Raw genomic sequence first — 286,570 nt, forward strand, 5'->3', positions numbered from 1 at the left:
GGCATCCAGCTCAATTTCCTCAGGAGCAAATAGTCCCTATGCATCAACCGCAGAAGGAACTGACCGCCATTCCACCACAACTGTTGCAATCCACTCAAATGCCCCAGCAACATAAGCAACCGGCTGCCATGCTTCAGCAAGTGTGGCAACCGGCCCCCATTCCCAAGCAGCCTCATGACGTGTGGTATCCAGCTAAAATGGTACAGAAGCAACAAGCCGCATCAACTCGGCGGCAGAAGGAACTGACCGCCATGCCCCAGCAAGAGTGGCATCCTGCTCAAATGCCCCAGAAGCAACCAACCGCTGAACCTCAGCAGCAGAAGCAACCGACCGCCAAGCCCCAGCAAGTGTGGTCTCCAGCTCAAATGCCCCAGAAGCAACCTACTGCCTTGGCCCAGCAAGTGTGGACTCCAGCTCAATGTCCCCGGCAGCAGAAGCAACCGGCTGCTGAACCTCAGCAGCAGAAGGAACTGGCCACCATAACGCAACAAGCTTTGCATCCAGTGAAAATGCCCCAGCAGCAACAGAAACCGGCCACCATACCCCAGCAGCAACCGACCGCCATGCCCCAGCAAGCGTGGTATCCAGCTCAAAAGCCACAGCTGCGGAAGCAACCGGCTGCTGAACTTAAGCAGCAAATTGAACCGACCGGCATGCCCCAGCTACCTCAGGATGTGTGGCATCCAGCTCAATTTCCCCAGGAGCAGAAGCAACCAGCCCCAATGCCTTTACCGCAGAAGGAACTGACCGCCATACCCCAGCAAGTGAGGTATCCAGCTCAAATTCCCCAGCAGCAACTGGCCCCAATGCCTATAATGCCGAAACAACCAACAGCTATACCCCAGCAAGGATGGTGTCCAGCTCAAATGCCCAAGCAGCAGAAACAACTGGCCCCAATGCCCCCGCAAGTGTGGCATCCAGCTCAAATGCCTCAGCAACAAAAGCAACCAGCTACTGAACCTCAGCAGAAAATTGAACCGACCGCCATGCCCCAGCCACCTCAGCAAGTGTGGCGTCCAGATCAATTTCCCCAGGAGCAGAAGCAACCAGCCCCTATGCATCTACCGCAGAAGGAACTGACTGCCATACCCAAACAACTGTGGCAAACGGCTCAAATGCCCCAGCAGAATAAGCAACCGGCTGCCATGCTTCAGCCAGTGTGGTATCTGGCGCAGAAGCAACCGTCCCCTATGCCCCAGCAGCCTCACGACGTGTGGTATCCATCTAAAATGGTCCAGAAGCAACAAGTCGCTGCACTGACCGCTAATGCGCAGACGCATCGTCAAGTGTGGCATCCAGCTCAATTTCCCCAGCAGCAGAAGCAACCGGCCTCCACGCCTCCACCGCAGGAGCAACCGACCGCCGTACCCCAGCAAGTGTGGTATCCAGCTCAAATGTCCCAGCAGCAACTGGCCTCCATGAGTCTACCACAGAAGCAACTGACCGGCATGCCTCAGCAAGTGGCATCCAGCTCTAATACCGCAGAAGCAACCGGTTGCTGAATCGCAGCAGAACGAACCGGCCACCATACTCCAGCAAGTGAGGTATCCAGCTCAAATGTTCCAGCAGCGGAAGCAACACACTGCCATGCTACAGCAGCAACTGACCCCCATGCCTCAGCAATTATGGCATGTAGCTCAAATGCCCCAGAAGCAACTGGCCCCAATGTCTCAGCAGAAGCACTACAAAAGCACTGAAGATGGTGCCTCTGGTAGCTCTCAGGCCAGCATCGTTGAACAGTCGGGTGTCATCCCAATCTATTCCTACAGTTCCAAATCACACTACGAGAATGGCAGAACTGTCTTCTCCCAAACCCGCTACACTCCTAGGGAGGCTATGCCTGTTGACAGTGGAAATAATCCCAATGGCAGCGATGTTGGCATATTTGAACCAAGCACATACCCACCACTGGTAAAGGATCCTACAAGGTAACATACAACTTTAATCTGATCTTAACTTTGCTTTCTGAATTTGAAGTCCTTTTTACTAACCATGTATCTGCCAACAGGAAAATCTAATGGTGGATTCATCCTTTAGAAGCTGATGGTGAGACGTTTAATGTCAAAAATGAAATAAGATTCTGTTGCTGACACTGTTGAAATTTCTTTCAGGTTTTAGTTATGCTTTTGTTTTGACCAGGAAGTTGCTGGTGCTCTTGCTACTCTTGCATGATTGACTCAATAAAAATGTGTCATTGAAATACTGAGGGTTCTCCTGTGCCCACTGTGCTTGCTGATTTCGAACAGATGTAGGTTGCCAGTGCAGTTTGTAGTAAAAGGGAATGTGGCTCAGTTTTCAAATATCTGGTGTTTACATTTGCTACTGGTTGTTCAAATTCAAAGATTGGCTCTACATTAATGTTAAGTGGGTAATGTCAGACCTTCCTCATGCTCATATTTTGTGGATGTTGACAACCCTTCAAATGACTGGATTCGGCTATTTTGGCCTCGCCAGCGTATAAAATCGAGCACACAGCCATGCATGCAGCCTTACTGAAGAGCTCAGTGACTTTCAACGTGGCACAGTCATAGGATGACACTTTTCCAAGTCAGTTTGTCAAATAAGTCCTGTTATTGTGATAGGCGACACAAACTCTCAGAACAGTGCTGTAGCGCGTAATCGTCTGTCCTCGGTTACAACACTTGGTGTAAAGCTCGCTGCCATTGGACTCTAGCGCAATGGAAGTGAGTTCACTACAGAGACTGATCACTCAATCGTGCAGGACGATTCTGGGTTTTGCGGATGCCAGGAGAACGCTACCTGCCCTACTGCATAGTGCCAAATAATGTTTGGTGGCGGAATAATGGTCTGGGGCTGTTTTTGATGGCTTGGGCAAGACCGCTTAGTTCAAGTGACGGGAAATCTTAACTCTACAGCGTACAATAACATTCTAGACAATTCTGTGGTTCCAACTGTGGCAACAGTTTGGGGGAAGGCCCTTTGCTGTTTCACCATGACAATGCCCCTGTGCACAACGCAAGGTGCATAAAGAAATGGTATGAGATGGGCCTGCAAAGAGCTTTGACCTCAACCGTAACAAACACCTGTGGGATGAATTGGAATGCCGACTGCGAGCCAGGCTTAATCAATCAACATCAGTTTCTGACCTCATTAATGCTGTTGCGGCTGAATGGAAGGAAGTCCCCGCAGCAATGTTCAAATATCTAGTGGATCGCCTTCCCAGAAGAGTGGAGGCTTTTATAGCTGTAATGGGGGGGAACCAACTCTATATTAATGCCCATGATTTTGAAATGAGATGTTCAACAATCTGGTGTCCACATAATTTTGGTCATGTAGTGCACTTTAGATGTAATTATGTAGGCATGCATTGTACACAGTGTTGACAATCCAGACGTATTCTTCAACCTGAGTCTGAGCCTTAGGGAGAGTACTAAGCTAACATAAGGAATTGTTTTAAACGTTCAAACCATGATCAATTAGCTGTATGAATTTTTGGGACACTTTAGGTATAAATATTTAATCATGTTTTGATAAAATATAGAATTTTGCCTTTGCTACTGTCGTGTCTTTGCTATCATTAAATTGAAGACTTATAGTTTTTATCAAAGATTCCTGTAATTAGGGATTACGTGATCAACTGAGTAATAACGTAACTAATTAACTATGAATTTGAGGGCACCAGGGAAAGTAGTCAGATTACAAAGTTATAATTTCCCAATATAACCTTTCAGATATTTTCATATCTGATCAATAGTCTTCTGATTATTTATTTTACCTCACGTTAGTCTCATTCCAAACGTCGTAAATTGTTGGTTATCTGCACGAACCCAGTCTTCACTATGAGTCATCCATACATCAATTGTCTTAAATCATTTATTTATTACTAACTAATTAATTCACAGAAATGCATAAACAAACAAACAAACTTAAAAATGGTTACATGAAATGATGGGAGAACTATGCCCTAGTGGGCTGAACCGGCATGGCGGCTTGTTAGACAAAGGGAAAATTGGGGGTCGACTCAGTAGTCACTACAGAGTTCATAACTATAACAATTGACATGCTAATCCTTTACACATGAACGCTCACTCATTCGGGAACAACTGCAATCAATATATATATATTTACACTCGGTGTGTCGTCTTGATCGTTGGAGAGAAGTTCGTTTTTGTTGGAGAGTTTGGTCCGTCTTGGTTATTGTGGATAGTTCAGAGTGGCATTCGTTATAGAATGGATGTTTCGGCGGTTGTCTTTCTTCGTGTTCAATGATACCGAATTCCTAGCTGCAGACTAGTAGTCAATATCAAGGACTTGTTCTTATTCGTCTAAGAGTTTAACCTGTTTGGCGTGCAAGCCCGACGTCGGTACATTTATGACAACAGCCACTTCAAGTGCAGGGCGCGAAATTCAAAAGATATTTTTTTTTAAATATTTAACTTTCACACATTAACAAGTCCAATACAGCATATGAAAGGTACAGATCTTGTGAATCCAGCCAACATGTCCGATTTTTAAAATGTTTTACAGGGAAGACAAAATATGTAAATCTATTAGCTAACCACGTTAGCAAAAGACTCCACTTTTATTACTCCATCAGTTTTTGACTCCATCAGTAGCTATCACAAATTTGGCCAAATAAAGATATAAATAGCCACTAACCAAGAAACAACCTCATCAGATGACAGTCTGATTTTTTTTTTCGAAAAATGTGCATATTTCAGGTATAAATCATAGTTTACATTGCAGCTACAGTCAGAAATTGCACCGAAAGCAGACAGAAAAATTACAGACACCAACGCCAAATAACTAAATACTCATCATAAAACATTTCTGAAAAATACATAGTGTACAGCAATTGAAAGACAGGCATCTTGTGATTCCAGACAATATTTCCGATTTATCAAGTGTTTTACAGCGAAAACACAATATAGCGTTATATTAGCGTAGCCACAATAGCCAGAAACACTTGGGCGCCAACGACCAGTTCACATGCACGACAGATATTAGAAATAGCATCATAAAATGTTTCTTACTTTTGGTGATCTTCCGTCAGAATGTTGGACAAGGTGTCCTTTGTCCAGAACAGTCGTTGTTTGGTTCTGGAACTGCAAATTTCCCTCTTGATTTAGCATGGGCACTTGCCAAGTGGCACGGATCTCTCCAACGTCAACAAAGTCAGAGAACGGAACACGGCAAAACTCCCGAAAAAATTTCAATAATCTGATTAACTATATTGAAAAAACATACTTTACGATGATATGGTCACATGTATCAAATAAAATCTAAACCGGAGATGTTAGTCGTCCATAACGACAGCTAAACAGAAGGCAAATCCATGTCCTCTTTCGCGCGCTCCAGAAACAGGAAATGGACGGTCACGTCATACAAAGAGCTTTAATTCCACCTCAGACCAAGATAGACACGAAATTTCTTCTCTCACTCTTGACAACCAGGGGAAGGTGTATGAAGTGTACGTAGACTCTTACGTTCATTGCCCATGTATAGGCATGAAGTTGAACAGAGCATCGATTTCTGACATTCCACTTCCTGGTCAGGAAATGTGCTGCAGAAGGAGTTCTGTTTCACTCAGAGAAATAATTCAAACGGTTTTAGAAACTAGAGAGTGTTTTCTATCCAATAGTAATAATAATATGCATATTGTACGAGCAAGAATTGAGTACGAGGCCGTTTGAAATGGGCACGATTTAACTGGCTACTCAATACTGCCCCTTGCAGCCATAAGAAGTTAACCACGTGGTATGGTTAAAGATTCAGCAATGGTACTTAACCTTCGTTCTCCCCATATGGAGAAAAACATGGTCCAATGATAATTTCTCAGAGTTGGCTTTTATTCGGATAGCAGGTAGGGACTGTCCTTGGATGTCTGAACCCGTACTGGGCTCAGGGGCGGTCCTTGGATTTAGTTCAAATACAAAAGGGATTTGTATTTTTCTTCATTAAACAGTCCAAAATCATATTACACAATTATACAAACAGTATCATACTCACTCATTCATTTTATATAACAAACAGATGTAAACCTCATATCTGAGGTTATTATATAAACAGCGGTATGGTAATGTAGCCCCACAGTCTCACATGAGTTTCCCACGTGGTGACAAACGGGCATGTTAATAGCTGGGATCTTCACCGATCTTTAATACTTTTTCCGGAACATGAAATCTGTTCGTACCTCAAGTTCTGTGAGGTGGAAGAAACCTCTTTGTCCTGAAAGTTTACCCTCTCTCTAATACTGTTTAGCCATGAGGAGATTCTCAGGAATTTACGACGTCTCTCTGTGATCACAGCATGGGTTGAAGGAGGAAAGGGAGAGGCAGGGAGAGGGGGATGGGGTTTGCAATACCCAAGCAGGCAACGTCATGACACTACTATAGCCCACAGAAACACATTGAATAACACCTTTTTATAAATGGCAAGGTTTTGAAGTCTGGCCAATATCCAGGTGATGGCACATATTTAACCCTTTATGTATGTTGGCACAACTACCTCCATACTTCCATTAGTTTGTATGGGTTACCTTCAGATGAGTCTGTGAAACTTGTTGGGGTCGTAGAGCAAAACGGAACCATGTTCGTGAGTCTCCCCTTTCCATAGTGGTCATAATACTTTGTAGGCCAAACCGTTCAGACGCCACAAATGCTTTTGTAAGAAGATGGATTTCTGTTATGTCACATGGTCTGACAAAATCCGCTGTAGCTCGGCCCCCGTACACCAGATGCGGAAGGGCGACATGGGCAGGCGGATAAAGGGGATTAAGATGCAGCCCATGCAAAAACCTGATATTTCTAACTTAAATTTATCGATTTTTTTGTGGTTTCCTTTATTGATTCACATGAGCGTCAATAGATTTTTAACCTATAGCTCATTCCTCCTGCAAGTCCATTTATCGTACCACAGGGTCTTAAAAAATGGATTCAGTGTACTTGATTTTTACAATGCCTGGAACGGTTTAACCTATCAATAAACAAAGATATTCCCAAACAGACAACAGAACGTCAACAAAGCCTCCTTCACTCATGCTGCCAAGCATACCCTCGTAAAACTGACTATCCTACCGATCCTTGACTTCGGTGATGTCATTTACAAAATAGCATCCAACACTACTCAGCAAATTGGATGCAGTCTATCACAGTGCCATCCGTTTTGTCACCAAAGCCCCATATACTACCCACCACTGCGACCTGTATGCTCTCATTGGCTGGTCCTCGCTACATATTCGTTGCCAAACCCACTGGCTCCTGGTCATCTATAAGTCTTAGCTAGGTATAGCTCCGCCTTATCTCAACTCACTGGTCACCGTAGCAACACCCACCCCTAGCACGCGCTCCAGCAGGTATATTTCACTGGTCATCCCCAAAGCCAACACCTCCTTTGGCCACCTTTCCTTCCAGTTCTCTGCTGCCAATGACTTGAACGAATTGCAAAAATCACTGAAGTTGGAGACTTATGTCTCCCTCACTAACTTTAAGCGTCAGCTGTCAGAGAAGCTTATCGATCGCTGCAGCTGTACACAGCCCATCTGTAAATAGCCCATCCAACCAACTACCTACCTCATCCCCATATTTGTTTTTGTTTTTCTGCTCTTTTGCACACCAGTATTTCAACTTGCACATCCTCATCTGCACATATATCACTCCAGTGTAAATTGCTAAATTGTAACTACTTTGCCACTATTGGCCTATTTATTGCCGTACCTCCTTACTTAATTTGCACACACTGTATACAGATTTTCTATTGTGTTGAATGTACGTTTGTTTATCCCATGTGTATCTGTGTGGTTGTTTTTGTCGCACTGCTTTGCTTTATCTTGGCCATGTCGCAGTTGTAAATGAAAACTTGTTCTCAACTGGCCTAACTGGTTAAATAAAGGTAAAATAAAAAAAATAAGAACAAGTACATTTTTCTAAACCAAGTTTTGTTTGGTGAAATCCTCTAACTACATAGTATGACAACTCAGACCTTAAATGGATCCATCCAGTTCCAATGATGAAGCCGGCAAGGAACTAGCAGGGAAGCTTAGCTAGCACAATGTGTCACATGGAACTCATTCACAAACATTGACACAAATGAACACATTTGCCTGCTGTAGTCGACTGCCTGTTTGGCTAAAGACTGACACGGGATGAAATTGTATATGCATTCAATGGTCTGCTTTTATGTAAAAAATGTAAATTCTGTGTTGTCGGACAATCTCTTGTCTACCATGCAGTAGCACTTACATTTGGACACACCTACTCATTCAAGGGTTTTCTTTATTTTTACTATTTTTTCGACATTGTAGAATAATAGTGAAGACATCAAAACTATGAAACAACACATATGTGACCCGATTCAGGAAACTAGGCTTATGTCGCAAGTCACGACTTCACAGGAGAGCCGTTTGAACGTAAAAATCAAAATGCGTTTTTTGGCAGAAATTCCTTCTCGAACATGTGAACTTTCATGTGCCTTAATAACAAACATGTATGCCATCTGTAAATACAAATACAATTGTTAAATTATGAGCCTTGCTGGTTAAGCCACAGTAAAAGTAAGCAAACTTCTCACTAGCCATGATTGTCTGAGATAATGAGTGGGCTGGACATGCGTAGAGAGGAGTTTGGTTTGGTCTGCCATATTGAAGTCGTCTGTCTATTTGAGCTCGTCAGTCTGTTTTGGTAATCCTGTCGAAACGCCGCTTTAAAAAAAAAGTTTTGTATAGTGGAGCTCCATAAGTGTTGCTCTCCGTTTTCTGGAGAAAATCAGTGGAATTAGAGTATGATAGCTAAAGAGATGGAGAAAACACCTGTCTCCAGATTACATCTTCAAACCGTGCAACCGTGGTATGGCATTCCTGACAGGGAGACACGTCCATGATGCATGTTTATAGTCTAGCATTAGCTAACTACATTTTCAGATATGACACATTTCTAATTTTGACAAAGTGGTTTCATTTTAAGCTAAAGTGTACTGTTAGCTGGCTGGTTCCCTAGCTGACGTTATTATTTGTTTCCCAGAGCCGTTTGCTTTTCTAGTTAGAGCCTAATGTTAGCTAGCTAACATTGGACCTGGTTGGTTAGCTCCCAGCATTGTGGCATTGTTGCCACTTTGTTCATTGTTGTTTAACTAGCTAACGTTAGCTAACGCTACGTGACGTGTGTACAACACCCGTTGAATATGGCCGGTGTCAGTAAACGTCTGCAAGAAAGCGTCATGAAATTGTTTTCAACAGAACTGGTTAGGCTGTTTTCATGTTATCCAGAGGTAAACAAATCATCGGCCAGAGCGTCAAGTGTGTGCTCTGAAAGCGAAACAAGATGGGTGGGGCTAAAGCTTATTAAGAGGGTGTGAACGATGCTGAATGGGTGTAGACAAAGAAGAGCCCTAAACTATATACCCAAACATTCAAAGGTGATTTTTTTCAAAAGTGAGATTAAAAGTTGATCAACTTTCAAAGCAGAAGTACTTTCCCAGTGTTCCTCAAATGCCGTGTATGATATACCATTTTGTAGCTCTGAGTCTCTACTTTTAGCAGATGTAAAAAAACACCATTTCACATTTTACTACATAAGACCGAATCCAGGTGGTGAGTCACATATGGAATCATGTAGTAACCAAAACAAGACCAACCCCCGTAGGTGAACGGATGATCTCCGCATGTCTGGTTTCCACCATGAAGCATGGAGGATGAGGTGTAATGGTGTGGGGGTGCTTTGCTGGTGACACGGTCTGTGATATATTTAGAATTCAAGGTACACTGGCTACCACAACATTCTGTAGCTATACGCCATCCCATCTGGTTTGCGCTTAGTGGGACTATCGTTTGTTTTTCAATAGGACAATGACCCAACACACCTCCAGACTGTGTAAGGTCTATTTGACCAAGAAGGAGAGTGATGGAGTGCTGCATCAGATGACCTGGCCTCCATAATCACCCGACCTCAACCCAATTGAGATGGTTTGGCATGAGTTGGACCATAGAGTGAAGGAAAAGCAGCCAACAAGTGCTCAGCAAATGTGGGAACTCCTTCAAGACTGTTGGAAAATCATTCCAGATGAAGCTGGTTGAGAGAATGCCAAGAGTGTGCAAATCTGTAATCAAGGCAAAGTGAGGCTACTTTGAAAAATCTAAAATATATCTTTGCACAACACACTTCTACCGGACCACTGAGGTTGCACCTGCAAAAGCCCCTGGCAGGATCTTAATTAGCATGAAATAAAGGTGCACTTGATTAAGCTCACCCAGTGCAATGGGTAGGTAGAGTTCACTCTTTAAAACCGTTGGATTTGTCCATGATGCGCAAACCCTCCAGCACACCAGCTGAATGAAATCAAGCGAACCTAATCTCAGTTGGGAAATTGGACCAATGGAAATTATGTTCAGTGGCTTGCAGATGTACCTAATTAACCAGCCAGATTAGAAGGGTCTAGGATTCCTTTGTAAGGCGCAGCAAAAAGACAATCAGATACAATATCAGGGATTTCCTGTTAAGGTTTCTGGCTACTATTAGTTCTGAATACTGAGGTTTTGATGAGAAAAATGGCTGTGAGTTTTGAAATGTCTTTGAGGTAAGTTGTATGGCTCTAGTTTGTTTCCCTTGTCTTCCATGTTTTACAGGTAGTTGTATTTAACTGACTAGGATGTTTTTATTTTTATTTAGAATTTCTTGGATTTGTTGCCTGCTAATTGGAGGGATAACCTGTTATCCTCCACCTAAAGGTGTGTTTTGTTCTGCACATTTAATTCAGTAAAAGTAACACTGTATAAATGGCAGAACTTCAAATGCTGGCATTTTACGATTTGAAACTTTCTTTTCTTTTGTAGGTAGTTATAGATATATTCCCCAAAATCAATTAAAAAGAACTGGCCACAATGCAGCGGAAGCTACCGGTTCCCGTGCCTCGGCAGGTGAAGCAGCCACCCGTAATGCCTCAGCAAGCGTCACGACTGGCCCAAATACCTTAGGTGGAGCAACCGGATCCCGTGCAGCAGAAGCAGTCACCCAACATGCCTCAGCAAGCATCACGACTGGCCCAAATACCTTAGCTGAAGCAATGTGCCACAATGCTTCATCAAGCGCCACGACTGGCCCAAATACCTTAGGTGAAGCAACTGGCCACAATGCTTCATCAAGCGCTACGACTGGCCCAAATACCTTAGGTGAAGCAGCTGGCCACAATGCTTCATCAAGCGCTACGACTGGCCCAAATACCTTAGGTGAAGCAAATGGCCACAGTGCCTCGGAAGCAACTGGCCACCATGCCACGGCAGCGGAAGCAACTGGACACAGTGCCACGCAAGCGGCCACCCGTAATGCCTTGGAAGCAGCCACCCACAATGCCTCAGCAAGTGTCACGAATGGCCCAAATACCTTAGGTGAAGCAGCTGGCCACAATGCTTCATCAAGTGTCACGACTGGCCCAAATGCCTTAGGTGAAGCAGCTGGCCACAATGCTTCATCAAGCGTCACGACTGGCCCAAATACCTTAGGTGAAGCAACCGGCCACTTTGCCTCATCAAGTGCGGAATCTGGTTCAAAAGCCTCGGCAGAAGCCACAGGCGCCCTAGCCTCGGCAGGAGCCACAGGCGCCCTAGCCTCGGCAGGAGCCACAGGCGCCCTAGCCTCGGCAGGAGCCACAGGCGCCCTAGCCTCGGCAGGAGCCACAGGCGCCCTAGCCCCGGCAGGAGCCACAGGCGCCCTAGCCCCGGCAGGAGCCACAGGCGCCCTAGCCCCGGCAGGAGCCACAGGCGCCCTAGCCCCGGCAGGAGCCACAGGCGCCCTAGCCCCGGCAGGAGCCACAGGCGCCCTAGCCCCGGCAGGAGCCACAGGCGCCCTAGCCCCGGCAGGAGCCACAGGCGCCCTAGCCCCGGCAGGAGCCACAGGCGCCCTAGCCCCGGCAGGAGCCACAGGCGCCCTAGCCCCGGCAGGAGCCACAGGCGCCCTAGCCCCGGCAGGAGCCACAGGCGCCCTAGCCCCGGCAGGAGCCACAGGCGCCCTAGCCCCGGCAGGAGCCACAGGCGCCCTAGCCCCGGCAGGAGCCACAGGCGCCCTAGCCTCGGCAGGAGCCACAGGCGCCCTAGCCTCGGCAGGAGCCACAGGCGCCCTAGCCTCGGCAGGAGCCACAGGCGCCCTTGCCTCGGCAGGAGCCACAGGCGCCCTTGCCTCGGCAGGAGCCACAGGCGCCCTTGCCTCGGCAGGAGCCACAGGCGCCCTTGCCTCGGCAGGAGCCACAGGCGCCCTTGCCTCGGCAGGAGCCACAGGCGCCCTTGCCTCGGCAGGAGCCACAGGCGCCCTTGCCTCGGCAGGAGCCACAGGCGCCCTTGCCTCGGCAGGAGCCACAGGCCTTGAACAGGAAGGCCAACTCCTCAAGCAACATGGATTTTAGCAGCAGTGATGTTTCTCAGGATTTTGGGTCTGACGGTGACAATGAAAGCACCCAATGTGTCAGCTCCAGCAGCGTTCAAGGCAGCATCTTTGAACAGTCAGTTCTCATCCCAATATAGTTACAAATCGGTGTATGAGAATGGCAAAACTGTCTACTCCCAAAGCTGCCACACCACTGGGGAGGTTATACCTTTTTGATAGCGGAGATGCTCTCAAGGACCGTAGTGACGTTGGCATCTCTGAACCAAGCATATCCCCACCTGCTAAAAACTGACAACCTGCTAAAGGAACCCCACCACAAGGGAACAGCTACTGGGATGCAATGTACATTTTTTACACTCATCTGAACTGCGTTCTGATTTTGAAATCCTTTGTACTAATCATCTATCAACAGAATTGCAATGGTAGATTCATCCTTTGGATGGCAATTCTGAGTTGTTGCTGACACTTTAAACTTCCACTGTATGCATTTGCGTCGGCCAGGGAGTTGCTGCTGCTCATGCTACCCTGCATTACTTGTAAAACAATAAAATATTGTACCTTTAAAAGTGCCTCCTTGTGTTTTGAAATACTGTGTTTAATGTCTACCTTTGGCTTGCTGGTTGAGAACAGTGTTAGTTGCCAGTGCAATTTGTAGTAAAAGGGAATGTGGTTCACAGTTCCTAATCTTTTGGATTTCAAATATATCATTTATTTGTATCTTTGCTGCTGGTTGACAAATCCCAAGATTGGCTCTACGTTAAAGCCACTGACCACGTTTACATCAATATTCCGTTACTCGGGATACTGAAGTATTTATTTTGTGTTGACATGTAAACATCAAATCCTGTTTTACAAAAACCTGAGAAAGCTTGTACCCCGGAGATGGGCTACTGTGGCATGTAAACCTCTGAATTCTGTTTTTGTGGTATGCACAGGCTCCGTTTCGCATCTCATGGTTGTCTGACTCTGTCAAACAAATCAATTTAAAGTGGGCTACCTGCTCAGTTTGATCCACCATAACTGAGCTTAACGGCTACTTTCACCCCTAATTTAGACAGGTTTCTGCTTACTTACATTAGGTAGGCCATTTGTCAACTATAGTTTAATACATGCAGCTTCTTCTGTCATAACTTGTTGCCTCAGAAGACTAAAGTAGTGCTCACAAATGTCTTAGGGTTGATAGAATGAATGCAATAGTAATCTTAACAGGTAACATTATTTAAGGACCAGGTAGCATGCTAGAACACAGTGGAAACATTGGTCCTGTGCCAAATGTAATTCTGACAGATTTTAAGGAAATGGAAAGCCGGAAAACCTGTTTATTTTCAGCAAACTTAACGTGTAAATATTTGTATGAACATAAGATTCTACAACTGAGACAAACTGAACAAGTTCCATAGACATGACTAACAGAAATGGAATTATGTGTCCCTGAACAAAGGGGGAGACAAAATCAAAAGTAACAGTCAGAATCTGGTGTGGCCACCTGCTGCATTAAGTACTGCAGTGCATCTCCTCATGGACTGTACCAGATTTGCCAGTTCTTGCTGTGAGATGTTACCCCACTCTAGCAAATTAACACTGGAGTGATAGATGAGCAGATGAGGATGTGCAAGTAGAAATACTGGTGTGCAAAAGAGCAGAAAAGTAAATATAAACAATATGGGGATGCGGTAGGTAGATTGGATGGGCTATTTACAGATGGGCTGTGAACAGCTGCAGCGATCGGTAAGCTGCTCAGATAGCTGATGTTTAAAGTTAGTGAGGGAAATATAGGTCTCCAACTTCAGCGATTTTTGCAATTCATTCCAGTCATTGGCAGCAGAGAACTGGAAGGAAAGGCGGCCAAAAGAGGTGTTGGCTTTGGGGACGACCAGTGAGATATACCTGCTGGAGCGTGTGCTACGGGTGGGTGTTATCGTGACCATTGAGCTGAGATCCTCTCGCGCGCATAGTCCTGCCGTCAGTGTCCATATTTCAGTTACTATTCCATTTAACCAATACACTTAAATGAGGAATATTCTGTTAATTCATGGATACAGGGATACTCATGAGCGGGACATCAAAAGTGCATGTAAAGAGCTCATCCGGAATAAGACCGTATGTGGGATATGAGCTACAATCCAGACTGCTGTGCTCATGTTAACATGGTCAATGTCCAGTGGGGAAATGTCAGACCTTACTCATACAGTATGTTCATACTTTAGATGTAGTTATAGGTAGGAATCAAATCAAATTTTATTAGTCAATTGCACCGAATACAGGTGTAGACCTTACAGTGAAACACTTACTTACGAGCCCCTAAACAACAATGCAGTTAAAAACAAATATGAATAAGAATAAGAAATAAAAGTAACAAGTAATTAAAGAGCAGCAGTAAAATAACAATAGCGAGACTATATACAGGGGGGTACAGAGTCAATGTGCAGGTGCACCGGTTAGTTGAGGTAATATGTACATGTAGGTGGAGTTATTAAAGTGACTATGCATAGATGATAACCATAGAAAGTAGCAGCGGTGTAAAGGGGGGATGCAAATAGTCTGGGTAGCCGTTTGATTAGATGTTCTGGATCTTATGCCTTGGGGGTAGAAACTGTTTAGAAGCCTCTTGGACCTAGAGTTGGCGCTCCGGTACCGCTTGCCATGCGGTAGCAGAGAAAACAGTCTATGACTAGGGTGGCTGGAGTCTTTGACAATTTTTAAGGCCTGACACAACTGACACCGCCTGGTATAGAGGCCCTGGATGGCAGGAAGCTTGGCCCCAGTGATGTACTAGGCCGTTCGCGCTACCCTCTGTAGTGCCTTGCAGTTGGAGGCTGAGCAGTTGCCATACCGGGCAGTGATGCAACCAGTCAGGATACTCTCGATGGTGCAGCTGTAGAACCTTTTGAGAATATGAGGACCCATGCCAAATCTTTTCAGTCTCCTGAGGGGGAATAGGTTTTGTCGTGCCCGCTTCACGACTGTCTTGGTGTGCTTGGACCATGTTAGTTTGTTCGTGATTTGGACACCAAGGAACTTGAAGCTCTCAACCTGCTCCAGTACAGCCCCGTCAATGAGAATAGGGGAATGCTCGGTCCTCTCTTTCCTGTAGTCCACAATCATCTCCTTTGTCTTGATCACGTTGAGGGAATGGTTGTTGTCCTTGCACCACATGGCATGGTCTCTGACCTCCTCCCTATAGGCTGTCTCGCCGTTGTCGGTGGTCAGGCCTACCACTGTTGTGTCGTCGACAAACTTAATGATGGTGTTGGAGTCGTGCCTGGCCATGCAGTCATGAGTGAACAGGGAGTACAGGAGGGGACTGGGCACGCACCCCTGATGGCCCCCTGTGTTGAGGATCAGTGTGGTGGATGTGTTGTTACCTACCCTTACCACCTGCGGGCAGCCAGTCAGGAAGTCCAGGATCCAGTTGCAGAGGGAAGTGTTTAGTCCCAGGGTCCTTAGCTTATTGATGAGTTTTGAGGGCACTATGGTGTTGAACGCTGAGCTGTAGTCAAAGAATAGCATTCTCACATGGGTGTTCTTTTGTCCAGGTGGGAAAGGGCAGTGTGGAGTGCAATAAAATTGCATCATCTGTGGATCTGTTGGGGTGGTATGCAACTTGGAGTGGGTCTAGGGTTTCTGGGATAATGGTGTTGATGTGAGCCATGACCTGCCTTTCAAAGCACTTCATAGCTACAGACTTAAGTGCTACGGGTCGGTAGTCATTTAGGCAGGTTACCTTAGTGTTCTTGAGCACAGGGACTATGGTGGTCTGCTTTAAACATGTTGGTATTACGGACAGGGAGAGGTTGAAAATGTCAGTGAAGACACTTGCCAGTTGGTCAGCACCTGCTTGCAGTACATGTCCTGGTAATCCGTCAAGCCCTGCGATCTTGTGAATGTTGACCTGTTTAAAGGTCTTACTCATCGGCTGCGGAGAGCGTGATCACACAGTCTTCCTGAACAGCTTTTGCTCTCATGCGTGTTTCAGTGTTATTTGCCTCGAAGCGAGCATAGAAGTAGTTTAGCTCATCTGGTAGACTCGTGTCACTGGGCAGCTCTCGGCTGTGCTTCCCTTTATAGTCTGTAAAGGTTTGCAAGCCCTGCCACATCCGACGAGCGTCAGAGCCGGTGTAGTACGATTTGATCTTAGTCCTGTATTGACGCTTTGCCTGTTTGATGGTTTGTCGGAGGGCATAGCGGGATTTATTATAAGCTTCCGGGTTAGCGTCCCGCTCCTTGAAAGCGTCACCTCTAGCCTTTAGCTCAGTGCAGATGTTGCCTGTAGTCCATGGCTTCTGGTTGGGGTATGTGCGTACGGTCACTGTGGGGATGACGTCATTGATGCACTTATTGATGTAGCCAATGACAGACGTGGTGTACTCCTCAATGTCTTTGGAGGAATTCCGGAACATATTCCAGTCTGTGCTAGTAAAACAGTCCGGTAGCTTAGCAGCTGCTTCATCTGACCACTTTTTTATTGATCAAGTCACTGGTGTGTCCTGCTTAAATTTTTGCTTGTAAGCAGGAATCAGGAGGATAGAATTATGGTCAGATTTGCCAAATTGCGGGTGAGGGAGAGTTTTGTATGCGTCTCTGTGTGTGGAGTAAAGGTGGTCCAGAGTTTCTTTCCCTCTGGTTGCACATTTAACATGCTGATAGAAATTTGGTAAGATGGATTTAAGTTTCCCTGCATTCAAGTCCCCGGCTACTAGGAGCGCCGTCTCCAGGTGAGCGTTTTCCTGTTTGCTTATGGCAGAATACAGTTCATTCAATGCGGTCTTAGTGCCAGCCTCAGTCCGTGTTGGTATGTAGACAGCTACAAAAAATACAGATGAAAACTCTCTAGGTAGATAGTGTGGTCTACAGCTTATCGTGAGATATTCTACCTCAGGAGGGCAATAGCTCGAGACTTCCTTAGATATCGTGCACCAGTTGTTATTTACAAAAATACATAGTCCACCGCCCCTTGTCTTACCTGACGCCGCTGTTCTATCCTGCCGGATAGCCAGCTGTATGTTGATAATGTTGTCGTTCAGCCACGACCCCGTAAAGCATAAGATATTACAGTTTTGAATGTCCCGTTGGTTGTTTAATCTTCCGCGTAGGTCATCTATTTTACTTTACAAAGACTGCACGTTTGCTAGCAGAATGGAAGGAAGTGGGGGTTTATTCGATCGCCTACTAATTCTCAGAAGGCAGTCCAGCCTCTGGCCCCTTTTTCTCCACCTTCTCTTCACACAAATCACGGGGATCTGGGCCTGTTCCCGGAAAATCAGTATGTCATTCACGTCGCTCTTGTCGGATTCGTTAAAGGAAAAAAAAGGATTCTGCCAGTCCGTGGTGAGTAATCGCAGTGCTGATGTCCAGAAGTTATTTTTGGTCATGAGAGATGGTATTGGCAACATTATGTACAAAATAAGTAAAAAAATAAGTTCCAAACAACTCAAGAAACGAACAAAAAACACAATTGGTTGGGAATATGTCAATTAACTCAAATATTCTCTACACGCAACAGATCGTCTTTGAACATGTACATTTTTCTAAACCAAGTACTGTTGCTGAAATCATTCACTAACTGCATATTATGAGAATGCTGACCTTCAATTGATCTATTCATTGGAGGGACAACCTGTTATTCTACACCTAAAGCTGTTTGTTATACACAAACTAATTAAGTTAAAAAAAACAGCATTTGTATAGTTCCAATGACTTCAAATTCTGGAATTTTACTATTTTGAACTTTTTGTCTTTGTTAAATTATAGATATATTCTCCACACTTCATTAAAAGGAACCTGCTCCTATGTCCCAGCAACAAAAGGAGCGGGCTCGCATGCCTCTTCAGCAGAAGCAACCGTCCACAATGACTCGGCAGAAGCAACCGTCCAAAATTTCCATCAGAAATCACCTGCTTGACTCGCATTACAAATACCTGGACAGCAAATTTACACTTGTTAAAACTACAACTTGTTACTTGTTAAAACTACACCTTGGCATCACATCTTTGTATTATTAGCCTTTCATGTTCAGTCATATAACCAGACTATATCTACAGACAGTTAATGTACTGTCACATGTCTATTTTGATATCAATTTCCCACACCTCTGTCTTTCTCTTCGTCACTCGCTCTCTCTCTCTTTTTATTTTTCTCTTTCTCTCTCACACAGACAGCAGTGGGTCTGTACCAGTCAGAGGTGAAGGGGCACATCCTGCTCTTCATCAACAGGGGGAGTGGTGACTATGAAGTGCTCAAGGACCGGCTAGGTCAGGAGCTCTGGTCCCAGAGTTTGTTGAAAAGGTGAGAGCAGGCAAGCATCTACTGGACCTGAAAAGAGCAACTCACCAAAACCTCTATTATATTGGCTATTTGATTCAGATCTTAAGATAATGTCCCTAATCCACTATTTGAAAAAAGTTATTTTGAATCAACTCTTTAATTGCAGCTTGAATTGAATTTGTAAATTGATTAATTGGAGTCAGATGTTTTGAACTGCTCTGTGAACTGTGAAAACCCTTACCAAATGCAGGAGATAAGGAACTGCCCATCAACAAAATTCATATATATATTGAACTACTCGTCCAATAAAACCACTGATTTTAGTTTTAGTTTTGGTTTGCAGAACGTTTTGCTACGCTGTGCCCTACTGAACATAACTATGATTTATTTGTCACAGTTCCTGTTTGTGCTGGTACACGGGGTGAAGTCCAATGAAAAATCTCTGTGCTACTTCGGCCTGATGTCACGTGACCTTCCCCGGGTGGGCATTTACGACGGCGTGTCAGACATGAAATGGCTCATGCCCGAGGGAGAGATCTCCACTCACTCATAAGAGGCGATCTCAATGTCTGAGGTGAAAACAAACCTGAGTTCAAATAGTATTGGTTTTCTTTCAAATGCCTTTGAGGGTTGATTGAACCTGCCTGGAGTGACAGATGAGAGCAGCTAAAAAAGTATTTGAAAGAAACAAATTCATTTTGAACCCATGTCTATGGAGCAGTATACATTTCAGTGGCTTTGATAATATATAGAAAGCAGCAGTAAATTATACTGAGTTGCCTCTATATAATCTATCTACATTGCTTCCCAAATACTTTTTCCTTAATTTTAGGAGGTGAAGCAGGCAGTAGTACCTTATCCTAAAACTGAGTTGTAAAATAAACAAATAAATGAATGTAAATAATTAGCTTTGTGATAATAATTGTGTCTGTTTTGGAGTCAGTATTGATTTCTGCCTGAATCTTATGTAGGCTATGTGTGGGCATGGTGTGTGTTTATGTGAGGGCAAGTCTGCCATCTGCGAGTTGACAACAGCTCAGTGGCTACTCAACACTGAGATTTTGGATGTGATGGTTACAATCGCAACTGACTGACCTCAGTAGACTAATAGGGCCTGGAGGGTCTAACAGAGAAAGAAGAATTGGAATCTGTCTTCTGAAAAAATAACAGTTGAAGATTTCAAATGCAATCGCAAAGAAACAACAAATACAATAAAATATGATGCAGTATACTACAATACAATACATCTTTGTGTATTTACATGCAAATGCTACATTTAAGTGCAGACCTGTGTTCAAAAACATGTGTATTTCAGTATCTGGGTTATATCTGGGTTATAATACAAATTGTATTATTTGACAGTATTTTCAAATACTTATTTAATACATTAGAGTGTAAATTAGTGTGTGATTTTGAGTTTTTCAAACACTTTCCAAGTTTATTTCCAAATACATAACATTTAACTTATCTTTTCAAATAAAAGATCAGAATACTTACTTTGAATGTATTTGAAATTAATTGAAATATTTTAAATAGTATTTGAACCCAGGTCTGATTTAAGTGACATTCATTTGCGTTCCAGTTACAGTAGGCCAGCCTACAGCAGTGGAAGAGGGGAGTTAGTGCAGATTTCTAGACATTAAGGGCCGTACAATAAAGTAAAGAAGGATTGGAGCACTTGGGGTGAATATAAAAGAACATAATGTCTGCCTGCTGTGCTGAAAGAAACAGGAGAAGAAAAGGAGATTGGAATTTTCAAGGCACAGACTTGAAATCAAGTATAATTATCAGAGATGGAATGCAAAGCGGAACCATCAGTCGGAATAGGGAAAACACTATTTGGCAGATTTAAGGGGGCTGGAGATATATGCATAGCTGTCTAAACAGTTGCATTCGAGTTTATGTGTTTGTGGATGTGTACTGCAATCAAAGTTGAGACAACATTGGAAAAAAATGCTTCCATAAAGGAGGGTAGACGGTCAGAGGATGATGAGATGGGTAGTTGTCTTGTGTTTTATTTCATCCACATGAGATAGACATTTTATGGAGATAGTGGGCACCTTCGAGCTGATCACTATTGTCAAGTCGGTGACAATTGTTGGTCACCGCCTTTCAAAGTGTGTTGCGTTCTGGGGATGAAACATTTCCGACTTGAGTCTATATGTCGACTGCATAAACTTGACAAAACTCTGCAGAAACTCCAAGTTTCTGCAATTGCTCTTCACCAACTTCATCCTGCAGCCATCACCTGTCATGTGGGGGCTCCATTGTCAACCAATCATTAGTGTTTTTGTTTGACCCACGCGATCAAAGACATGACTGAAACAGGAACCAACTTACTAAAATTCATATGTAGCCTACAGTGCATAAATGAATGATGTGATTGAGGCTCTCTCTCATTTATTGTATAATGTACACACTAATGATTTCAGTTTGTGAGTGGGTGTTGGAGACATGTTTTTTTGACATTATAAAGGAAACCTTTAATAAACAATGGCAACACTGCCATGGTGATCTGAGCCTTACTGTTGGATAAAGACATTAGTATCCGAATTTCGGTTGTCGCAGATGCACCTCTCCTGACTTTACTTCTTGACTTTGGTCTACAGTCAGTTGCTTTCGCCCTACCACTCAAACGAGCCCTACTATATGTTTGCGTCTGAAAAATGAAAGACTCAGATCATCAAAAGCATATGTGTGTGGTGTTTTTGCATGATGTGAGTATTTAATTGGAGTCTGTCTGAATTCAGAATTTGTCCAAGATGTTGCACTATGTGCAACTGAAACATGTTAACCATCTACTGTTGCTATGCTGAATGAAACGCACTGTTTAAAAGAAGGCATGTGTAAAATAATGGTGCCTAACTGCTCATTTAGCCTCTAATCTTCAAATGAACCAAAGTGAATTTTGTACAAGCAATAATTTAAACCGATCAATAAGTGCCAAGACAAAATGTGTTTCCTACTTTAGAGCAGGAGTGTCAAACTCATTCCATGGAGGGCCTAGTGTCTGTAGGTTTTTGTTTTTTCCTTTCAATTAAGACCTAGACAACTACTGTAGGTGAGGAGAGTAATTAGTGCCTTAATTCAGCAATCAAATACAAGGAAGGAACGAAAACCCACAGACACTCGGCCCTCCGTGTAATGAGTTTGAAGTGTGCTTTAGAGTAAGGGCTGTCAAACCTGTCAGGAACTCAATTAGAGAATCAACCACACCTGAGTAAATATTCTGCATTCCAAATCAACCCCTAGCCCCTACACCTACCACTTAGTCACTTATGGGCATTTGAAACGATCAGATAGGTTAAAGCAATATGGAAATTGCTTCACCTTGCCTTCTGATAGGCTGGATGCAATTGTGGCCATATTGCTTATACCTATTCAATCATTTCTGATTCACAGAAGTGTTTAGTCCAGGGTGAAGGATTTAGGGGTCAATTTGTAATTAGGACTCAAATGTAGTTCAGGGGCTTACAGCTGACCTTAATTATCCAATGACATTAGAAGGGTCTGGGATTTGATTTAAAGGAGCAACGAAAAAGCCTGCCAGTTCTGATTACTGGGGAGGTTTTGAGGTGCAAAATGGCTGTGATGATTAGAATCGCTTTCAGGTAAGTGTTTAAAAGTATTGATCTAGTTTGTTTCCCTTGTCCTTCAGGTAGCTATGTTTCTAACATACTTTTCCCCCCTAAGAGTTTCTTGGCTTTGTTACCTGCTAATTGGAGGGATAACCTGTTCTACATCAAGTAAGTTTCTACACATTAATTTCAAATAGCAGTTGTGGTTCCAATAACTTCAAAGGCTGGCATTTTACTTTACTTTTTTTCTAACCTAGGTGATGGGAGTCCTGCACCAGGTTCTGATGCCACATGGCTCTATGCAGGCTCACTTAGGTCTAAAGGATATGGTAATTACAACTCTCCAACAGCTCCATTGCAAGCGCAGCTGACCGAAGAGCAACAGAAACATCTGGCTGCCATCCTGCAAAAGCAACTGGCCCCCATGCCCCAGGCACCTCAGAAAATGTTGTATCCAGCTCAAATGCCCCAGCAGGAAAAGCAACCGTCCGCCATGATCCAACAGCAGACTCTACCGGCCAGTTATCCTAAGCAGCCTAAAGGAGTGTTGCTTACTGCTCAAATGCCCAAGAAGCAACCAGCTACTGAACTTCAGCATCAGAAGGAACAGCAAGTGTGGTATCCAGTTAAAATTCCCCAGCAGGAAAAGCAATCAACTACTAGTTCTCAGCAGCAGACGGAACTGACCACCATGCCGCGGAAGCAACCGGCTCCAATGCCTATACCGCAGAAACAACCAACAGCTATGCCCCAGCAAGTATGGTATCCAGCTCAAATGCAGCAGAAGCAACCAGCCCTAATGCCTCCACCCCAGAAGCAACCAGCCACCATGCCCAAGCAAGTGTGGCATCCAGCTCAAATGCCTCAGCAGCAAAAGCAACCAGCTACAAAACCTCAGCAGCAGCATAAGGAACCGGCCGCCATAACCCAGCAACCACAGCAAGTGTTGCATCCAGCTCAAATGCTGCTAAAGCAACTTACTGCCATGCCCCAGCAAGTGTGGCATCCTGCTCAAAAGCCCCAGCAGCAGAAGCAACCGGCCGTTGAACCTCAGCAGCAGATTGAACAGACCGCCATGCCCCAGCCACCTCAGCAAGTGTGGCATCCAGCTCAATTTCCCCAGAATCAACCAGTCCCTATGCATCAACCGCAGAAGGAATTGACCGCCATTCCACCACTACTGTTGCAATCCGCTCAAATGCCCCAGCAGCATAAGCAACCGGCTGCCATGCTTCAGCAAGTGTGGCAATTGGCCCCCATGCCCCAGCAGCCTCACGATGTGTGGTATCCAGCTAAAATGGTCCAGAAGCAACAAGCCGCTGCAACTCGGCGGCCAAAGGAACTGACCGCCATACCCCAGCAAGCATGGTATCCAGCTCAAAAGCCCCAGCTACAGAAGCAACCGGCCGCTGAACCTCAGCAGCAAATAGCACTGACCGCCATTCCCCAGCCACCTCAGCAAGTGTGGCATCCAGCTCAATTTCCCCAGGAGCAGAAGCAACCAGCCTCAATGCCTTTACCACAGAAGCAACCGACCGCCATGCCCCAGCAAGAGTGGTATCCAGCTCAAATGCCCCAACAGCAACTGGCCCCAATGCTTTTACTGCAGAAACAACCAACAGCTATACCCCAGCATGCATGGTATCCAGCTCAAATGCCCCAGCAGCAGAAACAACTGGCCACCATGCTGCAGAAGCAACCAGCCACCATGCCCCCGGACGTGTTGCATCCAGCTCAAAAGTCCCAGCTGCAGAAGCAACCAGCCGCTGAACTTCAGCAGCAAATTGAACTGACCGCCATGCCCCAGCCACCTCAGCAAATGTGGCATCCAGCTCAATTTCCACAGAAGCAGAAGCAACCAGCCCCCATCCATCTACCTCAGAAGGAATTGACTGGCATACCCCAACAACTGTGGCAAACGTCCCAGCAGCATAAGCAGCCGGCTGCCATGCTTCAGCAAGTGTGGCATCTGGCACAGAAGCAACCGGCCCCTATGCCCCAGCAGCCTCACGACATGTGGTATCCAGCTAAAATGGTCCAGAAGCACTACAAAAGCACTGAAGATGGTGCCTCTGGTAGCTCTCAGGCCAGCATCGTTGAACAGTCGGGTGTCATCCCAATCTATTCCTACAGTTCCAAATCACACTACGAGAATGGGAGAACTGTCTTCTCCCAAACCCGCTACACTCCTAGGGAGCCTATGCTGGTTGACAGTGGAGATGCTCCCAAGGACAGTTATGTTGGCATTGGTGCACCAAGCATATATCCACCACTAGTGAAGGATTCTGCAAGGTAATGGGTAACTTTAACCTGCTCTGAACTTTGCTCTCTGAATTTGAAGTCCTTTGTACTAACCATATATCTATCAACAGGAAAATGTAATGGATTCATCCTCTAGAAGCTCTAATGGTGAGAATTGTTTCTGACATTGGTTACTTAACATTCTGTGTTGCTGACACTGCAGTTCTTTCTGCTTTTGTTTCAACCAGGAAGTTGCTGGTGCTCTTGGTGCTCTTGCTGCTCTAGCATGATGGAACCAATAAACAATTTAACTTTCAAAAATGCCTTGTCTCTTTGAGATTCATTCTCATATCCAATGCTTGCTAATTGAGAACAGGTGGTGTGCAGTCTGTAGTAAAAATGAATACTGTTCAGTTAATTCTTTGGTTTTTCTAATCTTTTCACCTCCGCTACTGGTTGTTCAAAATAAAAGCTTGGGTCTACATAAGAGCATTTGTCAAGGGGTGATTTGTCAGACATTCCTCAAATGTTCGTACTTTAGATGTAGGCATGCATTGTAAACAGTGAGACGGTCTTCAACCTCAGTCTAAGCTGTTGGTGAGTAAGCTAACATATAGGGAACTGGTTTTAGATGGTCAGACCATGGCTCATTTAGCTATTAGCATTGAGTGACCTTTTGGTTTCAAACTTGCATTTGGCCTTATACTATAGCCCATACCACAAATGGCAAAGTCAAATCAGTTTAGCAGTGTCTGTTCCATATCTAGGTGATGGCTCAAATGTTATTTTGGACACGTCAACCCCTGTTGGCACATCTACCTCCATACTTCTGTTTGTATAGGTTACCTTAAGATGCGTCTTAAGGTAACGGGTCAGAGGGAAACGTAATTATGTTCGGGAGTCAAATTTCTGTAATGGTCATAGTTTGTAGGCCAAACCGTTCTGACGCTATAGATGTTTTTGAGACGTCTGACCAACACCATTGTAGCTCGGCCCCTGTCCACCGCAGATGCTTAAGGGCGACAGGTGGATTGAGACGAAGCTAGATCGTTTTGAATGGGCTGCAACAGGATTTTGATGGGGCTTTTTACATTGACGTGCCTCAATACTCTTCACCTGTAGCCCATTCCTCTTCATCCATTTATTGTACCTCAGGCTCCTATAGAATGGATCCAGTGTATTTGAATTTTACTATGCCTGGAACTGTTTAACCTATCAATTAACAAATATATTCTGTATAGACTGTCTTCAGCCTTGTACATTTTTCTTAACCAATTATTAATCTAACTGCGTAGTATGACAATTCGGCCCTTAAATGGGTCCATTAAGTTCCAAAGAGGAAGCTGGTAGGCACTCAAGGAAGTTTAGCTAGCATAAGATGTCACCCAAAACTTTTGGACTACTTGACATATTTGCCTGTTGTAGTTGACTCTGTTTGGCCACAGACTCACGAACATGAATGAAATTGTATATGCATTGAATTTTCTACAAGACGTTAAACATTGCTGTTGGACAATCTCTTGTCTAGTGTACGTCAACAGACAACTTCATTTAATTTGTCACAATTTCATTTTTGGACACAATCTCAATGTGTCTGCAGCCTTTCTGCACAACACATTTCTACCGGACCACCGAGGTTGCACCTGCAAAAACCTCTGGCAAGAACTTCATTAGCCAGCATTACAAGGTGCATTTGATTAAGCTCACCCAGGGCAATGGATAGTTAAATTTCCCTCTATAAAACCATCGGATTGGTTCATGATCCTCTAGACCCAAATTGCTACCCTACCCTGCCTTTCTAAGGTCTTCGGAATCCAAGTCAACAGATTACCGATCATTTCGAATCTCACTGTACCTTCTCCGCTATGCAATCTGGTTTCAGAGCTGGTCATGGGTGCACCTCAGCCATGCTCAAGGTCCTAAACGATATAACTGCCATCGATAAGAGACATTACTGTGCACCCGTCTTCATCGACCTGGCTAAGGCTTTCGACTCTGTCAATCACCACATTCTTATCGGCAGACTCAACAGCCTTGGTTTCTAAAATGATTGCCTCGCCTGGTTCACCAACTACTTCTCTATCAGAGTTCAGTGTGTCAAATCGGAGGGCCTGTTGTCCGGACGTCTTACAGTCTCTATGGGGGTGCTACAGGGTTCAATTCTCGGGCCGACTCTTCTCTGTATACATCAATGATGTCGCTCTCGCTGCTGGTGATTCTCTGATCCACCTCTACGCAGTCGACACCATTCTGGGTACTTCTGGCCCTTCATTGGACACTGTGTTAACTAACCTCCAGACGAGCTTCAATGATATACAACTCTCCTTCCGTGGCCTCCAACTGCTCTTAAATGCAAGTAAAACTAAATGCATGCTCTTCAACCGATTACTGCCCGCACCTGCCCGCTTGTCCAGCATCACCACTCTGGACGGTTCTGACTTAGAATATGTGGACAACTACAAATACCTAGGTGTCTGGCTAGGCTGTAAACTCTCCTTCCAGACTCACATTAAGCATCTCCAATCCATCATTAAATATAGAATCGGCTTCCTATTTCGCAACAAAGCATCCTTCACTCATGCTGCCAAACATACCCTCGTAAAACTGACCATCCTACCGATCCTCGACTTCGGTGATGTCATCTTTACACTAGCCTCCAAACTCTACTCAACAAATTGGATGCAGTCTCTCACAGTGCCATCCGTTTTGTCACCAAAGCCCCATATATCACCCAACACTGCGACTTGTACGCTCTCGTTGGCTGGCCATCGCTTCATACTTCATACTTATCTCACTGGTCACCCCCAAAGCCAATTCCTACTTTGGCCACCTTTCCTTTCAGTTCTCTGCTGCTAATGACTGGATCGAACTGCAAAAATCAATGAAGCTGGTGACCCATATCTCCCTCACTAGCTTTCAGCACCAGCTGTCAGAGCAGCTCACAGATCACTGCACCTGTACATAGCCCATCTGTAAACAGCCCGTCCAACTACCTCATCCCCATACTGTATTTTTTCATTCATCTTGCTCCTTTGCACCCCAGTATCTCTACTTGCACATTCACCTTCTGCACATCTACCATTCCAGTGTCTAATTGCTAAATTGTAATTACTTCGCCACCTTGGCCTATTTATTGCCTTACCTCCCTTATCTTACCTCATTTGCACTCACTGTATACAGATTTTTCTTTTCTCTACTGTATTATTGACTGTATGTTTGTTTATTCCATGTGTATCTGTGTGGTTGTTTTTGTCGCACTGCTTTGCTTTATCTTGGCCAGGTCGCAGTTGTAAATGAGAACTTGTTCTCAACTGGCCTAACTGGTTAAATAAAGGTAAAATAAAATAAATAAGAACAAGTACATTTTTCTAAACCAAGTTTTGTTTGGTGAACTCATCTAACTACATAGTATGAGAACTCAGACCTTAAATGGATCCATCCAGTTCCAATGATGAAGCCGGCAAGGAACTAGTAGGGAAGCTTAGCTAGCATAATGTGTCACATGGAACTCATTCACAAACATTGACACAAATGAACACATTTGCCTGCTGTAGTCGACTGCCTGTTTGGCTAAAGACTGACACGGGACAAAATTGTATATGCATTCAATGGTCTGCTTTTATGTAAAATATGTAAATTCTGTGTTGTCAGACAATCTCTTGTCTACCATGCAGTAGCACTCAAATTTGGACACACCTACTCATTCAAGGGTTTTCTTTATTTTTACTATTTTCTACATTGTAGAATAATAGTGAAGACATCAAAACTATGAAATAACACATATGTGACCCGATTCAGGAAACTAGGCGTATGTCGCAAGTCACGACTTCACAGTAGAGCCGTTTGAACGTAAAAATCAAAATGCGTTTTTTGGCAGAAATTCCTTCTCGAACTTGTGAACTTTCATGTGCCTTAATAACAAACATGTATGCCATCTGTAAATACAAATACAATTGTTAAATTATGAGCCTTGCTGGTTAAGCCACAGTAAAAGTAAGCAAACTTCTCACTAGCCATGATTGTCTGAGATAATGAGTGGGCTGGACATGCGTAGAGAGGAGTTCGGATTGGTCTGCCATATTGAAGTTGTCTGTCTATTTGAGCTCGTCAGTCTGTTTTGGTAATCCTGTCGAACGCCGCTTTAAAAAAAAAGTTTTGTATAGTGGAGCTGCATAAGTGTTGCTCTCCGTTTTCTGGAGAAAATCAGTGGAATTAGAGTATGATAGTTAAAGAGATGGAGAAAACACCTGTCTCCGGATTACATCTTCAAACCGTGCAACCGTGGTATGGCATTCCTGACAGGGAGACACGTCCATGATGCATGTTTATAGTCTAGCATTAGCTAGCTACATTTTCAGATATGACACATTTCTAATTTTGACAAAGTGGTTTCATTTCAAGCTAAAGTGTACTGTTAGCTGGCTGATTCCCTAGCTGACGTTATTATTTGTTTCCCAGAGCCGTTTGCTTTTCTAGTTAGAGCCTAATGTTAGCTAGCTAACATTGGACCTGGTTGGTTAGCTCCCAGCACTGTGGCATTATTGCCACTTTGTTCATTGTTGTTTAACTAGCTAACGTTAGCTGGCTGGCTCGTTAGTTAACGCTACGTGACGTGTGTACAACACCCGTTGAATATGGCCGGTGTCAGTAAACGTCTGCAAGAAAGCGTCATGAAATTGTTTTCAACAGAACTGGTTAGGCTGTTTTCATGTTATCCAGAGGTAAACAAATCATCGGCCAGAGCGTCAAGTGTGTGCTCTGAAAGCGAAACAAGATGGGTGGGGCTAAAGCTTATTAAGAGGGTGTGAACGATGCTGAATGGGTGTAGACAAAGAAGAGCTCTAAACTAGATACCCAAACATTCAAAGGTGATTTTCTCAGAAGTGAGATTAAAAGTTGATCAACTTTCAAAGCAGAAGTACTTTCCCAGTGTTCCTCAAATGCCGTGTATGATATACCATTTTGTAGCTCTGAGTCTCTACTTTTAGAAAATGTAAAAAAACACCATTTCACATTTTACTACATAAGACCGAGTTACCAGACTCAAAAATTGCAGCCCAAATAAATGCTTCACAGAGGTCAAGTAACAGACACATCTCAACATCAACTGTTCAGAGGAGACTGCGTGAATCAGGCCTTCATGGTCGAATTGCTGCAAAGAAACCACTACCAAAAGACACCAATAAGAAGAGACTTGCTTGGGCCAAGAAACACGAGCAATGGACATTAGACCGGTGGAAATCTGTCCTTTGGTCTGAGTCCAAATTTGAGATTTGTGGTTCCAACCGCCGTGTCTTTGTGAGACGCAGAGTAGGTGAACGGATGATCTCCACATGTCTGGTTTCCACCATGAAGCATGGAGGACGAGGTGTGGGGGTGTGGGGGTGCTTTGCTGGTGACACGGTCTGTGATATATTTAGAATTCAAGGTACACTGGCTACCACAACATTCTGTAGCTATACACCATCCCATCTGGTTTGCGCTTAGTGGGACTATCGTTTGTTTTTCAATAGGACAATGACCCAACACACCTCCAGACTGTGTAAGGTCTATTTGACCAAGAAGGAGGGTGATGGAGTGCTGCATCAGATGATCTGGCCTCCATAATCACCCGACCTCAACCCAATTGAGATGGTTTGGCATGACTTGGACCATAGAGTGAAGTAAAAGCAGCCAACAAGTGCTCAGCAAATGTGGGAACTCCTTCAAGACTGTTGGAAAAGCATTCCAGATGAAGCTGGTTGAGAGAATGCCAAGAGTATGCAATGCTGTCATCAAGGCAAAGTGAGGTTACTTTGAAAAATCTAAAATATATTTTTGCACAACACACTTCTACCGGACCACTGAGGTTGCACCTGCAAAAGCCCCTGGCAGGATCTTAATTAGCATGAAATAACGGTGCACTTGATTAAGCTCACCCAGTGCAATGGTTAGGTAGAGTTCACTCTTTAAACCATTGAATTTGTCCATGATGCGCAAACCCTCCAGCACACCAGCTGAATGAAATCAAGCGCACCTAATCTCAATTGGGAAATTGGACCAATGGAAATTATGTTCAGTGGCTTGCAGATGTACTTAATTAACCAGCCAGATTAGAAGGGTCTAGGATTCCTTTGTAAGGCGCAGCAAAAAAGACAATCAGATACAATATCAGGGATTTCCTGGTAAGGCTTCTGGCTACTATTAGTTCTGAATACTGAGGTTTTGATGAGAATAATGGCAGTGAGTTTTGAAGTATCTTTGAGGTAAGTTGTATGGCTCTAGTTTGTTTCCATTGTCTTCCATGTTTTACAGGTAACTGTATTTAACTGACTATGATGTTTTTGTTTTTATTTAGAATTTCTTGGATTGTTGCCTGCTAATTGGAGGGATAACCTGTTATCCTCCATCTAAAGATGTTTTGTTCTGCACATTTAGTTCAGTAAAAGTAACACTGTATAAATGGCAGAACTTCAAATGCTGGCATTTTACGATTTGAAACTTTCTTTTCTTTTGTAGGTAATTATAGATATATTCCCCAAAATCAATTAAAAGGAACTGGCCACAATGCAGCGGAAGCTACCGGCTCCCGTATCTCGGCAAGTGAAGCAGCCACCCATAATGCCTCAGCAAGCGTCATGACTGGCCCAAATACCTCAGCTGAAGCAACTGTCCACAGGCCCCCTTGCAGGAGGCGCCCTTGCCGACGCGCCCTTGCCTCGGCAGGGGCCAAAGGCGCCCTTGCCTCGGCAGGGGCCACAGGCCTTGAACAGGAGGGCCAACTCCTCAAGCAACATGGATTTTAGCAGCAGTGATGTTCCTCAGGATTTTGGGTCTGACGGTGACAATGAAGCACCCAATGTGTCAGCTCCAGCAGCGTTCAAGGCAGCATCGTTGAACAGTCAGTTCTCATCCCAATATAGTTACAAATCGGTGTATGAGAATGGCAAAACTGTCTACTCCCAAAGCTGCCACACCACTGGGGAGGTTATACCTTTTTGATAGCGGAGATGCTCTCAAGGACTGCAGTGACGTTGGCATCTCTGAACCAAGCATATCCCCACCTGCTAAAAACTGACAACCTGCTAAAGGAACCCCACCACAAGGGAACAGCTACTGGGATGCAATGTAATGTTCAACTTTTACACTTATCTGAATGTTGCGTTCTGATTTTGAAATCCTTTGTACTAATCATCTATCAACAGAATTGAAATGGTAGATTCATCCTTTGGATGGCAATTCTGAGTTGTTGCTGACACTTTAAACTTCCACTGTATGCATTTGCGTCGGCCAGAGTTGCTGCTGCTCATGCTACCCTGCATTACTTGTAAAACAATAAAATATTGTACCTTTAAAAGTGCCTCCTTGTGTTTTGAAATACTGTGTTTAATGTCTACCTTTGGCTTGCTGGTTGAGAACAGTGTTAGTTGCCAGTGCAATTTGTAGTAAAAGGGAATGTGGTTCACAGTTCCTAATCTTTTGGATTTCAAATATATAAATTATTTGTATCTTTGCTGCTGGTTGACAAATCCCAAGATTGGCTCTACGTTAAAGCCACTGACCACGTTTACATCAATATTCCGTTACTCGGGATACTGAAGTATTTATTTTGTGTTGACATGTTAACATCAAATCCTGTTTTACAAAAACCTGAGAAAGCCCATCTCCGGGGTACAAGCTACTGTGGCATGTAAACCTCTGAATTCTGTTTTTGTGGTATGCACAGGCTCCGTTTCGCATCTCATGGTTGTCTGACTGTCAAACAAATCAATTTAAAGTGGGCTACCTGCTCAGTTTGATCCACCATAACTGAGCTTAACGGCTACTTTCACCCCTAATTTAGACAGGTTTCTGCTTACATTAGGTAGGCCATTTGTCAACTATAGTTTAATACATGCAGCTTCTTCTGTCATAACTTGTTGCCCCAGAAGACTAAAGTAGTGCTCACAAATGTCTTACGTTGATAGAATGAATGCATTAGTAATCTTAACAGGTAACATTTAAGTACCAGGTAGCATGCTAGAACAGTGGAAACATTGGTCCTGTGCCAAATGTAATTCTGACAGATTTTAAGGAAATGGAAAGCTGAGAATTGTTACTTCAGTTAGTCTTGGGTGTGTATTTTATGTGGTTGAAATGCTGTCTGCTTGCACATTACACGTCCATTCGCATTTTCCCCGAGACGCTAATACATATTTATCCACTCCTGTTCCCAAGACAATGTAAAGATACATTTTTATCATTTCACTGCAACTGAAGTTAATATAAACTCTGCAAAAAAAGAAACGTCCTTTCACTTTCAACTGTTTATTTTCAGCAAACTTAATGTGTAAATATTTGTATGAACATAAGATTCTACAACTGAGACAAACTGAACAAGTTCCACAGACATGACTAACAGAAATGGAATGTGTCCCTGAACAAAGGGGGAGTCAAAAGTAACAGTATCTGGTGTGGCCACCTGCTGCATTAAGTACTGCAGTGCATCTCATGGACTGCACCAGATTTGCCAGTAATTGCTGTGAGATGTTACCCCACTCTTCCAAGGCACCTGCAAGTTCCCGGACATTTCTAGGGGGAATGACCCTAGCCCTCACCCTCCAATCCAACAGGTCCCAGACGTGCTCAATGGGATTGAGATCTGGGCTCTTCGCCTGCCATGACAGAACACTGACATTCCTGTCTTGCAGGAAATCACGCACAGAACGAGCATTATGGCTGGTGGCATTGTCATGCTGGAGGGTCATGTCAGGATGAGCCTGCAGGAAGGTTACCACATAAGGGAGGAGGATGTCTTCCCTGTAACACACAAAGTTGAGATTGCCTGCAGTGACAAGCTCAGTCCGATGATGCTGTGTGACACCGCCCCAGACCATGACGGACCTCCACCTCCAAATCGATCCCGCTCCAGAGTACAGGCCTCGGTGTAACACTCACTCCTTCAACGATAAACGCGAATCCGACCATCACCCCTGGTGAGACAAAACTGCGACTCTTCAGTGAAGAGCACTTTTTGCCAGTCCTGTCTGGTCATAGTAGTGAAGTAATTACAGTTTAGCAGTGATAGAAGAGTGATAAATGAGCAGATGATGTGCAAGTAGAAATACTGGTGTGCAAAAGAGCAGAAAAGTAAATATAAACAATATGGGGATGTGGTAGGTAGATTGGATGGGCTATTTACAGATGGGCTGTGTACAGCTGCAGCGATCGGTAAGCTGCTCAGATAGCTGATGTTTAAAGTTAGTGAGGGAAATATAGGTCTCCAGCTTCAGCGATTTTTGCAATTCATTCCAGTCATTGGCAGCAGAGAACTGGAAGGAAAGGCGGCCAAAGGGGGTGTTGGCTTTGGGGACGACCAGTGAAATATACCTGCTGGGGCGTGTGCTACGGGTGGGTGTTGTTATCGTGACCATTGAGCTGAGAAAAGGCGGAGCTTAACCTAGCATAGACTTATAGATGACCTGGAGCCAGTGGGTCTGGCGAATAATATTTAGCGAGGGCCAGCCGACTAGAGCATACAGGTCGCAGTGGTGGGTGGTATAAGGGGCTTTGGTGACAAAACAGATGGCACTGTGATATACTGCAACCAGTTTGCTGAGTAGAGTATTGGAAGCTATTTTGTAAATGACATCGCCGAAGTCGAGGATCGGTAGGATAGTCAATTTTACGAGGGTATGTTTGGCGGCGTGAGTGAAGGAGGCTTTGTTGCGAAATGGGAAGCCAATTCTAAATTTAATTTTGGATTGGACATTTTAATATGAGTCTGGAAGGAGAGTTTACAGCCTAGCCAGACACCTAGGTATTTATAGTTGTCCACATATTCTAAGTCAGAACCATCCAGAGTAGTGATGCTAGTCAGGCGGGTGCTCGCAGCAAAAGGTTGAAAAGCATGCATTTGGTTTTACTAGCGTTTAAGAGCAGTTGGAGGCCACGGAAGGAGTGTTGTATGGCATTGAAGCTCATTTGGAGGTTAGTTAGCACAGTGTCCAAAGAAGGGTGAGATGTATACAGAATGGTGTTGTCTGCGTAGAGGTGGATCAGGGAATCACATGCAGCAAGAGCGACATCGTTGATATATACAGAGAAAAGAGTCGGCCCGAGAATTGAACCCTGTGGTACCCCCATAGACTGCAAGAGGTCCGGACAACAGGCCCTCCGATTTGACACACTGAAATCTGTATCAGAGAAGTTGTTGGTAAACCAGGCAAGGCAATCATTAGAGAAACCAAGGCTGTCAAGTCTGCCAATAAGAATGTGGTAATTGACAGAGTCGAAAACCTTGGCCAGGTTGATGAATACGGCTGCACAGTAATGTCTCTTATCGATGGTGGTAACGATATCATTTAGGACCTTGAGCGTGGCTGAGGTGCACCCATGACCAGCTCTGAAACCAGATTGCATAGCGGAGAAGGTACGATGGGATTCAAAATGCTCAGTAATCTGTTTGTTGACTTGTCTTTCAAAGACCTTAGAAAGGCAGGGTAGGATAGATATATGTATATAGCAATTTGGGTCTAGAGGATCATGGACCAATCCAATAGTTTTATAGAGGGAAATCTAACTATCCATTGCACTGGGTGAGCTGAATCAAGTTCACATTTGAATGCAGGCTAATGAAGTTCCTGCCAGGGGCTTTTGCAGGGGCAACCTCAGTAGTCCGGTAGAAAAGTGTTGTGCAAAAAGGCTGCAGACACATTGAGATTGTGTCCAAAAATTCCATATTGTGACAAATGAAATGAAGTGTTCTGTTGACGTACGCTAGACAAGAGATTGTCAAACAGCAAATTCAATGCATATACAATTTCATTCATGTTCATGAGTCTGTGGCCAAACAGTCAACTACAACAGGCAAATATGTGAAGTTATCCAAAAGTCCAGGGTGACATCTTATGCTAGCTAAACTGTTATGCTAGTGCCTACCAGCTTCCTCTTTGGAACTTAATGGATCCATTTAATGGCTAAATTATCATACTACGCAGTTAGATTAATAATTGGTTAAGAAAAATGTACATGATCGAAGACAGTCTGTACAGAATATATTTATTAATTCATAGGTTAAACCGTTCCAGGCATCGTAAAAATCAAATACCGAAACCATTCTATAGGAGCCTGTGGTACAATAAATGGATGAGGAGGAATGGGCTACAGGTGAAGAGTATTGAGGCACGTCAAAGTAAAAGGCCCCATCAAAATCCAGTTTAAGCTAGAACGTTTTGAATGGGCTGCGTCTCTATCCACTGCATCCGCCTGTCGCCCTTACGCATCTGCGGTGGACAGGGGCCGAGCTAGAGTGGTGTTGGTCAGACACCCCAAAAAGCAGTCTAAAAACATCTATAGAGTCAGAACGGTTTGGCCTACAAACTATGACCATCATGAAAAATTGACTCCCGAACATAGTTAAGTTTCCCTCTGACCCCACAATTGTAAGACACATCTGAAGGTAACCCATACAAACAGAAGTATGGAGGTAGATGTGCCACAGGGGTTGAAGTGTCCAAAATAACATTTGAGCCATCACCTAGATATGGAACAGACACTGCTAAACTGATTTGACTCTTTGCCATTTGTGGTATGGGCTATAGTATAAGGCCAAATGCAAGTTTGAAACCAAAAGGTCACTCAATGTTAATAGCTAAATGAGCCATGGTCTGACAACTAAAAACAATTCCCTATATGTTAGCTTACTCACCAACAACTTAGACTGAGGATGAAGACAGTCTCACTGTTTACAATGCATGCCTACATCTAAAGTACGAACATATGAGCAATGTCTGACAACTCACCCCTTGACAAATGCTCTCATGTAGACCCAAGCTTTTATTTTGAACCACCAATAGCAAAGGTAAAAGATCAGAAAACCAAAGAATTAACTGAACAGTCATTTTACTACAGACTGCACACCACCTGTTCTCAATTAGCAAGCAATGGACACGAGAACCATTATTTCAAAGAGACAAGGCATTTTTGAAAGAAATTGTTTATGTATTCCATCATGCTAGAGCAGCAAGAGCACCAGCAACTTCCTGGTCAAAACAAACAGAAACTGCAGTGTCAGCAACACAGGATGTTAAGTAACCAATGTCAGAAACAATTCTCACCATTAGAGCTTCTAGAGGATGAATCCATTACATTTTCCTGTTGATAGATATATGGTTAGTACAAAGGACTTCAAATTCAGAGAGCAAAGTTCAGAGCAGGTTAAAGTTATCCATTACCTTGCAGAATCCTTCACTAGTGGTGAATATATGCTTGGTGCACCAATGCCAACATACCCGTCCTTGGGAGCATCTCCACTGAACAGGCATAGCCTCCCAAGGAGTGTAGTGGGTTTGGGAGAAGATAGTTCTGCCATTCTCGTAGCGCGATTTGGAACTGTAGGAATAGATTGGGATGACACCCGACTGTTCAACGATGCTGGCCTGAGAGCTAGCAGAGGCACCTTCTTCAGTGCTTTCGTAGTGCTTCTGCTGAGACATTGGGGCCAGTTGCTTCTGGGGCATTTGAGCTACATGCCATAATTGCTGAGGCATGGGGATCAGTTGCTGCTGTGGCATGGCAGTGTGTTGCTTCCGCTGCTGGGACATTTGAGCTGGATACCTCACTTGCTGAGGTATGGTGGCCGGTTCGTTCTGCTGCGATTCAGCAACCGGTTGCTTCTGCGGAATTAGAGCTGGATGCCACATTGCTGATGCGTCTGCGGTCAGTGAAGCGACTTGTTGCTTCTGGACCATTTTAGCTGGATACTACACGTCGTAAGGCTGCTGGGGCATAAGGGCCGGTTGCTTGTGCCAGATTCCACACTTGCTAAAGCATGGCAGCTGGTTGCTTATGCTGCTGGGGCATTTGAGCCTTTTGCTGGGGTATGGCAGTCAGTTCCTTCTGCGGTAGATGCATAGGGGCTGGTTGCTTCTGCTCCTGGGGAAATTGATCTGGATGCCACACTTGCTGAGGTGGCTGGGGCATGGCGGTCGGTTCAATTTGCTGCTGAGGTTCAGTAGCTGGTTGCTTTTGCTGCTGAGGCATTTGAGCTGGATGCTACACTTGCGGGGGCATGGTGGCCAGTTGCTTCTGTGGTTGAGGCATTGGGGCTGGTTGCTTCTGCAGCATGGTGGCCGGTTGTTTTTGCTGCTGGGGAATTTGAGCTGGATGCCACTCTTGCTGGGGTACGGCGGTCGGTTCCTTCTGCGGCATTTGAGCTGGATACCTCACTTGCTGCGTTATGGTGGCCGGTTCCATCTGCTGCTGGGGACATTGAGCTGGAGTCAACACTTGCTGGGCCAAGGCGGTAGGTTGCTTCAGAGGCATTTGAGCTGGATGCCACACTTCCTGAGGTAGCTGGGGCATGGCGGTCGGTTCAATTTGCTGCTGAGGTTCAGCGGCCGGTTGCTTCCGCAGCTGGGGCTTTTGAGCTGGATACCACACTTGCTGGGGCATGGCGGTCGGTTGCTTCTGCTGCTGAGGTTCAGCGGTTGGTTGAAAGTCTGTTATAAACATAGCTACCTGGAACACCTGAAGGACAAGGGAAACAAACTAGATCAATCCTTTTAAAAACCTACCTGAAAGCGATTCCAATCATCACAGCCATTTTGCGCCTCTAAACCTCCCCAGTGATCAGAAGTAATAGCCGGTATAAGCCCTAGCATAATATCCCTTTTGCTGTATCTGGCAGGCTTTTTGGTTGCTCCATTTAAACAAATCCCAGACCCTTCTAATGTCATTGGCTAATTAAGGACAGCTGTAAGCCCCTGAACTACATTTGATTCCTAATTCCAAATTGACCCCTAAATCCTACACCCTGGCCTAAACACTTCTGTGAATCAGAAATGATTGAATACGTATAAGCAATATGGCCATAATTGCATCTAGCCTATCAGAAGGCAAGGTGAAGCAATTACCATATTGCTTTAACCTATCTGATCATTTCAAATGCCCATAAGTGACTAAGTGGTAGGTGTAGGGGCTAGGGGTTGATTTGGAATTCAGAAATTTACTCAGGTGTGGTTGATTCTCTAATTGAGTTCCTGACAGGTTTGACAGCCCTTACTCTAAAGCACACTTCAAACTCATTACACGGAGGGCCGAGTGTCTGTGGGTTTTCGTTCCTTCCTTGTATTTGATTGCTGAATTAAGGCACTAATTACTCCCCTCACCTACAGTAGTTGTCTAGGTCTTAATTGAAAGGAAAAAACAAAAACCTACAGATACTAGGCCCTCCATGGAATGAGTTTGACACCCCCGGCTCTAAAGTAGGAAACACATTTTGTCTTGGCACTTATTGATCGGTTTAAATTATTGCTTGTACAAAATTAACTTAGTTCATTTGAAGGTTAGAGACTAAATGAGCAGTTACATCTTGCACTATGTAGTGCAACATTCTGAATTCAGACAGACGCCAATTAAACACTCACATTATGCAAACACACCACACACATATGATTTTGATGATCTGAGTCTTTCATTTTTCAGAGGCAAACATATAGTAGGGCTCGTTTGAGTGGTAGGGCTAAAGCAACTGACTGTAGACCAAAGTCAAGAAGTAAAGTCAGGAGAGGTGCATCTGCGACAACCAAAAGTTGGATACTAATGTCGTTTTCATTAACTGCAGCATATTGGTTCCTGTTTCAGTCATGTTTTTGTTCGCGTGGGTCAAACAAAAACACTAATGATTGGTTGACAATGGAGCCCCCACATGACAGGTGATGGCTGCAGGATGAAGTCGGTGAAGAGCAATTGCAGAATCTTCGAGTTTCTGCAGAGTTTTGTAAAGTTAATGCAGTCAACATATAGACTCACGTCGGAAATGTTTTATCCCCAGAACGCAACACACTTTGAAAGGCGGTGACCAACAAATGTCACCGACCTGACAATAGTGATCAGCTCGAAGGTGCCCACTATCTCCATGTCTCCCTCATGTGGATGAAATAAAAACACAAGACAACTACCCATCTCATCATCCTCTGACCATCTACCCTCCTTTGTGGAAGCATTTTTTTCCAATGTTGTCTCAACTTTGATTGCAGTACACATCCACAAACACAAACTCAAATGCAGATAGCTATGCATATATCTCCAGCCCCCTTAAATCTGCCAAATCGTGTTTTCCCTATTCCGACTGATATTTCCGCTTTGCATTCCATCTCTGAAATTATACTTGATTTCAAGTCTGTGCCTTAAATTCCCATCTCCTTTTCTTCTCCTGTTTGTTTCAGCACAGCAGGCAGACAATCTGTTCTTTTTTCTGGTCTTTTATATTCACCCCAAGTGCTCCAATCCTTCTTTACTTTATTGTACAGCCCTTAATGTCTAGAAATCTGCACTCACTCCCCTCTTCCACTGCTGTAGGCTGGCCTACTGGAACTGGAACGCAAATGAATGTCACTTAAATCAGACCTGGGTTCAAATACTATTTAAAATATTTCAATTAATTTCACATACATTCAAAGTAAGTATTCTGATCTTTTATTTGAAAACATAAGTAGTTAAATGTTTTGAAGTATTTTGAAATACACTTGGAAAGTGTTTGAAAAACTCAAATTCACACACTCAAATACACTCCAATGCAATTAAATAAGTATTTGAAAACTGTCAAATAATACAATTTGTATTTTAACCCGTATATTTTAACCCAGATACTGAAATAGTCTGCACTTAAATATAGCATTTGCATGAAAATACACAAAGATGTATTGTACTGTAGTATACTATATCATATTCTATTGTAGTTGCTGTTTCTTTGTGATTGCATTTGAAATCCTCAACTGTTCTTTTTTCTGAAGACAGATTCCACTTCTTTCTCTGTTAGACCCTCCAGGCCCTATTAGTCTACTGAGGTCAGTCAGTTGCGATTGTAACCATCACATCCAAAATCTCAGTGGTGAGTAGCCACTGAGCTGTTGTCAACTCGCAGATGGCAGATGGCAGTCCTCACAAACACACACCGTGCCCACCAGAGCACACACATAGCCTACATAAGATTCAGGCAGAAATCAATACTGACTCCAAAAAAGACACAATTATTGTCACAAAGCTAATTATTTACATTCCTTTATTTGTTTATTTTACAACTCCGTTTTAGGATCAGGTTCTCCTGCCTGCTTCACCTCCTAAAAAGATGAAAAAAGTTTTTGAGAAGCAATATAGATACATTAAATGGAGGCCACACAGTATAATTTATTGCCTCTTTCTACATATTCTCAAAGCCACTGAAACGTATACTGCGCCATAGATATGGGTTCAAATAGTATTTGTTTTCTTTCAAATACGTATTTACCTGCTCTTAATTGAGCTTGCTTGTCACAATGGAACCAATAGAATAGTCCAAAAAGTGCAAACCCTGTCCATCTGGCACTCCAGGCAGGCTCATCTCTCATTATCTCTCCCTCGGGCATGAGCCATTTTATGTCTGACACGCCGTCGTAAATGCCCACCCGGGGAAGGTCACGTGACATCAGGCCGAAGTAGCAGAGATTTTTCATTGGACTTCAGCCCGTTTACCAGCACAAACAGGAACTGTGACAAATAAATCATAGTTATGTTCAGTAGGGCACAACATGTCAAAACGTTCTGCAACCAAAACCTGTGGTTTTATTGGACGAGACCAATGTCAAAAGTAGTTCAATATATATATGAATTTTGTTGATGGGCAGTTCCTTATCTCCTGCATTTGGTAAGGGTTTTCTCAGTTCAAAGCAGTTCAACACATCTGACTCCAATGAATCAATTTACAAATTCAATTCAAGCTGCAATTAAAGAATTGATTCAAAATAACTTGTTCCAAATAGTGGATTAGGGACATTATCTTACGATCTGAATCAAATAGCCAATATAGAGGTTTTGGTGAGTTGCTCTTTTCAGGTCCAGTAGCTGCTTGCCTGCTCTCACCTTTTCAACAAACTCTGGGGCCAGAGCTCCTGACCTAGCCGGTCCTTGAGCACTTCATAGTCACCACTCCCCCTGTTGATGAAGAGCAGGATGTGCCCCTTCACGTCCGTCCGTCTGTCCGTCTGTCTGTGAGAGAAAGAGAAAGACAGAGGTATGGGAAATAGATATCAAAATAGGATTGTGACAGTACTTTAACTGTCTGTAGGTATAGTCTGGTTATATGACTGAACACGAAAGGCTAATAATACAAAGACGTGATGCCAAGGTGTAGTTTAAATCTTGTGTAAATTTGCTGTCGAAGTATTTGTAATGCGAGTCAAGCAGGTGATTTCTGATGGAAATTTTGGCCGGATGCTTATGCCGAGTCATTGTGCCTGGTTGCTTCTGCTGCTGAGGCACGAGAGCCGGTTGCTTCACCTAAGGTATTTGTGCCAGTCGTCACACTTGCTGAGGCATTGTGGCTGGTTGCTTCTGCGGCACGAGAGCCGGTTGCTTCACCTAAGGTATTTGCGCCAGTCGTCACACTTGCTGAGGCATTGTGGCTGGTTGCTTCTGCCCAGGCATTGTGGACGGTTGCTTCTGCTGAAGAGGCATGCGAGCCCGTTTTTTGTTGCTGGGACATAGGAGCAGGTTCCTTTTTATTTATTTTTTTATTGCACCTTTATTTAACCAGGTAGGCTAGTTGAGAACAAGTTCTCATTTGCAACTGCGACCTGGCCAAGATAAAGCAAAGCAGTGTGAACAGACAACAAACAGAGTTACACATGGAGTAAACAATAAACAAGTCAATAACATAGTAGAAACAAAGAAAAAGGAGAATCTATATACAATGTGTGCAAAAGGCATGAGGAGGTAGGCAATAAATAGGCCATAGGAGCGAATAATTACAATTTAGCAGATTAACACTGGAGTGATAAATCATCAGATGATCATGTGCAAGTAGAGATACTGGTGTGCAAAAGAGCAGAAAAGTAAATAAATAAAAACAGTATGGGGATGAGGTAGGTAAATTGGGTGGGCTATATACCGATGGACTATGTACAGCTGCAGCGATCGGTTAGCTGCTGAGGGAGATAAGTTGTTGAGGGAGATAAAAGTCTCCATCTTCAGAGATTTTTGCAATTCGTTCCAGTCGCAGGCAGCAGAGAACTGGAAGAAAAGGCGGCCAAAATAAGTTTTGGCTTTAGGGATGATCAGTGAGATACACCTGCTGGAGCGCGTGCTACGGGTGGGTGTTGCCATCGTGACCAGTGAACTGAGATAAGGCGGCGCTTTACCTAGCATAGCCTTGTAGATGACCTGGAGCCAGTGGGTCTGACGACGAACATGTAGCGAGGGCCAGCCGACTAGAGCATACAGGTCGCAGTGGTGGGTGGTATAAGGTGCTTTAGTAACAAAACGGATGGCACTGTGATAAACTGCATCCAGTTTGCTGAGTAGAGTATTGGAAGCTATTTTGTAGATGACATCGCCGAAGTCGAGGATTGGTAGGATAGTCAGTTTTACTAGGGTAAGTTTGGCGGCGTGAGTGAAGGAGGCTTTGTTGCGAAATAGAAAGCCGACTCTAGATTTGATTTTGGATTGGAGATGTTTGATATGAATCTGGAAGGAGAGTTTGCAGTCTAGCCAGACACCTAGGTACTTATAGATGTCCACATATTCTAGGTCGGAACCATCGAGGGTGGTGATGCTAGTCGGGCGTGGGGGTGCAGGCAGCGAACGGTTGAAAAGCATGCATTTGGTTTTACTAGCGTTTAAGAGCAGTTGGAGGCCACGGAAGGAGTGTTGTATGGCATTGAAGCTCGTTTGGAGGTTAGATCGCACAGTGTCCAAGGAAGGGCCAGATGTATACAGAATGGTGTCGTCTGCGTAGAGGTGGATCAGGGAATCGCCCGCAGCAAGAGCAACATCATTGATATATACAGAGAAAAGAGTCGGCCCGAGAATTGAACCCTGTGGTACCCCCATAGAGACTGCCAGAGGACCGGACAACATGCCCTCCGATTTGACACACTGAACTCTGTCTGCAAAGTAGTTGGTGAACCAGGCAAGGCAGTCATTAGAAAAACCGAGGCTACTGAGTCTGCCGATAAGAATATGGTGATTGACAGAGTCGAAAGCCTTGGCCAGGTCGATGAAGACGGCTGCACAGTACTGTCTTTTATCGATGGCGGTTATGATATCGTTTAGTACCTTGAGCGTGGCTGAGGTGCACCCGTGACCGGCTCGGAAACCGGATTGCACAGCGGAGAAGGTACGGTGGGATTCGAGATGGTCAGTGATCTGTTTGTTGACTTGGCTTTCGAAGACTTTAGATAGGCAGGGCGGATATAGGTCTGTAACAGTTTGGGTCCAGGGTGTCTCCCCCTTTGAAGAGGGGGATGACCGCGGCAGCTTTCCAATCCTTGGGAATCTCAGATGATACGAAGGAGATGTTGAACAGGCTGGTAATAGGGGGTGTGACAATGGCGGCGGACAGTTTCAGAAATAGAGGGTCCAGATTGTCAAGCCCAGCTGATTTGTATGGGTCCAGGTTTTGCAGCTCTTTCAGAACATCTGCTATCTGGATTTGGGTAAAGGAGAAGCTGGGGCGGCTTGGGCGAGTAGCAGCGGGGGGGGGGGGGGCAGAGCTGTTGGCCAAGGTTGGAGTAGCCAGGAGGAAGGCATGGCCAGCCGTTGAGAAATGCTTGTTGAAGTTTTCGATTATCACGGATTTATCGGTGGTGACCGTGTTACCTAGCCTCAGTGCAGTGGGCAGCTGGGAGGAGGTGCTCTTGTTCTCCATGGACTTTACAGTGTCCCATAACTTTTTGGAGTTAGAGCTGCAGGATGCAAATTTCTGCTTGAAAAAGCTGGCCTTCGCTTTCCTGACTGACTGCGTGTATTGGTTCCTGACTTCCCTGAACAGTTGCATATCGCGGGGACTATTCGATGCTATTGCAGTTCGCCACAGGATGTTTTTGTGCTGGTCGAGGGCAGTCAGGTCTGGAGTGAACCAAGGGCTATATCTGTTCTTAGTTCTGCATTTTTTGAACGGAGCATGCTTGTCTAAGATGGTGAGGAAGTTACTTTTAAAGAATGACCAGGCATCTTCAACTGACGGGATGAGGTCAATATCCTTCCAGGATACCTGGGCCAGGTCGATTAGAAAGGCCTGCTCGCAGAAGTGTTTTAGGGAGCGTTTGACAGTGATGAGGGGTGGTCGTTTGACCGCGGACCCGTAGCGGATACAGGCAATGAGGCAGTGATCGCTGAGATCCTGATTGAAGACAGCAGAGGTGTATTTGGAGGGTAAGTTGGTCAGGATAATGTCTATTAGGGTGCCCATGTTTACGGATTTAGGGTTGTACCTGGTGGGTTCCTTGATGATTTGTGTGAGATTGAGGGCATCTAGCTTAGATTGTAGGACTGCCGGGGTGTTAAGCATATCCCAGTTTAGGTCACCTAACAGAACAAACTCTGAGGCTAGATGGGGGGCGATCAATTCACAGATGGTGTCCAGGGCACAGCTGGGAGCTGAGGGGGGTCGGTAGCAGGCGGCAACAGAGAGAGACTTATTTCTGGAGAGATTTGGGCATAGACCTGGAAAGTATGACAGAACTTTGCAGGCTATCTCTGCAGTAGATTGCAACTCCTCCCCCTTTGGCAGTTCTATCTTGACGGAAAGTGTTATAGTTGGGTATGGAAATCTCTGAATTTTTGGTGGCCTTCCTAAGCCAGGATTCAGACACGGCAAGGACATCAGGGTTGGCAGAGTGTGCTAAAGCAGTGAGTAAAACAAACTTAGGGAGGAGGCTTCTGATGTTGACATGCATGAAACCAAGGCTTTTTCGATCACAGAAGTCAACAAATGAGGGTGCCTGGGGACATGCAGGGCCTGGGTTTACCTCCACATCACCCGAGGAACAGAGGAGTAGTAGGATGAGGGTGCGGCTAAAGGCTATCAAAACTGGTTGCCTAGAGCGTTGGGGACAAGGAATGAAAGGAGCAGATTTATGGGCGTGGTAGAATATATTCAGGGCATAATGTGCAGACAGGGGTATGGTGGGGTGCGGGTACAGCGGAGGTAAGCCCAGGCACTGGGTGATGATAAGAGAGGTTGTATCTCTGGACATGCTGGTTATAATGGGTGAGGTCACCGCATGTGTGGGAGGTGGGACAAAGGAGGTATCAGAGGTTAGAGGAGTGGAACTACGTGCTCCATTGTAAACTAAAACAATGATAACTAACCTGAACAACAGTATACAAGGCATATTGATATTTGAGAGAGACATACAGTAAGGCATAAAGTAATCGCAGGTCTTGATTGGGAGAGCTAGCTAAAACAACAGGTGAGACAACAGCAGCTAGTCAGCTAACACAACAACAGCAGGTAAAATGGCGATGACTAGGCAGAGAGGGTCGGATTAACTACACACAGAGCCTGAGTCCGCGGCTGGGGCCGACAGATAAAACACAAATAAACAGAATGGAGTACCGTGATTAATGGACAGTCCAGCAGGCATCAGCTATGTAGCCAAGTGATCATAGTGTCCAGGGGGCAGCAGTAGATGGAACAGGGAAGCCGCCACTACGCTAGCACACGGCGTTTAAAGTTAGTAGCCCGGGGGTGGTCTGCTCAGACGGAGGGGGTCTGCTCAGACGGAGGCCGGTTGAGGGCACAGCGGATGGAGTATTCGTCGGCAGACCAGACGTGGTGGTGCGGTGGGGCGCCGTGTCGACAGAGAATCCAAGCCAGATGGCGAAAGAGGTATTGTAGAATTTTGTTTGCTAACTGGTGCTAGCTTCGTGGCAGTGGCGTTAGCCACTATAGCCAATCGGTAGCAGTGGTGATCCGGTGCCAAGGTCCAGAGTTTACAGCAAGGATCCAGTGGAGTGTTGGGCTCTAGTCGTGTATGAGTGGGGTTCGGGTAAACAGCTGAGTAGGCCGGGGGTGGGCCTCAGGGATAGCTTCGGTACTGGGTGCCACGGAGGGTGCAAGCTAGCTTTGAGCTAGCTAACTGCAAGCTGTGAGCTAGCTAACTGCAAGCTGTGAGCTAGCTAGCTGCGAGGATCAGAAGTAGTGGCTCAGGGATTACGGCAGGAATCCGGCATTGTTGTGGAGAGAATGTCCGATGCTGGTAGATTGGCGAGTAATATCCAGGCTAAGAACAGGACTGGTGTCTGTGCAGAAGGTAAAATCCGCTAGCAGTGGCTAAAAATGACTAAATAGCTTGTAGCTGATTAGCTACTGGAGGTTCTTGAATGTGTTCCAAAGTTAAAAAATAATAGCGATTCCGTATCACATTGGGTGAGGCAGGTTACCGGAAGGTATAATCGAATTAAAAATCGAAAAGAGATTAAAATAAAAAATTAAAATATATACAAAAAAAATACTAAAAATACAAAAGTACACGAGAGGACGAACAAACACGCCTACGCCATCTTGGAACGCAAGAATTGATGAATTGAATTGATTTTAATGAATTTTGGAGAATATATATCTATAATTTACCTAGGAAACAAAGTCAAAAAGTTCAAATTAGTAAAATGCCAGAATTTGAAGTCATTGGAACTATACAAATGCTGTTTTATTTTACTTAATGAATTTGTGTATAACAAACAGCTTTAGGTGTAGGATAACAGGTTGTTCCTCCAATGAATAGATCAAAAGACACAGAGCCTGCAATGGCATTTCTTTTCTTTTTTTTAGGGGTGGATCAGCTTAATATTGCGGAAAGAATGTTGCTTCCAATGTAATTGTCTGCATCATTTCCAATCCCCCATATTTTTTGGGTAAATATATATATATCCATACACGCATGCATACATATACACATATATACATACATACTTTTTTAAAGAATATACCTTTATTATTATTCCCCGCAAACCCTACCACCGATCCCCCAATTGGAGTAAACTGATAAACATTTCTGTTTTTACCTTCAATTTATACATCTTATACACATTTTACAGACACAGTTTACTTTATAATAGTTCTCTCGTTTGTTCTTAGTCCTTCCTCTATTTCTGTTGTCCATCCAGTTTGATTTCCACTTGTAACTGTGCTATTTCACAAAAGCTCCGCACCTATACACATTTCACAGATCCCGTATGCCCTACATTGTTTATCTTGTTATTAGTCCCACCCTTCATCTCCACTCAACCCTTCCCTGCAATGGCATTACCATAATCTCTAGGCTGTGCCGAGTTCAACGAGATGCCCAGCCTGATCGTAGCTAGCTCGGTCTGAGCTCAGCAACCATGAAAATAGTAGGCTCATAATGAAGCCTGGCCCTAAATTGCAGGTGCTTTTGGGTGACAGCGGGAGAACAGTTAGGGTTAGAAGCACAATTCGACCTCAGAAACGTTCCTGCGGTCCTCCCGATCTGTGCAAGCATAACCTTGACCATGTGGCATTAACCCTTAACTTCTCTGGGGCAGGTGGGACGCAAACGTCCCACCGGCCAATAGCCAGGGAAAATACAGCGCGCCATATTCAAATAACATATAAAAATCAAACTTTCATTAAATCATACATGTAAGATACTAAATTAAAGCTACACTCGTTGTGAATCCAGCCAACATGTCAGATTTCAAAAAGGCTTTTCGGCGAAAGCATAAGATGCTATTATCTGATGATAGCAAAACCCTAAACAAAGAGAGTACCATAATTCAACACTGCAAGCACGACACAAAACGCAGAAATAAAATATAAATCATGCCTTACCTTTGACGAAATTCTTTTGTTGGCACTCCAATATGTCCCATAATCACAAATGGTCCTTTTGTTTGATTAATTCCGTCGATATATATCCAAAATGTCAATTTATTTGGACCGTTTCATCCAGAAAAATACAGCTTCCAACTTTCACCAAGTCACTACAAAATATATCAAAAGTTACATGTAAACTTTACCAAAACATTTCAAACTACTTTTGTAATACAACGTTAGGTATTTTTAAACATTAATAATCGATCAATTTGAAGACAGGATGATCTGTGTTCAATACAAAAAGAAAACAAACTGACGCAACTGTTTTCGTAACGTGACTCTCTCAAAAAATTTACTTCATGTGACCCTCATTTACGATAGCCCTACTTCTTTACTACACAAAGGAATAACCTCAACCGATTTCGAAGGACTGGTGACATCCAGTGGAAGCGGTAGGAACTGCAAACAAGTCCATTAGAAATCTGGTGTCTCTAAGAAAGCTCATTGAAAAGACAGTGACATCAAAAAAATACAAATTCTGAATGGTTTGTCCTCAGGGTTTTGCCTGCTACATAAGTTCTGTTATTCTCACAGACATGATTCAAACAGTTTTAGAAACTTCAGAGTGTTTTCTATCCAAATCTACTAATAATATGCATATCTTATATTCTGGGGATGAGTAGCAAGCAGTTGAATTTTGGCATGCTATTTTTCCGAAAGTGAAAATGCTGCCCCCTGCCCTCAAGTTAACAGTGAAAACAGTTTTTTTTTTATCTCACAGTTTACAATGACATCTCTCCCCATAGGAATACATAGGCTTCAGGTTGAATTTAGAGGAGAAGGCAATGTGGGTTATGAATGCCTTATGAACCTGTCTTCGATAACAATCCATCAGGCCCCTATGAGTTCTACCTGTGTCGATTCTAAAGCAACCGGAAGTGGTTAAAAATCACTCAAAGTGTTTTGCCACACCCAACCTGCAGTTTGAGAGAAATAGTGCATTCAACCCTGTGTAAATCAGTCAGTTCTTAACGTAAAGACTTAAAACTCAGGATTCTGTAAAAGCATACCCCATTCAGGATATGTGTTTACTTTTAGCTTCCTGTGCCAACCGAAAGTGCCATAATTGGGGTCAAATGGGCTGTTTCGAAGGGTTAAAATAGTCAGATCTTTCCAAAACTTAATGTGTGAGATTAGGCAACCCTCATGAACTGTAAATCAGTCATTCATCCCATCAGATTTCCAAGAAAAACTCACACACAAACAGCAAGGATGGAGTGACACAGTGTGGGGCTTAGAGACACGGAGCCTGCAATAGTTACCTTTGTTCAAACTATCAAAGAACCGTTAGACCTAGAGCTCTGAAACTTTAGAAACCCGTTATAGAGCTCAGGTCGATAGTGCACGGTGAGTTGTGGCTCTAGAACGTTCTCAGACCGAGAAACAACCTCGTACATTTGCAATAACTTCAATTCATTTTGACCATTACAAAAATGACGACATTTAGAAAAGTCCCAGAGTCGCAAGACTAGATGCATTGAAATCTCCTCGGCCCATAGAGACGGACCCCAACGTTTCTGTCCAATAGCTCATTCAAGAATCCCGTAGCAACGCCCGGAAAAAGTGGATTTTCAGCACCAATTAAGGTCGCTGCTCGGGCTCCAAATGACCTATCGAGCCGAAACTTGGGATTCGAGGTCGCCTCAGCTAGGCCTACAAATAATTTCAGAACTGGACCCGCAGCTAGATAGTAACTACGTGTTATATGTTTTTATTATGGTTTAACTTCTTATGGCTGCAGCCCGACACCGGTACACTTATGATAACATCCAGCTCAAGTGCAGGGCGCGAAATTCAAAAGATATTTTTTTTAAATATTTAACTTTCACACATTAACAAGTCCAAGACACCAGATGAAAGGTACACATCTTGTGAATCAAGCCGATTTTTAAAATGTTTTACAGGGAAGACACAATATGTAAATCTATTAGCTAACCACGTTAGCAAAAGACACCACTATTCTTACTCCATCAGTTTCTTACTCCATCAGTAGCTATCACAAATTCGACCAAATAAAGATATAAATAGCCACTAACCAAGAAACAACTTCATCAGATGACAGTCTGATAACATATTTATTGTATAGCATATGTTTTGATCGAAAAATTTGCATATTTCAGGTATAAATCATAGTTTACATTTCAGCTACAATCAGAAATTGCACCGAAAGCAGCCATAATATTTACAGACACCAACGTCAAATACCTAATTACTCATCATAAAACATTTCTGAAAAATACATAGTGTACAGCAATTGAAAGACAGGCATCTTGTGATTCCAGACAATATTTCCGATTTATTAAATGTTTTACAGCGAAAACAAAATGTAGCGCTATATTAGCGTAGCCACAATAGCCAGAAACACTTGGGCGCCAACGACCAGTTCACATGCACGACAGATATTAGAAATAGCATCATAAAATGTTTCTTACTTTTGGTGATCTTCCGTCAGAATGTTGGACAAGGTGTCCTTTGTCCAGAACAGTCGTTGTTTGGTTCTGGAACGGCAAATTTCCCTCTTGATTTAGCATGGGCACTTGCCAAGTGGCACGGATCACTCCAACGTCAACAAAGTCAGAGAACGGAACACGGCAAAACTCCCGAAAAAATTTCAATAATCTGATTAAACTATATTGAAAAAACATACGTTACGATGATATGGTCACATGTATCAAATAAAATCTAAGACGGAGATGTTAGTCGTCCATAACGGGAGCAAAACAGAAGCCAAATCCATGTCCTCTTTCGCGCGCTCCAGAAACAGGAAGTGGACGGTCACGTCAAAGAAATAGCTTTTATTCCACCTCAGACCAAGATAAACACAAAATGTCTTTTCTCACAGCCTCTTGACACCCAGAGGAAGGCGTATGAAGTGTACGTAGACTCTTACATGTCATGACCATGTATAGGCAGGAAGTTGAACAGAGCATATATTTCTGACATTCCACTTCCTGGTCAGGAAAAGTGCTGCAGAATGAGTTCTGTTTCACTCAGAGAAATAATTCAAACGGTTTTAGAAACTAGAGTGTTTTCTATCCAATAGTAATACTAATATGCATATTGTACGAGCAAGAATTGAGTACGAGGCCGTTTGAAATGGGCACTATTTAACTGGCTACTCAATACTGCCCCTTGCAGCCATAACAGGTTAACTTCTTATGGCTGAACGGGCAGTATTGAGTAGCTTGGATGAAAGGTGCCCATTGTAAACGGCCAGCTCCTCAGTCTCAGTTGCTAATATATGCATATTATTATTGGATAGAAAACACTCTAAAGTTTCTAAAACTGTTTGAATTAAGTCTGTGAGATTAACAGAACTCACATGGCAGGCAAAAACCTGAGAAGTTCCACTTCCTGTTTGGATTTTTTCTGGGGGTGCCATATTTTCAACCAAGCTCTCATTGAATATAAAGAGAGATATGGATGGGTTTTCACTTCCTACGGCTTCCACTGGATGTCAACAGTCAATAGAACTTATTCTGATGACTCTAATTTGAAGGGGATTCGAAGGAGACAGGAATGAGTAATCACTGCCATGAGGTGCCCACACATTGAACTGGCGCGTTCACGTGAGAGTGAGCTCCGTTCCTTCTCTCAATTGAAGCCGATTTAATTCTCCGGTTGGAACGTTATTCAAGATGTATGTTAACAACATTCTAAAGATTGATTCAGTACATCGTTTGACATGTTTCTGACTGTAAGGGAACGTTTGGACATTTCGTCACGTTATAGTGGTCGCGCTTTGAGACTTTGGTTAGGGTATTTGGTAAACAAATCGAAAGTAGCCAATTTGACATAAATAACGGACATGAACGAACAAATCAAGCATTTATTGTGGACCTGGGATTCCTAGGACTGCATTCTGATGAATTCATCAAAGGAAACATTTATCATGTATTTTCTGGTTTCTGTTGAGTCCAACATGGTGGCTAATTTGGCTAATCATCTGAGCTACGTCTCAGATTATTGCATGGTTTATATTTCCGTAAAGTTTTTTTGAAATCTGACACAGCGGTTGCATTAAGGAGAGTGTCATGATGTTGCCTGCTTGGGTACTGCAAACCCCATCCCCCTCTCCCTGCCTCTCCCTTTCCACCACAACCCATGCGGTGATCACAGAGACGTCGTAAATTCCTGAGAATCTCCTCATGGCCAAACAGTATGAAGAGAGAGGGTAAACTTTCAGGACAAAGGAATTTTCTCCCACCTCACAGAACTTGAAGTACGAACATATTTCATGTCCTGCAAAAGTATAAAAGATCGGTGGGGAGTCCAGCTATTAACATGCCCATTGGCCACCACGTGGGAAACTCATGAGAGACTGTGGGACTACATTACCATACCGCTGTTTATATAATAACCTCAGATATGAGGTTTACATCTGTTTGTTGTATAAAATGAATGAGTGAGTATGATACTGTTTGTATAATTGTGTAATATGATTTTGAACTGTTTAATGAAGAAAAATACAAATCCCTGTTGTATTTGAACTAAATCCAAGGACCGCCCTGAGCCAGTTGGGTCAGAGACCATGGGACAGCCCCTCTCTGCTATCTGAATAAAAGCCAACTCTGAGAAATTAACATTAGACCATGTTTTCTCTCCATGGGGAGAACGAAGGTTAAGTTCCATTGCTAAATCTTTAACCATACCACGTGGTTAACTCTTAGCCGAATAATAACAAGTCTTTGATATTGACTACTAGTCTGCAGCTAGGAATTCGGTATCATTGAACGCGAAGAAAGACAACCGCCGAGACATCCATTCTATTACGAATGTCACTCTGAACTATCCACAATAACTACGACAGAAGGAACTCCAACAAAACGAACTTCTCTCCAACGATCAAGACGACACACAACGAGCGTAACTATATATATATTGATTGCAATTGTTCCCGAATGAGTGAGCGTTCATGTGTAAGGATTAGCATGTCAATTGTTATAATTGTGAACTCTGTAGTGAATTCTTAGTCGAACGCAACTTTCCCTTTGTCTAACAGCCGCCATGCCGGTTCAGCCCACTAGGGCATATTTCTCCCATCATTTCATGTAACTGTTTTTAAGTTTGTTTGTTTGTTTATGCATTTCTGTGAATTAATTAGTTAGTAATAAATAAATTATTTAAGACAATTGATGTATGGATGACTCATAGTGAAGACTGGGTTCGTGCAGATAATCAACAATTTACGACGTTTGGAATGAGACTAACGTGAGGTAAAGTAAATAAATCATTAATTAGAAGACTATTGATCAGATATGAAAATATCTGAAAGGTTATATTGGGAAATTATAACTTTGTAATCTAATAACTTTCCCTGGTGCCCTCGAATTCATAGTTAATTAGTTACGTTATTACTCAAGTGATCGCGTAATCCCTAATTACAGGAATCTTTGATAAAAACTATAAGTCTTCAATTTAACAATAGCAAAGACACGACAAGAGGTATATCTATAATTCTATGTGTATTACTTGTATTATCATTTATATTTATGTTACGGTGGAGCGCGCTCGCCATCTATTGGATTTTTGCAGTGTTACACTTGGCATTTGCCATATGGCATTTGCAATCAGGTTTGAATGAAACAACGTCCAATTGAGTGGTATTGTACATCGTGTATATGTTTCGTACGGTGCCAATATGATCCCATTCATTTTTGTCCATTTCAGGGAATTCCCTTACATGGTCCAAGCACACCAAGACAGGCGTGAAGCGGGCACGACAAAACCTATTCCCCCTCAGGAGACTGAAAAGATTTGGCATGGGTCCTCATATTCTCAAAAGGTTCTACAGCTGCACCATCGAGAGTATCCTGACTGGTTGCATCACTGCCCGGTATGGCAACTGCTCAGCATCCGACCACAAGGCACTACAGAGGGTAGCGTGAACGGCCTAGTACATCACTGGGGCCAAGCTTCCTGCCATCCAGGGCCTCTGTACCAGGCGGTGCCAGAGGAACGCCCTAAAAATTGTCAAAGACTCCAGCAACCCTAGTCATAGACTGTTTTCTCTGCTACCGCACGGCAAGCGGTATCGGAGCGCCAAGTCTAGGTCCAAAAGGCTTCTAAACAGCTTCTACCCCCTAAGCCATAAGACTCCTGAACATCTAATCAAACGGCTACCAAGACTATTTGCATCCCCCCCTTTACACCGCTGCTACTCTCTGTGGTTATCATCTATGCATAGTCACTTTAATAACTCCACCTACATATTACCTCAACTAACCGGTGCACCTGCACATTGACTCTGTACCCCCCCGTATATAGTCTCGCTATTATTATTTTACTGCTGCTCTTTAATTACTTGTTACTTTTATTTCTTATTCTTATTCATATTTGTGGCAACAACTGCAGAGTTACACAGCTACTTGCCCAAGCCTCCCCAGCTTCTCCTTCACCCAAATCCAGATAGCAGATGTTCTGAAAGAGCTGCAAAACCTGGACCTGTACAAATCAGCTGGCCTAGACAATCTGGACCCTCTAAAATTATCTGCCGCCATTGTTGCAACCCCTATTACCAGTCTGTTCAACCTCTCTTTCGTATCTTCCAAGATATCTAAAGATTGGAAAGCTGCCGCGGTCATCCCGCTCTTCAAAGGGGGTAACACTCTAGACACAAACTGTTATAGACCTATATCCATTCAGCCCTGCCTTTCTAAAGACTTTGAAAGCCAAGTTAATAAACAGATCACTGACCATTTATTTTGAATCCCACCGTACCTTCTCCGCTGTGCAATCTGGTTTCTGAGCTGGTCACGGGTGCACCTCAGCCACGCTCAAGGTACTAAACGATATCATAACCGCCATCGATAAAAGACAGTACTGTGCAGCCGTCTTCATCGACCTGGCCAAGGCTTTCGACTCTGTCAATCACCGTATCCTTATCGGCAGACTGTGGGCGCCTGTGGCTTCTGCCGAGGCAAGGGCGCCTGTGGCTTCTGCATAGGCATTTGAACCAGATGCTGTACTTGATGATGCACGGGAGCCAGTTGCTTCACCTAAGGTATTTGGGCCAGTTGCCACACTAGCCGAGGCATTATGGGTGGCCGCTTCTGAGGCATTGTGGGTGGTCGCTTGCGAGGCACTGTGGCCGGTAGCTTCTGCTGCAGAGGCACTGTGGCCAGTTGCTTCCGCTGCATAGTGTCATGACGTTGCCCTCTTTGGGTACAGCAAGCCCTATCCCCCCCTCCTGCCTCCTAGAACTAGGCTGCTGTGGTCAGATAGGAGATCATCTCCTCCCGGAATTTACGACCTCATGGCCACAGTATAGAGACAGATTGAATTTTCATAGAGAACAAAGGAATTTCTTTCACCTCACAGAACTTGAGGTCCGAACAACAGTTATGTTTCGGAGAAGGTATAAAAGATTGGTGAAGAATCCAGCTACGAACTGGTCTGTTTGCTACCATTTTGTGACACTCATGGGAGACGGTGCGGCCACATTACCATAATGCTGTTTATATAATAGCCTCAGATATGAGGTTTACATCTAATTGTTGTATAAGATGAATGAGTGAGGATGATACTGTTTGTAAAATTGTGTGATGTGATTTTGGACTGTTTAATGAAGTTAACTCCAATTCCCTAAAAAGTTTCACTAAGTCCTTGGCACGCCCCCAGGGGTACAGACAGGACCGGGCGTCATGAGACAGCCCTTTTCAATGTTCCGAATAAAAACCCCACTTTTTCTCAACAGAATTTCTCAACAGACCATGTTTTCTCTCAATCACGAGAGGACAAAGGTTGCAGACCAGCTTACCTCGATAAAGAGAGGGCCAAGGTTTGAGACGATTGCTGAATCTTAACCATCCCACGTGGTTAAACTCTTAGACTATCGATACCGACAGAATAAGAACAAGTCTTTGATTTTAATTACTAGTCTGCAGCTAGGAATTCGGTATCATTGAACGCGAAGAACGACAACCACCGAAACATCTATCCATAACGACATGAATGAATGTCACTCTGAACTATCCATTCTAACCACGACAGAGAGGGCGGACAAACTCTCCAACAGAAACAAACTTTTCAACAGAGACCCCGACGACACACTGAGCGTAAATATATATATATATTGATTGCAATTGTTCCCGAATTAGTGAGCGTTCATGTGCAAAGGATTAGCATTTCAATTGTTATAATTATCAACTGTGTGTTGTCATCTCAGTCGACCCCCAATTCCCTTTTGTACACCAAGCCGCGATGCCGGTTTATCCCACTAGGGAAACTCCGTTATCATTTCCTTGTAACTATCTACTGTTTATGCATTTCTGTGAATTACTTAGTAAATAAATGATTTAAGACAATTGATGTATGGATGACTCATAGTGAAGACTGGGTTCGTGCAGATAACCAACAATTTACGACTAACATGAGGTAAATAATAAGTCATTAATCGGAAGACTATTGATCAGATATGAAAATACCTGAAAAGTTATTAGGAAAATTATAACTTTGTAATTTATTTTCCTTGGTGCCCCGACTTCCTAGTTAATTACAGTTACATGATTAATCAGTTTAATCGCGTAATACTAATTACAGAGAATCTTTGATATAAACTAAAAGTCTTAATTTAATGATAGTAAAGACACGACAATAGGCATTGTGGCCAGTTGCTTCCGCTGCCGAGGCACTGTGGCCAGTTGCTTCCGCTGCCGAGGCACGGGAGCTGGTTGCTTCACCTAAGGTATTTGGGCCAGTCGTGGCACTTGATGAAGCATTGTGGCCAGTTGCTTCACCTAAGCTATTTGGGCCAGTTGCCACACTTGCCGAGGCATTATGGGTGGTCGGTTCCGCGGCACTGTGGCCGTTTGCTTCACCCAAGGTATTTGGGCCAGTCGTGGCGCTTGCTGAGGCATTGTGGGTGGCTGCTTCTGAGGCACGGGAACCGGTAGCTTCACCTGCAGAGGCACGGGAGCCGGTTGCTTCCGCTTCATTGTGGCCAGTTCCTTTTAATTTATTTTGGGGAATATAGCTATAATTACCTAGGAAAGAAAAGAAAGTTTCAAATCGTAAAATGCCAGCATTTGAAGTTCTGGGATTTAGACGGAGTTATGTTTATCTGAATTAAATGTGTAAAACAAAAACACACCTTTAGATGGAGGATAACAGGTTATCCCTCCAATTAGCAGGCAACAAATCCAAGAAATTCTAAATAAAAATAAAAACATCCTAGTCAGTTAAATCCTAGTCAGCTACCTGTAAAACATGGAAGACAAGGGAAACAAACTAGAGCCATACAACTTACCTCAAAGTCACTTCAAAAATTACAGCCAGTATTCTGAACTAATTGTAGCTGGAAAGCATTACCAGGAGATTCCTCTTATTGTATCTGATTGTCATTTTAGCTGTGCCTTACAAAGGAATCCTAGACCCTTCTAATCTGGCTGGGTAATTAGGTACATCTGCAAGCCACTGAACATAATTTCCATTGGTCCAATTTCACAATTGAGATTAGGTGCGCTTGATTTCATTCAGCTGGTGTGCTGGAGGGTTTGCACATCATGGACAAATGTGTTGGGTCATTGTCCTATTGAAAAACAAACGATAGTCCCACTAAGCACAAACCAGATGGGATGGCGTATCGCTGCAGAATGTTGTGGTTGCCATTCTGGTAAAATGTGTCTTGAGTTCTAAATATATCACAGACAGTGTCACCAGCAAAGCACCATCACACCATCACACCTCGTCCTCCATGCTTCAAGGTGGAAACCAGACATGCGGAGATCATCCGTTCACCTACTCTGCGTCTCATAAAGACGCAGCGGTTGGACCCAAAAATCTCAAATTTGGACGCATTAGACAAAAGGACAGATTTCAACCGGTCTAATGTCCATTGCTCGTGTTTCTTGGCCCAAGCAAGTCTCTTCTTATTGGTGTCCTTTGATGGTGGTTTCTTTTCAGCAATTTGACCATGAAGGCCTGATTCACGCGGTCTCTTCTGAACAGTTGATGTTGAGATGTGTCTGTTACTTGACCTCTGTGAAGCATTTATTTGGGCTGCAATTTTTGAGTCTGGTCACTCTCATGAACTTATCCTCTTCCGCAGAGGTAACTCTGGGTCTTCCTTTCCTGTGGTGGTCCTCATGAGAGCCACTTTGATGATGAAATTTTCAGTTCTTGAAATGTTCTGGATTGACTGACCTTCATGTCTTAAAGTAATGATGGACTGTCATTTCCCTTTGCTTATTTGAACGGTTCTCACTATAATATGAATTTGGTCTTTTTTCCAAATAGGGCTATCTTCTGTATACCACCCCTACCTTGTCACAACACAACTGACGCGTTAAGAAGGAAAGAAATTCCACAAATTAACTTTTTACAAGGCACACCTGCTAAAGCCAATTATTTCATGCCCAAAAATGCATCCGCTTTGATCACGCAGACCTTCGTCCACATGATCAGGCGGCTTGATGAAAGGCTCCCTGCTAACCAGCTACACTTTTGATACAGTGGTGGTCAGTGCCATTTAAGATGAGGGAGGATGATTTTTTTTCATAAGCATAGCCTTATTCCTATTCCAGCATATTGGATGACTCTCATTCATATTCCATTCACCCAGTTCAATATAACATTGATAGGTTTAGGCTACTACATGATACTCAAATTTTCCCTACACCCATCATGAGGTTGCTACAATCTAGCCTATGAATAAAAGTTTACAACGTAGGTGCACACAGGTCGAGAGACAAATTTGAGGAGACCGACAGTGGCACATGGACAGACAGTGATATTCAATGCCGCCTTGCACACTCTTGCCTGCATCTAGCTGATATAGGATGTAATCATTCGTCCAACCGTTACAAATTAGAGTTTCTAATTTGGATAAATTCAGGTATGTTCATCCTTGTTTTGTTCCATTTGCATCCGTTTAAGAAACGTTTTTTAACAGAATCTGCGTAATGAATACACTCCTGATCATGCGTAAGCACAGTTCACTTTCATAGCAGCCATGTTGTATTCCTTCTCGCATTTTTGTGCTCTCTTCCTCTCACCTCTTCCCTTCACTTGTGGACTTTAATGCACAAACACATCAGCTGTATGTGACCAGGCAAAAAAGAAAATCCAAGCCAAACCGCTACACACAGCCTACATGGTTGTCACCATATTAGCTAAAGTAGTCAGCATAGCTAATAGAACTAACATGTTAGTAAACCTTCTACAATCATGCAGTAACATTACAGTGTAAGCAGTTACACCGGCGTGCCCTGGTGGGAATACATTTGTAAAACCAAAAGCTTACCTTGACTTGGAAGAGTTCCAGTGTTGTGTTGGAAAGTCATAGCCAGTTAGCTAATATAGCATCCCTCTGTTTGAGCAGGGTGTTTCAGTAGGCTAAACTAGCTAGCTGCATTTGCTAGCTAAGTAACTGCAAGTGAACAAAAAAAAACAATCTCTCTCTCTTTTTCTCTCTTGCTTCTCCTTAATTTTGGAAGAAATTAATTTGTTCAAAACTGTTCAACTATTTCTCTCTCTTTGATTCAACTACTCACCACATTTTATATACTTCAGTGCTAGCTAACTGTAGTTTATTCTTTCAGTACTAGATTAATTCTCTGATCCGGTGAACAAAATGTCAGTTCATGCAACGAAAGCTCTGATAGTTTGGAGGATGTCCTCCGGAAGTTGTCATAATTACTGTGTAAGACTATGGAAGGGGGTGAGAACCATGAGCCAATGTATGTACCCAAAGGAGGATGGAAGCTAGCTGTCCTCCGGCTACATCATGGTGCTACCCTACAGAGTGCTGTTGAGGCTACTGTAGACCTTCTTTGCAAAATAGTGTGTTTTAATAAATTATTTGGTAACATGATTATATTTTTGGTATAGTTTTGTCTAAAAAGGATAACTTTTTAAATGTTTGGAAAATATTATTTGTGTATAATTCACTGAGGAGGATGGTCCTCCCCTTCCTACTCTGAGGAGCATCCACTGTTTTGATACCAATTGGTATTGAACGTCGTCACCCTTTCATTCTTCTTCATGAAACTGATCTCAGGCAGACGTTAACCCTCGGGTTTTAATTCACACCTTTTTCTGTTTATCCCACAGAATGATAGGGTTTCCTCAACAAAAAGACTACAACATTTTCGGTAGCTTTGGCCATTCTGCTATTCTGGCAGCGAAAACTGCACACTCGCACTGGTAGCTAGCTACTGCTTAGCAAGGAAAATTGAAATAAATTGCACTAACTGGACACAAAAATAAAGTTCTAAAACCAAGAAAACTATTTATAATCTACCTCCTCCATCTCATGTAATTTGAAGAAACTAATTTTAATTGAATAATATTCTAAAAATGCTCAACTATACCTTTACACTCCTAATCTCTATCCAATAAGGTCACCAACTCACCAAGCTTCACAACCCCAATACAACACAGGTTCATTCTCTGATCCTAATCCTATGATTGGATGGACAACATGTCAGTTCATACAGCAAAAGCTTTGATTGGTTGGAGGTCGTCCTCTGGAAGTTGTGTTAATTAACATGTAGGTCTATGGAAGGAGGTGAGGCCGACGAGCCTCCTAGGTTTTGTATTGAAGTCAATGTAGCCAGATGAAAATGTAAGCTAGCTGTCCTCCAGCTAAACCATGGTGCTACCCCAAAGAGTGCTGTCAAAGTAACCATAGATCTTCATTGCAAAACAGTGTGTTTTAATAAATTATTTGGTGACATATGAATATACTTAGTATAGTTTTATCTAAAAAGCATGACTGTTTTATGTTTCACTATTTTTATTTTTATGAAATTTCAATGAGGAGGATGGTCCTCCCTTTCCTCCTCTGTGGAGCGTCTACTGGCACATAGAGACCTTTTTTTTTATGGTGGAGATATAGTATTATAGTGATATACTGACTATTGAACCTCACCCGTACACACAGCCTTTCAGGATGAGACTTGAGAGCTGTTGATGGCTGAAATAGTTTGAGGTGTCAGATAGTTGCTAGTGATCTCTCGCTCTCTTTCTCTCCACTCGAGTCTTTTCCTCAGAAGTCTGCCCTTGTCTCCAGATGTGGTAGCGCAAGGTTAAGACTTGTCTGTATTCTGTTTTACACCTCAGACCCCTAGATTTCCTCCTGCAGACACAGTCTAAAACCTACACCTCAACCAGTTTACCCTCTTTGCAAGACCAGATTTTTGTTTTTAAGCAAACAATTCACACAGGTTCTGTAAAGGAGTGTTCTTCACTGTTGCTAGTCATACAACTGGCCTCAACTCTGTGAGGTCAGAAACTCCAATTCCCTTGTGTTTTAATGACCGGCTACAGAGTGAAGTTGCACTCAGAGAACAGCAGGGAATATTGTACAGGGTCAATGTGCAAGGATGCTTCAAATAATTAGGCCTACTCATCTCTACCCTTAGGTGTGTAATAATAGCAGTGTAGTTACTAAAATGTCCAACAGGGTATTTCAAAACCCCTCTTATAACAGTCATGGCTCAGACTGAACACTCTTTAAGATTATAGACATAAGGCCTTTGTATTAATGAGTGTATGGTTTTAACAAGTAGGACTATGGAAGCATCTCACACTACAAATACATAATTCCAATAGTATAGTTACTATATAGCACACTGCCACATTGTCCCCTAGGGGAGGCATGCACTAACAAAACAAAATGAAAAATAAAAGAAGCAGAGTTTTATGTCTTTGGAATGAGCTAAGGGCCCATTATATCTGTCTGGAATGAGCTAAGGGCTCCTTATCTCTGTCTGGAATGAGCTAAGGGCTCCTTATCTCTGTCTGGAATGAGCTAAGTTCCCCTTGTCTCTGTCTGTAACCGTGTCACTTTCGGCACTGGGAGAACCGTAAAACATTTTGTCCAGATTACTATGTGGCTTGCACTGTATGAGATTTTCAGGACGAAAATGCACACTAAAACAGACCTGATCCTGCAGAAAAGCCTAGACTCTTAACATCTATGTTTATTCGACCGGGGATTTTGTGGCAAATGTTTTCTCAAACGTTGTCCTCCTGCATTGAAACGCGTTCACAAAAATGGATGCTGGACCAGACATTGAAATTACACCCCACACTATCCAAGAAAAACCCTTAAAGCGGCAATCAGCAGTTGAAACCATAACCAAACAGTTGATACAAAACAAGGCGTTCTCCCAGTTTCAGTAAAAAGCTGAGTGATGGGACTGGAGAAATATAACCAGTCTCAAATTCATAGACAGAGCAAATTCAAGAACTGACCATCCAGGATTTCAAAAGTATAGGTTTAACCATCTTTTAAGGCTATACAGTGGTTGTTTACATTTACTTTGTAAACATTGGAGTATAACAAGCTCATATTTGGGGTTCTGTATGGGGTTTGACAGTTGAACTAAGCTCATGAGGCATTTATGAGTTATATTCTTCAAGAATCAATGGGTACATATCATATAATTTATGTCAAAAAATTGATGTAGCAACTACAGATTGCCCCTTTTAACACAAAGAACAGACCAGCAAGAGATTGACAACAAGATCAGTCTGCTACAGCAGAGGGCAATGGTATTTCTCATTGTAACACACAACCAGGCCGCTGGTGTCAGCGCCGAGATATATAAATATATAAATATATACATCAAGACATATTGGATTATCTACCATATTTACCTTTCAATATGGCTTTACTCCCTGTCCACAGTCTGGAAATTGAAATATGAAATCAGCTAATATCAGATGCAAGCTTGTATCTCTATATATCGACCAACCACAGTCAATATTAGGCCCCCACCAAAACAAATCTATCCAATCCATATGCATATCACACACATCATTGTGCATTTAACATATGGGCAACCCAGGCAAGCTGTTTATACCTGTGCATATGCAAAAATACATCAAGTGTGGCTGTAACAGTTGGGTCGTTAAGTTAGTTTAAACCGTGTGGCTGTGGATCTGTCTGGAATTGAATGGCCCCAGCCTTTATATAGTGAATGGCTGTGGCTTCAGTGGGACAATGGTAGGCTGTAATTAATCTCTGTCACATAATGAGTCTCGGTGCTGTTCCCAGTCACTCGATTAGTAGTGTGTGGTAGACCTGGGCTGTAGTTTGGGGTTTGTGGGGGTGGGAGTTTGAGGCGAGCAGCCGAGGAGCTGAGCCTCTCAGCAACTCAGATCCAGGGTCATGCCACTGCTACATGCCACTGGCTGGGGCCTGATTTAAATCCAATCACAACTTATAGACAATGTCTTATTTAGAGAGATATATTGCTTCTATTCTGACCCGTTTGTTTTTTTTAGGTATTTCTGTTGGGATTATTTATACTACACTGATGAATGGTGGGGATGGAATCGAATTCAGGGGAATTTCAGTATTGATTCCATTGAGACCGAAATGGGGGGAAATTATCGGTTGGAATTCAGAATAATTGGCGTGAATGAATATAACTCTTACAGGATTTAACTTAGCATGCACATACAGGTAACTGCCAAAATAAAGGAAACACTTGCATAAATAAGGAATATAACGTATATTGAAAGCAGGTCTTTCCACACCATAGACATTAAAACCAGTTCCACACAGGTGTGGTTCCTGGTCCCCATCATGCTTAGGGTCATGTATAAAAAAAGCTGGACAGGCCCAGTTGACCTTTATTTTGTTTGTGGCAAGATCTTTTCTTTGATTCAACCAAATTGAATGAAGATGTTTTATGATGGTGTTTCCTTTAGTTTGGCAGTTACCTGTACACCACAACAATAACAATGCCAGAAATAGCCTATGTTTCTACGAATATTTCTCAACTCAAAGCCTATATTCATTTTCAAACCAGCACTTTTCTGTTTTCAGACACAATATTCTTGGTGTGATGATGATGTTAGGTCCATTCTAGATCAAATGTAGTAGTCCCTGTGCAATTAAAGGGGCTACATAGAAGAGGAATTCCATTTTTAGAAACCTTCTTACACATCCCTACTTGTTTCATTTCATTGGTTCCGCTATATGGGTTGCGTGTACATGTATGTATGCCACATCGAGTGTGTATGTTTGAGTGGGTGTGTTTTCGCCAGTTCCTGTGCCTGTCGGGTGTGTGGGTTGTTATGTGATGAGTGTCCAGGAAAGTGGAAGTGGTACAAGTTGACATTCGATTCCCTAACCAATCACATTGTCTGACCATTGTGTGTATCTGATTGGGAGGGGGATGACTACAGTATATATTGACCATGTAGGGATATACAGTGAAGAAGGCATTGAAAGAAGGAGAGAAAGAACCAAAGTTCTACTACTACCACTCACTGGTAGTTCAAGAAAGCAGCAAGACAAAAACCCATAAACAACATGAAGTCTCTGACTCTCCTGACCATTTGTGCCGTTCTGTCGGTCTCCCTGTCCATGAACGGTAAGTTGGGAAAGCATATTGTGTTGTTTCATCATAACTTCTGATTGTGACAATGTATTCTGAACGAGAGAACTAACGTAACACGTTTTATAATAAGACATAAACGCTCATACATGCCTATAACGAGCCAATGTGATTTTCTCTGTTCAACAGATCTGGCTCCTGATGTAGTTCTCGATCCTGCCGCTGAACCAGCACCAGCCGCAGACTCCTCCGCATCTTCATCAGTTTCCTCCTCTTCCTCCTCGGCCTCCGACTCATCAGCCTCTGCCTCAGACTCCTCGGACTCGGACTCTTCCTCATCCTCTTCAGAGTCTTCTTCTTCAGCGTCAGCTAGTGCTGAAGGTCTGGCATCTCTCTAACTAACTCTAAATGGTGTCATTGCTCAGCAGTGTGCTGATGTAAAGTTAACAGATGCATTGATGTCTGAAACGTTGTTCCCTCTGCTGCTATTGGACCAGGTCTCTCTTGGAAAAGAGATATTATCTCAATGAGAAAAAACCTGTATAAATAAAGGTAAAATAAATGTAAAAAATAAAATTGATACTAGCAGATTGTGTATGCAGTGTATGCAGATCTGCATAGAAACGGAAGAGGGTAGCCTTCTTTGTGTTTGTATATGCAATGTTATCAGTTTAAGGAAATGTGTAAGAGTATGTGTACAGGTTTGTATTGACATTTACAAAAAATGGGAAGTAAAACTGTTCATAAATATAGGCTACCGTAGCTGCTCTAAAAAAGCAAAACCACATTTGTACTGTGTAAGGGTTGAAGTGTGTGTGTGTGTGTGTGTGTGTGTGTGTGTGTGTGTGTGTGTGTGTGTGTGTGTGTGTGTGTGTGTGTGTGTGTGTGTGTGTGTGTGTGTGTGTGTGTGTGTGTGTGTGTGTGTGTGTGTGTGTGTGTGTGTGTGTGTGTGTGTGTGTGTATTCCAGTTACGGCAGAGGACCCAGCTGCAGCTACAGAGCCAGACGTGATTATGAAGAGAGACCTGGCCTCAGTGCTGCTGAGGAGGAAGAGGGCGGCTGGACCTGCAGCTGCTGCCTTCACCCTCACCCAGGTGGAGAGGTAGGCTCCAATACACTTTTAGAACTAGAAATTCTAGAACACACACACTTCTAGAACACATCACAGACCTACTCTACCATTGCTCTATAGCAAATGTACAAGCTAATAGACTATTCTACATTAAGACAACATTCTCTATAGCAAATAGACAAATGCCCTACCACTACTGTACACTACTTCAATACCACAGCACTTTTACTCAAGCTTTTTGCTACCATCACTCAACACTACACTACACACACTCTACTATGGCTATCTGCCAGCAAACAGCTGTCACAAACATGTCAAATGTGACCTACTATAATTAGGGGTGTTCGCTTTTCCTGAATGCCTCATTTAGTCATTTAACAGTCAAGGGTGTTACCTCACATTGATGCTTGGGGAAAAGTGTGTGGAATGTTAATTGCATCGTCACCGCCAAGAAGCCAAATAATCTGTTTACATTTCACCCTACACATGTTTACATTTAGGCAACACTCTTATCACTGCTGTCTTGTAAAAAAAAAAATCACATGAAACAAATTGATAAAGTACATTTATCCTACAGTTATGTGTAATTGATGAGAAGTCAATTAACCCCAACTTTCTCTCTCTCTCTCTCGTCCAGTCTGAGTGAGGTGTGCGAGCTCAACCTGGCCTGTGAGCACATGGCGGAGACAGCAGGCATCGTTGCAGCATACACCGCACACTATGGACCACCTCCCTTCTAAACAGACTCTTTACTACGCAAACTGGAGAGAGAGAAAATACTCTCTTCCATTTCACCATCATGAAGCTACATTCTTGAGAAGGGATCAACCACTCCCAACAGTGTCCTTATAAGGGCATAGAAAACAAACACAAACAGGTTTCGTCCACGTTTTAGGGAGCAGACCGAGTTATGGGACTTTGCGAGACCAGCCACAAGTGAAATTGGGAGCTACAGTACTCGTAGTGCTGGCTGTAACTATATGTTTTGGGTAATGTAATAAAAGGCATGTCTGATCCAAGCTTTTGTAATATTGAGGAGAAGCTATAAGCATATAGGAACTGAGTCCTGTGGTTAGAAGGGCCTGCTAATGTAAATTGCTCAACACAATATCACGAAGAATGGTGCTAAAACCGCAAATGTATTGTATCATAAATGTATTCATCTTTATATGTTTTGTAGTATTAGGTAGGCTAAAGCGCACATTATCATTTATCTGCAATGTATTATAACCATAAATATTAAATGATTGTTTCCTGTTGGTAGTGTAACTATTGCTGATAGTCAATACTGTCATAGATTTGTATTGATTGATTTAGTGATGATAACAATCTTATAAGGAGGGGTTTAGAAAGAGTGAGGACATCACAGTTTGTATGCAAACTCAAACCTTGTTGATGCCACTTTGACTACTGTCTTGCACATAAGTGCTGAATAAAGTGGAGAACATTTTAATATTTCGTGTTTGGGTGTTTTCTTATAGCAAATTGAGTACAGTATTGGGACCTAGACCATGTAGGCTTCTATACCAGTCTGTCTCAATTGCCCTCTTTGGTATTTGTTTGAATAAGTATTTGTTTTATGCCTAAAGACAAGATATTAACACATGAGGGTATAGCTCACTGACTGTCATCACTGCTTCTGCAGACTGTCCACCACAGGAGGTTGGTGGCACCTTGATTGGGGAGGACGGGCTCGTGGTAATGGACGGAGAAGAATGAATGGAATGGTATCAAATACATTCCATTTGCTCTGTTCCAGCCATTATTATGAACCGTCCTCCCTTCAACAGCCCTTCAACTGCTGAGTGTCCACATGGGGAAAAACTATTTTCATGGCACTTCGATACTGAAGTTACTTTTTAGTAGAGGGCTAGGAAAACTTAACAGGTTAGAATATGCATAACAGGTTAGAAGACCGAGGTTAAATGTTGGGGAAAGGGTTAGCAAAAATGCTCTCTTAACCTGCTACGAAAATCACTTTGTATCGAAGTGCCGTGAAAAGAGTGTTTATTCTGTCCTGTCCACACATCCACTTTATAATACAGTATAGTATGTAATCCTTCTTATAACCATAGCCTGGCCTGTTGGTATTCACGTGACCACGCGTCCACAGATCAACCTACGATCTGTGTGAAGCTAGCCACAATAGGAGAATTTGCGGTTTGCCTTTAAAATAAATGTCCCCATTGAAAGTGATTCAAAACAATGCAAATCGTTGATTCATGCCATATTTGGACTAGATCGTGCTAAACAAGGTCGGAATGTTGTTATATGCATTTTTTTTTAAATACAATAATTTGTTAATTTCACACCAAAAGTTAAAATCAGTTGAAATCGCACTGTGGATGTATTAGACTTTAGAATTGCATTGGTGGCATACTCATATGCACTGTACAGCCTTACATATGGATATTGGGACTATGAAATGGGGTATCAGCCTGCTCAGTGACACTCACAGAACACAACTTTGTAGAATTTACACAAATATTCACATCTTTGCTCTTATTGCAGGACTTGATTGATGGAAATCCCCTTTCCAGTCAGTCTATTGTGCATATTGGACATTCATATTGCACTGTACAGCGTAACCTATGGACTGTGCACCCATGAAATTGGGTATAAGCCAACTCACTGACACTCACAGAAGACAAATGTGTAGCCTTTACACAAATATTAGTGTTTGTATCCGTTTACATCACTTTCCATGGGAAACCTTTATTTTGAAGCCACTAAAATCCACTATTGTGGCTAAACCTTATTGTGTCTAGTGTCATACAGTTCTACTTACGAACGGGGAAATAACGGGGAATTGGGAGTGAAAAAAAGTACCGTTCTGGAATTACGACTTTGTGGAAAAGATGGAGTTTCTCATAGGAAGCCCCTTTTCTTCTCCTGTTGGACAAAGAATTGGTAAGTCGGGAGAAATATTCCAGAAAGTTGTTCAATGCGGAGTCATCAAGCTAATTATGCGTCGCTCGATCTGCAACGTTGAATGACATCGCAACTAAACTTTAGAAACTTGCAAATGTATCTATCCAGCTAGCTATTTATTTCTGTTCAAACGTTTAATACATTTTGTGAGTTACAGGGCTGTTTTGTTATAGAGGTTCAGACAGAAAAATAGGAATTGCAGCTACTTTTACTTGCTAGGTACTATATACGAACGTTAATGTGAATTTATGGTCGATATCTGCCTTGAAAGATGTGTTCTCAAACCAATAAAATTCTAGAAGCAGTCTAAAGTACCCTTATCGCTCATGTGATTCGTAATCTGTGGTGACATGACAGCAATATTGACGAATCACTGATGGCAATGGGTGGGTTTAGTGGCATAGATGTTGTTGCTTAGTTCCTTATTCAAAACCTTGAAAACCTTGACCTTGACTCACCGTTTAAACTAGGCTCCATTTCAAGACAGAAATTATTATCAGCCTAACCAATGAACATTTCACAATTTATGCCCAAAGAATTTAAATCCTAGATATCTGGTTTCTTAACTGACATAGCATTATTGCAGTCAAAGTTGATCAACTTCCACATCATGTCTTGAAGGGCCTTTATGGCATACATAAACAGATTATGTCATTGATATCAACAAACTGTCTATATCAAATGCAGATCATGTTTTTATGTCACAGGTCTTTTGATGGAGATGAGCTATGGAAAGTTATGTCTACTGTCTCGTCTAGTGAACGTGTTGACATCCTTGCTGACCTTACGTTCCTGACATCACACACACACAAACTCCTCTTACTTCATCCACTTTGCCCTCTCTCTCTCACATGGCATATATGCTTAGACTTCCCCGGAGGGAATGCGAACAGAAGCAGCTGACAGTCACATGAAATCAGGGGAAAGAGAGAGAGAGAGAGAGAGAGTGGCTTGCTTTGGCAATGTTAACATGTGTTTCCCATGCCAATAAAGCCCCTTGAATTGAATTGAGTGGGGGAAGGTGTGAGTGAGAGGGAAATGAGGGAGATTAGCAGAGAATTATAAGGACCAACTCAAGGGGCCACAGAGTGGAGTGCAATGAGGATGAAATGGGAACAAACATTCCTCAATAAATGCCGTTTAGCTGAGTTTAGATAATTAGCTGGATTGTAAATACTTTAAACTGAATCATTATTCAATTAAAATCAACCAGCAATTGTTTATAACAATTACATGTAGGCCAACGCCTGCTGAATAAATTTTACAGTAGGCCTATGTTTACGGTCGCTCATAGGCTAGGTGCTATGCTATGTGTTATCTTGATATCGAGCTGCATTGATATGTATTGATAAGTATCGATAATGCTGGTGTATAAAATGTGACTTTGTAGTCTGCCTATCTGCATAATCATCCATGTTGTGTGTCTATCTGCATACAGTAGGCATGATTAATCATCCATGTTCTTTGTTGTCTCAGACAGTCATAATAAGAGTATAATATCATATTGTTTGTCGTCTCAGACAGTCATAATAAGGGGATAATATCTCCTGTTGATGTTGACAGAACGAGCCACCAGCGCCGCGCTGCATTCAGAGGACTGGGCCCTTAACATGGAGATATGCGACATCATCAACGAGACAGACGAAGGGTAACTATGGATGGAGTCACAGAGGCCATTTTGTTTTCTATGGTGTTTTTATTGATGCCTGCTTTGTACTGCGTCATTTTCGATGTCAAACCGTTATCACCACTGATAATATGCTAACAATAAATACAATCTTTCTGGGATTTGATGCTGGAAGTGCGTATGTGTGGTTTTCCTCCCTAGACCCAAAGATGCAGTCAAAGCCATAAAGAAGAGGATTGTTGGTAATAGGAGCTTCAGGGAGATCATGTTGGCTTTGACAGTGAGTATTATTTCAGGTCTTTCTATTCCATTTCCTGAGGATTGGAGTTCTCTTGATGGGGAATATTGAATCATCTGGGTCTCTCACTGGGGATTGAAGAAAACGGCAACTGAGTGACTTCAGGCAGTGACTGAACTAAATGGGGTTATATACAGTACATGCTGCTCAGTGTGTTCCTTGCAGTGTGTGTATTTTCAGTCATTCCTCCTGTATCTATCTTTAGGTTCTGGAGGCATGTGTAAAGAACTGTGGCCACCGGTTCCATGTTCTAGTGGCGTCCCAGGACTTTGTGGAGGGGGTTCTGGTCCGAGCCATCCTGCCCAAGAACAACCCTCCCACCACCCTGCACGACCGGGTGCTGAGCCTCATACAGGTGGGTTGCATCTCACAGGTAGAGTCTGAAATGGCATCCTTTTCCCTACGTATATAGTGCACCACGTTTGGGCTCTGGTGAATAGGGGGCCATTTCTGACGATCCACTTGGATCATATACAGGCACTGTACAACTCCGCTGTTTATTGACTGTTGATTTAGCTTGAACATTATTGCAAGACTGTAGAGTCCCTTGTTATAGACTATGATGGTGTTAATGCATTGATTTAATTATCACGTCAATCGTCTATGGCCATTCATACATAATGTAAAGTCATTGATCAATTAGAGATGATGGAGAAATTGGTTGGAATGACAACATTCATTACAAACTCAAAGCTTTATGGTAGGCAAATGCACGTTTTCTCTGTTCATTCATAAAGTATCTTCTTTTGCTCCTCCCCTCTCAAACTCTATTCCTCTCTGTCTCTGTCTGTCTTTCTATCTATCTCTGTCTCTCTGTTTCTCTCTGTCTGTCTCTCAGGCGTGGGCCGATGCGTTCCGTAGCTCTCCCTCTCTGGGAGGTGTGGTCTGTGTGTACGAGGATCTGAGGAGGCGGGGCCTGGAGTTCCCTATGACCGACCTGGACGCCCTCTCCCCCATCCACACCCCCCTCAGGGTAAGGCTCATAGAGATCCTATAATTTACTGGTGGTTTTGTTATGTAATTCTGTGGTGAACTTTGACCTTCCATGTCTGTTATCTCTGGATAGATCACTATTTATCTTACACACACACCGCCTTCCCACAAAGTATACTCTTTACTATGTTGAGGTTCCGATAGCTTAGTTGGTTGGAGCATGATGTTTGCATTTCTGCATGAGCCACATGTCTGCTGTTTTGGATCAGATCATGTGCTAACTGGCGCTATTATTACGTGGCTCTCTTTCTGTTGTTTCCTAGAGCATTCCAGAGAACGACTCCTCTGTTACAGTGCCAGCTCCACCACCTCAGAGTCAGACTCCCCGTGGCCCTGCTGCCTCGTCCCCTACCCAGGCTGCACTGACTGCCGTGCCCCCACAACTCAGCGATGGACCCATCTCCATCTCTCCTGAACAGGTACTGAATAGATCATAAACGCATTACCCTTTTGATATTGTGGTAAAGCTCATGTACACACAGTGTGAGTAAATACTAGCTACAGTTAAACATTGGTTAACTGTGTTTTTAAAGTGTTGGTTCTGTTTAAGACCACTTTTGACTTATCTCTTCAAATTGTTGGAAAAAGTGCAGAGGGGAAACTTCTGTACGTACCATCGTGGTTAAAGTGGTAAGGCCTGCCCATCCATGACGACGATGACTCCATAGCCTCTATGATTCTTTGCCTCCTCTCCTCATGTCTTTCCCCAAAGCCTCATTTGAGAAAGCATTGACAAAGAGCCTAAGGATGCTACTGTTGATGAACTTTCAGGCCCAGAAGCTGAGAGTTGACCTGGCTCTGGTCAGGGGGAACCTGACTGTGATGACTGAGATGTTGAACCAGTTGACGCCTGGACAGAACCAGCAGGAGGACTCTGAGCTACTGCAGGTCTGTCTGCATGTCTTTCTTCCTCTCCTGCCTCTCTACTCCCTCTCTTTCTCTCGCTCCGTTTCTTCTTGCAGTCTCTTTCCCTGGTTATTGCCTTCATGTATTCAAATGCGCCTCTGTCATATATTCCAATTCAGTGTTATCAGGGAGTGAATCCTGGATGTTCTCTGACATCCCCCATCTGCTGCACTCTCTTTTTCTCTTTTTCTAACCCCCCTCCTGCCCAACCCCCTCTGTTTGTGTGAGCAGCAGTTGTACCAGGTGTGTAGGGAGATGCAGAGCCGTGTGGTGGAGCTGATCCCCAGGCTGGTGGACGAGGGCCTCATAGAGGAGCTGCTGGTCGTCAACGATGACTTAAACAATGCCTTCATCCGCTACGACAGGTAAGGTGGGAACACACACACACACACACACCAGACTTGGGTTACTTATGTTCTGTGTATTTTGAAATAATGTGGCTCGAATCAACTACTTCTATTGGAAGTATTGAAAGTATTTTCAAATACTTATTTCAAATACTATTTTCAAATACCTGTGTTAAATGCATAGGATTGTATTTGAGTCAGAGAACTACTGTATATGAGTATTTTCAAATGCATGCCAATACTTTCTAAGTGTATTTCCAAATGCTGTACATTCCAATATTCAACTACTTGTCTTTTCAAATATCCAGGTACTTACTTCCAAATATCTTTGAAAATAATTGAAATACCTTAAATAGTATTTGAACCTAGGTCTGACACACACACACATACTCGGCTACTTGCAGTCAGAAAGACACTGAAAATGAGACACATGTATTACACAGTACAGAGTGTCCATGTTCTGAAGTCTGTACTTTCTCTTCTTCTCCCATGTTGTTTAGGTTTGACAGACTCAATAAGGCCCAGAGAACAGCTACAGAGCAGGTACAGTCATCTTTCACCTTTGTTTTTGTGTTTTACATCTAGTTCAGTAGGGCACAATGTTCAGATATAAATATATTGACGTGTACAGTAAGCAGTCATTTCAGCTCTCTTTAATTGCAACGTTCAATACGCTGCACCATCCTGAACACGACCCAATGTATCCTCTCCCTCTGCCCTATAGCAGACTCCTGCCAGGGCCAACCTCATTGACCTCAGCCCTGTGCCCCAGTCCCTCAGCCAACCAGCAACCACCTCTGTGGCCGCCAGCCAACCCGCATTCAGCGCTCCTTCCAATCAGAGGCAGGCAGCCAACCACAGTGAGTAGCATCTGTTTTGCATTAAAACTCTAGGCCTGTCGGCTCCATTTCTTAATCTCTCGTTAACATTACCAAAGTATGAAAAAACATTGACAAAAAGCATCTACACAAAAAACCAAAGCCTGTATTCAAAAAGTCTCAAGAGTAGGAGTATAATAATGAGTATATAATAATACCATATAATGGTATTCATTATGATCTAAAAGGCAAAACAGACCCTAGATCAGCACTCCTACTCTGAGGCCGTGGTCATTGAATAAGAGAAGGTGATGTTGGTTTCTGTCTCACAGCCTGTCTCTGTGTGTCAGGTGCACCAGAGGAGGACGAGTTTGACATGTTTGCCCAGACCAGGGGCAGCTCTCTGGCCGATCAGAGGAAGAGGTGAGACACCTTCACTTTGGTGCTGTAGGGTGTTCTATCAGTATACAAATATCAAAACACACTGAAGAAATGTACACCAAAGATGACTGTTATATATATTATGATATGTAGTCCACAGGAGGTTGGTAGGCACCTTAATTGGGGAGAACGGGCTTGTGGTAATGACTGGAGCGGAATCAGTGGAACGGTAACAAATACATCAAACGTGGTTTCCATTTGTTTGATGCCATTCCATTTGCTCCGTTCCGGCCATTATTATAAGCCGTCCTCCCCTCAGCAGCCTCCACTGATGTAGTCTTGTGTGTGTCCAGTATGCGGTACGAGGACCCAGGAGCAGTGGAAGGACTGGCTGGAGCCCTGGACACCAGGTTACAGGTCACTGGAGCGGTAATGTTTCTCATTCATTATCTACGGTCAACATAGCATATCCTACGGAAAGCACAGGGTAGGATATATATATTTTGGTCTAAAAATACTAACTTAAATGCCTTCAATTTACTGTTGATTTACGTTCTGAATCATAATGTTACTGCCAGCAATAAGGGTGTAACTTTCCGGAAGGGACTGTTTCGATGCAGACAACAGCAATGAGCCAATGTCCAACACACAGTCCCAGTTAAATAACAGTTACCGAGCTACTCTATTAGCGACGATGCATAAATGGGTTTGAATGAAAACATGCATTCACACACTGAGGCCCTGAGGACTAGACCCCACTAGAAACATCTGCCGTTCTACTAAGACTCAAACATCCCTCTGTTTCCTTTCTACCCTTCTTCTTCTTTGTTCTGTTTCTCTCCCTCCCCCTCAGATTCCTTCGTCTAAGCCTAGCCCTAAGAACTCCACCCTGGAAGACGTTGACAGATGGCTGTCTGCGGACACAGAAACGGTAAGACGGTGACTTTTTAATGTGGTGTGTTTTCTTGACGTTTCAACAAACATGAATGGGTTGCCATGAGTTGCTATGTGTATTTGTTTCATGTTACAGCAACCAGAGGCTGGGTACAGGGAAGGTCTGACCAGTGAGGGTAAGTCTTTTTTTCCTTCCCTTTTTAACCATCGTTATTGCCAAGATCCTATTTCAGCCTGTGCCAGTAGAAATCAGTGTTGCAAAATACCCACACCATTAACTCTCTCTCTCCCTCAGAGTTTGACAAGTTTCTGGAGGAAAGGGCGAAGGTGGCCGACCACATTCCCTCAACACGCAGCCTGCCCCCCGTCTCGTCCAGGCCCCCGCCACAATCCGCCCGGCCACAGGAGAGCTCCCATGACCAGCTTTTCTTACTCTGAGAGAACGGCGCACGCACAGCAGAGGTGGACTCCCAGGTCGACACATAGTCTTAGCCAACACATAGGATGAACACGCACAGTGCCTTGCTACCTTTTTAATCATAGTGTTTCTACTTTGAAATGAAGATGTTTTTCAGTCTTCACTTTGTGCTGTTGCTGTCATTATAGTCTATGACATGATGACAATCGGTTATGCTGTGGTGGCACTTTACTTTACCTTATCAATGTATATATATATATATATCACCTGAGTATGCGTACTTGGTTACACACACACTGCGTGGTGGTCTTTTTTTTTTTTTTTTTATTGAATCTTTATTTAACTAGGCAAATCAGTTAAGAACAAATTCTTATTTTCAATGACGGCCTACACCGGCCTAACCCAGACTCCCAATCACAGCCGGTTGTGATACAGTCTGGATTCGAACCAGGGTGTCTAGTGACGCCTCTAGCGCTGAGATGCAGTGCCTTAGACCGCTGCACCACTCGGGAGGCCCCACTCGGGTATCACATCATTCAAAAGCCTATACACTGAGGGTACAAAACATCAAGAACACCTTCCTAATATTGACCCCCCCCCCCCTCAGAACAGCGCCAATTTGTCTGGGCATGGACTCTACAAGGTGTCGAAAGCGTTCAACAGGGATGCTGGCCCATGTTGACTCCAATGATTCCCACAGTTGTGTCAAGTTGGGTGGTGGACCATTGATACACACAGGAAACTGTTGAGCATGAAAAACCCAACAGTGTTGCAGTTCTTGACATACTCAAACCGATGCACCTGGCACCTACTACCATACTTCAATACTTCCTACTACCATACTTCAAAGGCACTTCAATCTTTTGTCTTGCCCATTCATCCTCTGAATGGCACACATACACAATCCATGTCTCAGTTGTCTCAAGGCTTAAAAACCCTTCTTTAACCTGTCTCCTCCCCTTCATCTACACTGATTGAAGTGAATTTAACAAGTGACCTCAATAAGGGATCATAGCTTTCACCTGGATTCACCTGGTCAGTCTGTCATGGAAAGAGCAGGTGTCCTTAATGTTTTGTACACTTAGCACAGACTTGTAAATATACACTATGTAGATTTCCTGAATACTGAGACCAGTTGAATCAATGCAGAAAGCAATATCAACCTTTTTTAATGGAGATTCACAGTTAATTCTAATTCTGAAGTTTGATAGTTCATATACTGCACTATGTGAACTGTATATATATATATATATATGAAGCCTAGTATTATGAATGAAAATAAAATAAATTGATATTTGAAAACAATAGTACAGTATTATTATTTATTATAGTGAAACCTCAGTCTTGATACGGTATGTTGTTGTGGCTTTGACCATGAAGAGGGGATTCCAGTAACCGTAAATGAAAGTGGCTCTTGTCCTGACAAACATATTTTGTCTGGGCTGCCAGTTTGTTATGTTTCAGTCTCTCAGACTCAGGGTGAGCCACACGCTGCAGATACTAGTTGTGTTTGACGTATCAGGAACTTGTGTGATTATGACCTCGCATGCCACTCCCCTGGCCACAGGGTTTCCCACCTGTTCCTACTAGCCTACTGTAGCTACATACATGGGATGAGGAATGATCAACTGTTTCCACTACTGTAAGGCCATTGTAATAAAATGAAGGTCAACAACTCACACCTTTCCTTCACGCTTCTCACCACCGCAAACCATCCCCTCTCTAGCGTTGTCTCTCTCCTTTCCTGCCTACGGTGTTTCCACACTAGGTCTTTGACTGAGTGATCATACCAGAGAGAGACAGTGTGGACAGTATTGCCTGTTCCAGCCATAGCTGATAAAATCCCTGTTGTTCAGGTGATAAGAGAGACTCCTCCCAGCTCCTACTTTATTGACATCAGCTCTATTTGTGTATTATTATGTCCTTGTTCAAGGATGTGTGCACTGATACACTGACAGTATGGGTTCATGAAGACTACAAAACAACCATGTATTATGAGAGGAAGACGGAGAAACCACATTAGACTTGCCAGAGCTAGTGGAGAGGAGCCAGTGAAGTGGGACAGTCCTTTGTACCTATTGAGTCAATGCCCTAGGCCTATTACAACTGTGATTTACTTCACTTTAGACATCCAATCTTTGGAAAAATGAATGTGTTGATAAATTGGTTAAGGAGCGTTTTACTGTGCTGGACATATCTGGTTGTCTTTCTCTCCAGCGCAACTTCAATGATTCCCAACCAGGAGCAGGTGCGCAGTAAAACCCCTATGGGCCAAAAGGACACGGATTTCGATGATGTATTCTTTCTACGGACCAGATCAAGTAGTTTCGTATCTTCCTCGCAGCCGATTCGGCCATATTCACTCTCGATGAATGAGGGGGATTACCATTACGCGCCGAAACCCAAACACCTGCGGCACAACCGGCTCCTGCGCATTTTGGGCTCGTCTTTCGATCCGTTCTGGATGTCCATAGAACGCCCAGCCGAAGCAAGGGTCGACACCGATGCGTCTGGTGGTCAAACTGCGTCTCGTGGTGACCCGCCCGCTCCTCCCGCCTTACCAAACTACACCACCAACGAGGGGTTCAACTTCAGCGCGTCTCCAGAGCTGACAGAGGGTGCAGCGCGCTACCAACGAAAACTACAAAACGACGCAGAGGATTTGGACTTGAGTGAACTTCCTGCAGACGTTGCCAGCACTCTGCGTGACTGGCTGGTCCGCTCGGCCACCTGTGGAATGCGCTACCAGTGGGTAAAATTAGCTCCAGTGTTCTGGCCCCGCTGGTTACGCCACACCGACTGCGAAAAATCTGGTGGCTCGCGGAGTTGCTCTTTCCCTAGCGGGATGGCATGCCGGCAGGCCCAAACCACACAGATAAAGATACTGGCCTGGCACTGCTGGAGCAGCGAAGAGAGAGGCGGGGATGGGTTAAGAGGGATGGCCGGGATCGACAGTGGAACTGTGGTGGTGGGGACAGGTGTTGCAGGCAGAAAGTGTTTGTGGAGGCAGGTGCCTTATCCTGTGGTTACAGCGTGTAAATGTTCATGCAAATAGTTTATTTGATCACTGTTAATCACGAACATGTAACCTATTTGGGGTTGGCCTACATTAGGAGATAATTTATTTGAACATCTGATTGTCAATTGTAGGCTTACGACAATTTGTTTTGCAATTGATTATCAAGTATTGTTTGTCCAGCCTTAACTAGGCTACCTGTATACAGTTAATTCACTTGGGTTTTGTAATCAACTTGTTTTCATTAGTATGAAACGAAGCTGTTGGACGAAAATTGAATAAACTTTGTTTCCAACCAATGTGTTTAATTCGTTTTTTTTAGGTGGACATTTTCATTTTAGATTAGATTTCACATTTTGCAGCGTTTTTCAATTTCTGTCACACAGGATAGCCTACTGTAACGGAAAGAGATGAAGAATACAACGCTGTCCTTCAGCATGGAATTTATTTTATTTATTGTCAATGCGCGCCATCTAGTGGTAATGTCATAATACAAACGGGTCAATGTCGATTATTGCGTAAATTAGTGGACTAATTTTGAGTTTCAAATACACTGCTCAAAAAAATAAAGGGAACACTTAAACAACACAATGTAACTCCAAGTCAATCACACTTCTGTGAAATCAAACTGTCCACTTAGGAAGCAACACTGATTGACAATAAATTTCACATGCTGTTGTGCAAATGGAATAGACAAAAGGTGGAAATTATAGGCAATTAGCAAGACACCCCCAATAAAGGAGTGGTTCTGCAGGTGGTGACCACAGACCACTTCTCAGTTCCTATGCTTCCTGGCTGAAGTTTTGGTCACTTTTGAATGCTGGCGGTGCTTTCACTCTAGTGGTAGCATGAGACAGAGTCTACAACCCACACAGGTGGCTCAGGTAGTGCAGCTCATCCAGGATGGCACATCAATGCGAGCTGTGGCAAGAAGGTTTGCTGTGTCTGTCAGCGTAGTGTCCAGAGCATGGAGGCGCTACCAGGAGACAGGCCAGTACATCAGGAGACGTGGAGGAGGCCGTAGGAGGACAACAACCCAGCAGCAGGACCGCTACCTCCGCCTTTGTGCAAGGAGGAGCAGGTGGAGCACTGCCAGAGCCCTGCAAAATGATCTCCAGCAGGCCACAAATGTGCATGTGTTCTTTCAAACGGTCAGAAACAGACTCCATGAGGGTGGTATGAGGGCCCGACAGCCACAGGTGGGGGTTGTGCTTACAGCCCAACACCGTGCAGGACGTTTGGCATTTGCCAGAGAACACCAAGATTGGCAAATTCGCCACTGGCGCCCTGTGCTCTTCACAGATGAAAGCAGGTTCACACTGAGCACATGAGCACATGTGACAGACGTGACAGAGTCTGGAGACGCCGTGGAGAACGTTCTGCTGCCTGCAACATCCTCCAGCATGACCGGTTTGGCGGTGGGTCAGTCATGGTGTGGGGTGGCATTTCTTTGGGGGGCCGCACAGCCCTCCATGTGCTCGCCAGAAGTAGCCTGACTGCCATTAGGTACCGAGATGAGATCCTCAGACCCCTTGTGAGACCATATGCTGGTGCGGTTGGCCCTGGTTCCTCCTAATGCAAGACAATGCTAGACCTCATGTGGCTGGAGTGTGTCAGCAGTTCCTGCAAGAGGAAGGCATTGATGCTATGGACTGGCCCGCCCGTTCCCCAGACCTGAATCCAATTGAGCACATCTGGGACATCATGTCTCGCTCCATCCACCAACGCCACGTTGCACCACAGACTGTCCAGGAGTTGGCGGATGCTTTAGTCCAGGTCTGGGAGGAGATCCCTCAGGAGATCATCCGCCACCTCATCAGGAGCATGGTCATACAGGCACGTGGAGGCCACACACACTACTGAGCCTCATTTTGACTTGTTTTAAGGACATAACATCAAAGTTGGATCAGCCTGTAGTGGATCAGCCTCTATCAGCCTTGGATCAGCCTCTATAACGTCTTTCTCTTCTTCTTTCACTGTAACAGCCTCATCCTCTACTTCTTGTTTTACTGTGACATCCTCCGCTTCCTTCTCCTCTTTCACCAGAAAGATCAGAGCTTCTTTCTCCATCCAGCAGATATTATCTTTAGCAGGAGAAGAGTAGCTTAGTGACCGCATGGTCGGGGATGTTAGCTAGCTAGGCTAATGCTAACTTAACCAGCCCGCCAGCTGACTAATAACAACAACACCGTAAATATGAAATTAAATCGGATAACAAACCAAGACGACAGAAGTGGTTTTAAAACACAGTGGCTAATAAAAAAAAACGAAAGCATCTAAAGAGCTTTATTGGTTCGGCTATTGTGTCCAGCAAGCTACCGAGGTGTCTGACTAACTATTGCTGCTGCTGAAAGAAGCGTTCCGTCCACTAAATGTAAAGAAAAAAGTATTTAATAAGAATATTTCATTCATTCAGATCTAGGATGTGTTATTTTAGTGTTCCCTTTATTTTTTTGAGCAGTGTACATTTTACATTGACTGCTATTTACACCGCTTGTGTTGCTTGTATTTCTCGATGTATAGGTCTTATTTGTGACAGCAGTTTTCAGCCCAGTTATTGCCATTTTAGTTTAGTTTTCCGTAGAGAAAGCTTGTGTAACTGTTTTTACTGGTCTCCTGGTTACACCTTGGAGCAAATATGGATGATTCTACATCCATCCAAGGGTCTTCTTGGGTAGTGTTACCTTGATTTAGTATTGAATTAATGCTGTGCTCTACAGTAGCCAGCTACATCCATGTGTTCAAATTAATTGCCTGTTAGCTCTCTGCTCACTGGTTCCAGAGCTAATGATGGCCTGTCTTACAGAGAAAGCTCATCAGAGAGTTCCTGACTCTTCAGGAGCCAGGCATACTGCCAAACTACATCACTGTCAATCACATGAGAAAGCCTTCCTGAAAAAGTGAGTGAAACCTGAAGTTTCAGACTCCAGTACAGTATGATCCACACAAATATATAGACATATGGATAGATAGGCCCACAGGGATAGACATCGAAACATAAGTGATTGATACAAGTTGTATGTCTTGTGTATAAACGGCAGAATGGAGACACATCCACGTCATTGAGCTGTTGAGGAGTAGATACTGTATATAGATAAAGCTGTGATAGTCTGAACAAAATGACCATTTCAACTACACTGAACAAAAATATAAACGCAACATGTAAAGTGTTGGTCCCATATTTCATGAGCTGAAATAAATATCCCTGACATTTTTAATACGCACAAAAAGCTTATTTCTCAAAAATGTGGTGCACACATTTGTTAGTGAACATTTCTACTTTTCCGAGCTCTGTTTGTTCACAGGAACCAGAATCCCTCTCGATGGAGGACAATGATGGAGGTGGAGAAGAGGGAGAAGGAAAAAGTTCTGCAGACTGGCTGTAAAAAAAAAAAACAGCAATGGAGAAACGGATGGAGAATTGTGAAAAGTATTGTCTCAGGTGCGGAATTGTGTCTGTCATAGTCTGAAGTACATGCTTCATGTGTCTTTGTTTTACTGTTCTGTCTAAATTATGTTGTCATGTTATGATTGTTAATATTAACACATTAGCTGACAATATGTTCAAACATTTGATAGAATATAAAATCTGATTTAAAAAGATTACTTTCTAGATAATGCTTGTCATAATTCTCAAATCAGTCAAATGTATCAGCCTCTCTAGGTCAAGAAAAGGCCTACATACAAACTCAATGGGCCATTAGTTGAGGCATTCTACCTTACATTCTACCTTAAATATATGTCTATATTTGGCTCTGCTTTTTCATATACATGAAACTCAAGGTCAAAGCACACCTCTTAGGTGTTCTCTATTGACCTGGAACCATATCTCAACAGTAGAGGAAGTGTGTGTTATCCGGTTTGCTCTGTATGTTGCAGAGGAAAGCCACATCACGTGAGCAGAGTACTCACTCAGGAAATAAGTCAATCAGTAACTGCATCTAAACTAGGAAGAGATAGCAGTGTTGCCGTGCAAGGATTTCTCTTTTCTGTTTCCTCTACATCTGTTTGTTCATTCTAATATGATGTCAACATGATTCATTTGTATCAAAAAGTCACAATTATTCACAATATTTCCATTTTTTATCAACTGTTTTTCAAAATAAATCTTATTATTTACTGTTTTAACAATTGTTTTCAGATTATTTTTTTTATAATTCACGTTGGCCTATATGTTAATGCCAGCTGAAGAACTGAACCACTAGTGTTACAAGGTAAGTGAATTACATGATTTTTACGAGCAGATACTGTATGTTGATGTAATGGTTATCAATATTGTTCAGTGAGTATCTTTGATTATTGATGTACTTATTGTTTAACTTTATTTGTTCTTCTGCTTAAACAAAACAGTTGTATGGCTTTCCTATCATGGAACAATCACTATGTCAAGTGTTTGTCTGTGCTTGACCACTTCTCTACTGAAGTGTGTGTGTATGAGTGGTTTTGATTACAGTATACCTGCAGTTTGTCCCCTTTTGGGGCATAGATGGATAACATCACTTTAATTTAGCTTTACAATGCTTTATTTGTCCTTACATTTTATTTTACACAATTATAGTGTTGCATGTGACTTTTATGTACAGGCCTACTCTATGCTACTTGACTAAAGTCCATCGTGTAATTTGAGAGAGCATACACTGTATGCTCATAAACCACCTCTTAACTTTTCAGGAAGTGTTAACGTGCACGTCTGTCTGCTTCTGCCCATGTCGTACTGTTAGCTATTGGAAACGGAGAATTATCAAAATAATATAAATGTGAGTTATACATAATTATTTTACAAGGCACAGTTGATTTAAAATGCATGTGTAATCACTATCAAATGTAATCTCTATAACCTGGGATTCCTGTGTTACTGGTTCCTTCACTTCCTTGTTACGACGTACATAGTGTGTTTATGAATACTGTAACTCATTCTAAGCTAGTCTATAACATGGATGAGGATAATGACGACGACAGAGGTATAGTAATATTCTATAAATGGTGTATTATTGTGAATGGTATGGGACACTTTAAGTGTACAAACCATGGTGACCTAATTTAACCTGCACCATCATTTAACCTGCGTTAATATGTTTCAATGCAAGACAGCTAAAGAACAGCATGTGAGAGGAAACCTCTGAGAGACGACATTAAAACAAAGTTACTCACCTGTGCAATGGCGAGTGAACGCTCCCCAAATGTTCATGGTAAGTAAATTCCAGTTCAGCTTTCCTGAATGTTTAGCCTACATTTGGACATGTTATTACTTTTTGATAATTCCTTCCTTTACACAGCGTGTGTTTGAAACACATTGTGTTAGTTAGACTGTGTGCTGAGCTTGTATCTGATGATTACCCTCTGATGCAGGGGGTCCTCCTCCCCAGTGTGATCTTAGACTCCTGCTGCTTGGAAGAGTAGGAGCTGGGAAGAGTACAGTAGCCAAAACCATCCTGGGCAGAGATAACTTCCGGAGTGAAGGAGGCATGTGTGTGAAGAAGCAGGGTGAGGTGGCTGGAAGGACTGTCACCGTGGTGGACACCCCGGGCTGGAACACTGTGAAGTACACGTCCACACACATCAAACAAGAAATTAAGAATAGTGTGACCCTATGTCCTCCAGGACCACATGCTCTTCTTCTGGTGGTTCCCATGGGCGACCCTCTCTCCTCCGCAGAAAGAAAGGCGATTCGGTATCACATGGAGCTATTGTCAGGTAGGGCATGGAGGTTTACCATGGTCTTGTTTGTCAGTGAGGCTGAGGAGAAATGCACATCCATTGAACAGAATCAGATGATCGACAGAGCAAAAAGTATTCTAGCGAAATGTGGAGACAGGCACCATCTCCTTGATTGTGGGAATTCTCCTACCCAGATTTCTGAGCTCCTGGTAAAGATAGACGCCATGGTAGAAGAAAACTGTGAAGAATTCTTAATCCCCCAAGTATACTATGAACTGATGGAGACTACAATGCCAAGGGAAGTGACCGAGCTGAGAAGGATGTATGAAGACCGAGAGGACAGACTGAAACAGAAATACAAAACAGAGTTGAAGGAAAAGGAAGACGAGCTGAAGAAGTATAGAGAAGAAGAGAAGCCTAAAGAAAGGTTGATGAAGAGGACAAGTAGCAGTCAACTACTTCCCCCCAGTAGTAAGTATGATAAGTTTAAAATTGCTTCTAAAGTAATTTCCACTTTGACATTTCAGACTAGATTTGCCCTAATGAAAAATGTATCAACCACTACAGAACTGTCCTATAAAAATAATCCACATAATAATTCACATTTCCTATTGCTGCAGGTTTATTTTCCTGCTGTAGCAAACTGGCTCAAATTAAGATCCTACATCTGTAACGGTGATCTGATTCATGAACTGTCTCTGTGTGTGTGTGTTTGTTCTTTGAAGTAAGCACAGAGAAGCAGGACAGGTCGGTAATGGCTGACCATCAGAAGGTGGACCTACAGGCCGTCAAGCAAGGATACAGGGAAGAGGCCTTGTCTGTGGTGGGCCACTACGTCAAACCACTAATAGTGATTATGACTGCTGTAGTGGGGGCACTCATGGGAGCAGTTGCAGGTGCACAACATGGAACACTTGGCGCGTGTATTGGGATTCCTATAGGCATTATTTTGGCTGTTCTTGTGAGTTACGCTGTCCGTGGAGCCGCCACAGCAGCAAGGGATATTTCCATCAAAGTCAAAGCTGAGGAAAATGAAAGCCAGAGGAGAGAAGAGAGAGCAGACTTCTTCTTAGATTCTCCAAAATCTAAAAGATTTGATAAGGATCAGTGACACTCTTTTGGATGTCAGCACTATTCTATTGCTACAGTGTGTCGTGTATGGACTGTGCTGTATGGACTGCCACTCTCATGGTTCACCTGACTTGACTGGCTGACCCCAGTGAAGAGACAGGACAGACTGCCCAGCAAACCGGGAACATACCCAGAACATAAGAAAGGGTTTTTATACAACATTAGGACGTTCTCCTAACATTCACAAAAACGCACCACATCTGTAACAACCACCATTCCCCAAACAGTTTCGTTATGTTTCCTGGTAATGTAATAACACAATGTACCAGCAATGTTTTTAGAACATACTGCTGCAACAAAATGTATGCGCAATGTTCTGGGAACGTTCTTGCAACATCAGGCGAATGTTTTATACAAACATTGTATAATTGTCAGCGCAACTGGACAGTTTTTGTGTTATGATAACATTTGCCGCAACCTAACAAATGTTCTGGGAATTTTCAGAGGAACAATTTTGGTTTGTTAGACACTCTCTCTCTCTCGCCCTCTCTCTCTCTCTCGCCCTCTCTCGCCCTCTCTCGCCCTCTCTCTCTCTCTCTCTCTCTCTCTCTCTCCCTCTCTCTCTCTCACCCTCTCTCTCTCTCACCCTCTCTCTCACCCTCTCTCTCTCACCCTCTCTCACCCTCTCTCTGTGTCTCTCTCTCTCACCCTCTCTCTCTCACCCTCTCTCTGTCACCCTCTCTCTCTCTCTCGCCCTCTCTCTCTCACCCTCTCGCCCTCTCTCTCTCTCTGTGTAACTGATGGTTGTTGTTGAGAGGTTTTTATTATTGTGTGGGGGTAAATGTCTGCACCCTTTGCGACCTGATGGATTGTGTTGATCTGAGTCCTACTATACTATTATCTGGTGTAGTCATGTTATCCAGTAGCTGTAGATGTATATCAGTAGTAGAATCTTTCTGTACAAACAGCAAGGGAATTTACTCAAACGAAAGGGCAGTTTGCTCTGGATTTACTCTGACAGCCGCGGAAGAGAAGGATGGTAGCAGACTTGAGAACTTTGGGAAGACATGAATCATATTCTTCTCAGCTTTTTAAATGATCACTGTTCAAGGATTTCACAGAGACACATTTAACATACAGCACAGTAGGCTTGAGCACGAATGCATATATTTCAGTGAATTAAATAAACAAATGTGAGATGCCATATACTCTTTTGCAATAAAAAAAGGTGATACATTGTAAGGATGAATTCAAAACGGTTCTGTTTTCATATTGTACTTTATTTCAAAACTGTATCACCACAGAATTCCCTCTGTTGACCCACAGTTTTCTCATACTGTATTTGTTCACTCAAAAGTCTGCACTGAAGCGCTCACTAAACCCACCTTATTACAGTGCACCTCACCCTGGTACCCAGCTAACCAAGAGATTTTTGCACTGAACATTCTATTCTATACTTAATTCATCTTTAACATGATATAAAAAATTAAACACAAATCCTAGTATAGAAGCCTATGTGTCTTTGAATGTTTTCTCTAAATGAAATGAAATGTTTTCAAATTATGATTGTTTAAATTAACACATTTGCTGACAATATGTTACAGACGTGTTTAATATGTTATATGTACACCCTCTATTCGAATACTTATGAAATGCACGTTGTTATATTTGGTAACACTTACTTATTTTCCATCGAGTCCAACCTCATTCGATGCATTGTGGGTGGAGCTATGTCTACATAAGGGTGCTAATTAAAAAAACTCACAAAAGCTCTGATGAAGGCCGTGAGGCCGTTATGTAAAGCTTATTAAAGAGTAGTGATACAAGCAAGAGCATTGTGCGGGTTTCTTCTTTTTTCTCATCTGACAATATGTTTCAAAAAATTATATACATAATCAGATTTTTTTGGAAAGAAAATATACTCTAACCAAAAATGTAGCAGAACACACGTGCAGCTTGCTCCTCACATTGCACTGCAACATCATTCTGGATCTTGAACTTCTGTTGGTCATACTATTATTACAATTCATGCTCAAACCTGTATGATAATCCAAAATAAATCTTTGGCACCTGCACGGATCGAAGGGTGAAATGTCGAGCACAGGATTATAGGGCACTGGTGTAATGAGGACAAAACAAAAAAACATGGCACGCAAGGAAGAGGCTGACAGCAGGCCATAAACAGCAGGACATAAACAACAGGACATAAACAACAGGTCATAAACAGCAGGACATAAACAGCAGGACATAAACAACAGGCCATAAACAACAGGACATAAACAACAGGACATAAACAGCAGGACATAAACAGCAGGACATAAACAACAGGCCATAAACAACAGGACATAAACAGCAGGACATAAACAGCAGGACATAAACAGCAGGACATAAACAACAGGCCATAAACAACAGGACATAAACAACAGGACATAAACAACAGGACATAAACAACAGGACATAAACAACAGGACATAAACAGCAGGACATAAACAGCAGGACATAAACAACAGGACATAAACAGCAGGACATAAACAACAGGACATAAACAACAGGACATAAACAACAGGACATAAACAACAGGACATAAACAACAGGACATAAACAGCAGGACATAAACAGCAGGACATAAACAACAGGCCATAAACAACAGGACATAAACAACAGGACATAAACAACAGGACATAAACAACAGGCCATAAACAGCAGGACATAAACAGCAGGACATAAACAACAGGCCATAAACAACAGGTCATAAACAACAGGTCATAAACAACAGGACATAAACAACAGGACATAAACAACAGGACATAAACAACAGGTCATAAACAACAGGTCATAAACAACAGGACATAAACAACAGGACATAAACAACAGGCCATAAACAACAGGACATAAACAGCAGGTCATAAACAACAGGCCATAAACAACAGGACATAAACAACAGGTCATAAACAGCAGGACATAAACAACAGGACATAAACAACAGGACATAAACAACAGGCCATAAACAGCAGGACATAAACAACAGGACATAAACAACAGGACATAAACAACAGGACATAAACAACAGGACATAAACAACAGGTCATAAACAACAGGACATAAACAACAGGCCATAAACAGCAGGACATAAACAACAGGACATAAACAACAGGACATAAACAACAGGACATAAACAACAGGACATAAACAGCAGGACATAAACAACAGCCACTGGTAAGAAGATATAAAGGGGGTGAAATTAGATTGAAACATGGCTGAGTCTGGGGGTCATAGTGGGGGGTCAAAACATGGCGGAGTCTAGGGTTCATAGTGTGGGGTCGAAACATAGCTGAGTCTAGGGGTCATAGTGGGGGGTCGAAACATAGCTAAGTCTAGGGGTCATAGTGGGGGGTCGAAACATAGCTGAGTCTAGGGGTCATAGTGGGGGGTCAAAACATGGCGGAGTCTGGGGGTCATAGTGGGGGGTCAAAACATGGCGGAGTCTGGGGGTCATAGTGGGGGGTCAAAACATGGCTGAGTCTGGGGGTCATAGTGGGGGGTCAAAACATGGCGGAGTCTGGGGGTCATAGTGGGGGGTCAAAACATGGCTGAGTCTGGGGGTCATAGTGGGGGGTCAAAACATGGCTGAGTCTGGGGGTCATAGTGGGGGGTCAAAACATGGCGGAGTCTGGGGGTCATAGTGGGGGGTCAAAACATGGCTGAGTCTGGGGGTCATAGTAGAGGATCAATGTGGAAACCTGGATTGAAGAGGCGGGGAAGCTACAGGTTGCTCCCCCCAACTGTGCATATGAATTGATGACACTAGCTAAATACAGAGGTAACGTTACAATAAATCCCAACTAATGTGGCTTGGGGCAACTCCCTGAGCTCTGCATACAAATGTTGTTCTGTTGAAACAGCCCAATAATGATGGGTGAGTACTGCAATCAATCAATCAAATGATTTATATTGTATTTCTTTATAAAGCCCTTTTTACATCAGCAGTAGTCACACGGTGCTTTACAGATGCCCAGTCTAAAACCCCAAAGAGCCAGCAATGCAGAAGCAGAAGCACAGTGGGCAGAACACCAGGCTCAGAGGGCTGCCAGTCCTATTCTGGCTGTACCATTATAAACTTAATTTATATTAATACAGTACTTTCTGTAGTTGTGTCTGTGTTTTTTCCCCCTGATTTTAAGTGACTGATGATGCAGAAGACACGTTTAAGAGGCTAAAAGAGGAACTGGTTCTAAACAGAACCAGGAACTACATGAGCTGAAAGCAGACCTAAACAGAACCAGGAACTAAATGAGCTGAAAGCAGACCTAAACAGAACCAGGAACTACATGAGCTGAAAGCAGACCTAAACAGAACCAGGAACTACATGAGCTGAAAGCAGACCTAAACAGAACCAGGAACTAAATGAGCTGAAAGCAGAGGTGGACATGCAGAAGCAATACGAGCAGAAAGCAGAGGTGGACAGAGGTGTGCAGAAGCAGTACGAGCTGAAAGCTGAGTTTGAAAGACTGTTTCAGGAACAGGAGGAGACGAAAGTTCTTGCTGTCTATATTTGTATTCTGCACATTTTACAGTGGAGACTGGTGTTGTATAGCATTGAAAAACTCAGTTGGCTTTGCACAGTGCACATTATGGGCTTTGTGCTTTTTATAACATTTAAGATAAAATCCTATTCTATTATAAAGGTTCATTGTATAATAAAGATATCATCTTTAAATTATCGTCTGCTTGAGATCTGTGTACTGGACTGTAATACAGTGGCCGATATGCTCCTCCTGAATATGGCGTCTTCTGCTCTGATTTTACGTCACGGGGGGCGTTCCCATTTTATGCAGAATTCAGTACGGCGCTATGGTGTCACTTGACGTTTCGGTTTTACGCACGAAACCCCTCTGCTGTATTCCCACAAGTATTATGCTCTTGCTTTACGTTCATTTAGCCTATTTTGTGAAATTCGTTGATATTTTGTCAAAATATAATTTAATTTAAATGTATGTTACATTCGAAATGCGATAGGCCTATGTGTGAGTGAGAGATGATACCAAATGGGCTTTTCAGACAGAAGACGGCGAAGACCTGATCCATGAACTGCTTGATATCGACCTCGTTTTATTTGTCATATTCTATTCAAAGTTCTGTATTCTGATGTCGACAACATGAGAAAGGCATTCATAAAACACGTCAAAATGTTTCCGTGGCTTACCAACGTAACCCTCTACGGTTGCCTGTTTGCCGGTGGGGATTTCGTTCACCAGGTGTTCTCGCGCAATGAAAAAATGGACTGGAGGCACACGCGCAATGTGGCAGTGGTCGCTTTCAGTTTCCATGGCAACTTTAACTTCTTCTGGATGCGGTTTTTGGAGCGCAGATTTCCCGGGAATTCGGTCAGGATGGTTGTGCGTAAACTTTTCTTGGACCAGACCACAGCCGCTCCTCTGGCCACTAGTGTATTCTACACAGGTTAGTCAGAGCGATCGAGAACAAAGTTCACTCTGTCTGTATGTATGTAGGCCTAACTGAGGTCACGTGAAAGTGAGCTGAAAGCACAGATGTGAGCTCCATATATGACATATCGGATATTTAAAACCTACTAATGTTGGTTTCAACCAAATAAAGTAGCCATTCAAGTAAATTGTTGTCTCTAAATGTAGGCTAGTAGATATTTGACTTAACACACTGAGCTGTGTTCTCCCTAGGGGTGAGTTTCTTGGAGGGCAAAGAGGACATTTTCCAGGACTGGAGTGAGAAGTTCCTGAATACATATAAGGTGAGTCTATAGTCTGAAGAGAAATTCCAATCATGCCTGCCGTTATAGGGTCCTGTTTTACTGGTCAGGTCAGTCAGTTGGTTAGGAAAAAACCCTGCCACTACTCAGTAGTGATGCGGAGGTTGACTCATAACCCGCAGTGCCGGCTATGTTATGCGTGATGATTGTGAGGCACTATACAAATTCGATAGTCACAAGACGACTTTAAATAGGGAAGTTCAAGGGAACTGTAGCCTACTGTTCAGATGGGTTAAATGGAAGCTGAAATCGGGGCGGCAGGTAGCCTTGGACTAGTAACTGAAAGGTTGCAAGCTGGAATCCCCGAGCTAAAAAGGTAAACATCTGACGTTCTGCCCCTGAACAAGGCACTGTTCCTAGGCCATCATTGAAAATAAGAATTTGTTCTCAACTGACTTGCCTGGTTAAATAAAGTATATATTTTTTTTAATCTGGTAGACTGTAGGTCTATAACCTCCAGTGGTTGAAAAAGTACCCAGTTGTCATACTTGAGTAAATATTTACTTGATTAAAAGTATTTGGTTTAGAATATACTTAAGTATCAAAGTAAATGTAATTACAACAATATACTTAAGTATCAAAATAAAAGTATAAATAATTTCAAATTCCTTTTAATAAGCAAACCATTTTCTTATTTTTATGTATTTACAGATAGCCAGAGGCACACTCCAACATTCCAACATAATTTACATTTAGTGAGTCCGCCAGATCAGAGGCAGTAGGGATGACCAGGGATGTTCTGTTGATAAGTGTGTGAATTTGACAATTTTCCTGTCCTGCTAAGCATTCAAAATGTAACGAGTACTTTTGAGTGTCAAGGACCATGAGCGTGCATGACCACCTCCCGGGTGGCGCAGTGGTCTAGGGCACTGCATCGCAGTGCTAGCTGCGCCACCAGAATCTCTGGGTTCGCGCCCAGGCTCTGTCGCAGCCGGCCGCAACCGGGAGGTCCGTGGGGCGACGCACAATTGGCATAGCGTCGTCCGGGTTAGGGAGGGTTTGGCCGGTAGGGATATCCTTGTCTCAGTATGTAAAATGTAATAAAATGTATGCACTCTACTGTAAGTCGCTCTGGATAAGAGCGTCTGCTAAATGACTAAAATGTAAAAAATGTAAGGAAAATTTATGGAGAAAAGGTACATTATTTTCTGTAGGAATGTAGTGAAGTAAAAGTGAAAGTAGTCAAAAATATAAATAGTAATGTAAAGTACAGATGCCCCCAAAAACTACATAAGTACTACTTTCAAGTATTTTTACTTAAGTACTTTACACCACTGATAACCTCTCACATAGCCTTAATATTAACTACTGCAGAATAGTACTTTCTGGCAGTAAAATAATACACCAAATGTAGGCAAAATGTTGCCTTGGGAACAGGAGTGGAGCATCTTTCAGCATCTTGAGAGAATGAGAATGCTCAGTTAGATATCATCTGTAGAGGTGGTATCTTTATCAGCGTCATAAAATATTACTATTTCAACCACATAAAATATGCAAGCCTATCTGAAATCTTATCAGAAACATGTTGGGTCTTTTCACAGCTTTCTATTTCCTTACAACCAGTCAAACTGATGCCATTTGGACATTTTGCACAGGAAATCTTTCCCATTTAGTTTTTTATTGTTTTTTATCCTCGGTCCCTAAACAACTTTGCTCCGTGAAAGATGATGACAGAGAAAACTTTACCGATGTCAACCAGATTGAAGCATTTATTTAGTCTTCTAGGGCAACATATAATGACAGAATAGAAGCTGAATGTATCTAATTATAGACAAGTTGACTAACAAATAGCCTACCAAAATGTCAAGAATTATAAGCAGAAACATCTAAACCATGCAACAAAAAAATCCTGCACAAACTGTCCAAAAATTGTTTCCGCCATCTTTGACTGTAGCCTACAACGCATTTTCTATATTTGCGTGTTAGATTTTCACTTTATCACATATAGTCAGCCCCCCTTCTTTTTTCCCCTTCTTTTTTGGGGGGGAGGGGAGGTACTTTTCACCCCTTTTTCGCCCCAATTTCGTGTTATCCAATTGGTAGTTACAGTCTTGTCCCATCGCTGCAACTCCCGTACGGACTCGGGAGAGGCGACGGTCGAGAGCCATGCGTCCTCTGAAACACGACCCCGCCAAGCCGACTTGCTTCTTGACATACTGCTCGCTTAACCCGGAAGCCAGCCGCACCAATGTGTCGGAGGAAACACCGTACTGCTGGTGACCGAAGTCAGCGTGCATGCGCCCGGCCCATCACAAGGAGTCGCTAGAGCGCAATGGGACAAGAACTTCCCAGCCGCCTACCCTCCCCTAACCTGGAGCTGTCTAAAAACAGCTCAAAGTCTAAAAACATGGACAAAGTCTGATCTTGTAATGGTTGCTATGCTTTTCTCTTGCAGACTGGACTCATGTTCTGGCCATTCATGCAGGTAAATGACCGTCTTTGTATAATCATATCTTGTATATGAAAGCCTTGAACAACGCACATCCTATCCACCCAGTACTACTAACTTGAACAATGTCAATCATTAGGGTTTCATGATATATTTACTGTATCCCATGAACATTTATAAATGTACAATGAACAAGACTTTGCTCTCTCACCTACCTCCCACTCTTCCTCCTCTCCCCTCATCTCTTCTTTCCCCTCTCTCCTAGTTCCTGAACTTTTCCATGGTGCCTCTGTACATGCGGACCACCTTCACAGGGTGCTGTGCCTTCGTGTGGGCCACCTTCCTGTGTTTTTCACGTCAGAGTGGGGACGGCACGGCTGACGCCGCCCTCGCATGGATGTTTACTCCAAAACAGGATACGACGACAGAGCCTGAAGCGGAGAAACTAGGGCCCAAAGTGGACCAGACAGGGCCAAAAGTGGATCAGACAGGGCCCAAAGTGGACCAGACAGGGCCCAAACTAGACACAGAAGGACCCAAACCGGAGAACTCAAGCTCCAAAGAGGAGACACAAACACCCACTGTTAAGCAGGACGACCAAGCACGAACAAAGGAGGTGGAGGCTAGTTTGAACAAGGGCGCACAAACTGACACAACACCTAGCCAGGAGAAGGGACCACAGACAAGCACTGACTCAAAATGAATCTCTGGTAGATTCTAGTTCTATAGAACCTTCAGATAAGAATACTGTCTATTTATGAATCTTATATCTCAAAATGTTCTCATCTCGAAACGTTCAATTCCAATGTGCTATGCTACTGCACAAGATGACGGCAGGGTGTAACGTAATGCTATACCAAGAGGCTTTGTATTTATTAAAATTGTTATTGATAACAATTGAATCCAGCATTCTTAAACAAACCATACTTGAACATAGAAGTGCTTGTACTAGTTGATAATCAATGCTCGATATAGATTTTTGCTTGATATTATTATCCGTTAAAAAATGTTTGAAAAGATTTTCCATTGCATGTCCTGAATGAACATAACTCTGAAGTGGCTCCTACGCAGATGATATTCACATCACAGATCTGCTTCCCCTCAGAATCTGCTTCCCCTCAGAATCTGCTTCCCCAAGCAGACATCTGTGTCCACCCTCCTCCTCCTTCACCTCATCAAGCAGACGTCTGTCCACCCTCCTCCTTCTGTCAAGGCTCTCATTATGCTGACCAGTTGATTGATAAACAGATGTTCAGGGTATTGATTAGGCATTTGTTTTAATGCAATTAGTGTGATTACACTGGGTTAATTAGAATATGTGTCTGGCTTGGCTCTGCCAATGATGACAGTGAAGCTACGTTGATAGGGGAGCCTGGTATTTCTTTTAATAGTGATTGTGGAAACTGGGGAGGATCAAATTGTACTGTATGTCTGAATAACTGGGATTACAGTAGATATTGTGTGGAGAACGCTGAAACTACTGCTGTTGTCATGATATATATTATATTTCCTATCATGTCTGTACATGATCCAACTAGTACATAAGGTTTAGCAGGGCATTATGTACCTGTCGGTACTATAGGGCTATATTCAATTGTTTTTATCTGTGGGATCAATCTAAAAACATATCTGTATTTCTACTAGTACACAATTGTTATACATTGTAATATGATTAATATGATATTTCACTAAATATTTCGAATGTAGGCCTATTGGTGCACATCAATCCAAGTCTATTGTGAGACTAACCTTGCCTCAGATTAAATATATTTATTATTGTAAATTAAAATAAAAACATCATCAATGCTGATCTGTTCTCTTTTTTAATTAATCTCTTAACACGTTTATTTTACACATCAAAAACGTCCAAGTGAAACTGATTATTGGCCCAGTCATGTGCATCAACATAGCAACAGCCTATAGGTTCAACAGCGTGAAATGAGTCATCACGTCAGAGCCATATTGAACAGACCCCTAACAGGGTCCCACCTGCTCTGGCTACTCAGCTTCAATGCATAGCCCTGGAGTATCTTCAATTCTTTGACATTCACTCGTTTGAAGGACTTGCTATTTCGAGAGTGATACTGTATTAGTGAAACATTTTCCTATAAATGTAAGCCTTCTGCTCCACATATTCAGCACCTAGGCCTAGTGATATCTTGACATCTTCATTGAAAAAAATGCTATTGCTAGAAATTCTTCTAATAAATAATTGTATGGAAAACTAGTAGAAACGTATAGAAAATGTCGATTTCCAGCTTTGTATTTGACAAATATGACACTGTTTCAATGCCGTTTTTCTCCCTTTCTCTGGTTCGCAATGCGCGTGCGCTCTGCATCCATCTGTGTACCACACATCGAGGAATTTGTAAGCTTAAATAAAGATGCTCAACGTCTCGGCTCCGTGGTGCCTTCGAATCGGCGAAACTGATTTATCCTGAAAGGAAAACAGAAGAGCAGAACTCAATATAGGATTTTAACACACCTTTCAACAACCCATTAAAGTCATAGTGTATCATAAATCAATTCCAGCTATGGAATTAAAGAAATCAATTTCCGATACCGAGCGCTCATTGAAGAGCTACGGCTCTGTATCGGAAACGGAATGGACAAAAGACAAAGGTGAGCGTCATTCATTGCAAAGTAACGTTTTGGCCTGTTATAATGGTTGTTGCTCTATGCAGAATAAAGCATGTGGTTTCTGATAGGGGATGTTGCGTTGCAAAACAACACCCGTTAATTGCAATGAGTCCGTGCGTCTTTATTGTTTCCTGAATGTCATTCCCAGTGCCTTGAAAATGGACTGGAGACATCTCCATGCATGTGCTTTGCTTTCAATGCATTTTGGAGGTGCATTTGACCAGTTATTCACTGATAATAACCATATCATTACTATTTGAGAAGGTCTTTCTCATTTACAATAGCTTACCCACTGTATTAACAGTATATATTACAATAGCACAAAGGAGAGGAGCACCGAAATGTATACACGTATGTAATGCCCCATATCTACTAGCCTATTTCCATAACACTGAAGAAGGACTGAAATATCCACAGCTCTTCGCTTTCAGCTGACTGTACATTCCAAAGTTGTCTGACTGGGTCTTTGGCCTAATATATTGAACAGCACTCCTTCCAGTCGATGGATGCAGCAGGGTAGAACAAGCTAGAAGCCTACCTGCTGGGCTGTGAGTGTGTGAGTCAATACCAGCATCACCAGCACTGATACCAGCAAGAAAGATGATATAAACAAACTGTAGAGACAGGCAAGAGATTTTCATCCTCCTCGTTTTCATCCTTTTTTTATCAGTAAGATATCAATGCATTATGAAAGGTCTTTCGAAGGAAGATACATTTTAAGATAAATGTTTCAATAATGTTGTTTATATGACATGCCATGTTTATTGTTCTTAATTTTACTGGTATCTATTTGTGATATTATGGGTAGGCTAGGCTAGTGCCACGAAGCTGTCATCAGAACAGTATGATATATGTCTAATAATACAGACATAAAGAGGGTCATGGGGGGTAAACAGAGGTCAGAGGTGAGAGGTCAGAGGTCAGGAATGCAGTCATAACAAGAGGTCATATTGTGTGCTTTATGTAACCAGATCCAGAGCAGAGAATCCTGTCATGAGTCAGCCTCACACACCTACGGGGTTTAAGTTCAATATTCACTTGACTTATACTGGTAGTTATGTTTCACTGTTTATTTTGTGTAGGGCTGCCTGTGTGACATCTGTATAGGCCTAACTGCAATTATGACTGTTTATCTGCATTCAGATGCTCACAATGTCTTCCTGTGCTATTTGACCATAACTACCTGAATCAAACTTTCAACAGAAATCAGCCCATTGGATCTTGGAATAATATATTCTTTGAGTGTCCTCTTCATTAATTCCATTGTTAGAATAGGAATGAAAAGGAGAGACGAGAGGACAGTGGGGTGCAGAAAGTCTGAGATGAATTCTTCAGCTCATGAATATGAATAGAAGAAGACTGCATCTATTTTTAGAGATAGACTCTCTGTCCCCATTCTCCTTCCCCATCCAGTACATACCCCCCCCCCCCCCCCCACACACACACACACATATTCATCATTCCCTTCCCCTGGTTCCTCCTTGTGTGTTACAACTTTCAACTTCCATCTGTGTTGGGAGACGCATAGCTGGATACTAAAACACAGTGGGGAACATTACAATTAACGCAGTACTTCTGGGCCCTGTTCATTAGGAGGAAAGCAGACTGAAACAGGGAGGGGCTACCAGACTTTGTACAATAAGAAAAGCTCATGTTCGTTTTCCATTACAAAACCTTCTTTTTTTTAATCCATTGCATGCCCTAATGAACATAGCCCTGAAGTGGCTGCTACGCAGATAATATTCACATGACAGATCTGCTTCTCCTCATCAAGCAGACATCTGTCCACCCTCCTCCTTTTGTCAAGGCTCTCATTATGCTGATCAGTTGATTGATAAACAGATGTTCAGGGTATTGATTAGGCAGTTTGTTTTAATGCAATTAGTTTGATTACATTGGGTTAATAACTAGCTTGGCTCTGCCAGTGATGACAGTGAAGCTACATTGATAGGGAAGCCTGGTGTTTCTTCTAATAGTCACTGTGGGGACTGGGGAGGATCAAATGATGCTGTTACTGTATAGATTTAGAGCTGGATTCAATCCGTATCGCAGAAGATCTGCATTAAAATGTCAAGGTATTTTCCGATTGAGCCGGCATATACTGCGTTTACCACGAACGCAGGAACATTGCCTTTAAATTTCAGCTATAAGGCGGGTCTTCCGTGATACTTCAGCGATTATTATTATTTTGCTTTTTGCTTTTCGGTGCAGTTCTGTCTGTAGGCCATACTGTGTCTGTTTTCCTGTAGTAGGTTTAGCATGATTCTTACTTTGTCTTTCAATGCTGCCTTCCATGCTGCCCACACTAGCATACCACGAAGAATGCATGCCCAATACATTGCTTCATACTAATTGGAATGGTGCTGTGTATGTTGGAACAGAGCCTCAGTCTTCCATACTTATTAACATTTACCATGTAGCCAGGAGTTTATCTGAAGACCCCCATGAGTAATATCTTTCTCCTCTCTAATCCTGCTGATGGCTGAATGTGGACTACTGAGTACGGGAGTGTGTGCTGACTGAGTATGTACTGCGTTAAGAGAACTTCCTCAGTTTAGATCCTTTGTGTGTTATTCATTACAGACCTGGCTCTCTGCCATCATAATGGGCCAGTCAGGATTTAGTGTGGCTCGGTCCTATTGACAGTCAGCAGCAAATAGTGTGTGTGTGTGTGTCTTTGTGTGAGGTAGAAAGAGTAGCGAGGGAGAGAAAGGTAGGAAGAGGAGGGGCGAGAGGGAGAGGGAGAGAACGATAGAAAGAGTAGCGAGGGAGAGAAAGGTAGGAAGAGGAGGGGCGAGAGGGAGAGGGAGAGAACGATAGAGAGAGCAGTGAGGGGTAGAGAAACAGAGAGAGAAACCACTTGGTATGAATCCTCCACAGTTTACCACACTGTGTTATTGACTGCAGAGACAACTATGTTGGTATCAGCGTTGTTTTCATGCTGCGGTTACCACAGCAGGGAAAACACTGGGCCGCTACTTTTCATTCAAGGACTCGACGTCAAGCTAAGCATGTCATCAGCTCATCAGTCTCATCAGCTATGAACAGTCATAGGATGCAATTTCGATTCTTGTTACATTTGTCTTAGACAAAAACAGTCACTCAACTGAATGTCAAAATCTCACCCAGCCAAAGAAAAACAATAGAGGGACAAAATTGAGGTGACATCATTTTTCGTTAGTTATTTCCAAGATTTGGAACGCCACTACTTTCCCTTTTGTCGATTGTCTTTTTTTTCTTCTTTTTTTCTTTCTTTTTTAAATTTTTTTATCCCATTTTCTCCCCAATTTTCGTGGTATCCAATCGCTAGTAATTACTATCTTGTCTCATCGCTACAACTCCCGTACGGGCTCGGGAGAGACGAAGGTCGAAAGCCATGCGTCCTCCGAAGCACAACCCAACCAAGCCGCACTGCTTCTTAACACAGCGCGCCTCCAACCCGGAAGCCAGCCGCACCAATGTGTCGGAGGAAACACCGTGTACCTGGCCCCCTTGGTTAGCGCGCACTGCGCCCGGCCCGCCACAGGAGTCGCTGGAGCGCGATGAGACAAGGATATCCCTACCGGCCAAACCCTCCCTAACCCGGACGACGCTATGCCAATTGTGCGTCGCCCCACGGGCCTCCCGGTCGCGGCCGGCTGCGACAGAGCCTGGGCGCGAACCCAGAGACTCTGGTGGCGCAGTTAGCACTGCGATGCAGTGCCTTAGACCACTGCGCCACCCGGGAGGCCCTTGTCGATTGTCTTTAAGAGTTCTGCCTCCACATTAACACCTTGTAAAGGTCTCTGGATGGATAGCATTACCAGTAGTTGGTTGAGGAGTCACAGAACAGTCAGTTCACCATTCTGGTCTCGTAGCCTGTCTCTCCATAGAGAAAATCTGTCTGGAAGGCCTGTCTCCCAGCAGTATTGTACAGTCCGTCCTAACCCTGAGTGAAATATTTACTTCCTGCCTAGTGGGGGATGGGAGGCTATAGTTTACAATGGATGTCCAAGGTGTGACATTAGAGGATAGGTGGTTTCCCCCTAGGCCTATGCCACAGGAGGTTGGTGGAACCTTAATTGGGGAGGACGGGCTCGTGCTAATGAATGGAGCGGAATTAGTGGAATGGTAACAAATAGATCAAACACATGGATTCCAGATGTTTAATGCCATTCCATTTCCGTCGTTCCTGCTGTCATTACGAGCCGTTCTCCCTTCAGCAGCCTCCTGTGACCTATGCACTCTTTCTGACAATGGTAGCGTGATGATTGTTCTGTTGCTTAGTGCTATTGACTGCAATATGCGTTTATCAATCGCCCCCAGTTTGCTTTCTTGCTGACATAGGTTACACATTGGAGAAGACTAGGATTATTGTTAGTAGTGTGTTCAGTTGGTTGACATTTGGATTGCGATGATCATTTAGTTGCTTATGCTGGCTTCACGTGCTCGTGGAAAATGGGAAGTCGTAAGTCTGACATGATTGTGTTGAAGTGATTTTGAAGTCGGAACAATTCTTTAACCAATAAGATTTTAGCTAGCTAACATTGCTAATAATAAAGTTAGTTAGCTTGTTTAACATTGACAATATGGTGAAACTAACTACATTCTCCATATTGATAAGGTTGTAATTGTCAAAAGCAGGTTTGTTGCCATCTTTTGGTTCAAAAGGTGAAAGGTTGTGGTGAAACCCCGGTGAAACCCCGGTTCAGGGTGTATTAGTCCAATTGGTGAAGAGTTACTCCAGGTCATTGATCTATGTCAGTACCAGTATCAGATTTCTCGCATCTCTTTGGCTTGAGGCCCTTCTCACCGTCTGCATCCCAATGACTCCTTCCATTATGTATTCCTATGCTCTTGATTCAGCGAGCATCACACCAGAGTGCCTGAGCATCTGGCATCGAATTTAAGGTGGTCAGCTACTTCTTTCTTAGTCATCAGCCATTTCACTAGAACCTTCTATTCCTTTTAAGTGGGTACTGTGAGACAAAATGACACATACCGTAGCTATCATCTGGACTTGTCTAGGTTTGCCAAGAAGCACTTTGACAGTGTGTGAGTGAGTCAGGTTTTTTGCTTTGAAGACAAGACTTGAAGACGACAGCTCAAAAGCAACACCGTGCTTTTCATTTAGTCAAGAGAGAAATTCCTGGTGTCACTTACATTTCAGATCATTTACTATGCGTATCTTGTCCCTTGACTTACTCGAGCGTCACATTCATAATTAGGACGTTGAATAGAGCAGGGAGTAGTGTTGTATTACTGTAAAATAAATCTGCCAAACAAGCCTTGGGCATTGTACTGGATAAAGGGAGGGGAATAATATGCAAGGCTAGACAGTAATGCAGTAATGCTTGGCAGGACCAAGTCCATTGTGATTCCATGTACTGTTCTTTAAGTCAGAGGAAGGAGGGAATAGGTCTCCTCTTCAGACTATTTGATGGTGGCAACAATAGAATAGGCCCTTTGGTTCTGAAGTCGGTATTGTATTGGTATTTTATGAATGATCTATTGAAATATTTAAGACCGAAATATTTACAAATCTCTCTCTCTCCCTCCCTCCCTCCTGCCCTTCTCCCGATGTGTTAGAATGATGTAACTCACAATAGTGTTAAAACACAAAGTTCCCTCTCTCCCTCCAGGTCAGTCAGATGTGTCCATGGCGGAGAGCATCATGTCTCCAGATGAGATTGAAGTGGAGATGGCTCGCATCCAGCGTCTCAGAGAGGTGCTAGTAAGGAGGGAGTCTGAACTGCGCTTTATGTGAGTACTGTACAGAGACCATCAACACCACCATAAAATAATTACAGACTGCGCTTTATGTGAGTACTGTACAGAGACCATCAACACCACCATAAAATAATTACAGACTGCGGCTTTATGTGAGTACTGTACAGAGACCATCAACACCACCATAAAATAATTACAGACTGCGGCTTTATGTGAGTACTGTACAGAGACCATCAACACCACCATAAAATAATTACAGACTGCGGCTTTATGTGAGTACTGTACAGAGACCATCAACACCACGATAAAATAATTACAGACTGCGGCTTTATGTGAGTACTGTACAGAGACCATCAACACCACGATAAAATAATTACAGACTGCGGCTTTATATGAGTACTGTACAGAGACCATCAACACCACCATAAAATAATTACAGACTGCGGCTTTATGTGAGTACTGTACAGAGACCATCAACACCACCATAAAATAATGACAGACTGCGCTTTATGTGAGTACTGTACAGAGACCATCAACACCACCATAAAATAATTACAGACTGCGCTTTATGTGAGTACTGTACAGAGACCATCAACACCACCATAAAATAATTACAGACTGCAGCTTTATGTGAGTACTGTACAGAGACCATCAACACCACCATAAAATAATTACAGACTGCGGCTTTATGTGAGTACTGTACAGAGACCATCAACACCACCATAAAATAATTACAGACTGCGGCTTTATGTGAGTACTATACAGAGACCATCAACACCACCATAAAATAATTACAGACTGCGGCTTTATGTGAGTACTGTACAGAGACCATCAACACCTCGATAAAATAATTACAGACTGCGGCTTTATGTGAGTACTGTACAGAGACCATCAACACCACCATAAAATAATTACAGACTGCGGCTTTATGTGAGTACTGTACAGAGACCATCAACACCACCATAAAATAATTACAGACTGCGGCTTTAATCAATCAATCAATCAAATGTATTTGTAAAGCCCTTCTTACATCAGCTGATGAAACTGGAGCAGCAGCACGACCAGGTGGACTGGGGACAGCAAGGAGCCATCAGGCCAGGTAGTCCTGAAGCATGGTCCTAGGCCTCAGGTCCTCAGAGAGAGAGAGAGAGAGAGAGAGAGAGAGAAAGAAAGAAAGAAAGAAAGAAAGAAAGAAAGAAAGAAAGAAAGAAAGAAAGAAAGAGAGAAAGAGAGAGAGAGAGAGAGAGAGAGAGAGAGAGAGAGAGAGAGAGAGAGAGAGAGAGAGAGAGAGAGAGAGAGAGAGAGAGAGAGAGAGAGAGAGAGAGAGAGAGAGAGAAAAAAAAATATATATATATAGAGGGAGAATAAGAGAGCATACTTAAATTCACACAGGACACCGGATAAGACAGGAGAAATATTCCAGATTTAACAGACTGACCCTAGCCCCCCGACACATAAACTATTGCAGCATAAATACTGGAGGCTGAGACAGGAGGGGAAGGGAGACACGAAGACGTGTTGGATTTGAATAATATAGAAGCTCATTGAAATAGATACATTGAGAGTACGTAGACTCTTTGGGACCCTTGAAAATAATGACACCCATACACATAAGCCTAATAGGTTTATACTGTGTATCCTGATAATACTGATATTATCCTGATGTAGATGTAGTAAAGCCGTATTTCTGACACTGTGAATAATCAGTTAACTTGATTGCCAGCCTGCTCCATGCCAGTACAGAGAGGAGTTGGCTAAAGCAGAAACAGAATGGCATCCATGCTATTACAGTCCCTTCAGAAAGTATTCACACTTTTTACACATCTTGTTGTGTTACAGCCTGAATGTAAAATGGATTACATTTGTCACTGGCCCACTCACAATACCCCCATAATGTCAAATTAAGAAAAAATGAAAAGCTGAAATATGTTCAACCCCTTTGTTATGCCAAGCCTACACAAGTTCAGCAGGTAAACAAGTCACATAATAAGTTGCATGGACTCACACTGTGTGCAATAATAGTGTTTAACATGACTTTTGAATAACTACCTTATCACTGTACCCCCCACACATACAGATAATTGTAAGGTACCTCAGTCGAGCACTTGAATTTCAAACACAGATTCAACCATAAACACCAGGGAGGTTTTCCAATGCCTCGCAAAGAATGGCACCTATTGGTAGAGGGGTAAAAATGAAAAAGCAGACATTGAATATCCCTTTGAGCATGGTGAAACTATTAATTACACGTTGAATGGTGTATCAATACACCCAGTCACTACAAAGATGCAGGCATCCTTCCTAATTCAGTTGCCAGAAGGAAGGAAACCGCTCAGGGATTTCACCATGGTGACTTTAAAACAGTTCCAGAGATTAATGGCTGTGATAGGAGAAAACTGAGGATGGATCAACAACATTGTAGTTACTCCACAATACTAACCTAATTGAAAGAGTGAAAAGAAGGAGGCCTGTACAGAATCAAAATGTTCCAAAACATGCATCCTGTTTGCAACAAGGTACTGCAAAAAATGTGGCAAAACAATGAACTTTTCTCCTGAATACAGTGTTATGTTTGGGGCAAATCCAATACAACACATGACAGAGTACCACTCTCCATATTTTCAAGCATAGTGGTGGCTGCATCATGCAATGGGTATGCTTGTAATCGTTAAGGACTGGGGAGTTTTTCAGGACATAATAAACTAAATAATAAACTAAATTGAGCTAGCACAGGCAACATCTTAGTGGAAAACCTGGTTAACTCTGCTTTCCACCAGACACTGTGAGATGAATTGACCCTTCAACAGGACAATAACCTAAAACACAAGGCCACTTTGACATTACAGAGTATTTTGTGTAGATTGATTTAAATCCCTGTTAATACCACTTTGTAACAACAAAATTTGGAAAAAGGGAAGGGGTGTGAATACTTTCCGAAGGCACTGTATATTCTCATTCATATTGTCTATATGACAATTCATTATACTTACATATAAAAATTATTATAAAAATAATGTATTGCATTTTTAAAGCGCTTTTCATTATACCGAATATTCTTAAAGTGCATAAAAAAATATAAAATACAAATAGAAGGAAAAAAATGGACACGGCTAGACAGGGCAACTGACACAAAGAACCCAGCTGATGCTACAAGAGACAAGGAGCTAGGTCCTGGGGGCGTGGAGGAGCAGTCTATCACTTGACCTGAGGGTGCGGGTAGGGTTATGGAGGGAGAGCAGTTCTTTGCCATGAATACACTGGAAAGTCAGCAGAAGGGTTTTGAATTCAATCCGGAATGAGACAGCCAGTGCATAGATACCAGGATGGGGGTGATGTGATGGTGTTTCCTCACTCACATCAGGATCCTGGCAGTGCTGTTCTGGACATATCGGAGCTTCTGAGGACTCCTGTCAGGGATCCCGATGAAGAGAGTAATCTCCAGAGGAGATAAAGGCATGGATCAGCTTCCCTGCGTCAGACTGAGTGAGGGTGGGACGGAGTTTGGCAATGTTCTTGAGGTGATAGAATAACACTTTACACAGTCGTCTGATGTGGCTGTCAAAGGTCAGGGAGGAATCAAGATTTACACAGTCGTCTGATGTGGCTGTCAAAGGTCAGGGAGGAATCAAGATCTACACTGTCGTCTGATGTGGCTGTCAAAGGTCAGGGAAGAATCAAGATTTACACAGTCGTCTGATGTGGCTGTCAAAGGTCAGGGAGGAATCAAGCTGTACAGGCAGATTGGAATCTTAGGGGGAGAGAGGAGTGTTCTGTCCTGCAATGATGAGGTGTTAACGGTGAGTGCTGGACCTGGTGGGGGGTGCCAAGAAGTAGGTTTTTCTGCTGTTCAGTTGAAGGAAGTTTTGCTTCATTCGTGCCCTTATCTGCTCACGGCAGGTGTTCAGACGGGCACTTGCATCAGAGGGACATGGGGCCATTTTTAGATACAGCTGGGTGTCATCAGCATAGCAGTGCAATGTAATTCCATGCCGGCTGATGACACGACCGAGGGGGACCATGTACAGGACAAACAGGATGGGTCCAAGAACAGATCCTTGTGGGACACCACAATACTCATACTCAGTCCTGTCTGAGAGGTAGGATTGGAACCCGCTCAGAGCTGATCCAGACAGTCCGATGGTGTCCCGGGAGGCGTTCCAGGAGGATGGGGTGGTTGACAGTGTCAAACACTGCTCTCAAGTCCAGGACGATCAGGAGACAGGAGGAGCCTGCAGCCGCCATCAGCAGGTCGTGAGTGACCTTATTGGTCTTGTCACAGGGTCAGGTGACCAGATGATCAGAAGTTCATGCTTGATTTTCAGGGGATCTTGGACCACCATATTGTGTCGCTATTGAGTTATAAACATTGAGAAAATATACAGTGAAATGTTTTGGTGTGATGGCAAATACAATCAATAGAAACTGGAAAGAGATCGGTGGGAAGCGTGGCTTCCTTAGCTTGGATGGCTTCATCAGTGAACAGTGATGCCAATACCTCCAGCTTTGTGTGACTCAGACACACACACACACATTCTGTAGCAGATGGAGTGGCAGAGTGCAAAGCCTGCTGGAAGCACCGTTGGGGTCTAATGAGTGGGTAAACAACACAAGGCAGATAGGGGATAGTGAGGAGGAGAGAAAAATATGTTGAGGTTGAGAGACAGGAACAAGTGAGTGGGTGAGAATTTACAGGGGGTCGAAAGAGCAGAGGGGGAAGAGGCTGAAGAATGGGAACAGGGGAGAAAGAGGGAACTACAGGAGGTGGAGAGAGATTAAGGTAGGTAGGGAGGATAGTAGGGAGAGGGATGGAGGAAGAGGAGGAGGAGAGGGAGATGAAGAAGAGGGACAGGTAGAGAGTGGAGGAGGCAGAGAGGGAGAGGGGGAGGTGAGTGATGAAGGGAGGGAGGGATGGATGGAGGGAGGGAGTGAGAGGAGACTGAGGAGGAACAGAGAGAGAGAGATGGAGGGAGGAGGAGGAAGGAGAGGTGTTGGAAGCTGGTGGGTGAGTCATCAGTCTGTGATTTACAACAGAGCGACTTAAATCCCTGGTAGCTGTCACAGCGCTGCAGAGAGAGAGGTAGGGATGGATGGAGGGAGGGAAAGGAGGGGAGGAGAGGAAGAGAGAGTGGATGGGAGGTGGAGGAGAGGGAGAGAGGGAGGGGGCAGAGAAGAGAGGGGAAAGAGAGAAAGAGTGAAAGATGGAGCGAGGGAGTGATGGAGGGGAGGAGAGGGAAGGATGGAGGGATGGATGGGAAGGAGTGGAAAGAGAGAGAAGGAGAGATGGAGGGAGGGGAGGTGAAGAACAAGGGATGGAGGGAGGAAGGGGAGGAGAAGAGAGGAGGATGACATGACAGAGAGGTACCAGTAGGGTCCTCAGGGTGGGTCTTCAGGACCAGAGGATCTGGTAGAGGAGTGATTCATTCAACACTTTTCATCTGCCCACACTCTTCCCTAAGGGGAGTGTAACTTTATATATTTCCACCTATAGCTTTTATATGTGGATGTTTGCTTTATCTTTTATATTACTGTAAAACACTATTTTTATAAGATATCTCTCAGTATGACTGCACAGTGTGTTTATTATGTACTGGGCACTTTTATGTTAGGAAATGGATAGAGTGGCCCCATACCTTTTCAAATCCTATCCCCTTTCCCCTAGCTCATAGATCTGGAATAACTAGATGAATGCAAATTATGTCAATAGGCCTCCAATAGCCAGGTCACTTGGAAGAACCAAAATGGAACAGGGCCATAGAGTCACACTGTGCTTTACCCTTCCTAACTGGAATAAATGTTGTTGTCTTTTCAAGGGCGGACGACATCCAGCTCTGCAAAGACATCATGAGTCTGAAACAGGAGCTGAGGAAGGTGGTAACTGTACCAGGTAACTAACAGCAACAAATAGAGACAATCACAATCACAACAGTTCCACTGCCCACAGCTATCCTACCAAATAACAGGCAGAAAAATGTACCGTATATCAACCATATATCTGAGGTACATATTTAAGCAACAAGGCACGGGGGGGTGTGGTATAAGGTCAATATACCACGGCTAGGGGCTGTTCTTAGGTGCGACTCAACATGGATTGCCTGGATACAGCCCTTAGCAGTTGTATATTGGCCATATACCACAAACACCCGAGGTGCCTTATTGCTGTTATAATAAGGATTGGACCCTTTTTTTCCATTTTCGCCTAAAATGACATACCCAAATCCAACTGCCTGTAGCTGAGGACCTGAAGCAAGGATATGCATATTCTTGATACCATTTGAAGTAAATACTTTGAAGTTGTGTAAATGTGTAAATGTGAATTGAATGTAGGAAAATATAACACATTAGATCTTGCATCTTAATGCAAGAGAAAGGCCAAAATGTAATATTCCAGGTTAGGCGACTTTTGAATTTGGCCACTAGATGGCAGTAGTGTATGTGCAAAGTTTTAGACTGATTCAATGAACCATTGCATTTCTGTTCAAATTGTTGTATCAAGACTAGCCAAATGTGCCTAATTGGTTTATTAATACATTTTCAAGTGCATAACTGTGCACTCTCCTCAAACAATAGCATGATATTCTTTTACTGTAATAGCTACTGTAAATTGGACAGTGCAGTTAGATTAACAAGAATTTAAGCTTTCTGGCCATATCTGATATGTCTATGTCCTGTAAAATGTTCTTGTTACTTACAACCTCATGCTAATCACATTAGCCTACGTTAGCTCAACCGTTCCTGCCGGGGGGGACACTGATCCCTGCCCATATCAGATATGTTCTGGGAAATGTTTTTGTTACTTACAACGTCATGCTAATCACATTAGCTCAACCTCCCTGCGGGGGGGGGGGGGGGGGGGGGGGGGGCACCAATCCCGTAGAGGTTAAACTGGTTACCAACGTCATTAGAGCAGTAAAAATACATGTTTTGTCATAACTGTGGTATACGGTCTGATATACCACGACTGTCAGCCAATCAGCATTCAGGGCTCGAAACACCCAGTTTATCAATAACCATATATCCAAGTAACTAACGGCAACACAGACTTCACAACACTTCCACTGGCTGCCCTCTCCTGTCCTATTGCCTTTCCTATCCTACCTGGCAACAGAGAGAAAAATGTACCATATAGTATTAACCATATATAACTACAGCCAAGAAATCCACTTCACCGCCCTCCCCTGTCCTATTCTACCCGGCAACATAACAGGGAGAAACATTTGCCATACTGTCTATCCCTCTAGGAAATAGAACAAGCATATCAGGATGTATCCTCAATGTACCCTTAGCTTAGCCAAATTGCCCATGCATGCTGTAGAGCACGTGTCAAACTCATTACACGGAGGGTCGAGTGTCTGCTGGTTTTCGCTCCTCCCTTGTACTTAATTGATGAATTAAGGTCACTGATTAGTTAGGAACTCCCCTCACCTGGTTGTCCAGGTCTGAATTGAAAGGAAAAACACCCCTGCTGTAGTGAGTATAGACACAAAAATAGGGTAGAGGAGATAAACTGCTACTGTATGCAGCTACCTGCTGCTACATGGTGAGGTGATTTGTGGGTAGGTTCACTGCGGTAAAGTAGCCGCACAATTGATTGTAACTCTCAGGGACATGGGAGAGTTATGAGGCGGGGAGGTTCTTCCCCTCGGGTAGTTTAGAGTAGGCACAGTCATAATGGCCACACAGGCGCACAAACACACGCACGCATAGCTAACCGTAATGGCTATATGAGCCAATGGTCCATTTCCTGAGACTGTGGCCAAAGATTATTTCAACGAATACTACTTTATTTATACTTTCCTCCACAAATGATGTTAGGTCTATTTGTGGCCACGGCTGACAGCAGATGGAGTCAAATAGCCACTACAACTTCACAACTCTACAACGTCACAGTCTAGAGTTAGCTGTCTAGCCTGGACCCAGACAGCACAAACAGATCTGGTACCAGGCTAGTTTCTCCTTTTATTTGTGAACTTGACAAAGTGACTGGATCTGTATTAGTGATAATCTGGAATCGCAACAAACAAGAACAATGGAATTAATTGTTCATTAGAGCATATATAAAGCCTACATACAGTACAGATGCCATACTGCTTACATAGAAGCTAAATCCAGTACATTATGCATGATATTCATTGAGATTTAGAACACCATTCACACATTCCAAATCAAATCTAATTCATCACACCATTGAGTCATAATATACCATACACTATGTATTAATATGTATGTGACCCAACAAGCTCTGTTATTACCTCAGTACAGACAAAGGCCCTAGCCCCGCTGCTTTTCCTTTTCCATTTGACATTCCAATTTCTGCATTCGTCTATACGTTCCGGGAACACTGTGACTCCAAGGAATGGCTGTACGGATCCAGTTCTATCCCGGTGGGAGAGAAAGAGCTGAGACTGCACTCCTCTCCTGCCTGGTGCCTCAGCTTTCCCACCTACTATTACTACTGTCAACAACACTGCACACTGTTCTCCATCTATTGCAGTGTGTGTATGTGTGTGTGTGTGTGTGTCTAGGTCTATCACTGGGTCCCACAAGGGTGCGTGCTCAGCCCTCTCCTGTACTTCCTGTTCCCCCATGACTGAGCGGCCATGCACGCCTCCAACTCAATCATCAAGTTTGTAGACAACACAACAGTAGTAGGCTTGATTACCAACGATGACGAGACAGCCTAAAGGGAGGAGGTGAGAGCACTCAGAGTGTGGTGTCAGGAAAACAACCTCTCACTCAACATCAATAAAACAAAGGAGATGATCATGGACTTCAGGAAACAGCAGAGAGAGCACCCCCCTATCCACATCGACGGGACAGTAGTGGAGAAGATGGAAAGTTTTAAGTTCCTCGGCTTACACATGACGAACAAACTGAAATGGTCCACCCTCACAGACAGTGTGGTGAAGAAGGCGCAGCAGCGCCTCTTCAACCTCAAGAGGCTGAAGAAATGTGGTTTGTCACCTAAAACCCTCACAAACTCTTACAGGTGCACAATTGAGAGCATCCTGTCGGGCTGTATCACCGCCTGGTACGGCAACTGCACCGCCCTCAATCGCAAGGGTATCCAGAGGGTGGTGCGGTCTGCACAACGCATCACCGGGGGTAAACTACCTGCCCTTCAGGACACCTACAGCACCTGATGTCACAGGAAGGCCAAAAAGATCATCAAGGATAACAACCACCCGAGTCACTGACTGTTCACCCCGCTATCATCCAGAAGGCGAGGTCAGTACAGGTGCATCAAAGCTGGGACCAAGAGACTGAAAAACAGCTTCTATCTCAAGGCCATCAGACTGTTAAACAGCCAAAACTGACACAGAGAGGCTGCTGCCTACATACAGACTCAAATCATTAGCCACTTTAATAAATGGATCACTAGTCACTCTAAAAAAATGCCACTTTAATAAGGTTTACATATCTTGCATCACTCATCTCACATGTATATACTGTATTTTATACCATCTATTGCATCTTGCCTATACCGCTCGGCCATTGCTCATCCATATATTTATATGTACATATTCTTATTCCATCCCTTTACATTTGTGTGTATAAGGTAGTTGTTGTGAAATTGTTAGAATACTCGTTAGATATTACTGCACTGCCGGAACTAGAAGCACAAGCATCTCGCTACACTCGCATTAACATCTGCTTACCATGTGTATGTGACCAATACATTTGATTTGATTTCAGTGTGAAGGTCAGGGGAATAAAGTCAAAATCCTTTCCAGAGAATTGGATACAGAGTTTATGAATATACGACTGCTTATGCAAATGAACCCATTGGGCTCTGGTCAAAGGTAATGTCCTGTGTAGGGCATAGGGTAACGTTTGAGATTAATTCCATTAATATACGACTGCTTATGCAAATTCCCCCATTCAGACAGGACATTGCATCATTGAACAGCATTTGCATATTTTGTCTCCCGATTAGTTCTCATGAATTAAACACGAGGAGGACTATTTAAGAATCTAAATATCTAGGACTCTATTCAATCCGCATCGCAGAAGTTCAGCTTTACAGCATGATTGAAATTTAAAGGCAATGTCCCGTTTTAGCAGAGACTGCATTCACGGTATCATTGCATATGTCGGCTCAACTGGAAATTACCTTTACATTTCGATCACTTGAGCTTTACAGATTGAATAGGGTCCCTACTGTTTGTGATGTGAATCACTATTTGGTAGCATGCGCTGCCTTCCCAGGAAGTGTCCTCTTCCCCTGTAGCTCAGTATCTAACGAATGTTGTATCAGTTGAGAAATGTATTTAATATAAGATAAAAATTGTTTTTAGTTTGATATAAAACATAATCTTTCAAATCTAACCTCCTCTCTACCCCCTTCCTCTATCCCCTTCCCTCTCTACCTCCCTTCCTCTATCCCCTTCCCTCTCTACCTCCCTTCCTATATCCCCTTCCCTCTCTACCTCTCTACCTCCCTTCCTCTATCCCCTTCCCTCTCTACCTCCCTTCCTCTATCCCCTTCCCTCTCTACCTCCCTTCCTATATCCCCTTCCCTCTCTACCTCTCTACCTCCCTTCCTCTATCCCCTTCCCTCTCTACCTCCCTTCCTCTATCCCCTTCCCTCTCTACCTCCCTTCCTCTATCCCCTTCCCTCTCTACCTCCCTTCCTATATCCCCTTCCCTCTCTACCTCCCTTCCTCTATCCCCTTCCCTCTCTACCTCCCTTCCTCTATCCCCTTCCCTCTCTACCTCCCTTCCTATATCCCCTTCCCTCTCTACCTCTCTACCTCCCTTCCTCTATCCCCTTCCCTCTCTACCTCCCTTCCTCTATCCCCTTCCCTCTCTACCTCCCTTCCTATATCCCCTTCCCTCTCTCCCTCTCTTCTTCCTCCAGAGAGAGAGAAGACCAAGAAACAGAGACAGTGGGAGGAGGAGTTGATCCTGAAAATCCATAAACTGGTGCAGAAGAGGGATTTCCTAGTGGACGATGCAGAGGTGGAGAGATTAAGGTAGAACTGTGGTCCGAGGGAGGTGGAGAGAGGGAGGTGGAGAGAGAGAGGGAGGTGGAGAGAGGGAGGGAGGGAGATGGAGAGAGGGAGGGAGGTGGAGAGAGGGAGGGAGATGGAGAGAGGAGAAAGAGGGAGGGAGATGGAGAGAGGGAGATGGAGATGGAGGGAGGGAGGTGGAGAGAGGGAGGTGGAGGGAGGGAGCTGGAGAGAGGGAGGGAGGGAGGGAGGGAGGGAGGGAGGGAGGGAGGGAGGGAGGGAGGGAGGGAGGGAGGGAGGGAGGGAGGGAGCTGGAGGAGGGAGCTGGAGGGAGGGAGGGAGATGGGGAGAGAGAGAGAGAGGGAGGGAGAGGGAGGGAGGGAGGTGGAGAGAGGGAGGTGGAGGGAGGGAGTTGGAGAGCGGGAGGTGGAGGGAGGGAGTTGGAAAGAGGGAGGTGGAGGGAGGGAGCTGGAGAGATGGAGGTGGAGGGAGGGAGTAAGTGAGAGACCAAGGGGGACCAAGATTGGTCTCTCACTTACTCCCCATCCTCTGCCTGCTATCTTGGTCCTCTTTCTTTCACATGGAGATTACTTACAGACAGCAGAGCTGATATGAGATCACAGTGTGTCATTCAGTGAATGTATGGAGTATTGAGAAGTAAACTGCAACGGACAGATTGCGAGACATTCTTGGAAACAAAGCTGTGCATGGAGATTTTATGTGCAGTAAATAGTCACTAACTTTATGGAATAGGAGTATGGCCACAGGGTATGTTACAGTCTGGAATGTGACAACTGTTTAGGGGCAAAGGCTTTGGTACGTACGTATGGGGGTATTCTACAGACTACAGACTATGTGACGTTTTGCCATTGAGTAAGGGTCTGTCTATAACCACTAACTGTAACCCATATCCTCTCTACAGGGAGCAGGAGGAGGACAAGGAGATGGCTGAGTTCCTGAGACAGAAGCTGCTGCCTCTGGAGAAGCTGGCCAGAGAAGCTGCCCAAAGTGAGTAGTATCCTTCATACAAAACACGCACTAGTGCACAATCAATAGCTCAAATTCAAGTTTGTTTATGAGTCATAGACATGATGCACTTGTAGGACACAGTGCAATGAAATGCTTACAGGTTCCCCCTCTTGACAACGCAACACCAACATAGTCATGGTCACAGTGGCCTTGATGAAAACACTCAAGTACGTATTAAAAGCACACATACAGTAAAGATGTGGATATGATATAATACCAAGCAGATTAGTTCTGTCATATCCAGAGTCACAGACCATGAGTGGCCCTGACTGTCATACAGTTTCATACCAGGCACACTGGCTCTGTCACATTAGGTCAAGACAGCGCTAAATCGAGAGGCAACAAGGGACAACTGACGAGCCACATAATGGAATTAGTGTGATAACAGCTGATTCAAATCATATCAGAATATCGATTCTAGAACAGTCTTAGTTGTTATGGCGTTGATTTCATCTAATCATGGCTAGGACTTCATTCAGAGTCAAATATGGGAATCTTAGAGAAATGGCTGTGCCTTTTTCATTTCCATCTAAAACCACAGAGAACGTGTCCAAATGTGCACCCCTATACGAGTCTCTGGTAGGAGTGCAAAAAGTAGTGCACTATGTTGGGAATAGGGGTGCCTATGACATCTCAGATTTGCCCATACTCTCTTACTCTAGGTCCCCAGAAGCCCAAGAGACAAGTCCCTGATCCTCCGCCCAGCAAGCCGTCCATCACCAAGTCCATCACCATCATCAAGGACTGCTGCGGAGCCACCCAGTGTTGTATCATGTAACCGTGGTTACAGAGGAGTTGAGGACAGTACACCCTCCCATTCACAGCACCACCCTAGTAACAACAACACAGTCACACTGTACATCTGTCACCTGACCTGGTCTCTTGGTGTCATATCACCTATCGTTACATCATTTCCTGTGATCCAGAGAACCCTGGTGCAAAATGGATGCCCATATAGAGGTGATAGATGGACAGTCCTGGCCACATGTAAATACAGTAAATAATGGAATAACAGAAATGTAAATGAAATATGTGGCACTATATAATGTTAAAAGGCAATTGGAAATGGAATATATGGGACCTGTACTGTATTGTAAGCAATACACCAATTTATATTGATTTAGGGACTCATTACATCCCTCTTGAAACATTCTTCAGAGATCAATAATGACCTATATTCCTCAGATTTATAAGCACAACGTCCCATACCGAACCACAAACGCATCATACCAAGGTTCTCTGTCCACCAGGAAATGACATCATGACATAATTGTTATTGACTTTGTCATTTTGAATAACGGGTATTTACTGGATGCTTCCATTCCAACCCTTTAACGGAACAACTAGAACTCCTCTCAGACTTAGGTACTGTATGCTTACCAGGTTGGTGTCAATTCCATTTCAATTCAGTCAATTACTTACCGAATTACCAGATTTGGAAATGAATTGATCCAACCCTGATGCTTGCTCTGGAACTGTAGATTATGAAACACTTCACTCACTGCAGTACATTTTTTATCCCTTTATTGTAAAGGTATACTTCCTATATAAACAGTATTACTGAACACAGTTGCTATGATACCATGTACATTGGCAAGCTGCAACAATCGCATGATTGAGTTATTTTGTTTTTCTATGATGTATATTAACGTATCAACAACCAACCAGTATACACGCATTTATGTTGCTAAGACAAAGTCAGCCTTACAACTGGTCATTCTTACCTTCACCAAAACATACTGGTAGTTAATACCATGGTATCACTACAATACTATTCATGATTACAATGAATAAGTATTGCAAGGAAAACAATTAGTGTCATACTACGAGTCTTGCAATTTCTACGGCAATACAAGAAGAGGTGAATGCAATTCTTTATTTGTACATGCCTTTAAGATTCTGGAAAAGAGTTTGTTGGAATCTAATGTTTGTAGAAGATTAGGGAGTCCTGTTCAACAAAGTGACCCTCTACTTCAGATTATTTTCCTCTAACCCCATGCCTCCCTTTGGGCAGATCTCAAAAGTATTTTCCTTGACTCACCAAGTCCTTCTCCGTGCTTCCATCGGAGGTTTTGAGAAGCAAAGAATTGAGGAAAACACTGAGACCCATCCCTGAACTTTGTTCTGTAGTATATTAGTGATGCTTTAATGTCCAAATTGAACAATATGCATAAATGAGCTGAAATTACCTGTACATATACAGTACCAGTCAAAAGTTTGGACACACCTACTCATTACAGGGTTCTTTATTTTTACTATTTTCTACATTGTAGAATAATAGCGAAGACATCAAACCTATGAAATAACACATATGGAATCATGTAGTAAACAAAACAAGTGTTAAATCAAAATATATTTTATATTTGAGATTCTTCAAAGTAGCCAACCCTTTGCCTTGATGACAACTTTGCACACTCTAGGCATTCTCTCAACCAGCTTCATGAGGTAGTCACCTGGAATGTATTTCAATTAACAGGTGTGCCCTGTTAAAAGTTAATTTGTGGAATTTCTTTCCTTCTTAATGCGTTTGAGCCAATCAGTTGTGTTGTGACAAGGTAGGGATGGTATACAGAAGATAGCCCTATTTGGTAAAAGACCAAGTCCATATTATGGCAAGAACAGCTCAAATAAGCAAAGAGAAACAACAGTCCATCATTACTTTAAGACATTAAGCTCAGTCAATGCGGAAAATTAAGAACTTTGAAAGTTTGTTCAAGTGCAGTCGCAAAAACCATGACGCGCTATGATGAAACTGTCTCTCATGTGGACCGCCATGGGAAAGGAAGACCCAGAGTTCATTAGAGTTACCAGCCTCTGCAATTTCAGCCAGAAATAAATTCACAGAATTAAAGTAACAGACACATCTCAACATCAACTGTTCAAAAGGAGACTGCGTGAATCAGCCCTTCATGGTCGAATTGCTGCAAAGAAACCACTACTAAAGGACACCAATAACAAGAAGAGACTTGCTTGTGCCAAGAAACACAAGCAATGGACATTAGACCGGTGGAAACCTGTCCTTTGGTCTGATGAGTCCAAATTTGAGATATTTGGTTCCAACCCGCCATATCTTTGTGAGACGCAGAGTAGGTGAACGGATGATCTCCGCATCTGTGGTTCCCACCATGAAGCATGGAGGAATTGGTGTGATGGTGTTTTGCTGGTGACACTGATTTATTTAGAATTCAAGGCACACAACCGGCATGGCTACCAGAGCATTCTGCAGCGCTACGCCATCCCATCTGGTTTGCGGTTAATGGGACTATCATTAGTTTTTCAACAACCAAAAACAGGGCTTTTTGACCAAGGAGAGTGGAGTGCTGCATCAGATGACCTGGCCTCCACAATCACCTGACCTCAACCCAATTGAGTTTGACCATAAAAGAAAAAGCAGCCAACAAGTGCTCAGCATATGTAGGAACTCTTTCAAGACTGTTGGAAAAACATTTCTAATGAAGCTGGTTGAGAGAATGCCAGGAGTGTGCAAAGCTGTCATCAAGGCAAAGGGTGGCTACTTTGAAGAATCTAAAATATATTTTAATTTGTTTAACACTTTTTTGGTTACTACATGATTCCATGTGTGTTATTTCATAGTTTTGATCTCTTCACTGTTATTCTACAATGTAGAAAATAGTAAAAATAAAGAAAAACCTGAGTGTGTAGGTGTCCAAACTTTTTACTGGTACTATATTTAAATAAAAAGGCATCTTTCAGGAATTCACTGGTTTTCCAAGTCATTTAAAGGGATCGTTCAGTTTGAAGTTTTAGTAACATTGCTAAATTACCAGCTAGCAAACCATAAAACCCTTTGCATTTACTGTCACTTTCAGCAAGTAAAAAATATAACACCTTTAACTATCCCTTTAAGAGAAACTCAAGTCAAAAATAAGAGGAAGGAGTAATGCTTGAGTGATTTATTCAACAGAAATCATTTGGTCCCCTCAACATCAATGAAACGGTTACAACAACATCTTGTATGTGTATGGTGAGGTGAGGTGAAGGGGGAACAGGGAGAAGGAACGATAGAATACTTCAGTGAAACAAATACAGAACAGAAAAATTATCACAAAGGATAACCTTGATGATGAAAACTGGAGGGGGTGAGTTCCATGGGAGTACAACAGAGAGACTGTAAGAGAAGTGCAAACAAACATTGACAGACATGGTAGTATCCAAAATAGCACCCTATTCCCTATATAGTGCACTACTTTTGACCAGAGTTCATATAAAGTAGTGCACTATATAGGGAATATGCTGCCGTTTCAGACGCAGACCATGATACTCACTTCGAGATACAATTAAATCGCACTATAGTGGAGTCCGATACAAATTAACCAACGACAAAACCTTGCAAAACAATTCTTTTTTTCACCTCAGAAATGAACAAACCCACAATAAACCTCCTTTTACAAGAACCAAAGCTATGCAAAGGTGCATACGGAGTACTTTACCAGTACACGCTGCTTTTTACTGATGTAAGCAAACTTATGAGAATTGTACCTCTTATTTTAACTCTGCCTTCTGAGATAGTGGACACTGTAGCACCTGGGAGTTAGTTCTAACGTAAAACGCAGTTGTATCTTTCGAGGCCAAACTAAAGTATAATTTAAGTTTTAGTGCACAATTTTAAGGAAACTTTTGTGCCGATTGTCCCTTTGTTAAAGAGAGAAATAAGATTCTGCCCATTGTTCAAACTGGGTCTAACACTTTCGGAAGATTCTGAGCCTTTAAGCCATTATGCCTCAATATACCGTATCGGAAACCGCTCAAGATTCTGGGAAATCCACCTCCTTTACTGAGTGAGTCATGTAATTAGAAACAGGAAGGAAATCTTGGGCTTCAAAACACAAAAGTCTAGTAACTAACGAGGAGAATCAAATTAGATGCCAATTTGAAACACAGTCAACAGGAAAAACACTAACTGGACAGGAATCTGAGCAGCCATATTGGCTCTTGGCAAGGAGATCACCATCATGGGCTCTGGCCCAATTTCTCTGGTCTTCAACTGAATCTCCAACACATACAGTAACACTGACAGAAGGAAGACATTTTGGATCAAAGGAGATGGACATCAGGGGCCCTGGTCCAATTCTCCGGTCTTTTCTGCAGCTTCACCACAGTAGCAGCACAAGAGAGAAAACTGCATCTTTCAACATCCGTTCATAGGGATGCTGTTTTTCCCTTATATCAAGTCATGCCTTCTACTTTCCAAACCATGCTTGTAGGTAGGAACTCAATGTCATAACTTGGGGTTGGTTAGTACAATCAGCACTCTCATCAACACGTAGGATAGGCAACAACAAAAACATTTATCTATAGACAATCACAAGTAAAAATTAAATGTAAAGACAAATGAGGTATGGTATGTCTCCAGTCCATTCAGTAGCCATCCCTTACTAAGCGCCATGGCAGATACAAGCCATTGTAAGAGCCAGGCGTTGTCCAGAGCCGCACGAGGGCCTTTGTCCCTTGGGGCCTCCAGGGGCCCCTCTTGCTGTTTCATGTGTAGCTGGAGCACACAAGTGCCGATCTTTTCTCTCCACTTTTACTAAAAACACCAAGTCTATCTCATTGTTTTAAAAATCAAACATCCCAGCTCCTCTACTCAACCAGTAGAGACAACACTGAAAATGTAGACAAAAAGCAACAAGGTTGAACAAAAACAACCTTGGGAGTTTCCACAGTAACCAGGAGTGAGGGGGAGGGGTGATGTAAACAGTAACCAGGAGTGGGGGGGGGGGGGGGGTGATGTAAACAATACCTCTAATATATGGTTTCTGCGGAAACAAGACAACTTCAACTAATTTCTTTTAAAAAATGCAGTTCACCAACAGTCTGATTTCTGATCTAATAGGTTTACACCATGCATAAAATGTTGTTTTTGTATGCACAACATGCATATTACACACCACCTATAAGTTATTCAAGTGTAAACCGCACTCAATCTCTAAAAATACAAAAACAGAAATAATTGCTACTTAGCTTCCGGCAGGAAACATTGTCACCATATCTTTGTTCACGCTGCCTCCAAGCTTTTTAACACTTGGTCCGAGTATTCAGGGTCTCGGCTTCTGCCTTGCCTAAATAACGGCCCACTGGCCCTCGACCTCACCAAGAGCTCGTTCAAAACTCTTCACTGAGGAGTCAGAATTCCTTCTCTTTCACACTGTCATACACATTGGAGACAGCGCTGATTGCGACACCCCATTGAGAACACACAGATACAAGCTTAGATCGATTTGACTGAGACCAGACTGCCGTCAAAGTTACTTCGAAGCCATTTTGGCAGTTTGATCACTCCTGCCATTGACTCGATACTTAACTGAGAAACTGAAAACACCTGCCATATAGGCTACTACTTTATGAAAGAACATAGTCAAGGTGGAACGATGTCTGAGGACTCTAACACCGGAGTGTGAACTGAACACAATGCTAAACATTGCCCAAGAGAAAGAGTTAAAAGAATGAGATGGGCATGGTTACTCAATAACGATAATTGTCAATACTACCTCCAAAGCTGCCTCAATGGCAAAGCTCAAATATACATTTTTTTCCTTCTAGCTGTATGAAGAAGTGCATTTGTCCGATGACAAAATGCAATGGGGACAACACAGCGGAGAGGGCAATAGACACTTTACGGTTCCTTTCTTGAAACAAAGCAAGGCCGTATCAAAATAATGACGTTTCTCTACATATTTATATAGCTTTCCCTCAGAGCTTCCTTGACAATAATTAACATGATATAAAATCCCTGTATAAGTTCCCATTTTTAAACAAGTGACTGTATTAAATCTCTGAGGGGTTTTCAGTTCAGGTAAGGGTATTCAGTGGTAAAATAGGCATCTTTAGCGATTTGCAGTGTAAACTCGTGGCTACAGTGCCAACTACCTCAGCATTTGTTGTTGCTGTATTGTCCAATGTGGGGAAGTTCTCTTTCCACTTTGAGAATCATGTTTCCAAACAGCTTATCCATAGTATATAATTAATATCTACCACAAAACCTTTCTGGACATGCATTAATCTGACTAAAAGTACACGGCTTTGAAAAATGAATGGCTGTTGCAGAAATAACTGCAACAAGAAAACTCATGGCTTTGTGAAGAAACACCTACATCAACATGATGATTGAGTTTGAAAAGATAAGGGAAAAGGCAATGAAAGGAAATAACGTCACAGTTTGTTGCGGGGGGCATGACTAAAAACAAATCATTATTTTTGGGGCTTTTTACAATTTAGCCGATCAACTCTTCATTTTCGAGTTGTGTGTGATGAATGTGTGTGTGTGAGTATGTGCGAGTGTGTGCTTGTTCCAGCATGTGATTGTCAGTGAGAGTCTTAGGGGGCGGCTGTAAAAGAGAAGTTAGCTGCCAGCTTCACTTTATTGCGAGGAGCCCTCTTGCTGGGGCTGTTTTCAACAGACGCCATTTTGCGGGTCACATTCTGTGGAGGCTTGGTAGTCGTGGAAACCAAAACAACAACATTCTGGTTGTTGTCAGTTAGTGGTTCTATAGGCTCAGATGTGTCACAGACAGCAGGAGCTGCTGCTTCTACCGCTTCCTCAGGTTTATCACACTCTGAAAAACACACAATAGCAACACATATCCAGGTCAGTCCAAGGGAACAAGGGCTGTGTGTATAGCGGAGCATGAGTAAGCTTGAAGCTAATGCTTAGGAGGGCTAACAGTCTCATGGCACACAGAAGACCTGGATTTGAACCGCAGTTGATCACGTGATCAGCTCACCTGCTGGTGATGGCGTCTGCTCGAAACGGATGAGGTCAGCCTGTTGGAGAACGGGGTCAGGGTGCAGCTGGGGAGAGGGCAGGCAGGAGGGTACTGGGCCACACAGCAGGTCTACTGGAGAAGTCAGACACAGCAGCTCTGTCTCCACCCCACCAACACCTGAGGGAGAAAAAGAGACTTAATTTCAGCTTCAATGTATAAACAACTATTAAAAAGCCTAAAAACACCTACAAGGCAAAAAGAAGAACATCAAAACATTGGTAATAGTGCCTATGACTCCAGTGGTGTGGTTAGTTACCTGGGCTGTGAGTTCCAGACTCTGTGTTGCTACAGGGGCTGTCTCTCTGGCTGGCCCCGTCCTCAGGCTCCTCTGAGGCTGCAGGGCTGACTCCAGTGGCTCGTGCTGCTGAGGAGAACCAACCAACCCACAGACAATTATTACACTCCTTCCATTACAGAGTAAACCCTGTACCTTCAAAACACTACCATTTCTGTTCCCATCATACAAGCAAAACACCACAAATTCTGTTCCCATTACAATTTAGCTGATCAACTAAATTGTAATGTTCAACTTGTCTCATGTTGAAGGATCGTACAACTTGATGCCCATGAGATGAACTGATAACAATCCCTTCCCGTATGTTAATACTAAATGCAGGTAAGGCTAAAGCCATTTGTTTCCACAGTTCCTGCTGCCAGACGGCCAGGCTGATTTGTCTTTACCTTTCATATCGTTCTTCAAAACGATAATCCTCTTGTGGCCATGTCCTTTGATCCACACTACCTGCACACAGGCAGAAACAACATCCCATTTAATTACCACAAACCCCATCCATCCGGCACCACAGAGTCTGCTGTGGGGCTAAAGCCGTACACAGTGCAGGGACAGAGAAGGCAACTAACCACATTGACTACATCTGCTGCTTCGACAGTGATATCCCAGTACAGGTCCATATGCTGAAGAACTCTTTAGATACAAGCGTTATCAATTCCCATCTTACCATAACACAACTGTGTATTTCCAACATGTTGTTTAACTAGCCGGGGCGGCAGGGTAGCCTAGTGGTTAGAGCGTTGGGCTAGTAACCGAAAGGTTGCAAGTTCAAATCCCCGAGCTGACAAGGTACAAATCTGTCGTTCTGCCCCTGAACAAGGCAGTTAACCCACTGTTCCTAGGCCGTCATTGAAAATAAGAGTTTGTTCTTAACTGACTTGCCTAGCTAAATAAAAAGGTTAAATGTAAGTCGCTCTGGATAAGAGCGTCTGCTAAATGACTTAAATGTAAATGTAATGTAATGTAGACGTTTCTTGTCTATCAGCTCTGAATTTGAGAAAAGCTCTTAAATTTTTTGGGCCTAATTCTGTACCTGTGGTATGGCGTTGAGCAGGTCGTCTACGCTGCCGTAGCCGTAGGAGCGAGGTTGGAGGCCGCGTCCGGTGAACTTGGCGTAGGCCCCGGGGAACTCCGTTAGGAAGATCTGGTGGTAGTGGTAGGTGTGGAGCAGGGCACGCACCCTACGGGCAAACTGGTACAGACGGGTTAGTCTAACTCTCTCCTCGCCACGCTCGCCTTCCTCCTCACCCTCACCGTAGAACAGCTAGGAGGGGGGGGGGGAGAGAGAAGGGAAGTTATGAGAAACACCAGGGGAGGGCAAACTTTGTGGCTCGAGGGCCACATTTGGATTTCGAAATTAAACAGAGGGCCACACACATTTTTTGGGGGGTGGGCCAGAATGGGCAGTTATTTGAAAATGTATAGGTCCATTGTCATTTCAACATATTTTGTCTAGTTTGAGGTTTAAGAGTTGTTTTTTTTTAACCCGCGGGTCGTAGTTTGCCGACCCCTGGTCTAGACTAGACCCACACACAAAGACCTAGTGGTCATCATTCCAAATATTCCAACATATAAACCACAGTATTTCATTCAAAAGGATTGTGCAATACGTCTCAGACAATTACAAAACCCGACTAACACAATGCTACCCAACTTTAAGACCCCGTGAAAAAGCCATTAAAAAATGCTTTCCACAGGAATCCATGATCCTGCATTCTTCAAATCAGACAAATGGGCAGTACAGCAAAAAGGTTCCCATCTATAGAACTGGAATTAAACATTAGTATAGTATGATATCTCTATGGTCCAGTCCACCGACCTCCACCAGGTAAGGCAGGCTCTTCAGCAGCTCGCTGAGCGAGAGGAAGCCGTATTCACAGGGGTTGAGCTGTACTCCATGTACAGAATGATACAGCAGACTCAAGCCCTCCACGCTGACAGAGCCATCTCCCTCGTGCTGCCCCAGGCCCATCAGCAGGGACAGCAGCTGGCACGTTAACGAGCGCAGAGACTTCCTGTTGATCAGCTGGACCTCACGGCCGTTAGCGCCGTCCACCACCTGAGGAGAAGATCAAATCAGATGTATTTATAAAAATCCCTTTATACTGCAGCAGGTATCAAAGTGCCTTCACAATTGGAGGTGAGAGATGAACCTTGGTATTCAGAAAACATGGCTGAATCTGGAATGGATAGCTCATTTCCAATATAAAGATGACATTTCAACGCACCAATAAGGGGCCTGCATGCTCAAACCTCTTCAAAGCCACTTCAGTGACATCAAGTCATATCAAGAAATACTTGTGACTCATCCTTAGGGGCCAAAATAATGTTTGTTTGTTTACACGAGGTCTTGTATAGCTCAGGATGCTCTTGTTCAGTGTTGGAGGAGTCTACAACCATCAAAACATGCAGTATCACAACCATTTAAATCAGTCTAAGTCTATTAAGTACAACAGCCTACTACAGATGTATTTGACGGAACTGACTAGAAACTCCCAACCATACCTTGACGACGTGGCAGAGGTTGACGAGCAGGGCGGGCAGGGAGGAGACGTCGTAGTCCTGGAGCCTCAGGCCGTAGCCGAAGGTCTTGCTGTACTCAGACAGTAGCTGGGCAGCAGGCAGGCTGGAGTCTCTCTGGGAGCGGAGCATCTTGACCAGCTGGGCAGCCAGGGCCTTCACACGCTCTACCTCTGTTAGGGTCAGCACCTTCTCCTCTCCACACTCCAACACCTGGGGAGAGAGAGAGAGGTTCCAGAACAAAATGGCCACTCTACTCTAGGAATAATGTTATTTGTACTGATAATAAATTATCCATTGGGACAGAAATGAGATGCACACCACTATTTATTACACACAATTTTTATGGCAGGTGAAAAAATATAGCTGCTGGGTATGACAGTTATTACTGTCAGACGTTGCAATTAATTTCCTAATCATTCCAAATTAAGGTGGTGCTCTGGATAAATTGAGGATAATCTGACATTATCAATGGCTTTTCCTGCAGCACTCTGAATTCTACAAATAAAAAAAACACACATTCCTCCTGGGACAGAGAATGACTCTGGCCTCCACCCACCACGAGTACGTCGGGGATGGCCTCGAAGAGCTCCATGAGCTTGGTGAAGCCGTAGTAGGCGAGTTTGCACTGGCGTCCGAAGTGGTGGTGGTAGGTAGGGATGAACTTGGAGAAGGCCATGCGACAGTGGGGCTGGTGACGCAGCAGGTCCACCACCTCCTTACCAAACTGCTTGGTCCGCTCCATCTCATCTGATGTACGATCTGAGGGGGACGAGACAAAGGAGGGCAAGAGTTAACTCAGTTTTTTTTTTTTTAAATTTATAATATATATTTTTTAGAAGCCAGTTAGACATTTTCTCTGCTGGATGGCGTCTCCCTGTTGTAATAAACCATGTATTTATAAATGTACAGGTAGAGGGAGGTAGAGGGTAGAGGGAAAAACAACCTGATCCCCAACCACATCAACCCCATACCAAGTATAATAGGTATTTTCTGACTTTATTGAACAGAGAGAGGATGACGGTGTGGAAAGATAGAGGTTGTGTCAAAAGGCAGTAGGCCGGGTTTAAACCTACTGTATGCCGACACCGTAGACGTGTACCGAAGGCTGCGGCATTACTGCTACACCAGCCAGGTCACAGTCAGGAGATAGTCAGGCATATGTGTGTGTGTGTGAAAAGCATTAATTTATTCCATGCCCTCCCATGGCAAGGATATTCTTATCCATCTCCAAGGGAATTTCTGGGTTGAATAAGAGTGAAAAAAACCAGAAGAAAATCCAAAACAAAAAAGTGACTAATATTTCACAATTTTCCCCCAGGGATCAAATGTACAACTACAGACACAAACAAGACAACAACCCAACCGTCTGGTCCCAAGTTCAACATATTTTCTAAACAAACGTTACCAATATTTCACATGTCCTTCCAAAAGCTGGGTATGTTCCCCCAAGAAATCAAATGTACTAGAAAGACAGAACTACCCTCTGGTGGTTTATCCATGACCCTGATATCAGACCCATTAGGGTTGCACAATTATTGTTACTTTCCCCAAATTCACAGAAATCCCAGGTGGAAGTACACCAGAACAATAACCACGAAAAATACAGAGTCCTTCAACCTGAGAATTTTGGGGAGGTTACCGGAATGTTGCAACCCTAAGACCCATACAGTGGGACCTCATCTCACCTCTCTTAGGTACAGAGATGACAGTGTCCAAGTCCTCGTGTGTGATGGTGATGGTAGTGTCAGGGATCTCAGCTAGCAGGTCCATCAGATCACACATCCCATAGTCCAGCACCCGCCAGTCTCTGGAGAAGCACCTGTAGCAATCGAAACACATTGTATGAACATACACACAGACAGGGTGCCATTTGACACAGAAAATACACTTCAAAATGAATTCATATAAAACACCATCACAAGTAAATACACCTCCAAATAAGCCAATAGAAACAGAATCCAAACTAAGTCATAAAACAAATACTTTACTGTTAATTAACAATAGCTGACAGGAATGTGCTTAGCTCTTGGGATAGACAACATGATTGGCTGAGAGAGTGGGAATGGGCGGTCCCCCTATAGAATTGACCAGTGGTTGGTCTGGATGAATTTTAGACTCTTTGGCTAAACGGTATGATTTGCTGAGAGAGTGGCGGAGTGGTTCCTGTGGTAGTACTGACCAATGGTAGGCCTGCATGAAGTCCGTGACGGCCACCTGTTTGCTGGCCTGGAACTTGAGCAGTTTGAGGAGGTCCTGGGTGAATCTCTTCACCTGGGCACGGTGGGTCAGGGTCAGCAGACGCTTGGTCCCCATGCCAAGAATCTGGAGTTGAGAGAGGAAAAACAGATTCATTCATGCTTTGTTTACTTCAGGGTCGCCACCACAGAGTGTATACTAGCACTTCCTGCTGCAATAATCTATTAGATGTTGTACTAATTGTTTCTGTCAGGGATCTAACCTCAAGGCTGTTGAAGTGTGTAATGAGAAACAAAGTGGGCAAGGCTTTGTCAGAAGGGATAGCAGATGGTCTCCCAGTCTCTTCATTGTGTGTTTGAGCTAGGAAGTCACTAAACTAGCAAGATTAAAAGTGATCCATCATGTGTCAATTAATTGAGCTTGAGTAACTGCCATCTTTGATTATCTGTGTAATGGAGCGATTTATTAAACTGTGCGTGTGTGTGTGTGTGTGTGTATGCATCATACCTGCAGTACGTGAGGCACAGCCTCCAGTAGCTCCAGCAGCTTAGAGTATCCGTAGTCAGAGACCCTACACTGCTTGGCATAGTGGTGGTGGTAGGCAGGTATGAACTTGCCGATGGGCATCAGGTTGCAGGGCTGACCCTTCATCAGGTCAATGAGCTCTCTACTGAACTGGATCAACTGGGGGTTCCCCACCGGGGACTTGCACCGCTGCGTCCACTGGTCTATGACACACACAGCACGAGGTTTTAATGACTTCTACTATGATAGTAGTATGGGTGCAGCTCTATCTTGGAGTGCTGGTATCTGCGTCAGCAGCACAGTATCCACCTACTAAAAATGTCAGGAAAGCAGTTTTTAGCTCAACACATGTCTGACACAATTCTTATTGCCTCCCGAGTATCTTCAAGTGTCTTTGAGAATGGTCTTATGCGATAGGGGTCTCCATTTTTAATGAATATAGGGTTTAAATTCTGTAGGTTTGTATTGCTTTTATGAACCCCAGGGGATTCCTCTGCGAGTCTAAATAAAAGGTTTCCAATGTCATTCTCCCCGAGGGTTAGGGCTGAGAGTCAGGTCAGTACCTGTGTTGGATGCGGGCGGCTTGTTGTGGATCCACTTGATGACCTTGAAGCCGTTCTGAGCAGTGACGATGTTAATGCCTGGTATACAGGTGATGAGGTGCTCCAAGGGGACACTCCCCTCCTCCTCCCCCTCCTCAGACACCGCCAGGGGGCCCAACTCTGATGCATAGCACTCGGAGAAACTGAGTCACAGGAAAGCAAAATGAATATTCATGAAACACAAAATCTAGTAACATTTACAGTGTTACACGAAATTCCAAATGGCCATTGTACTCCATTTGTATGAAATGGGTTCTAGAAATATTGATTTGATTAATTAAAAATGGTCTTTCCCATAAACGTTCACTTTGATTTCAAGGCAGATCCCTCTGACTCCATTTATTGAATTCAACTTTATTAAGCATCCACTGTCCGTTAATCTATCCAGGCAGAGACAGCGTTGGTTACCTGAGCAGGGGCAGGGTTCCCTCATGGGACTGTAGCAGACAGTGGACCTGGGAGGCCAGGGTCTTCAGAGACACCACCACAAAAGGAATCTTATACGAGTCTGGGTCAAAGTCTGCCTCACTACAGGGGGGACATAGAGATCGAGCTCTTATGAAATACTTTTTCAAAAAGAGTCTTGTAAGATGACATAAATGTGAGTGAGTGTGTGTGTGTGCATATGGGTCTTTCAGTCTATCCCTACCTGAAGTTCTGCTGTGTGTAGTGGTAACTGCAGACAGGCTCGTGGTACTCCAACTGTTCAAACACCACAGGACTACCATTAGCCGAGGACCCCTCCTGGGACTGAGACGACCCCAGAGGGCTCTGCCTGGCCTGGCTACTGGGGAGGAGACACACCAGCCTGCCTACACCCTGCTCCCTCACCGCCACCACCTCTTGTAGTCTGTATAGGTCACTCACCACCAGCTTACGACCAAATCTGGGGAGAGGTGGAAAGGATTTAATAAACTACATTGACATAGCCTTTACTTAGCCTCCGTTTACACAGGCAGCCCAATTCTGGTCTTTTAACCAATCAAATCAGATCTTCTCACATCAGATCTTACTGGCCAAAAGACCAATTAGTGAAAAATCTTATCTTAAGGATAAGTTCATTAGAACCATAGGATCCCATAGTTCTAATGTTGAACTTAGCATTAAGATGCTTTTGGGAAAAAGTGTAGTGTAAACGCAGCCACAGTACTTAACATTGCATAGGACTAACTCCTACAGAGGTGGAGGGATGTTGAGTGATGAGGAGGAGAGAAGCAACACGACTCACTTTTTCTCGTAGATTTCAGTGAACTTGAAAAGGGGAAGACAGCTGGCTGGCGCGTCCTGGAGAATCTGGAAGATTTCAGAGCTGTAGAAAGAGGAAACCGTTTCATACCATCCGAATCCATCTTAAACCAGGTACAAATCATGTTTTGGCAACATTTAAAAAAGGATGGTGACGAGTTCGCCCGATCGAAGACATGAAACTGCCAAATGATGTGACACGTATGGGAGAGAGTACTACCTCAATGTTAGCTGTACTGTACATACCGGAGCATGGCTAGAGACTTGTTGCCGGCCCCGGTGATGAGGGAGACGTGGATGCGTTTGCTTCCTATCTTGTAGCGGTGCAGGCTGCTCACAGCACTGATGGCCTGCTGTAGAGAGACCATCTGGACGGTGGCCTTCAGCTGGTAGTCTGTGTGGGGACTCAGCTCCACGCCTTTAACCTGGAGGGAGACACGCACGCTAGCTTCTCATGTCGTCTACGGTGTCCGCGAATGACGCACAAGCAATTTGACCTCATTGTGACAGTGAAATCCCTTCGCCTTCCTCAATGACATTGCAACAGGGCAGGGGTTCTTAAACATTTTCAGCTCAAGACCAAAATATGTTTTTTTTAATGTAATAAATGCAAAGAGCAGGGTTTCCCAAACTTGGTCCTCTGGACCCCAAGTTTTGGTTTTTGCCCCAACACTACACAGCTGATTCAAATAGTCAACTAATCATCAAGCTTTGATCATTTGAATCAGCTGTGTAGTGTTGGGGCAAAATTCTAAAACATGCACCTCTTGGGTTCCCAAGGACAGAGTTTGGGAAACGCTGGCATAGAGTGCAGTCTACCACGTAAATACGACACAGCACTTTTGGCACAAGCACACACAGCCGCGTCAGAAAATGACCGAATAGGTTGAATCAATACAATGACACTAAACCCTGACCTCACCATCTTGCCATTTAGCCTCAAATTGGAGACCGATTAATTTAAAGCTCTATACATCTATAATGAATAACATCAGAAGTGTCTGTACAGGACTCACCCGTCCGTGTCTGGAGAAGGCGTCGTGCAGGCTCTGCTGCAGCTCCTTACGGGACATCCTGTAGTCCAGGTTGGCCACCTGTAAATCTGCCCCGTCCGAGAATGGCTCCGAGGCCTGGGGGCCCACGGGCAGACAGGGGCTGCTGCTGCCCCGGGGAGGAGGGCCTATTAGGGGGGAGGAGCGGCTCGACATGCAGGGGGATCCACTCCTGGAGCAGAGAGAAAGAGAGGAGTTGAGTGGGTTGGCAGCACCATAGGAAGGTATAGATTGAAATGGCATGACAAAACCATCAAAGTGTCAGATATTTGTGTAGCTTAATGAGGTTACTTTAAGACGATTCGTGCGGGAAATTTTAAAACTAATTTGGGGGATATTCCCTTGCATTGTTTTTTGGGGATAAAAAAGGCTCAAGTTAAAACCAAGGCATGGACTGAAGTCTCTCCTCGCCTAAAGACTGCTTACAGGGTAAGGAAACAAACGGGTAATTCTGTAGTGTCTGATGGTCTCACCGTGAGGACCAGGAGCCTTGGGAGAGGCCCTGTGGCTGGGGGAGGACCGAGGCGCTAAAGGTCTTGTGCAGGGTCAGCTTGCTGAAGGCAGAGGGGGTGCTGACCTGGAACTCTCCAGAGCTCCGGTCCACATGACGCTCAGAGTCAGATGCACTGCGGGGGCTGGAGAGGTCCCTCCTGATGGGGGAAGAGGAGAGAGGACATTAACTAGAAGTTTAAAGATTATGGCATACTCAGCTCTCTGAAAACAATTGCATGCGAGTTTTAGGCACCACCTCAGCGCCAGTAGTTTGAGCACAAACCACCTCATTTAGAAACAGCGGCTTATTAATTCCTACATCTGCCTATGTGTTCTACACATCCTTGGGTCGATGGACCCCTCTATAACAGGGTACTTTTTGCAGGCCATTTTACAATATTGAAGGTAAAAAACACATACAAGCCTGTGGGAACCAACTGTGATGGAACCATCTAACAATTAGTACATTTGTTCCTTCATTTTAGTCTGAAAGGGCCCCTGGCGTCCATAGCGTACCTCCTGCAGCTGAACATAGACTCTCCTATGAGGCCGGCCTTGATAGGGTGCTGCTGGGACAGCCCCTCTCCGTTACTGTGGGGGGAGGAGTTGCGCTGGCCTTCCTCCAGGGGGAAGCCCCCAATCTTGGGCTTGGTCTCCAGTCCACCTAGCTCCTGCACCAGGGGGACAACCAACGTGTTACTAGATATGTAGTGGTGAATGTATTAGAATAGCCATCAGCTTGGCAGAATGGATGTGAAGTGGAAGAGGCTAATAGATAAATGATAGAGCTGAGAGGAAGAGGTCCTTAAGAATGCTGGTGATTTTTACCAAAGCTGTTTATTAAAATGTGTATTGTCATAAATGTGACATTATCATCACCGTTCTCCAGTCTTCCCCTCAGCTCTATTGTCGGGTGGAGACAAAGCAACGGAGCAGCAGAATAAAAAGAGCAGAGATCAAAGTAACAGATCAAAAGCGTAGAAGAAAGAGACCATAAAAAACAGACTGTTACGGCCGGCAGGACAGGAAGCGATTACAAACAGAAGCAGGATTCTGACGAGACGAGGCATGGGATAGAGCAAAGATATGGGAGAGAGAGATATGCAATCATTAGATGAAACATTGATCGAGGCATTAATTGACGCAATAAAAAAAATAAAAAAAGGATCAGCCAGACATTATATGAAGCATGGGACAAAGTGTTAAAATGCCACACATTGATTAAAACATTACATGAAATGCTGAACGAAGCACAGAAACAGACCATGCATTAAACTACACGAAGCATGGGATGAAGCATGGCTATAGTTTAAAAGCCACAGGTTAGCGCAGGCAGAGTGGAGGACATGGACAGGGTTAGGGGAGGACAGGCGGCACGCGAGATGGGGGGGGGGGCGACAGGATGCTGCTGACCTGAGGAAGGGTTCTGGTTTGGGGGGGAACGGGGTAAGGTGTCCCCCCGCTCCCCCTCCTGGGGCTGTAGGGCCTCTCAGGCACCGGAACGGAGAGGGGGAGCGAGGATTCCCTCTCTCTCTGACACTCACGCCTCGCACGCCTTTTCCTCCTAGGGGAGCGCAGCTTCTCCAGGGGAAGGAAGGAAAAAGAGGAGGAGGGAAGAGGTTGAACTGGAAGCGGAGGTGGCGTCTCAGATGAGGAGGGTGGTGGGATCGGGTCGTTCCCCTCCTCAGCGGACGGAGCTGAGAAGGAGAGGGTGATGGGCCGGCCGAACACGTCCTCGTTCTCCATGCGCTTGCGGGCGCGCTCCGCCGCTTCCTGCGAGCCGAAGCGGAGGACGGCGGTGCCGGTGGCCATGGAGACACCCAGCACCTTGCCCCCGCAGTTGTCCGAGAGGCGGCGCAGGCGGTTGCCCACGCTCTTGCCGTCGCAGCCCGGCGGCAGGTTGTACACATAGAGCAGGTTGAAACCGAGCTGGTGGGGGGAGGAGAGGAGGGAAAGAGAGAAGAGGGGACCGCTCTGGGTTTACGTTTTTGAACATTCTTTGGAAATGTGTTTTGAAATGACAAGAGGTTTGCAGGGTCGGAGTCTTGTGATTGTGTTTATAAGCATTACACTACTGAAGATCACACTGTAGAACGAGAGGGAAGACACAGGACCCGTGTGGCTCAGTTGGTAGAGCATGGCACTTGCAAGGCCAGGGTTGTGGGTTCGATTCCCACAGAGTGACCAGTACGGACAAATATGAAAATGTAAGTCTCTCTGGATAAGAGCATCTGCTAAATGACTCAAAAGTCAAATGTAAAGCGGTCTAGAACCATTGGAAGAGTAAAGGGCAGACTTGAGATCGCCCAGAAGTAATGCCTAAAGGGCAGATATTGTCTCTGAGCAACCAGTCAGAGTACTGTACATTTATTAAAAAGTGAACTTCTGACATTCTGCAATATGGATTACATATATCAGTCAAGCATCTCTGAAGCCTACCTGTGATTTTACAGCCTGTCTGGGCGGCAGGTCAGCTACCATCTCTTCAAAGGCCACGTGGCGGTGGGCGTGCTGCAGCAGGGCGTCCGACGTCTGACCGCTCTTATGGACCAGGATCACCTGGAAACCATGGCGATGCCGGAGGTCGCTCAGCTCGCTGGCAAAGTTCACGTCGGCTGCGAAACGGATTCGGAACCGGGGTTAACTACATAGGTATGGAGTGGACGAACGAAATGAAAGAAAAACAGTTTTAACAATCATAATGTAAAATGAGCACACGCACAGGAGACTAGCACCACAGTAGCAGGGGCAGTGTGTGTTTCTGCAAAGCGCCGCAGGCTCTGACGAAGCTTGTCGTCCGCAGCGTTCTTGGCGGTAGCGTTAATGTGCGCTACCGTCACCTGGGGGAAAAAATTTAACCAGAAGACTATCAGACATTGCTCATTTAGGTAGAGTCAGAGACTGAAGAATACAACGGAACACTTTCCCAGCTGAGGGAATCAGATCACACACAGGTTACCTGGCAGTTGTTGAGCTCCTGGATGACGGCCTTGTTCTCCTTGCTGATGTCACAGACGCAGATGAACTCTGCCTCTCTGTGGCCCTGGAAGAAGTGGCTGCGGAGGCGCTGGACCACAGCTGCAGCAGAGCGACCGCTGGGAACGCAGCAGTTCTCTATGTCCCAGAAAACACCCACCGGAGGGATGTTCTCAGGACCTTCTGGAGAACCTGGGGGGGGCGACGAGACGACACCAAATGTGTTCAGAAATTGAGCGAAACTGGGAGGTACTACTGTCCTGCATGTCTCTAGTGAGAATTGTTTTTGAGAAAAATGTTGGTACAGTGTGCACTTCTGAACATGACTCACATCATTACAGTGATACATACCATACTTTGTTGCAGATTTGCCCAGGCTGGAACCCAGCAGTAGCAGGCCGTCAGAGGAGGTCCCACAGCCGTTACACACGGGGATGGGCACTGAGGCCGACTGGGCCGGGGGCAGAGGAATGTTAGGCCACAACTTGTCTGCAGGCTGAACACGTGGAAAGAACAAGTTATCATTCTGTAGTCAGACAAAACAACTCATATCTTCAAATGTTGTAATCTTGTACAGTCAGGGACGGGCAAAGAGTCATTTCTAAACGATGGGCAAATTACACAAATTGTAACTTGTATGCATGTAACTGAACGAAGTACTGCCCGTTCCTGTATACAAGTGACACCCAATACAATAGAGTGCCACCACCACAGTGAACAAAGAGAATTCCACCAACCTTCGTCAAACAATCCCGGCAGAAGTGCGACCCCGTGCGACAAACTGTGCGTTCAAGATTGAAGTGCATAGCATTAGAAGAACAGATATGTCCCGAGGTGGGTATGTGGGGGTCACTGTGTGCTGCCAATGATCTCTGGACCCCCAGAGTGGCAGGGTTGTAATCACCACCACAGGGGTAATACCCAGCGGGAGTACCCGGGTTACAAGTCCTATGGTGGGGGGTAGAGAGGGGGGCGGAGGTGGTAATGAATTTAGACTCGTTGTAGGGTAAAGGGATGGAGGGGTAAGAGTGGAGAGGTCTGAGAAGGCCTCCTGTACAGCAGGAGCATGGTAGGTGGGAGTGAGACTGAAAGGATAGGGGCTGGGACATGGTGTCTACAGAGGGGATGTGGAGCTTGTAGCTCCCAGAGGGGAGTAGCGTGGCTCTAGCATCCTCTCCACCACCACCAAGGCTGGGGAAGTGCGGGTGTGAGTTGAGGGTGGTTGGCTTTATTTGACTGGCTCCTAGCCTGCTGAAAGAGGCTTCCTGAGAACTTGGAGGGAGGTAGAGTGGGACACCACTGCTGACACCGACACCACTACTAATACTAGCGCCACCTCCACCACTAACAACCCCATAACCACCCCGACCTAATGGGTCTGTGCTGCAGTGCTCACAGTGAGTGCACACGCTTACTTTGGGACTACCCCCCTGTTGTGGTAGTTGTTGGGGGGAGTCTTGCGGAAGAGGAGGCAGACAGGGAGGGGGCAGAGGGAGGGGAGTGAGGGGGAAGGGCTGGGAGGCAGCGGTATGATGCGGAGGAGGAGGCAGATCTTTCAGCTCCAATACTGGCTTTCTGTTGTCCATGTAATCGTTCTGGGAAAAGAAGTTAAACAAACAAAAAGGTTATTTCTCAGCATTATCATTTCATGCTTACTACTTATTTTTAAACTTTTTTATTTGGCATTTGATTCCTGATTGATATTGTACTGCATTGTTGAGGAGAGTTAGTAAGCATTTCACTGAACAGTGCTCACGTGACCAATAAACGTTGATTTGATGGGGAAATGTATTCTAGTTTACCCTGACCCATCTTTGTACAACTTACACCTCAGCTCTACTACACACGTGGCGTTGCTTTGCCTTCAGCGCTGTGTTAATGTGACGTTCTACCTGCTATACAGAACATTATTTTGAGAGCAGAGTCTTATTTTCCCCTACTGTACCATATTCATTGGTTATGCACAAGTACAATAGCTCTGGTCCAGTTTTTTGCAGGTACTCATTAAATTATTGCTAGTGGTTGTACCAAATGATCCTCCAATTACACAAGCTGATTTTGTTAGCTAGCGTCTGCTAGCGTCGAACCCGGGTCTGTAATGACGCCTCTAGCACTGCGAAGCAGTGCCTTAAGACCACTGCGCCACTCAGGATCCCCAAATCCTCTTTTATACACAGACTTCACTGTCCACAATTCACACACTGCTTCCTCTCAAAGCTTCAAATGAATTGGTCCCTCCATGTTGAAATCAGTATCTTCTATGTCTACCCTTAATAATATGATTGATTACAGCTGGGAAGAGAAACAGCAAATTGACACCGACCACTTATTGTGGACATTTAGCTGATATCGTTCATTCCCTGATAGGGACTTATTAAATAAGTGTGCTTATGTGGGCGATTGTTAATGGGACAATTGATAGCTACACCATTTAAAGTAGTAGTAGCTTTACCTTCTTTGGGATAGGGGGTGGTATTTTGACGTCAGGATGAAAAGCGTGCCCAAAGTAAACTGACTGCTACTCAGGCCCAGAAGCTAGGATATGCATATAGGTAGATTTGGATAGAAAACACTCTAAAGCTTCTAAAACTGTTAAAATGATGTCTGTGAGTAAAACAGAACTGAAATGGCAGGCGAAACTCCGAGGACAAACCATCCCAGAAAATAAATAATTCATCCTACCACTGATGTCAGTGGCTGGCACTTTTATAATAGGGCAAAATCGTGCCCGATTGCAGTTCCTAGGGCTTCCACTAGATGTCAACAGTCTTTAGAAAGAGTTTCAGGCTGTTTTTTATTTATTTTTTAAATGAGACAGAAATTGTAGTTTTTCTAGGTGCTCCGATTTTGGCTGTAGTGTTTCCAAGCGCATGAATGAGAGCGCGTTCTTTAGTATTTTTCTCCGGTAAAGACAATAACGATTCTCCATCTTAAATGTTATCGTTTATTTGCGTATTAGGGTACCTAAGGTTTGATTAAAAAACATTGACTTGTTTGGATAAGTTTATTGGCAACGTTTGGGATTCATTTTGTATGCATTTTGAAGGAGGGAAACCGAGTGGACTATTGACTGAAGCGCGCCAGCTAAACTGAGTTTTTATGGATATAAAAAAGGTCTTTATCGAACAAAAGGACCATTTGTAATGTAACTGGGACCTTTTGGAGTGCCAACAGAAGAAGATCTTCAAAGGTAAGGCATATATTATATCGCTATTTCTGACTTTTGTGTCGCAACTCCCTGGTTGAAAAGGATTTGTTATGCATGTGTGTGCTGGGCGCTGTCCTCAGATAATCGCATGGTTTGCTTTCGCCGTAAAGCCTTTTTGAAATCTGACACGGCGGCTAGATTAACAACAAGTTAAGCTTTATTTTGATGTATTGCACTTGTGATTTCATGAAAGTTTAATATTTATAGTAACTGAATTTGAATTTGGCGCTCTGCAATTTCACCGGAAGGTTTTCGAAATGCTGATCCGCAAGAATTAAGGCAAATAAAAAATGGTACGCATAAATGTAATTAACCCTACATTCAATGTATCGTTAGTGACAATTCAGTCAATTTATTGACTGATGGGGGTTTTGTATTTCATACCCATCATAGAACGTAAACGATCATCGGTCTCCGGCTACAATATGTCAATACTTAATTGAAGCAGAATGTAATGTTCTCTTGGGCTGAGATGTTACATACTTGTTTGTCTGTGTTGTAACTTGGGGTGTTTTGCTGCTCGGAGGTGGAGAAGCAGTCTGTGAGTTTCCAGAGCCGGGATGAGGCCTCTTTCTCGGGATGACTGAGCCATGGGAAGGGCCTAGAACTGCATATGGATCTCTCCTTTCCCAGTCCTTCCATCATACAACCTAGCAAAGCCTTTCACCATCTCGCTTCCTTCTCATGCTTCCCTAAGAAAGAGAAAATAGGAAGCCCTTTGTTTTAAATGTTTCCAAGTTGGTCTTCATAAGTTTCCACTGGCTGCAATAGGGTAGCTAACGTTATCTAGCTAGCGACCACCATAGAATATTTAAACCTACCCCCACAGGGCTCTACAGAGCTACCATTTTGGGGGCATATGCTCCTAAATATTTAGCTATGCTGCCTGGAATTATAACTTGGGAGCACAGTGCCCCTAAAAAAACGAATCCAGGTAATAATTGTTGAAATTATTTATTCGCTGTCCCGCAGCCGCAGTAGTATGCAAACATGTGGTGGCACAGAAAGGAAAAGGTAGCTTCTTCAGGAGATGAGCTTCAAAACTAGCTAGGATTCATATATTTATTATTTTTGTCATTTAGCAGACACTTATCTAGAGCAGCTTATAGGAGCAATTAGCATTAAAATGCTCAGATTTTTCACCAAGTCGGCTCGGGGATTCGAACCAGCAACCTTTCCGATACTGTCCCAACACTCTTAACCACTAGGCTACATGCCACCTTCATATTGCCCTTCCATCTTAAAAATCTTCTAGATGTATTCAATTACAATAAACCCTGTATTTTTGCTGGCAATTCTTATCAATGGAAGGGCAATCTGCAATTCCTACAAAATGTTGGGACTTATAAATAAATGATAAACCCATTGATTCCTGAAGAGTAGAACTTAAACTGCCCCATGAGCTTAGTTTAACTGTCATAACCCATCAGAATCCAAAATATAAACTTGTTTTCCCCATGTTTGTAAACAAAGCCTCAAACATGGTTAAAACTGTACTTTTATATCATGATGGTCGGTCTGTGAATTTAAGTGTGGTTACATTTCCCACAGCCCAATCCCTCAACCTTTTACCGAAACAGTGGCGGGAATGCTGCTTAGTTATCGTTTCAACTGCGGATTGCCGCTTGAATACCTCAAATATGTTTATTTGTGTGCTTGGGAGCACGTGTGGAAAATGTCTGCATAGAGCACCAAGCAAATTGTTAACTGCAGAGTTTAGCTGATTAAACTCAACGTTTTAAATCGTGGAGTTGAGTTGCCTATGCAGTTGTGACATGCTAGTGTGGATTTACTTTTTAGCTATACACGTGCCATTAAACTAAATGCGTATTCCCGTTTGCTATGTTCATGACCAACTGCCCTCATATAATTAACTGGTTAATTTTAGTAGTGAAACGAGGAGCGTACCTAGCTAACAGGACTGTTTGCGTAAACCAATCTCAGTGTTTGGTTAGCAGCTAACCAGAGTGAGTTAGCTACATGGATTCGCTTGAAAGTAGTTACAAAAACGAAACAATTTTGCGGCACAACCCAAACGACAGAGATTCCTCTAAAACCACTGTGGCAATTCCTCATAACATTACCTCGACAAATGACAGGAATTCTCTCCCATAAGAGTACCGTTAAAGTTAGCTAGCCTAGGTTGGTTAGGTAACTTAGCCAGCTAATGCTAACTGACGATTGTTTGTTGAGACAGCACCTGCTACATACTGCTTAGTAGTAGGTACAAGGACTAACATCATGCTATATCAACTAACAGTCAACGTATTTGAATGGGGTATTTATCTAGATGACTGGTTATTTCTTACCTGACTGGCGAGCTAGCTAGCTACTTTACTTCCTTTCTTCTCATCATATCCCTCCGTAGTATTGTTTTGCGTTATCCGTCTACCTAGCAACCAGACGTTTTTTTTAACATACATTTGCCATAAACGATTCCACCACTGTCGCAATTGCACACAAAGCACCCAACTAGTTTAAAGTGTCTTTGCCACTGAGCTTATCGTTATATCCTTGCTAGCTGGTTATCAAATTCCTCAAAACGAAACTTACCATAATTACAACAGTATGCTGACCAAATTTGTAGCCATTTTAATGTAAAATAACTACTAAATAACCTGTAATGGAATAAATTATTTGCTAACGAAGGCAATGCACACGTTCTCTCTATTCTGGAACGTCCGTCAATTTCAAATCGTGTAATGTTCCCACTTTTCTAGTGGGAAATTAGTTTAGCAAATCGAAACCTTTGTTTGTGTCCACACGGTTTATTTATGACATAACTCGTTTTTAATTTCTTAGAACTTGTAACGGTGCACCAAATGACTAATAAAGTGAACCCCGTTGTCTACACTCAGTCTTCCAGGAAATATAACTTGATTGGTTGAAATGCCTATGAAATGCGTCATCCTCTCAATCCACCAATGGCGTGTTGTTAACGCGGAGGATGTATTCGTTTGGATTTGGGTAGAAGGGCAGTTTATTTCCTGATAGCTTTTTGCTATCTATGTTATTGATCTACTGTTAGCTAGGTAGGTAATATTATATTTCTTAGCTATCAGCGTTCAGGTAAGCATTCTGCCGTATATTTTAATCTCTGAAAGTCGGAGATCTTCACTATCGTGTATCGCACAACAGTTTATATGTTATTCACGTAACGGTTGTGATGTCGCTAAACTAGCTAGTTAGCCAACATCTTAATGTATTTATTGAATAGGCTAGCTAAAGTAACTGAATAGTTATCTGATCAAACTGGACATTCCAACGGGCTGTAAAAAAACATACAGTTAGCTATCAAGTGTCTAACGTTACCTAGCTAACCCTACTGGGCTAACTGTTAAGTGTCAACATGCATGCAAGCATCATGCATTCCATTGCATGGTTAATTGATCTCCATAGCTAGCTAGCTAGCTAGACAAACAAGAGCCTGCCTCAACATGACCAGTGCCATGTTCCTTCTTTACTTTAGATGTTTTACTAGGTTTTGTGAAACCATAGAGTCAGCTGTAACGTTAGACATGGGGGAGCCCAAGACGCCCAAATTTGGGTCCATAGAAGAAGAGCTGAGTTTCTGGAAGGAGCAGTCAGACAAACACCAGCAAAGGTAAGGAATTCTACCAATGGTTGGTAGCTAGCAGCCGAACTGGTAGGCCTAGATGTGTGGATAATGGATAGAGGTGAAACAATCCGAATCTGTATCTCTGAAGTTGTCCGTAAGTGTATATCTAGGAAGTTTACCATATATCAATCCTAAACGGTCATGGCTAGAAGGGATCCAGTTTTTGTCAAATTAACGTCAAAAGTGTATTTTTTGTATGTGTTTATCTAAACCTTTTCCTAACTTTAAGTAATTTCTCCTAACCTGCTATGAAAAGTCAAATCTGATGTTAATTTGACAAAAGTTGGATCCCTTCTAGCCATGACCATCCTAACTTCACCCTGTAACAGAGAAAAAATTGAATCTAATCCTAGATCACAATTCAGTGGCGATTTCCTTCTACATAGTTTAGCTATGAAAGTTAGATGTGTTTTTGACGTGTGTTTGTGTCCAGGGCTGAGGAGGCACAGGAGGAGTTGCAGGAGTTCCAGCAAATGAGTAGGGACTATGAGGCGGAGCTGGAGACTGAGCTGAAGCAGTGTGAAACACGGAACAGAGAACTACTGTCCAACAACAACCGGCTACGCATGGAACTGGAGAACATCCAGGTTAGAACCTAGAACACCTGTATTGTCAAGGCCAACACTACTCATATTCTGTAGTTTTGCATCACCACGTCATATTATCTCGTATACTCTGCATCCCATCACGTAAAGGTTGGGCTCCATATTCTGTATGTTTTAGTAGACTTCAAAGCGCCTTCTGTGTCTTGAGTTGTCTAGTACTACACACACAGTCACTCTAGCATCACTAAATCATAGCCACCATCACCAGAGGCCCTGTGTGTTCATTACCACGGAGCAGCTGACTTCTGAGCAACTATTTATACTGCTGAGTCCAGAGGGAAGGTTAGTCATTGAATACTTGATTGTGCCTTCATTTCTGGGGCCTGGGGGACAGTCAAGGACAAGCCTGTGAAGAAGTGAAGGGAGAACATCATCTAAGACCACAAATGAGCAGCAGACATGCATCAAAAAGAAGTGTTCTGTGTTTTTGCAGGAGAAGTACGAGGCGCAGCACTCTGAAGCGTTTAGGCAGATCTCATTGTTGGAGGGAGACCTGGAAGAGACCACAGCGGTCAAGGACCAACTCCAGAAGTACATCAGAGAGCTGGAGCAGTCCAACGACGACCTGGAGAGGGCCAAGAGGTCAGTCTGGACACTTTGACCTCGACTTGGTTGTTATTATTGTGGCGTAATGACACTGACTGTTGTTATGTTGATGAGGGACTTTCAATAACTATGTAAAAAAAAAAAAGCCTGTCTGCTGGGTTGTCATTGTATTGTAACTCTGAAGTGTCTGTCTGACACTTCTTTATCCAATCACCCTAATGAGATTGGTGTGTGTCTTGCCAATGTGTACCCATTTTGTCACAAACTTCATAGGCCTACATACAGATTCAACCATGTCTGTCCTTCCACTCACCCTGGAGGATAGGATGTAATTTAAGACGTAACCATAGTAACTGACAGACCAATGTCCTGTCCCACAGGGCGACCATCATGTCCCTGGAGGACTTTGAGCAGAGGATGAACCACGTGATCGAGAGGAATGCCTTCCTGGAGAGTGAGCTGGACGAAAAGGAAAACCTTCTGGAGTCTGTCCAGAGACTAAAGGATGAGGCCAGAGGTTTGTGTGTGTAAGGGGGGGATGGGGTCAGTGTGTTTCTCTCTCTGTGTGTGTGTGTGTGTGTGAGAGAGAGAGAAGCCAGAGGTGAGTCAGTGGAACAAGAAACTCAAAGGTTTTCATTTCATGTTCTAATCAAAAACTGCTGATTTTGCCAGATTTAGTTACCAGTTTCAAAAATATGTGCAATTTGATAGTTGACTAACTGACATTGTAATATCAGGATGATCCAGCCTTGCCCATTGTATTCCTCAAAGTAAGCAGAGCGAATGTGAGATTATGAGTTTGGCATTATGTGTAGAATTTACAGCTATAAAAGTCCTGCCTACTTCCTGGTTCAAGTCCCGTACTGTTTTTTAATGGTCTTCAAGCTTATATATCATCATATTCATGAAAACAGGGTCATCTTAAGATATATACTGTAATTGTATTTGTGGATTAATTTACCTTTACCCAGTGCCTTTTATGAAGGTTTTTGATTACGGGGGGAAAACGCAATCAAAAACCTTTGTGAAAGGCATCAGTTAAAAGTAAATTAATCCACAAATATGTATATAATTTTACATGTACAGTATCTTAAATGATCACGTTGTCATGAATTTGATATATAAGCTTGAAGCCCATTCAAAAACTTGATCCAGAAAGTAGGTGGGACTTCCATTGCGTATTGGTGATTACTTGTATTGACTTTTTCTATATTTGTACTGTAGTATCAATGTCACAAATGTCCTCAGTATTGAGATCTGATCTGTTGTCTCTTCTCTCTCTGTGTTGGGCAGATTTACGACAGGAGCTAGCTGTACAGCAGGTCCAGGAGCGACGCCCCCCCAGTAGCCTCTCTAAAGAGAAAGACAGGACCGAATCATCATCACGCTCCACCATACCGACCACCCTCTCCAAACCACTTGGTACATTCCCAGCAACCCCAGCCTCAAGCATTCGTCGAGGTGGGTGAGACCAATGGTAGCTGTGTTGTGGGTTAAACTGTAATAATGACATACGACTTTATCCTAATTTTAAAATATATATAATTTAATGGTGGAATGCTAGTTAATCCCTTAGTCAAAGACAGTACAGTATGAAGATAGATAGGCAAAAAAATGCTTTTCTAATAGAAATCCCCAATCACACTTGTAGGCGACGTCATGGCGACGTTGGCTAGCTAAGCTTGTGCGTAGAAACACGTCTTCGGGTTTAACGGCGCGTGAGCAGGCCGTTGTTTTTGACGAAAATGAAAACATGTCACTTTCAGGAGGTTGGAATAATAACATGTTCATCCACTTAAGAAACTGTCTCGAATCATGGTTGTGCATTTAGACTGAGAAAATGTACAACTAAAGAAGAATTTTCCACCAAACCCTGGCCTGGTCTGTTTGGCAAGCGTTCCAGGAAAGTCTTGCGATGTTGCGCCTCTGGCTTTAGAAACGATCTGCCTTAGTAGCTGTAGTTTGATGTTGTGATATGTGTTTGTGTTTAGGGGATAACCTAACAGGAACTCCCCTGACTACGTCGGCTCGCATATCTGCACTCAACATCGTCGGGGAGCTCCTAAGAAAAGTCGGGGTAAGAAACATTGTCTTAGTAGGACCTATGCATTTAATACCACCCTCATAACATCACCATGAACCTTCAATGATGTATAGAATAAAATAGAACTCTAATTTAATGACTTAAAGAAACTCCATACAAAAACGATATCTTGGTATTTGTTTGGAATTTTAATTTTTAACGCATCTCCATTTCTGTGTCTATGATGATCAGAGACTGTAATACAACTTCTTTCCCCTCTTGGATGCTCTAGAACCTGGAGTCCAAGTTGGCGTCTTGTCGAGACTTCGTATACGACACGTCGCCGAAAAGATCGGCTCTTCCGTCGTGTCCCGGTACCCCCTCTGCTATAGAGGGAGGCACAGAGATCCAGGCCTGCAGCATGAGCCCTCCACACTACGACAGGTAAATGGGTCACAATGAGAAAATCATATATTTTATATATATTTCTGTCTCGTTGTGTGTATCTAGATTCAGCTTACTTAGTAGTAGTATTTATTAGGATTCCCAATTAGCTGCTGCCGAGGCAGTGGACACTTCCTGGGGGTCCAAGCAGAAATCAAAACAACAAATTAAATGCATAATATACACTGAGTATACCAAACATTAGGAACACCTTCTGCACCCCCCGCCCTCAGAACAGCCTCAGTTCGTTGGGGCATGGACTCTACAAGGTGTTGAAAGCGTTCCACAGGGATGCTGGCCCATGTTGATTCCAATGCTTCCCACAGTTGTGTCAAGTTAGAACTCTAATTTAATGTTGTCCGGATGTTCTTTTGGTGGTTGACCATTATTGATACACACAGGAAACTGTTGAATGTGAAAAACCCAGCAGCATTGCAGTTCTTAACACAAACCGGTGAGCCTGGCTTTTACTACCATACCCCGTTCAAAGGCACTTAAACACCTCTACAGGATCGGTGGGTCCCCTGTGGGACGGTTGAGCTAACATTGGCTAATGTGATTAGCATGAGGTTGTAAGTAACAAGAACATTTCCCAGGACATAGACATATCTGATATTGGCAGAAAGATTAACATGAATTTAAGCTAACTGCACTGTCCAATTTACAGTAGCAATTACCAAAAAAAAAACTTTCTTTGCGTTATCCTTTACCAGATCTAATGTGTTATATTCTCCTACATTCATTTAACATTTCCATAAACTTCAAAGTGTTTCCTTTCAAATGGTATCAAGAATATGCATATCCTTGCTTCAGGTCCTGAGCTACAGGCAGTTAGATTTGGGTGTGATATTTTAGGTGAAAATTGAAAAATCTTTTGTCTTGCCCATTCAACTTCTGAATGGCACACATACACAATCCATGTCTCAAAGGTTAAATAATTATTTTTTAAAGCCATCTCCCCCCTTCATCTACACTGATTGAAGTGGATTTAGCAAGTGACATCAAAAAGGATCATAGCTTTCACCTGGTCAGTCTGTCATGGAAAGAGCAGGTGTTGTTAATGTTTTGTATACTCAGTGTACATGGCACAACATTTAGCAGATGCTCCCATCCAGGGCGACCCACAGCTAGTGCATTCAACTCAAGATAGCCAGACATCTGGACTAAAGTACTCTAATCTCCATTTAGACTTCTACTGGTCTGAGAAATCAACTAAGTATCCTACAACTAATGAACATGAACTGGGTGGGATCTGTTGTTCTGGTTCCTGTTGCTCATATCATTGTCTGATGTTCTACATTCAAATTAAGTTGTTGATTTACGTGTTACTCATCATGGTAGACGTTCTGTCTTTCAGTTTGGTGAAGAGGTTAGAGTTTGGACCTGCGCCTCCTCGGGGGGTCTCCTCCCATGGCTCCCAGTCACCATCGGGGGGAGTCAAGATCCTGCTATGAAACGAGGGCCTCCCCTGCCCCCCTCCACCTTCACACCCCTGCACCAGACTGTACTACCCATCAGTAGGGCTTTAAACTGTGTCCCACTCTCACTACACTACCAGCTGAACATCCTCCCCCCTCAGTCAAACTCTGAACCAGGAAGCTGCTCCATCTATCAACTTATTTGCTGCATGGACTCTGAGAAGAACTGCCGCGTCACGATGCTACAGTTTTATTTTATTAATGAATAATAGAAGTGAGGATTCCTTGACCCCGCTGCATGTCCTCCTGCTGATCCCTTAACAGGACTTGGGTTCAGAGGTCACTATGCCACTAACACCCCCCCCCCCCCCCCCCCCCATACCCGGTCCTTCTTGTACCCAAGTTCTCTGATTGGACTCCATCTTGGATTCTTGGTGTGCCAGCTGTAGCAGAAGAGTGAAGTTGGTCGATAATTGGTGATGTTAGCATTGCTGCCTTTTTTCAATATATCACCACCACATGTAAGTTTTGCCTAGTCATGATTCCTTTCTGTATGTCTAACTCTCTGATATGTCCGTTCGTAGCTAAGCCGCATATGTGCTTAGAGGCTATACGTGTAAAGTGTCGGAGATGGTAAGTTAGGCTAGCTTTACCTTTTGGAGAATGTGTATTATTCCTTCGTGCTGTGTTGTCATCTGCTGTAAAAGCTAAGGATGGTCTGAAGTTTTATGGGTACTACTACTTTACAGGTCAATGTTTCAGTTAAAAGCAATGGTTTATTAATGTACAAATATACATTATTTTAAAGGTCTTCTACCTGGTAACTTGAAAAAGTATTATCTGTGAGAAATGCACAGACTAGCTAGCCTATACCCTGTCATGCATTTGCAGAATGTTTTATAAGGTAGGCAAGATATAGGAACAGAGAAAGTACATTGAGTTACCTTCTGAGAATCTCAAATTTAGTCTAGGTCTTTGGCAAAGACATTTCTTTCTGTTACTAAAGTTGCCATTCAGTGTTGAAGTTTTATTTTTTTCCCTCTATTTGTTTGATGGTTTGTATATGTTTGTTTTTTTACGAGTTGGAGGGTTAGGGGGCACCACTGCACTGCTGAATGTATAGAATCTATACTATAGAATCTATATTGCAGATGTTTCTAATAGGAAGTGGCCTAAAGACAGCTTGAGCAGGTCAGTCGACCCATAATTCCTGTCAAAAGACTGATCTTATATCAGATCAGGGAGCTATCAAAGATGACAAAATAGCAATAATAGATTTGCCAGACTAGAGTTCGATTTTACAGAATAGGGTTTCGAGATAAAGCACAGTTCATACTATATTTCCAAAACCATTATGGATGATGCCTTGGTTACACTGTTAATGCTGGACGTATGAATTCATTACGTACTGTTTAAAAGAGAATGTTTCAGCCTTTGTCTTTCCAATGAGGAGCAATAGTCCGATATCAAGGACATATGACTGTAGGGCATGTTACTACTCAACAGATGGAACGTTTGTACTTATTAAACAATGTTTATATTGGTTCCGTCCATGTGCTTTATCCAATTCCCCTGTCATGTTTCTGATAAAGGAGTTGGTTAGAACACAGATTTGAGACCAGGATAATATGTCTACAAAACAACTCTGTTACAGCTGCTGTTCTTGTGTAAGTACTCTGCTGTTGTGTAAGGACCAGGAAGTACTGTTTGTAGAGCTTCTTTTACAACTGTACATGTAACCAACCGTTGGCAACCGTTTGTGGGTGTGTTACTAACATACTAACTTCTGTTTGGATTTACATTAATGTATGCACCTGAGGTGCTCTACCTTTTTGACCTGTTGGTTTGCGATCCTTTTTGTATCAAAATGAACAGATAAAATGAACATTCTAAACATGCTTTTGGCAATATCATTCAGGATGTGGACACAGACATATAGTAGAGAAATAGGGTTACTTTTTCACTCTTATTTATTATGCAGGTGGTTCCACAATTTATAGATTTGAAGAAGTGGCATGTAAACGTCAATTGAGTAAAAACAAGACAAAACATTGTTGTAAAGGTGACCAGTCGCGGGGAAAACAAAAATATATTTTTGTTGAATATGCATCTGGACATACAAAATGGCCTTGATGGTATGACACTATTCCCACTGATATTCTACTTGGCAAGGTACACAACTGAAAGTACCTGTCTTGTTGATACTATGTGTATTAGACTTTAGGAACAAGAAAAGTCTGATAGGAATATGTAGGACGAAGGGGTGACTGGTTTTGGTTTCTAAAAGTAGGAAGGTGTTCTGCTACCCATACTTGACTGTCAAAAATATTCAAAGTATGAAATATATGGTCGATTCACTGTCCTTAACACAGACAACAGAACAGTTGCTATGGTTGCAACTGTGCGCCAATATTGGGGCAGCTATTCTGAATACAAACAAAATACATTTGGACTACATCATTTATTTTTTTAGCTGGGTGGGTATACCATTTGTCATAGTATACATTGACCTTCTATAACGGTCTTAAAAGTTAACAGCAGTGTAGAAGACTGGACAAGTCATAATGTCGTCATAGAAATAGATTTACATGACCGCTAGATGTATAAATCTAGAAATACAATGTGATGCCTATAATTAATTAGGATTTAAAGTGACGAATAGTAACACCTGGATTTATCCTTCCAGATGAAAGGAGTATAAGGAACAACATCGTACCTTCGAGGGGTACAACATTATGCTAAGGAAGTATCGTAGGGACAAGTAATTCAGTGCAGTACAAGACAGTGTAGCAAAAGAACAAATCAAACTAACATCCCAGGCACTAAAATTAAACAAAATTAATTATTACGCCTTTGTCTCTTATGCCTCCATTTTGTCTGTTTTGAATTGTGAAAAGCCTCATGTGCTCTGAACGAGAAGGCAGTCGATATGTGACTGATATAGAGAATCATATTTGGAAGTGATATGAAAGAAAGAGTAAGGTTGAAGTCACTTGTGTGTTCTTTGGTAAAGCAGGTCTGTCTGGCACAGGTGCCAGACAGTAATACTGAGTCTGATTGGCTGGATGCTTGTAATACTGATTTTAATTGGATGGTTTTGGGCTCTTCTACTCAACAGACTTTGTTCCGTTGTAGTCCCCCTGTGAGTCCCCGTCTTCTTCTGACGCGTCATCGATGACCCCTCTCCGGGCACTGCCCCCGACACGGCGTGGTGCGCTGCTGAAAGAGGGCTCGGTCCCGCGCCTGAAACGCAGACCGACAGACCGCACCGATGCAAGACACACAGACACAGGACACACATACAAACACACAGATGAGACGAGCTATGGGCAAGACCAGTCTAGGTTTCCTGGTAACCTCAGGACAATGTTGGAGGACTTTTTGCTCCCATTGTCTGCATCTGTATATCTATCTACCTTTTTGTTTTAACAAGTTAAAATGGATGTCTAACAATACCTACCAGACAGGTTGTGATCGTCACTGTTAATAAAGTATTGACATCTTATTACAATAATAGTCCCACTTTAAACAATGTACAACTTATAAAGGCTTTATATAGCCTACATAAAGGCTTCATAAGCACTACATAAATACTTCACAAATCATCTGTGAGCGTATGTCATAATATAAATGGTGTATAAACATTTGGCAATTCACCCTACTCTGGTTGTCACGTCACCCTTTATACACTATTTATAGAGTATGACATGCTTATAGATGATTTATGAAGCCTTTATGTAGTTCTTATGAAGCCCTTTGCATGCTATATAAAGCCTTTATAAGTTGTACTTCATTTAAAGTGGGACCACAATGGTCTATTAAGTTCAAACTACATCATTTCATGTAACTTATCTATTACGTTTTGTTAGACTTGGGTAAAAAACACTCGTGTTGAACACGAGGAAGATTAAATGGCATCGCTGAAATGCAGAATGAGTGAGATGTTATAGTAACAGTAGGCACGCTGCACACCGGCCGGTTATATCTTTAACTCATTTGACTCCTGTCTAGACGAACACTAGTCTGGGTCCCAAAACTGTTTGTGCTGTATTGTCAACTCCGATGGTCACCGGAGACCATAGGATTTGGCAAGACAGCACAAACAGATCTGGAACCAGGCTAGACAGACACAGAGAAATGAGTTTGGTTTAGGGCAACTAAACCAAGCATGGAGAAAAATATGGTCACCAGTAGTAGAAAGACCACAATGGAAGTGCAATACACTTTTCTTGCACTGTTTCAGACTATGAGCTCTATCAGAGGAGCTCCATTGAAGATATTGACCGATAAACCATATTTCACTCTTTCAGGCGGAGAAATGGCACAGTCAGTTGGACAAGAGTGCATGGGGGTAAGTTATGGAAAGTTAAAATGAAATGGTGATAAACTTCTGAACGCAGAGGTACCTGCTACGTTACTCCTTGGGTTCTGGGATTGGGTTGCCTCTGCAATAAAGATTCAAGAAAGGCTTTGATATCCAGAGGACTCACCATGGTTTTGGAAACAGATATACTCTAGTACAGTGTTCAACTTGTTATCTGCAAGCCCCAAAAGGGTACTTTATGCTCATTTGCCCATTGGGAGAAGATTGAATTGTGGTTGGCGAATGGGTGATTGTGTGAAATGTCAGTGTGGTTGTTGTAAATCTACTCAGTGTTATATATTGGACCTGCCTTGATTTGGGGTGGGAGTATCATTTTATATCGAGTGATTTGAGCACAGTGAAACTACAGTACACAGGAGGGGTCAGGAGCAGGGACTCTTTCCAAAGACACCGCCCTGACTCTGGGGTCATACTGTACCTGAGTTTGCTCTTGAGGGAGTTGACCTCGCGGCTCATGGCATCGTTAGCCTCGGTGGACTCATCCAGCTCCCTCTGCAGCTTCCTGCGGGCAGCCGTGATGCGCTGAGACTCCTCCTCCGACTCCTCCAGCTGGCGCTTCAGCTGCTTCATCCGCGTGTTGCCCTTTTCTGCCTGGAGGAGAGGGGGAAAGGAGAGGAGTATGGTGGGGGGGGTTCATAAGAGTGTCATAACACTGTCATTAGCAGAAAGGAAGAAGAGGGTGTTCATATGACTGGTGTCAGCATGACATAACAGCATACCTGTTCCTTGTACTGTTCGGCCTGTTTCCTCTCGTCCTCCACCTGGATCATCAGATCTTTCATCTTTTTGTCCTTCTGGCGCAGGCCCTTGGCTACGGCCTGCTTGTCTCTGCTCTCCTGCTCCACCTGCTCCTCCAACTGAGCCACCTTGGCCTCCAGGGCAGTGATGGATGACTTGAACTTGGACTTGACCTGATCAGAGATGATAGAAACCGATACCCCACAATTTAACGGTATACTACACGCCCACTAAGATAGACCGGAAAGTAGGGACCCTTAATATTTTCTCAACGGGGAGAAACCCTAGGTAGTCACATCTACTATCTCTGACCTGGTTCTCCATCTCCTGCAGCTTGGCCTTTAGGTCCTTGTTCTGCCTCTCCATCTGCTGCCGGGCGCTCTCGTTCTTCTGGGAGGTGGTGCGCTCGGTCTGCAGCTCATTGTTCAGCTGGTCCACCTGAGTGTGAAGAGTGGTCAAGATGTGGTCACTGACCCTGTGAGTTCAAAACTTGGTCACTGAGGGTTAAAGGTATGGTCAATGTACGTCCAAGAGGTGGTCAATGTGTGTCTAAGAGGTGGTCAATGAGGGTTCAAAGCATGGTTGATTAAAGGTCAAGTTGTGGTTCTAGTGCAGGGCTGCCCAACCCTCTTCCTGGAGATTTCCTTATTTTTTTAATTTCACCTTTATTTAACCAGGTAGGCCAGTTGAGAACAAGTTCTCATTTACAACTGCGACCTGGCCAAGATAAAGCAAAGCAGTGCGACACAAACAACAGAGTTCCACATGGAATAAACAAGCGTACAGTCAATAACACAATAGAAAAAATCTATATACAGTGTGCGCAAATGGCGTGAGGTGGTAAGGCAATAAATAGGCCATAGTAGCGAAGTAATTACAATTTAGCAAATTAACACTGGAGTGATAGATGAGCAGATGATGATGTGCAAGTAGAAATACTGGTGTGCAAAAGAGCAAAAAAGTAAATACAAAGAATATGGGGATGAGGTAGGTAGATTGGATGGGCTATTTACAGATGGGCTGTGTACAGCTGCAGCGATCGGTAAGCTGCTCAGATAGCTGATGTTTAAAGTTAGTGAGGGAGATATAAGTCTCCAACTTCAGCGATTTATGCAACTCGTTCCAGTCATTGGCAGTCTACTGTCCTGTAGGTTTTCCAGTTCAACCCTAATTTAGCATTTCTGATTCAGCTATTTAAGGTCTTGTTGAGCAGCTAATTAGTTGAATCAGGTGTGTTAAATTAGGGTTGGACTGAAAACTCACAGGATGGTAGATCTCCAGGAAGAGGGTTGGACTGAAAACTCACAGGATGGTAGATCCCCAGGAAAAGGGTTGGACAGCCCTGGTCTAGTGTGTTTAAGGTGTGGTCACAGTGTGTTTCAGGTCGTTAGGAGGAGGGATCCTGCCAGTCTAACCTGTTGAGTGCTCTTCCTCAATCTGTCGTTGAGGATCTCCATGTTACTGCTCTCTTCCTCCAGCTCCTCCTCCAGCTGGGAGATCTTAGCCTCCAAACGACGCTTTTCATCAGACAGGGCTGACCTGGAAACAGCACACAGGAAAGTCAGTCAGTCACACAATGTTCCACTACACCACAATGTTTCAGTCACACAATGTTCCACTACACCACGACACAATGTTTCAGTCACACAATGTTCCACTACACCACCATGTTTCAGTCACACAATGTTCCACTACACCACCATGTTTCAGTCACACAATGCTCCACTACACCGTCACACAATGCTCCACTACACAATGTTTCAGTCACACAACGTTCCACTACACCACCACACAATGTTTCAGTCACACAATGTTCCACTACACCACGACACAATGTTTCAGTCACACAATGTTCCACTACACCACCACACAATGTTTCAGTCACACAATGTTCCACTACACCACGACACAATGTTTCAGTCACACAATGTTCCACTACACCACCACACAATGTTTCAGTCACACAACGTTCCACTACACCACCACACAATGTTTCAGTCACACAACGTTCCACTACACCACACAATGTTTCAGTCACACAATGATCCACTACACCACCATCTAATGCTGCGTTCAATTCACTGTTTCCAATTCATTCCACTCATTTGACTGTGGGAAAATGATGAAATACAAGAGGCATTATAATGCTGTTAACATCACACTCATTTAGTAAAGGTTCTACTTACTTTCCAGAGGTGTTGCTGGCTAGTTCGTCGGCCAGCTCGTCCCGCTCAGACTCTGCTTGTTTCCGTGCCCTCTCAGCAGCAGCCAGCTCCTACACACACACAATAGCATTCTGGTCAAAAGTAGTGCACTATATGGGAAATAGAGTGTCATTTCACACTTTGCCATGCTATCTAGTGAGCCAGGCTACGTTACCTCCTGAATCTGCATGAGCTCAGCCTCCAGACTCTTGGCCTTCCTCTCGCTCTCCTTGGCCGTACCCAGCACCTCTTCTCTGGCTGCACGGGCATCTTCCAGTTCCCTCTGGAAGTCCTTCATCTGGGCCTGGAGATGGAATGACATAATTACATTATAAGGCATCATAAGGCTTTATAGGGTGTGATGGGTTCTGACTTCTAAACTTGAAATATCCTTGTTCATGGTACTGAGGGAGAGAGGGGAATGCAGAACGTTTACATTCTGTCAGAACATGTTATTGACAGACATCAGTCTGGTACAAGTCAAGAGGACAGCCGTGAGTTGGGGAGGAGTGAGGAATTTGGGCAGAGGTCAGGTCAGATGAAGTGAGAAAGAACATGCATCACTAAAGTCCTGTCTAGCAACAGATATGTATTGGCTGTCCAGATGTGTAAGGAGGGGACTCAGCATATGAGGAAGGTTTAAATACCAGTGCTTGTGTAAATATGTCTTTTCAGCTGTCTGACCAATTGGGTGAATACACTTGGTTAGAGCTTTTCATAGTTGTCCATTAGGTTCTAAATAAAAAGAGAAAAACTAACAGGTGTTATGCAAAAGCCATAGCCAAACCTCACACTAGCTGGATTCATTTTACACCGTGAATACTACATATGACTAAATAAGGAATAGGCTGTCATACTGCTACATAAACATAAGTTTCACTGTAAGGTAATGTGTTACAGTATCATCGTTCGCTCCCACTCACCTGGATCTTGCGCAGCTGTTTGATGGCCTCGTCGCGTCCCTTGTTGGACATCTCGATCTGCCCCTCCAGGTCCTTCATATCTCCCTCCAGCTTCTTCTTGGCTGCTGCCGCCGTGGCTCTCTGCTTCCTCTCGTCCTCTAGCTCTGTCTCCAACTCACGCACCTGGGGAGCACACATACAGAAAGCGAAGGCTGAGTACACAGCTCAATTCAGCAACATCATTTGTTGCTGTGAATGTGTGTCAGTATTGTGTAGCTCAAGAGTGGCTTGAACACCCTGGAGAGTTAATCCATGAACCTACTACTTTTCTGTGTAACAAAATGGTGGCTTTTCCTCTTTACAGTTTTTCTTCTTTCCCTACCTGCTTTATGAGCTGTCTCTTCTTCTCCTCTCCCATCTCGTCACGTCCCACCAGGTCCCTTTCGAACTGGGCCTTCAGGGCCTGCATGTTGACCTCCAGACGCAGCTTGGCGTCCTCTGCAGCCTGCAGCTCGTCCTCCAGCTCCTCCAGCTGGGTCTTCATCTCCTCCACCTGGGCCTCCAGCCCACGCTTCCCCTTCTCCAACTCATGGACCTACGGATGGGATGGAGGGGTGGGTGGGTGAGAAAAGGTTGTGGACATGACTGCCACCTATTGGTGGTTTAAGAATATTGCCATAAAAATAAAAAAAAGTGATTAAACCTAGTCCTGGATTCAAAATCAGGCTCAATCTCCATGGAAAGAGGCTCCATTGAAAGATACTTTTAGTCCAGGACTAGGCTTGATCGGTATCTGGGAATCTGGCCCATAGATTCCAGAGAAGTTGATTGTCCAGACTCACACTCTTGCCCACGTCGTCCTTAGAGCTGACCAGGTCTTCCATCTCAGTCCTCAGGGACTTGTTGGCTCTCTCCAGCTCCTCCCTGCTGTCCTGGGCCTCCTCCAGAGCACGGGCCAGAGACAGGGCCTTGGTCTCCTTCTCCCTGGCCTCTGCCTCAGCACGGTCCCTCTCATCAGCATACTTACTGGAGATGGTCTTCTCCTCGGCCAACATCTGGAAGAAAGAGTGAAGTGGAGAAGTTCAGATGACTTTCAAGTCCAAATAAATTTGATTTCACTTACACGGCAGAGAAAGTAGTTAAAGAGAAGTCTTTTTTTGTTGTTGCATGGTTTAAGTAAATATTTTCTCCTTATTTACATTCTCCTACACCCTGTTTATCTTTAACATAACATGCATCACAATTGCTTTGATTAGTGTCAGCATTTTGATATGTCTGTTGTACCAGCAGGCAAAACTGGTTGGTATTGCCTCATTTCCATCCTTATAATGTTATGTTGACCAGTTTTGCAGTTGGTTGGTTGACTGACCTGGTCGAACTTCTTCTGCTTCTTCTCCAGGTTGGAGACGATGGTCCTCTGGTTGTCCAGGTCCATGAGGATGTCCTCTAGCTCCTGCTGCAGACGGTTCTTGGTCTTCTCCAGCTTGTCGTAGGCAGAGGCCTTCTCCTCGAACTGGGTGTTGGACGCTTCCAGGTCTCTCTGAAGACGCTTCTTGCTCTCCTCCAGGAGCTCATTGTTGCCGGCCATTTCTTCTAGCTTCTTCTTGGAGTCTGACAGCTGGTGATACAAGCAAAATAGTGTAAACGAGTGAATAAATGTACTTTCTTCATGTTTTCATTATTTGTTCATTTAACTGTTATTTTACCAGGTTAGTTGACTGAGAACACCTTCTCATTTCCAGCTATTCTTCATTTTAAGTGGATGCTGTATTTGACTGCCCCAATACGCTAACTCCGAATGACCACTACAATCTCTTGTTTTGGGAACATAACGTACAGGAAATGTCCACTTGAAATGGTAACAAGATGGATCTCTTCACATGCAGTATCCATCTCAATGAGGTTTTACCAGTGTAAAACTCCAGTGTCTGACGCTGTGTGTGAACTCTGACCTGTATGTTGAGGGTGGACACGTGTCTCTCCACGTTCCTCTTGGCCTCCACCTCCTCCTCCAGCTGTTCCTGCAGACTGTTGCGGTCGTCCTCCATCTGACGCAGCTTCGTGGAGAACTGCAGCTTCTGACGGGTCTCCTCAGCCAGCAGCTCCTGAGGAAGGCAGAGACAAGGTCAAAGTTCAGTATCAAACGCCAACCAATGAGCAACAAGTTCTACATACAGGATATCATAAACCAGCATTGAACAACACAGAGCAGTTACGGTTAGTCCTTTTGGTAATATCTCACTTAAAATATACTTACAATGAAATCTTAGCTTGCATGAATATGCAGTACAGAATAAACAGGATGTATTGTGTGTGTACTTGTGTGTCTTGGACTTGGGCGCTGAGGGTGGAGACATCTTTGCTCAGCTTGATGTTCTTCCCCTCGGCTTCATTCAGGAGGTTGGTGACACTCTCTAGTTCAATCTGTGTAGAGAAAGAGATGGGATATGAGTCAGTATCTCATCTAGCTAGTGAAACTTGTCTTCTATATCTATGGACTATTTCATCCATTCATCTATTGCATCGTGCGTCATTCTATGTAACTAATATCATTCTACAAAGAATAGGGTCCCTGTGTGGGTCTATGGGTGTTCCAGCAGGTCCACATTTTTTATGAATTATGGCCATATGGGCTCTGTGTGATGATGTCATCATTGTGCGACCCCTCATCGTCGTCACTCACAGTGATCTTGGAGCAGCGCTCTCCCAGCTCGCCCTTCTGCTTCTCGCTGTCGGTGAAGCGTGCCTGTAGCTCGTTCAGCTGACCTTCGACCTTCCTCTTCTTGTTCTCCACGTCCTGTTTGGCCGTGGTCAGGGAGCGCACCTCCACCGTCAGCTCCGACGTCTCCTTCTCCAGGGCCTGCTTGGCCTTGTCCAGGTTTGACTTCACCTGGGGGACACAGAGAGGAAGGGGATTCAACCAGTCAATGGAAATACTATATAAATGTAGGTAGGCCCACACAGCATCTAATACATATAGATTTTTCCGTATCCTGAAACCAGAGTGCTAATGCATAGAGCTTCCATAATAGAACGGTCAAATGTATCCTGTTCTGTAGAAGATGGATTCATGCACACATGAAGTTATCATATGCTTCAGAATGTAGTCAGTTAGAGTCACTTCAAATCTGGCCAGTGATGATGCTATACAATCAGATACAGAACTTTGGGCACTTGAACAGGCCTAGTAGTGTAGCTACATTTCCTTACCCGTTTGGACTGCTCCAGCTGCTCTGTGAGCTCCTCTACAGCCTGGGTGTGTTTCTGTCTCATCTCCTGCACCTGGGCCTCGTGGGTCTGACCCTCGTCGTCCATGGCCTTCTTCAACAGGGTCACCTCCTGTTCTCTCTTCGCCCTGCAGAGATGAGAGGATGAATGGATGGGTGAATGGATGGATGGATGGGTGGGTGAGTGAGTGAGTGGATGGACAGATGATGAATTGCATGAGTGATTGAATAGACCAAGTACTACCCTAGACTGTATGAATATACAGACAAATGACCAAATGGCTACGTTCCAATGTCCATACTAGCCTTCACTAAGAATATATTGCTTCATACTAAGTGGTATGCCAGTGTGGATATTGGAACAGAGCCACTGCCTAGTATTTATACTCACCGGAGTTCCTGCTGGGTAGCGGTGCTGTCAAGTGTATCCTCCAGCTCAGACTTGAGGGCCTCCAGCTCCTCTCCCAGGTCCCTCCTGGCCTTCTCAGTCTTGTTCCTGGCCTGGCGCTCTGAGTCCAGGTCCTCCTGAAGGTCTGAGATGTGGCCCTCCAGCTCCCGGATCTTCTTTAGGGCATTGTTCTTCTGGGCCATCTCGTCCTCTAGCCTAGGGGGAAAAGGTGACCATTGTTTATATGTTGTTAATACGTTGTTTGTGGATGATTTCAAGATAATAAGACATATCACTAATAAAAGAAGGCGTATTCTGAGCTGATGCTAATATCAACAGATGGCACTGTTACATTTGGTGCTGTGTTTTAGAGGTCATATACAAGTGTAATGTGGACTTTATCACAGTATAATGTGAGGATCTATAAAATAACTGAAGGGGGCTCAAAAGGAAAGAATAATGAAAAGTGGCACAATTACAAAAAATAAATGTCAAAATCCAGTGTTTGGTGCCCACCTGGCCAGAGCAGCCTGTAGCTCCTCCTCCTTCTTAGCCAGCTGGGCTTTGAGCTCAGCGATCTGGGCCAGCAGGTCGGCTATCTGCTCCTGGAGGTCGTTAGACTCCGCCTCCAGCTTACGCTTTGCTTTGTCCAGCTCCTGCCGACCCTTCTCCTCTTTCTTCAGACGGACTAGAGGACAAAAGAAAGAAATATATGGAAGGTTACTCTGTGGATGAAAATGTGTGTAGTGGCTGAATAGCTTCAATACATTCTTCTGACAAACTTCAGGACAACACAGATTGGTTACGATATAGGATGCTCCTGTATGGATATGGCTAGGAGTTTTTCCTGGTCAGGTCACATGGTCAGGAAAACCCCCAAAGCCACTATTTGTACGGACAAAGATGTGCATTGTTGCTTGATAACTGAATAGGTGTGGTATCCATTGAGAGTGGTTTATTTGATGTCTGGATGGGGTGAAAGATTGATACGAACCCTCAAGTTCAGAGATCATCGACTCGTGTTTGTTCTTGAGCTTGGTCAGGTTTTTGGACTTCTCTTCCTCCTCTGCCAGGTTGGAGCTGAAATCTGCCAGTCTCTCTTCCATTAGTTTCCTCTCCTAAAACAGGGTAAACATGGCAAACAGGTAAACACACAGTGTAAATCCTAAATGTCATAACCCTGCTTTCATCAAATGCCGATTGAGTGGACAAATGGAAAACAAGATCAACTGTCATTATCAAATCTTCATTGGACCCATGGGCCCAGAGACTTGACAATGCTGCTTTTACGATGCTTGAGACATGTGGTAACTGACACACTAGTCTCTCTTGATAGACGAAAACACTCAAATGTTCCTTTAATGGCCCATAGCCTTGACAATATGTCTCATATGACGCCTGAGACGTGGTCCTATAACTGACCTTTAACAGTTTGGTGTTGTGGTCCTCCATCACCAAGACATCGTCCTCTAACTTCTTGATCTTGCCTTCACATGCTACCTTCTCCAGCTGCAGCTTCTGACGGGCATCCTCCTCCTCCTCCAGATGCTCCTCCAGGTCCTAAAAACAAACCAAGAACAACTGCCAGACTTAGGATTCAAACCAGCAACCCTCTAACCTACCACCGTGACTTAACATGACTGGGACAAGCCTAAGCAACACACACCCCAAACTAAAACTCCAAAATACAAAGTCAAGGTGAAAGACATAGAAGGAAAGGAAAAGCAAACCTGCATCTGTTGCTGCATCTTTTTCTTGTCCACCTGCAGGGCCTGAGCGCGGTCCTCCTCCTCTTCCAATCTGGCCTCCATTTCATGGAGGATCTCCTCCAGCTCCTGCTTCTTAGCGGCCAGACGCACCCTCATCTCTTCCGCCTCTGCATACAGCTCGGTCTCAGCCTGCAGCTGCTCCTGCAGTGCATTCCTCTCCTCCATAATCTGGATAGAGGAGGAGCCAGAGAAAAAGCAAAGAGAGCTGAATAGAAAGAAAAGTGTAGGGGGCCCAGCACACAACCCTGTGATACACCAAACTTTTGAGTTGTAATGTTTTTATTTCATAACACTTATGTAAATGCCAATACTTTTTTTTGAGGCAATGAAAGTGGTGAAAAGGTCTACAATAGTAATTTAATTCAAACGAATATCTGAAAAATGGCAACATAATCCCTACAAAGATTGTGGAAAGCACATAGTGTGTTCCTGGCGAATGGTTCCCTATACATACTGTTGTTTGTTTCAGGGTGATCTCCTTCAGCTCTGATTCGTACTTCACAGCAGACTCCTTGGCCTTCTGCAGCTCCTCGTCCTTCAGGCCCATCTCCTCCTCCTGGCGGGTCACTTGCAACAGAGGCTTGACCTGCAGGTCAGGATGACATGGTCAACACTGCATCCGCCACCAAAGTCTATATCTGATATCCTTGGTAAGTAGGACAGACATCAATTAATGGAATCTGTTGAAACTCTACCTTGGTGAAGAGTCTCCACCACTGCCAGTTCCTGAGTTTGAGGTAGGCAGCACAGTTCCTCTGAATCACCTTCATGGCCATCAGTTGCTGCTGTCTCTTAGCAAAGGCCCTGTTAGAACACAGGAGCGGAACCAACATTGACCGCTGTAATGGAGCATTTATTGGCTCATAAAAGCCATTTTTCACTGATTCAGTTTCAATTGTGGACAGTGCTAATAACAGCATACATAGTGGCACTTTCGGAACCAGAATCAGAAAAATAGAACAAACGTCTGTCCTGGGAACATTGCGACGTCCCCTGGACTTTCGCTAACATTAAGCGGACGTTCCCAGGACAAAATGTTGTTAGCTGGGTAGAATTGATATATAGACTGAGGGCTTTATTGTATTAAAGCATTGTCAACACTGAGGCCATTGCTCACTTTCTGGCCAGGAAACCTCTAGCCTGGGACTGGAAGGCGATAATGACCACCGTAATCTTCAGATCTCTCTCCTCCTCGAGCTGGGCCAACACGCCGGTACGGAAGAAGATCTTACTCTGACCAATCCGGTACAAGTTGGGGTCCAGATCCAGGTGCTTAATCTACAGAACCAGGAAATGGGACAGGAAAGGAATGTGAGAAAAGGGGAATTGAGCTTGGTATGTTGCAGAGTTGGTACCAACTTGGTTTCTATCTTGGTACTTGGTGTCTCGTCTTGGTAGAATTCCAGAGAAGAGAATATGTAAGGCTGTTTTTATAGACTTGATATGATAAAAGTCCTGATGCTAGGATTTGGAAATGGCTCCACTTTCTTACCATGAGACCACACGCCTGTTTGCCATCCATGAACCCCTTGGGAATAGCACTAGCCGCCAGGATCTCGTAACTGTAGAGTGAAAATATTGAGACAGAGACAAAGTCTGATTTAAGAGAAATGTTTACCACAGGCTATGTTTGATACATGCCAATGTTGAATGCACTGGATAGCAGGCAATAGTATAGCCTGGTTAAACCAGACTGAACGGTGAAACCATGGTGAGCGACAGTGTCCAGGCTGGTTTAACCAGGCTAAGGCAACAGATTCTTCCATTCAAGTCTACTCACCGCTGACGGAACTCCTGGAAGAGGATTCGGTTGGGGAATCCTTGCCGGCAGATACGGATGCCCTCCAACACACCGTTGCACTTCAGCTGATCCAAGACCAGGTTGGCGTCCAGTTTCCCCGCCTGAGGACAACGGGTCAGGATCAATGAATATGATTACATATTGTATACAAACATCATCAATTTGTTACAGATACCCAAGCATAGCAAACACTAAAGTAAAGGCGAGATTATTTACGGCTCCTTACCTTACGAATAGAAATAAGTACAAAGTTATTCTTTAGATTTGTTCTAAAAAGGTTAAGGTTGAAAGTGAAAAAGTAAAAAAAGCAGTTGGAGAAGAAAATACTTTACACTCCTTCACAACTGGGGGAGGAAACACTTCATTCCATTCAAATGTCCTAAATTGCCTTTATCAGACAAACAGGGCAGGGCGTCTTGCCGCAAATCTAATATGGTATTTTTTCCCATTTTATAGAAGGAGTTGCTTGCACCTCTCCTCTGCATCAACAAACAAGTACACTTCAAAAGGAATGGCCCTACAAGGGGAACAATAGTGGTGGACTGAGGTAGGCTGGAATTGAATCAAATAGAATTAAAATTGAATCAAGTGGATTTCTTCACTCCACTTAGACACTGACAACAGGGTGAAGGGAACCTCCCTCGACTTACAGCCTAATAGACATTATTCACAGCTGAACGTTCTATTGAACAATGGCCACATTGTGAATAATGTCTATGCCTAGTGCCTACCCTCTTCTCGTGGTTAGGGATGATACATCTGACGAAGTTGGGCTGGGTGTTGTGCAGCGTGGTCATGAGCTTGGCCAGGGACTCCTTGTAGAGCTGACCCACGGTCCGGAACATGCCCTTCTTGGTCTTGGAGCCGCTGGGCATGGAGCTGTCGGACATCTTGGCCATGGTCTCCAGGCCCACCACGCGGTCCGCTGAGGTACATTATGACAGAGAGGGGGTTTGTTTTAGGATTTGGGTTAGGACACGGGCAGCCTGTATGCCGAACATGACACCAGTTGGCTAATCATGGAATAGATCTGGTTACCACGCTTAGGAGGCAATATTGTCAATCAGAGCTAGTCACACAAAATGAAAGGGTATATGTATCCATCTTGAGACTCCATCTCGATGCTAAAAAGGCAACTACTAACTGGAGTCCAGGGGGACTTACCATCTTTCCAGAGATCCTGGATAAACGTGTTGGACGAGCTGTTAAGCAGTGCTATGACGTTGTCGTTGAGAGGGTCCATGTTCTTTGTCAACCAATTATCAGCATTGTAGTCCACCTACAGGCAAAACACCACACATGTCTTGTATTTGTATGTGATCCCTGTGGGAAATGAACTCACAACCTTGTCCCTCTTACTGAACCACACAGCACCACAAAAATGATAGATACACACCTTTCCAGCATAGTGGTGCACAGAGAACTCTGTCTTGCTCTTCAGCTGTTTGGGTTTGCTGAACTTGATGTGGCTGGCCTGGGTGTTCATGAGTTTCTCCACGAAGGAGATGTCTGTGGCTTTGGGGAACCAGCACTCCTCATCCAACAGGGCCAGAATACCAGGAGGATTGTTCTGTGGAGAAAACATAACTCAAATAAATATTTTCCTGGTTCCTTAATATATCTAGGAAAGGTTTCCAGGACACAGATTAAGCCTAGCACTGAACTAAAAAGCTCTTTCAATGTAGAATCTACCCTGAGAATGTTATTTCGTCAAGGACTAGTCTTAATCTGTATCTATTTAATGTCTTGAATGCATACATTTTACACCTAAAGAGTGTTTTTTACAGTCTTCCCACTCACCGGCCTCTCAATGAGCTCAATGCAGGGCTGCAGGTCCAGGCCGAAGTCGATGAAGCTCCATTCAATTCCCTCCCTCTGGTACTCCTCTTGCTCCAGGACGAACATGGTGTGGTTGAACAGCTGCTGCAGCCTCTCGTTTGTGTAGTTGATGCACAGCTGCTCAAAGGAGTTATCCTGCAAGAGAAGGGAGAGAAGAAGAATTTGAGTTTTCACTAAAGACAGTTTGGTGTGCCGCAGGGTTGTGTGCTAGGCCCCCAAGTCTTTTCCTTCATCTTAATACAACTTAATAGCTCAGCTTTGACGTAGCATGTGGCCCAAGTCTTATCCAAGATATCGTACATACATCCCTATGAATCCTTCCATGCAATCATATGAATCCCCTCACTCACCTCAAAGATCTCAAAGCCAGCGATGTCGAGGATGCCCAAGAAGGATGCTCCCTGGCGTTTGGTTTTGTCCAGAGCCTTGTTGACCCTAGCTAGCAGCCAGCGGAACAGACGCTCGTACATAGCCTTGGCCAAGGCCTCGATGGCAAAGTCAGCCTGGAGGAAACAGAATAAAATATGGATAACTGAAAACTAAACATAGTTTAAAACGGTCTCAAATTCAGCCCAGCAGTATGGCCTATTCCTGGACCAAAAAACAGTGGAGATTCTCCTTTGAATATGTTTTTTAGTCCAGGCGATAAAATCTGAGTCTGGGAAACAGGCAAGCAGGACTGTCTGAATTTCAGCCTGCCAAAGCAACATGTACCTGCTCTTTGGTCTGGGCCTTCTGCACCACCTCTCTGCCCACTTTGATGCGAGGCGTGAGGATGGCTCTGGTGAAGTCTACCACGTTGATGCCCTGGAGGTGGCACACCTTCTGAGCCGCTGGAGAGGTAAGAAACAAAGACCCAGAAAGAAAGTAGATGTGATATTGTCCTACACATTAATAACATTACAGCGTGTACTACATTTAATATAAGTGGCATAATACATACCATGTCAAATAACAACATAATATATACATAACTTGTGCACTATCTGCCATCTCATGTCCTCCTCTAACCTGTGTTGTCAGGCATGGTGGCCTGCTCCTGGTTCCTCTCCTTCTTGAACTCTATGTTTCCCAACTGCAGGACCGTGGAGCACACCTTCAGGATGCCTAGAGGACACAGACAGCACAGAGAGTACAGGTCAATTACAGTAAGTACAGGGACAAATCAAAACGGCAGCCATTACCTGCCATATTCTATGCCTTGTCAGCCTAGCAGGTCAGTCACCATTAGCGATCTAAGATCTGCACACCTAGTTTACTGTGTCTAATGTATTTGACGTGCTGATGTAGGGCCACCGGGTTATCCTGACCATGTGATCTTGAAGAAAAAACCCTAGACCCAAGTCATAGCCTGGTTATTCCTGAAAGTTATATCATATAATATATACAGTATGGTGTAACCGCCGTAGTAATGAAGAGTTTGTTGTGATTGAATAGAATGGCCCTGCCTACCTATCCCCTCATCCTCAGTGAGGCCCATGCTATGCATGGTCTCATGCAGGACTTGTTAAGGTGATTGAATAATGTATTGATCAATTCAATTCAATTCATTTATTAGTTGATTCAATTAATGAATAGGTTGATTGATTGATCAACTACCTATCTTCTTGTTCTCGGTGACGCCCATGATGTTCATGGCCACATGTAGGACTTTTTGTGGTGATTTGTTGATTTGATAAATGGATTAATGTATTGATTGATACAGTACCTGTCCTCTCTTCCTCAGTGATACCCATGATGTTCATGGCCTCCATGGTCTCCTCGTACATCTCGTCGTCCTGCTGGCCCGAGATCGAGACATGGCCCGCAATCAGGAAACGGTAGGCGCTGAAGTTCTCCAGCAGAAGCTCCTCTGGAATGACAATGATTCAGTGTGTTCAATTAGGGCAGTTCTAGAAATTCTAGCTCTACGTTCAATCACATACAGGAGCACATCTGGAAGAACAACGGTTGAGGGTTTTCATTGATGGAGTGAGAGTTCTAGAAATTCGAGCTCTGTATTATCAAGAAATAATCATATTTGATTGTGTACAGAATGATTCTGCTTCTGGTTGTCTGCGGTCAATGAGATGAAAAGTGGGACTTCCACAACTGCCTGTCCTGCAGTAAAGATTAATTCACCTACTCTCCTCCACCATGACAATCATCAGGTTGATCAGGAACCCTGACCTAAATCTAAAATGGCACCCTATTCCCTACAGAGTGCACTACTTTTGACCATAGCCCTATGTACCCTGGTCAAATGTAATGCACTACCTAGGGAATAGGGAACACAACCCAGATCTTACCACGTAGCTTGTCCTTGACCCCAGCCACCATGTAGTAGAAGATGTGGAAGGCTCTCTCGGTCTTGGCCTGTCTGATACAACGAGACTTCTCCAGCAGGTCTGAGAACAGCCGTTAAGGATATACATTCTAATGATCTGGATGGAGTTTCAAGTTTATGCCTGAGAGGAAAACAGTCCAAAGAAAGTTATTTACAAACAAGCTCGTCTACTTTGTCATCTTACAGTGAACATACACGGTGAACTATACATTATATTAGATGACACTGGAGCTTCATTGTCTCAATTTCTGATACGTTCTTGGCAACCTGTATGTGATAACATGGACGGTTCAGCAACTTGTAACTACAGTATGTATGAACCTTTACAAATAGGGCTCTGCGCCAAAACATCTTTAAACAACATGACCCAAATACACAATTCCAACCTAAACATTTCTTATCTCATCATTCCATTCCATGGGAACTTAGAGTTATTGGAGTGACAGCACTTTTTAGACTCTGTCATTGTGCAGATGCCAACGACCTCCCCAGTGTTTACCGTCGGTCACAGGAGAACCCATGACACTCCTAACAGGAATGTGTCAACAGTCCAATACCGCAGGTTTGGGTCTGGGTTCATGTTTACTGTTCAAACACAGAAGTCACGGGAGCTTTTGTAGCCGTTTTCCCAGGGTAGTGAACAAAAAACAGCTTTTCTGAACCTGGGTCCCCCAGTTTAGAGTTACAGTATGTAACACTGTGTAAGGATACAGGTTTCAATGTTGGCTCCGACGATGTAGCCAGTCACGTCAAAGTTGATGCGGATGAATTTCCCCTAAAGGGAGCAGGTACACCAGGATTACAGTAGGTCATATGTTACACAATGAGGTACAGTATACATCCAACTGTCAGATGAATGTTAAATAACACAAAAAAGATATGGATCACTATGCAAATTACACAAATCAAGGGTTTGAATTCATGAATGAAAAGTGGACACTACTCTGTGACCCACTCAAATACTTTAGGCCTACGCGTCTGCATCTGCGAAAGGTGAACTCACAAATCGTGAAGAGTTGTCATTTTTGATGGTCTTGGCGTTCCCGAAGGCCTCCAGGATGGGGTTAGCCTGCAGAAGCTGCTTTTCCAGCTCCCCCTGGACATAACAACGTCATGACAAACATTACACTACATTTGGGACATTCATTTGTGAATAGAATAGTCAAATAAAGGCTGGAACTGCAGCACAAGCCCTATGAAAGTCAATTGAAAAAAATAACATTTTCTAAAGATAGAAAGAACAGAAAGAAATAGATCCTAAACAACAAACCCAGTTGTTTTCAACAGTTTCGACTCCTACACCGTGACTGGGCCTAATAGCATTATAACTGAGCGGACAGCACCTACTACTCCAGAACATCTAATCCCCTATTAGTCCCTATGCACTGAGGACACATGTCCTACCAACATGACTTATTTCACTACTAATCTGCCTCAAACAGACAACCAGGGCCTGATTGTTCAAATGAGGCCCACTAGAGTGTTTGCTGGCTGGGCCAGGGGAAGGATGTGAAGAGGGAGTGGCTGGAGGTGGTAGATTCAGAGTGTTGCTGGTCTGGAGAGGGGACAGAGCAGAGGGTGGCGATGTGAGTATGTGCTAGTAGGTAGGCAGTGGGTGTGTTCCAGGTCCGCAGAGATGACAGGATTGTTATTTCTATAGAAAGGTGCTTCCTAGAAAATCTAATATTTTGCATTTCTCTAGGCTTTGTACAGATCTGATAATATGCAGTTTGATCAAAGGGCCTGCGTTAGCTTACTGGCTGGGTCAGAGGCAGGCATACCTCTGTCAAACACACACACACGGAAATGTGCATGTGTACACAAACACACACATACTTAACAATGCTCCTCTGGCTTAGGGAGGAGGGGGGAGCAGTGGATGGTTTAACCTCTCCCATCTTGACTAGCCGAGAATGATAGCTTGTTAGCTTGTTGTGGTCCTTACACCTTGGTGTTTTTAGACTGGAGAGTTGAAACCAGGACAATGTTGTGCAAAACCACAGGGCAAATGAATGTAAATGAGGTAAATGATTTAACTGGAGTTCAGAGGTGTCTGTCACATGCCTTTCAGATCTTGATCTATGAGAAAACTATTTGATGATAACACATCAGCCACATCTTCTTATTGACAAATTCCCAGTAAGATAAAGATAAACCTCACCCAAGTTAATGGATGTTAAAACAGAATGAGTTACTGGTACTTGAGTGAAAAGAGAGTAGCAACCAGATACTTTACATTTCAGCAGGGAAAAGAAGGCCCTGCTCGCTTCAGACAGCCACTAAGAGAAAGAGAGAGAAGAGACAGAAAAACAAAGAGAAAGAAACAGCGAGGGGAAATGACAGATGACAGGATAGATCAGTCATTAATAGGCTGTTGAAATGGAGAGATAAAGGAGGAGAGGAGGAAGGAGGGAGGCGAAGAGAGGGACACATTCTAGTTCTAAAGCAGGCGTATTAAGTTCACCGCTGGTGGTAGGCTTCTGAAAAATGAATTACATTCTAATCTCTACACTAGCATACTACTTAGAATGCATGGCCAATACATCGCTTCATACTAAGTACCCACTGGGCACAGATGTCAATTCAACGTCTATTCCACGTTGGTTCAATGTAATTCAATTGAAATGACGTGGAAACAGCGTTGATTCAACCAGTGTGTGCCCAGTGGGTAGTAGAAAAGGCTGGACAATGAAATTATGATTGGGCTTCACTGCATCTCCTGAAGGTCTTGAGGGGTAATGGCAAAGAAAAACACATCTTTTGACCCTTGACCTGGAAGTTAATCCCTTCATTGCTGTACAATGATGACTATTACTCCCCCCCTCCCCGTACCCCCCAACTATTTGAATCTCACTCAGGCATGATTCTGACAGTAGGGAGCTGTCCGAAAATGCAAGTTTAAAAAAAAATCAGGGGCGAAGAGAAAGAGAGAGCTGGCTGTTGTGATGAAAAGGTCAAAGGTCAGAGATCACAAGGTCACGTGTAGGTCACATGGTGTCTGAAAAACTCCACACTGGTGCAAATCATCAAAAGTGGTAGAATAACTACTACTGTGTAACGCTACGGAGGAGCAAGACGCCGCCACAACGCCCACAGGACAAAATGGCGGGTGGTGGATGTTAGGATTAGGGGATGAGGTAAGGGGGGGTTCGGTGACAGGATATGATGTCGTTTGATAGACAGGAAAAGGTAGATGGACATGCTCACACTGTGCTCTGTTGATCTGTGGTGGTGGTTAACCGTTTCAATGCCGGGCTCCAACCCCAAGCAGTGAAAGAGTGTTTTTGGAAAACCATGGACGACATAACAATAACAACCAAACTCAGGGGGAATATAAAGTAAATCATCTGACATATTATCTACCATTTTGCATTTGGATGAGAGGGCTGCATGTTAATTAACAAAATCACTATCATGCAGTTTTTAGTTGTGAGGTCCATAACTGGTAATATCAGGAAGTTATGAGCACACTGTTACACAATGGGGATATGGGATGATATTGCTCATGTTATAGTACATTTTAAATTTATTATTTTGAGCTCAACAACAAAGGAGATGGGGAACTTGATAGGAGGGGGATCTTGTCAGAAATATATTTTTTATTTCAAAAAACCTGTCAGTGAGCCACTCTCGCATGCAATCCTTAATTCTAGGAGAAAACACGCATACACCACTACACGCAAAACACACTTGGGTCATTCCCTTTTTTACTCACGTGGACAAATGATCCTGGCTGTGTCTATTTGGAGGAAATTGCGGTACAGAATTATCATTCAACGGGGCAGTTTCCTCACACATTGGCCAAGTCTCCCTTAGAGCATAGAAACCGGCTTGGGGAGGTCCCCACTTTTGACACACAATAGCCACTTGTCATTGACGGCACAATGGCAAAAACGATACAAAAAAACGTTGTAGTTTGCAGTATACTTACAGCACTGGTGTCCTTCTTGCCTTTGTGAGAAGAGGCCACTAGAGCCAGATACTGGATGACCTTCTTGGTGTTCTCTGTCTTACCCGCACCAGACTCCCCACTGGAGAGCAGGAGACACAGGTTAGAGAGAGAGAGGGGGGGGGGCAGAGGGAGAGAGTGAAAGAAAGAGTTTGAGATAGAAAAACAGAGGGCGAGAGAGAGAGGGAAAACAGAACTGACAGGTTGTTCAAAGTCCAATAACTCACTTGAATTAAACCGTGAACCACGTGAGTGACTGAGCGAAGTAACAACATCAACTCCCGAGCACAATGTTTTTGTCATTGTCCAAAGTAATGTAATGCCATCCAACCTCTTCCTGTGTGCCTCTAACAAATGATTAGCCCTACCCTACTGCTTCATACCATGATGAAAGGAAACTAAAGGGTCAGACTGACCCACTACCAGACCAGGGGGTCCAAAGAAAAGTCTGATAACCTGGAAAGATCCATGTACACTGAAGGCAGATCAAGTAAAACAGCATTCCTAATCCAGTGTATTTGAGGCTTAAGGAAGACTAAGGCAGGGTACAAATGTATAAGACATATCCTACAGCTCTAAACCAGAAGGTCAAGGGTGGGTATTGGACATATTTAACAGAGGTAGGAAACTACAGAAGGATGAGGGAGAGTAGTTTATTGGCCTTTGATCTCTAGATGCTGGAGACGCCAACCGCAATGCTGCTGTCTGAATGATCCCAGCCTAGAGTCCAGCTGGCTCTAACAACTCCATAAAAGGAGAGGTGTTCGTAAGATCCACCAGAGGCTGTCTGTCATGGGGCCGACAGGAATCTAGCCAGTATCCACCATAAAGATGTAAGATCTTAACTTGACGTATATTGTCATAGCAAAATAATAATTTGAACATTTAGTCCATAATGTTGCTTGATCAGTGGTTAGGCTATTAGCTGGCCAAAAGTAGACTACATGAAAAGTGCAATACTGTTAATATAACCGTGTGTTAGTGCAGGTTTTCAGTGAATTTATGTAAATCACGAAGCTCATCTGTCTTTCCTGAGGTGCAGGAAAATTCTCAACAATAAAAGTGTGATCAAATTAAGATCCTACATCTGTACCTCATCCACAGGACCTCATCTCACACTATATCACTCACACTATACAAGGTCGTAACCTCATACTACAGCATATACTGTACATCAGGTCTGATTCACACTCTCCTACGAAGACCTACATTCGTCATGAATGTTATCATAAAATTCTGTCATAACATTCATACTTCACCGAAATACAACAGACCAAGACTCACATCAGGCCCCACATTAACTGTCATACAAAAACCTAAAATCACACTACCTCTGTGCATCAACACACACAGGCCTCAACTCACACACCACGTACAGCGTCACTCCTTACACCAGGTCTAGAACAACACTACCCAGGCCTCAACACATTGTAAAAACACAGAACTCCATAATCCCTGAAAATATCCTCTGAGAGACCTATAGGCCCTGAGACAGAGACCTCACATTCTGTATATCTAAGTGAGGGGATTCCTCTAACACAGTTTGTCTTAAACCATCCCAGGGCCAGGGTGGCCACCGTGGATCACTGGTCTGGATGGCTGGTTAGCATCCTGGGCTTTGGCCATTTTCATTCCAAACCTGGGTTCAAATGCTATTCAAAATACTTTGTCTGTGCTTGATTGAGCTTGCCTGGCTTATTGGACATAATAGAATAATCCAAAAACAGTCAACCCCCGCCCATCTGGCACTCCAGGCAGAATAGAGCAACCGCTCAAAGTATTTGAAAGAAAAGAGTTTGAATAGCATTTGAACCCAGGTCCGGTTCACTTTTGGATATGATGCTAGGTCTCTTACTACACTCCAATTCTTGTAAAGAGAAAGAGATGACCCCATATAAATGGAGATGTCAAAACACCAAGCAAGGATTTAGTGAGCTATGTGGCTACTTCCTATGCATTCTTATTTTGGTTGTAACTAAGGATTGTGAGGAGAAATTCAGCAATGGAATGGGAAACTGCAGTGTGTGCCTGTGTATAACATGTTATTGTCAACACACCACACCCTAACAGCAGTCCATTAGCTCGTGTTTTGTCTATGTTCACACTTTTATGTGAAATGCATCTTACAAAACTAACCATTTATAAGAGGAGTCTGTCACAAAGCCTACACAATGCTGTTATAAACAGCGCTATCATATAAATGCTATTACATTGTCATAACAAATGCAATTAAAATCTCTAGACTTCAAAAGATGATGGTACAGTACATCGTTTGCCGCCATACATATGTAGGATCTTTATTTGAGACAGTTTGCTACAGCAGGAAAATTCTCCAGCAGCAACAGGAAATGTGAATTATTATGTGGATTATAATTAATGGACATTTTTGTATGGGTTGATACATTTTCGTATGGGAAAATCAAGTTTGAAATGTCAAAGTGTAAATTACAAACCTCAAATACACTACAACCTTTACATTTCCTGCATTGTAGAAATATTATCCTGCACCAGGGTGATCAAATTAAGATCCAACATCTGTATGTTGACCATGTATGCCATGACTTGTTATGACATGTGCTATGTCATGTTTATCAATATACTATACAAAGTAATGCTATCGTCACCAGGTCAAACCCCTGTCTACTATGGCGACAACACAGTCGGTCCCTGGTTCATATGTTTTTAATAATACATCAGTGTCATTTCATACACACTCAGGGAGTATGTCATACATGGCATTCCCCGTAGCGTATGTTTCTCCTATATATGGATAGAGAGCATGCTTATACCTAGCTTATAGCTAGCTGACCTAACTAGAGGTGAATTAGAGGTGAATTTCTCCAAAAGCTCCCAGGTTTTTAGAAATCCCTGTTGGAGGATGTCCGCTCTGATTTTTCCCTACTGATTCCAGGAATCTTTCAACCGGGATTTTTGAAAAACCTGGGGGAAACATTAGGAACACTTCTTGAATTTCGAAACCCTATAGCTCCAAACTTCCCTGCTTCCATCCACAATTTACCGACCAACAATTTACCAGAGGAGGCTTATTTGGAGAACTGGGGTTTCATTTTCCTGTTTGTTTGTTGTAGCCAGGGAATGGGAGGTCGGTAATGCAGTAAATTGCATTACCGACCTCCCATTCCCTGGCTACAACAAACAAACAGGAAAATGAAACCCCAGTTCTCCAAATAAGCCTCCTCTGGTAAATTGTTCAGGCAAAACTTCAGGAAGTGAGTCGATTTGATCAGCGAATGCTGCATCCTGGCATCAATCGGTTTAGAATAGAAGGAGCCCAGAGCTCCAGGGCAGTCTACTTTAGACAGGGACCCTCCCATTTCCTCTACTGGGTACACTGGAGGCTTGACAGGAAAGGTGCTCTGACGTACTGTAGAGTAGGGCTTACTGTAAATAGGCACGAGACAAACATGCCAAGAGGTGCTGAAGTGTATTGGGTTTTGTTGTGTAGTAGACCTGTCTAGCTAAAACCCCTAGAACTAGGGCCCAAAGATGTTCCTGAATGTGTGGCCTGACAACTCCTAGCCTATATAGTGACTAGAAAAGAGACAAGCGATTCCATTTCTCTCCCAGAGTCCCAGAGAGATTCTCAATAATTGCTCTGCAATGAGTAAACAAACAAAATGGAGCCCAAACAAAAAATAATCTGTCTTTATAATCAGGACAGGGCACACTTCCTGTCTCTCTGAGAGGAGAGAGCGGAGGAGAGGAGAGTAGAAAGGAGAGAAGAAAAGAGAGGAGAGGAGAAAGGAGAAGAAAAGAGAGGAGAAGAGAAGTGTTCTAACCTCTAACCCCACAACTCCCTGGATAATGGTTCCCACAACATACAGATGTAGGATCTTAATTTGATCACTATTTTCTTGCTTAGCATTGTCATGCACAGCAGGAAATGTTAACTTGTAGTGTATTTGAGTTTTCAAACGGCTTCTAAAGTTTGTAATTTCCACTTAGACATTTCAGACATTTGCCATACATTTTTTTTTATCAACCCCTAAATTTTTTCAAATTATAAACCACATAATAATTCACATTTCTTGATGCTGCAGGATTATTCTCCAGCTGTAGCAAACTGTCTCAAATTAAAATCCTACATCTGTATGACATGAGCATTTCAGCTAAGATTCACCAAAATACCCACTGAACTTCCTGTCATCCTTATTGTCAAACCAATCAGACATGTCACCATAGTTGTCCCCCAAAGTGTTCAATCCCACCAGACAGACCACAGTGTGTTAGGGTAGTGCAGTAGCAGGCTGGAAAAAGGTAATGTTGACATTAGAGGTATCTCATTTGTTTAACTGTGGCTGTGTCTGAAATGGCTCCCTATTCCTTATGTAGTGCACTACTTTTGACCAGGGCCCATAGGGAATAGGATGCCATTTCGGACACAGTGTGTGTTTATGTAACCCATGGGTTACATAACTGTTACTGTTCCCTCTTCAACATCCCCCCCCCCCCTCATCCAACCATGTGACGTCTTGGAAAAATGTGGGGAGAAAAAACAAGGTGTATTTTAGGATCAAACGTACTGTACAGTGTGAAGTGTAGTGTAAAGTGTCAAATGTTTCTTCTTTTTTTACTCACGTGCAAAGAATGGACTGGTCCTCACGATCTGCAGAAAAAAATAAAAATCCTGATGTCAGGATAGGGTTGCTCATACATACACATATGCAGTATAAAGACGGGCATCTGACATCAGTACACCATATAGTAAGACAATTGGATTGGTTAATCAAGAAGATGTGTTTTTCTGGGCCTGGTAAGAGCGTGGCGCTTGCAACGCCAAGGTTGTGGGTTCAATTCCCACAAATTCAAAAACACTCACTGTACTTTACGTTGCTTTAGCATGATATATCTATGAATCATTTCTAAACGTGTGTAAATCATATACAGTATTGGTATGTTTATCTGCTACCTGTACATTTGAATAGTATTTCATTTTTATAACTCTTCCTGTATTCAGTAGTGGTGCTCCTGAGTAATAACTTAAGCGATGATGACGTTCTGTTGTTTCTTGTCTTGACGTACAGCGCAGTCCTCAGATCACACACAGCCTATCATATGAAACATACACTTTATTACTCCAGAGAAATCAACCAAGCGTTCACATCTTTGTACGGCCATGCGTTGAACCTTTGTACAAACAGCGCATGAGTTCAATCATCTGCTCAAGTGAGAAATTGGTAGGGCTTTCCCATGCCTAAAACAAGACACATTTTTGGGGGATTTTAAGCTTTGATTTTGAAAAATAAATATGTCCACCTGATGTGTTAAGCAATACGATGACTATCAATTCCTGATATGTGATCCCAAAAATAGATTACGTCACAAATCCTAGGAAAATACTAAAGGTCCATGTAGGGATATAACGAAACAGTATCCCCCTTTAAACGCTAGACAGGGTGTGTATATGCTTGTGTGTGTCTGGAGTCTGGGGAATGCTGTTAAGGAGAGAAAGACCATTTGGATATTATTCGTTCAATTATCAAGTTAAAGTATTTGGAGCCCAGTGCAATCTAAACATGTAAACCTATGTGAAACGGCGGGGGGGGGGGGAGTAGAGGGAGAGAGAGCAGAAGGAGAGCGAGAAAGAGAGAGAGAGAGAGAAAGAAAGAGAGAGCGGCAGAGGGTTAGTTAATCCCCCTGTGCATTATCCTTATCTGCTAATAGAAAGCCCATGGCTCGTATGTTGTGTCATTTAGCGTAACTCCCCAAAGATTGAAATCTCTCCTTGCTGGCCATCATTCCCATCACTGGTCCTACTGGGCATGTGCTACACTAGGCTACACTAGCCAGGCTAGCCTGTATGGCTTTGCTCAGGCTGGAAAGAACAGAGCGCTAGGATGCTATTCCTCATTTTGGACGTGACTTGGCAGTGGGCTAGGTTCCATTCCACACACAGCAAAATGCTGTCTGTTCCCCTTTCTTCCTAATTAAGGCACAGAGGGGAGAGAGGGAGAGGAGGGGCATCCAGGGTTGTGCAGCATTTCCAAACATGCTCAAAACAGATTCAAACATGACACTGACACCAAATGTAACTCTGAGCCAGGGAGTAGAACCTCATGGGGGAACGGGAGGCATTGGGAGAGGGGGAAACGCCAAACAGAGTAGGGGCCAATCTGAAATGGCACCCTATTTCCTAGCGCAAAACGAGATAAATAAAATATGGAGAGAGAGAAAGAAAAAAGAGACAGATGAGAGAAGGAGTCTCCCAAATTACAATTGGTTTAAAGGGAAAAATCCAAGGTCACTAGTCTCATCCCAATCACGAGTTCACCAGAGAGATAAAGCCAAGACCTGTCATCAAATCACCGTCAAACAGAACATTTCATATAAGAGATGTATATCAATTCCCCTTATGACAATGGCATTGGAAAAACAACATTTCAATCATCATCCAAATCATCCTCAACAGCTGAAACTTTACACAAAACCCAATCGCATGAGAACTTCCCATCTCTATTCCCTTCAAACTTCAAAGAGCAGGCAGGGCAAATTTCTAAGCCTTAGTGAAGGAATGTGAGTCTTCCCAGGAGAGATGAGAGCCAAGATTTCACAGAATTGTCAGAGACTGATTGTAGATAACCCTGTTAAGACACTTAAGAAAGTGTAGCCTCCGTAAGACTATTATCTAAGACTTTTATCTGTTATTATGTAGCAGACAGGCATGGCTGCGTATGGTCAAAAGTACTGCACTACATACAGTGCATTCGGAATGGATTAAATCGTTTCCCCCCCTCATCACTCTACACACAATACCCCATAATGACAAAGCAAAAACTGTTTTTTATACATTTTTGCAGACTCTTTACTCAGTGTGTTGTTGAAGCACCTTTGGCAGTGATTACAGCCTCGAGTCGTCTTGGGTATGATGCTACAAGCTTAGCACACCTGTATTTGGGGAGTCTCTCCCATTCTTCGCTGCAGATCCTCTCAAGCTCTGTCAGGTTGGATGGGGAGCATCGCTGCACAGCTATTTTCAAGTCTCTTCAGAGATGTTCAAATCGGGTTCAAGTCCGGGCTCTGGCTGGGCCACTCAAGGACATTCAGAGACTTGTCCCAAAGCCACTCTTGCGTTGTCCTGGCTGTGTACTTAGGGTCATTGTCCTGTTGGAAGGTGAACCTTCGCCCTAGTTTGGGGTCCTGAGCGCTCTGGAGCAGGTTTTCATCAAGGATCTCTCTGTACTTTGCTTCGTTCATCTTTCCCTCGATCATGATTAGTCTCCCAGTCCCTGCCGCTTGGCATTCAGGCCAAAGAGTTCCATCTTGGTAGAATCTTGTTTCTCATGGTCCGAGAGTCCTTTAGGTGCCTTTTGGCAAACTCCAAGCGGGCTGTCATGTGCTTTTTACTAAGGAGTGGTTCCAACTGGCCAATCTACCATAAAGGCCAGATTGGTGAAGTGCTGCAGAGATGGTTGTCCTTCTGGAAGGTTCTCCAATCTCCACAGAGGAACTCTGGAGCTCTGTCAGAGGAACCATCGGGTTCTTGGTCACCTCCCTGACAAAGGCCCTTCTCCCCCATAGCTCAGTTTGGCCAGGCGGCCAGCTCTAGGAAGAGTCTTGGTGGTTCCAAACTTCTTCCATTTAAGAATGATGGAAGTTTGTTCTCGAGGACCTTCAATGCTGCAGAAATCTTTTGGTACGCTTCCCCAGAGCTGTGCCTCAAAACAATCCTAACTCGGAGCTCTATGGACAATTCCTACAAACTCATGGCTTGACAAACTCATGCTCTGACACCCACTGTCAACTGTGGGACTTTATATAGAGAGATGTGTGCCTTTCCAAATCATGTCCAATTAATATAATTTACCACAGGTGGAGTCCAATCAAGTTGTAGAAACATCTGATGGAAACAGGATGATCAATGGAAACTGAGCTCAATTTCGAGTCTCATAGCAAAGGGTCTGAATACTTTTGTAAAATAAGGTATTTCTGTTTTTTATACATTTGCAAAAATGTCAAAACCTGTTTTCACTTTGTCAGTATGGGGTATTGTGTGTAGATTGCTGAGGATTTGTTATTTATTTAATCAATTTTAGAATAAGGCTGTAATGTAACAAAATGTGAACAAAGTGAAGGAGTCTGAATACTTCCCAAATGTATGAGAAGACCACACACCCTTTTCAAGGGGTCTGAATACTTTCCGGAAGCACTGTAGGAAATAGGGTGCCATATCAGAGACTGCCAGGGTTGTTGATAGTCTTGCTCCTCTTAATGTACATGTAGACCCAAGGAGAGATCGCCACGGCGACACCCCCCTAAAGGGTTTGTTTGGACCATACCATTAGTCATCCCTCTTTGGGGTTTGGACCGTACCATTAGTCATCTCCTCTATTCTGTCGTGGGAAATCCTATCAGTCTGTTAACAATAAAAACTCTCAACACTCAAATCTAAACATAGCGACAGAGTAGACAGCGAGCTATTGACCGTCCATCGTCATGTTTACTCACGACCCTGGATGCACACACCATAGCTGTAGATGTACACTGACATTTCCTGTGTGTACATGCAATTAAGTTGGTAGATTCCTACACATACAGCATATCAACAGAAAGTACGAGTCATACACTACACCAGAGATGGGCAGCTTTTGTAGGCCCCCTGATAAGAAATAAATACAAAATAAGTTGAGTCGGGGTCTTAACTTACTGTTGGGAGTTAGAATAGTAGAACACACAAGGTGCAATTTCGAAATGTTGTTGTGCATCTGCATTTTTTTCTTGTTATGTCAGTCACTGACAGTCAGCAACATTTTTGGGGGGTTAAGTTAGTCTAGGCAGCTATCTAAACTTGTAGTTATCATGGTCGAATTACCGACCGGAGGGCCCCTATTGATTTTGTTAGTCACTCTGAGTCAGATATCATATTAAAAACATTTCTCTCCACCCTATGACAAATTGTGTAGAATTGCAGGGAATTAGCTGTAAAACTGCACATTTCTCTCCCCACACCATGACAAAATGAGTAGAATTGCAGGAAATTTGCAACATTTTGTTTAGGGCCCCCACAAATATTATTGTTCTCAGACATTTTTATTTATCAATTTTAGGTGTGTATTAAAATGTGTTTGTTTTTTTGAAAAACTCTATACACTGAGTGTATATACACTGAACAGCTGCTCTTTCCATGACAGACTGACCAGGTGAATCCAAGGTGTTCCTAATATTTGGTATACTCAGTGTATTTTCATTGTCTAGCTGGAATGGCATGTTCGTATGCTGTATATTTGACTGTGATATGTGCTCACCCAAGACGAATGCACTCTAAGTTGTTCTGGATAAGAGCATCTGCTAAATGACTAAAATGTCAAATGTAAATGTTTTACATACTCATATTACTGTATTGATTCATTTTTAGATATTGATGTCACAAATGTATCATTTGTACAGTTTTTATTTTAAAAATGTAGTTATTTGTTATATTTGGCTTTGTAAAACCTAGCAGTACTACTTATTTCTCTGAGACTGAGGCAGATAATTATAGTTTTGCAAAAAACATGATTATTTTTCTCTCCGAAATGAAACCATCAAGTGATAGATTTCAAACAAATACATGTCTGTCATTGAACAACCCGATGCCATGATTAGACAGTAAAAAAACAAAAACAAATCTCTTTCATAAGTTCTTTAAACAATAAAAGCTAATTTTCCAACATTTCTGAAAATGGATATATAGCGTTTTGGAAAGAAACTCTTCATATAAGCACACCTACACATCTAGCAGCTTAAAAAGATCTTTACAGCTAGACACATTCTAAAATGCTGTTTAAATTACTCCACATTTCTCATAACAGATCAAATCGAGTAACAATCATAGACCAACGTAGATCAAACGTAGTAAAAAAAATTACTAAAAAAATCACTGGTAAATACATTGATTAACTATTTGTTATTCTACTCCAAGGTAGTTATAAACGTGTCAGTGGCCCAATTCATAAATATATCCAATGAGAGCTTAACATTCTTGTTGTGGTTTTGTTTAACCTCAACCTGCCTTGTTTCCTGTTCACCTGACAGATCCCACTAGGAGCTGCGTGCACACACCCATACGCGCTCGCACACACACACACAGTAATGTGTTACTTCTGACTAAGCTGGAATGTCAAATGCTATCTGACAAGAACCCACAGAACTGCAGGCAGCTCCTAGGGGGATCTGGTGTGTGTAAATTCAAAGATAACGCACACACACAAGCACAGTATCCTGCACGCACACACAGGCTTAACCTGTGACTTACGAGTGTAAGAAAGTCCATCTCAGACCTAAATCCAAATGATATAAACATGGGGTTTCAAGTTTATGAAGTTGGACTGACTGATAAAAACAGAGGATAATCAAGTCAGTGTGTTTGCTCTCCTCTTTGTAATGTACGACTAGAAATGTATCCAGCACTTAAACCGGGTACTACATAATAGGGAACTTGAGCTGGAGTAGGAGTGAGGTCATTGTGTTTCTGCTTGGCCAGCATCACAGGGCCTATTCTAACTTCTCTCATCATGCTGCAGCACTTTGAACAATGGAGAAGCTTGGTTCTTACATCATGTACAATGTGCTTCCAAGGTCATGTTCTGGGAGGACCCCATTGGTCAGAAAAGGGTCCAAATGAGGTCTAAAGGAGAGATGGTGATGTTTTTTCCCACGGAGGTGACTATCTGCTGTTTGACTGCAATGTTAGGTTCACTAATACTCTTTTTAGACTATCATGCCAACCTGAACCATACTGTGCTGACTCAGATACATTTGTGTCACATTCTTTTCACAACTACCGTAGATGAGTCAGCAGGCCAGTGCGATACATTTTGGCTCAGCTTGGCTCAGTGGTGTAAAACTGGTGAAGTGTAACCATGCTGAAGTAGTGACTTGGTAAGGAACGTGGTATGCCAACAAACTTAGCAGAAGAGCAACAGCCTTATCTGCTTCTGCTTGGTGTGGTTATTGATTTGTTTGAGCGAGTCAGATCTAAGTTTTGTTGATGCATGATAAGCAACACAGTGACTGGCTGTAAAAAAGACACAGTCGTAGAAATGTGATAAAACCACAAAGCCCTTGTGAGAACATGTTGTTGTATGGTGTCATTTATCTTCGCATAATTGACATATACTGTCACAAAAGTGATGATCATTTAAATAAACTGTTAACATTTACTTTCAGCTAAAATGTCAAATGTAGAATTTAAAACATAAAAAGGGGCTGATATCCACAATCTGATTAGAATTTACAATAAATTATCCAAGTGCTTGAATCAAAGAGGTAAATACAGAAATGTTTGTCTCTGGGAACTTTTGCTTTTTGGCCAAAATGAGTCATTTAAAATGGACAGAAATATTGTCAGAAGTTAGCAACTTAAAACTTCCATAGTTTATCTTTAATCCTAAAGCAACAGACAGAAAAGGCAAAATGGAGAGCATATTTTATTGAAGATTCGAACTGGAACTGTCTTCCGACTTCCTGTCCTCCATCTCTCTAAAGCCAGATGTCAGTAAGCTCCTCTGAAAATCCCCCAGAATTCTTATAAAATCCTTGGGGTCAACTAGGTCCACATGACCCCTGACACCACATAAAGCCTTGTGGGAAACGCTGAGTTGTCCACATCAGGATATTAGCCTCTTATCCTCTCTCAGTCTTAGCACTGTAGGGGCTAGCCAAGAGCCCTTTACTGGCATTTACTGTAAGCAGAGTTAGCCCATTGTCACCTCGTGTCCAGATTTCTCTTCAAATGATCTACTTAAATGATTTTTCTGCTTCTGTTCATTAACTTTCATTGAAGTAAGCTGTTTTTCACATTGTTTTTATGCAGTTTCACAGCCCACATACTTCAGGAAGGGAGGTTTTTGACCATAGAGGGCATTGATAGAGCGTGTAAGGCTACAGTATATTTAAGCAATAAGGCACCTCGGGTGTTTGTGGTATATGGCCCATGTGCATTATAAACTGGTTGGGTCGAGCCCTGCATGCTGATTGGCTCACAGCCGTGGCATATCAGACCATATACCACATGTATGACAAAACATTTATTTTTAGTGCTCTAATTATGTTGGTAACCAGTTTATAATAGCAATAAGGCACCTCAGGGTTTGTGATATATTGGCCATTTACCACCCCTCCTCGGGCCTTATTGCTTAATTATATCTCTGCAGTATTCTGCACTGCAGTTCAGCTGCTGCTGAGTTGATAAAATATTGTACCTTTTGAAGAGTATTGAAGAGCTAGCTATCGTTGAGTTATTGCAAATGTTGTTTTGTTGGTTTGTTGACCTAAAGACAGCTGACACAAGACTGTTGCAATCACTGTTTTGTAGCAGCTGATATTATGCAAACCACTTTTAATTCCCCCAAGATAGTAGCTAGCTAGATAGGAAGAATAGCTGTGGTGAGATACCATGGCCCTCAAGCAGGGTTGGGATCAAATCAAATGTCATTCCTTTCAGTCAATTCAGCAGGTAAACTGAAATTCCAAACATTTCATTTCAGTCAATTGATGGACTGAATTGAATAGACGCCAGCCCTGCCTTCCCAGACAAAGAAGCTACAGTAACAGGTGTAACTATGAACGATGAACCTACCTTGCATCATGTTTCTGTAGGCATTGTCAGTGATGGAGTAGATGTGAGGGGGAACTTCGTGGCGTTTCTTCCCTTTGTACATCTCAATGATTTTCTCAGAGTAGATGGGCAGCATCTTGTATGGGTTCACCACTACACAGAACAGGCCAGAGTATGTCTGCGGAGAGAAAACAAGGATGAGCAGGGTTATTATTAAGCAATAAGGCACCTCTGGGGTTTGTGGTATATGGCCAATATACCACGGCTGTCAGCCAATCAGCATTCAGGGCTCGAACCACCCTGTTTATTATTGATAATAAGCCAACATAGTTATTCTACACTTGTTAAATTGCTGTGTTTGAAATTACCCTTGACTGTCATGTGTATCACAGTCCTTTTTGCTGGTAGCTAGGACCTCTTTCTAAGGTTGTGAAGACTGAGTATTATTGGGAGTATTTATGGGTCTGTGTTCTTCTACGACCATTTATTCTCATGTAGATGGGCCTATCCCACTGGCCACACACTGGTTGAATCAACGTTGTTTCCACGTCATTTCAAGGAAATTAAGTTGAACCAACGTGGAATGGACGTTGAATTGACGTCTGTCCCAGCGGGACAGAATTCATTTACCTCAGGTTGTGTAGAGTGTGTGCTGTACAAGTATGACTGTGTGTATCTGTGTGAAAGTAGAGAGTCCAACTCACATAGATGAGCCCGGAGAAGTACCTCTCCCGGATGTTGTGCAGCACCGACGCCTCGTTCAGGCAGGTGAGCTCGGCCATGTCCTCCACCTTACTGAACTTGGGAGGGTTCATCTTCTGGATATCATCCTTGTTCACCGTCACCTTCTTCCCGTTGTCGGCCAGCTCTACCAGGCACTCGTCCCCGTGCTCCTCCTTGACGCTCGCCGCCTCGAAGCCATTCTTCTCCGAGGGGATCCACACCAGCTTCTTGGCTGACCAGTCGGCCTGGGCCATGGGACTGTTGATGAAGTCCTTGTCCAGGAAGAGGAACTTCTCGTCCTCAGTCATCTGTTTTTTATTAGCCATCTTGGTGGTCGGTGGAGGATCTTGGATCTTCTAAGATCTTCTGTCTTTTGGGGGGGCCAGCTGGAGATGGGGATAGAAATAGGGGGGCTGGTGGGAGGGAGAGAAGACATTTTAAAATGTTAAAAGACTGGCTTGGATTGACTTGGTTTGGTTTATGTGTTTATGGTTTGGCTAGTCATTGACTCAGAGAAGTGGGTTATGGGTCTGGGTCGTGCACGGCAACCACAGGTCAGGGGTCAAGTAGTTTGAGTCATTACAAAAATATCAAAAGAAGTGGTATAGCTCCATAAATTGCATGATTCTTTCTGTAAATACTTTCTCACACAGAAAACTGTTTTCAGTCCAGCACTTCAAAAACATACTCAAGGGGTTATTAACTAAATGGTGTATGAGTCAGACACTACATATACACTCTCCTACCACTGTCAGCCATACGTCCATAGAAGGCATGGACACTCAAAGGGTTAATTACATTTCTTCATCCATCCAGAAACTCCCAGAATACAGTAATTCTCACAGACCCCCCCTCTTCGGGCTTAGCCTCCTACACAAGCCACAAGGGAGACTACAACCATTACAGTGCCTAGTTTAGATATGAAGATAGACTCTGGGAAATGAGTTCTAAGTAACTGTACCATATGCGATAAGGACTTAAATCGATCTTCTCAACTTGTGTACTGTAAGTACTATACACTTTTACAAGTGAGGGGTTTACCCATACCCTAATCAGAAAAAAAATGCTCCAACAACAATAAAGTCAATTTTTTTCTTTCCCTCTCTCTCCTGTGCAGCACCGTCCGCTACATTGCAGTCCCGTGCTGTGATGCCCATATATGGCCTGCTTCTCTGGAGCAGGCCTTTTGATGGACCTAAACAGCCAGGCAAGTTCAACTCCCAAACAAAGCCCTTATAGGGAAGAGTATGTCTACAGCTGGTCCACGCAATTTGGAGTTTACTCCAAAATGATAACACGGACGGAGAGGGAGAGCTCGTTTGGGGGGTTTTCATGTTCATGGTTCATGCTTCATATGGTCCCGCCGCTGTGCTGTTCTCCTCTGTGGCTGTATAGTGTAGTGGGGTGGAGGGAGGGATGCTAGCTAGCTAGCTGCTGGGCTCTGAGTCATACCTGTAGGAAGTGGAGCCACGGCAGGTGCACAGTTCTATGGCAAACTCAGTGCTAGTATTTTATCATTCGGTGCTGTTATGAACACATTACTGGAATCTTGGTAATAACTTGCTGTGTTTAACACCCTAATAGAAACACCAACGGGTCAGTGGAGGCTGCTGAGGGGAGGACGGCTCATAATAACGGCTGGAATGAAATCAATGGAATGGTATCAAACATGTGATTTCCATGTGGTTGATACCATTGTATGGACTCCATTCCGGGCATTACTATGAGCCGTCCTCCCCTCAGCAGCCTCCACTGCAATGGATCCAGTTTATAGTACTAGGGTCTAAATGATTCTGACACACATTATCTTTTAAATTCCAGTCAGACCATGCAGACATAAGACATAATGAATGATAAATGTTGACCTTTGTGCTGGTAAGGCAAACTACTCTTGCTTGATAAGATTCAGACTATAATCCATTGCACTACATCATGGAGTCCCTGCACCCATCATTCCTATCCAGCCCAGTCACAGTTACAGACTGGCATGCTCTTTCTAGGACTAGAAATGGGAACTATGCGAACAAGTCACAAGTCCTCATGGGAAAGATTGTCACTGCGTCCCCTGGGACCAGCCAGAGCCAAACTACCCACAAAAGCATAAATATCCACTTAGCCAGAGTGAAACACTATTTTTTTAGGAAAAAGGACATTGTCCTCTATCCTGTTCCTTATTTGCAATGGTTGTAGAGCACAGCACAGAATAAACTGGGGCCGTACTAGTACGCAACACCATGCAGCACAGTAGTCCAAGGTTGTGTATGAAGAGGAGACATTACAGCTGATTCGGTATGAACTATTTCCTTTGACTGAGGATAAGTGGACTTTTCCTGACACTCCCCTCCAGTACTGTTACTGTAGATGCAGCAAGACAAGTGTCATCACTCCCTTGAACTTTTCTGCAACTCTAAAACAATTTAGACCTCTCTCTCTCTCTACTATTTTTATATCCATCTTTCTCTCTTATCCCTAATCCTTAACATTTCAGCACCTTCCTTCCCTTCTTGTCGTGTCAACGCATGGTCAGTGGTTCCTCACCCCCTTCTCCGTCTCGCTCTTCATCTTGTTGTGTCAATGCGTGTTCACCTTTGTTCTCAGCCAGCGTACACTGACGACAGCTGTCTGAGTAGGGGGTTGACAGGGTGGCAGTTTGCTGATAGGAAGCAGTCCAGCCTGGGTAGAGACTATAAGACCATACTTGAAGAGCATGATAGGGAGAGAAAATGAGGAGGGAGGATGAGGTGGAGGAGGAGAGGAGTCTCAGAAGATTCTGTTGGTCAATACTGTCAGGAGAATGAGGGGCAGAGGAAAAGAGGGTAGAGAAGAGAGGAAGGGGAGGGTACAGTAAAATTATGGTGAAATTCTCAGAAGCAAACTTGGTCTTTCCAGGAAGCAAAGCCAGAAGATAAGAAGGAATCCCTTCATGTATCATCAGATAAGAACTCATTGATTGTCGTATCTGATCCTGGTATCTAGTACACTACAGCAATGTACAGAAAATACCTGAATGAGTGATTGAGTCCTTGATACTGCTGATCTTTAACCAGACGAGGCAAATGTCCAACTCATCACAGAATAGTATGATAGAGATTGAGTAGGAACCATCTTAATTAAAGAGTGGAACCTCCTGTGGTCTTGCACGCACACCCACTAAGTTCCAAATAAACCACTGTTTAAATTATTTGTGTATGAATGGGCTGGTTGCCCAGGAGACCACTTGACCTTTACTATTTGTAGGGGCTGAATGGTGACCCCTGGGCCTGTGAAAGGCTTTACCCTCTCCCTCATCATTCCATCCCTTCCCTGATTCCTGGCTTCATTGCAAAAACGAATTTCCTAATAGTTACTGTACTGTTACTAAACACTATCATCAAGCCTTGACGACTCAAATGGATTGCACTCAGCTATGCCAGGATAAGAGTTAGGCCTAATAAAGGTAATTCTCCCAAACTATCACAGTATCTAACACATTCACTACTCTGGTATATCGGCTGGTATACTGTATCAACTTACACCAAGGCCCTGATTTTCTTGCCTGATGACTCAAACTCTGCTCTGCTCTGTTCACTACATACTTCAGTCGGAGACTGCCATCATTGAAGTCATTTGTGGTGATGTCAAAGTGAGGTGTGTTGGACGAAACAAAGTCATCAGCAATAGGATAATTTCTAACCAATCAGAGTATCAAAGTCAATTAAAAAATGTCTAAAAGCAGTCGGGTTTCTGGGACCAATCAGAACATTTAGAATGTGTTTGCATTCTAGAAATCGTCAGGGAAGTACTCAGATCCAGACTCATTGTGGAGAAGAAACGTAGCGTTTGGCAGGAGCAAGAAGTTTGGGTAGCCAGGAAACTGATTTGCTGTACTCCGAGTCCTGATGAACTGCAATAGGCCCATGTGTAAATACACGCACAGTTATCCTAGTGGGCGAAAAATGGTTGTAATGATACCGGAATCAAATAGATTTGCATGTTGCGGTATGTGATGATGAATTAACAACACTCCAATCCAGTACATCCAAATAAAAATGTAAAAGCCTGGTCCTGTAACAATGAAGAAGAATGAAGCCTATGAACTCACAGTTGTGTGAGGTCATTTAAACACAATTAAGGATAATGTTGTAACTACCTGCCCAGAGATAGTCAGAGTACGATGCATTTCAGTCTTGGGTCCTTCTGCTATTGTGTCTCACGCGTTGCTTACTCCAAACATCTCTTTTCTTATTAGGCAGTTTGGCCGTTCTCCACCTCTAAAAGTATCTGCCTCTATTTTCTCCTGATAGACCTTCTGACCATGTTGTTTTCACTTGTGCCTTAGAGCAGTGCCTTATTTCACCCAAAAACTTGGATGAAAGTCGGTTGAAAACATAATTTAGATGATGCTGCAGGCTCTCTGTGGTGGACCGACAAAGACTGTCAAAATGAATCTCCAAAGTCAACCAGACAAGATAGCTGAGAGGTAACAAAGTCCTCCGACTGAGATAGAAAACCACATGCTTGCTTTACTCAAACTCCCATGCAGCATAATCATATGATAACCACTTTTCCTGTCAGCAAGCTACTAGGTTGTGTTTCAACATCAGGTCAACCAGCAGCTACTATGATGACGACCCCACTGTCTTTCTGCTCACTCACAGACATTTTCCAGTTTGATGCTGGTTTGTGTCACTGCAAACTGGAGAGGATACGACTCTCACAAGTGACAAGTCTACCCTGAGCCACCACACCACAAAGTTCAGCATCAAGACAGACAGCTTTAAAACTACCATATTAGGAGCACAGGAAACACCCTGGTTAGCATTCAGCCTGTTTGTTCTTTCAGATAGAAAGTCAACTTCCCCTTACTTCCTATAACATTACTGGTGTAAATAATTCAGTAAAGCTGTTATTCCAAGCTGTTACAGTATAAATAACATGGCTACTGTATAGATAGCATTACTGGTCAGTGTATAGAAAACATGGTAAAGAAAGGCATTGTTAGGCAATGTTATGCAGCACTGATAAAAGGGAAGAATTCGCTGATAAAGATGGCCAACATAAAAAGGTCACAGACTCTTTAACCACATCGTATGACTGCGTCAGACAAATGTCAGCACAGCAGTTACGATAGTCATTTCTTCTGGGGTGATTTGGCTTGTTCTGCATTTAGATTAGAGTCATGCAAAAACAGCTGTCAAAAGCATGCAATTGATCAACAGTGACAATTGACAATTGATATCCGATATCTTTTTTTCTGGTCATTTTGCTCAGTAATACATGCAGTGTGTGAAACCTAAACACATGAAGGAATTACAATATAGGCTACATATGATAAACAAAAATGTCAGTTTCAAGAGCCACAATCAATGTCGCTAAGCGTGCGTAATAAAAGTGCGCGCAAAACAACAAGTGCACTCTCACTCTCTCCAACTTGTATCAAAGTAAAACAATGGCCTTGCATAAAAATAAATGACTTACAAATTTGATGAATTGGAATCAGCAGGGGGGATTTGGAAAGTTATGGTTTGGAGCGTCCTGCGGTTGACAGGGTAGCCTACTCCAAAGACGAACAGTCCAAATTACCCTGGTATAATACCTCCCTTTACCATTTAAACCCGGTGGGTGGAGTCGCACGCGCAGACCCTCCTCTCTCTGATCTGACAGCAGAGAAGCATCAAATTCTACCGTAGAGCGCGAAAGTACTGTCCAAGACGGTACTGTTTGAAGACTCCGTGGTACTGTAGTGTACACAGCGTACTTAACGCTGAAAAGCAGAACGAATTGCAATTTGGCTGCGCGCACATGCGTATTTTAATTTGACGCGGACACACTTTATAGTAATCTGGTATGCATAGTATACTTTAGTATCTCTTCATATTCATTTTCTTTCAGTGAGCATAATGGCAAACGTTATGGGGTGTGTGTACAGTAGATATGTATAGCCTACTTGTATGTGCAATTAAATGAATGGTAATAATTTAATATTATACCTTCATAGAAACTGTTGAATATGTGGGTGATGAGTCATCCAAGGACTATATGACCCTCCTATGGACCTACTGTGGGAATATGGCCCGAGGAGCTCAACAACATCTATAGTAAACAGTGGTTATAAGGATCATGTTTAGGATTGACACTGTCACTGTCTCTTTCCAAATGGCACACTTCCATCAACAGCCCTCGGCACACATCATATCACGCAGAACCTTCGGAAATTACATCAATTTAACTCAAACTTGGCTCCTCTTTTCACTATTTTGAACTCTAAATCATGGGAATCTCAGTATATCCCATGGATATACACTGCTCAAAAGAATAAAGGGAACACTAAAATAACACATCCTAGATCTGAATGAATGAACTATTCTTATTAAATACTTTTTTCTTTACATAGTTGAATGTGCTGACAACAAAATCACACAAAAATTATCAATGGAAATCAAATTTATCAACCCATGGAGGTCTGGATTTGGAGTCACACTCAAAATTAAAGTGGAAAGCCACACTACAGGCTGATCCAACTTTGATGTAATGTCCTTAAAACAAGTCAAAATAAGGCTCAGTAGTGTGTGTGGCCTCCACGTGCCTGTATGACCTCCCTCCAACGCCTGGGCATGCTCCTGATGAGGTGGCGGATGGTCTCCTGAGGGATCTCCTCCCAGACCTGGACTAAAGCATCCGCCAACTCCTGGACAGTCTGTGGTGCAACGTGGCGTTGGTGGATGGAGCGAGTCATGATGTCCCAGATGTGCTCAATTGGATTCAGGTCTGGGGAACGGGCGGGCCAGTCCATAGCATCAATGCCTTCCTCTTGCAGGAACTGCTGACACACTCCAGCCACATGAGGTCTAGCATTGTCTTGCATTAGGAGGAACCCAGGGCCAACCGCACCAGCATATGGTCTCACAAGGGGTCTGAGGATCTCATCTCGGTACCTAATGGCAGTCAGGCTGGCGAGCACATGGCGAGCACATGGAGGGCTGTGCGGCCCCCCAAAGAAATGCCACCCCACACCATGACTGACCCACCGCCAAACCGGTCATGCTGGAGGATGTTGCAGGCTGCAGAACGTTCTCCACGGCGTCTCCAGACTGTCACGTCTGTCACATGTGCTCAGTGTGAACCTGCTTTCATCTGTGAAGAGCACAGGGCGCCAGTGGCGAATTTGCCAATCTTGGTGTTCCCTGGCAAATGCCAAACGTCCTGCACGGTGTTGGGCTGTAAGCACAACCCCCACCTGTAGACGTCGGGCCCTCATACCACCCTCCTGGAGTCTGTTTCTGACCGTTTGAGCAGACACATGCACATTTGTGGCCTACTGGAGGTCATTTTGCAGGGCTCTGGCAGTGCTCCTCCTTGCACAAAGGCAGAGGTAGCGGTCCTGCTGCTGGGTTGTTGCCCTCCTACGGCCTCCTCCACGTCTCCTGATGTACTGGCCTGTCTCCTGGTAGCGCCTCCATGCTCTGGACACTACGCTGACAGACACAGCAAACCTTCTTGCCACAGCTCGCATTGACGTGCCATCCTGGATGAGCTGCACTACCTGAGCCACTTGTGTGGGTTGTAGACTCCGTCTCATGCTACCACTAGAGTGAAAGCACCGCCAGCATTCAACAGTGACCAAAACATCAGCCAGGAAGCATAGGAACTGAGAAGTGGTCTGTGGTCACCACCGGCAGAACCACTCCTTTATTGGGGGTGTCTTGCTAATTGCCTATAATTTCCACCTGTTGTCTATTCCATTTGCACAACAGCATGTGAAATTTATTGTCAATCAGTGTTGCTTCCTAAGTGGACAGTTTGATTTCACAGAAGTGTGATTGACTTGGAGTTACATTGTGTTGTTTAAGTGTTCCCTTTATTTTTTTGAGCAGTGTATATACAGTCTGTGTCTCTACAGTCTGTCTGTTCACTTGATAGTACTTCGGCCTGTCAAAATAAATAATATGGGCAATTCATCTCCATTGACTGATGTCCATGACACTTCTGATGATGTTTAATGGCACTTCATCCCAGAGGTTCTGTGGTCCAGCCCCATTGACATACAGTACTATTGTATATACAAGGGTCCAGTCCCACTCCCAACAAGGCAGCCCAGCTGTTACCAGAGGAGAAAATCCGTCTTGATGGACTTTAGAGGAGGGGAAGAGAGAGAGAGATTCCCCTTGATACATACTACTGGAGGACGAGGGAGGAAGGGGGAGGAAGGGGATGCGTCCCACGTGTTTGTGTGTCCCCATATTGTTACACACATCACATTCCCCTCTTCTCCCTCTTTCCAGCTCCTCTATCTCTAGTCCAATGGAACGTCCTATATAAGGACACCTCCTGATTGGCTCAATAAATCACCTTGCTTTGTGATGCCATGACTGGGCCTCTCTCCGGTGCCAAACAGCACATCGCCATTGGTATGTGTGCAAAATGACGATGACAGTTCAAGGGACCAAGATGGAGGGGGATGACTAGGGGTTGGAAACCTGCTGGCTGGGTCTCTGGTCAACATCAAGATCAGGGAGGATGGTGTGTAGTAAGGAAGGAGAAAGGAGAGAGAGAGAGAAAGAGAGAAATGCAGAGACGCAACGCACTGTGCCATATAAGGACTGTGGGGTCTGGATGGAATCTGGGCAGCTTAAAAATCTAGTGCAGGTGGCCTGGGCCCCAGTGACTAAATATGGTCCAGCAGCAATGGTATTGTTCAAACAAGTAGGGGTGCTTCTATGGGGATAACTCTGCACTATTTACTTGCAGCATCTCCCTCTGATGACATCTCAGTGTTTTTTATCATAACATAAATCATTAGATAATATATCAGTCTTTGCTATGAGAGTTTTGGTGATCAGTATTGGTTATTATCAATATAAATTCATATGATGTTAATGACATCACCTCGACAGATTAGCATACAATTTGTGTGTTTAAAGGGATAGTTCACTTTTTTGAAATGTCATCTTATTCCTAGGGTGTTGATTCCGTGAAGTTATATTTCATGATGTACTTGCGCTGACTATTTTCAAAGGGCCAGTTCTCCAGCACACACCACAGTTAGGAGTTATTTAGTCTGTATAGACTTTCCGCTCCCTGAGCCCTGCTCATCCCTCCACCTCTCCTCTCACTGCGCTTTGTTTGTTTCTTGGTTTATTCATTGCTCTTTAATGACAGTGTAACAGACTGTATCTCAGGCAGTAGACATTATGTATGAGCCAAGAAAAGTGTGAGGGGCGGGGGAAGAGATGAAGGACAGACGAGGTGGAAAACCCTGACGGGATCAGTGCAGAAGTCAGGACGAGGCAGCAATCCAGGCACAGCCTGTAGCCGAGAAAGAAGCCCTTCTGATAGGTCAGAGCCAAGACATACTCCCCTCCTCTGGTTCTCCAAGATGCCTGCCTCATTCAGCCTCAACTCATCTCTGACAGAAAGTGTCTGACTGGGGGTATGCGGAGGAGGTGGTGATGAGGGTGGGTGTCCACATTTCTGACTGGAAGAAGGTTACTTACAGTAGAAGAGGAAATGGACGCCATTCCAGACAAGGGTATTGTTGTTGTTGATGATCATGTTGTTGATTACAAGGATGTAAAGAGAGATGGTTTTGCCATGCACAAGTACAGTACTTGGTGATTACATGGGCCTGAACCATAAGTGCCTATCAATCTCGCTGGCTTTGTCCCTCACCTCCAAAAACGGCATAAAAAGGTAATGATTTATTGACACGAGTATTAGTCCATAACCAAATTCTCCTTATACAGCACAATCGATATGGGATCCGAAAACTATCCAAGACAAATACATATTTTCGGAGTTCTTTAAATCATTTACCATACATACACTTTATGTCCCCCGCGGCCCCCCTGACTACCATTTGTAGCCATAGATGGACAAAGAGTTGACAGAGCCATATGTTTGTAGATACATTTGTCCCCATAGAAATGTAATTGCGTTCTAATTTAAGCTCAGAACAAACAACGCTGCTCTCTGGTGCAGTGAAGCAGCACTGTCCTCAATCGTATTTAAACAGATGTTACACACACTTCCAATGTATAATATAAATGGTGGAACAATGCTACCTATTTTCAGGCAATCTGCCCAGTGAATAACAACAGTCATAGTTCTATTTCCTCTGCATATATAGCTCTGTATCTGTCTGAGAAAAGATTTGGACTGCCTGAGCAGAGGTGCAACCTAGGCAAGGCTAGGGAGATCCGCAGATAGAGCTGTAGTTCTACGAATTAGCTAAAGAGTTCTAGGAATAGTGCATGGCATCACTCCTAGGGATGCCAAAAGCAGGTTGCTTCTGTAAAGCATCTTTGCTGTCTTCATTGTCGCCATTGATACTGTGTCTACAGAAGCAGCAAAAATAACATCTCCATGAATTAACACTCAGTAAACAAACAGGTACAGGAACACCTGTTCATCTTATAGAATATGGTTAGCCATCATATTCATAACTAGTTTCTCTTTAGATGACTTGCCGATGCAATGGCAGGCTATATCTGACTGAGGAAACAGGAGGCAAGGTAAAGAAAAATGTCTGACTCTGGGTATAGACTTGCGTTTCCAGGGCTCAGAGCGATGTCATTCTCAGAGTGAGATAAGAATGTTGTGTTCCCTTTTATGGCGAAAGAGGAAATGAGGATGGGGAGACGGGTGAGAGAGGGAAGAGAGAGGCCCGGCCCACGGCAGCAGCAGGCAGATGTTTGTGTGACCAGCGCGGAGCCTAGGCCACACAGGGACGTCACTAGAGCTCTCCAGCTACAGTTCTGAGCTGCCCCACACAACACGAGGAGGAGGGAGGGATGAGAGGGAGAGGGGGGTGAGATAGAGAACAAGGAGAGAGAAAAAGAGAGGGAAGAGGGACCGGGGAGAGGGAAGGAGGAGGACGTTTCTCACTTCATAATCAGTTTAGGTCAGGGATCATCAACTAGATTCAGCTGCTGGCCCATTTTTTATTGAGCGGATGGTCAGGGGGCCCGGAACATAATTACAAATAATAGACTGCAAATTGACCGCAAGAAGCCCAAACATATATAATATTTGACTAAAACAAAACCATTTCAAACATTACTTATATTTGTACACGATCACATATACTGAGTGTAAAAAACATTAGGAACACCTGCTCTTTCCATGACATAGACTGACCAGGTGAATCCAGGTGGAAGCTAAGATCCCTTAATGATGTCACTTGAATCCACTTTAAGCAGTGTAGATGAAGGGGAGGAGACCGGTTAAAGAAGGATTTAAGCCTGGAGACAATTGAGACATCGATGGTGAATGGACAAGACAACATATTTAAGTGCCTTTGAACAGGTTATGGTAGTAGGTGCCAGGCGCACTGGTTTGTGTCAAGAACTGCAACACTGCTGGGTTTTTCATGCTCAACAGTTTCCGTGTTTTTAAAGAATGGTCCATCACCCAAAGGACATCCAGCCAACTTGACACAACTGTGGGAAGCATTGGAGTCAACATGGGCCAGCATCCCTGTGGAATGCTTTCGACACCTTGTAGAGTCCATGCCCCAATGAATTGAGAATGTTCTGAGGGCAAAAGGGGGCCTGCAATTCAATATTAGGAAGGTGTTCTTAATGTTTTGTACACTCAGTGTATCTATTATGCGTGAGAATACTTTGGAACAGTTTTCCAAAATTAAAGTCACTTGGAGCTGATTTGCTGGTGTTTTTACAGTCTTGGGTGGCCATAGATACACTGCCAGTTGAGGAATCCTGGTTTAGGTAAATATAGGGATTAGTAGAAATATTATTGTTTTTCATTCAACTGATATGGATATGTCTCCGAAATAATTTAGTTGAGAGGGAGAAGTGGACGTTTCCCATTTTATAATTTAGATAAACAGATGGATTAGTGAGCATTTCATAAATTGATATAAAGGAGGTGGTAATTTTGGTTGAAAAAAAGTTAATCTCTGTGGTAATTCTATTAACAGACCTTCTGCTTGTGGAAATGTGAAAGCAGATAGGAGGTGCATAGTAAAGGGCTATGTCTCCTTGGCTTGTCAACAATATATCGTTTTCAAGAGATTTAATACTAAAAGGGTGAATCCATGCTGATTCTGGGCTAAAGTGTCTCTGAATCTGCATCCACTACACTGTTATCAGTTGTTTGAAATCTCCATCATAACTTTCCTAACATCAGAGAGGTAGACTACGTAGATAAATCAACAGAAGTTCACAGGGGACATTGTTCCAAGACAACTTCAACCTTTTAGATTTTGGCAGCACTGGGAGAGCATTGCTCAAATCTTTCCTTATACAGCAACAGTACGGTGCTCTGACTGTAAACGTGGAAAAAAGGGTTCCAAGAGGGTTCTTCGGCTGTCCCCATAGGAGAACCCTTTTTGGTTCCAGGTATAAACCTTTTAGGTTATAGCACCTTTTTTTTTCTCCGAAGAGTGTATGGTCATCTGGCTTTAGAGATAGAATTTATAGCAGCCATTTATCAAGTGAGAGAAATCAGCTCTTGTAATGGACTTTTATGCACTAGACTAGTTAGATTACATGAGAGATGTGATAGCAGGCAGGCCTATGGGCTATGTCCCAAACGGAACCCTATTCCCTATAATAGTGATAAGGAATCCCTATAGGCCCTGGTCAAAAGTAGTGCACTATAAAGGGAATAGGTGCCATTTGGGACACAGAATAGATGTGATAGCAGGCAGGCCTAAGTCTTTCTTTACATGTGAGCTACAGCATATGTATATGTTATGATCTACAGTACATGCCTATATGCTAAGACCATGAGATAACACTTGTATATACATTCTATACTGACTTCATAAATGTAGGTTTTGTTTGCCGTGACCACAATAGATATTCGAGACAGTTTATTGCCTCTGTACACTTCTTCAGTGGAAGGTGTTTATCATGGAGTTTTGTGAGAATGTGGGAGTGAAGATACACTGTAAAAATGCCTGAATACAATACATGTACTGGTCTCCAGGCAGAATTATTTTGTGCTACTACTGCCACTGTGTGATGAAACATAACAGTTATAAACCCATTGGCTACAAACAATAGACCTAATGGCAAAATAGAAAAGATTCCCTATAGATCCACATCAACAAAATCAACATGTGTAGCTTAGCCCTAAAATCGAATAATTACATATATGCTAAAAATGCTTTATTAAAGTAAAAATTTATTAAAATAACTATTTATTTTAGATACATCTTCATGAGCAATTGGCACATCAAACGCTTACTACAGTATGTACAGCTATGCGGACATAGCAGTAGTGAAGAACAGACTACATTTACAGACTCTCAGGGAACAAACAATTGGCCAAATGAAATAGAAATCAGACCTGTTGATTTTATCCTGTTTTGGCAACATTAACACACACTACTAAGGCTTTCTTGACATCAACTGCAAAAAATTAAAAATGTTTTTTTAATAAATCGCTCAACACCCCCAGTTCCAGTGCAATCTGGAGTGACAGACAGGACACACCTGTGTTAAGACTCAGGACCAGGGAGTGTGTTAGAGTCTCTGGTCATAGTAGCAGGTGCTGAGCCCCTGAGAAACAGCTTCCCTCCACTGTCTCCGCTGCTGCTTAGGAAGTGGGATAGCAAGCCGTACAGTAGAGGCCTGAAAACACACAATATGTACAGTTGAAGTCGGAAGTTTACATACACTAACACGGAACCTAAACCGCCTGCGCGCGTGCGCCATCGTGCATACATTTATTTTGTCCCCCTACACCAAACGCGATCACGACACGCAGGTTAAAATATCAAAACAAACTCTGAACCAATTACATTCATTTGAGGACAGGTCGAAAAGCATTAAACATGTATGGCAATTTAGCTTGCACTTGCTAGCTAATTTGTCCTATTTAGCTAGCTTGCTGTTGCTAGCTAATTTGTCCTGGGATATAAACATTGAGTTGTTATTTTACCTGAAATGCACAAGGTCCTCTACTCCGACAATTAATCCACACATAAAACGGTCAACCGAATCGTTTCTAGTCATCTCTCCTCCTTCCAAGCTTTTTCATCTTTGAACTTATATGGTGATTGGCATCTAAACTTTCACAGTATTACCACGACGACCGGCAACAAAGTTCGTCTTTCAGTCACAAAGGTGGGTATAACCAATGAGGAGATGGCACGTGGGTACCTGCTTCTATAAACCAATGAGGAGATGGGAGAGGCAGGACTTGCAGCGCGATCTACGTCAGAAATAGAAATGACTTCTATTTTAGCCCTTGGCAACGCAGACGCTCGCGAGCAGTGTGGGTGCAATAATTGAATAACATAGATTCCTACATTTATTTTGCAACGCTCGCGCACGGTGTAGTCAGGGTATTAGGTTGGAGTCATTAAAACTCATTTTTCAACCACTTCACAATTTTCTTGTTAACAAACTATAGTTTTGGCAAGTCGGTTAGGACATCTACTTCGTGCATGACACAAGACATTTTCCAAACAATTGTTTACAGACAGATTATTTCACTTATTATTCACTGTATCACAATTCCAGTGGAACAGAAGTTTACATACACTAAGTTGACTGTGCCTTTAAACAGCTTGGAAAATTCCAGAAAATGATGTCATGGCATTAGATGCTTCTGATAGGCTAATTGACATAATTTGACTCAATTGGAGGTGTACCTGTGGATGTATTTCAAGGCTTACCTTCAAACTCAGTGCCTCTTTGCTTGACATCATGGGAAAATCAACAGGAATCAGCCAAGACCTCAGAAAAAAAAATGTAGACCTCCACAAGTCTGGTTCATCCTTGGGAGCAATTTCCAAATGCCTGAAGGTACCATGTTTATCTGTACAAACAATAGTATGCAAGTATAAACACCATGGGACCACGCAGCCGTCATACCGCTCAGGAAGGAGACGCGTTCTATCTCCTAGAGATGAACGTACTTTGGTGCGAAAAGTGTAAATCAATCTCAGGAACAACAGCAAAGGACCTTGTGAAGATGCTGGAAGAAAACAGGTACAAAAGTATCTATATCCACACTAAAATGAGTCCTATATCAACATAACCTGAAATGCCGCTCAGCAAGGAAGAAGCCACTGCTCCAAAACCGCCATAAAAAAAGCCAGACTACGGTTTGCAACTGCACATGGTGACAAAGATTGTACTTTTTGGAGAAATGTCCTCTGGTCTGATGAAACAAAAATAGAACTGTTGGCCATAATGATCATCGTTATGTTTGGAGGAAAAAGGGGGATGCTTGCAAGCCGAAGAACACCATCCCAACAGTGAAGCACGGGGGTGGCAGCATCATGTTGTGGGGTGCTTTGCTGCAGGAGGGACTGGTACACTTCACAAAATAGATGGCATAATGAGGATGGAAAATTATGTGGATGTATTGAAGCAACATCTCAAGATATCAGTCAGGAAGTTAAAGCTTGGTCGCAAATGGGTCTTCCAAATGGACAATGAACCCAAGCATACTTCCAAAGTTGTGGCAAAATGGCTTAAGGACAACAAAGTCAAGGTATTGGAGTGGCCATCACAAAGCCCTGACCTCAATCCTATAGAAATTTTGTGGGCAGAACTAAAAAAGCATGTGCGAGCAAGGAGGCCTACAAACCTGACTCAGTTACACCAGCTCTGTCAGGAGGAATGGGCCAAAATTCACCCAATTTATTATGGGAAGCTTGTGGAACGCTACCTGGAACGTTTGACCCAAGTTAAACAATTTAAAGGTAATGCTACCAAATACTAATTGAGTGTATGTAAACTTCTGACCCACTGGGAATGTGAGGAAATAAATAAAAGCTTAAATAAATCCTTCTCTACTATTATTCTGACATTATACATTCTTACAATAAAGTGGTGATCCTAACTGACCTAAGACAGGGAATTTTTACTAGGATTAAATGTCAGGAATTGTGAAAAAAAACTGAGTTTAAATGTACTTGGGGCACAGGTGTATGTAAACTTCCGACTTAAACTGTATGTCTTTACTAGGTCTAATAGTAGTATTTACAGTTTTCAATCAGGATAGGATAAGTATTTCAGGTCTGGAATCAGTTTCCTGTGGCCTTTTATGAATCATTTCTAGATAAACTTACACAGATCTGGAACTGGGGTCCTCCACCACTTTCAGCTCATTCGCCATGAACTGTCTGTCAAGTGGTACCTCAGGTTGACCTGATTCTGAAAAACATTGATTTGATAAGATCATAAAATCCAACTTGTAATTGAATAACGGTGAACCTACCAATGGCACTTATATTCCGTTCTGAAATTGATTGTCATATGGTTGAATTGAATGCATAATATTCACCTGCTGTCAACACAGACGCTGTGTATCGATACTTGTTGAATTCCAGGTACTCGCGGATGAGCTCGTTGATTAGAAGGTTGTCGTGCGACAGCGCAGGACGCGGCTCGCTCTGATCATCGAGTGCATTGAACACCTCAGCTCTGATCCGAGCTTTCAGCTGACCCAACACACCTCGAGACTCCAGGCTCTCTCTCAGAGCTGGGAGAGAAGATAAGTTGTTGAAAATGGTATCATAAAAACCTCTAAAAATTGTGGAGACATATTGATAACGTACACTTTAAGGTGTGTTGTTCTGTACGATAGCCAGGCAAACTTTGATAGCTAGCTAACGTTACCTACTGTCGTCTTACACTGTGCGTTGCACGAACTATGAAACAGTTGCAATTCGCTTCCGTTTAATAAATGTAATATAGACTTTAAAGTGAAAGAAAGGACAATGCTTACCGCATTTCAGTTCCGTTAAGGTCGCCATTGCAACAGGTATAAACAAATGACGTTCGTATCTCTCACCGAGGTCAAAGGGGAAACTTAGCTGCACAAGTTAACTTTTGCTCCCACCTAGTGGTCTAAATGGGTTACTTGCCTGGGCATGACCAAATCGTTTTCCATTAGTTCCCACAGCGACAAAGTCAAAATGGTCTGTGTCGTAAACATTTATGAAAACAAAAATTAGCTTTTTGTTCTTAATATAAGGTCAGGTATAGGCATAATGTTAGCAGTGTGATTAAGGTTAGGCTTTAAAATCATATTTTAAGTAGAGAGTTTATGACTTTGGCTGTGGTGACTAGTGCCTTTACTGTAAGCAAATTATGCCTAATGTCTGCATCGCAGGAGGTTGGTGGCAACTTAATTGGGGAGGACAGGCTCGTGGTAAAGGCTGGAGTGGAGTTGGAATGATATCAAATACATCAAACACATTCCATTTGCTCTGTTCTGGCCATTGTTATAAGCTGTCCTCCCCTCAGCAGCCTCCTGTGGTCTGCACACCCTGTCAATGACAGGCTTTGGAAAATGTGATCCCATTTATATTACAGTCATTACATTACCCAACTGCCTGCAGTCATGCTTGACTCATACTTATATAAGGCATAGAGGCATAATTGTATTGTTTCACAGATGAGACTCACAAAAACATTATTTTCAAAACAGTTTTATTTCCAGCATGAATTATTGCACAGTAAAATGTTCAATCAAAAAATGAACAGATTGAATACAAAAAGTATAAATATAATACAATCTCTTAGAATTTGAAGGCAACTTACATGTTCATTATATCACATAAATATTGTAGTTTCTTCTTAGCATATTGTCTAAACCAGTAAGACAAAAATATGAAGATCTTTTGACTTCTTTTGGAAAAGTCCATGTTATAGATCTAAACAGGAAGGAATGTCTATTTACAGTCAGTCATAACTGGAACCAAAGGAAGGATAACACTAACATTCCCGTGTGGCTCAGTTGGTAGAGCATGGCGCTTGCAACGCCAGGGTTGTGGGTTCAATTCCCACGGGGGGACCAGGGTTCAATTCCCACGGGGGGACCAGGATGAATATGTATGAACTTTCCAATTTGTAAGTCGCTCTGGATAAGAGCGTCTGCTAAATGACTTAAATGTAAATGTAACATTGAATGGTATGTGATGAGAGTCTGTTACCTCAATATGTCACCCATAGCTTTGAGAATTAGGTGGTCTGTGTGCGTGCACGTGTGTCGCACCCATAGCTTTGAGAATTAGGGTGTGTGTGTTCATGCACGCGTGTCTGTGTGTAGGTGGAACGACTGGTAGATGTAAAGTGGAGAAACTTTTTTTTTAACACATTTTGTCCATTGTTTTGAAAAGGTGTTCTCTTCATTCCTGTCGGGTTTCCCGTCACCACTGTAACAGTTGAACGTCCAGGTTTTTAGGCCTACATACCCGACCATACAGATTCTATTGACCAATTTGTGTTTACTAAGACTGAAATATACAAATACCGCAGAACAGTTGGACGCTAGGCTAGCTAAGCACCTTGGCTCGCTGCAGTGTTTTCTTCTTTGACCAGACTCATAAAACACTGAAATGGCTGGGTAGGAATCAGACTGAGTGCGTCTGAAATGGCACCCTATTCCCTATATAGTACAAAACCTAAGAAAGTGCACTATATTCTGTGGAATAGGGTTCCATTTTAGATTGATGACTGTGAAAAGCTTTGTGTTTTCTGGGTTTTACAGGGTCAGCCCTTTAAGGCTAGTGGTCGGTCAGAGAATATTGCTCCACTTTCTCTAGACTTACCCTGTGGTTGGATGGTATGAGAATAGATATGAATTCATTATAAACTTTTTTTCTGTCTGATGACATGATAACACGGGGTCCTGTTGGAGGACGAACCAAATGTCAGTTACCATCACTGATATGAACAAAATAGTCGGATTTGGTTGCCTGAGATTTCAACTCAACATCAAAGGTACCCAGGTGTTCTTCAAAAAGATGCTTCATAAAATGTAGCAGATCTACAAAAATAATTTGGTTCACATTCAGAGACTGAACCAAAGTCCTTTGGATTTTGCACTCAGTCTGACTTTCATCTCCATAAGTTTCATTGGCACAGCCTATATACAATATTTAAAATGTTTGCCTAGCAACAACCCATCTGCGTCCAATAATAGCTTCATAAATCACAGTCTTTGAGATCGGGGCTTGATGTCTCTTTCCCCTTCCGAGCACCAGTTTGAGTGTGCGTAGGTTTCATGTCTTTATTGTGACCAGAGAGCACATACTGTTCACTAAATCGTCATCAGCTTCGCTTCTGGGTCATCTTTGGTTTACATCGACTTCAGTTCCGGGTCGTTCTAAAAGCATTGCTCTCAGGAAGAGTTTGAACTGCCTGGATCGTGGAGCTTGGAATTGCCGATTCTACATGTGTTGGTTTGGAAGAGCCAGGGCCATCAGAATTTTCCCATGGCCAGAGCCACCTCGGAGCTGGGTAGCTTTTAGACTAGCCCAGCCTCTCGGCACATACGGTAGAACTGTCCCCTGTTTGAGATGAGGTTGGTTGGGGAGTCCATCTCCGAGATGTGGCCTTTGTCCATCACTATCACTCTGTGGAAGGAAGAGAGAGAAGTGTCAAATTCTGTGACTGAACCATTGATTTTGAGATGTTGCGACATCATTTGACTGGGGCGCAGTAGCTACTAGGTGTAGGAAAGGAATTGATATGCACATCCCAAACTTGAGAAAACTGTCGCTGGGCAAAAAGTATAGCAGAGAGCCTTACCTGGTATAGTCCATGATGGTGTTGAGGCGGTGGGCGATGGTGAGCACGGTGCAGTCCTCAAACTGTTGTCTGATGGTGGACTGGATCAGGGTGTCTGTCTCCAGGTCCACAGCGGCCGTGGCCTCGTCGAGAACCAGGATCTTGGTCTTACGGAGGAGAGCGCGGGCCAGGCAGACCAGCTGGCGCTGACCCAGACTAGAGAAGACAAATGAAGGAAGGTTGAATATTGACACTTAAACTTTTGAGCACCAAAGCACAGAATATAGAGGTTGACAGATGATAGAACCAGATATAGTAGACCAGATGAAGCAAAAATAATGCTCAATATAATTTTCAGTCCAGGAATAGGCTTAATCTGGATGGAGGACACCAGCCCTAGCCTATAAGCTTTGTGTTTGGTCTTTGGGGGTTCTTTGTAGCTCAATTGATATGTGTCACATATTGTTAGGGAGCGACGCAGGAGATGAGAAGCAGGTACGGGGAGTGAAGGTTTATTAGCTGACGGACATGAAACGGAACAGGAACAACACCTGGACAGGAACACATAACAAACACAATGCGGGGAACACAACCAAGGAACAGACAGATATACAGGGGGTAATCAACAAAGTGATTACCTCGAGCGCCAGGAGGGAAGAGCGGGAGCAGGCTTGACAGATATGCATGCCTCAAGTGTAGGCACGCATGACTGTAAGTTGCTTTGGATAAAAGCGTCTGCTAAATGGCATATATATTTATCGATACTATTATGTTATTTGGTCAAATATATCAATTGTCCGTACCTGAGGTTCTCTCCTCCTTCCGAGCACTCATAATTCAGTTTGTCAGGCAGGTTGGACACAAAGTTCTTGAGGTGAGCAAGCTCTAGCGAACTCCATATTTCCTCGTCTGTATACGTGTCGAAGGGGTCAAGGTTCATACGCAGAGAGCCGGAGAACAACACAGGGTCCTGTTGGAGGAAGAAGCAAAAGTCAGTTACCATCACTGTAGTAAGACATTTTGGGGGATTATCAAATAAAATCGATCAATCAATAACTGTAGTACCTGTGGGATGATGGTAATGCGGGATCTGAGGTCGTGGAGTCCGATCTCTGCGATGTTGACTCCATCGATGTAGATCTCTCCCTTGGCTGCCTCTAGGATTCTGAAGATCCCCAGGGCAAGGGAAGACTTTCCAGCTCCGGTTCTGCCCACAATGCCAACCTAAGAATGACAAATTAGACCCTTCGTTAGATAGGATCAAATAGTTTTTACTGGTCAGGTAACATGGCCGGGAAAATACCCCTGGTCCTAAGTATGATACAACTGTAAAAGGAGTATGTTGCTTCAGACAAAACTGAATATCATAAACAAAGCATTATGGGTACTGTAGAAGGCTACCTCATTCTAGATTGTACTGACCTTTTCTCTCTCCTGGATTTTCAGGGTGATGCCTTTCAGTGCCCAGTCCAGGCCCTTGCGGTACTGCAGTCCATAGTCTTGGAACTCTATAGTGCCAGTCTGAGGCCAGGCCAGAGGCAGGGAACTGCCCTCCACGGTCCACCCAGCCTGGTGAGTATAGAGAACAGTTAAGATTAAATGGATCTGTGTCTCTATATCTATGTTCTTTGTCCCTCTATGTCTATAGATCTAAACAGGTTAGTTGCACAACACTTCAGTTACTGTAAACCTTGCTAGATAATGGTTAGTTTGGCAAGACTTCAGATACTGTAAACCTGGCTAAAGAATGGTTAGTTTGACAACACTCCAGTTACTGTAAACCTGGCTAGAAAAGGGTTAGTTTGACAACACTTCAGTTACTGTAAACCTTAAATAGAGAATGAATTACAATCATGAAACAGTAACTGCCTACATAACTTACAATGTTAATGTCACTGCTCATGTCATGCATATTACTTATATAACAGCTCATTTCATTGGGGGGTATTAGCTAACAGAGAAGGTATACAGATGCTTACCTCTTTTGCAGTGTCAGCATACTCCTTCACCCTCTCAACAGACACAATGTTGTTCTCTACGTCTGTCCATGATCTCACAATCCAGCTCAGAATGCCAGTCACCTGCACAACACAATTGCGAGGTTCAAATTAAAACAGAGCCCTCTCGTTTGAGGTAATATGCAGTTAGGATTGTGCAGCACGTAGGTAGGCTATTCTTCTGGGGGGGTTTTCAGTTTGGTAAACCACACACTTTCTGATGCAATAAAAGGGATTGCCTGTAATGGGTTTTGTGTGATTGTAGCCGGGTACAAAATATTAAAATTACTATTCTTCTTTGTTGCTAAATGAGTTGTTTACCTATAATGACTACGGTATAGGGTGTAATATCTTACCTGGAGGGAGTGTGACACAGCCAAACCAACAATGCCAGGGCTCAGGGTGTCTTTCCCCATCACTGAGAGAATAGCTGCGGCTAAAACCACACCGTTACCGACAAACTCAAGATTAACTGCCAACCACCTGCGGATATCAGGAGATGAAAGCCTGATTAGTTGTGGAGAATGTTTTGGCCTCCATCACTCATCATGGAGGTGTTTTGATTGTGTCAAATCACCAGTTGGCAACCCATCCCCATCCCTAACCTGGTGGCCACAAAGCGGGGGAAGTAGGAGGTCTGGTTGAAGTCGACCCTCTTGTTAGCCTGCACAATGAAGCGGTGCTGTTCTCCGAAGGCCCGTATGACACTGGCTCCCTGCACCGTCTCGTTGAAGTGGGTGTAGATGGGCGAGCGGCTCACCGACTCCAGCCTCCGCAGCTGGCAGGATGTGGCCACGTAGAAACTCTGTAATGCACAACGGAAAAATAAAACATGACGTTTTAATGAACCGAAAGTACCAAGAGGTGGTGTATGTGTGTGGAAGTGGGTTTTCCACTCCAGCATTTCTAGTAGATTTACAGTATGTAGCCTGCCATTACTTAGCACTACTATGTTAGCATGTGGGATAAATCACCACGCAAAACCAACAACTTGCAAAATCCGCTATTTTGGTTTTCAAGAGTCTAAAACTATTATTCTTCCACAAAACGGTGTCTCAGTCGGTTAGAAACATACCTGAACGAAGGCGTAGAGAATGGCGAGGGGCAGGATGACGACCGCCGCAAAAGGTGTAGCCAGCATGACGATGATACAGACTTCCATCAGCTTGAAGAGGTAGCCCAGCATCATCTTGAGGCCGTCGGGGATCATGCAGTCGATAGCGTCGATCTCCTTGGCAAAACGGTTTAGGAGGTTCCCACTGGGGGTGGTCTCAAAGAAAGACATGGGGGAGTGGAGAACGTTCTTCAGGAGGTCCATGTGGAGGTGCCGGGACGCGATGATACCTCCGACCGAAATGGCCACCGTGGTGCCGAAAATAGCGATTCCTGAAATATAAAATAAACTGCTATTAGGATCCCTGCTGTTTGGCAACTGTGGTTTATATCAGATACTGAAACTCTCAATCTCTCAGAAGGACTCTTGGAGGACTAGGACAATGGAGGGTTATAACAGATCCAAATAAACAAACATTAGTGGGATTAAAGATGGAATCCGCATTAGGGGAAACAGCGCCTCTGTCTGCCCCAGCACCTTTGATGTTATTGTTTTTGTTTTATGAACGAAACAGAGTTGAGGTGTGTCAAGCAGCATGGTAAAACAAAATGCAGTACGTATTCTGCTGTTCAGTCGTGCATGCAATAATGTCTGAGTGGAAAAAATTTAAGGATTCTAGCTAAACTGTAGTATATGCTGTTTCACCATCAAGGATTCTAGCTAAACTGTAGTCTATGCTGTTTCACCATCAAGGATTCTAGCTAAACTGTAGTCTATGCTGTTTCACCATCAAGGATTCTAGCTAAAATGTAGTCAATGCTGTTTCACCATTAAGGATTCTAGCTAAACTGTAGTCTATGCTGTTTCACCATCAAGGATTCTAGCTAAACTGTAGTCTATGCTGTTTCACCATCAAGGATTCTAGCTAAACTGTAGTCAATGCTGTTTCACCATCAAGGATTCTAGCTAAACTGTAGTCAATGCTGTTTCACCATTAAGGATTCTAGCTAAACTGTAGTCAATGCTGTTTCACCATCAAGGATTCTAGCTAAACTGTAGTCTATGCTGTTTCACCATCAAGGATTCTAGCTAAACTGTAGTCTATGCTGTTTCACCATCAAGGATTCTAGCTAAACTGTAGTCTATGCTGTTTCACCATCAAGGATTCTAGCTAAACTGTAGTCTATGCTGTTTCACCATCAAGGATTCTAGCTAAACTGTAGTCAATGCTGTTTCACCATTAAGGATTCTAGCTAAACTGTAGTCTATGCTGTTTCACCATCAAGGATTCTAGCTAAACTGTAGTCTATGCTGTTTCACCATCAAGGATTCTAGCTAAACTGTAGTCTATGCTGTTTCACCATCAAGGATTCTAGCTAAACTGTAGTCAATGCTGTTTCACCATTAAGGATTCTAGCTAAACTAGTCTATGCTGTTTCACCATTAAGTATTCTAGCTAAACTGTAGTCAATGCTGTTTCACCATTAAGGATTCTAGCTAAACTAGTCTATGCTGTTTCACCATCAAGGATTCTAGCTAAACTGTAGTCTATGCTGTTTCACCATTAATGATTCTAGCTAAACTAGTCTATGCTGTTTCACCATCAAGGATTCTAGCTAAACTGTAGTCAATGCTGTTTCACCATTAAGGATTCTAGCTAAACTAGTCTATGCTGTTTCACCATCAAGGATTCTAGCTAAACTGTAGTCTATGCTGTTTCACCATCAAGGATTCTAGCTAAACTGTAGTCTATGCTGTTTCACCATTAAGGATTCTAGCTAAACTGTAGTCAATGCTGTTTCACCATTAAGGATTCTAGCTAAACTGTAGTCTATGCTGTTTCTCTTCATCCAAGTCAAAAGGACCTACTTTTATCTTTGGTGTCTTTTCCCAGTAAAATGCATTCACCACTGACCTTGTGCGAAGCCCAGAGCCCCGTAGACGGCCAGCTTCATGTCCGTGTCGACCTGGGTGCCGTTGACGATGGGTTCGTCGGCCCACAGGCTCAGCCAGTAGTTGTAGGCCAGCGAGGCCCCCTGCTGGAAGGCGTACAGGAAGACGATGGGGATGATGAAGGCCATGCCGATGGTCTTGAAGTACTCCATGTACATCTCCAGCCTCACCTGTGGTAAAAAAGACAGGCAATCAGTTGCTAGAAATTGACAAACACCTGTTAATATGTGAAAGGTGAGAAAGAAGCTCCGTTTGTTTTAAAGAAACAATGTACTGGAGCGCTCAAATGGGTACAACCTGTATGGCTATGGAGACTTTATCATTTAGTTTGAACCATTTTTAACCATAAGAGGTGCAGTCAAAGATCAGCTCTTCTTCTAGACTCACCCTCCCAGTGCGTGCCTTGTCAACCTCCATCAGCTTTCCCAAGTCCTCAGGAACCTGCTCCTCTTCTATCTCAGACATGGGCTCCATACCCTGCAGGTTAGTACTGTTGGTGTCTCCCCTAGAGAACATAGAGGGGTTTCAGTTAGGTTTTTATTTTTAAGATGCTTGGCATGCTCAATGTGACGTTTTCTCCAATAGACGTTTATTATACCATTGAATCAATTAGAACCATGATGTTATCAGGAAAATATTATGTAATGTGCGCTGGAAATTCACTTACCCAATGAGCTGCTCTTGGGATAGATCTCTTGAGAATGGCATGAAGTCTGTAACACTCAGCCGTGAGCTGGCCCTCCTGGCACCTGCAGCAATGGTACAAAATGTTCATTTACATGGTGAAAAGCTTATTGGTGAGAAGCAAATGTTTGTTCATCAATGGCGATAATGACTTCTCCCAAATTTCATTACAATGAGGTCCTACCTCTCTGTGCGGCGGTCTCTGTGACGCTCTCTTTACGGTCGTTGCTGGCGAAGGTATGGATGAAGTCTGCAAAGGCCCCGTGGCGGCTCAGCAACTCCTGGTAGGAGCCACTCTCTGTGATCTCCCCGTCCACCAGCACCAGGATGAGGTCCGCCTGAGGCAGGAAGCTCATCCCATGGGTTACTAGGACACGGGTCTGGTAGCATAAACCACAGGAGCAGGATTAATCAAAATAGACGATCAGCGGAACTAGCCTAATACAAATGGTGGATTTGATTTGAAGAATCTGCAAAATCATGCTTTTCCATCTCAAAACCACACAAGGAACAGTCGGTTACGTGTAAGCTTCTAATATTGATTTCTACAAGTGTCACTCTGACTGTTAATAGAGATCATATTTTGGTCATAGTTTTACCTTATCTCTTAGCACTCCCTTGGGTCCGATGACTTTGTCGAAGATGTGTTGCCCCACATGAGCATCCACAGCAGACAGGGGGTCATCCAGCAGATAGACGTCAGCCTTCCTGTACACAGCCCTTGCCAGGCTCACCCTCTGCTTCTGACCACCCGAGAGGTTCAGACCCTGTCAGGGAGAACAATCAAGAAGAAGACATGACTCAAGATTCCAGAACATTCTAAAAGACCATTTGATTGACCATCTAGTGAAATGAGGTGGAATTCTAGAAGATTATTTTCATACCTTCTCCCCAATCTCTGTGGAGTCTCCAGCAGGCAGGATCTCCAGGTCAGGCAGCAGAGCACAGGCGTCCAACACCCGCTGGTACCAGGTCTTCTGCTTCTCACGACCAAACATAACATTGTCCTGGACCGTGGCATTCTGGATCCAGGCCTGCTGAGGGACATAGGCCACTGAGCCCTGTGGAGACAGAAAAATAAATAGAGGAACATTAGCATTGAAGAAGAAGAACATTGAGTGTAAACCAGACCCTCACAGACAGATTGTAACACTGAAACTGAAAACCTTAGATTCAATATATTCAACTTCTGTTGCTTCCTATTTTAAGGGAAATGTTTTACCTTAATTGAGACACTGCCGCTCCTCTTCTCTGTCTCTCCAAGCATGGCAGACAGCAGGGAGGACTTCCCGCTACCCACATGGCCCACCACCGCCACCAGTGAACCCTGGGGTACACGCACATTAATCCTGTAAACAGAGGAGTGGAGTTGAGTCTCTTAACTTAAACTTCAGAACGTGTGAAAATGGGAATACTGTTATGATTTACCTTTTAAGGCACGGAGGACCTTCTTTAGTCCAACTGAACGTTCCATTGTCTATCAACACACCTTCCCCATCTGAGAAGAAAATAGAAAAACAGAGGGAGAGAGAAAGAGAGGAACCATTGAAAAAGACACTAATATTTCCGCTCTGCATATAGGCATAACAGTTTATGCACCCGTTTATGCACCCAACAACTACCCAACGTTAAAAATATAATGTCCTTTTAAGTGACATGTCAAATTGCAGAGTCTACATAATTACAAGAGGTCTAAAATTACAGTGTGTTCTTTTTACGAGCTGTCTTAAGGAAGTGTTGACGGATTACAGGCGAAGAAAACTGCTTTTATTTATCTGGAATCATACGTCTGACTGTCTAGAAGTAATTTACATTCAACCACTGGATGGCAACATCCTATCATTACTCAGTCTCCCCAGTCGACCTCGATCACAGGAAGTGACAACATAACATTACCATTAAGGGTTCTGGATAGAATTCCATGGATGTAAACAACAAATCTTCTGAGGCTTGTTTTTATTGGTTACGGCAGGCAGAGGCAGACCACAGTTCCCACTGGGTAAGAGTTGCTATGAGTGTTTTTGTTGATTAATTGCTATAGGCTGATACAAAGCCCTTTGCTCCACTTGGAACTAAAAGTTATAGGTCAAGTATGTCAACATACATGGCACCAGTAGGTGTTCTTACCAGTACTCAAAGGGGCCTTGGCTACATTGTCGTCTTTCAGCTCCTCAGAACACAGGTATTTCCCTAAGCGCTTCAGCGAGACAATGGCCTAAAATTCAAAGAACATTTTTTTTTAGAACAGCAGCACAAAGCATTATACATTGGTTTGGTATGTTGAATACTGGACATTGTATTTCACCTGCATGGTAGTGCTCATGGCAAAGGGTAGCTGGCTCAGTGGGGTCTTCAGAATGTTGATGAGAGCCATGGAGACAAAGACCTTCTGGGCATCTAGGACGTTCTTGTCATCAATCAGCACATAGACACCAAACATGGAAAAGGCAATCTGGGGGGGGGAAACAAATAAGCATGATTGGGACACAGTGACCTGAAGCTGTAACTGTAACCATCACACACAGAATTCAGTGATGATACATTTCTACTGTGAGGCTTGAAGCTATGGATAGAAAAGAGTAGACCTGTATAGCCGAGCGAACACTGCAGCACGGGTATTAATTACCATGCATTTTCCAATCAATTTTCGGTGTTCTGGCTTGTTAGGATGTTCAACAGAGGGTTATATTTATACAGATTTTGAATTTTACTTCTTTTTTTCCCCCCTATTTACTTATTTAATTAAATGTTTTGAGAGTTGGATAGCCCTGGATAGAGCTCTACTGAGGTTTATTTGAACATGGTAGCATTTTGCTCTGGTCTAGGAGAGGTAGATGCAGCCTTCCAACAGGGGGAAGGCCAGCATAGGGGTCCAAGGTTTTCTCCTGGGTATTTTGTTGTTTTAGCTGTTTTTTCTCTTCTTTATATTTAATTACTCCGACCTTTCAGCACACTGGCCATGTGATTGTACTAACATTCATTTCTGATGACTATGACTATGCCTAATTAACATACTCTTGGCTCCACATGCTTTATCAGCTGGAACGTGAAAGGAATTAACCAGGCGGTCAAGCGTAGCCGAGTGTATGCTCATCTTATGTTCTTAAGTCTGGACATTGTTTTTCTCCAAGAGACCCATCTCCGGTCCAGCGACCTTGATAAACTAAAGAGAGGTAGACCAAATATTTCACTCCAAAGTTGGTGCAAAGGCCAGAGGGGCACCCCGTTTGTCTCCTCCAAAGTAATTTCAGATACTAATGGAAGATATATTATAGTAATGGGGAAATGGTTTAGCACACAGGTTATTCTGGCTAACCTCTATGGTCCTAATTGGGATGACGCTACATTTTTCTCTGACCTCATCGCAACACTTCCTGACCTTAACACTCATCATTTGATATTGGGCGGAGATTTCAATTGTGTAATGCATCCAAGTCTAGACAGATCCAGACCGAAGCCCAACAATGTAATTTCAAAATCAGATGCAGTAATCAACTCATTCTAGAATCCTATCATTTGTCTGATCCATGGAGGAGGAGCAATCCCACTGCTAAACAGTACTTCTTTTTTTTCTTCAGTCCACAGTACTCCTTTTTTTCTACAGTCCACATACTCTAGGATTGACTTTTTCCTGCTGGACAATAGAATTCTTCATTTTGTAACTAATAGCCAAAATCGCAGCATCGTTATCTCAAACCATAGCCCTGTCCTATCTCAGACCGTAGCCCTGTCCAGCTAGATATCCGCTTTCCGGACAGTACTGTGTCACAAAGCGCATGGAGACTTAACCCACTACTACTATCTTTTAGTGCCTTTAAAAAAATACACATCAACTCACATTGATGTCTTTTTACAGATCAACTGCACCCCTGATGTGTCTCACTCTACTGTGTGGGAGTCGTTAAAAGCAAATCTTAGAAGCGAAATTATTTCATACACAGTGTATGACAACAAACAGCGCACCAAATGCTTATCGGAGCTATCTCAACTGATTCTAGATGTGGACAACAGATGCCTCTTCTCCGACTCCTGAACTCTACAAAGAAAGACTGCTACACCAATCGAAAATTTGACAATCTTTCCACCAAACAAATCACTTTAGTAGCCTTAAACAAGCAAGCGGCTTCTCTCCATTAACATCTAATCATTTCTTCCCAGCATCACAGATTGACACGGCATTCCAGTTCTGGCATAGGAACGGTCTGGTGTTTTTTGTGACCCATTTGTTGATAACACCTTTGTCTCATTCGATACTCTGAGTGTTGATCATCATTTTCCCAATACCCACTTTTTTAGATATCTGCAAGTTTTGCCCAAAAACATTTCCCTTAATTTCCACTCGAGCCCACTAAGTGTCCAGTCGACAGGTACTTAGATCTTAACCCGTATCTGAAGGCAAAATCTCCAGATTATACAACATAATACAGAACATAAATCCTCCTTCCTTGGCAAATACAAAATCTGCATGGACGCAAGACATAGATGGCGAGCTTCCAGATGATATATGGCAACAAAGTATGGAGCGTATCCACACATCATCATTTTGCATAAGGCATGGGCTCATTCAGTTTAAGGTTTTGCTCATTCTCCATTACTCAAATGACAGATTGGCAAAAATATACCCAAATGTTGACCCCAAGTGTTTGAGATGCCACCAGAGTCCAGCGACTGTGGGACACATGTTTTGGTCATGCCAATCTTTGAGTGGCCTCTGGGACCCCATTTTTGAGGCATTCTCACATATGTGTAATACAACTGTTTACACATATGTATCCCACATTTTTTGGGGGCAGTGACCCCAACCCGGTCACTGACATTTTTGGGGTACTTTCCCTAGACCAGAATGCTACCACGCATAGCTGCTAGCTCGCCGCCTTGTCCTCTTTCACTGGAAGTCTGCAAAGCCGCCCTCCTTTATGCAGTGGGTTAAGGAGGTGATGTCATCTCTGCCTCTGGAGAAGGTTAGGTACACTGTGCATGGGTTCCAACAAAGTTCGACTTAGCCTGGTCCCCATTAATACAATACGTGGAGAGCCTGTCTTTTACTTAGTGTAACTTGCGTATTTTGATAAGCAGCCATGTCTGTTCTAGTGGCCATTTGTGCTGCAAATAATTTTTATTTAACTTTTTTTCCCATTGTTTTTGTTTCTATTACTGTTTGTTTCTGTTTGTTTCTTTCCTATTTAATTTACTTTTATAGATGCCTTGGTGGGTGGGTGGTGTGGAGGGTGGTTTGGAGGGAGGGAGGGAGGGAATGGAGGGAGGGGATGGATGGGGGAATGAGGGGTTGGGGTTGTACTGTTTTTGTTGTTACATCTGAAAAAGTTTTTTTTTTAAGAAAAAAAGTAAAGAGTAGACACTGAGCTATACTCCGAAAGACCAAATAACTATTACTACTAGTTATATTGTAATGCACATACCAGGAAAGTGGATGAGTTGAAGGAGGCGATGGAGATGGAGTAGAGGATCTGGGACTTCTTCAGGGCCTTCAGTTCTTTCTCCCTGTATCCCAGGACCTGCTCCAGAAAGGCCTTCTCCCATGCATAGAACTTCAAGATCTTGATCCCGTTCAGGATCTCGTTCATCAGCTTGATTCGCCCATCCATAAACTTCATCTGTACCTCCTAGGGAGAAGCATTCAAAGACGTGGTTAAATAGATAGTCGGCCCTTCTAAAAAGAGGGAAGAGGACAGCAACACCACAAGAGAACAGCACGATAGAAAACCTATAGAAGTGTTGTTGCACCAGCATACCTGTATCTATTACTCATCTCAAGATGGCGCTGCAGTGGATAGTAGCCGTCTTACAGGCTCCTGACCAATTCTGCTATTTTGTGTGTTTTTTTGTTTGACGAAGCATGTGACAAATAAAATGTGATTTAATTGGATTTTATAGACATAGAGTTGTCAGTTACAGCTGCAAATACTTGTCAAGTAACAGCTAATGTTGAGCACTCTACAGAAGTATGTACTTGTTTAATTTAATTAGAATTGTACTCTGTTACAGTATTGAACACAGTTCTTAACACTTAGCAGTTTTACGACGAGGAAACAACAAAGCGGCCAGGAAAGCGGTCAGTGACATTCTACGACTGTAAGTTAGATTAAAACAGGCATTATTGACAAAACTGTCTGTTGTTTTTCCAAAAAACAAATGAAAAATATAGCCTTTTATAGCCCCTTTTTTTCTGTGGTTGTTTTTCATAAGCATAACATGGTGGAGACATCCATCCAACCCGCACTCCCACACAGCTCTGCTTCGGCTATGTAAACCAGCTGTGGCATCCCTGACCAAACATGCAAAATCACATTCTGTTTCGGCTACTGCCTCGGGTCAAAGTAGCCTGGAAAGGCTGTCTGGTCCCAGATCTATTTGCACTGAGGTCAAAGTGCATATGAATCTCCTCTTAGGACATGTCCGTACCTGCAGTTTGCTCCTTTTCTTGGCGATGAATCCGTTGAGTGGGAAGATGAGGATGACGGTGGCAATTCCGGCTAGCGCAGACGGGCCTAGGTGCTGTAAAATGGCATTGTTTTACACAAGTCATCAAAAGCAATGTTTGTTATAAATGAGTACCAAAGAAAACATATGTCCGTCATCAATGAGTACCAACAAAAACAGAAGTGACAGTGCCATCCATACCTGCCAGAGGAAGAAGAGGCAGAGGGCGATCTCGATAGGAGCCAGCCACACTGCGTTGAAGTAAACCACAAAGTCCATGAGCTTCTGAGTGTCGGCTGATACCAGGTTGACGATCTCCCCCACTGTGCACGTCCTCCTGGATGCACTGTTGATCACCAAAGACTAGAGGAAAAACAGAACAACCTCAAGTTAAACCTCCAGTAAATGAGTATTATGTAACACTTGGTTCAAGGTTTCTTAACATTCATAACCTCTTTTTCCAACTTAAATAAACCCTAACTTGACAACATATTTATTTTTCAATGTTTTTTTCTTGGTCCTTGGGAAAATAATATGTTAATTGTCGAGGTATAGTTTATTTACGTTGGAATTTCAAGCCTGCCATTAAGAACCAATGTTTACAACGTGACGCCCAGTCACCCACTGTCTACTGGTTGGCACGACGACGTACCTTTCTGTAGACCAGTCCCATCACGGCTGTCTTCACTCTCATGCCCACGGTGAAGCAGGTGTACATGTACTGATGGTTGAACAGGGACTGGAGACAGGACAACAGGAACATCAGGGTAGCGTAGAAGTAACCCTTCCACAGGGGGGCGTCTTCTTCGTTCATGAAGCCCAGAAGAAGACTGTTGGATAAGGGTGAAAGAGAGAACATGGTAATATCATACAGTACTTCCTGTGGATACGTTCTGCTTCATGTTTCTGGATACTCAACTCAACAGTCTTATTCACACTATAAAACATAAGCCTATACACTGAACATAGACACTGTGCCACTGCCAATGCAGTGCATTTAATGGAGTCATAAGCACAGACAAGTTACTGTTCTCTGTCAGCTTTGTGTACCCCTGTCATGTTCCTTCACTTTCACTGCTTTGCCATGCAGCCCTATGCGGACTATGATCATTAGTGTGGCCGCAGGGCCTGCTGGTCGACACAAAGCCGTCTCTAGTTGCACAACAGTGCTCCTCTTGTGGCTGGGCTGGCCTCAACACTTGGCTAGTGGCTCTCTTATTGTGGTCCACCAGAGCAACCTCAGCCTTTCTGCCGTTTAGAGCCTTCTCTTCACTCTCTCTTTCCTTCCTTTCTTTATTTTCTTCCCTCCCTTAAGCTAAGCTAATGTCCTTGACTCTCCATGTTGGGGCAGAAAGCTGTGGTCTCTGACTCGTTTCTCTTGACTGTAATTAACACTTCCACCAAGCCATGGTTGTGCAACAACAACAACAAGGTTCCTGTCTAGACTGGCATTGGGTGCCAGAGATGGGGTCAAGCATGGCAGGTCCAGTATTAAGGTTGCCAAATTGACATTTTAGTATGTATATCAATGTCAAGGGCATTGGAAATAGACGTGGAATCTGTCTGACTTGCTAGGGATTATTGTGTCAAGTGTTGCCCAGTTTACGATGGCTTTGTTTACGATGTGATGCCATGGATTTTTGGGAGCTTAGTCTCCTGTGTAGAATTAACGTCAAACCCTTAGCCATTTTTACCTGAGCACCTGAGGGATGGCAAACATAAAGAAGTCGTGGAAGATGATGCACATCGTCCCAGTAAGGAAGTAAGGTCCGAAGTTCCTGGCCAGTGTCCTCAGCAGACAGAAGCCGGAGCTCTGCTCCTTCTGCAGCTTCCTGAGTATCTGGGCCTGGTCGGGCAGTCTGGTGCCCAGCGCCACGCCTGCCGCCATGGTCTTCTCCTGCCTGGAAAAACAAAAAAAACAGAGAGGACATCTGAGTTTGATGGCCCTACATGTTGCCTGTTTTTTTTTAATATGAAACAAAGGGATGAAAGAAATTCAACAACAGTCTTGGTTGTTCATTTGACACATCTCCGATGCAAAAATGTGAAGAGAAGACTTTTCAGCAGCCATTAAAGGCATTATCCTGCTCACACGTGAGTAGAGGAGCGCTTAACGCAAGGTTTTGGAATTTAACAATGGGATCTTCAAAGCTAGTGTCTCGACGTTACAGTATGCTGTCCTTAGGGGACTTCTTTTGACCTATTTCCGGACTTAAGTGTCCCTTAGCGAGACAGCTTGTTTTTCCGATTACAACTACACAAGCTCCTCAAGGGATCTCGATCATCTAGAGTTCTAGGCAGACACTATTGTGAAGTTTAACCACAATGTCAATGTCATAAAATTTAGTTTATTGATTCCTGAGTTTCTGAAGCTGCAGAATTAGTTTGGCGAGAGTATGCATATTGTAATTGGTTCTTACTGTTGCAGTTTGGCGCATTCTGTTGTCCACTCCTCCTCCAGATCAGAGATGATCTTGTCTGATGTGTCCTCTTCCCTCAGGTTCCACAGGTCTCCAGCTTCCAGAGGGGTACGATAACCTTTAACCACCAGCCTGAGGGGAACAGCGATGATACACTGAGTGTGCAAATTAAGAACACCTTCCTAATATTGACTTGCACCTGGTCAGTCTATGTCATGGAAAGAGCAGGTGTTCTTCAGGTTTTGTACACTCAGTGTATAAGTTATACACAAACACCCACGTACATTATAAGATTTACAGTATAAAAGATTTTTCAAACAAGTCAACATGTTGTTTGAGAGTTTCATTAAACCATCTTACCCAGTAAACCACCAGAAGAGCATCTTCGACAGGAAAGAGGCATCCTTGACTGGACATGGGTTCTGAAACAGATTAGAGGGTGAATGCCACTGACTTTGACCACCATGTAAATCTCTCAATGTTTAAAGGCTTTGGTAAAACATAGGATTCCTCTGTGGCTGACTTTAATGGTTCTATGATGTACTTGTGGAGTCTATTTACTGGATGCTAATGAGTTTAAACAGCATGATGCAGTAAGGTGGTCCTCAGTGGAAACTGCATGTGTAAATAGCTGGAGACTGTGGACAGGAGTAAAGCGCGTAAACAGTTAGAGTTAGTGTTGGAGCTAGGGTTGGGAGGAGAATTTGAGGTCCATGCTGGGTGGTAACGTGTCGTCACTGTGGCACCATGCTGAACACACACACCTACACACTAGCAATTTGTGCTCATGCTCGATCTTTGGCAATCTCTCTTCCCTTTACCGCCCCCTCACCGGAGGTCTTACTCTGTTTCTCCATCTCTCTCACTCTTCCTCTCCGTCCCTCACTTTCTCTGTTGTTGTGACTGACTATGAGAATCTCTGACCAAGATGTGGGGGAGAGCAGAGAACACACTAGGGTGTGGCTCTTGCACCAGGCTGTGGCTTCCAGTCCTCTGAACCTCACTACCGCTGGCCGACCAGGACAGATGCTGAGACATTTCAGAGTTTTTTGGGACAGTTTGTTTTCTTGTTTTTCTCTCAAGATACAGTATCATGTCATGTCATGGACTATATAGGCTTCACTGTAGCTACCACTACCAAAGTCAGGTTGATTAGAACAGGAGTTGTTATAGTCGTTATGGTTGTTTGGTTGGAACATGATTCATCAGTCTTTTTTTGATTGGACCGACCGTGAGAGAGTATGATTCCATGATTCATCAGTCTTTTTTTGATTGGACCGACCGTGAGAGAGTATGATTCTGTAAACCGCATAAATACAGAACTGCGTTGGTGGTGTAGTGGTGTAGCGATCGTAGCATGGTTCATGTGGTGTGTGAGTCGTGTGTATGGAATGGACAGAGTAGACAACACACATTCATTCATTAATTCACACTGTCCTCATAGGAAAGTGGGCAGAGAGAGGAAGTGAATCACTTGAGCTTCCACCAAAAGGGAAACTCAGTGAGTGTGTTGACAACGAAAGTCGAAAACCACAAGATGGCTTCTATTCTCAATCCCAGTCTCTGCCCAAGCATTCTCTCATGTTTTGGAAGGAGAGAGCATTTTGACGGAAGTGAAATATAGCCCACGTTCTGATCTAATGCCTACCTTGACGAGGACGGTTTTCCCCTCTGGAGGCTGGTCAGCGAAACAACACAGGAAGAGCTGGGCCAGTTGGAGTGAGAAGTAGGAGAAAAACGCTGTGTATCTCACAATATCGGTGGTGATACCCTGTTAAAAAAGAAGAACAGTGAATATTACATGATTTGCCTAAGTAAATAAAGTTTAAATAAATACAATTGCCAACATTATTGTTGTCATTGAATTTCTCATGCAACATATAGCTGTGTAACCATTTGTGGGTTACTGAGACATGCATCTCTTGAGTTTTAAGACATAGGGAAATGGGTTGGTTACACGCAGCATTGGAACTGTGGCATCAAGGAAATCATGTTTCAATGTAAATGCTCTGTCACAACTAGTAAACAATGTATCATTAATTGCGATACTTTTTATTTCATCAGCGTGGGTTTGCATGAGTTTGTCAAAATGCAAGCTTTTCTTCCCAGATAAAGATTTCAAGATTTCCCATACTTGAACTCAACATAAGGCACACTATATAGGACGGGATATGGTTATATGCCACGATCACAGAGAGACTCAATAAAGCTTATTTTGAACCGTAAAGCCAAATCGTGGTGAAAAACCAAAGTCTTTAATACGTGGCTTTATATAAATGAAGCAACAGTAAAAAGCTCCCTGCAGTCACGCTACGACCCGTATCTGTAAATAGAGAGATTGTGGGGGAAGCAGACACAAACCAACAACCCTCCCTCCCTCTTTCTCAATGGAAGACAGCCAAAACAGGGATATTAACCACGTATTATGTGAAATGTGGTTTTCACATGTTATTCTTAACTTATAAGAGACCAGCAGGCCTGTTTTTGATATGTCAACCTAATGTTTACCCATTTCCCTTTGTGTGAAAGTTAGAGCCATGGTAAACGGCAGTTGGAGTGATTTTGACATTTTAGTCATTTAGCAGACGCTCTTATCCAGCCCTTACAGGAGCAGTTAGGGTTAAGTGCCTTGCTCAAGGGCAAAATATTTCTCATCTAGTTGCCTCAGGGATTTGAATGCTCTTAACCGCTACGCTATCTGCCACACAGGTACGTCTTATGATCAAATTAAATTGTAATTGTCAGATGCTTCATAAACAACAGGTGTAGATTTACAGTGAAATGCTTATGAGCAATGATAGCTTGGCTATGTACAGTACAGGGGGTACCAGTACCTAGTCGATGTATGAGGAAACTGAGGTAGATATGTACATATAGGTAGGGGTAAAGTAACTAGGCAACAAGATAGATACACTGCTGCTAATGTCTATTACTGTATGTGATAAGTATGTGTGTGGCGAATGTGTGCCTGTGTGTGCGTGCATGTGTTGGAGTGTCAGTGTAAGGATGTGTGAGTGTGTGGGTAGAGTCCAGTGTGTGTGCATAGAGTCAAAAATAGTGCAAAAAGGGTCAATGCAGATATTCCGGTTAGCTATTTGGTTAACTATTTAGCACTCTTATGACTTGGGGGTAGAAGCGGTTCAGGAACCTTTTGGTCCCAGACTTAGCACTCCTGTACCGTTTGCCATGCGGTAGCAGAGAGAACAGTCTATGACTTGGTTGGCTGGAGTTTTTGACAATTTTTAGGCCCTTCCTCTGGCACCACCAGTTATAGAGGTCCTGGATGGCAGGGAGTTCAACCCCAGTGATGTACTGGGCCATACGCACCACCCTCTGTAGCGTCTTGCGGTCAGATGCCGAGCAGTTGCCACACCAAGCAGTGATGCAGCCAGTCAAGATGCTCTCAATGGTGCAGCTGTAGAACTTTTTGACGATCTGACGGCCCATGACAAATCTTTTCAGCCTCCTGACGGGGAAGAGGCATTGTCGGGCCTTCTTCACGACTGTGTTGGTGTGTTTGGACCATGATAGGTCCTTAGTAATGTGGACACCGAGGATCTTGAAGCTCTCGACCCGCTCCACTACAGCCCATGTGAATGGGGGAATATTCGGCCCTCCGTTTCCTGTAGTTGTTGATGACAACCTCACACTATGTTGCGCCCAGAGTGCAGATGGGGAGAACAAACTAGATCCGGCCGCATAGTGAAAACAGGTTCAGGATGGTATGGGGCTAGGAGTGGGTGGTAATATAAGCCTGTAAACATAGGTCAGCTGGTCTGACCAACGAGCCGAGGGAATTGGGTCTGCAAAACCAAACCAAACATGAGCTCTGTACACTCAGTCCTTTTACCGTTGCAGTGAAATGTCTCATGTTGAGATACAGGAACTGTCTTATAATGTTGTTGCTAGTCTACCAGAAGAGCTGTCTCAAAGTTCTTCTCTGAGTTTGTCCAAATGATCAGTGCTGGTGGCCACGTGTGTGCACGTTTGAAAATGTGTCCGTCTATACACTAGTGTACAAAACATGCTCTTTCCGTGACAGACTGACCAGGTCAATCCAGGTGAAAGCTATGGTCCCTTATTGATGTCACCTGCTAAATCCAATCAGGGTTTTCACGCTCAACAGTTTCTAGTCTGTATCAAGAATGGTCCACCACTCAAAGGACATCCAGCCAACTTGACACAACTGTTGGAAGCATTGGAGACAACATGGGCCAGCATCCCAGTGGAACGCTTTCAACACCTTGTACAGCTGTATTGAGGCTGTTCTGAGGGGAAAAGGGGGTGCAACTCAATATTAGGAAGGTGTCCTTAATGTTTTGTTCTCCTGGTGTATATGACTGTGTTGAGAGGATAATACAAATACTGTATTTCCCAGTAGGTTGGTCCCAGTAGGTGTTTGCTGGCTGCTCCTGCCTATAAAGTGGTGCTGACGTGCCTCTGGTCTGACCCTGGGCTGCCATGTTGGGTTGTCTCACCATCACTATCGGTTTTACCTCAGAGCTGTCATTACCGCTAGCCTAAACACTACGTGTGGTAATGTCATACTGGAGGCGATAAGGATGTGATATGGATGCGTGTGTTTCTAAAAACGCGAATGCTGTTACCGTTGTGACAAATACGAGGACAATGATTGCAGTGTCTGTAAGGAAGAGACACCGGATGAGAGGAGGGGAGTCTAGCAATCTACAGAGGCTTTAGGGAGACAAGGGAGACGAGAGTTGGCGGTGTCTGTCATCCGCCCTACCAACACTGCAGGGTTTCCTCTGTCGACTTTGGGGAGGCAATGCATTTAAACCCAAGTCATGCTAAGTCTAGACTAGAAAACCCTTGGTTCATTTTGTGGAGTTACGAATAAAGCTTAGCAGGCACAACAGCATCTCTATATCAAGCAATGCGCTCTCTAGTCTCTAAGTCTAGACTATGGGTAGACAACCCTAGACCCTAGACAACCCTTCAGGCAAACTGGTTCTGCGGGGTCACAGAGTGCAAACCTAAGCAGACATAACAGTCAGGATGTAGGCATATTCATCCAAGTAAATTGTTTCCTACGTTCCAAAATGACTGTGTGTCATGACTGTTTTGACAGTAGTCTCTATTAAGCTTCATTCACATAGCGTGTGAGAATAATCTTGACTACTTGTAACATCAGTCATGCAGACACTGAGTATGTTAGTGCCTGTGTCATCACACCTGCTACTTTTCCCATAGACCATGGAGAATAAAGTCATGTTCTACTACTAACGTACCTCGTACATAACCAGCTGGATCTTTGCCCGTAGGGGCACCAGGGAACACACCACCGCCAGGACCCAGAACAGGAAGAGGAAGACGGAGGAACGACAGCCTCGTATCCTCTCCAACTGGATGATGCATATGGCCAGGACCTGAGGGGAGAGTGAGAGAGTGAGTGAGAGACTGGGAGAGAGAGTGCGACAGTGAGTGACAGTGAGATCAGTATGACTTGCATTACAACGGACAGTGAAAGTCAAGCGAGTGTTTTGAAAGGAGAGACCCCCGACTGAGGACTGGCAAGCGAGTCTACTTTGAAACTCAACAACTATTACTTTGAAGATGAAAATGAATCCCTCAATAAATCCTCTGTATCAGAATTCACTGTCATTCCCAGTAGTCTCTCTGGGGCTGAGAAGAATCCATGGCTAAATAGAAAATATTTGTACGGATTGGATTTGGCTTTTGTTGGTTTTGGAGAAAGGTTAGATTGGGATTTCCCTGACCACAGACGCAGCTGTTATCCTGCTGACTTCCTTCAATAAAACAACAGATGTACAGTACTATGCCCTCCGCCCCTGCTTCCTTCCATCCCTCCGTCCATTCATTGCTTTTTGCCTTAATTGCCCTATATTTATTTTCTTTTATTCAAAAATGTCTCTGAACTCTTCTATTTTGTTTGAATACAGGCTGTCATTGTAAATAAAATAACATTCTTAACTGACTTTCCTGGTTAAATAAAGGTTTCGTAAAATAAGTAGATAAAACAGGACTGATTCCATGTTTTGGGGCACCAGTGTCTATCCGAAAAATGCCTTGTCTTTCCACGGACTGTGTTTTGGCTGTAATTATCTCTGACTGTCTGTAGTTTGGTCAAGTTGAGAAGTCATCTAGCCTCGCCAGCTCATCACTAAAAGGAGAGTGTGGTTATATAGTTGCATAATAGATACCATACTGGTTCCATCAGATCTTAAAAACGGTCCTGTTTTTAAGCAACCAGCCATCATTATTTAACGTTTGATAGATCAACAACACCATAGAAACACTATATGTATGCTATAGAGTGGAGATAAATATGGTGATTGTTGGGTTAATTTCAGTTTCTACGCCTATTGTCTGACTAGCCACATTGCAGGCAAAGAAACGGCCTCCAGCCTCATAATTACCAGTATAAACTCTTGATAGATCAACGACGCCATAGAAACTAGCCTGGTCCCAGATAGTTTTGTGCTACCTTGACAACTCCTAAAGGTTATAGTGTGGCAAGACAGTACAAACTGATCTGGGACCAGGCTAGGTAGAAACACTGTATAGAAAAAGATCTATGCTGTGTGGTTGGATGTCAGGTTCATTTCCCAGTTTCTATGCTGCTTGGACTGTTGCCTAACTAACCACATTGCAAGCAAGAAATGGCCATTCCCATCTGAGAGGAACCCATTTCCTTGAATGGAAGTCAGTGGGTGGAACTAAGTCCATTACTAAAACCTAACTCAATTCCCTACCTAGTAATTATACTGGAAGTCTGGGGAATTGGGGTGGAAAAATAACTCTGCGTCATGGTGTCGCTGATTACAGCAGATGGCGTGCCTTGCAAGCAGCTCTCATGGTAGGAAGGGAGAGTAACCATGAACACGAACCGGGGTGAGTCTGTTGGAGAAAAAAATCCCATACTTTGACTGTATATGGGTCGATGAGGACGAGAAACAAGCAAAATAACATAGTTTCTTTTGGACACAGTGTTCCTTAGCTTTACGTATGGGAAACCAGAGGGTGGTGGCTGCCATTATGGTTCTGTGTCCAGAAATCTATTGGCCTTGGCTTCTTATTTATATAGCAACCAACCAATCAACTGTAAATATCATGGCTGGTTAACTGTAGCAAGGTCTTGAATTTCAAAACCGGGTCCCTAATGTGATAAAAAAGTGACCTTTTTAAAAATGGATGCCTTGTGTACCTGGTACAAGAGATGCATTCAGTATTTCTTCACCCAAACAGTTGCTGATATTGACCTAAGAGTCTGAGGTGACCACAGGTGGGCCAGACTGTCTGATTTGGAGGGGGACTGAGTCTGTGCAGCACTTGTGTTCGGCCTCTGAGGGAGAGGGGAGTTATGGGTAGGGGGGTCATGGCTCTGTGAGTCAGCTACAGGAGGCACACTGCCCTACATCCGGCCTCCTCCGCTCCTCCCTCTATTCCAACCCCTTGCACCTCTGCCTCTGTCTTAAATCTGACGTTATACCCCCCCCCCCCCCCCCCCCCCCACACACAGTAGTAAACAGGACTTTATTCTATCTAGCTGGACCTCACATAGTGCACTGCACTGCTCTCCGCCGACGTTCTTCTCAGCCTGATCCCAGGACTGTAAATCAGTGGGGAGGATGATTTGAGAGTAGAGTACAGTATGTCTTTGTAATCATTGTAAAAGTTGTCACACAGTGTTTATGGACAGAGGTCATGGAGTGCTTTACTTAGCCCCTGCCCTCTCTAAGAGTAAATCAGGAGTAAACGACTCAAGCTGCTGCTATACACATGCACCCGCAGGATCTGCTGTCAGGGAAGCCTCTTTGTTCACGATTGCTCTCTCCATCTACTATGTCTCAGTATCGCCTCTTGACTTCTCTTCCTTGACAGCAGATCCTGGGGGTGCATTAAAAATATATATCATGTATTTCACCTGCTTAAATAAAGGTAGGGGGGAAAAGCACTCCCCAGGATCTACTGTCAGGGAAGAGAAGTCAACAGGAGATACTGAGACATAAACAGTAGATAGAGAGAGAGAGCAATCGTGAAGAAAGAAGCTGAGACAAAGACATTGGCTGATGGTTACAGTACTTACCACAGTCAAGCTGCGTATGATGGGACTGACGAGGAAGACCATGTGGTTTTGGATCTCATGACTCCTCTCCAGAAGAATGTAGAAGAACTCCACGAAGCCAAATGAGGCCAGGAGGAACCCCAGCACCTGGAGGATGGACAGACACAGGGAGGGAAGCAGAGTGAGGTCTACAGTACTGTCATTGTAATTGATTCAAACGTTTTGGTTACTGGGGAAACCAGAAACATGCATCTTTAGCACCTAAATGACAATCTGGACTCTCAAGAGACTCTGGAACTCTCAATCCATATTGTCAAGCCGCATGTCTCCATATTGTTAGTATTTTATATACTTTATACAGACTGAAGTACAACCACATGGAACATAACAGTGGAAAGTGAGATGGGACCAAGACATTTAAATGTACATGTAACCCTCTTGGAGTGCCACCATGTATGCCATCCTATAAACTCTTGTGTTCGTCCTGTAAACTCTCCATGCTTTCTTGATTACTCTCTAAACCTTCAAGGCTTTTCCCCGCTGATATCCCTTCCTCTTGCTCGCTAAGGCATGAACTTGTCCCCGGCCAGCCCTGTATAAACACTCACCATGTGGTGCTTGGTTTTCACAGTACTTCACACTCATATTATTTCATGGCAGATATGGTCGGTGCACTCGAACACTTGCGGTTTGGTTTAAGGCTGGTCTTAAGGCTCAGGACTGGTTGGTGCAGGCTGGTTGTACTTTCGGGTTGAAACGTTGCACCTAATAACACTACAGGAGCATCCAACAGTGTGTGGTTACTGGGTATCTATTTTTCTTTCATGACTTTACTTTTTGTACCCTGCATCTGCAGGTCACTGGATGTGCTTATAAACTCAGGCTGGTTTGGCTCATAGAGATAGAATGACTAGAATGGACAATTCAAGTCACTGTTCTGTGATCATTGGACCGACCGTTGACCATATTGGGATTCTATGGGTTGGCTCACCGTCTTGGTGGTGCAGAGAGTGGAGATTCGGATGCATCCACAGTCATGGCAGTAAAGTTTGAGGGCGTAGAAGGGCGCCAACAGCCAGAGGTAGATGCACGGGAACCAGACCAGCACCGTGTTCTGGAAGCACTCTGTCAGGTCCGGTTTGTCTGTGTACCACGTTCGATTCCAGTCCTGGAAGAGACAAAGATAGACCCGTTAATATGCAGTTTAAAATTAGGATGGTAGAGAGTGGAGGAGTAGGTTTCTGCACCATTCTCTGCACTGAGAAGAAATCATTTCTTTCTTGACTCAATACAGATTTACATTTATGAAATGGTGTATTGTTCATTGTTCTCATGAGTTCATTTTAGGTACAGAATTTCTCATTCAGTCTCTAAATTGGCTGTGTTCAAATAAATACAACTCAACCAAGCTTTGCCTACTGTACTGTCAACTTGAGGAACGTCAATTTGATATATCAGCCTAACAGTTTACTCCTGTCAGGGTATTAGCCTAGTGACAGATTATTGAGGGCAAGGATTGTCAAATGAACTGCTTGATGCTGTGCTGAGTCCAGTCCATAGAAACTGGACGCTGGCTACAGTATAATGTCCCGGTCTGTGTATCTAGGCAATGGAGAGTGAAACCACAGCAAGTCAACATAATCTGTGTGCGTTGGTTGGATGGTTGGAGCTTGGGAGTTTGTCTTTTTTTCTACAGAGCTGAGTCAGTCCTGGAATATTTTAACCCACGGCTCCAGCACGTTTAAAAACTTTCCCCTTTGGAAGGGCGAAGTCAGTCAAAATATTACAGTACATGATGACGATACAAACCCACTTAGACGACAGTGGGATGTATTCTGTTTGTGCCGACCGAAGTGTGTACTGTTGGCCGAAGTTGCCAAATCCACATTGCGAGATTGCATCATGCAAGCCTGCAGCCTCCGCCGACGGTGGGCTGAAAAGGAAGGAAGTCTGACTGTAAAAGCACCAAAATACTCTTAGCCTCTAAGTGCTCTGTTGTACTCTCACCTCTCCCTGTTTATCACCTCTAAGCCCTCTAACGAGGGGCTCGGTGTCTGGCTGCAGTCTGCAGTTTGGAGGAGCTAGAGGTGCCTGCAGAGTCGCGAGAGGAAGTGGGTTTAACTACTACGGTCGGCTGGACTTGTTGAGCGGCGGCAATGCAGCATTGTGAATCACACACACACACACACACACACAGCAGCTTGTAGCAGCGGGGCAAGGCAGACTCCCAAGGGCATAAAGGAGAGTGACCACAATTCATAACAGCTGCATGTTGGGTCATTACTTAACAGCAACACCAAATGTGTTACTATACTGTAACAAATGTGTTATTCATTTCAGTTTATTTTATCTATCCCACAAGAGGTGATTCTGCTCCTACTACATAAAATACTCCAGATCATGTGTGAGGAAATTCATCCACCTACTGACTATTTTCTCCGTGTAACAGGTATTCTTCTGAAGTGCTAGATGGCTATTGACTCAATGAGTGGGAGTCTTTTTCACAGTCTCCCCTTGGCTCCTGTGGTCAATTTAGGCCTGCGAACAAACACTTTTCCAACTTTTATATAAGAATCGTAAGTTGTCAAACAAACTCAAAAGCTTTTTCTTGGTCACCTTGCTCAGCGTTTTCTGAATTGGCTACAGCTTCTTCCAGACCTTGGTTTGGATGGAAATGCCAGGTCTATTTTTACCTATCAAACGTAGTGATGTGAACTGAGGAGAGATAGCCTGCATGGACTGTGTTGTGCACCTTTCAGTTATCTGAGAGAAATGATACATTCTGATTCCTTTTTGATATCATTCAATTCTTCACTGTAATACTTTACGTCACTGCAAGCATAAATGTGTCCAAAGATCTCACCCATTTGGCATATGGAGTGTAGGTGTTAGCTAAGTTGGACCTGTTCATTGTCATTTAGAGAATGTTGTAATTGTCTCGACAGGACTGTTCATCACTGCCTTTGTCACGTCTCCCAAATTGCAGAGTAGTTTTGATTTAAAATAATCTTTTCAAAACATGTTGAATTGCAGGGTTTCAGTACAATCCCTCCAGTTTGCAGAGTAGGTGTTGTCTGTACCACACCTCTCTTGCTGAATGCAGGATTCTCTACGTCAAATTGTCATTATCCACAACGCAAGATAATAACATTTGATTGATAGGGGATGAAATAATTATCTTTTCACCTTTCAGCTGTTTGACTAGAACTGTTACCAAAATAAGATTATGGTTTTGATGTAGCCGCACTACTCTGAAGGGTTAGGGCCCCGGGCCCAGGGACATACGTTGCCATTCAATTACTACATATCTGTTATGTGTTCTATGTTTCATCACCTGTAAATGTTTCATTTGAATGTTCCAGAGTTCTCCCATTCACAACATTCTGTTTTATGTCTTGTCCCACGTTGGAAACTTTGTTAAAGAGGCTGCTGGCACAAGATTAGGTCGGCCACCTTTGTATACAGTTAGATTGGTGAACTCTGAAGGTACATCGACTGATAATGGCCATGTTTTTTCTGGCTTTGTTGGCAATATAACGGTTATGGCATGTTACTTGGTAGCAGATTGTTCTAGAAGTAGCAGACTGTTCTATGGATGAAATCTCAATTAGTGTTTGCATGTCTATTCCTGAATGAAACTGATATGTGAATATCAGGTGTGTGAAAGAGAGAAAGAAAGAGAGAGGGGGAATAGAGAGAATGACACAGGGAGAGAGCGAGAGAGGCACAGAGAAAGAGAGCGAGTGATGACAGGCGATTGACTGATACCTTTCTTCCTGGATCAATGACATTCTCACATTTTCTAATAAAAGTGCACTTACATTAACGATAGTTCACATGTGTGTCTGAATAAGGCTGGCATGTGAGTAGCAGGTCTGAGTGATAGAGAAAGAGGGGGGGGGGTAGAGAGAGAGAGGACAGGGGGATTGACTAATGGCTTTCTAGCTGGATCAGGGCCATTCTCACATTTTTTGAATCAAGATACAGAATGTGGAGCTTTGCTCCTATGCGTACAATTAGGGATTACCGGCAGCTGTCCACATACTGATTGATTCACATGCATTGCTGAACTTGATATTCCCAGATATCTTGACATTACCTACGGTAGCATCACATAGGATGCTTACGCTCTTTGAGACTTCAATTCTCGTGCTCAGCGTGGTGTCACTATCCATGCCATCATTCTACTTAGATTAGAATGCATGTCCAATACATTGCTTTCTTCATTAAGTGGAATGCTAGTGTGGATATTGGAACCTCGTAGCCTAAGGTCTCTCTTGGCGAGGATTATTCCTGTCTGCCTATGTGCCCTAAGTGCACTTACATAGGTGCCTATGGCTCTAATGTAATTTGAGAAAGGTCAATGCATACTGTGCAACTGTACCTTCCTTGTACCGCAGAGAAGTCTACCTGGAAAGTCTTCAGTAACCTAACTTTGAATGTAAACTTTCGGAAACGTATGCCTGAACTCTGAACTTACTATAGGTTTAAATGTGTCAACGTGTGCATGCTGGGACAGTTTGAACTGAACTCTTTCTGGACAATAAAGTCAACCACCAATGAGCACCTTATAGAAAATTGGCAGAACGTTAGTAAAAAAGACAATCCTACACAGTACACACTACTCTGCCAAGATGCATTTATCCCTGCAGAACAATACATAGTCCTGCCACAATAATTGCATGATACACTATATATACAAAAGTATGTGGACCGCTTCAAATTAGTGGATTTGGCTATTTCAGCCACACCCGTTGCTGACAGGTGTATAAAATCAAGCACACAGCCATGCAATCTCCATAGACAAACATTGGCAGTAGAATGGCCTTACTGAAGAGCTCAGTGACTGTCCCATGTGGCACCGTCCAACAAGTCAGTTCATAACATTTCTGCCCTGCTAGAGCTGCCAACTGTAAGTGCTGTTATTGTGAAGTGGAAACGTCTAGGAACAACAACGGCTCATCAGCCGTGAAGTGGTAGGCCACACGAGCTCACAGAACGGGACCGCTGAGTGCTGCAGCATGTAGAGCATAAAAATCCTCTGTCCTCGGTTGCAACACTCACTACCGAGTTCCAAACTGCCTCTGCAAGCAACGTCAACTGTTCGTCGGGAGCTTCATAAAATGGGTTTCCATGGCCGAGCAGCCGCACACAACCCTAAGATCACCATGCACAATGCCAAGCGTCGGCTGGAGTGGTGGAAAGTAAGCCAACATTGGACTCTGGAGCAGTGGAAACGCATTCTCTTGAGTGATGAATCACGCTTCACCATCTGGCAGTGTAACGGACGAATCTGGGTTTGGCGGATGCCAGGAGAACGCTACCTGCCCCAATGCATAGTACCATGGTACTATGCAGAATAATGGTCTGGGGCTGATTTTCATGGTTCTGGCTAGGCCCCTTAGTTCCAGTGAAGGGAAATATTAACGCTACGGCATACAATGCCATTCTATACATTCATTACTCTTCTGGGACGGCTTTCCACTAGATGTTGGAACATTGCTGCGGGGACTTGCTTCCATTCAACCACAAGAGCATTAGTGAGTCAGGTACTGATGTTGGGCGATTATGCCTTGCTCACAGTCAGCGTTCCAATTCATCCCAAAGGTGTTGGATGGTGTGGAAATGCTTATGTTTCTAGCTCCAACAGTACAGTAATACCTAACAGCACAAAACAATACACACAAATCCCAAAAATATCAGAACGAGCAATGTCAGAGTCCAAAATGGTGTGTATAGACCGTATGGACAGTATATGAACAGAAAAGGTGTGTACAGCAGTAGTTATATAGGATTCAATGACTATATACATATGGCAGCACTATGTACATAGAGCAACTGTCTCTAAGGTGCAAAGTAGAGTACCGGGTGTGAGCCGGCTAGTTGTGACTATTTAACAGTCTGATGGCCTGGAGATAGAAGCTGTTTTTCAGTCTCTTGGTCCCAGCTTTAATGTACCTGTACTGACCTCGCCTTCTAGATGGTAGCGGGGTGAACAGGCCGTGGCTCGGATGGCTGAGGTCCTAGATGATCTTCTTGGCCTTCTTGTGACACCGAGGGCTGTAGATGTCCTGGAGGGCAGGTAGTGTGCCCCGGTGATGCGTTGGGCTGACCACACCACCCTCTGGAGAGCCATACAGTTGCGGACGGAGCAATTGCCGTACCATGCGGTGATACAGCCCGACAGGAGGCTCTCAATGGTACATCTGTAGAATTTCTTCAGCCTCCTGAGGTTGTTGCGCTTTCTTCACCACACTGTCTGTGTGTATGGACCATTTCAGGTTGTCAGTGATTTGCACACCAAGGAACTTGAAGTTTTAGATCATACCCCAAAGATCATACTCCCAAGACATGTTATCCACCTGTATCCAAATACCTGAGGCTCGATCCAGGACCCGAGCGGGTCCGGATCCAGAATTCTAAATAATGTCACGGGTCTGGGTCGGCTCTGATATGATTGTCACGGGTTTTGGGTAGGTGTATGAGAGAGAGTGAGAGAGAGAGAGCGAGTGAGAGAGAGAGAGAGAGACAGAGGAGCGTGTAGCCTGTTGTTGTTGGCGAGTCATAAGTCAGCAAAGCGGCAATAGGCTACAGTAATAGAGCCTCTGTGTGTGGCAAAAGTTAGGAGTTATCTAATCAATGGAAGATGGAATTAAAATGATGGAATTAAAAGTTAAAGGAGAAGGATATGCTACAACGACCAAGAGCCAACATGTAGACTTCTGCTTAGTATTGTGAATGGAGTTGTGTTATTTGTAACTGTAGAATGAGAAAGCACATGCACTGCAGCCTCAATTAGCCAAGCTAGCTAAAGTTAGTTAGCTTTAATAGCTTCTCCCGGTTTGATGCAGTCAAGACAGGTACTACGTCATCATGTTTGATGATAAATAGCTATGGCAGCTATTAGTCTACTATAGTGCGACTCGGCTTGTTGGTTGGTTGTTGTCACTCGTCTCTCACTCCCTACACCCTGTGTCACTCGCTCACAGTAAGGCCCCTCCCCTGCCTAGTAGAGTGGCACCTCTCTCTCCCTCCTCTCGCACTTTATCAGCTCTGGTTAATAAAGTAGCTTAACAAAGGACTTTTCTGCTGCTCCCATCACTCGGATCGGACCTGTTCAGGATTATACCAGGTCTATATGTAAAGGGTCTAGTTATCCTCGGGTCACTTCGGAACGGATCTGTATTTATGCATATCGGATATGGGTGGGAAATCCCCAGGTCCATTTTGGAATGAGTCCAATGTTTTGGACCTGTGAAGACCTCTATTGCTAACCTCTCACCATTACCAATAACAGGGAAGGTTAGCATTTTTTGGGGGGGGTATGATATGTATGCCTCTAACTTTCTCACTCATCATTATTCATGATTCATTCAGGATTGTCCGTAATCATGGTAGCATCCACATTTTCCATTGTTATTTACTGTAAAAGTCCAAACCGGGAGTCCAAATGACACAATACATTATTTACCATTGATATCTATTGGTCACAAAATAATCTGAAACACAACCAAAACAAACTGCAAATGCATCCTACAAGTTTGGCTGCATCATGTTATGGGTATGCTTGTCATCGGCAAGGACTAGGGAGTTTTTTTAGGATAAAAATAAATGGAATAAAGCTAAGCACAGGAAACATCCTAGAGGAAAACCTGGTTCAGTCTGCTTCCCAACAGACACTGGGAGACAACGGCACCTTTCAACAGGACAATAACCTAAAACACAAGGCCAAATCTACACTGGAGTTGCTTACCAAGATGACATTGAATTTTCCTTAGTGGCCTAGTTACAATTTTGACTTAAATCGGATTGAAAATCTATGGCAAGACTTGAAAATGGCTTTTTAGCAATGATCAACAACCTACTTGACAGAGCTTGAAGACTTATGCAAAAAGACTCACTGCCAAAGGTTTTATTTGTCATACATTTTTAATCAATGTTAGAATTTTTCTTCCACTTCCACGTTACATAGTATTTTGTGTAGATCGTTGACCAAAAATGACAATTAAATCCATTTTAACCCCTGTTGACTACCGGTACTTGCTCAAACAAGTGAACTTTTGAACATGAGGTCCATCATGCACTCACCCATAGAGGATCCAGGCCACTGAGTTCACAAAAGGCATCCATCAACTCCCCTTCTCCTTCCTCCTCACTTCTCTCTGGAGTACAATATCCCTTCTCAGGATGGGCACAGGTACTGTATGAGTGAGAGAGGGTCTGTGTGTCAGACTCCTCTTTCTGAAGTAAAATATCTCTGCTCTCAGGTGTAGGCTAATCACTCAGTGTGTGTCAGTGTGAGACTTCTCCTCAATGAAGGCACATTGTGTGTGTCTCTGTGTTAAGGTACACTGTGTGTGTCTGTGTGTTATGGTACACTGTTTGTGTCTGTGTGTTAAGGTACACTGTGTGTGTCTGTGTGTTAAGGTACACTGCGTGTGTCTGTGTTAAGGTACACTGTGTGTGTCTGTGTTAGTATAATACTTATGTTAGTGAAGACACTCAAGTGTTCTAGTGTTCAAGTCAAGTGTTCCTCTCTCTCTCTGACACCTTGTGCTCTCTCTGTGCTCCTCCAGCAGTTCTGAGTCCCTCTCTGTGTCTCCGCTGTTTATGAGTGTGTCTCCCTGTTAGGTGGGTGGAAGTATTTCTCGCTCGCTCGCTCTCTCTCTCTCTCTCTCTCTCTCTGTCTCTCTCTGTCTCTCTATCCCCTCTTTTTCTCCGACGTCTGCTGGATCTTGATCAAAACACCACAACTTGCTACTCCCCCTTGATAGGATGGCAGTTTGTTCCACACCCAGAATCACTCCTCTCCTCCCTCTCTCCCTTCTCCCTTTCTCCCCTCGACACCCGTCCTCTCCCTGTAGTAAAGTACCAGCTTTATCTCCCTCTGTGACCACGAGGAGTTTTGTTTTTGCATTGACACAGTTAAGTAGGTGCGATTTTCAGAGTTCAAAGTTCATTCCTGGCCCCTTGCTTGTCCTAATAACCTAGATATGTATGTCCAGCTGTGTGACATCTATGTAAACAAAGGACCATGGGAATGCCATGAATTTCTTACCAGCATTTAGGTGAGAAACACTGAGCAAGAGCGGAACACACACACACACATATATATATATCTATATATATGTATATATATATATATATATATATATATATATATATATATATATATATATATATATATATATACACACACACACACATATATATATATCTATATATATGTATACACACACACACACAGTAATGATTTATTTGAGTGTAGTTCATAGCCGTGCTATGCCACTCTAGCTAACCACACACACACACAGGCAACAGTAGTCTATCAGTGCCCCAGCCAGCACCGTGGAGTTGACAGAGAGAGAGGGTGTCATTTCTAAGATATATAGCCGTCCATGATGTTGTGTGGAATGCAGCAACTTACTGATTCGTTTTTTGGGGTGTGAATTCGGAGATTATGGAGAGTGTGTGTGTTGGAGTTGAAGGGTGTGTATGAGCAACTTTTGTGAGTGTATATGCGTGTGTGCTTGTTCATGCATGCGTCTCTGTGTGTGTGCGTGCATGTGCGTCTGTGTGTATGTGCATGTGTGCTTGCTCATGCATGCATCTGTGTGTGTGTGTGTGCGTGCGTGCATGTGCGTCTGTGTGTATGTGCGTGTGTGCTTGCTCATGCATACGTCTGTGTGTGTGCATGTGCTTCTGTGTGTGTGCTCGCTTGTGTGTGTGTGTGTGTTGGGGGCAGTTATTGTGTGAGGAGAGTGCCAGATGTGAGGATGAGTAACCCTGCAGCACTTCACTTTCCTCCGAACCTCAGCCAAACCTTCAAAAAAACTCACCACAAACTCTGACCCCACAGACATCCATCCCCATCTGAACCTCATGGAATATTCTGCTAAAACCCAATAAAAACAGTGTCTGTGTCTCTTTAAGGGTCTTTGTAGTCTGCTTATAGGTACGGTAGTCTAACATCAGACACACTAACTGATGACCATCGCCCTGGTGAAGACCCAAGGGAAAGTTCAGATGGTGCACGGGGAAAGTATGACAGTGTCTGGTAATACCGACACCACAGTAGAGAAACATGGAAAGAAGGGAGGGATGGAGGGCTGGAGGGAGGGATGGCATGGTAGAAGCAACCCACCATGCCCTCTGCTGTGTCTAGCCACGTCCAAAGAGTGTGAAAGAAAATATGACTCTATTTTTCTTCAACGTGAATCATCATCGTCATAAACATATCAGTTCTTCTCAAGGTCACTTGTCTGTCCATGGTGTGAAACCTGGGGGGTAACACAACCCGGTAGTCTCTCACTTGGAGTCTGTGTAGAATCCAATTAAATATCCAATTCAATTCAATTCAATTAGATATATCCTATTAAATGTAACTTTAGGTGTTAAGACGTCTTCTGGCCTATAGAATAAAAAAAATATACTAAATGTATTGAGTGATACCGACATAATGCTCATATTCTTCATTGGCCCCCTTTTCAGTGTCTTCCTTAACAAAGGTCAAAGATGTGTCATAGTCGTCGTGCTTGAGATCCCTCCTCTCGTGTGTGACTCGTTCCACTCTGGGTTGCTCTGTAACATCGCTGATAAGGCAACAGGGTGATAGTGACAGGGGGAGGGGTTTAGAGGAGAGCGATATCTCCCTGACCACCAGCACCACTACGGTAAATGTGAGAAGTTTTAGCTTTTATCATGAAAGGCCACCTTCCTAATTACTGGGTCATCCATGTTTTGGTGTGTGTGGGTAACGTAGTCTATGGTCACGGATGCTATGTGCTGTCTGTTGTCACATGCAGGTGAAGTAATAGGATGTAGCACTACAATTCTCTAAAACATGACAAAGTAGTTAGATGCATCCAAATGACTCTATGGAATGAGGATGTTGTATATACTGTATAGACAGGACAGTATGTCTATGTATTGTGCATTTATAGTACATACCGCTATATATATACTGTGTATATATAGTACCAGTCAAAAGTTTGGACACACCTACTCTTTCCAGGGTTTTTCCTTATTTTTATTACATTGTAGAATAATAGTGAAGACATCAAAACTATGAAATAACACATATGGAATCATGTAGTAACCAAAAACCATTTAAACAAATCAAAACATATTTTATATTTGAGATTCTTCAAAGTAGCCACCCTTTGCCGTGATGACAGCTCAGACATGATTCCACCTTTTTTTTTTTTTTTTACCTTTATTTAACTAGGCGAGTCCATATGTGTTATTTCATAGTCTTGATGTCTACAATGTATAAAATAGTAAAAATATAGAATAACCCTTGAATGAGTAGGTGTGTCATAATATTTGACTGGTACTGTACCTGGTAAAATAATGATTAATAAACAACTCTATGGGGGGGCTTATAAAATATTAGACTTTTGAATGGTACTGTGTGTGTGTATATAAACTCTGCAAAAAATAAATGTCTTCTCACTGTCAACTGTGTTTATTTTCAGCAACTTAACATGTGTAAATATTTGTATGAACATAACAAGATTCAACAACTGAGACATAAACTGAACAATGACTAACAGAAATGGAATAATGTGTCCCTGAACAAAGGGGGGGTCAAAATCAAAAGTAACAGTCAGTATCTGGTGTGGCCACCAGCTGTGTTAAGTACTGCAGTGCATCTCCTCCTCATGGACTGTACCAGATTTGCCAGTTCTTGCTGTGAGATGTTACCCCACTCTTCCACCAAGGCACCTGCAAGTTCCCGAACATTTCTGGGGGGAATGACCCTAGCCCTCACCCCCCGATCCAACAGGTCCCAGACGTGCTCAATGGGATTGAGATCCAGGCTCTTCGCTGGCCATGGCAGAACACTGACATTTCAGTGCATGAACACTGAAATCATGCACAGAACGAGCAGTATGGCTGGTGGCATTGTCATGCTGGAGGGTCATGTCAGGATGAGCCTGCAGGAAGGTTGGCAAATGAGGGAGGAGGATGTCTTCCCTGTAACGCACAGCGTTGAGATTGCCTGCAATGACAACAAGCTCAGTACGATGATGCTGTGACACACCGCCCCAGACCATTACGGACCGTCCACCTCCAAATCGATCCCGCTCCAGAGTACAGGCCTCGGTGTAACGCTCATTCCTTCTATGATAAACACGAATCCGACCATCACCCCTGGTGAGACAAAACCGCCACTCGTCAGTGAAGAGCACTTTTTGTCAGTCCTGTCTGGTCCAGCAACGGTGGGTTTGTGTCCATAGGCGACGTCGTTGCCGGTGATGTCTGGTGAGAACCTGCCTTACAACAGGCCTACAAGCCCTCAGTCCAGCCTCTCTCAGGCTATTGCGGACAGTCTGAGCACTGATGGAGGGATTGTGCGTTCCTGGTGTAACTCGGGCAGTTGTTGTTGCCATCCTGTACCTGTCCCACAGGTGTGATGTTCGGATGTACCGATCCTGTGCAGGTGTTGTTACAAGTGGTCTGCCACTGCGAGGACAATCAGCTGACCGTCCTGTCTCCCTGTAGCGCTGTCTTAGGCGTCTCACAGTATGGACATTGCAATTTATTTCCCTGGCCACATCTGCAGTCCTCATGCCTCCTTGCAGCATGTCGAAGGAAAGTTCACGCAGATGAGCAGGGACCCTGGGCATCTTTCTTTTGGGGGTTTTCAGAGTCAGTAGAAAGGCCTCTTTAGTGTCCTAAGTTTTCATAACTGTGACCTTAATTGCCTATCGTTTGTAAGCTGTTAGTGTCTTAACGACTGTTCCACAGGTGCATGCTCATTAGTTGTTTATGGTTCATTGAAAAAGCATGGGAAACAGTGTTTAAACCCTTTACAATGAAGATCTGTGAAGTTATTTGGATTTTTACGAACTAACTTTGAAAGACAGGGTTTTTTGCTGAGTTTATATATATGTGTGTGTGTATATAAACTGTATATAAATATACGTCCCTTTTTCAGGACCCTGTCTTTCAAAGATAATTCGTAAAAATCCAAATAACTTCACAGTTTCCCATGCTGTTTTTTTTGCTGAGTTTATATATATACTGTATACAGTTGAAGTCGAAAGTTTACATACACTTAGGTTGGAGTCATTAAAACTCGTTTTCAACCACTCCATGTCTTGTTAACAAACTATAGTTTTGGCAAGTCAGTTAGGATATCTTCTTTGTGCATAACACAAGTCATTTTTCAAACAATTGTTTACAGACAGATTATTTCACTTACAATTCACTGTATCACAATTCCAGTCAGAAGTTTACATGCACTAAGTTGACTGTGCCTTTAAACAGCTTGGAAATTTCCAGAAAATTATGTCATGGCATTAGAAGCTTCTGATAGGCTAATTGACATCATTTGAGTCAATTGGAGGTGTACCTGTGGATGTATTTCAATGCCTAACTTCAAACTCAGTGCCTCTTTGCTTGACATCATGGGAAGATCAAAATAAATCAGCAAAGACCTCAGAAAAAAGAATTGTAGACCTCCACAAGTCTGGTTCATCCTTGGGAGCAATTTCCAAACGCCAAACGTACCACGTTCATCTGTACAAACGTTAGTACGCAAGTATAAACACCACAGGACCACACAGCCGTCATACCGCTCAGGAAGGAGACGCGTTCTGTCTCCTAGAGATTAACGTACTTTGGTGCGAAAAGTGCAAATCAATCCCAGAACAACAGCAAACGACCTTGTGAAGATGCTGGAGGAAACAGGTACAAAAGTATCTATATCCACACTAAAACGAGTCCTAAATCGACATAACCTGAAAGGCTGCTCAGCAAGGAAGCCAAACCTGCCATAAAAAGCCAGACTACGGTTTGCAACTTCACATGGGGACAAAGATCGTACTTTTTGGAGAAATGTCCTCTGGTCTGATGAAACAAAAATAGAACTGTTTGGCCATAATGACCATCGTTATGTTTGGAGGAAAAATGGGGAGGCTTGCAAGCCGAAGAACACCATCCTAAACGTGAAGCACGGGGTGGCAGCATCATGTTGTTGGGGTGCTTTGTTGCAGGAGGGACTGGTACACTTCACAAAATAGATAGCATCATGAGGATTGAAAATTATGTGGATATATTGAAGCAACATCTCAAGATATCAGTCAGGAAGTTATAGCTTGGTCGCAAGTGGGTCTTCCAAATGGACAATGACCCCAAGCATACTTCCGAAGTTGTGGCAAAATGGCTTAAGGACAACAAAGTCAAGGTATTGGAGTGGCCATCACAAAGCCCTGACCTCAATCCTATAGAAAATTTGTGGGCAGAACTAAAAAAGCGTGTGTGAGCAAGGAGGCCTACAAACCTGACTCAGTTACACCAGCTCTGTCAGGAGGAATGGGACAAAATTCACCCAACTTATTGTGGGAAGCTTGTGGAAGGCTACCCAAACCGTTTGACCCAAGTTAAACAATTTAAAGGCAATGCTACCAAATACTAATTGAGTGTATGTAAACTTCTGACCCACTGGGAATGTGATGAAATAAATAAATAATTCTCTCTACTATTATTCTGACATTTCACATTCTTAAAATAAAGTGGTGATCCTAACTGACCTAAGTCAGTTAATTTTTGCTAGTATTAAATGTCAGGAATTGTGAAAAACGGAGTTTAAATGTATTTGACTAAGGTGTATGTAAACTTCCGACTTCAACTGTATATATATACACACACTGTGTTTCTGGGAACGTTTATTTGTAGATTGCAGTGAGGTTTTGAGAACCTTTTACTCTGGTTCCTTGAACGTTTTATGAACACGCTGAGAATGGAAATTATTGGTTATTTGGAGGTTTTTTAATAACTTTCTTACAACTTTTAATAACAAAGCAAACATTTTTTTTTACTGCAAGCACAGATAGGAATTCAATTCCTTAGGCATTAATCATGAAACACATGTATTTTTTATTGTGACACGGCATCAGTGAGATTTGACCCTATGATCTTCTGGTTTCTATCCATGGAAGTAGTCCACTGTTCCACTAGAAGGGAGCTAGCATGCCATAGTTTTTTAGACATACAAAGCTGTTCATTTTAGTCTGTTGAAACAGACCCCATTTCAAAGGAAACAAGTTATCATTAAGATCAGGTGTGGCCTATTACTGGGCACGGCCAACACATCTGAACACACTTAACAGAGGATAGAGAGAGTTTTGTTGATGCTGAGAACGGAATGTATATATGTTTTTAAAAAACATTCTTGGAACGTTCTTACGTTTTCTTGTGTTTTTTTATGGAAAGTTTTATCAGCGTTCTCTGAACAATTTGAGAATATAATCACGAAATAACCATAGGTCAACCACGCTCTCACCAAGCTCTAAGACACATATGGTTGTCTGAAGTTTTTATGTGCTATCTGGGTTTAGTGTAGTTTAATCAGTGTGACTAGAGCCAACGTACCATTAACTCTGACAGGACCATCAAGCAAAGAGAGACAAATACATGCTCAACCCTAAAGGTCAACCCTAAACCCTACCAGCCGTTTCACCCACCAGACAGACCAGTTCCAAACAAGAACTAAAAATGACCTGTCTCAGTTATGTCTCAGAGTTCCAGAGCTCTGAGTTCTGAGTGGAGTGTTTTTACTGGGAAGGACATGGTCCGAGTCAACCAATGGCAATAACAAGGCACACACCACCACAACTAGGGGGGCCTCGAGAGAGAGAGAGACCATAACACCGGTCTGTCTGATGTTTATTTCACTATTCTCCACTCTGGTAATTGCTCAGAAGTGATACTTATGGAGAAGTTAGGCCTCAAAACCTGTGTTTGGCCCCATCTGTGATTGAAAACACACTCATCCGGGGGAATAAAACGTTTTAAAAAAGAATTGCGGCTAAGCTTGTTAGTCTTTACTAATCAACTCCAGACCAGACAAAGGAGTATGTTCTGGTAATTGAACAGTAGCAAAACAACGTCTGGTGCATTGGACAAATCGGGGAATCTATTTTCGGGGGGATTTGTGCAACATTAAGGAGCTCAATGTGTACCTGAATGCCACTTCACTTTACAAGTTCACATATACCGTTTGTGTCTCACGGGCGGGCAATGTGAAATCGGTCTGTTGTCTGTCTGTAACTGCCCTCTATAAAAGTCCATTGGTCAACGTTAACAACGTTAACTCTCACCTCGGACAATCATAGGTGCATATTGGAGTCCAGAGGAATGCTTAATGTTACAGTTGTGTCCTGAATAAACTCTATGGTCTGTACATTTGGCCTTATAGCAAGACGTTTCAGCTGGAGAGAGACAGGAAAGTGGAGGAGGTTAGAATTTGGAGGATGACGCAATCCTGCGAACCAAGGGTGCACATTGCACACACACACACTTACACAATCTTCATGATATATGCCAGACTGTGTAAACCAACCACTGAGCCCCAAGGTGTATGTCTGTACACAAAATGACCGTCTGGTCCAGAAAAGAGAACACAACACCATACAGAAAACAGCACTAACCAGCTGTTTACATCAATGGGGAGAGACTGAAGGTCGGGACGAGCCAATGGGAGGCTGTCGCTGGACTGGGGCCACTTGCAGTTACGGAGTATAGTAGCTGTGATGGTCTAGCAGTCGGAGGCAGAGGCCAAGCGAGAGATGAGGAGGGAGGTGGCGGAGGAGAGGGTGTCGGTACCAACTGTGCCCCTGCCAGCCCTGCCAGTCGTGGTTAACCAACCCAGGTCACCTACACTTCCTCTGGCCTCTCCTCCGCCTCTCCTCCTCTCCGCTCCTCCTCTTCCTCTCCTCCAGAGGGAAAACAGTCTAGTCTAAATAAAGGTGTAATTTTGGGCTCTTACGTTGGGGCTGGAGTGCTAGGCTAGGGGGATAAATATAGCATCCGGCCAGCAGCATCAACCAGGGGAGGGTTGGCTTTCGGCTGCTGAAACCGATTAAGAAACATAGCGAACAAAATATGTATTTTTTTCATTTTTTCATAAGCGGTGTTAAGATGTGTGGCTTGACTCCAGCTGCAGGCTGTAAAATAAATTCAGATGTGTCAGCCTACGCAAGCTTTTATAACTGGGTTCTGTCTTCCGCTGCTCCCTCCATCTCTCCCTCGCCTCACTCCTTCCTCCCTGCTGTCACTCTCTGCCTCCCTCTTTCGTTGAGTTTGGACTCCTGCCCTCCCTTTCCCTCTCTCTGCGTGTAGTCGGCAGGTCCCTGAAGATGAGGTAGGGGGGAGTGTGTGTGTGTGTGTGTGTGTGTGTGCGTGTGCGTGTGAGTGTGAGTGAGTGAGGCCTCTGTCCGTCTCAGACTCCAGACCTGTCTCACATGCCACTGTGAGTGTCACGCTCCAAAAGTATTTACCACCCTGCTGTCCTGGCACCTGCAATAGAGCTTTGCCTATTCAAAGAGACTGGATTTACCTGTGTGGGCGTGTGAAACTATATAACCACAGGAGGTTGGTGGCATCTTAATTGGGGAGGACAGGCTCGTGGTAATGGCTGAAGCGGAATCAGTGAAATGGTATCAAGTACATCAAACACATGGTTGATGCCATTCCATGTGCTCTGTTCCAACCATTATTATGAGCCGTCCTCCCCTCAGCAGCCTTCCAATGTATATAACCATACATACTGAACAAAAATATAAACGCAACAATTTCAAAGATTTTACTGAATTACAATTCGTATAAGGAAATCAGTCAATAGAAATGAATTAATTAGGCTCTAATCTATGGATTTCACATGACTGGGAATACAGATATGCAGATACTGTGGGATCAGAAAATCTGTCAGTATCTGGTGGGACCACAATTTGCCTCATGCAGCGCGACACATCTCCTTCACATATAGGTGATCAGGCTGTTGATTGTGGCCTGTGGAATTTGGGGCAGCAGGTAGCATAGTGGTTAGAGAGTTGGGCCAATAACTGACTTGCCTAGTTAAAGGTAAAAATGTACATACAGTATCTTCCTCTCCTCGTACCCCTACACATAGTTAACGCTACTCATTGGCGGTGTTATTTTTCTCTCTGTATTGTTGGGAAGGTTCCATAAGTAAGCATTTCACTGTTAGTCTACACCTGTTTTACGAAACGTGACAAATAAAATGTTATTTGATTCAAAATATCCTAGCCTATTCATTGATTCATTGACCCTGCTTTACTGAAGTTGCGAGACATTACAAGCCAAGAAATTGCGAGATACAGCTTTCCCACTGGGCGCAGACATCAATTCAACATCTATTCCACATTGGTTCAACGTCATTTCATTGAAATGAAGTGGAAATAACATTGATTCAACCAGTGTGTGCCCAGTGGGTTTGATTGCCAATAGATAGGCCTAGTGCACGGTTCCGACTCTCTGCCTGGTGGCCGACCTGCCTATACTGTGCCCCCCCCTCTCTCTCAATCCCTCGCTAGCTCGCTATTAAACACGTGAATTGTTTGTGTTCTCGGAAGTACTGCAACTAATCAGTCTGTTCAGTTCCAAAAATACTGAATCTTAGGAGTCAACACTCAGAAATGGGAATTGACAACCGGAGTCGACACGCAAGGTGTCGAGGAATCAATTATTTTGGAGTCAACTCTCCACCACTACATCATCGTTGTTAACAGTTGGAAAAATGTCAAGGAAAGGCAAGCGACAGCAGCGAAGTTCTGTATTGTAATACTTTGACAAGTTAAATGACAAGCAAATGCAAACTTTGCGAGGTGGAATTGAGGTACAGTAATGGTAGTACAGGTGCAATGCTGAACCAGGGTCGTACCGTGAGACCCAAACTGTTGCTGGCAACAGCGCAGCTCCATTGTTAATTCACGTGGAATTGTATACATTTTAATGGAAAACCCCCCAAAAATCGCAGTTTAAACGTTAAGAAATGTTTTCAATTTGTCACATTCCTACTATCAGCCTCTTCGCCCATCTGCCTCGACCAAGGCAGGCAAGCCTTTTAGTAAACATTGCTCACTTCCGTTAACAATGCTGTGGCTTTGGGGAGAAAACTCAAAACAGACCCGGGTCCAACCTAAAATAGCATCGGTATGGAAACCGTCAGGATGGGGATGGTCTTCCCGTCATAATGCCCAATAACTTTGGAGACTGCTCCACTCGTCCTAATGCGGGCTGGGGCCCCTCCACCCACTCAACCGGGTTTCTCTGACGTAGGCAGGCTCCACAACGTCACGATACAGTGGTGTGGCGGTGAGACACTCTGTTGACACAGACGACCCGTTGGTTTTATTCAATGAATGGCATCCTAAGAATAGCGTCGCTGAAAACTGAGGGGGAGGCAAGAATGCGGTGACATTTATTAGTGTGACTCCTCGGTAAAGAATAATGGGATATTTTTCTGAGAGAAAAAGCTATTAATTTTATACTGGTTGCATAATACCCCTTTCCCCTAGTTGAGGCTATAATCTGGAGACCCATTCTACGTGAAGTGTATAGGTTATGGTCCTAGTTAGTCATACACACAAAAAGCTTATTTCCCTCAAAAATAATGTTAAAAAAAACATGTTAGTGAGCATTTCTCCTTTGCCAAGATAATCCATCCACTTGAAAGGTGTGGCATATCAAGAAGCTGATTAAACAGCATAATAATTACACAGGTGAACTGTGCTGGGGACAATAACTCTGAAATGTGCAGTTTTGTCACAAAACACAATGCCACAGTTTTGAGGGATCGTGCAATTGGCGTGCTGAGTGGAGGAATGTCCACCAGAGCTGTTGCCAGGGAATTTAATGTTAATTTCTCTACCATAAGCCGCCTCCGTAATTTGGCAGTACGTCCGACAGGCCTCACAACCGCAGACCACTTGTATGGCATCGTGTGGATGAGCGGTTTGCTAATGCAAACATTGTGAACAGAGTGCCTCATGGTGGCGGTGGGGTTATGGTATGGGCAGGCATATACTATGGACAACAAACACAATTGCATTTTTTATCGATGGCAGTTTGAATGCACAGAGATGGCATGACGAGATCCCGAGGCGCATTGCCGTGCCATTCATCCGCCGCCATCACCTCATGTTTCAGCATGATAATGCATGGTCCCATGTCGCAAGGATCTGAACACAATTCCTGGAAGCTGAAAATGTCCCAGTTCTTCCATGGCCTGCATACTCACCAGACATGTCACCCATTGAGCATGTTTGGGATGCTCTGGATTGAAGTGTACGCAGTATGTTCTAGTTCCCGCTATTATCCAGAAACTTAGCATAGCCATTGAAGAAGAGTGGGACAACATTTTTTTTTAATCTTTTTTTTAATTTAACCTTTATTTAACTAGGCAAGTCAGTTAAGAACAAATTCTTATTTACAATGACGGCCTAGGAACAGTGGGTTAACTGCCTTGTTCAGGGGCAGAATGACAGATTTTTACCTTGTCAGCTCAGGGATTCGATCTAGCAACCTTTCAATTACTGGCCCAACTCTCTAAAGTTGTGTGATGTTGTGGGTAGGGGTAAAGTTGTGGGTATGTTGTGGGTAGGGGTGTTGTGGGTAGGGGTAAAGTTGTGTGATGTTGTGGGTAGGGGTAAAGTTGTGGGTATGTTATGGGTAGGGGTAAAGTGGCAACATGATAGATATTAAGCAGTAGCAGCAGCGTATGTGATGAGTCAAAAGATTTGGTGCAAAGGAGTGTCAACGCAGATAGTCCTGGTAGCTATTTGGTTAATTATTTAGCAGTCTTATGGCTTGGGGGTAGAAGCTGTTCAGGTTCCTGTTGGTTCCAGACTTGGTGCATCGGTACCGCTTTCCATGCGGTAGCAGAGAGAAGAGTCTATGACTTGGACAGCTGGAGTCTTTGACTATTTTTAGGGCCTTCCTCTGACAGGAAGGTCCTGGGTGGCAGGGTGCTCGGCACCAGTGCCGTACGCACTACCCTCTATAGCCCCTTGCGCTCAGATGCCAAGCAATTGCCATACCAAGCGGTAATGCAGCCAGTCAAGATGCTTTCAATGGTGCAGCTGTAGAACTTTTTGAGGATCTGACGGCCCATGACAAATCTTTTCAGCCTCCTGACGGGGAAGAGGCATTGTTGTGTGTGCACCATGTTAATTCCTTAGTGGTGTGGACTCTCGACCTGTTCCACTACAGCCCTGTCGATGTGGATCATTTTTCGGTTTGTGATGTTTCTTAACGTCAAGGATCCCAATTTCCTTCACACCCCAAGCGGATAGGTCAGCGACAATAGAAGGGATAGAGAAGATACATGTAAACACTGTGTGGCTTAAGGTGGGGCAAGCTAAAAGCAAAAACAGTTAGCCATGATATCACTAATGTACTTATGAAATATGAGACAAAGGAATATACATTCTGACAAGCTTCAAGAGGAAGAAGAGTTTACCACACACTGTGTGACTCGGTACTTACACTGTAGTGTGAGAATTTAGAAATGTGAAGAAAAAAAAGCGTACGTTAATTACTGTATCAAAGCTTTAATTAACACAGCTTCCGCTTGTCAGATACTTTTTAAGAGCCTTTAGTAGGCAAAAAATAGACATCCATTTTGTTGATGAGTCTTCACCACCTCCATTCTACTGGCTGCCGTACCTCCGCAAGACTGTGGTTTTCTTCAATGGTGTAATCACAACATCATTCCTCATCGTCATCACTTCCTGTCTATAGAGGGAGGTGAGACTAGAGAACCCTATCTGTCTGGACTCTGTCTGGGAAACAAACCAAAAAGTGGGTTCAGCTTTACTTAGCCAACTGTACTATATATGGGGGTTCAAGATATGAGTTATGGTATATTATGTGATTGTAGGGTTGTGACTAGAGAAACCTGATTTGTCTGGAGTCTGTCTGGGAAAACTAACATAAAAGTGGGTTAAACTTGACCTACTGTAGGCTATCTAGGTGTAAGATATGTTCAGTTGTTCGGTTGAAATGTCCCACTCTATGCTTAAGGTAATAGTATATAATATCTTAATGTCATGTGACATCAAAATATAAGGTCCTATTAATAATGTAATTCGTTATCTGAGATCTTCCTTTTCTAAGAAAGTACATTTTTAAGTAAAGAATGTAGTTGAAAGTTATTGTTTTGAATTGCGTCAAGCTGATTTGATTTTATCTGACTGAAGAAGGGAATCATTTATCTGGTCTGTCGAACTTCCTGGTCCACTCCTGTTGGTTCCTTCTCTCCTCTCTCAGTCTGCAGCTGTTTCCAATATGTGCCCCTGCAACCGCCTGTTGCACAAGAACAGCAGCGAAGCGACATGTAAACACAGCAATTACCCTAGATTAAAGTGGCAAAATAACGCCAGAGACATTTTCTTAAATGTTTTTAACCAATATCTTTTCATATAGAACCAACCCAGACTAGCCCAGTCGACCTCTCCTATAGTCATTTTCCTAAACAAAAAAAGAAGGCGCCCTATCTCCTCCACCCCAAAACAAACCAGCCCACTCACTGGCCTATATAACACATTAAGGTTGTGTAAAATGTCATGTAAATGATGCTAATTAAAAACACAAACAACAATGCACATTTAATTCCCCCTATATTCTGACCATCTCGGACTCACTTCCCCTCTCAAATTCATCGTAATAATAAACATGTGACATATATACAGTATGTGCACCCTGTGGCCTATTGGGGCATTCATGGGCTTTTATTCATGTATTGAACCTTCTTTTACCAGGTAAGTTGATTGAGAACATGTTGTCTTTTATAGCAATGACCTGGGGAAGAGCAGGGATGCCTGAGCCAAGCTGGAGACGATTAGGTGGCCATGATGGTATGAGGGCCAGATTGGGAATTTAGCCAGGACACCTACTCTTACGATAACTGCCACGGGATCTTTAGTGACCACAGAGAGTCTAGACACCCGTTTTAACATCCCATCTAAAAAGATGGCACCCTTTGCAGAGCAATGTCCCCTTCACTGCCCTGGGATCTCTTTAGACCAGAGGGAAGAGGGCCAGCCCCCTCCTGGACCTCCAACTCCACTTCCAGCAGCATCTGGTCTCCCATCCAGGGGACCAATCAGGACGGACCCTACTTAGCTTCAGAGGCAAGCTAGCAGTGGGATACAGGGTGGTATGTTGCTGGGATTTGGGCTGAGAAGTGAAGTGGGAAGTTGTAAATCCGACATGACTGTTTTGAAGTGCTTTTGAAGTCGGACCAATTCTTCAACCAATAAGGTTTTAGCTAGCTTGATAAGCTGGTATGAGCTTATCAAGCTAGCTAGCTTGATAAGCTAGCTAACGTTGCTAATAATAAAGTTGGCTAGCTTGCTTAAATTGAAAATATTGTCAAACTAGCTGGCAGTGGCGAATTTAGGTATAGGTGGGCAGACGCCCATGTCACCACAGTTGGGTCAATTAACCTTGTCGGAGTTGGCGCCCTGATTCTAGTTTGTGAGCTATGCAGGCTATTGCCTGGGAGGTCTCCCACTCAGAAGTACGAGTTGGGGAGGGGGCGGGGGTAGGTTGACCTCAGGTCTCCCCACTCGAAGCCCAAGGTAGGGGGAGTGGGGGAATCTATCAAATATTTTGGAGCACCTTCTGGCACAGGCCAGGATGAGGAGCCATCTACCTCCTCAGCCACACAGGCCTCCTCAGAAATTACTTCGGAGCCTCAGGATGAGGAGCCATCCACCTCCTCAGCCACACAGGTGTCTTCACAAGTGTTGTCTGAGCCTGAAGATGAGGATGAAGACCCATTTGCTTCCACTTCTTCCCAGCACGATTCTTTAGGTGTGTTTGTGCGCATGTGTGTGGGTACACGCACATGTGTTTATGTGTGCATCCCTGCATAACATAAACAAAATAAATAATTTCCCTTTTGCAAAGTTTTATGGTTCCATAGTGTAGGTAACAATGATGATTTTATTATTACTGGGTATGTATGTGGGATGTTCCACCACTATAAAACTATAAATGCTGTGAATAAAGTGTGTAAACTAATGCCCATGTGCTCTCCATTAGATTTCCCACCAAATCCTGCTTTTTTTTGTGGGGGTGGGGCTGAAGTGGGGGTTTGCCCAGGGAGCCATACAAGCTAGAACCACCACTGCTAGCTGGGCTTCATTATCTGCATTGATACGTTTGTAATTGTCAAAAACTGATATGTTCTCATCTTTTGGTTGAAAAGGTGAAAGGTCGCGGTGAAATGTCACAACTCGGCAATGCGGGTAAAAACATTTTCTCAGAGTTTCCCACTTGTAATTACGACTTGGAGAGTCGTTCAAGTGAAACTTCACAGTCGGAACTCCGAACTTCCAATAACTCCGACAGCATGTGAACACCCCATATGTGCTTTCGAATAACGTCTTAAAAAATAACCAACATTATACGTAAAAATTTGAACTTGTATTGACACTCGAACCCTTCATTTACTTCCTATAGGAAAACAATTTGTTGTGTGTACTTTTTTCCTTGTTAGTGTGCACTTCCTTGGAACCCTTCAGTTAGCTCTCTATTAACCCAAGGATGAGGAGAGCTTAGGAGAGCTTAGAATTACATATAGAATCATGGGATCTCTATGGAAGAGACTTCCTGAAACTGTCGTTGTCAGTTACAGAACTCTAGGGATAATTCCCATAATTCCACAGACATCCAGTAGTGTTAAGTACTTTTAAGTAAAATACTTTAAGTAGTTTTTGGGGGTATCTGTACTGTAATGTTTATATTTTTGACAATTTTTACTTTTACTTCACTACATTCCTAAAGAAAATAATTTACTTTTTACTCCATACATTTATCCTGACACCCAAGAGTACATTTTGAATGCTTAGCAGGACAGAAAAATGGTCCAATTCATGCACTTATCAAGAGAACATCCCTGGTCATCCCTACTGCCTCTGATCTGGTGGACTCACTAAACACAAATGCTTAGTTTGTAAAATGTACAATGATGTCTGAGAGTTGGAGTGTGCTTCTGGCTATCCGTAAATAAAAAACAAAAAAGAAAATTGTGCCATTTTGTTTGCATAACATAATCAAATTTGGAATGATTTATACTTTTACTTTTGATACTTAAGTATATTTTTGCAATTACATTTACTTTCGATACTTAAGTATATTTAAAACCAAATACTTTTAGACTTTTAGTCAAGTCGTATTTTACCAGGTGGCTTTCACTTTTACTTGAGTCATTTTCTATTATGGTATCTTTACTTTTACTCAAGTATGAAAATTGGGTACTTTTTCCACCATGGCAGACATCAGCATGATGACCACATCCTGTGACTAACAGGAACAGGTAATGCTAGGTAAATGATAGGTTTTATGATAAATAGGTCTGGTTTGGTTTGCCATCACAACCCTTTAACCTTGGCCCTGCCCTGAGCTTACAGTTTTCTCTGTTTCAGCACTTAGCTAGTCTAATGTTAGTACTTATGATCTTTACAAATATGAAAGAAAAATGTGGCTTATTTTAGGGCTCGACTCAATGTTATGTATGCTGATGTTGAACATTACTGGACTGCAAAAGCAAAACCACTGCATTAAGTAATGGATCAATCGTTATCTTTTCTTTAGAAAACTGTCTTCAAAACAATGAAGATAAAAAAGAATACCTCATGGTTGTTGACACAAGTCTTTTAAGTGTGTTCCATTGACAAGTCATACTATATCAGCTTGAGGTCTATCAACCCTCAAGAGCATTGCATGTGGTTGATGTTTTCATGAAGAACTGTAGTTTCTCCTGTAAAACCATTGACATGTTCCTGCTTGCCTTTATCTGCAACTTACTCCGACTATCTCTCTCTTCCACTTGTGTAAACCCCAAGAGTTGGAGATCTGTTTAGGAGTGCCATAGAAACCATACAAAAACAAATCAAGTAATTGACCTAGCCCAACGATTTCCTCTGTAATAGCAGTTATTATAAGAGTGGTTTCATTGAGACATCCAATGTCCTACCTGGATGAGATATGTCCTGACATGAAAAATCATTCACTTCTTCATCTACAGGTGCAGCTCACACACACACTCACCTTATCTCTACAGAGGGATAAGGCCTTGAGCCTGCATTTCTCCTGAGAAAATTACAACTTGAGCAACACTTTCAGACAGGCAATGGCTTATTTGCTCAACCCTGAACATAGCTACATTAAACACACTGGATCGCCAATGTTCATGAAAACAGTCTGTTTGCAGTGCTTTAACAAGGTCTGAGTGCCGAGGAACACAAAAATAAAGGATTTCTTGAGCGTCAACACTTCAATAATACCAGAAGCATCACTCTCCACCAGTTCTTATTCTTATAAAGGCCTCTATAAAAAGGGTTGGGTGGCTTCGTGGAGACAGAAATGTAAATCTGAAAATGAATTGTTAGCTTTTTACGAGACAACTTAGTCTTTTCCAGAGGGATACCGCTACAGCAATAAAAATGGTTGACTTTTTGAGAGTTTTGGACATGAGGCCGATGTTGCGTAACCCTTGATTTTTCTGTCTGTCGACCTAGTTTTCCTTTCCAGGTTTGGGGGACGGTAATGGAGGAGGATTTGGGGCAAATTAAAGTACCCATTCGTTCTATACCAGGACCCGGTTTCCCAAAAGCATCTGAAGGCTAAGTTCATCGTTAGAACCATCAAAATCAATGAAATTAGACGTGAGATGCTTTTGAGAAACCTGCTCCAGCCCTCTTTGTATAATGATTACCCCTGAAAGACTTAGTCCACTTGTCATGTGAATAACATTTACAGACTTTGTCTTTAACGAAGGCGTCATGTCAGAACACCTGAGAGCCTACAGTTATCCAAGATGACACCACGCGTGCATGTATGTATGCAAGAAGACACAATCACATGTACAGTGTGTACAGTTTGCGGTTCCTTTGGATATTGATTTCAAGAGGCCAACACGTTGAAAAAACAAACACTCTCAAATCCACAGCGGAATCAAAACATATACAGCATGTAAACCACATGCCACTTTCAAACAAAATAGGTACAACCCCATAGCATAGAAACAATTGTGGTGTTACTATGCATTGAGCAATGGCGGTGACCTCCTGACTTTGGGACAATATTAGCATCCAACAATGTCCAGCATAGGAGGCTGCTGAGGGGAGAATGGAGCGTAATAATGGTCAGAACGGAGCAACTGGAATGTCATCAAACACATGAAAACCATGTGTTTGATATATTTGTTACCATTCCACTTATTCAGCTCGAGTCATTACCACGAGCCCGTTCTCCCCAATTAAGGTGCCACCAATATAAAATCTCAACATGTCGACATCTTAACCCAAGCTAGGGAGAAACTGACTAACAAGCTGTTGAATTGACTATACTTGTTTGTTGTTTACTTGGGGTTGACTTGGGGTTTTGAAATCTATGCCCTCCAGCTTGGACACATAAACACATGACACACTCTGTTTTTTTGGGTGTCCTGACAGGACTGGGAGGACCAAGATCAGGCACGACATGTCCATGTTGCAGCCAGGCAAAGCTGCCTTCCTGGCCCCCCTCTGTGAGCAGAGTTACGACCCACAACTTGGATACATAAATACATACAGTCTCAGGGGGGGTGCTTCCCAAATGTTGCCCTATTCCCTAAATAGAGCAGTACTTTTCACCAAAAGTAGTGCGCTATATAGAGAATAGGATGCCATTTAGGAAACAAACTGGGTGTCTGTCGTACCAGGACCAGACAAGACATGTCATGCCCTTCAGCCAGGCAGTGCTGCCTTCCAGGCCCCCCTCTGTGTACAGACGTGTTGACCCACTCTAGCCTAAGGGTCCTTAGCCTGAGCCCCACCACAGCTATGTACTGTCTGACCAGAACCCTGGAGCAAGGGTGTACACATACGAACATACACACACACAGAGACACAGGCGCGTAGTACACAAGCCCCCACACACACACATGCACCTGCACACAGCCCTGATCCACTCACCAGTTGCAGACAACAACACCAGTTGAAAACAACTGCTCTCTCTCTCTCTCAATCTTTCTCTCAGTACGGCAACTGCAAGGCACCCGACCACAAGGCGCTCCAGAGGGTGGTGAGTACGGTCCAGTACATCACTGGGGCCGACCTCCCTGCCATCCAGGACCTCTATACCAGGCGGTGTCAGAGGAAGGCCAAAAAAAGTGTCAAAGACTCCAGCCAACCAAGCCATAGACTGTTCTCTCTGTTACCGGCCGGCAAGCATTACTAGCTCACCAAGTCTGAAACCATCAGGACCCTGAGCAACTTCTACCCCCAAGCCATAAGACTGCTAAACAAGGCTACTAAATAGCTAATCAAATGGTTACCCAGACCACCTGCATTGACCCTTTTTAACTAACTCTCTTGCACTGACTCTATGCACACACACTGGACTCACACACTCACACATACTTACACTGACACCCCAACACACACACACACACACTGGACTCACACACTCACACATACTTACACTGACACCCCAACACACACACACACTCACACTCACATAACATGCACACACATGTATTTTGACTCCACACACACACACTTTCACACTCACCACATACGCTGCTGCTACTGTCTATTATCTATCATGTTGCCTAGTCACTTTACCCCTACGTATATGTACATAGCTACCTCAGTTACCTTGCACGCCTGCACATCGACTAGGTACTGGTGCTCCCTGTATATAGTCATGTTATTGGTACTCGTTATTCGTTATTCACTGTGCATTTATACCTCATGTCACTATAATTTTTTTATATAACTGCATTGTTGGAAAAGGACCCGTTAGTAAGCATTTCACTGTTAGTCTACACCTGTTTACTAAGCATGTGACAAATAACATTTGATTTGATTCAGTCATGATTGAAATGAGAACACCTGTCCTATAATCCTTTGATGCTCGGGTCAGGTTTACAGTCACAAAGACACCAACGAAAGTTCAAAGCCTTTTTACAAATCCACCAGGAGATAAGGCTAGACGGGGCGTGTACCTACAGTGGCAAGAAAAAGTATGTGAACCCTTTGGAATTACCTGGATTTCTCCATAAATTGGTCATAAAATGTTATCTGATCTTCATCTGTCACAACAATAGACAAACAGTCTGCTTAAACTAATAGCACACAAACAATATGTTGTCATGTCTTTATTGAACACACTGTGTAAACATTTGCAATGTCGAGTGGAAAAAGTATGTGAACCCTTGGATTTAATAACTAGTTCACCGTCCTTTGGCAGCAATAATCTCAACCAAACGTTTTCTGTAGTTGCAGATCAGACCTGCACAACGGTCAGGAGGAATTTTGGACCATTAATCTTTACAAAACTGTTTCAGTTCAGCAATATTCTTAGGATGTCTGGTGTGAACCGCTCTCGAGGTCAGGCCACAGCATTTTAAATCGGGTTGAGGTCTGTACTCTGACTGGGTCACTCCAGGAGGTGTATTTTCTTCTGTTGAAGCTATTCTGTTGTCGATTTACTTCTGTGTTTTGGGTCGTTGTCCTGTTGCGTCACCCAACTTCTGTTGCGGTTCAATTGGTGGACGGATAGCCTAACATTCTCCTGCAAAATGTATTGATAAACTTGGAAATTCATTTTTCCATCGATGATAGCAAGCTGTCCAGGCCCTGAGGCAGCAAAGCAGCCCCAAACCATGATACTCCACTATACTTTACAGTTGGGATGAGGTTTTGATGTTGGTGTGCTGTGCCTTTTTCCTCCACACATAGTGTTGTGTGTTCCTTCCAAACAACTCAACTTTAGTGTCCACAGAATATTTTGCCAGAAGCGCTGTGGAACATCCAGGATGTTTTTTGCAAACTTCAGACGTGCAACAATGTTTATTTTGGACAGCAGTGGCTTCTTCCCTGGTGTCCTCCCATGAACACCATTCTTGTTTAGTGTTTTATGTATCGTAGACTCGTCAACAGAGATGTTAGCATGTTCCAGAGATTTCTGTAAGTCTATAGCAGACACTCTAGGATTCTTCTTAACCTCATTGAGTATTCTGCGCTGTGCTCTTGCAGTCATCTTTGCAGGATGGACACTGCTAGGGAGAGTAGCAACAGTGCAGAACTTTCTCCATTTATAGACGATTTGTCTTACCGTGGACTGATGAACATCAAGGCTTTTAGAGATACTTTTGTAACTCTTTCCAGCTTTATGCAAGTCAACATTTCTTAATCTTAGGTCTTCTGAGGTCTCTTTTGTTTGAGGCATCGTTCACATCAGGCAATGCTTCTGTGAATAGCAAACTCAAATTTTGTGAGTGTTTTTTATCATGCAGGGCAGCTCTAAGCAACATTTCCAATCTCGTCTCATTGATTGGACTCCAGGTTAGCTGGCTCCTGACTCCAATTATCTTTTGGAAAAGTCATTAGCCTAGGGGTTCACATACTTTTTCCAACCTACACTGTGAAAGTTTAAATTATGTATTCAATATAGACAAGAATTAGTTTAAGCACACTGTGTTTGTTCATTGTTGTGACTAAGATGAAGATCAGATCAAATTTGATGACTAATTTATGCAGAAATCCAGGTAATTCCTAAGAGTACACATACTTTTTCTTGCCGCTGTATGTGGATCTATCCAGGACAATGAACATTGGTCCTCCAGCACTAGACTGAGGCTCCATGCCACACCACTACCAGCCAGGCAGCCTGACAGCAGGAACAGAGCTGTCTTCCTTCACTCCAAACCAAGTGCCTGCTACCTCTTACACGTCCCACCACCACAGCCTACCACCCACAGCTCCAGCCCACTGTTCCTGACCCATCCGTCTTCCCCAGCCCAACATCCCTCACCTCACCCCTGCCTTCCCTAGCCCCATGCTCCAGCCCCATCTCCACACCCCACGTCCCTAGCCCAAACCCCTCAGTCCAAGTCTGCCCCACATCCATTGTCAGCCGCCCCCCCCGTTGCTTATCTATAAAATATCAACGCATTTATTGGATGTTTGTATATGATGATCATTCACTGTGGCTAAACTGTGAATTGTTGATCCACACCAAATGAAAGTTATTGGATATTTCTAGGCTTCTGAAGTTGTCCCAAGTTGTGTGGCCTAATATGTTTGTATAAGACTGCCATCTATGGGTCACATAGGGAAATACTGATTATTATTTCATAACTGAAACAATAACAGCAAAGAGAGTCCCTGATAACAGCATACAGCAGTGGAGGCTGCTGATGGGAGGATGGTTTATAATAATGGATGGAATGGAGTCAGTGGAATGGTATCAACCTCATGGAAACCATGTGTACCTTGCAATATTATTGCAAGGACCGACGCCGGGGATGAGAAGCAGGTACGGGGAGTTGAACATTTAATGAGGAACAGACAGGTAACAGGACAGGACCAGCGTCAGCACACGTGTAAACAAGGACATATGACAATCAATGCAGAAGCAAGGAACAGCGGTGAACCAGACAGATATAGTGAAGGTAATGACAGAGGTGATTGAGTCCAGGTGTGTCCAATAATCGCTGATGCGTGTGACGGGGAAGGCAGGTGTGCGCAATGCTGGGGAGCCTGGTGCCTTCGAGCTCCAGGGGGGAAGATTGGGAGCAGGCGTGACAATTATGAGTCGTCCTCCCCTCGGCAGCCTCCACTGGCATACAGGTAGTTTAAGTTATATTCCCAATGCCTCGCTACTGTATATAGCCTGTCTTTTTACTGTTGTTTTATTTCTTTACTTACCTATTGTTCACCTAATACCTTTTTTGCACTATTGGTTAGAGCCTGTAAGTAAGCATTTCACTGTAAAGTCTACACCTGTTGTATTCAGCTCACGTGACAAATAAACTTTGATTTGATTAGACTGAAAGGTTGTAAGGTTGATCAGCCCACTGCTATTGTTCTAGATGAATGTTGGGAAAATACTAGTAGACAGGGCAGTGGCTTTGGATGAACAGTTGGAAAGCTTGCTGAGGAGAGTGGTATGAGGGAGTTGGAATTTGGCCCTTCTGTGGTGATGGGGGATGTTCCTCCGTGGTTACTACTGGCTCTTATTGTTGATCTAAGCTTGGGGGGAAACATTTTTAAGATTGGCCCAATGTCAGTGATATAGGGAAACTGGTTGACAATTACATTGGTAGACACTTTTCTGCATTTTTACCGCATTTCACAGATGGCTCCAAGGACCCAGATAGGGGTCGCACTTTCATGAATTTGATTTGCAGATACAGTATGTAGAAGACAAACAGATTAACTGTCTGTATACTCTGTTGGAATGTTGGCGATAGTAGCTGCCCTCCAGTGCAGTGGAGGATGTTCAACCTGTCACAATTGTGCTCGGATTTTTACAACTGCGACCTGGTCAAGATAAAGCATAGCAGTGCGACAAAAACAACACAGAGTTACACATAAACAAACGTACAGTTGATAACACAAAAGAAAAGAAAAATAGAAAGATCTATGTACAGTGTGTGCAAATGTAGGGAGGAAGGCAATAAATAAGCCATAGAGGCAAAAATAATTACGATTTAGCATTAATACTGGAGTGATAGATGTGCAGATGATGATGTGCAAGTAGAGATACTGGGGTGCAAAAGAGCAAGAGGGTAAGTAATAATATGGGGATGAGGTAGTCGGGTGTGCTATTTACAGATTGGCTGTGTACAGGTATAGTGATCGGTGAGCTGCTCTGACAGCTGATGCTTAAAGTTAGCGAGGGAGATATAAGACTGCAGCTTCAGAGATTTTTGCAATTCGTTCCAGTCATTGGCAGCAGAGAACTGGAAGGAAAGGCGGCCAAAAGAAATGTTGGCTTTGGGGATGACCAGTGCAATATACCTGCTGGAGCGCGTGCTATGGGTGGGTGTTGCTATGGTGACCAGTAAGCTGAGATAAGGCGGAGCTTTACCTAGCAAAGACTTATAGATGACCTGGAGCCAGTGGGTTTGGCGGCGGATATGTAGCAAGGGCCAGCCAACGAGAGCATAGAGGTCGCAGTGGTGGGTAGTATATGGGGCTTTGGTGACAAAACGGATGGCACTGTGATAGACTGCATCCACTTTGCTGAGTAGAGTGTTGGGGGCTATTTTGTAAATGACATAGCCCAAGTCAAGGATCGGTAGGATAGTCAGTTTTACGAGGGAATGTTTGGCGGCATGAGTGAAGGAGGCTTTGTTGCGAAATAGGAAGCCGATTCTAGATTTCATTGTGGATTGGAGATGTTTAATGTGAGTCTGGAAGGAGAGTTTACAGTCTAACCAGACACCTAGGTATTTGTAGTTGTCCACATATTCTAGGTCAGAACCATCCAGAGTAGTGATGCTAGTCAGGCGGGAGGGTGCGGGCAGAAATCGGTTGAAGAGCATGCAATTAGTTTTACTAGCATTTAAAAGCAGTTGGAGACCACGGAAGGAGTGTTGTATGGCGTTGAAGCTCATTTGGAGGTTTGTTAGCACGGTGTAGATACTGTATGTATTTACTCATTTATCTTCTGGCAAATCTAATAGGAGTGATCTACTAAGTAGTTCTTGATACAGTTTTAAAACTTTTGCAAATGTATCAAAAATGAAAAACGTAAATATTTAATTTGCATAAGTATTCAGACCCATCGCTGCACAGCTATTTTCAGGTCTCTCCAGAGATGTTCAATCGGGTTTAAGTCCGGGCTCTGGTTGGGCCACTCAAGGACATTCAGAGACTTGTCCGAATGCCACTTGTCTTGGCTGTGTTCTTAGAGCGCTCTGGAGCAGGTTACTCTCTGTACTTTGCTCCGTTAATCTTTCCTTCCATCCTGACTAGTAACCCAGTCCCTGCCGCTGAAAAACATCCCCAGAGCATGATGCTGCCACCACCATGCTTCACCATAGGGATGGTGCCAGGTTTCCTCCAGACATGACGCTTGGCATTCAGGCCAAAGAATTTAACCTTGGTTTCATCAGACCAGAGAATCTTGTTTCTCATGGTCTGAGAGTCTTTAGGCAAACTCCAAGCGGGCTGTCAAGGGACTTTTACTGTTTAGTGGCTTCAGTCTGGCCACTCTACCATAAAGGCCTGATTGGTGGAGCGCTGCAGAGATGGTTGGAAGGTTCTCTCATTTCCACAGAGGAACTCAGAGTGACCATCAGGTTCTTGGTCACCTCCCTGACCAAGGCCCTTCTCCCCTGATTGCTCAGTTTGGCCGGATGGCCAGCTCTAGGAAGAGACTTGGTGGTTCCAAACTTCTTCCATTGAAGTATGATGGAGGCCGATGTGTTATTGGGGACCTTCAATGCTGCAGAAATGTTTTGGTACCGTTCCTCAGATCTGTGCCCCGACACAATCTTGTCTCGGAGCTCTACGGACAATTCCTTCGACCTCATGGCTTGGTTTTTCTCTGACATGCCCTGTCAACTAAGCAACTAAAATATCCCAATGCCCCAGGGCAGTGATTGGGGACACTGCCCTGTGTAGGGTGCCGTCTTTCGGATGGGACATTAAACGGGTGTCCTGACTCTCTGAGGTCATTAAAGATCCCATGGCACTTATCGTAAGAGTAGGGGTGTTAACCCCGGTGTCCTGGCTAAATTCCCAATCTGGCCCTCAAACCATCACGGTCACCTAATAATCCCCAGTTTACAATTGGCTCTTTCATCCCCCTCCTCTCCCCTGTAACTATTCTCCAGGTCGTTGCTGCAAATGCGAATGTGTTCTCAGTCAATTTACCTGGTAAAATAAAGGATAAATAAAACAATAAAATAAAAACTGTGGGACCTTATAAAGACAGGTGTGTGCCTTTCCAAACCATGTCCAATCAATTGAATTGACCACAGGTGGACTCCAATCAACCTATAGAAACATCTGTAGGATGATCAATGGAAACAGGATGCACCTGAGCTCAATTTCGAGTCTCTCGCCAACCTTACTTTGCTAGCTGACAACTTTAGTTTTTTTTTTCTTTTTACTTTTTAATTACCGTTTATATTTTTAGTTTTTCCATCACAACTTTTTTCCCTCATTCAACTTTTTCACTCCGGACGCTTTATCTGGACATGGTTCGTCAGCACTTTCAACAGCCGAAGCTAAGTAGTAACATTAACATGATGTCTTCTAATTGCAGTCGCTGTACTCATAATATACAGGAGAACGATCGCCTTATGGCGAGGATAGCTGTGCTTCAAGCCCAGCTTCAGACGCAATCGTTAGGCAAGGGTAATTTAAGTGTAGGAAAGAAAGAAACAGCGTCTGTGCCACCAGTAAGTACAGATACTAACGTTAGTATAAATCCCCCCGCACAGTCCCCGCAGCCGGACAACTTTCTCATGGCTTCTGGAGGGAAATGCTGTAGGAATGCTCAACTGGTGTCGCTCATTCAGCCGACAGAAACTTTCAACCGGTTTTCCCCGTTAAGTAGCGAGTCGGAGTCTGAGGCCGAGTTTTCTCTTGTCTCTACTCCTCCCGTTACGGGGTCTGAGACGCCGAAGGCTCCCACCATTAGCTCTGACAAATTGAAAACCCTAGTCATTGGCGACTCCATTACCCGCAGTATTAGACTTAAAACGAATCACCCAGCGATCATACACTGTTTACCAGGGGGCAGGGCTACCGACGTTAAGGCTAATCTGAAGATGGTGCTGGCTAAAGCTAAAACTGGCGAGTGTAGAGAGTATAGAGATATTGTTATCCACGTCGGCACCAACGATGTTAGGATGAAACAGTCAGAGTTCACCAAGCGCAACATAGCTTCAGCGTGTAAATCAGCTAGAAAGATGTGTCGGCATCGAGTAATTGTCTCTGGCCCCCTCCCAGTTAGGGGGAGTGATGAGCTCTACAGCAGAGTCTCACAATTCAATCGCTGGTTGAAAACTGTTTTCTGCCCCTCCCAAAAGATAGAATTTGTAGATAATTGGCCCTCTTTCTGGGACTCACCCACAAACAGGACCAAGCCTGACTTGCTGAGGAGTGACGGACTCCATCCTAGCTGGAGGGGTGCTCTCATCTTATCTACCAACATAGACAGGGCTTTAACTCCTCTAGCTCCACAATGAAATAGGGTGCAGGCCAGGCAGCAGGCTGTTAGCCAACCTGCCAGCTTAGTGGAGTCTGCCACTAGCATAGTCAGTGTAGTCAGCTCAGCCATCCCCATTGAGACTGTGTCTGTGCCTCGACCTAGGTTGGGCAAAACTTAACATGGCGGTGTTTGCCTTAGCAATCTCATTAGGATAAAGACCTCCTCCATTCCTGCCATTATTGAAAGAGATCGTGATACCTCACATCTCAAAATAGGGTTACTTAATGTTAGATCCCTCACTTCAAAGGCAGTTATAGTCAATGAACTAATCACTGATCACAATCTTGATGTGATTGGCCTGACTGAAACATGGCTTAAGCCTGATGAATTTACTGTGTTAAATGAGGCCTCACCTCCTGGTTACACTAGTGACCATATCCCCCGTGCATCCCGCAAAGGCGGAGGTGTTGCTAACATTTACGATAGCAAATTTCAATTTACAAAAAAAAAAATTCAGTTTTCGTCTTTTGAGCTTCTAGTCATGAAATCTATGCAGCCTACTCAATCACTTTTTATAGCTACTGTTTACAGGCCTCCTGGGCCGTATACAGCGTTCCTCTCTGAGTTCCCTGAATTCCTATCGGACCTTGTAGTCATAGCAGATAATATTCTAATTTTTGGTGATTTTAATATTCATATGGAAAAGTCCACAGACCCACTCCAAAAGGCTTTCGGAGCCATCATCGACTCAGTGGGTTTTGTCCAACATGTCTCTGGACCTACTCACTGCCACAGTCATACTCTGGACCTAGTTTTGTCCCATGGAATAAATGTTGTAGATCTTAATGTTTTTCCTCATAATCCTGGACTATCGGACCACCATTTTATTACGTTTGAAATCGCAACAAATAATCTGCTCAGACTCCAACCAAGGAGCATCAAAAGTCGTGCTATAAATTCTCAGACAACACAAAAATTCCTTGATGCCCTTCCAGACTCCTTCTGCCTACCCAAGGACGTCAGAGGACAAAAATCAGTTAACCACCTAACTGAGGAACTCAATTTAACCTTGCGCAATACCCTAGATGCAGTTGCACCCCTAAAAACGAAAAACATTTGTCATAAGAAACTAGCTCCCTGGTATACAGAAAATACCCGAGCTCTGAAGCAAGCTTCCAGAAAATTGGAACGGAAATGGCGCCACACCAAACTGGAAGTCTTCCGACTAGCTTGGAAAGACAGTACCGTGCAGTATCGAAGAGCCCTCACTGCTGCTCGATCATCCTACTTTTCCAACTTAATTGAGGAAAATAAGAACAATCCAAAATTTCTTTTTGATACTGTTGCAAAGCTAACTAAAAAGCAGCATTCCCCAAGAGAGGATGGCTTTCACTTCAGCAGTAATAAATTCATGAACTTCTTTGAGGAAAAGATCATGATCATTAGAAAGCAAATTACGGACTCCTCTTTAAATCTGCGTATTCCTCCAGGGCTTAGCTGTCCTGGATCTGCACAGCTCTGCCAGGGCCTGGGATCGGGAGAGACACTTAAGTGTTTTAGTACTATATCTCTTGACACAATGATGAAAATAATCATGGCCTCTAAACCTTCAAGCTGCATACTGGATCCTATTCCTACTAAACTACTGAAAGAGCTGCTTCATGTGCTTGGCCCTCCTATGTTGAACATAATAAACGGCTCTCTATCCACCGGATGTGTACCAAACTCACGAAAAGTGGCAGTAATAAAGCCTCTCTTGAAAAAGCCAAACCTTGACCCGGAAAATATAAAAAACTATCGGCCTATATCGAATCTTCCATTTCTCTCAAAAATTTTAGAAAAAGCTGTTGCGCAGCAACTCACTGCCTTCCTGAAGACAAACAATGTATACGAAATGCTTCAGTCTGGTTTTAGACCCCATCATAGCACTGAGACTGTACTTGTGAAGGTGGTAAATGACCTTTTAATGGCGTCAGACCGAGGCTCTGCATCTGTCCTCGTGCTACTAGACCTTAGTGCTGCCTTTGACACCATCGATCACCACATTCTTTTGGAGAGACTGGAAACCCAAATTGGTCTACACGGACAAGTTCTGGCCTGGTTTAGATCTTATCTGTCGGAAAGATATCAGTTTGTCTCTGTGAATGGTTTGTCCTCTGACAAATCAACTGTACATTTTGGTGTTCCTCAAGGTTCCGTTTTAGGACCACTATTGTTTTCACTATATATTTTACCTCTTGGGGATGTTATTCGAAAACATAATGTTAACTTTCACTGCTATGCGGATGACACACAGCTGTACATTTCAATGAAACATGGTGAAGCCCCAAAATTGCCCTCGCTAGAAGCCTGTGTTTCAGACATAAGGAAGTGGATGGCTGAAAACTTTCTACTTTTAAACTCGGACAAAACAGAGATGCTTGTTCTAGGTCCCAAGAAACAAAGAGATCTTCTGTTAAATCTGACAATTAATCTTGATGGTTGTAAAGTCGTCTCAAATAAAACTGTGAAGGACCTCGGCGTTACTCTTGACCCCGATCTCTCTTTTGACGAACATATCAAGACTGTTTCAAGGACAGCTTTTTTCCATCTACGTAACATTGCAAAAATCAGAAATTTTCTGTCCAAAAATGATGCAGAAAAATTAATCCATGCATTTGTTACTTCTAGGTTAGACTACTGCAATGCTCTACTTTCCGGCTACCCGGATAAAGCACTAAATAAACTTCAGTTAGTGCTAAATACGGCTGCTAGAATCCTGACTAGAACCAAGAAATTTGATCATATTACTCCAGTGCTAGCTTCCCTACACTGGCTTCCTGTTAAGGCAAGGGCTGATTTCAAGGTTTTACTGTTAACCTATAAAGCGTTACATGGGCTTGCTCCTAACTATCTTTCCGAGTTGGTCCTGCCGTACATACCTACACGTACGCTACGGTCACAAGACGCAGGCCTCCTAATTGTCCCTAGAATTTCTAAGCAAACAGCTGGAGGCAGGGCTTTCTCCTATAGATCTCCATTTTTATGGAATGGTCTGCCTACCCATGTGAGAGACGCAGACTCGGTCTCAACCTTTAAGTCTTTACTGAAGACTTATCTCTTCAGTAGGTCATATGATTGAGTGTAGTCTGGCCTAGGAGTGTGAAGGTGAACGGAAAGGCTCTGGAGCAACGAACCGCCCTTGCTGTCTCTGCCTGGCCGGTTCCCCTCCACTGGGATTCTCTACCTCTAACCCTATTACAGGGGCTGAGTCACTGGCTTACTGGTGCTCTTTCATGCCGTCCCTTGAGTGGGTTGAGTTACTGACGTGATCTTCCTGTCTGGGTTGGCGCCCCCCCTTGGTTTGTGCTGTGGTGGAGATCTTTGTGGGCTATACTCGGCCTTGTCTCAGGATTGTAAGTTGGTGGTTGAAGATATCCCTCTAGTGGTGCGGGGGCTGTGCTTTGGCAAAGTGGGTGGGGTTATATCCTTCCTGTTTGGCCCTGTCCGGGGGTATCATCGGATGGGGCCACAGTGTCTCCTGACCCCTCCTGTCTCAGCCTCCAGTATTTATGCTGCAGTAGTTTATGTGTCGGGGGGCTAGGGCCAGTTGGTTATATCTGGAGTACTTCTCCTGTCTTATCCAGTGTCCTGTGTGAATTTAAGTATGCTCTCTCTAATTCTCTCCTTCTCTCTTTCTTTCTCTCTCTCGGAGGACCTGAGCCCTAGGACCATACGTCAGGACTACTGGGCATGATGACTCCTTGCTGTCCCCGGTCCACCTGGCCTTGCTGCTGTTCCAGTTTCAACTGTTCTGCCTGCAGTTATGGAACCCCTACCTGTCCCAGACCTGCTGTTTTCAACTCTTAATTATCGGCTATGAAAAGCCAACTGACATTTATTCCTGATCATTATTTGACCATGCTTGTCATTTATGAACATTTTGAACATCTTGGCCATGTTCTGTTATAATCTCCACCCGGCACAGCCAGAAGAGGACTGGCCACCCCTCATAGCCTGGTTCCTCTCTAGGTTTCTTCCTAGGTTTTGGCCTTTCTAGGGAGTTTTTCCTAGCCACCGTGCTTCTACACCTGCATTGCTTGCTGTTTGGGGTTTTAGGCTGGGTTTCTGTACAGCACTTCGAGATATTAGCTGATGTACGAAGGGCTATATAAAATAAACTTGATTGATTGATCATAGCAAAGGATCTGAATACTTATGTAAATAAGGTATTTCTGTTTTTCTTTTTTTTTATAAATTTGCAAACATTTCTAAAAACCTGATTATCATTATCGGGTATTGTGTGTAGGTTGATGAGGACAAACATGTATTTAATCCAGTTTAGAATAAGGCTGTAACGTAACAAAATGTGGAAAAAGTCAAGTGGCCTGAATACTTTTCGAATGCACTGTATATAACAATGTAGAGTTAATGTAAACCGTGACTGACCACACATTCCAAGACAGTAGGTGGCGGCATGCACCTTAAACCTTTATTTGCGGGCCGCTATTAAACCATGGAAGAAGTATACGTCATTTGACCGCGCCACCTCCACAAGCAGGCACATTTCAATGACAAGCTGCATATGTAACATATATTAATTACAGAATAATAGAGCCAAATAACTATTCACTTAACAATGCAACGAGCCGTTTTTGCACACATTGCATTGCATGACTGGACGCATGTTTTCAGTCCATTGAGGATACGACAATGTTGTTTGAAGCACAGAGGTAGGCACTCAATGCTGTTTAGCTAGCTACAATGCTAAAAACAAGTCTGCTCAGTGTTCATACATGAATGCCGACCTACGAATGGCTTAGCTAGTCATATATCATTTGTCAGTGGTCAGTTTCTGTCTCGCTTGCATCCTCATAGCAGCTCAAGTGAGCTTTGCAGCTAGAGCTAGTTATTAGCTAACGTAACGTTAACTAACTTAGCTGGCAATTTCACCTTTTGTTTACATGGTGCTTTTGTAAGGGGTGAGACACTTCAGTCGTTATAGCTATGTTGTTCTGCGGAAGAAAAAAACTGTAATGCAGGTGACATGTTCGACTGCAAAGTAAAATAGCTACATATTTTAATCAACTTTTTCGTCCTGTTTAAAGCACTACCAGTACAACTCAGTTCTCGGGCATACAGTGTGATACCGCCCCCGCGCGACGAAGCAGAGAAGGCTCTACTGCACAGTATGTTGCGGGTGGACCATGCAGGGGAATACGGTGCCAACCGCATCTACGCCGGCCAGATGGCAGTGTTGGGAAGGTCACAGATAGGACCGCTTATTCAGGTATTGGTAGTCTGCATTACACATGCACAGATGTAGCTACTTTTCTTGCAGACGACAACAGCCTTAACTACTTGTTTTGTTTTTTAGATGAGTCACTATTGGCTACCATTCCAGTATCCCCAAAGTTAACTTTATGACAACAATTAAAGTGAATGGATGTAATCATGTCAGTGCTTGGTGACCCACAAAAACTAAATGTTGACATTCCAGCATCCTCAATTATATATTCATTTTCACTATGCTTCAAGGAAATGTGGGATCAAGAGAAGAAGCATCTTGCCAAATTCAATGAGATCCTTGCAGAGAACAGAGTTCGCCCAACGTTGCTGTTGCCCCTCTGGAACGTTGCAGGTTTTTTACTAGGTAAGGAACACAGCTTCACTCCATACAGTCAACAGTTGTCATATATGCCTGACAAATAAACAAAGGGAATGTATATTTTACATTCTAAAATAAGTAGCCTAGATTTAATGAATTAAAATGGGTCTGTAGGTAAGTACTTAACAAATGCAATTGTAATGTATACTGTGTCTGTGAGTTCTGTTGCAATGAGACAATAATCCAATACAACAGTATGATACATATGGTACTCGGGGGGATAGACCATATTCTGTTGTGTGTCCCCGCAGGAGCGGGCACCGCTCTACTGGGTAAAGAAGGGGCCATGGCCTGTACTGTGGCTGTGGAGGAGAGCATCTCAGAGCACTACAACAGCCAGATCAGAGCCCTCATGGAGGAGGACCCAGACAGATACGTAGAGCTGTTAAAAGTAAGATAATGAACCATCCCTCATACCATGGGCCCTGGAGTTTTTCCTGACCAGGAACAACTCTGGGCTCTATCAAGAAAAACTCTGTGCCCCAGCTAGGGCTCTTGGTTTACAGTAGCTTCTATAGCCACAAAGTCAGATTCCACAGCAAAAAAGTCCAAATGTAGGCTTTTTGGTCTTTCATTTAAGGTTAGGCATAAGGTTAGCAGTGTGGTTAAGGTTAGGGTACGTTTTAAAATCAGATTTTAAGAAGAGAAATTGTAGAAATGGGCGGGATTTATGACTTTGTGGCTATAGTAGCTAGTGAGGACCCTCGTACTTTCCTGGTCAGGTAAAACCCTACCCCTATAATTTACTAATGCATACTGTACTTTGTCTTGAGTGTTTGTTGTCTTGATTTCTGAGAAGTGAATGTGGCCATTTATTTTCCATACAGTTAATAAAGGAATTCCGAGATGATGAGATGGAACATCATGATACAGGACTGGAGCACGATGCTGAATCTGTAAGCCCTCTTTCCCACTTTGATCTTTAGGTTTTACTCTATTTAATCCTTTGGTTAAGCTTCTGTTGTTATGCTGTTATTGACAACAGCTATGGCTGGTGGAGTGAATCTTAATTGAGTTCAGTTCTAATAATAATGAATCATAATTTGTTACATTTCTAAAGCGCTTTCCATAGAATCTCAAAGCGCCTCGAGCAAAAATCAAGCAACCAATATATCATGATCGGTGAATAATGATGTTATTGTGTTATGTTGTTGTTGCATAGTGATGTCTCAGTGTTTCCCAGTCTTTTTAACTTGTGGTTTATTGTCCCTGGATCATTATGGGGTTTCCTTTAAATTTGTTCCATAAAAACAAGGAAGGGATTCCGTCTCATTATCTCCCACTCAAATGCTTTGATTCCTCCAAAACTGAGTCATGGTGGGAAAGATTGCATGCGGCTTGGGAACACTGTGGTGTTACGTTCCTTCACTGTTTACTGTCAAACATCATATACTTTGAACTCTTCTGATAAAGGTTTTCTTGTGTTTTCTTTCTATTGTTTTAGCTACCCGGATACAAGCTTTTGAAGAGTGCAATACAACTTGGCTGCACAGCCGCAATATTTGTGTCTCAGCGCCTTTAAAGTAATAATTAATTAAGTTTCTCAAAGATGGTTTTCTAAAAAATATAATGATTTAAGTGATGTAAATGGATATGTAAATTGTATTAGTAAAGTGAACCTGGCTACTTTATACAATGTAATAGTCAGTGCACTTTTCCAAAAAAGGACTCCCATAAAAAATAGATGTGTTTTTTGTCCAATTGTAACCTAGATGTTGTCATTTACTTCAAGGCTAGCACTAGCAGCCAAACCATATAGGTACCAGCTCAATGCTGAAACCTCTGAGTTGGCATCCTAGAATAAGCAAGTTGTCAAAGAGATATTGGTGGGAAAGTTGGTGTAATTCTACCCTCTGTCTGGTCTAGGTGATGGGGATAGTGTGTTATCCTGCTATACTAAGGTATTGTGGTCATCACTGACAGAGCTGGAACCTACCTTATCTAGTTCATTTTGTAACATCATTGATACTAAGTATTGTACTACACACTGTAATTACCTATCTGTTTGGTTTAATTATTAGAATGATTAATCACCTTTCCACTGCAACCCCCACCCCCCCATGCCTTTGTTATTCCCCGAAAGATACATATCTAACATAGCTCTAACGACGACATATTGATATTGGCATTGTCACGCCATCACCGTACCTTTCAACAAACTATCCTCTTTCACACATTGTGTCATAAATCACAATGAACAATGACTTGTCAGTCCAGATGAATGGTTAAACCTCTTACACAGCTGTTCCAGTACATTAGATCAGAGTGGAAGAAGGATTGACAACTGACGGGTGCTGGCAGGGGGGTCTAGCTAATCTATGCTGTTCAGCGCTGCAGAGAAAAGTGTTCCGGTGGTTCAGTTTACTCCCCCAGAGACCCCTGTATTGACTATAGGGATTGAAGTGTCCTTATAGTATGTTTCCCTACTGACCTAGTGCCTGAGATCTGCCCTAGCCACTTCAGATGCAGTGTATAGTACACATCAGTTAGCACAGAGACGTATTGACCTCCATTCCACTTGCAATGTCTACGACAGAATGTAAAGTAGCAAAGAGAGAATACAAGTAGCTGTGTTGTTGTTGGTGCAACAAAGAGGGTCAAAAGGAACAGTGATATAATTTTTTTGACATATATTATTCTTCGACAGTACCGATCCTGCTCTGTGCCTTGTATGCGAGGGTGCCTATGGCATCCAAGCCACAGCCCACTTATGTGTTTTCTGCCCATGAACGGCCCGCTGAACTGTTTCCGCATCTGCCGCCCCAACCAAGGCCCATGAACAGCCCACTGAACTGTTTTCTGCCCCAATGTCGAGAGACGTGCTTTTGTCTTGACATGAGACTACTGTAGATGTCTGAAAAAATCAGACAAACTTTAATTTGGAAGTGTAACGTCCCTTTAAACTTCACTAGGCATTGTGTGTCAGTGTTTGTTTCACCACCTGTACCCCAGCTGTTTTCTGCCCCTACCAGCCCAGGAACGGCCCACTGAGGAGTCATTTCTCACTGGGGCCAGGCCGCTGGTTCTCAGGCAGGGAGTTATTTTCCCCAGCATGAGTTCAGAGGAGTTTTTTTTAGATGGGGTGGGTTTACGTATCAGACCTGACCCTAAAGGTTAACATGCTGTAACTCTGCTCTTTTTGTGCCCTCTGCCTTAAAAATAGCCCCTCCCCCCCTACCCATGTAAATCACCGAGCGGGCCGGCTGGCACACACCCCAAGATGGACAAAACTACTCAAACGTATTATGAGTCCTATACCGGGAACACTTTGTTTAAACTTTACCCGCCCACCCAGCGTACTATTAGCAGTCCGCGATGACTTATGACCACACAAACAGAGACGCGCATGTATGTACAGTTGAAGTTGGAAGTTTACATACACCTTAGCCAAAAACATTTACACTCAATTTTTCACAATTCCTGACATTTAATCCTAGTAAAAAATCCTTGTCTTTGGTCAGTTAGGATCACCACTTTATTTGAAGTATGTGAAATGTCAGAATAATAGAGAATTATTTATTTCAGCTTTTATTTCTTTCATCACATTCCCAGTGGGTCAGAAGTTTACATACACTCAATTAGTATTTGGTAGCATTGCATTTAAATTGTTTCACTTGGATCAAACCTTTCGGGTGGCCTTCCACAAGCTTCCAACAATAAGTTGGGTGAATTTTGGCTCATTCCTCCTGACAGAGTTGGTGTAACTGAGTCAGATTTGTAGGCCTTCTTACTCGTACATGCTTTTTCAGTTCTGCCCACAAATTTTCTATAGGATTGAGGTCAGGGCTTTGTGATGGCCACTAATACCTTGACTTTGTTGTCCTTAAGTCAATTTGCCACAACTTTGAAAGTATGCTTGGGGTCATTGTCCATTTGGAAGACCCATATGTGACCAAGTTTTAACTTCCTGACTGATGTCTTGAGATGTTGCTTCAATATATCCACATAATTTTCCTGCCTCATGATGCCATCTATTTTGTGAAGTGTACCAGTCCCTCCTGCAGCAAAGCACCCCCACAACATGATGCTGCCACCTCCGTGCTTGACGGCTGGGATGGTGTTCTTCGGCTTGCAAGCTTCCCCCTTTTTCCTCCAAACATAACGATGATCATTATGGCCAACAGTTCTATTTTTGTTTCATCAGACCAGAGGACATTTCCCCAAAAAGTACGATCTTTGTCCCCATGTGCAGTTGCAAACTGTAGTCTGGCTTTTTTATAGCGGTTTAGTGGTGGCTTCTTCCTTGCTGAGCGGCTTTTCAGGTTATGTCGATATAGGATTTGTTTTACTGTGGATATAGATAGTTTTGTACCTGTTTCCTGCAGCATCTTCACGAGGGCCTTTGCTGCTGTTCTGGGATTGATTTGCACTTTTCGCACCAAAGTACGTTCATCTCTAGGAGACAGAACGCGTCTCCTTCCTGAGCGGTATGGCGGCTGCGTGGTCCCATGGTGTTTATACTTGCGTACTATTGTTTGTACAGATGAACGTGGTACCTTCAGGCGTTTGGAAATTGCTCCCAAGGATGAACCAGACTACCAGTACACCTCCAATTGACTCAAATTATGTAAATTAGCCTATCAGAAGCTTCTAAAGCCATGACATAATTTTCTGGTATTTTCCAAGCTGTTTAAAGGCACAGTCAACTTAGTGTATGTAAACTTCTGACCCACTGGAATTGTGATAGTGATTTATAGGTGAAATAATCTGTCTGTAAACAATTGTTGGAAAAATTACTTGTCATGCACAAAGTAGATGCCCTAACCGACTTGCCAAAACTATAGTTTGTTAACAAGAAATGTGTGGAGTGGTTGAAAAACGAGTTTTAATGACTCCAACCTAAGTTTATGTAAACTTCCAACTTCAACTGTATGTATGTAGGCAAAGTCTTTTTTTGGCATGATGGGATACATAGACTGACATGGATTGGTTTGCTCTGTGACCTAGTCCCATACCCCCTCCCCTCTTCCTTGGTACTATGTTCTCATGTACCTTTTAATACCTTATGATATCACAGCATAAAGATACAAGTGTACCTATCTGAACCGCCAATGAGTCTCTTTCAGTATTAATAAACGCTGACTTATAGGCATCATCAATCATAAAGCTCCTGCTTTAGCTCTTGTTGCAAAACAGTCTAAAAATCTGAGGGTTGGACAAACAAAGCATCTCTGCAAGCCGTGCATTTGGCAAACGCTGCTAATAGGCTTACGGATATCTGGCAAGAGAATTGCTAATTAGCTACTAATATACACCAAACAAAAATACACTATAAACACACGCTCGTCGTGCTCACCAGGGTCTTGACCTGACTGCAGTTCGGCGCCGTAACTGACTTCAGTGGGCAAATGCTCACCTTCAATGGCCACTGGCACGCTGGAGAAGTGTGCTCTTCATGGATGAATCCCGATTTCAACTGTACCGGGCAGATGGTGGACAGTGTGTATGGCGTCGTGTGTGGGCGAGCGGTTTGCTGGTGTCAGCGTTATCAGTGCCCCGTGGTGGTATGGGCAGGCGTAAGCTACAGACATCAAACACAATGACATTTTATTGATGTTAATTTGAATGCACAGAGATAACGTTACAAGATCCTGAGGCCCATTGTCGTGCCATTCATCCGCCGCCATCACCTCATGTTTCAGCATGATAATGCACGGCCCCATGTCGCAGGGATCTGTACACAATTCCTGGAAGCTGAAAATGTTCTTCCATGGCCTGCGTACTCACCAGACACGTCACCCATTGAGCATGTTTGGGATGCTCTGGATCTACGTGTACACAGCATGTTTAAGTTCCCGCTAATATCCAGAAACTTAGCACAGCCATTGAAGAGGAGTCGGACAACATTCCACAGGCCACAATCATCAGCACGAATGACTCTATGCGAAGGAGATGTGCCGCGCTTTTAAGGTATCTGTGACCAACAGATGCGTATCTGTATTCCCGGTCATGTAAAATCCATAGATTATGGCCTAATTTATTTATTTCAATTGATTGACTTCCTTTATATGAACTGTAACTTTTCTTTGAAATTGTTGCCTGTCACGATTTATATTTTCGTTCAGTGTATGTGTTTATGACTTTGCAGCTTTGCACATGGTTTCATGTTTTTGTGCAATAATTAGGAGTTGAATATCATTGGAATAGTGATAATAAACTCAGCAAAAAAAGAAACGTCCTCTCACTGTCAACTGCGTTTATTTTCAGCAAACTTAACGTGTAAATATTTGTATGAACATAAGATTCAACAACTGAGACATAAACGGAACAGGTTCCACAGACATGTGACTAACAGAAATGCAATAATGTGTCCCTGAACAAAGGGGGGGTCAAAATCAAAAGTAACAGTCAGTATCTGGTGTGGCCACCAGCTGTATTAAGTACTGCAGTGCATCTCCTCCTCATGGACTGCACCAGATGTGCTAGTTCTTGCTGTGAGATGTTACCCCACTCTTCCACCAAGGCACCTGCAAGTTCCCAGACATTTCTGAGGGGAATGGCCCTAGCCCTCACCCTCCGATCCAACAGGTCCCAGATGTGCTCAATGGGATTGAGATCCGGTCTCTTCGCTGGCCATGGCAGAACACTGACATTCCTATCTTGCAGGAAATCACGCACAGAACGAGCAGTATGGCTGGTGGCATTGTCATGCTGGAGGGTCATGTCAGGATGAGCCTGCAGGAAGGGTACCACATGAGGGAGAAGGATGTCTTCCCTGTAACGCACAGCGTTGAGATTGCCCGCAATGACAACAAGCACAGTCCAATGATGATGTGACACAATGCCCCAGACCATGACGGACCCTCCGCCTCTGTGTAACACTCATTCCTTCGACGATAAACGCGAATCCGACCATCACCCCTGGTGAGACAAAACCACGACTCGTCAGTGAATAGCAATTTTTGCCAGTCCTGTCTGGTCCAGCGACGGTGGGTTTGTGCCCATATGCGACGTTGTTGCTGGTGATGTCTGGTGAGGACCTGCCTTACAACAGGCCTACAAGCCCTCAGTCCAGCCTCTATCAGCCTATTGGGGACAGTCTGAGCACTGATGAAGGGATTGTGCATTCCTGGTGTAACTCGGGCAGTTGTTGTTGCCATCCTGTATCTGTCCCGCAGGTGTGATGTTTGGATGTACCGATCTTGTGCAGGTGTTGTTACACATGGTCTGCCACTGCGAGGACGATCAGCTGTCCGTCCTGTCTCCCTGTAGCGCTGTCTTAGGCATTTCACAGTACGGACATTGCAATTTATTGCCCTGGCCACATCTGCAGTCCTCATGTCTCCTTGCAGCATGCCTATGGCACGTTCACGCAGATGAGCAGGGACCCTGAGCATCTTTCTTTTGGTGTTTTTCAGAGTCAGTAGAAAGGCCGCTTTAGTGTCCTAAGTTTTCATAACTGTGACCTTAATTGCCTACTGTCTGTAAGCTGTTAGTGTCTTAACGACCGTTCCACAGGTGCATGCTCACTAATTGTTTATGGTTCATTGAACAAGCATGGGAAACAGTGTTTAAACCCTTTACAATGAAGATCTGTGAAGTTATTTGGATTTTTACGAATTATCTTTGAAAGACAGGGTCCTGAAAAAGGGATGTTTCTTTTTTTGCTGAGTTTAGTATATTTAGCAGGCTTAGGCTATGTAACGCTCGTCGTTGGAATGAGAAGAGGAGGACCAAAGCGCAGCGTGGTAAGTTTTCATCATTATATTTATTAAACAGAGAACACTAAACAAAATAACAAAGGAGAGCGCAACGAAACAGTTCTGTAAGGTGACAGACGCATAACAGAAAATAATCACCCACAAAACACAATAGAAAACAGGCTACCTAAATATGGCTCCCAATCAGAGACAACGACTGACACCTGCCTCTGATTGAGAACCATACTATGCCAAACACATAGAAATATAACATACAGAACAAAACATAGAAGGGGTGGGCATTCTATGTTGTTTTTCTATCAACCCCAACTCACGCCCTGACCAAACTAAAATAAAGACATAAAAAAGGAACTAAGGTCAGAACGTGACAGGCTACCTGATGTTGTGGAATGAAATCTGTCCAATAAGCGACAATATGACTGAGTCCTATAGAGAATGCATGTCCTGCTTTTATGGTTCCTAACTCTTCCCATGTCTATCTACGTACTGTACATTCTTGCCAGGCTTACTAGCTTCAAAATTAAAGATATTTTGGTTTTTACAGACATGACATTTTCTCTTTGTCACAGCGAGAAATAAAAAGCATACTATTTATTGAAACAGGAAGTTACCACCTATAGATAAGCTGCATGAGACAGTTGGGTTCTATCAATAAGATACATGACCCATTTGGGGGGGCTCTGGGGGGGGGGGCTTTTTGCGACTAAAGTTTGATCATCACATATTTTTTCTGTTCCAGATTCATAGTGTTGACAGTTTTATAGCCAAGATGCAAGTCTTTAAAAAAAGCAACAAGTGCACAACTGCATTTTTGGCACAACTTTGGGTGACAAACTTGCTGTTAAATAAAAACATGAGTGACGACTCAGTCATGAAGCAGGTGTTAATAACAGTTAACCATAAAACCCAACATCTAAATTAGCACCCGTTTTCTAAATTAGCAACGATACTCGATAAGCAGTAGGATTTCGTTACGAGTCTACAACTCAAGCAGAAATGCATATTTTTTATGACGCAGCGTAACGTTCTTCATTGACATTTTACATAATATTATGAAGCTTTTTTTAGCATCCAAACATGGCAATCAGGAGAACTGTGGTTGAATTGTTCAGCTTCTTCGCCTAGATTCACCTCAGAAGGAATCTGCTGATTTATCGACCGAGAAATCAGCAACAAGAATTTGAAAATAGCAATAAAACTCCCGAATGGGACCGTGAATAATCAAGGCTGTAAATTTTGTGCATGTGGACAATATAAATTCATATAAGTCATAAAAGCTTTCGGATGCAGAGCATATTGTTTCTTGACCTAGATCTACAGGGTTGTCCATCACCTGCCTTGGGATAAAATCTGACGGACATTGACCATACGGTGCCATTCTCTCAGCAGGATCACAATAGAGCTCAGTTCTGAAATCCACACTATCATACTACTAAGAATGTGTGGATATTGGAACATAACAGGAGTCTCTTGATGTGAAGAAACCACTCGTTAGGTTAAGACACCGTTCATTTCTTTGTGGATTCAAGAGGCTTCCCAATGGACCGTCTTAAACTCCAAAAATGTAGTAGGAGTTTTGAGGCGATTGGTATTTTCCAGCCTGCTATATACCTGGTATTTACCTTAATAATAAATAAAAATGTTTCTTTGAGATTCTTTGAAACAAAAACAACTTTGTATCAAAATAACATATTCAACTTTCCCATTATGCTGTATGTTGATACTTTTTGGACATGGACTTTTATGCCGAACAAACCTATGCTTCTGATGTTAAATAAAAGGTAGCACCTCCTAACTGTCTTCTTTGTGTACATTTTCTGGTTCATTTCCATATTCTTTGTCAAGTTATTGGGTTGTATCTGTTTTAAACATTGCAAAACCAGATGCGAGTGCTTGGTACTGTAATGGGGGTTTTACTGGCCTAAAAACATTATTCACGATTATTTTCAAAAGACTGATTTGACTTTAAAATTAAACATATATTTTACACATCTTGTAACAGTTGCATTGATAGATTAAGGCTATAACAAGAGCAACTAGCCAATCATATTTTGTTTTGTTTGTATCACAACATCAGTCAGCCCAGTGGGAGAGTCCCTCATTTATTATCAGAGCGTACTAGCGCAGATGCTAGCTGTCACGTTACCATAAATTCAAGCAGAATTCCTACGCAGTGTTTGTATGTTCGAATTCTGTTCTTGTTTGTCACAGCATTCATGCCTGAAACCTTTATGAGAGCTTCTGAGAAGCGAGGGGCCATTAGCTTGATCTGAGCCAGTGCAGCACTGAACACAATGGTGTTGGCCAGTGGTCAATTCTGTACACAAATTTCGTTGTCAAAGTAAAAAAAACAACAAAAAAAACATTTATCTATACTGCATGTTTTAGCTGGACGTGGGAGTGAAAGATGACAAGCGGGGCTCACATGTTTTTTGAAAGATACCGTACATTCATACATAAACTGACTTCTCTTTCCAGTAAGTGGTCAGACTGGTGGGTCCTCTCCCTCCCCCTGTGAAAGCGGTGTAGAAAAGCTGTGCCCACGTGTCCTCACAGTGGGGAGCCACAACACATGATGTAAAGGACTGACATCACCTCAGCAGGAATCCCTGATTTACGGCCGCCCCGACATGAGCAAGACCGTTATCTACCAGCTCCAGAGAAATCCAGCCAAGGTCACGTTCTGTATCTGGGTTATATGTTGCATATGAAGTGTTTAGCAGGGTCACATAGTCATAGTGGATGGATGCTGGGGTCAGGGTCAAAATACATTTGACTCTGGCTTAGGGTTCTTTTATAGTGTGACATCATTGTAAATTTGTTAATCTATATTACATTTTCTAAGATCAGTTACTAGTAGTCTTTCACTGTGAGGGTTATTACTGGTGAACATAGACTTTGAGCTATTGTCATCAATCATCATCAGACAAGAGTTTAGAATATGGTTGAAATTAGGTTTAATATTAACATGAATCTACTTTTACAGATTCAGGACATTAACATTAACTCCCAAGACTCCGATAGCTCTCTAATTCATTGGTGGTAGCAATCATTACGTGTGCTTGTCCTCAGCAGCCAGGCCTGGGCAGCTGTGTTGGCAGTTGGCACCCTGCGTTGTGGATCAGCTGGGGAGAGGCTTATGTAAGGGCCAAGGCCCTGCTGCCTGCTTCCCTCTGTGCGTAGCGTGACCTTGCGGGCACATACATCAGCACAGTGACAGGCTGGGTGCTCGGCCGCTCAAGCATGACTCCAAGGCCACGTTGCTGCTCCTCTGTGTCATGAGCCCCAACGACTCTTCAAGCTATTCACTGAAGCATTTCCCCAGGCCCCCCTGGGACCCTGGCAAGATGGCAATGACCTGGGCAACAGGAGACCGTTGGTGGACTCGGCAATACTCTGCTAGTAAGTTTGCAAGTACAATTTCTCTGATTAATGTGGTGTTTTTGGTACTAGGTGTGCCACAGGGCTCGGTTCTTCACGCAATTAATAAATAAAAAATATTCCTTGACAAGAGTGTTTGCTTTCAAAGTTTCGTTTGTTTTGATACTTTTAGGGTCCAGTGTATGTTGCGTCAGACAAAATTGGTATTTTATTGTGTTTTCATTTTGTTTTGGTTTATAGGGTGTTTTTTGGTAAACGGTGTGCCACAGGGCTCGGTTCAAGACCCAATTGATACATTTTCGCAACTTTTTTTTTTACAATAGTATTTGCCTTCAAAATGTCATTTGTTTTCACACCTTTAGGTTCCAGGGTATGTTGCATGAGACCAAAGAGGCCTGTTCTTCTGAAGTCATGGAGTTATACCCCCTCTCTCTGTCTTTCCTCACACTACAGTTGCTAGCTGGAGGATAGGGGGTGTGCAGTTCATCATCTACTGATGAAATCTGTTCTGGCAAAGATGCGCCAGGCACGCCGACAATGGGCTGAGAGGTGGGAGCATTAGATGCACCCCTCTGTGGCCTCGCGGACCCACCATACCTATGGGCCTACAGTATGTCATGCCACCGTGTCTATGGCCGTTACATTACCCTGCTCCTGAAGCCGATCCCGTTCTCACTGCTATCAGTCCCCTCCATCCATCACGCTGACTAGTTGACAGTTTGCAGAAGGTTGCCACGCAAGGCCTCTAAACACCTGGCTCTAGTCGAGGGCGTTGCCCACTCCACCTGTTAGTCCTCTTTAATGGCCGTTTCACACTTTGCACCAATCCCGGTCAAGTCCCTTCTGTCGACTGGGCTGATTGAAGGGTGAGTCCTGGCAATGCTGTTTCTCACTGCTCTCCGCTGAGCCCGGCTTTCATGCAGCTCGTAAACATGCCACTCTCCTGGCTCATCAGTCACGTCCCTCTCCCATCACCAATGCCCTACAACGCTGGTGACAACACTGATATCAGGGTGATGTGGTAGCAGATTGCCAATTTAAGCTGTGGTTTGTATGTCACTGCGGCCAGTATTCACACCCACAGAGCTTCTGTATTCTGTCCTTTTACAAGTTGACTTCAAGCTGCTATGAATACTGTTCACCGGCGGACACCCATGTGGCCAGCATATGGTGGGAATTTACTGCCCGTGTGCTTGATTTTGAAGTTGTTACCAGTGGGTCATAACCTTTTCTGTGTTGTGGTGTGTCCCCATAAAATGTGGTGTATGTCAATTCTTTGATGCTCTCTGCCGACAGATATTCTAGCTCGCCATCAGCTCACTGACACTGGTGATGAATCACATGCTCAGCAGACAAAGTGCCCTGGACCACCCAAGCTTTAGGTGTCTATAGCCTGACCTTGAAGATGCGTAGGGTACGTGAGAAAAAAACAACACAGGGAGAAAGTATGCCTCTTATGTGCTCAGGGGTCAAGCTTCTAACCCTGCTAGTGTTAAGTTCAGCAAGGTCTTTACGGCTTCGGCACATTCTGTGTGAGGTTATGCTAAATGTTTTTCTTTACAAGTAAAGTGCAGTAGGTAATGGAGTAGGTAATGGACCTCGGAGATGTGTGTGTGTCCTCACTGTGGTTTGGAGAGGCTTGGCCCCTGACCTCTAGCTGGTTCAGAGAGTTGAAACCGACATGGGGAGCCGAGAACATTGAATGTGCTTTCGCTATTGATCTGAAGCCCGTCCGTGTGTAAAAAAATGATCATCTGTCGAATCCCATATCAAAGAAAACAAAATAGCAGCAATGCCATCTCGAGCAATCTGCTCAAGGCGTTCTAGCGAAAAGGTGATAGATTTACAACAAGTTTTTTCTTTAGTTTCTCAGCTATTTGAGGTATCTGTTAAACAGATTGTTGCATTGATTTCTGGGAAGACAGATGGTTGTGTGCATGCTTTCAAGACGACCGAAGGAATGAAGAAATTGTTCAGCTCAGTAGATCAAGTTCTGAATAGCAGTGTCATTAGATTTCATTTTATTGTTTCGACACATACGTTCTCGCAGACATATTTTCACGTATGTTCCTTCTGGCATAACTTGAAAGTAAAAAAAATGCTTTAGAAGAAGCTTTCTATTGAGAAGTGAGAATGTGAATCAGAATGAGATAAAAAATACCTTTCTAGAACATGCCAAAGCAATAAGACTGACTATAAATGTCTGATTTTATACATAACATTTAGTTTACGAGACTAAACACACCAACATTTCTGGATGTAATTGATGTAATTTCTGGATATAATTGATGTCCTTGACTAATAATGTCCTGTACTATGTATTATGTCATGTTTATGTGGACCCCAGGAAGAGTAGCTGATGCTTTTGCAGCGGCTAATGGGGATCCTAATAAATACCAGTACCAAAATAACAACATTTCTGGATATAATTTCTGTGTTGTAGATACACCTGGATTACTGTCTGCTGTAACTGTTTGGTGTATAGTGTGCAAACACAGCACAACCCGTAGCCGTTTAGATGAAGGTACCCGGCGCTCAGTTAAAGGAATAGTGAGAGTGTTTTGTAGGTAGTCGAAACGCTAATGGTCTAGGCTGCCTAGTGCTGCGATCAATGCTTTTGTGTCAAGTATCGTATGTAACTATCCCATGCCTCCCTCCAAGTCCCCAGCCCCAGTCCCAAAATCCCCAGCCCCTATCCCAGTCCCTTAACCCCAGCCTCTCTGCTGTCTCTCCCAGTCCCAGGGCCTCATTAAGGGACTTGATTGACACGTCAGGATGGTGTGCATTTCATTGATGAGAATTTTAGAGGCCGGGCTCGTGAACTTCTTCTGTACTGATCAGTACGTCACCCCACAGCTATCCCAGGGGGGACGTGAGATCGGTTTCAAATACCCTGCCTCTTCCCTCGGTGGCAAACCTTCTGTCCTGTCCAGGAGCCCCCAGCCCAACCTGGCCCCCACAGGAACACAGCGAAAGGTAAAGCAGCTTGCAGCCGGTCGACTACCGCCACATCGTGTAGAACTTGGATTTACTTCTGCACTGTGCGTATGCTGAGGTCTGTAATATATGACTTGAGAATATATTGCATTGGGTGTAAAAGGGGATTTGGGGATTTTACTGGTAATGCTTTATTTTTTCAACAAATATTTGCCTGGAAATTATATAGGAAGATATTGCGGTCACAGTGGGTACTTTTTAGTGCTTCTGTAAACATATTTGGTAACTACCAAATCATACATAACGTTTCTTGCTTTAACGAATCCCAAAGAAACAAATTATTATTATTATTAGTAAACAATAATGTCATAACTTTACCCCAATGTTATCTATATGTAAATACAGAGCCCGATAAAATATGGACTGTAAAATAATCCACAACCCTCAATTGTTTTATCTCTCAATTTCCTGATGATTATCCTTATATTTGTTGTAATATAGGTTATTGGGGGGTCTTTATCATTCGTATGAGTCATTTTCTAACGGTTTTAACTGTCACTTGTCCTATTCAAGTCTCACACAATATACTCTACCCCAGCAGGTGCAGTAATAACAGCAACAATGATTTATACTCTAGACAGTTATATTTCAAGCATTTAGAGTGTTTCAAGCCAGACAAGGTTTTAAGATGAATAACCCTTCACGATTAGAAAAGGTTTTGATGGCAGTGTTTTGCACGCAATGCTTTTTGGATGGCTTTAGCTCGAGGCTTTGCATTTTAATTCTCTGTCATAAAATGACGATGAACTTGACTAAAAGTAAAATATGTACATAGCAAATTCAATTGCACGTATTGTAAACTTTTAATCAATATATTTATAATAATTGTATATATTAACATGAATAGCCTTCATTCAACACATGTCATTTTCTTATTGTTATGTTTAAACGTTTTACTGTAGTGCATTGATTTTGCAGTTTTAAACACATATACTTAGCTACAGTCCACTTCACATAACTGTTATTGCTGTCATTTGTTCACCAACACATTTCCTTCAGTTGGCAAATTGAACATTTGAGGTACAAAGGGTAAAGTGCAGCTTGATAAACATTAATTTAGAGCTTCTATCTATATCATTAAGCTAGAAACCCATCGCTCTACAAGACAGCCACCACGTGCTTTTGCCACCCAAAGTATCAACCACTCTATACCTTTGTGTATGTCCTCTGGATCTTTCAACATGAGGTCAACATACAGGGGTTATGCGGTCTTGTCGGAGTGTGTCTGAGCTTTGTGCTCTACTGACCTGCCGGGTACATGGCACACAAAAGGATTATGCTGCAGATATGCCAGCCATGTAAGTGTTTAAATCAAAGCACAGGCGAACAGAGGGTAGAGGGGTGGATGAGAGGAGGGGAGAGGAGGGGATGAGGGAGGTATAGTTTTTTCTTGTTGTGGGACTGGGTCAGGTGGGTGGATGTGTGGGTTTGAGTCGGGAGTGGGTGGGGGCGCTTGAAATATGTTCAGCAGAGCGTGTGTTATCTTTTCTCCTCGCCACTAACCATCCAACACCCTTAGCGTGTCGTCACATAGCACAGTCAGAACCTGGCGGCAGCTCAAAGGGAATGCTGGGAAATAGAATCCATATGGTGGCACTATAAAGTGCACCGCCAACCCAGAGCCTTTACCAAAAACTGGCCACGCCATCCTCAACACCAGCATCCATTCACCTACAGTCTCTCCTCACCTGTCTCCTCAGTAGCATCACTGCTCTGTTTTACCCAAGGATCCTTCCTCACACGTGACTTTCTTCAGGACTGGATACTGAAAGGGGTATGTTGATTTTCTGTGGAATTTAATGGATCCTGATTGTTATTGATCATTGCTTTAATCTCTTTTAACTTTTGAGAAGGATGTTTGGTATTTTAAGTCAATTTGCCTAACATATCATTAACCTTCATTCGTTTTGCAATGCTGGTGCCCAATTACTCTAAACCAAACTGCGTCTCTCGCCTATACCATTGAGTAAGGTGGGTGTGTTTCAGTGTCTATAAGTTGAGTGTTTCATGAAGCATGTTTTGTGCTCTCCTCGTAGGCTGGATTGACTATGAAGATCCTGGTCCATGTGGTTTTCCTGTTGCTGATAGGAGGGATTTGTTGCCAGAACAACCGCAATGCCAAACCTAGTGGCAAGTCATCTAAGAAGAACCAGGGGAACCAGAACCAGGGGGCCGAGGCAGTCCAGTCGGCCCCAGAAGATGAGCCCCATTCTGGGCCAGTGGAGTCGGGCAGGGAGGGTAACTCTGGAGGTCGGGCGGCAGCCCAGCAGTCAGCTTCACAGAACAACAAGGCTTCAGATGATATGAAGCTGCATGTCCTCAAGAACACTCAGGTCACATGCAACGATGGAACAGCGGCAGGGTAAGATTCTCTGGAAAACTATTTATGGAGGCAAATGATGGCTGTTTAGATAATATAAAAGCTCTAGAGATTGTCTTATGTCCTGAGTACAATCTATCAATTTCAGCAAAAATGGATGTGATAAGGAATCATATAGTGCCGTGAAAACACTGAAATAACTAATCAGTTGTTCATGTTTATGTATTTATCAGTGCTATTACAGCTGTTATTACACTGTAATGTGTTTTGATATTAGATAAAGTAGTAATCTAGTCCTCTCTAAGTTGGTGACGGCAAGGGGTAAATTGTTTTAATTACTATCAAAGGACTTTGAATTAGAGTTTGTGGTTGAACTTTGAAGAAATAAAATAATTCAGGAATTGTCACGTACTTTATGGTACTTAGCATAATTTTTTTGACAAGGAGTTACAATGATGAGTGATTATGGTTGGAGGATCGGCCAACACATGCCACTATATAGCAGTGTTCTCTAGGTTTCACCATTCACAGCCCTTCATCCATGTTTATTTGTGGTCCACAGGTTTTACCTAAAGGAGTTCAAAGGGAGTAAACGATGGCTGGTATTTCTGGAAGGTGTGTATTTTAAACTCATCTGGTTAATTTGATCTTGAGAGGTCAGCGCGTGGCATGTTTGCGTGACGCCCTCATCGGCATCTGGACCGGTGGTAATCTCCTTTCCCTTTTTCGTCTTTTTCGGCGGCTGTCTGTCACTCTGATTGGACGCCTCCTCTGGCATTCGCCCCTCCATCACTATGAGATATTTATGAGGATTGCGTTGTGACATCACACGTGTATTCTGAGACCTAGAACCGGATGTGTCACATCCTCTAAGAACAAACATTTCAGCAGGTTGAAATGTCACAACGTACATATCCTACATCAGAGGTACTTTGCTGTTGGATACAGGTCAACAAGTACCAAGGTATCCACTCTTTTATACGGCAAGTATCTGATTAGGTCACAAATGCCACAGTTTGTTAATGTGTTTATTTTCTCAGCAGGTGGTACGGCTCAAAAAGACTTGACTTACATTTTATTTACATTTTAGATATGCATATAAGCATAGGTATGGTTAAGATTATAACTCAAACATTAATGGACCCCAGGTGGGATTTTAGGAAGCAGTCACATAATAGCTACCGATTTATATCCCTGCCGTTTCTATTCAACAGTCCATTGCCATACATGTGCATCAGACCCCACAGACACTCCCTCAGTTCGGGAGCCTGGCCAGAGGCTAGCAGATGGAGCTGCAGGTGGATGCCTCAGTTACCCTCCCTCTCCCATTCCTCTCAGGCCTCTGAAAGGGGCTAACAAGGGGGTCTCCCTTTCTGAGCTTCTGAAACCGGATGTGAGAAGCTAATATTAGTGTCTTATTTTTAGGCGGTTGGTGCTGCTACAACAAAGACTCCTGCGATACCAGATATAAAAATATCCCACGACTCATGACCTCATCCGACTGGCCCCAAACGCGCAAAGGTAGGTAGGGGTCCTTCTGTTTTAGAATGCATCCTCGTCATTCATCATACATGTTTTACATGGGCGTCCAAGTTTGGTCCCATTCCCAATATACATTGTGTCATGGGTTGTTGATTGTCATATGACATCAGTGTTGTGTCCTACTGTATGTCCAATGAGAGGTCACCACTGTCTCTGCTTGACTTTCTATTGGTTGCTTTACAGGAAGTGGAATATTGTCAGCCCAGGCGGAAGAAAACCCTCATTGGTATAACACTAATATTGTGTAAGTATGCTTGTTAACACGCTGGTTGTTGTATGTTACCGGTACATGTTGTCCTACATACTGTACTGCTAACTAAAGTTCTCAGGATCTGTGTGATTGAAGAAGCCAACTGCAGGCTGAGATGATGAATATCAAACATGACAGGTTGCTTCACAATGAGGGATGGACCTCTCATGTAGGTCCCATTAATACTATTACATATGTACATGAGTACGTGTGAGAGAGTGTGTGAGAGAGTGTGTGAGAGAGTGTGTGAGAGAGTGTGTGAGAGAGTGTGTGTGAGAGTGTGTGTGTGTGTGTGTGTGTGTGTGTGTGTGTGTGTGTGTGTGTGTGTGTGTGTGTGTGTGTGTGTGTGTGTGAGTGAGAGTGTGTGTGTGTGTGTGTGTGTGAGTGAGAGTGTGTGTGAGAGTGTGTGTGAGTGAGTGTGTGGCTCTGACCCAGCTGTGTATCTCCTCTTCTGCAGATTCATCCCGTACTGCTCCAGCGACGTGTGGAGTGGCACAGGGCCCACAGCCACCAAGGAGAGGAGAGGCCCGGGAAAAGAGAAGGAGAAAGATGCCAGTAGGTCCTCTCACCACCAGCAGATCCTCATTATTCTCCTCAACACGAAAGCCATTTCAATACGGTGGTTTGTTCTATTGATTGCATATCTATATTTCCCTCCAGTTGAGTATACCTTCATGGGATCCCTGATCATCCGTGAGGTCATCAAAGACCTAGTCCCTAAAGGCATCAAACAGGCCAAGGTTGTCATGCTGGCTGGCACAAGGTGAGTTCCTCTCCTCTGCTTTGGGTCTGTTCCCAATCTAGCCCCGTTGTCTGGCACCATCTGTCTCCGCTACCCATCTCCACACACTCACACACATTGACAGAGTGAGTCTATTTTAGGACGTCCTGTAACTGTTGTCTACCATAAAGATGTTTACGATCCCTGCTGTCCTGTATTGGCCGTAGAGTGTGGGACAATGACATAATGTCTATTAGGGGCCTCTTCCATAAAAAGGAGGACACAGTTCTGGAGATTCTTCCCAGGTTAGCAACATGTTTGGTGGGACACCCTGAGGACTAAAACAAGAACACACAGTTAAGTCTGACTGTGACAGTATAGCATTATTGTGGCTAGTTGTCGGCCATTTTGGCTCCAATTGGCAGTGTGCCAATGCGGGGAAACGGTCACAGACACAGACCTTTTTACCCAGTTTCTTTGCTCCCCTGCAGTGCTGGAGGGACGGGAGTGCTACTGAACATTGAGAGGGTGTCCAGTCAGCTGGAGCAGCTGGGGGCAGAGGCGCAGGTTCGAGGCCTGGTGGATTCGGGCTGGTTTCTGGAGAGTAAACAGCAGAGGGTTCCTGACTGCCCAGACAGTGTCTCCTGCTCACCTGTAGACGCCATCAAGAGAGGACTCAAGTAAAGCACACCTGTCTCTCTCCCTTCAGCTTATCCATGTCTCTATGACCTTTATAATGACAGATGCCCTGAACAAAGCATTGCATCTCATCACACTTGTAGCTTTATTTCTATTGGCTTGAAGTTCAACAATAGTTTTAGCATATAACAGTTGCCCTGTCTATGTTCAATGCGCACTAGAAGTCATTTTTACTCCAATGGCTGTTTTCTTAGGCTGTGGAATGGGGTGGTCCCAGACAAGTGTCGGCAGCAGTACAAGAAAGGAGAGGAGTGGCAGTGCTTCTTCAGCCACAAACTCTACTCCTCCCTGACCTGTGAGTGTCTTTACTACCTACCATCACCTTGTAAGAATGTATCTTTCATCTATCAAAGCTGAAGGGTCATGAATCAGAATGCTAGTAAACTTTATGTCCATCATGTTATCCATCAAGATGCCAATAAATGTTATGTCCCTCATGTTACTCAATAAAACACTTATAGGTACAAGCAACACCCTAACTCTGTTCTCATACTGTGTGTGTGTGTGTGTGTGTGTGTGTGTGTGTGTGTGTGTGTGTGTGTGTGTGTGTGTGTGTGTGTGTGTGTGTGTGTCATAGCCCCTCTGTTTGTGGTGCAGTGGCTGTTTGATGAGGAGCAGTTGAGAGTGGAGAATATCTACCTGGGGGGTCAGACCCTGTCAGAACAGCAGTGGACCTACATGCAGAACCTGGGAAAGGATATCAAGAACTCACTCAAAGATGTCACGTAAGTGTGCAGCTGCAGCGACGGAAGTGACTGTGGAATGTGGTAGACAGCTGAGATTGAGATTGATCCATGACATATAGGCCAAGAATTCACAAAACCTAAGTTTCGTGATCAAAACAAGTATTTGATACACGCAAACCCAGCAGTGTTGCAGTTCTTGACACACTCAAACCGGTGTGTTTTTTTGTCACCAACTACCATACCCTGTTCAAAGGCACTTAAATGTTTTGTCTTGCCCATTCACCCTCAATGGCACACTTACACAAACCATGTTTACATTTCTTAAGGCTTAAAAAAAGTTATTAACCTGTCTCCCATTCGTCTACACTGATTGAAGTGGATTTAACAGGTGACATCAATAAGGGATCATAGCTTTCACCTGGATTCACCTGGTCAGTCTGTCATGGAAAGACTAGGTGTTCTTAATGTTTTGTACTGTCAGTGTATACTATTGATCAGCTGAAATGGAAGATTAGCAAAAATGAATCAACAGCAATATTCTCCACATGTTTCCAACACTATCAAAGATGTCACGCTGCTCAGTTCTGACGTTATGCTGTGGTGTGTGTTGCAGGGCTGTGTTCGCACCCTCCTGCCTGGCCCACACATTGATCACTAAAAGGTAGGACATCTGACTCCCTGGGGGCCCTGAAAAGCACATCCACTGTCCCCTCTACCCCTCACCCCTACCCTGACCCATCTCTACCCAGTGAGCTCATGCTACTCTTTTTGTGTAGCTCGTTCATCAAACCGCATTCTGCGTGTCACTGAATGACATTTCACACTTTCACTAACCCCCCAGCACGCTTTACACACCCGCACGCACGCACGCACGCACGCACACACCCACATACACACACACGCACCCACGCACCCACACACCCACACGCATGCACGCACACACACACACACACGCACCCACCCACCCACCTACATACATACACACAAACTTGCACAAACAAACTCAGCCCTTTAAGCAAGCAAACACATACACACTTAAAAGGGAACACACACACACTCATAAAATCACGCACACTTAACACACAAACCTCTCCAGCTGGACATAGGGTCAGTGACAGGGCAGAAGGTGGAGCCTATGTTACGGTAAAGGGCAGGGTTGGAGATGGGAAGAGTGATTAGCTCAGGGTTGTAAGGGGAGGAGCTGGTTTGCCAGTCATACTAG

General features: G+C 43.5%; 13 protein-coding genes and 1 long non-coding RNA gene across 25 annotated transcripts in view; 10 read left to right on the forward strand and 4 right to left on the reverse strand.

Moving 5' to 3' along the window:
* The first annotated feature begins 64,219 nt into the window (after positions 1-64,219).
* bglapl (bone gamma-carboxyglutamate (gla) protein, like) lies at positions 64,220-66,827 on the forward strand. Its single transcript, XM_038972838.1, has 4 exons — positions 64,220-64,360; positions 64,514-64,705; positions 65,293-65,425; positions 66,033-66,827. Exons 1-4 carry the CDS (start codon positions 64,300-64,302, stop codon positions 66,133-66,135), a joined length of 489 nt encoding a protein of 162 aa, XP_038828766.1. The 5' UTR covers positions 64,220-64,299; the 3' UTR covers positions 66,136-66,827.
* A 1,317-nt stretch (positions 66,828-68,144) lies between these two features.
* LOC120017480 (target of Myb protein 1-like) lies at positions 68,145-75,379 on the forward strand. 4 transcript variants are annotated; one of them, XM_038960266.1, is made up of 15 exons: positions 68,145-68,305; positions 69,890-69,974; positions 70,155-70,233; positions 70,457-70,606; positions 71,090-71,224; positions 71,508-71,663; positions 72,016-72,132; positions 72,382-72,515; positions 72,998-73,040; positions 73,225-73,357; positions 73,648-73,738; positions 74,050-74,125; positions 74,550-74,627; positions 74,727-74,766; positions 74,886-75,379. In XM_038960266.1, exons 1-15 carry the CDS (start codon positions 68,254-68,256, stop codon positions 75,026-75,028), a joined length of 1,512 nt encoding a protein of 503 aa, XP_038816194.1. In that variant the 5' UTR covers positions 68,145-68,253; the 3' UTR covers positions 75,029-75,379. The 4 variants fall into 4 exon arrangements, with proteins under 4 accessions (XP_038816194.1, XP_038816187.1, XP_038816202.1 ...); XM_038960259.1 differs by having other exon boundaries at positions 73,222-73,357; positions 74,886-75,378; XM_038960274.1 differs by having other exon boundaries at positions 68,146-68,305; positions 73,222-73,357; positions 73,666-73,738; positions 74,886-75,377.
* A 1,566-nt stretch (positions 75,380-76,945) lies between these two features.
* On the forward strand, positions 76,946-78,276 carry LOC120027807 (noggin-2-like). The gene has a single exon (XM_038972852.1). It carries the CDS (start codon positions 77,155-77,157, stop codon positions 78,061-78,063), a length of 909 nt encoding a protein of 302 aa, XP_038828780.1. The 5' UTR covers positions 76,946-77,154; the 3' UTR covers positions 78,064-78,276.
* A 3,705-nt stretch (positions 78,277-81,981) lies between these two features.
* LOC120027814 (GTPase IMAP family member 4-like) lies at positions 81,982-85,361 on the forward strand. Of its 3 annotated transcripts, none has more exons than XM_038972871.1 (5): positions 81,982-82,238; positions 82,696-82,781; positions 83,112-83,213; positions 83,374-84,153; positions 84,408-85,361. In XM_038972871.1, exons 3-5 carry the CDS (start codon positions 83,183-83,185, stop codon positions 84,791-84,793), a joined length of 1,197 nt encoding a protein of 398 aa, XP_038828799.1. In that variant the 5' UTR covers positions 81,982-82,238; positions 82,696-82,781; positions 83,112-83,182; the 3' UTR covers positions 84,794-85,361. The 3 variants fall into 3 exon arrangements, with proteins under 3 accessions (XP_038828799.1, XP_038828806.1, XP_038828792.1); XM_038972878.1 differs by having other exon boundaries at positions 83,116-83,213; XM_038972864.1 differs by lacking the exon at positions 82,696-82,781.
* Positions 85,362-89,606: 4,245 nt separating this feature from the next.
* Positions 89,607-94,728, forward strand: LOC120017502 (mpv17-like protein). The gene is made up of 4 exons (XM_038960295.1): positions 89,607-90,213; positions 90,450-90,520; positions 92,934-92,963; positions 93,193-94,728. The coding sequence occupies exons 1-4, from the start codon at positions 89,910-89,912 to the stop codon at positions 93,628-93,630; spliced, it is 843 nt and encodes a 280-aa protein (XP_038816223.1). The 5' UTR covers positions 89,607-89,909; the 3' UTR covers positions 93,631-94,728.
* Positions 94,729-95,461: 733 nt separating this feature from the next.
* On the forward strand, positions 95,462-114,032 carry bmerb1 (bMERB domain containing 1). Its single transcript, XM_038972892.1, has 6 exons — positions 95,462-95,570; positions 101,198-101,309; positions 107,087-107,160; positions 112,135-112,249; positions 113,148-113,237; positions 113,936-114,032. The coding sequence occupies exons 1-6, from the start codon at positions 95,462-95,464 to the stop codon at positions 114,030-114,032; spliced, it is 597 nt and encodes a 198-aa protein (XP_038828820.1).
* Positions 114,033-117,151: 3,119 nt separating this feature from the next.
* Positions 117,152-139,002, reverse strand: LOC120017521 (meiosis regulator and mRNA stability factor 1). 3 transcript variants are annotated; one of them, XM_038960348.1, is made up of 27 exons: positions 138,703-139,002; positions 136,633-136,841; positions 133,679-134,536; positions 133,293-133,437; positions 132,925-133,133; positions 132,688-132,805; positions 132,405-132,580; positions 131,379-131,894; positions 130,482-130,636; positions 129,947-130,123; positions 129,438-129,645; positions 128,668-128,846; positions 128,405-128,485; positions 127,826-128,062; positions 127,585-127,704; positions 127,138-127,319; positions 126,557-126,777; positions 126,033-126,175; positions 125,539-125,672; positions 124,410-124,612; positions 123,836-124,063; positions 123,150-123,389; positions 122,364-122,594; positions 121,720-121,780; positions 121,295-121,402; positions 120,997-121,155; positions 117,152-120,828 (listed from the first exon to the last, which is right to left on the reverse strand). In XM_038960348.1, the coding sequence occupies exons 2-27, from the start codon at positions 136,792-136,794 to the stop codon at positions 120,590-120,592; spliced, it is 5,490 nt and encodes a 1,829-aa protein (XP_038816276.1). In that variant the 5' UTR covers positions 136,795-136,841; positions 138,703-139,002; the 3' UTR covers positions 117,152-120,589. The 3 variants fall into 3 exon arrangements, with proteins under 3 accessions (XP_038816276.1, XP_038816284.1, XP_038816268.1); XM_038960356.1 differs by lacking the exon at positions 138,703-139,002 and adding an exon at positions 138,459-138,552 and having other exon boundaries at positions 133,293-133,392; XM_038960340.1 differs by lacking the exon at positions 138,703-139,002 and adding an exon at positions 138,459-138,552.
* Positions 139,003-139,064: 62 nt separating this feature from the next.
* Positions 139,065-146,702, forward strand: LOC120017538 (nuclear distribution protein nudE homolog 1-like). The gene is made up of 9 exons (XM_038960370.1): positions 139,065-139,181; positions 139,619-139,753; positions 140,202-140,355; positions 140,807-140,955; positions 141,300-141,436; positions 142,213-142,380; positions 142,911-142,996; positions 143,235-143,386; positions 144,744-146,702. The coding sequence occupies exons 2-9, from the start codon at positions 139,668-139,670 to the stop codon at positions 144,838-144,840; spliced, it is 1,029 nt and encodes a 342-aa protein (XP_038816298.1). The 5' UTR covers positions 139,065-139,181; positions 139,619-139,667; the 3' UTR covers positions 144,841-146,702.
* Positions 146,703-146,756: 54 nt separating this feature from the next.
* myh11a (myosin, heavy chain 11a, smooth muscle) lies at positions 146,757-187,172 on the reverse strand. 3 transcript variants are annotated; one of them, XM_038960308.1, is made up of 41 exons: positions 187,068-187,172; positions 181,592-182,023; positions 180,909-181,065; positions 172,931-172,958; positions 168,314-168,413; positions 165,386-165,478; positions 165,094-165,157; positions 164,345-164,443; positions 163,765-163,908; positions 163,068-163,163; positions 162,771-162,889; positions 162,407-162,559; positions 162,018-162,191; positions 161,614-161,787; positions 161,382-161,496; positions 160,949-161,142; positions 160,197-160,318; positions 159,909-159,978; positions 159,534-159,694; positions 159,112-159,220; positions 158,871-159,002; positions 158,378-158,584; positions 158,070-158,207; positions 157,642-157,765; positions 157,164-157,335; positions 156,651-156,863; positions 156,243-156,387; positions 155,716-155,922; positions 155,352-155,456; positions 154,985-155,137; positions 154,402-154,650; positions 153,875-154,087; positions 153,415-153,627; positions 153,054-153,215; positions 152,306-152,434; positions 152,113-152,201; positions 151,342-151,465; positions 150,239-150,364; positions 149,908-150,099; positions 149,607-149,779; positions 147,912-148,047 (listed from the first exon to the last, which is right to left on the reverse strand). In XM_038960308.1, exons 2-41 carry the CDS (start codon positions 181,934-181,936, stop codon positions 147,912-147,914), a joined length of 5,919 nt encoding a protein of 1,972 aa, XP_038816236.1. In that variant the 5' UTR covers positions 181,937-182,023; positions 187,068-187,172. The 3 variants fall into 3 exon arrangements, with proteins under 3 accessions (XP_038816245.1, XP_038816236.1, XP_038816254.1); XM_038960326.1 differs by lacking the exon at positions 187,068-187,172 and adding an exon at positions 149,211-149,249 and having other exon boundaries at positions 147,936-148,047; positions 181,592-181,936; XM_038960317.1 differs by lacking the exon at positions 187,068-187,172 and having other exon boundaries at positions 146,757-148,047; positions 181,592-181,936.
* A 7,546-nt stretch (positions 187,173-194,718) lies between these two features.
* Positions 194,719-198,366, reverse strand: cep20 (centrosomal protein 20). Its single transcript, XM_038960403.1, has 4 exons — positions 198,300-198,366; positions 197,856-198,053; positions 197,641-197,725; positions 194,719-195,187 (listed from the first exon to the last, which is right to left on the reverse strand). Exons 1-4 carry the CDS (start codon positions 198,325-198,327, stop codon positions 195,055-195,057), a joined length of 444 nt encoding a protein of 147 aa, XP_038816331.1. The 5' UTR covers positions 198,328-198,366; the 3' UTR covers positions 194,719-195,054.
* LOC120017566 lies at positions 197,950-215,931 on the forward strand. Its single transcript, XR_005472124.1, has 3 exons — positions 197,950-198,082; positions 202,535-202,660; positions 215,718-215,931. It is a non-coding gene; the product is annotated as an uncharacterized LOC120017566 (long non-coding RNA).
* On the reverse strand, positions 199,380-232,362 carry LOC120017544 (multidrug resistance-associated protein 1-like). 2 transcript variants are annotated; one of them, XM_038960391.1, is made up of 32 exons: positions 232,235-232,362; positions 231,773-231,884; positions 224,676-224,852; positions 223,706-223,831; positions 220,887-221,024; positions 217,286-217,408; positions 215,998-216,059; positions 215,638-215,769; positions 214,912-215,118; positions 213,870-214,047; positions 213,419-213,580; positions 213,200-213,292; positions 212,197-212,400; positions 209,082-209,228; positions 208,904-208,991; positions 208,205-208,274; positions 207,999-208,125; positions 207,661-207,837; positions 207,376-207,543; positions 206,961-207,156; positions 206,760-206,841; positions 206,480-206,597; positions 206,055-206,262; positions 204,161-204,471; positions 203,691-203,890; positions 203,442-203,568; positions 203,068-203,169; positions 202,511-202,657; positions 202,154-202,312; positions 201,892-202,058; positions 201,110-201,304; positions 199,380-200,934 (listed from the first exon to the last, which is right to left on the reverse strand). In XM_038960391.1, exons 2-32 carry the CDS (start codon positions 231,812-231,814, stop codon positions 200,826-200,828), a joined length of 4,542 nt encoding a protein of 1,513 aa, XP_038816319.1. In that variant the 5' UTR covers positions 231,815-231,884; positions 232,235-232,362; the 3' UTR covers positions 199,380-200,825. The 2 variants fall into 2 exon arrangements, with proteins under 2 accessions (XP_038816319.1, XP_038816311.1); XM_038960383.1 differs by having other exon boundaries at positions 231,773-232,362.
* Positions 232,363-263,971: 31,609 nt separating this feature from the next.
* LOC120027839 (5-demethoxyubiquinone hydroxylase, mitochondrial-like) lies at positions 263,972-267,089 on the forward strand. 2 transcript variants are annotated; one of them, XM_038972900.1, is made up of 6 exons: positions 263,972-264,156; positions 264,532-264,713; positions 264,962-265,076; positions 265,343-265,482; positions 265,919-265,987; positions 266,536-267,089. In XM_038972900.1, the coding sequence occupies exons 1-6, from the start codon at positions 264,063-264,065 to the stop codon at positions 266,611-266,613; spliced, it is 678 nt and encodes a 225-aa protein (XP_038828828.1). In that variant the 5' UTR covers positions 263,972-264,062; the 3' UTR covers positions 266,614-267,089. The 2 variants fall into 2 exon arrangements, with proteins under 2 accessions (XP_038828828.1, XP_038828837.1); XM_038972909.1 differs by having other exon boundaries at positions 264,541-264,713.
* A 14,089-nt stretch (positions 267,090-281,178) lies between these two features.
* LOC120027846 (carboxylesterase notum2-like) overlaps positions 281,179-286,570 on the forward strand; it is a 6,133-nt gene continuing 741 nt past the window's right edge. The window contains exons 1-10 of the mRNA XM_038972922.1: positions 281,179-281,492; positions 282,013-282,065; positions 282,876-282,971; positions 283,176-283,236; positions 283,700-283,793; positions 283,908-284,005; positions 284,455-284,643; positions 284,857-284,957; positions 285,240-285,387; positions 285,962-286,009. Of these exons, the coding sequence (XP_038828850.1) occupies positions 281,179-281,492; positions 282,013-282,065; positions 282,876-282,971; positions 283,176-283,236; positions 283,700-283,793; positions 283,908-284,005; positions 284,455-284,643; positions 284,857-284,957; positions 285,240-285,387; positions 285,962-286,009 (1,202 nt within the window). The remainder of the gene's footprint in view (positions 281,493-282,012; positions 282,066-282,875; positions 282,972-283,175; positions 283,237-283,699; positions 283,794-283,907; positions 284,006-284,454; positions 284,644-284,856; positions 284,958-285,239; positions 285,388-285,961; positions 286,010-286,570) is intronic.

This window comes from Salvelinus namaycush, chromosome 2, assembly GCF_016432855.1.
Source record: "Salvelinus namaycush isolate Seneca chromosome 2, SaNama_1.0, whole genome shotgun sequence".
In the NCBI taxonomy this organism is placed as follows: Eukaryota; Metazoa; Chordata; class Actinopteri; order Salmoniformes; family Salmonidae; genus Salvelinus; species Salvelinus namaycush.

What these genes read in the sequence shown, in the direction of transcription:
- cep20 (XM_038960403.1), bottom strand. Translation starts at nt 198,327, where the DNA reads ATGGCGACCTTAACGGAACTGAAATGCG. An exon ending in CTTAACGGAACTGAAATGCG is followed by an intron (nt 198,054 to 198,299) that starts GTAAGCATTGTC and finishes CTTCTCTCCCAG; the next exon opens with CTCTGAGAGAGAGCCTGGAG. An exon ending in AGCGTCTGTGTTGACAGCAG is followed by an intron (nt 197,726 to 197,855) that starts GTGAATATTATG and finishes AATGTTTTTCAG; the next exon opens with AATCAGGTCAACCTGAGGTA.
- bglapl (XM_038972838.1), top strand. Translation starts at nt 64,300, where the DNA reads ATGAAGTCTCTGACTCTCCTGACCATTTGTGCCGTTCTGTCGGTCTCC. An exon ending in AGCGTCAGCTAGTGCTGAAG is followed by an intron (nt 64,706 to 65,292) that starts GTCTGGCATCTC and finishes TGTGTATTCCAG; the next exon opens with TTACGGCAGAGGACCCAGCT. An exon ending in ACCCTCACCCAGGTGGAGAG is followed by an intron (nt 65,426 to 66,032) that starts GTAGGCTCCAAT and finishes TCTCTCGTCCAG; the next exon opens with TCTGAGTGAGGTGTGCGAGC.
- LOC120027814 (XM_038972871.1), top strand. Translation starts at nt 83,183, where the DNA reads ATGGCGAGTGAACGCTCCCCAAATGTTCATG. An exon ending in ACGCTCCCCAAATGTTCATG is followed by an intron (nt 83,214 to 83,373) that starts GTAAGTAAATTC and finishes CCTCTGATGCAG; the next exon opens with GGGGTCCTCCTCCCCAGTGT. An exon ending in TCAACTACTTCCCCCCAGTA is followed by an intron (nt 84,154 to 84,407) that starts GTAAGTATGATA and finishes TGTTCTTTGAAG; the next exon opens with TAAGCACAGAGAAGCAGGAC.
- bmerb1 (XM_038972892.1), top strand. Translation starts at nt 95,462, where the DNA reads ATGGAATTAAAGAAATCAATTTCCGATACCGAGCGCTCATTGAAGAGC. An exon ending in GAGTCTGAACTGCGCTTTAT is followed by an intron (nt 101,310 to 107,086) that starts GTGAGTACTGTA and finishes TGTCTTTTCAAG; the next exon opens with GGCGGACGACATCCAGCTCT. An exon ending in GAAGGTGGTAACTGTACCAG is followed by an intron (nt 107,161 to 112,134) that starts GTAACTAACAGC and finishes TTCTTCCTCCAG; the next exon opens with AGAGAGAGAAGACCAAGAAA.
- myh11a (XM_038960317.1), bottom strand. Translation starts at nt 181,936, where the DNA reads ATGGCTAATAAAAAACAGATGACTGAGGACGAGAAGTTCCTCTTCCTG. An exon ending in ACTTCTCCGGGCTCATCTAT is followed by an intron (nt 181,066 to 181,591) that starts GTGAGTTGGACT and finishes TTCTCTCCGCAG; the next exon opens with ACATACTCTGGCCTGTTCTG. An exon ending in TCCCTCAAGAGCAAACTCAG is followed by an intron (nt 148,048 to 149,606) that starts GTACAGTATGAC and finishes TCTGCGTTTCAG; the next exon opens with GCGCGGGACCGAGCCCTCTT.
- LOC120027839 (XM_038972900.1), top strand. Translation starts at nt 264,063, where the DNA reads ATGCAACGAGCCGTTTTTGCACACATTGCATTGCATGACTGGACGCAT. An exon ending in ATGTTGTTTGAAGCACAGAG is followed by an intron (nt 264,157 to 264,531) that starts GTAGGCACTCAA and finishes TCCTGTTTAAAG; the next exon opens with CACTACCAGTACAACTCAGT. An exon ending in GATACGTAGAGCTGTTAAAA is followed by an intron (nt 265,483 to 265,918) that starts GTAAGATAATGA and finishes TTTTCCATACAG; the next exon opens with TTAATAAAGGAATTCCGAGA.
- LOC120017502 (XM_038960295.1), top strand. Translation starts at nt 89,910, where the DNA reads ATGAGAAAGGCATTCATAAAACACGTCAAAATGTTTCCGTGGCTTACC. An exon ending in CACTAGTGTATTCTACACAG is followed by an intron (nt 90,214 to 90,449) that starts GTTAGTCAGAGC and finishes TGTTCTCCCTAG; the next exon opens with GGGTGAGTTTCTTGGAGGGC. An exon ending in AGTTCCTGAATACATATAAG is followed by an intron (nt 90,521 to 92,933) that starts GTGAGTCTATAG and finishes TTTCTCTTGCAG; the next exon opens with ACTGGACTCATGTTCTGGCC.
- LOC120027807 (XM_038972852.1), top strand. Translation starts at nt 77,155, where the DNA reads ATGAATGTGTTGATAAATTGGTTAAGGAGCGTTTTACTGTGCTGGACA.
- LOC120017544 (XM_038960391.1), bottom strand. Translation starts at nt 231,814, where the DNA reads ATGGATGCCTTTTGTGAACTCAGTGGCCTGGATCCTCTATGG. An exon ending in GCCTCTTCTTCCTCTGGCAG is followed by an intron (nt 213,293 to 213,418) that starts GTATGGATGGCA and finishes GCCATTTTACAG; the next exon opens with CACCTAGGCCCGTCTGCGCT. An exon ending in TCCCAAGAGCAGCTCATTGG is followed by an intron (nt 206,598 to 206,759) that starts GTAAGTGAATTT and finishes TATGTTCTCTAG; the next exon opens with GGGAGACACCAACAGTACTA.
- LOC120017521 (XM_038960348.1), bottom strand. Translation starts at nt 136,794, where the DNA reads ATGATGGAAGGACTGGGAAAGGAGAGATCCATATGCAGTTCTAGGCCC. An exon ending in CAAGGCTCCTGGTCCTCACG is followed by an intron (nt 129,646 to 129,946) that starts GTGAGACCATCA and finishes TCTCTGCTCCAG; the next exon opens with GAGTGGATCCCCCTGCATGT. An exon ending in TTTGAAGAACGATATGAAAG is followed by an intron (nt 121,403 to 121,719) that starts GTAAAGACAAAT and finishes GGTTCTCCTCAG; the next exon opens with CAGCACGAGCCACTGGAGTC.
- LOC120017538 (XM_038960370.1), top strand. Translation starts at nt 139,668, where the DNA reads ATGGGGGAGCCCAAGACGCCCAAATTTGGGTCCATAGAAGAAGAGCTG. An exon ending in TCAGACAAACACCAGCAAAG is followed by an intron (nt 139,754 to 140,201) that starts GTAAGGAATTCT and finishes GTTTGTGTCCAG; the next exon opens with GGCTGAGGAGGCACAGGAGG. An exon ending in GACCTGGAGAGGGCCAAGAG is followed by an intron (nt 140,956 to 141,299) that starts GTCAGTCTGGAC and finishes CCTGTCCCACAG; the next exon opens with GGCGACCATCATGTCCCTGG.
- LOC120017480 (XM_038960259.1), top strand. Translation starts at nt 68,254, where the DNA reads ATGGAGTTTCTCATAGGAAGCCCCTTTTCTTCTCCTGTTGGACAAAGA. An exon ending in GGGTGCTGAGCCTCATACAG is followed by an intron (nt 70,607 to 71,089) that starts GTGGGTTGCATC and finishes TCTGTCTCTCAG; the next exon opens with GCGTGGGCCGATGCGTTCCG. An exon ending in CTGGCCGATCAGAGGAAGAG is followed by an intron (nt 73,739 to 74,049) that starts GTGAGACACCTT and finishes GTGTGTGTCCAG; the next exon opens with TATGCGGTACGAGGACCCAG.